At 37.9% G+C, this 288,358-nt stretch overlaps 4 protein-coding genes across 15 annotated transcripts in view; 2 read left to right on the top strand and 2 right to left on the bottom strand.

Moving 5' to 3' along the window:
- The window catches only part of LOC122234585 (phospholipid-transporting ATPase ABCA3-like), a 106,521-nt gene extending 5,068 nt beyond the window's left edge, over positions 1 to 101,453 (top strand). The window contains exons 2-6 of one of the 4 annotated variants that reach the window (XR_006212424.1): positions 86,235 to 86,422; positions 87,090 to 87,260; positions 87,628 to 87,818; positions 100,403 to 100,533; positions 100,707 to 101,453. Coding sequence is in view for 3 of the 4 variants with exons in the window: in XM_042971563.1 (XP_042827497.1) it covers positions 86,286 to 86,422; positions 87,090 to 87,260; positions 87,628 to 87,818; positions 99,933 to 100,033 (600 nt within the window). In the remaining variant the exon portion in view is untranslated. The other 3 variants (XM_042971565.1, XM_042971564.1, XM_042971563.1) reach the window with 3 other exon arrangements.
- On the bottom strand, positions 30,139 to 30,444 carry LOC102963198 (non-histone chromosomal protein HMG-14-like). Its single transcript, XM_042971566.1, has one exon. The coding sequence runs from the start codon at positions 30,442 to 30,444 to the stop codon at positions 30,139 to 30,141; it is 306 nt and encodes a 101-aa protein (XP_042827500.1).
- Positions 101,454 to 103,283: 1,830 nt separating the features above from the next.
- LOC102957398 (phospholipid-transporting ATPase ABCA3-like) lies at positions 103,284 to 285,495 on the top strand. Of its 9 annotated transcripts, XR_006212428.1 has the most exons (34): positions 103,284 to 103,452; positions 113,543 to 113,665; positions 114,401 to 114,469; positions 114,820 to 115,084; positions 119,927 to 120,054; positions 121,849 to 121,996; positions 127,779 to 128,038; positions 140,340 to 140,456; positions 141,037 to 141,154; positions 157,041 to 157,214; positions 157,908 to 158,086; positions 158,851 to 158,985; positions 179,079 to 179,208; positions 193,256 to 193,410; positions 193,883 to 194,038; positions 194,397 to 194,607; positions 212,194 to 212,344; positions 219,569 to 219,667; positions 220,168 to 220,336; positions 221,304 to 221,604; positions 228,377 to 228,626; positions 228,780 to 228,984; positions 236,484 to 236,700; positions 242,569 to 242,739; positions 250,030 to 250,208; positions 257,893 to 258,018; positions 258,249 to 258,443; positions 267,548 to 267,735; positions 268,398 to 268,568; positions 268,948 to 269,138; positions 275,126 to 275,199; positions 275,596 to 275,710; positions 276,600 to 276,798; positions 285,469 to 285,495. XR_006212428.1 is itself a non-coding variant. In XM_042971606.1 (33 exons), exons 3-33 carry the CDS (start codon positions 114,410 to 114,412, stop codon positions 276,622 to 276,624), a joined length of 5,055 nt encoding a protein of 1,684 aa, XP_042827540.1. In that variant the 5' UTR covers positions 103,284 to 103,452; positions 113,543 to 113,665; positions 114,401 to 114,409; the 3' UTR covers positions 276,625 to 276,865. The 9 variants fall into 9 exon arrangements, 8 of the variants coding, with proteins under 8 accessions (XP_042827540.1, XP_042827539.1, XP_042827538.1 ...); XM_042971606.1 differs by lacking the exon at positions 285,469 to 285,495 and having other exon boundaries at positions 276,608 to 276,865; XM_042971605.1 differs by lacking the exon at positions 285,469 to 285,495 and having other exon boundaries at positions 276,603 to 276,865.
- LOC102962933 (lysine-rich coiled-coil protein 1-like) lies at positions 260,064 to 260,972 on the bottom strand. The gene is given in 2 exon segments (XM_015538357.2): positions 260,064 to 260,211; positions 260,213 to 260,972. Coding segments are annotated over 2 exon segments (768 nt in total). The 5' UTR covers positions 260,833 to 260,972.
- Positions 285,496 to 288,358: the final 2,863 nt, after the last annotated feature.

Here is a 288,358-nt window from a genome sequence, read left to right as displayed (position 1 = left end):
TTTTTTATCCATTGTGATACCCTATGTCTTTTGGTTGGAGCATTTAGTCCATTTACATTCAGTGTTATTATTGAAAGATATGGGTTTAGAGTCATTGTGATGTCTGTAGGTTTCATGCTTGTAGTGAGGTCTCTGGTACTTTGTTGTCCTTGCAACATTTCACTCACAGAATCCCCCTTAGGATCTCTTGTAGGGCTGGTTTAGTGGTGATGAATTCCTTCAGTTTTTGTTTGTTTGGGAAGACCTTTATCTCTCCTTCTATTCTGAATGACAGACTTGCTGGATAAAGGATTCTCGGCTGCATATTTTTTCTGTTTATCACATTGAAGATTTCCTGTCATTCCTTTCTGGCCAGCCAAGTTTCAGTAGATAGGTCTGCCACTAGTCTTATGGGTCTCCGTTTGTAAGTTAGGGCCTGTTTATCCCTAGCTGCTTTCAGAATTTTCTCTTTATCCTTGTATTTTGCCAGTTTCACTATGATATGTCGTGCAGAAGATCGATTCAAGTTATGTCTGAACGGGGTTCTCTGTGCCTCTTGGATTTCAATGCCTTTTTCTTTCCCCAGATTAGGGAAGTTCTCAGCTATGATTTGTTCAAGTACACCTTCAGCCCCTTTCTCTAGCTCTTCCTCTTCTGGAATTCCTATTATACCGATATTGTAGCGTTTGATTGTATCACTTAGTTCTCTAATTCTCCCCTCATACTCCTGGAATTTTTTATCTCTTTTTCTCAGCTTCCTCTTTTTCCATAATTTTATCTTCTAATTCACCTATTCTCTCCTCTGCCTCTTCAATCCTAGCTGTGGTCACCTCCATTTTATTTCGCACTTCATTTATAGCATTGTTTAGCTCCTCCTGACTATTGCTTAGTTCCTTGATCTCTGTAGCAATAGATTCTCTGCTGTCCTCTATACTGTTTTCAAGCCCAGCGATTAATTTTATGACTATTATTCTAAATTCTTGTTCCATTATATTGCGTTAGCTGTCGCTACTTCCCTGAGTTTATTTTGAGGAGAGTTCTTCCATTTTGTCATTTTGGGTAGTCTCTGCAGTGGCTCCAAACTTCAGGGCACTTCCCCTGTGCTGTCTGGAGTAACTTGTGTTGGTGGGCGGGGCTGCAGCCAGACCCGATGTCTGTCCCCAGCCCACCGCTGGGCCATAGTCAGACTGGCATGTACCTTATCTTCCCCTCTCCCAGTGGCAGGACTCACTGTGGAGTGGTATGGCCCCTGTCTGGGCTACTTGCACACTGCCAGGCTCATCGTGCTACACTGATGGGATCTGGTGTGTTAGGGTGGATCCACAAGGTGCACAGGGGCGGGAGGTGCAGGCTGAGCTTGCTTTGCCATTGGTGGCCCCCTGTGGGAGGGGCCCTGCAGCACTGGGAGGGAGGCAGACCTGTCGGAGAGATGTATCCACAGAAGCACAGAATTTGTGCGGTGCAAGCAAGTTTGGTGACAGGAACAGGTTGTCTTTGGGATTTCAGCTGGGGGATGGGAAAGGGATCTGGCACTGGCCAGCGCCTTTGTTCCCTGCCAAGCTGAACTCTGCCTTCCAGGGCTCAGCAACTCTCCCTCCTGGTGCCCTCTCACCTTCCCCACTCTTTGAGAGCAGAGCTGTTGACTTTTAAAATTCCAGATGTTAAGTCCCGCTGGCTTTCAGAACTCACGGAGTCCAGCCCCTCTGCTTTTGCAAGCCAGACTTCAGGGGCTCTGCCTTACAGGGCGGGCTGCCCCTCCACCCCCCGGCTCCCTCCTGCCAGTCCGTGTAGGGCGCACCACCTCTCCGCCCTTCCTACCCTCTTCCGTGGGCCTCTCGCCTACACTTGGCTCTGGAGACTCTGTTCTGCCAGTCTTCCAGCGTTTTTCTGGGTTATTTAGGCAGATGTGGGTGGAATCTAAGCGATCAGCAGGACGAGGTGAGCCCAGCATCCTCCTACACTGCCATCTTCCGGTCAAAAAAAACCGTTTTCAAGGTTCTTGGGTGTTTATCAGTACCTCAGTCAGTTTTTGGATATACCACATTTTGTTTGTTCATTAGTTGATGAACTTTTGGGTTTCTACTTTTTGACTATTACCAATAATGCTACTATGAACATTAGTGTACATATTTTTGTATGGACATGTTTTGTAGTCTGTTGGGTATATACCTAGAAGTGGAATTGCAGGGTCATATGGTAATTACATGTTTAGCTTCAAAAAAAAAATTTTTTTTGGCGTATTTAATTAATCTCTACATCTAAGGTCGGGCTTGAATTCCTGACTCCCAAGATCAAGTCGTATCCTCCACCAATAGAGCCATCCAGGCACCCCTGTATGTTTAACTTTTTGAGGAACTGCCAGACTTTTTCACAGCAGCTGTACCATTTCACATGCCCACCAGCAGTGTGTGAGGGTTCCAGGTTTTCAAGTTCTTGCCAACACTTGTTTTTTTTTTTTTTCTGTTAAAAAGTGTGTGTGTGTGTGTGTGTGTGTGTGTGTGTGTGTGTGTGTTTTAAATAGCCATTCTAGTGGTATCTCATGATAATCCCGATTTGCATTTCCATAATGACTCGTGATGTTGAGCATCTTTTTATGCCCTCCTTGGCCATTTGTGTAATTTCTTTGGAGAAATGCCTATTTAGATCCTTTTGCTCATTATTTAATTGGTTTGTCATTTTGTTGTTGAGTTGTAAGAGTGCTTTATAAATATTCAGTATATGAAACCCTTATCAGATATATAATTTGAAAATATTTTCATTCCATTCATGAGTTGTCTTTTAGTACCCTTCAGTACTCAATAGTTTTATTCTGATGAAGCCAAATTTATCTGTACCTTTATCTGGTATCCTAAGATTGCATTGCTAAATCCAGATTGTGAAGATTTACTCCAATTTTTTTTTTTTTTGGAGTTTATTGTTTTAGCTCTTACATTTGGCTGTTTAATCCATTTGAATTAATGTTTATATGTGGTACAAGGTAAGAGTTGAACTTTATTGTTTTGTATGTTGGTTGCTTAAGCGCTGTATGTTCAAAAGATTGTTATTTCCTCTTGAATGAACGCGAGACCCTTGCTGCAAATCTGTTGAACATAGATGAATGGGTTTATTGCTAGACTTTCAACTCTGTTCCCTTGTTTTATATATCTGTGCTTATGCCAGTACCATACTATTTTGATTATTGTCACTTTGTAGAAAGTATTGAAATTAGTAAGTGTGAGCCCTCAAACTTTGTTCTCTTTCAAGATTGGCTATCCAGGGTTCCTTGCCCTTCCATATGAATTTTAGAATCCATGTATTCATTTCTACAAAAAGCAGTTGGGGATTGATTGATTCTGTAGTTCACTTTGGGGAGTACTGCCATCAATTTGGGGAGTACTTTGAGTCCATGAACATGGGATGTCTTTTCATTTATTTAGATGTTCTTTAATTTCTTCTTTTTCCCAGTTTTAAATTGTAAATCTGTAGAATTGTAGGGTTTTTTTTTTTCTTAAATATACTTCATGCCCATCATGGAGCCCAATGTGGGCCCTGAGATTAAGACCTGAGCTGAGATCAAGAGTAGGACACAACCAAATGAGCCACCCAGGCACCCCAAATTGTAGTGTATTTAAAGTGGACAACCTGATGATTTGGTATACGTATATGATGTGAAAGAATTCCCTCATTCAAGTTAATTAATACATCAGTCATCTGACCTAGTTGCCCTTTTGTGTTAAAAGAGAACGCTAAGAACACTCTCTTAGCAAACTTCAACGATACAATACAGTATTATCAACTATAGTCAGATTATACATTAGATCCTCAAAATTTGTTCATCTTATAACTGAAAGTTTGTACTATTTTACCAATCCCTCCCTACTTCTCCCCACCTCTCAGCCCTTGGCAACCTTGAGATTACATAGAATCTATAGATGGGCTTTAGGTAATATGGGCATATTAATAACACTTTCAATCCATGAATTCAGGAAGGCTTTCCATTTATTTGTGTATCAGTTTCTTTCATCAATGCCTTATAGTTTTCAGTGAATTTATCTTTTATTTCCTTATTTAAATTTATTTCCAGTGTTTTATTATTTTTGATACTATTGTGAGTGAGGTTGCTTTTTCTGATTTCATTAAATTGCTTATCTGTATTCTCTTGAAGTCTTTGAGCATCTTTAGAACATTTATTTTGAATTCTTTCTTGGGCAATTTAGTTCGGGGTCAGTTGCCAAACGTTTACTGTGTTCCTTTGGTGGTGTCATGTTACTCCTATTCTTTGTGATTCTAGTAGCCTTGCTTATGAGGCTGCACATTGGAAGAGACAGTCACCTTTTCCAGACTTTGTGGGCTGACTTTGATAATGAAAGACCTTCACTTGTTGCTGGGAGCATGCTGGAGTGTGTTGTGACAGTGGGTCTAGTGTTGCAGGGTGCCAGCTGCAGGGGCATATGCCTTCTCTGGCTCTGTGGGGACAGAATGTCTTTTTGGAGGTCCACAGCATTGGAGGTCAGCACTGCTGGAGTCCACAACATTGACAACTAGGTGGTCTTTGGTGAGCACCATGGGGGTTCACAATGGCTGCAAGTACTGCTGGGGTCCTCAGAGGCACTTCCAGGTCTGAGGCTATGGACAAGGGCAGGCAGCATTGATGAGTGGAGCCTGTGATGTGTACACCCTTGGCTTTGGGGGCCAGCTGCTGGTGCCCGTGTAGTGGCAGGGGATGGCTGCAGACACACACACACTTAGTGGTGGGGACCAGAACCAACTAAGAATGCAGTATCAGCTCCAGGTGCCCTGACTGTTGGCATGCCCTCTGTGGCTACGATCTCATGCCAAGGACTTACAACAGCAGAGGCTGGTGACAGGAGTCTGGTTGTGTTCAAGTGTACAGCTGGTGGGGCTAGCTTCAGGTAAGCCCAGTGGTGCAAGCCAGTGACAGGAGACAAGGTTGGAGCTGGGCCACAAGAAGCTCTGGGGGTCCTGGCTGTCGGTGTGCATTACTGTGGCTATAGTGTCTCCACAGGATAGGAATGTTCAGGTGCACAGCCTGGAGGGGCTAGCTGCAGGTGAACCCAGTGGTGCTGGCCAGTACCTGGAGATAGGGCCAAATCTGGGTCCACAAGCAACTGTAGGGGCCTTGGCTGTTGACATGGCACTTATGTGGCTATAGGCCACTTCAGCAGAGGCTGGTGATGGGAAGTGAGGCTAGTGGCAGGCAGGTGCACGGTTGGAAGGGCTAGCCTCAAGTGTACACATGGTGGTGAGGGTCAGTCATGGGAGGTCAGGTTGGCATCATGTACTTGAGCAGCTGCAGAAGCCTGGACTGGCTACTAGTGTGGATCCTGGGATCTGGTGGGGATAGGGAGCCTGAGAGGCATCTGGTGTCTACAATGCAAATACCTGTGGCATTAAAACTAGTGAAATCTGCAGGGCATCTGCAGTGGCCGTGCTGGCCAATGTTTTCTTCAATGGTGAAAGGTGCGGAGGTCCTTTGCAGAACAGGTCACTGAGAACCAGGGCTGCTCCTACTGTGTGGCTGATCCTGTAGTCCCTGCCCTTCTTCCTTGTTCCTAGCCATCTCTGTGTGTCAGCTTTGCTGGTCTCTGGATGGGGTGAAGCAGAATCAGGTCCTTTGTGTGATACACAAAAGACTGGGGGAACCTGTTGCTTAACTTGATCTCCCTTTCCATGCAGGAGGAACTCCTTCTAGATGGGGTGCTGCCTCTTGGTACTGAGCAGTGCCAATATGGGGAATTGGGATGATGAGACAAAAATGAAGCTGTTCTTCCTTTCCTTTTTCTGTAGTTATTCTCCAGTTTTTTGTTCCATTACACTCCTCAAGTTTCTTAAGTGGACTCCACTGCTCTCCCAGAGCTATTTTTATTCATGGATAGCTGTCTAATTATTGATGTCTGTGGGGGCATGGAGAGGCTGGGGTCTCCTACTTTGCTGTCTTGGTGATGTCATTTCCTTTTTTTTTTTCTCTCTTAATGTAGGCATTCAGTGCTATAAACTTCCCTATTAAAACTGCTTTTGTTGTATCCTATAAATTTTGATGTGTTGTGTTTCCATTTTCATTTGTTGCCAGATTGTTTTAAATTTCCCTTTTCATTTCTTCTTTGACCCATTGATACTTAAGGACCATTTTGTTTAGTTTTCACCTATTTAAAAATTTTCCACTGAATTTTCCTGTTTTCCTCCTGTTATGGCTTTCTAGTTTCATATCATTACAGTTGGAATAGATGATTGATATGATTTCATTATTCTTAAACTTGTTAAGATTTGTTGTGTGGCCTAACATAAATCTGTCCCTGAGAATGCTCTGAGAAGAATGTGTATTCTGCTGCTGTTGGGTGGAATATTCTGCATATGTCTGTTAGGTCCATCTGGTCTAATGTGCAGTTTAAGTCCTGTGTTTCCTTGTTGATTTTCTTTCTGGATGATGTGTCCATTGTTGGAAGTGGGGTATTGAAATCCCTTCTATTATTGTATTGCTGACTATTTCTTTTTTTCAGTTCTTCTGATTTTTGCTTTATACATTTAGGTGCTCTGATGTTTGTGCACAAATATTTACAATTGTTATATCTTCTTAATTGATCACTTTATCATTATACAATGCCCTTCTTTGCCTTTTGTTACAGTCTAACACATGAAGTCTAATTTGTGTGCTGTAAAGATAGCTACCTCTGCCCTCTTGTGGGTCCATTTGCATGGAATATGTTTTTCTATCCCCTCAGTTTGAGCCTATGTTTATTCTTAAGGCTGAAGTGAGTCTTTTTTTTTTTAATTTATTTAATGTTTATTTACTTTAAAGAGAGAGAGAGAGCACATGAGGGTGCTTGGTGGAGGGGAGGGGCAGAGAGAGGGAGATGAGGCTCTGAACCCTGCTAGCCCACAGTAGAGAACCCAATGCCAGGCTCGAACTCACAAACCATGAGACCATGACCTGAACCTAAGTTGAAGCCTTAACCAACTGAGCCACCCAGGCACCCTTAAAATAATTTAGAAGAATGGATTTACTCTTGTCATTTTATTTTATTTTTTTTCTCTTTTGTGGTTCCTTTGATCCTCTCTCCCTCTCTTGCTCTCTTCCTTTATGATTTGATAATTTTTTGTAGTGGTATGCTTTGATTCCTTCCTTTTTTCCCCCCAGATGTAGGCTCTTTTTTTAAAAAATAAATTTTCTTATGTTTATTTATTTTGGAGAGAGAGAGAGAGACCGAGTGTGAGAGGGGGAGGGGTAGAGAGAGAGGGAGACACAGAATCCAAAGCAGGCTCTAGGCTCTGAGCCGTCAGCACAGAGCCCGATGCGGGGCTTGAACTCTTGAACTGTGAAATCATGACTTGAGCTGAAGTCTGATGCTTAACTGACTGAGCCACCCAGGTGCCCCTGATTCCTTCCTTTTTACCTTTTATATATCTATTCTAGTTTTTTGTTTTATTGTTAACACGCGACTCACATAAAATGTCTTATGGCAGTATATTTTAAGCTGGCAACAACTGAATTTTGAATGCATACAAAACTGTACATTTTCATGCTATCCCCTCCACCTTTTGTGTTTTTGATGTCACAGTTTACATCTTTTTGTATTGTGCATCCAGTAACAAATTATTGTAGCTATAGTTATTTCTATTTTTTATTTTTTTAAGTTTATTTATTTTGAGGGAGAGAAACAGAGTGCATGAGTGGGGGAGGGGCAGAGAGAGAGGGAGAGAGAGAATCCCAAGCAGGTTCCCAAATCAGCCTAGAGCCCGATGTAGGGCTCAGACTCAGGAGCTGTGAGATCGTGACTTGAGCTGAAATCAAGAGTCAGATGCTTAACTGACTGAGCCACCCAGGTGTCCTGTAGCTATAGTTATTTTTAATACTTTTGTGTTTTAACCCTTATGCTAGAGTTATAAGTGATTTAGACATGACCATGGCAATATTAACAGTATTCAATAAATACTCTTTGTCTTGTTGAGGAAGTTCCTTTCTGTTCCTACTTTATTGGATATTTTTGTCATGAAAGGATGTTGGATTTTGTCATATGCTTTTTCTGTATCACTTGAGATCATGTGGGTTTTTTCCTTCATCCTTAGCCAATGGATGAGTAAGTTAATCAGCAGACATTGATTTAATCAATTTTTACTCAATGAGTCCTCAATAAAACTCTTAAACAGTGATATTTGGAGAACTTCTGACTTGGTGAAGTTCATCAATGTGCTGGCAGTGTGGCATGCTGGAGAGGTCATGTAAACACTGTGCCTCCAACCCCTTGCCCTATGTACCTCTTCATGTGGCTCTTCATTTGTAAGAAACTGTAATTTTAAGTATAGCCTATTCCTGCATTCCAGGAATCATTCTAGTAAATTAGTGAAGTTGAGGATTGGGGGAAACCCTGAATATGTAGTTAGCCTACATGATGAACCTATTTGATGCTAGCATCTAAAGTAGGGGCAGGTAGTCTTCTCAGACTGAGCCTTTAACCTGCAGGCTTTGTGCTAACTCAGGGTAATTAGTGTCAGAACTGAACTGAATTGTTGAACACCCATTTGGGGTATGAAAGAATTGGAGAATTGGTTGTTTGGAAAAGCAAACAGAAGGATTGATGTAAATCATTTTTTAGATGTTTGCTAGAATTCACCATTGAAGTCATTTGATCCTGGCCTTTTCTTTGCTAGCAGGGTTTTGATTACTGATTCAATGTTTTATTATAAGTCTGTTTATATTTTCTACTTGTTCTTGAGTTGGTTTGGTAGTTTGTGTGTTTCTAGGAATTTGTCATTTCCTCTAGGTTATCAAATTTGTTGCCTGTAATTGTTCATAGTATTTTTTTATAATCCTTTTTATTTCTATAATATTGGTTGTAGTTTTATTACTTTCTTTCCTTGTTTTAGTAATATGAGTCTTTTCTCTTATTTCTGGACAGTCAAGATGAAGATTTGTCACTTTGTTGTTGTTAAGCAAACAACGTTTGGTTTCCTTGATTTTATTGTTTTTATATTCTCTATTTGATTTATTTCCACTTTGATATTTATAATTTCCTACCTTCTATTATCTGTGGTTTTAGTTTTCTCCCTTTTCTAAGTTAGAAGGCTAGGTTATTGATTTAAAATCATCATTGATTTGAAATGTGTGAGTTTATAGTTAAACCGCTTTCACTGCATTGCATAAGTTTTATTATGTTTTATTTTTGATTTCACTCATCTCAAAGTATTTTCTAATTTTCCTTGTAATTTCTTCTTTGACCCGTTGGTTGTTTAAGGGTGTATTGTTTACTTTCCACATATTTGTGAATTTTCCAGGATTCCTTCTACTGATTTCTAATATTATTCCTTGTGTTCATGCAAGATACTTTGTATGATTTCAGTCTTTTACAATTTATTATTTTGTGTAATGGTCTGTTTTAGAGAATGTTCCTTGTGAACTTGAGAAAATATGTATTCTGTTATTGTTGGGTAGATTTTTCTATATATGCTAGTTTAAGGTGGTTGATAGTGTTGTTTATAGCTTCTGTTTCCTTACTGATCTTCTGCCTTTGTTGTTGTATTCACTAACTGAAAGTGGGGCATTGAAGTTTCCAACTATTCTTTTTGAGCTATTTCTCACTTAATTCAGTTTTTGCTTTACGTATTTTAGGGGCTCTGTTGTTAGGTTCTTATATGTTTGTAACTTTATATCTTCTTGATGAGTTGACCTTTTAATCTGTATATTATGTACTTCTTTGTCTCTTTTAACAATTTTTGTCTTAAAGTCTATTTTGTCTTTTATTAGTACAGTCATTCCTGCTCTTCTTTTGCTTACTGTTTACATGGAATATCTTTTCCTGTTCTTTAATTTTCAACTAATGTGCGTCTTTGGATCTAAAATGAGACTCTTGTTGAGAGCATTTAGTTGAATCAGGCTTTTATATCTATTCTACCAGTTTTAGCCTTTTAAATGGGGAGTTCAATCCATTTACATTCAGTGTAATTAATTATAAAGTAAGACTTCAGACATTTTTCTCTTTGTTTTCTTGATGTCTTATTTTTGTTATTCGTGACTCTATTACTGTCTTCTTTTTTCTAAGATACTCTCTAGTGTACCATTTTGATTCTTGTTTCTTCTACAATATATTTCTTACTAATTTTTCTAGTGGTTGCCCTCTGGATTATATTTAATATCTTAGTTTATAATAATCTAGCTGAATTAATACTTACTTAATTTTAGTAGTATACAAATACTTTGCTCCTATTTACCTCTGCTCCCTTTATTTTCTTATTATCACAGATTGCATCTTTATACTTTGTTTTCCAAATAAATATGAATTCATATATTTTTTAGGCAGTTGCTTTTAAGTCATATAGGGAAAAATGAGTTACAGACCATTAATACTGACTTTATATTTATATTTTAATCATTTAATTCACTGGTTTCTCCATGTGAATTTAATTTACTGTCTAATGTCTTTTCTATTTCATTTTGTCTATTACAATTTTGTGTAACTTTTTAGTTGTTGCACTATAGTTTGCAAAATGGTTTTAACTTGTAGTCTATTTAGAATCATTATTTTATCAATAAATTGAAATGTAGAAGTTTTATGACCATATCAGTCCTCTTACTTTTTCCCCTTTGTACTGTATTTGTCTCTTATGTCTTCATACTGTATTTATCTCATACATCTCCATTTATTGAAAACTTCTTCAACTCATGTTCTTTGTTTTCAACAATCAAGAACTATTCTAATGAACTCAGGAAGAGAAGAATACCTTGTTTTATGTGTCCAGATGTTTAACATGTATGTTCCTCTTTCTTTACTTCTTATGTTCCAAGTTTTCTTCTGTTCTCATTTCCCTTCTGTCTGAAAAGCTTACTTTAATAATTTTTATAGATCAGACTAGCTGTCAATGGAGCCACTTAGTTTTCCTTCACTTGTGAATGTCTTTATTTCAAACCTGCATTTCTGAAGAAATTCTTTGCTAAATATCCAATTATACGTTAATAGTTGTTTTCTTTCTGCATTTAAAAAATGTTGGTCACTTCCTTCTCACCTCTCTAATGTCAATCTGTGATTTTTCAACTCTTTGTCTCCTCATAAGTAATGTGTTGTTTTCCTCTGGCTTTTCTTCAGGAGTTTTTATTTGTTTTAAATTTTTGAGTTTGATTATGATGTGTCTACATACATTTCTTCAGTTTATCTCATTCGGGGTTTGCTCAACTTGTGATACCTGTACATTTGTGTCTTTTGCCACATTTGGAAGTTTACGACCTTTATTTCTTTAAATATTTTTTCAGCGTCACACTCTGTGTCCTGTCTTCTGAGACTCTGATGAATTGTATGTTAGACTTTATATTTGTTGTCCCACGTAATCTGGAGGCGGTGTTCATTTTTTAAAAATTTCCTCCTCCCCTGTTTTGTTCATATTGGATAATTTCTATTGATCTTTCTTCAAGTTTGCTGACTCTTTCCTCCATCATCTTCATTCTGCTCTTGAGTCTATCCAGTGAGTTTTATTTTGGTTACTTTCAATTCTAAAATTTCCCTTTGTTTTTTTCTCATATCTTCTATTTCTTTGCTCATACTTTCTTTTTTTAATTTATTTTTATTTTTTAAAGTTTATTTATCTTGACAGAGAGAGAGAGAGAGAGAGAGAGAGAGAGAGAGAAGGGAGGGGCAGAGAGGGAGGGAGTGAGAGAATCCCAAGCAGGCTCCCCACTGTCAGCACAGAGTCTGATGCAGGGCTCAAATTCATGAACGATGAGATAATGACATGAGCCAAAACCAAGAGTTGGATGCTCAACCAACTGAGCCACCCAGGAGCCCCTCATACTTGCTATATTTTAAATTTTGTTTCAAGATTGTGATTATTCTCTTGAATATATAATAGTAGCTGCTTTAAAGTTTTTTTGTTTTTTTCAGGTAATTCCAATATCTATCACCATTGGTATCTATTGATTGTCTCCTCCTGTGCAACCTGAGACTTGTGGTATCTTATATGCTGAGTAATTTTGGATTATATTCTGGACATTTGTGTATTGAACTCTGAGACTCTGGGTCCTGTTTTAAATCATGTGGGGAATATTGATATTTTTGTTTAGCTGGCAATTGGCCTGGTCATAGGGTTGCCAGATGTAGCAAATAAAATACAGAGTGTCCAGTTAAATTTGAATTTCAAATGAAGTATGGCTAATATTTTAGTATAAGTGTGATCCTCTTAAATATTTGTTACTTCTCTGAAATTCAGATTTAACTGAGCATCCTGTATTTTATCTGGCAACCCTACTTGCTTACGTTTAAGCCACAAGTTCCAACCTACCTCTGTGGGCTGTGGTTGCAATATCAGTTCAGTTTTTTTTTTTTATTTGTTATTATTTGAGAAATTGATAGTGGTTTCAGGCACAGGAACAATATAAGTACTGTTTTCTAGGAAATGCTAAACTGTACTGCAAGACATAGGGGTATTATGCAATTCTTATTTATTTATTTATTATCGAAGTATAATTAACACACAATGTTACATTAGTTTTCAGGTGTACAATACAGTGATTTGACAGCTCTATATATTATATTATGGTCACTATAAGCATAGCTATACCTGGCAGTGTACAACACTATTAGAGTACCATAGACCGTGTTCCCTGTGCTGTACCTTTACTTCCTGTGACTTATTCATTCCATAATTGGAAGCCAGTACCTCTCACTCCTCCTCACCCATTTTTGTCCATTTCCCCACCCATCTTCCTTCTGGCAACCACCAGTTTGTTCTCCATAGTTATGGGCCTGTTTTTGCTTTGTTTGTTTGGTTTTTTCAATTCTTCATACAAGTGAAATCATATGGTATTTGTGTTTCTCTGTCTGACATATTTCACTTAGCATAATACCCTCTGGGTCTATCCATGTTGTCACAGTCAGGTCAGTTTTTTAAAACTTTGCTGTTCTCTCTGAATCTTCCTGGATCTTAGACTTTTCAGCTTAGTAATCAAAGTGATTAGCATACTGGGAGCAGCTAAAATGGAGGAGAAGTAGGGGGACCCGAATTTCCCTCCTCCCTCAAACACACCTGTATTGAGTTCCAAACACTTGGAATACCCAGGAATACAGGCTGCAGAATGACAGAAAAATCTCCACAGGTAGAAAGAGACAGCTTGGCAGGACAGATGTGCGTGTTGGCGAATTGGGAGAGATAAAACAGGAAGCATATGCTCAGAAGAGAGGGGACCCCTTCTGGGGAGAAACTAGAGAGGCTGTGGAAGTGTGGTATTGTACTTGGACAAGAGAAAAACCTCTCCGGACCATGGACCTGGGAACGAAAAATACGGAGAGAGCCAGATTCTACTTTGTAAACAGCCTTAGGAGATAAAGATCAGAGTTTTCAGGGGTGTGCGACTTTCTCTGGACTGGAGCCTGCCATGTGTGCGTGCCTGGTGGGGAGGGGAGCCAGCACTCTGTGTGGTAGGGGCACTGGGAGAGAGCAGTCCCCTCCCTTGAGTACTGTGGGAAGAGGATTGATTGCCCTCCCAAGGATAAAAGACCCTGCAGGCGCCATCCAGAGGCCCTTTGTGGGCTGGGCGGAGTGGCATTACCCCAGAACCAGGTTTGTGCAGAGCAGGATCCTTTAAGACATTGGGTTTTGAATCGCAGCCGAGCACCTAGGAGGCACAGGAGACTGTGGAGCAGGACAAGCTGGCTGGCTTGCCCCCATGCTACTCTGTGAGGATGGCCTGAACGGCGTGGTTTGATGCACCCAGTCCAGAGAGGAGAGTTTGGGGTGTCGCCATTTTTCTCCCCATCACCAACACAATGGGGCTTCATGGAACAGAACAGCAGCCCCTAGTTGAGGTGGGACCAGCTTATACCAAACTCTGCCCCTCTGTGCCTGGTAACTGCTTATCAACTGGAGCGGGACTGGCACTGACTGAACCAGATGGCCTCTCCTCCAGACCAGCACAGCCACTGGTCCCAGGCACTAACAGAGAACTATTCTATGGTTTTGTGTGTTTAAATTATTATTATTATTATTATTATTATTATTATTATTTCACTTTTCCCTTCTTTTTTCCTTTTGCTGGCCTCTTTTTTTTTTTTTTTTTTTCCTTTCCTTTCCTTTGGAATCAGGCTTATAGTTTCTGTTTTGATTTTTGGTCAATTCCTGTTATCTATCTACATCTTTCTTTCTTTCTTTCTTCTTTCTTTCTTCCTTTCTTTCTTTCTTCTGATTGTTTAATCAGGCATTTTTACTCTATTCTTTTTACACCTTTTCTGTATCTCCTTTTTATTTATTTTCCTCTGTCTCTCTTAGGATTAAGCCTTGTAATTCCTTTGATTTTTTGCCTGGTCTTTTTTTTTTATCCCCTGCCCCTTTCATTTTTCTCTTTGTATGAGATAAGGCTTTCCCCCCACCTTCCCCCCTTTTTTTTCAGAGTTACTTCAGTGAACAAATCAAAGCACACCTGGTGGTTAAAGAATATCCTACTAAAGAATGAATGGGTCAACCAGAAAATTAACGAAGAAATTAAAAAAACATATGGAAGCAAATAAAAATGGAAACATGGCAGTCTAAACCCGTTGGGGTGCAGCAAAGGCAGTCCTAAGAGGATAATACATTGCAGTTCCGGCCTATCTCAAGAAGCAAGAAAGGTCCCAAATTTAGAACGTAACCTCATAGCTAAAGGAACTAGAGAGACAGCAGCAAATAAAACCCAAAGCCAGCAGAGGAAGAGAAATAATAAAGATTAGAGCATAAATAAACAATACAGAATCCAAAAAAAACAGTAGAACAGATCAATGAATCAAAGAATTGGTTTGTTGAAAGAATAAACAAAATGGATAACCTCCTAGCCAGACTTCTCAAAAAGGAGAGAGGACCCAAATAGAATCACGAATGAAAGAGGAGAGATCACAACCAACACCCACAGAAATGCAAACAATTATTAGAGAATACTATGAAAAATTATATACCAACAAACTGGAAATCTGGAAAACATGGACAAATTCCTAGACACTCACACACTACCAAAACTGAAACAGGAAGAAATAGAAAAGTTGAACAAACCCATAATCAGTGAAGAAATTGAATCAGTTATAACAAATCTCTCAACAAATAAAAGTCCTGGGCCAGATGGCTTCCTGGGGGAATTCTACCAGACACTTGAAGCAGAGTTAATACCTTGTCTTCTCAGACTGTTCAAAAAAAAAAAAAAAATAGAAAAAGAAGGAAAGCTGCCAGATGCAGACTATGAAGCCAGCATTACCTTGATTCTAAAACCAAAGACCTCCCTAAAGAGGAGAATTACAGGCCATTTTCCCTGATGTATTTGGATGAAAAATTCTCAACAAGATACTGGTTAATGGAATTCAACAGTACACTAAAATAATTACTCACCATGATCAAGTGGGATTCATTCCTGGGCTGCAAGCCTGGTTTAATATTCATGAATCAATCAACATGATACATCACATTAATAGAAGAGAGGATAAGAGCCATATAATCCTGTCAGTAGATGCAGTAAAAGCATTTGACAAAATACAGCATCCCCTCTTAATAAAAACCCTCAAGAAATTTGGGATAGAAGAAACATAACTTAACATCATAAAAGCCATACATGAAACGCCCACAACTAATATCATCCTCAATGGGGAAAAACTGAGAGCTTTCCGCCTGAGATTAGGAACACAACGGGGATGCCCATTCTCACCACTGTTGTTTAACATAGTGTTGGAAGTCCTAGCCTCACCAACCAGGCAACAAAAAGAAATAAAAAGTATCTAAATTGGCAAAGAAGAAGTCAAACTTTCACTTTTTGCAGATGACATGATGCTCTACCTGGAAAACCCAAAAGACTCAACCAAAAAACTGCTAGAACTGATCCATGAATTCACAAAACCACAGGATATAAAATCAATGTACAGAAATCAGTTGCATTTCTATGCACCAATAATGAAGCAACAGAAATATCAAGTTATCGATCCCATTTACAATTGCATCAAGAACTATAAAATACCTAGGAATAAATGTAATCAAAGAGGTAAAAGATCTGTACGCTGAAAACTATGGAAAGCTTATGAAAGAAATTGAAGGGGACACAAAGAAATGGAAAATCATTCTATGCTCATGGATTAGAAGAATAAATATCGTCAAAATGTCAATACTACCCAAAGCAATCTACACATTCAGTTCAAGCCCAATCAACATAGCACTAGTATTCTTCACAGAGTTAGAACAAACGATCCTAAAATTTGTATGGAAGCATAAAAGACCTCGAATAGCCAAAGTAATGTTGAAAAAGAAAACCAAAGCTGGAGGCATCAGAATCCCAGACTTTAGCCTGTATTACAAAGTTGGAATCATCAAGACAGTATAGCATGGCACAAAAATAGACACATAGACCAGTGGAACAGAATAGAGAACCCGGAAATAGACCCACAAATATATGGCCATCTAATCTGCAACAAAGCACAAAAGAGTATCCAATGGAAAAAAGACGGTCTTTTTAGCCAATGGTGCTGGGAGAACAGGATAGCAACATGCAGAAGAATGAGCCTGGACCACTTACTTACACCATACACAAAAATAAATTCAAAATGGATTAAAGACCTAAATGTGAGACAGGAAACCATCAAAATCCTCAAGGAGAAAACAGGCAACAACCTCTTTGATCCAGCTGCAGCAACTTCTTACTTGACATGTCTGAACTATTGGTCAAACTATTGGTCATGTCAACGAACTATTGGTACCTCATGAAAGTAAAAGGTTTCTGCACAGCAAAGGAAACAATCAACAAAACTAAAAGGCAACTGACAGAATGGGAGATGTTTGCAAGTGACATATTGGGTAAATGGATAAAAATCTATAAAGAACTTACTGAACTCAACACCTGAAAAATAACCCAGTGAAGAAATGGGCAGAAGACATGAATAGACACTTTTCCAAAGAAGACATCCGGATGGCAGACACATAAAAGATGTTCAGTATCACTCGTCATCAGGGAAATACAAATCAAACCACATTTAGATACCACCTCACACTGGTCAGAGTGGCTAAAATTAACAACTCAGGAAACAACAGATGTTGGTGAAGATGTGGAGAAAGGGGAACCGTCTTGCACTGTTGGTGGGAATGCAAACTGGTGCAGCCACTCTGAAAAATAGTATGGAGATTTGTCAAAAAATTAAAAATAGGACTACTCTACGACCCCACAATAGCACCACTAGGAATTTATCCTAAGAATATAAAACGCTGATTTGAAGGGGTATGTGCACCCCAATGTTTATAGCAGCTGTATCAACAATAGCTAAATTATGGAAAGAGCCCAAATGTCCATGAACTGATGAATGGATAAAGAAGATGTGGTGTGTGTGTTTGTGTGTGTGTGTGTGTGTGTGTGTGTGTGTGTATACACAGTGCAATACTACTTGGCAATGAAAAAGAATAAAATCTTGCCATTTGCAACAACATGGATGGAACTAGAGGGTATTATGCTAAGTAGAATAAGTTAGTCAAAGACAGATATCATATGTTTTTACTCACATGTGGAATTTGAAAAACTTAACAGAAGACCATAGGGGAAGGGAAGGAAAAATAAGTAACAGAGTGGGAAGCCAACCATAAGAGACTCTTAAATACAGAGAACAAACTGAGGGTTGGGGGGTGGGGAATATCAATGATGGGCATTGAGGAGGGCACTTGTTGGGATGAGCACTGGGTGTTGTATGCACCCTTCATTGTGGTCTCCTGGCCAGAAATCGTGTTACTATGAGTGCTTGCCACTGAAAGTTCAGAAGTACTTGTGATGCTCTTCCTTGCTGCATTCCCTGGTTACTCTTTCTGATTCACTCACTGAAAGGATGCGACACCTCGTAGTACTGATGCAATGGACGCCACATCCTTCTCTCCCCTTAGCATATCTCAAAGTCTACTTTGGATTCTGAAAGACCTATGAGGCCGTGAAATGCTTAAAAATGGTTAAAATGGCAAATTTTATGTTATGTGTATTTTATCACAATTTCTGAAAAGTACATAGCCTTTTAGCCACCCTCTCTATAGTAGCAGATCACCCCAGGGAACACCTTATAAGGTAAATATTGTGATTTTTCTGATTTTACAGATGATAAGCAGCGATAGACTAATTATTTTGCTGAAAATTATATAGCTTGTGAGAGAGTTAGGATTTGACTCAAGGTACCAGAAGGAAGATGGTGGCGTAGGAGGACGCTGGGCTCACTGCATCCTGCTGATCACTTAGCTACACCTACACCTGCCTAAATAACCCAGAAAACCACCAGAAGACTGGCAGAATGGACTCTCCAGAGCCAAGTGTAGATGAGAGGCCCACGAAGACGGTAGGAAGGGTGGAGAGGCGGTGCACGCTACACGGACTGGCGGGAGGGAGCCAGGGTGGAGGGGTGGCCCACCAGCAAAGCAGAGCCCCTGATTCTGGCTGGCAAAAGCGGAGGGGCCAGACGGAGTGTGTTCTGACAGCAAGCAGGACTTAACATCTGGAAGGTTATAAGCTAACAGCTCTGCTTGGAGAATGGGAGGACTGGAGGACAATGGGAAGGAGAGTTGTTGAGCCATGGATGACAGAGCGCAGATTGGCGGGGAACAAAGGCGCTCACCAGCGCCTTCTCCCTCGCCCATCCCCCAGCCAAAATCCCAAAGGGAACCAGTTCCTGCCAGGGAACTTGCTTGCACCATGCAAACACCCAATGCTGTGCTTCTGCGGATATATCCCTCCAGCGGGTCTGACTCCCTCCCGTGCTGCAGGGCCCCTCCGAAGGATAAGCGAGCTGAGCCTGCCCCTCCCGCCCCCATGCACCTTGCCGATCCACCGCAGCTAATATGCCAGATCCCCGGAACCACAAGCATGTCAGTGTGCAAGTAGCCCAGACAGGCCATGCCACCCCACAATGAATCCCACCCCTAGGAGAGGGAAAGACCAGGTACACACCAGTCTGACTGTGGCCCCGCCCACCAACTCCAGTTATTCAAGACAGCACAGGGAAGTGCCCTGCAGGGCTGCACTACTCCAGGGACTATCCAAAATGACGAAATGGAAGAATTCCCCTCAAAAAAATGTCCAGGAAATAACGACAGCTAACGAACTGTTCAAAAAGGATTTAAACAATATAACAGAAAGTGAATTTAGAGTAATAGTCATAAAATTAGTCGCTGGGCTTGAAAACAGTATAAAGGACAGCAGAGAATCTATTGCTACAGAGATCAAGGGATTAGGGAACAGCCGGGAGGAGCTAAAAAATGCTATTAATGTGCTGCAAAATAAAATGGAGACAACCACAGCTCGGATTGAAGAGGCAGAGGAGAGAATAGGTGAACTGGAAGATAAAATCATGGAAAAAGAGGAAGCTGAGAAAAAGAGAAAAAAAAATCCAGGAGTATGAGGGAAAATTAGAGAACTAAGTGATGCACTAAAGAGAAATAATCTACGCATAATTGGTATTCCAGAGGAGGAAGAGAGAGGGAAAGGTGATGAAGGTGTACTTGAAGAAATCATAGCTGAGAACTTCCCTGATCTGGGGAAGGAAAAAGGCATTGAAATCCAAGAGGCACAGAGAACTCCCTTCAGACGTAACTTGGATCAATCTTCTGCACTACATATCATAGTGAAACTGGCAAAATACAAGGATAAAGAGAACATTCTCAAAGCAGCTAGAGATAAACGTGCTCTAACATATAAAGGGAGACCTATAAGACTCTGACCGATCTCTCTACTGAAACGTGACAGGCCAGAAAGGAATGGCAGGAGATCTTCAATATGATGAACAGAAAAAAATATGCAGCCAAGAATCCTTTATCCAGCAAGTCTGTCATTTAGAATAGAAGGAGAGATAAAGGTCTTCTCAAACAAACAAAAACTGAAGGAATTCGTCACCACTAAACCAGTCCTACAAGAGATCCTAAGGGGGATCCTGTGAGACAAAGTACCAGAGACATCACTACAAGCATGAAACCTACAGACATCACAATGACGCTAAACCCATATCTTTCTTTAATAACACTGAACATAAATGGACTAAATGTGCCAACCAAAAGACATAGGGTATCAGAATGGATAAAAAAACAAGACCCATCTATTTGCTGTCTACAAGAGACTCATTTTAGACCTGAGGACACCTTCAGATTGAAAGTGAGGGGATGGAGAACTATCTATCATGCTACTGGAAGTCAAAAGAAAGCTGGAGTAGACATGTTTACACCAGACAAACTAGACTTTAAATTAAAGGCTGTAACAAGAGATGAAGAAGGGCATTATATAATAATTACAGAGTCTATCCATCAGGAAGAGCAAACAATTATAAATGTCTATGTGCCGAATACGGGAGCCCCCAAATATATAAAACAATTCATCACAAACACAAACAACATTATTGATAAAAATGTGGTAATTGCAGGGGACTTTAATATTCCACTTAGAGCAAGGGACAGATCATCTAGACACAGGATCAATAAAGAAACAAGGGCCCTGAATGATACATTGGATCAGACGGACTTGACACATATATTTAGAATGTGTTTAGAACTCTGCATCCCAAAGCAACAGGATATACTTTCTTCTCAAGTGCATATGGAACCTTCTCCAAGATAGATCACATACTGGGTCACAAAACAGCCCTTCATAAGTATAAAAGACTTGACATCATACTATGCACACTTTCAGACCACAATGCTATGAAACTTCAAGTCAACCACAGGAAAAAGTCTGGAAAACCTCCAAAAGCATGGAGGTTAAAGAACACCCTACTAAAGAATGAGTGGGTCAACCAGGCAATTAGAGAAGACATTTAAAAATATATGCAAACAAATGAAAATGAAAAATGACAGTAAGGGCCTTGAACTAACTAAAAATTCTGACAAGTTATCTTTAGGAAACTATTCAACAGCAGTCAAAAGTACATGGCTAAGAATATGTGTATGTATATGTATATAGTATATGGTATATAGTATATATACTATGGGCTGCAGGACTGGTTCAACATTTGCAAATCAATCAACGTGATGCATCACATTAATAAAAGAAAAGATAAGAACCATATGATCCTGCCAATCGATGCAGAAAAGGCATTTGACAAAATTTAGCAACCTTTCTTTTTTTTTTTTTTAAATGTTTTTTTAATGTTTATTTATTTTTGAGACAGGGAGAGATAGAGCATGAACGGGAGAGGGTCAGAGAGAGAGGGAGACACAGAATCTGAAACAGGCTCCAGGCTCTGAGCTGTCAGCCCAGAGCCCGACGCGGGGCTCGAACTCACAGACCGCGAGATCATGACCTGAGCCGAAGTCGGACGCTTAACCGACTGAGCCACCCAGACGCCCCTAGCAACCTTTCTTAATAAAAACCCTCGAGAAAGTCTGGATAGAAGGAACATACTTAAAGATCATAAAAACCATTTATGAAAAGCCTACAGCTAATATCATCCTCAATGGGGAAAAACTGAGAGCTTTTTCCCTGAGATCAGGAACACGACAGAGATGTCCACTCTCACCGCTGTTGTTTAACATAGTGTTGGACATGCTAGCATCAGCAATCAGACAACAAAAGGAAATCAAAGGCATCAAAATTGGCAAAGATGAAGTCAAGCTTTCACTTTTTGCAGGTAACACGATATTATACATGGAAAATCCGATAGATTCCACCAAAAGTCTGCTAGAACTGAGACATGAATTCAGCAAAGTTGCAGAATACAAAATCAATGTACAGAAATCAGTTGCATTCTTATACACTAATAATGAAGGAACAGAAAGAGAAATAAAGAAACTGATCCCATTCACAATTGCACCAAGCAGCATAAAATACCTAGGAATAAATCTAACCAAAGATGTAAAAGATCTGTATGCTGAAAACTATAGAAAGCTTATGAAGGAAATTGAAGAAGATATAAAGAAATGGAAAAACATTCCATGCTCATGGATTGGAAGAATAAATATTGTCAAAATGTCAATACTACCCAAAGCTATCTACACATTCAATGCAGTCCCAATCAAAATTGCACCAGCATTCTTCTCAAAACTAGAACAAGCAATCCTAAAATTCATATGGAACCACAAAAGGCCCCGAATAGCCAAAGTAATTTTGAAGAAGAAGACCAAAGCAGGAGGCATCACAATCCCAGACTTTAGCCTCTACTACAAAGCTGTAATCATCAAGACAGCATGGTATGGGCACAAAAACAGACACATAGACCAATGGAATAGAATAGAAACCCCAGAACTAGACCCACAAACGTATGGCCAACTCATCTTTGACAGAGCAGGAAAGAATATCCAATGGAAGAAAGACAGTCTCTTTAACAAATGGTGCTGGGAGAACTGGGAACTGGACAGCAACATGAAGAAGATTGAAACTAGACCACTTTCTCACATCATTCACAAAAATACACTCAAAATGGATAAAGGACCTGAATGCGAGACAGGAAACCATCAAAACCCTAGAGGAGAAAGCAGGAAAAGACCTCTCTGACCTCAGCCGTAGCAATTTATTACTTGACACATCCCCAAAGGCAAGGGAATTAAAAGCAAAAATGAACTACTGGGACCTTATGAAGATAAAAAGCTTCTGCATAGCAAAGGAAACAACCAACAAAACTAAAAGGCAACCAACGGAATGGGAAAAGATATTTGCAAATGACATATCAGACAAAGGGCTAGTATCCAAAATCTATAAAGAGCTCACCAAACTCCATACCCGAAAAACAAATAACCCAGTGAAGAAATGGGCAGAAAACATGAATAGACACTTCTCTAAAGAAGACATCCGGATGGCCAACAGGCACATGAAAAGATGCTCAACGTCGCTCCTTATCAGGGAAATACAAATCAAAACCACACTCAGATATCACCTCACGCCAGTCAGAGTGGCTAAAATGAACAAATCAGGAGACTATAGATGCTGGCGAGGATGTGGAGAAACGGGAACCCTCTTGCACTGTTGGTGGGAATGCAAACTGGTGCAGCCGCTCTGGAAAACAGTGTGGAGGTTCCTCAAAAAATTAAAAATAGACCTACCCTATGACCCAGCAGTAGCCCTGCTAGGAATTTACACAAGGGACACTGATGCATAGGGGCACTTGTACCCCAATGTTTATAGCAGCACTCTCAACAATAGCCAAATTATGGAAAGAGCCTAAATGTCCATCAACTGATGAATGGATAAAGAAATTGAAGTTTATATACACAATGGAGTACTACGTGGCAATGAGAAAGAATGAAATATGGCCCTTTGTAGCAACATGGATGGAACTGGAGGGTGTGATGCTAAGTGAAATAAGCCATACAGAGAAAGACAGATACCATATGGTTTCACTCTTACGTGGATCCTGAGAAAGTTAACAGAAACCCATGGGGGAGGGGAAGGAAGAAAAAAAAGGTTAGAGTGGGAGAGAGCCAAAGCATAAGAGATTCTTAAAAAGTGAGAACAAACTGAGGGTTGATGGGGGGTGGGAGGGAGGGGAGGGTGGGTGATGGGTATTGAGGAGGGCACCTTTTGGGATGAGCACTGGGTGTTGTATGGAAACCAATTTGACAATAAACTTCATATATTGAAAAAAAAAATGAAACCTGGGAGCCAAAAAAAAAAAAAAATTGATATAAGGGATACTCTTTCATTAGAGTGTGGTGACTGGGAGTTAGGTGACTTGGTGTTTTTTTTTCAGACTGTGTTAATCAGTAGCTTTATGATCCTAAATACTCAGGGTTTCTTCTTTGTCAAGTTTCTTCTTCTGAAAACGAATGTTTGGACTAGGTGACCTTTTAGGTCCCTTACACTAAGATTCTGTGATATTAATTATTAGGACTTTAGCCGATTAAATCAGCTGAGGATAGGTGGTCAGAATTAGTGAAATTAGATCAGAATTAGTTCAGTGAAATTTAAAAGTGATATTTTTTTTTTTTTAATTTTTTTTTTCAGCGTTTTTAATTTTATTTTTGGGACAGAGAGAGACAGAGCATGAACGGGGGAGGGGCAGAGAGAGAGGGAGACACAGAACCGGAAACAGGCTCCAGGCTCCGAGCCATCAGCCCAGAGCCTGACGCGGGGCTCGAACTCACGGACCGCGAGATCGTGACCTGGCTGAAGTCGGATGCTTAACCGACTGCGCCACCCAGGCGCCCCTAAAAGTGATATATTTTTAAAAAATATTTATTTTGAGAGAGAGAGAGCGAGATTGAGCATGGGGGAGGGGCAGAGAGAGAGGGAGAGAGAGAGTCTGAAGCAGGCTTCGCTCTGTCATTGCAGAGCCCAAACGCAGGGCTCAAACTCATGAACCAGGAAATGGCACCTGGGCTTCAGGAATCAGATGCTTAACCAACTGAGCCACCCAGGTGCTCTCACTTTCTTAACTTTTTAAGTACATAATACAACATTGTTTATTATAGGCACATTGTGCAACACATTTCTAAAACTTTTCATGTTGCAAACCTGAAATGCTACCCATTAAACAATTCCTAATTTTCCTCTCCTTCCATCCCTTGCAAACCAAGATTCTACTTTCTATTTCTTTGTATCTACATCAGATTCCTAATGTAAATGGAATCACGCATTAGTTGTCTTTTTGTGCCTAGTGTCATCAGGATGCCTCTATGTTGTAGCATATGACAGAATTGCTCTTTTTTAAAGGCTGAATAGTATACTACATTTTGTTTATCCATTCATTGGTGGAGGGTTTCTTTCACCTCTTGGCTATTATGAATAATGCTGCAGTAAACATGAGTATGTAAATGGTCTCTTTGAAATCTTTCAATTCTTTTGGATATATGCTAAGAAGTGGGATTGCTGGATCATATGATTGTTATTTTAGTATTTTGAGAAACCTCTGTACTGTGCACCATTTTATATCCCTACCAACAGTGCACAAGGATTCCACTTTCTTTACATCCTCACTAACACTTGTTCTTTTCTGGGTTTTTTTTTTTTTGGTAGTGGCCAACCTAACAGTTGTGCAGTGGTATCTCATTTTGCTTTGGATATGCGTTTCCCTGATGATTAGTGAAATTGAATGCTTTTTCTGGTGTGTTTTGACCATCTGTGTTTTCTTTGGAAAAATGTCTATTCAAGTCCTTTGCCCATTTTTTTAATAGGCTTATTTTTGTTGTTGAGTTAGAGAAGTTCTTTATATTTTCTGGATATTAACCCTTTATCAGTTATATGGTTTGTGAATATTTCCTCCCGTTCCATAGATTGCTTTTTCACTGTTGATTGTTTCCTTCACTGTGCACAAGCTTTTCAGTTTGAAGTCATCTCATTTGTCTGTCTTCTGCTTTTGTCACCTGTGCTTTTGGTATCATATCCAGTAAATCACTGTCAAATCTAATGTCACAACGATTTTGCCGTATGTTTTCTTCGAGTTTTATAGCTTCAGGTATTATGTTTAGGTCTTTAATCTATTTTGATTTAACTTTTGTATATAGTATAAGATAAGGATCCAGCCTCATTATTTTGCATGTGGATATCCAGTTTATCCAGCACCATTTGTTTTGAAGAGTGTGTCCTCTCTCCTAGTGCCCTTGTTGAAGGTCATTTGACCAGATATGTGAGAATTTTACTTTGGCCTGTCTGTTATGTTGGTCTCTATGTCTGTATTTTTTTTTTATGTTTATTTATTTATTTGAGGGGAAGAATCCAAAGCAGGATCTGCAATGACAGTGGCCGATACAGGGCTTGATCCCACAAACCTGAATCAAAAGCAAGAGTTGGATGCTTAACTGACTGAGCCACCAGGTGCCCCTCTATGGTGTCTTTATGCTGCTACTGTACCATACTATTTTGATTACTGTAACTTTGCAATATATTTTGAAACCAGGAATTGTGAGGCCTCCAGCTCACAAGAGCAAGTGTTCTCTTTGCTGAAGATCATTTAGACTATTTGAGGTTCTTTGCAATTTCATATGGATTTTAAGATCGTTTTTCTGTTTCTGCAAAAGATGCCACTGGGGTTTTTAAAAAAGTTTTATTTAAATTCCAGTTAGTTAACATACAGTATAATATTAGTTTTGGGTGTACAGTTTGGTGATTCAACACTTTTAAACACACCTAGTGCTCATCACAAGTGCACTGGGATTTTGATAGAGATTGCATTGAATCTGTAGGTCATTCTAGGTAGTATGGCTATTTTAACAACAGTAAGTTTTCCAACCCAGGAACAAGGAATGTCTTTACATTTACTTATGTCATCTTTAATTTCTTTCAGCATTGTTTTTTAGCTTTCAGTCTTTAAGTCTTTCACATCCTCAGTTAAGTTTATTCCTCTGTATTTTATTCTTTATGATGCCATTGTAAGTGGGATTGTATCACTTCTTGTTTTGAGCTTTTACTTCTATTTGCATGTCTGGGATATCTGGTATTGAATTATGTCTGGCATCAAATTCTCATTTATTTTGGCTGATAAAATCACATAAAGCAACTGTACCATTTTCATGCAGTATTTTAGTTTTGGGAAGATGGTGATACAATTCTATGTTATTTATTATCTGTTTGTGTCCCAAGTCGCTACAGGTTTTAGGAAGTTGTTTTGTTCTTTGAGTTAAAAGCTTTGGATTACCCAAATTGCCTTGTTTGTTTGCCTGGCTGTTTCTTGGTATGCTGAACTTGACCATCTTTGCTTTCTCATATAGGGTACATCATGGAAGGGTTCCTGGCTCTTCAGCATGCCCTGGATATTGCCATCATGATGTACCATAACAGCAGATCTGCATATGTTTTGTTCAATGATTTCCTCATTTTTGTTAAGAGGTTTCCATCCCCTGCTTATTTTTATGATAGTTTTTTGTGGTTTTTTATAACTGTCTTCCCTTTGATAATTTTACTTATATTTTCTCTAACTGAACTTACCCTCCTCTGGACCATTGTTATGGAAAAGGAAAACAGATTAAAGGTAATGTCACTTTCTTTGTAGCATTTTGGGCCTGTGGAATACATTTGTATTCTGTACATTTGACATATTGCAAAATGTGAATATTGCATATTCATGTATGAATGGTGAATAGATGTGAATATATTATATTGAATATATGATACATTCAATTATATACTGAATATATATTCAATGGTGAATAGTTACATTGTGATAGCAGTATACAAATATAGACTGGGTGGAGTATACACTATGTCATTTATCAATTTTCTGATGTTCTGCTTTTATCTAAATTCTTGATTTGGCCTGTAGCTTTATTGACTAAATGACTATTTGACAAGAATGTTATGGAAGGAGGTCATATATTAAATGTCCTGAGTCTTCTTTGGAGTAAAATGGGCAACAAGGAAATAATCATATGAGCTCTTGAATTAGACTAATTGAAGATGCACCTCAATTCCAAGATTTGAGATGCTTTTCAATATTAAGTCAAATTAAGACTATTGGTTAAGAACAGTGGCTCTAAAGTCAGAGAGAAAGCTCTTGATTCATCCATCTATCCACTGATTGGTTCACTTATTTATTAGTTACCTACACTTTATCAGGGAGTTTCATAAACCTTGGCTTTAAATCTTGACTCTGCCAAGTATTAATCCTGTGATCACAGCCTATTTCTTCAGACGTAAATTGAAGATAATACCAAATTTCTAGGCTATCAGGGAGATTAAATGACATGTTATTTTAAGAATTATCTATCTAGGTCTATCTCTGACCTGTAGGAAACACTCAACAAATGGCAGTTAAAAAGGGAGGATGGAATTCCTAAAGGTTTAGTTGAGGAAATACTAATAAACTGAGCTACTTTTCTAATATGATAAGTACCTAGGGGTGTGGGCAAAGTTGTTCTTAAAGTACTGAGGGTGTGATTCTTGGTCTGAGCAATGGAGGACAACTGGAGTTCACTGGGGAGACAGCATGGGAGGATTGGCTTTGAGACTATCTGTATCCTAACCATGTTCCTATCAGTGCATTGTCAGAAGAAGGACTCTGGAAAGGAATGTGGAGGACAGCTTAGATTAAGGGTTGGCAAGCATTTTGTGGAAAGCACAAAAATAGTGAATGTTTTAGGCTTGTGGGCCACATGTATCTCTGTCGCTTTCTTTCTTTCTTTCTTTCTTTCTTTCTTTCTTTCTTTCTTTCTTTCTTTCTTTCTACCACCTAGAAATGTAAAAGCCATTCTTAGCTCACAGGACATACAAAAGTAGTCTGTGGGCTGGATTTGGCCAATAGGCTATAGTTTGCTGACACAGTTTGACTGTGACATCAAGACTGAAGGTGTGGAACCAGTTGTGAGGTAATTGTAACAGACCAGGAGAAAAGCAAGGAGGGCCTGATTCAAAGTGGTTTAGTATAAAGGAACAGAGAAGGAAGAGTTTAATAAATATTTGGGTGGTAGAAATCAATGGAAATGGGATATGTACAAAACTAACTTCATATTCTGGAAGTTTGCACACTCTTCTTTAAACGACTTTCTTTCCCATGCATCAGGTTGTTCTTAAGGTATTTTGATGTTGCTACTTATCAAGTTGTATTGGGGTGAGGAAATATGATGTATTTCCTGAAGTGACAATGATGCATGGGTTTAATGAAGACAGAATGGTATAAAGAGAAACATCATTCTTTTAAGGGGCAAGGGATTGTCTCTCCTCCTGGGTTGTCTAGATATGCTAATGAAATTATCCTCCCCCAAATCACCCAGGCTTGAAACTTCAATCTTATCAGTATAGTACAGTATGTTTAGTATTAAGAATGTTGCCATTTCCTGCCTCTATAACTATTAGGTAAGTTTCTTAACTTCTCTGTGCCTTGCCTGTAAAATGGTGGTAAAAATATTCCTACCACATTGGGTTGTGGCAATGATTAAAGAGATACTGGTTGTTAGTGAGTAGGAAATATTATGTAGCTGTCCATATTAGTTATCTGTTTTCTAAATCCTGTTTCTTTCTCACCATGTGTAGAAATGTCATTTTCCAGTGCAAACTCTTAGTGATTTTTCACCATCCAGCTATTTCAGAAATCCTCTCATTGGTTTCCCTAATTACCGTTTCTCCTTAATCTTACTTCACATTAAACCCTTTTCCCTCCACCCCAAATGGTTCATTTTGTACCATTCTTCATTTTGGCTAGAGGGTTTGAAAGGGAACCCTTTTGGGTTCATAGGGTCATAGGGTCATAGGGTAGTTCATAGGGTAGGTCATAGGGTAGGTCATAGGGTAGTTCTATCTTGTGTATGTGTGCTTCAAGAAATTCTTTCATAATTGAGTTTTTATTGGTTGTTCTGAGGATCAATATAGACAAATTCAATTTGTATAGAACTCTTAATGTATTACTGAAAATCTAAAAAATCATGTAGTTGTGATTCTTTTCCTTTTTAAAAAAATTTTTTTGATGTTTGTTTATTTTCGAGAGAGAGAGAGAAAGAGACAGAGTGTGAGTGAGGGAGGGGCAGAGAAAGAGGGAGACACGGAATCTGAAGCAGACCCCAGGCTCTGAGCTATCAGTGCAGAGCCCAATGTGGGGCTTGAACCCACGAACCATGAAATCATGACCTGAGCTGAAGTTGGACACTTAACTGACTGAGCCACCCAGCCGCCCCAGTTGTGATTCTTTTCTAAAAGTTATTCCAGTGACCTTCCAGCTTAAAATTTGGAGGCAAATTTTCCTTAACAGTATATCAAGTATCAATATCTTCAAATGTTGATATGCCATTAGAGCGTTAAATCTCATTAATTCACAATTTAGTATCATATACACCACATACTCAAATTTTCAATCTTTTACAGCACGTTAACAAAGTTACTAGGAAACTGGACTACCATGACAAAGATGCTACAGAATGCATCAGATTCTGACGGGGAGAGCCAAGATCAAGGGGTGGTTTTCTTTAGGAAACAATTCTACCAAAAACAACATGGGAATAGAAGTAATTTAAAATGTTCAAGACATATTAAATACACGACTGACTTCAAATTGCCATTTAGTATGCTTGGTATTATAGGATGTAAAAACTACCCCATCTATGGAATGTTAAGCTGACACCCAAGACAGTCAAACCCTCTCATATTCAATATCCCACTATTTTCTGGTTGTACAAAAAAATAACTAGCAAATGATTTCACTTCTTTAAAAAAAGCATTTACATTTAAAAAATGAGGTGAGGTGGGGTTCCCTCCTTCTTAAAATGTTTCTAGAGCTACTAAAAACTTGCATTTACAAAATAGTTGATAGCAATATTCCTCTGGATTGTACAAGGAGGGAGACAGAGAACACTGATAAGACATGGGATATGATATTAATCAGATTTGGCTTCCTTCTCTCCTGCTTCATCAGAGGCTGGGCTCTCCTCATTTTTAGTTTCTCCATTTTCTGCAGGTAAGGCTTCTTTTGTCTCTTGGTTAGCCACTTCAGCCTGATTTCTCTTTGCTTTGCCTTCCCCCTTTGTTTGCACTTTCTTGTCTGAAGATTTATCCTTTCCTGTCGCCTTTTTGGATTTCATTTCCAATTTTGCAGGAGCAGATTTAGCTGACAACCTCACTGCCCTTCCATTGGGCTCCTTCTTCTCCACCCCCTTGGTGGAGCTGACCTTCCTTTTGGGCATCGTGGGGGTGGGGCGAGTGCATGCTGGGTGCCTGCAGGCTGCTGGACTCCGAGAGCCTTCCCGAAGTTGGGCTGCCTGTCCACATCTGCTCCTCCCACTGCCAGAGCTGCTGTGACGCACTGGGTAGTTCTATCTTTAACTTTCTGAGAAATGTCCACACTGTTTTGCAGTGTAGCTGTACCCGTCTGCATTCCTACCAACAGTGTAAGAGCATTCCCCTTTCTCCACATCCTGTCCAACATCTGTTGTTTCCTCTGTTGTTAATTTTAGCCATTCTGACAGGTGTGTGGTGGTATCTCATTGTAGTTTTGATTTGCATTTCTCTGATGTTGAGTGAGATTGAGCATTTTTTCATGTGTCTGTTAGCCATCTGGATGTCTTTGGAGAAGTGTCTCTTCATGTCTTCTGCCCATTTCTTAACTCAATTATTTTTTAGGTGTTGAGTTTGATAAGTTCATTATATATTTTGTATACTAACTCTTTATCTGATATATCATTTGCACATATCTTCTCCCGTTCCCTTGGTTGCCTTTTAGTTTTGCTGATTGTTTCCTTTGCTGTGCAGAAGCTTTTTGTCTTGATGAGCTCCCAATAGTTCATGTTTGCTTTTGTTTTTTTTTTTTTTGCCTCCAGTGACATGTCTAGTAAGAAGTTGGTGTAGCAGAGGTCAAAGAGGTTGCTGCCTATTTTCTCCTCTAGGATTTTGATGGTTTCCTGTCTGACATTTAGGTCTTTCACACATTTTGAATTTATTTTTGTGTGTGGTATAAGAAAGTGGTCCAGTTTCATTCTTCTGCATGTCTCCATCCAGATTTCCTAACACCATTTGTTGTTTTTTTTCCATTTTTCTTTCTTGCTTTGTTGAAGATGAGTTGACCATATAGTTGTGAGTTCTCTTCTGGATCCTCCATTCTGTCCTATTGATCTGTCTGTTTTTGTTCCAGTACCATACTGTCTTGATGATTACAGCTTTCTAACACAGCTTGAAGTCTAGTCCAGAATTGTGATGCCTCCAGCTTTGCTTTTCTTTTTCAACATCACTATAGCTATTTGGTGTCTTTTTTGGTTCCATACAAATTTTAGAATTGTTTGTTCCAGCTCTGTGAAAAATTTGATGTTATTTTGATAGGGATTGATTGAATGTGTGGATTCCTTTGGATAATACTGACATTTTAACAATATTTGCTCTCCCAATTCATGAGTATGGGATGTTTTTCCATTTCTTTTGTCTTCTTCAATTTCTTTCATAAGTGTGCTATAGTTTTCAGAGTATAGATCTTTTATCTTTTTGGCTAGGTATTCTATGTGGAAAACCCTAAAGACTCCACCAAAAAATTACTAGAACTGATACATGAATTCAGCAAAGTCTCAGGATGTAAAATCAATGTGCAGAAATCTGTTGATTTTTGTACAACAATAATAAAGCAGCAGAAAGAAAAATAAAAAAATTGATCCCATTTATAATTCCACCCAAAACCATAGAATACCTAGGAATAAATCTAACCAATGAGTTCAGTCTTTTAAAGTTTTGATGACACTAGCTTTGTGGGCTTGACTACAGTCAATTTTATTTTATTTTATTTTTTTAATGTTTTATTTTATTTTTGAGAGACAGAGAGAGACAGAGCATGAGTGGGGGAGGAGCAGAGAGAGAGGGAGACACAGAATCCAAAGCAGTCTCCAGGCTCTGAGTGTCAGCACAGAGCCTGATGTGGAGCTCGAACCTACAAGCCATGAGATCATGACCTGAGCTGAAGTTGGACACCCAACCAACTGAGCCACCCAGATGCCCAACTACGGTCAATTTTAACAAATGTTCTCCATTCACATTTGCACTGAAAAACAACGTGTACTGTGTGCTCAATGGGTGCAATTTTCTGGGCACGTTACAACAACTTTGTTAGTAATGTTGTTCATATCTTTTTTAAAAAGTTTATTATTATTATTCTTTTAAATAATCTCTACACCCATTGTGGGACTTGAACTCACAACTGGAGATCAAAAATCACATGCTGTAGTGACTGAGCCCATCAGGTGCTCTATGTTGTTCATATCTTTAACATGTGTTTTTATGTCATTTGTATCAGTTATGGAGGGAAGTGTGTTAAAAATCTCTGTCTATGATTATTGATTATTAGGTGGTCATTGTTGATGATCGATTGTTATTAGAGCATTTTTTAAAGTAATAGCTGCTTTAAAGTCTTTATTATTAGATAATTCTATTACCTATGTCATCTTGATTTGGCATCTGGGGATTTTCTTTTTTTCTTTTCTTTTCTTTTTTTTTTCGAGTTTACATTTTCCTAATCTTGGTTTACTGAGTAGTTTGGGGTTGTATCGTGAATATTTTGAATATTATGTTATGAATCCCTTTTTCCGTTGATAATTTGCCATTTTAGTATGTAGTCAATCTCTTTATATTTAGAATACACATTCCTACAAATGGCAAGACCTCATTGTTTATTATGGCTGAGTAATGCCACATCTTCCTTATCCATTCATCTATTGATAGACATGTGGGTTGCTAACATATTTTGGCTATTACAAGTAATACAAGTAATGCTTCAATAAACTTAGGAATGCATATATCTTTTCCAGTTAGTGTTTTCACTTTTGGGGGGTAAATATCCAGTAGTGGAATTACTAGATCATATCAGATGGTAATTCTGTTTTTATTTTTTTGAGGAAACTCCATACTGCTTTCCACAGTGGCTACACAAATTTGCATTCCCACCAACAGTGCAAGAGGGTTCCTTTTTCTTCACATCCTCACCAACTCTTATTATTTCTTATCTTTTTGGTTCTAGCCATTCTGACAGGTGTAAGGTTGATAATCTCATTGTGGTTTTTATTTGCATTTCTCTGATGATTAGTGATGTTGAACATATTTTCATGTGTGTGTTGACTATCTGTATGTCTTCTTTGGGAAAATGTCTATTTAGGGCCTTTATTTTTAAATTGGATTATTTTATTTTTTGGCTGTTGTTTAAATTCTTAATATATTTTGTGATATTAGCCCCTTATAAGATATATCATTTACAAATATCTTCTCCCATTCAGTAGGTTGTCTTAGTTTTTTATTTCCTTTGCTGTGTGGAAGCTTTTTTTTTTTTTTATGTAGTCCTAATAGTTTATTTTTCCTTTTGTTCTCTTGCCTCAGAAACATATCTAGAAAAATGTTGCTATGGCCCATGTCAAAGAGGTTACTGCCTGTGTTCTCTAGGGTGTTGATGGTTTCCTGTCTCACATTTAGGCCTTTGATTTATTTTGAATTTATTTTTGTGTTTGTTATAAGAAAGTTGTGCAGTTTCATTCTTTTACATGTTGCTGTCCAGTTTTCCCAACACCGTTTGTTGAAGAGACTTTTTTGCATATCCTTTCCTCCTTTGTAGAAGATTAATTGACCATATAGTTGGGGGTTCTTTTCTGGATTTTCCATTCTGTTCCATTGATGTAGGTGTTTGTTTTTGTGCCAAAACCATACCATTTTGATCACTAAGGCTTTGTAGTATAACTTGAAGTCTGGAGTTGTGATAACTCCAGTTTTTTTCTTTTACAAGATTACTTTGGCTTTTCGGTGTCTTTTGTGGTTCCATATAAATTCTAGGATTGTTTGTTCTAATTCTGTGAAAAATGCTGTTGGTATTTTGATAGAGATTGCATTAAATGTAGAGATTGCTTTGGTAGTATGGGTATTTTAACATTTGTTCTTCTAATTGGTGAACATCGAATATCTTTCCATTTGTGTCATGTTCAGTTTCTTTCATTGATATTTTATAGTTTTCAGAGTACAGGTCTGTTATTTCTTGAGTTAAGTTTATTCCCAGGTATTTTATTGTTTTTGGTGCAACTGCAAATGGGACTATTTTCTTAATTTCTTTTTCTGGTGCTTCATAATTAGTGTATAGAAATTTGACAAATTTCTGTATATTAATTTTGTATCATGTGACTTTACTATTCCTGTGTTTTTTAATTATTTCTTTTTTTTAAAAATTTTTAAATGTTTATTTTTGAAAGAGAGAGAGCATGCAGGGGACCCACAGAGAGAAAGGGAGACACAGAATCCAAAGCAGGCTCCAGACTCTGAGCTGTCAGCACAGAGCCCGATGTGGGGCTCGAACCCACAAACCTTGAGATCATGACCTGCGCTGAAGTTGGACGCTTAACCAACTGAGCCACCCAGGCATCCTGTTGATATAGTATTTTTTATCATTCACTTGAACTTACTGTGTTGTCTTATTGGCCATAAGTATTAGTTGTGTTGATTTCATGGTTGCTTTAGGGTTTATAGCATGCATGTTTGCCATTTTGTCATACATTTTACTTCTTTACAATTTATTGGTATTATTTTGCTTTTAAAAGTAAATTACAGTCCTTTTTTTAAATGTTTTTATTTATTTTTGAGAGATAGAGACAGAGCACGAGCTCAGAGGGACAGAGAGAGTGGGAGACACAGAATCTGAAGCAGGCTCCAGGCTCTGAGCTGTCAGGATGCTCAACTGACTGAGTCACCCATGTTCCCCAAAGTAAATTACATTTCTAAAGAGATTTAAATAATAAGAAAAAAAGTTTTATATTTTTCCAACGTACTTCTCACTTTTTGTTCTCTTTATTCCTTGTGTAGATACAGATCCAACTTACATCATTTTCCTTCTACCTGAATGTTTTTCTTTAACATTATTTGTAGTGCTGTTCTGTTGATTTTATTCTTTCAGCTTTTACATATTTGGCAAGGTCTTTATTTTGCTTTTCTTTTGAAAGGTATTTATGTTGTGTTGAATTTTTTTTAATGTTTACTTATCTTAGAGAAAATGAGAGAGAGAATGAGAATATGAGCATGAGCAGGGGAGGGTCAGAGGGAAAGGGAGGCACAGAATTCAAAGCAGGCTCCAGGGTCTGAGCTGTCAGCACAGAGCCTGATGTGGGACTCCAACTCACGAACTACGAGATCATGAGCTGAGCTGAAGTTAGATGCTTAACCAACTGAGCCACCCAGGTGCCCTAAGAATTCTAAAGTAAGAAGTTTTTCTTTTAACATTTAAATATCTGTTCCATTATTATGTGGCTTCCCATGTTTCTAGTTAGATGGGCTTTCCCCCACTCTGTACATAATGTGTCATTTTTGGAGGCTGGTTTAAAGATTTCCTGGTTTGAGCAATTTGACTCTGATATGCTTTGGTATAGTTTTCTTCATGTTTCTTGTGCTTGGATTTCATGGATCTTCTTGTATCTGTGGTTTTATGGTTGGTCAGAATTTTGAAAAAAATTTGGCCTTTATATTTTGACATGTCTCTTATGCCCTCTGTCTCCCTCCACTCTCTCAGGGACCTCCATTAGGCTACCTGAATTTGTCTTATTGATACTTTATTCATTTTTTTTCAGGCCTTTTGTGTTTTATTTTGGTCCATCTATAGTACTATGTCTTCAAGTTCATTAATATTTTCTGCAATATCTAATCTGATGTTAATCCAATCTAGTGTATTTTTTGTCTCAGATACTTTATATTTTCCATGTGTCTGCTGAACATGTACCATTTTCCTCTAGCTTACTGAGTAGATGGAATGCATTTATAATAAGCTTTAATGTCCTGTCCATTGGTTCTGTAATTACACATTTGTGTGTCAGTTTTGATGATTGACTTTTCTTCTCGCTATGAGTTATGTGTCTCCTTCTTTGCATACCTCATATATTATATATTTACTACTATGTAATAATATTACACACAACTTAGTAGCTTATAATACCACACATTTATTACACACAACTTAGTAGCTTATAATACCACACATTTATTAGTTCACACTTTCTGTGTGTTGGATTCAGGCATGGCTTAGCTGAGTTTTCTGCAAGGCTGCAATCATGATGTTATCCAGGGTTGTGGTCTCATCTGAGTCTCAAATAGGGGAAGAATGTCTTCTAAACTCTTGTAGTTTTTGGCATATTTCAGTTTGTTATGGTTGTTGAGCTGAGTAGTTTCTTTCTTTTTTTAATGTTTATTTATCTATTTTGAGAGAGTACACATGCACATGTGAGAGTGGGAGAGGGGCAGAGAGAGAGAGGGAGTGAGAGAATTCCAAGCAGGCTTCATGCCGTCAGCACAGAGCCAGATGTGGGGTTTGGTCTCACAAATCATGAGCTCATGACCTAAGCCAAAATCAAGAGTTGGATGCTCAACCAACTGAGCCACCCAGACGCCCCAATTTAGTTTCTTTCTCACTGTTGGTCAGAGGCTGCCCTCAGCCACTTGCCTTATGGAACTTCTAAAATGGCCTTACAACATCATCAAATTGAATAAGAGGAGAGAACCTCAGAGTGAGACCAATGCCATGATCAATGTAACATAATCACAGAAGTGACATTTCATCACCATCCCTACATTACTGGTTAAAATGAGTTACATGACCCAGCCACACTCAATGGGAAGGAACCACACAGGACTGTGAACACCAGAAGGCAGAGATGATAGGGATCACCTTAGAGACTGTCAATCACATCTAGTAATTTTTTATTGAATGCCAGGCATTGTGGATTTTAATTTGTTGGGTCTTGGGTATTTCTGTATTCCTGTATTCCTCAGTTTTATTTTGAAAACATGTCAGATAATCTGGAAACAGTATTATCCTTTGGGGTCTTGCTTTTTAATTTTTGTTAAGTGTGACCAGAGTGGCATTTATTCTAAGACAGTAGTTCTCAACTGGAGGCAGTTTTCCTCCTGTAGGATATTTGGTAATGTCCGGGGATAGTTATACACCTGGAAATAGTCATTGCTCCTGACACCTTGTAGGTAGTTTAGGGTCACTGTTAAATATCCTATAATGAATGAGATTTTTTTAAATTAGGGATTAAAAATGAATCCAAAATGTAAATAGTGCTGAAAGTGAGAAATCCTGTTATATATGAAGCACTTAGGATACTGCTTTGCATTGAGTATGTTCTCACTAGTGCTGAGGTTGGGAACCCAAGTCTAGGGCTAAATTTGGCCCCCTCTTAATACAAAATCCTTGTAAATATTCTACCTATGACCTATAATTATATGGTTTTCAATTACATAGTTTTAAACTCTGAATGGTGGGACAGGAACTATTCGTAGCCATCTGTGAGCTGTAGGTATTTGTCCTAATCCTTAAAAGTTGTTCTTTTCATGGCCTTGACCCCATTCTTCACACATATGTGCTGACAAGTACTAACCTGAAGACTCTGGGAGTACCTTTCAAAGATCCCTGGAGCACTCCCTCTATGATTATCTCTCTGCTTTTATTTAACACTGCAAACTCCAGCCACCTTGTCCTCCATGGATTCCCAGCTGTCTTCTGCTCTCAGGAACATTGCTGGGCTCTCACTCCAGTTAGCTAGGCAACTAATTAGCAACTTGCTAAGTGAGTGCTTGATCACAGGGCTCATCTTTTTTGTTTTCCTCTTCTCTTAGGGATTATTGGCCTTTATTTATTGCCTGGTCTCCCATGTCTTAAAAATCCATTTGTCACTGTGTTTCTTTCCTTTAAAAAATTTTATTTTTTAGTTGAGATATAATTGACATATAAAGCATATGTTTTAGGTTATATTATACATATATATACATATATATACATAATAATTTGATATACATATCTGTGTATTGCAAAATGATTGTAATAAGTTTAGTTAACATCCATCACTATACATAGTTAAAATTTGTGTATGTATGTGTGTAAGGAGAACTTTTAAGGTCTACTCTCTTAGCAGCTTTCAAATACACGTATTGTATTGTTAACTCTAATTATCATGATGTACATTATATCCCCAGGATTTATTTATCTTATAACTGGAAATGTTTACCTTTTGAGCACCTTCCCCTACCTCTGCCTGTAGTAACTGCCAATCTGTTTTGTGTATCTTTGAGTTGGGTTTTTATTGCTATTGTTTTTTTTAGATTTTGCATGTAAGTGATATCCTAAAGTGTCTGACTTATTTCTCTAAGTGGAGCATCCTCAAGGTCCATCCCTGTTGTTACAGATCACAAAATTTCTTTCCTTTTTATGGCTGAATAATATTCCATGTGTCTTTTTTCCATATATGTCTGTTTGACTTATTTCCCTGACTATAACCCTGAAGCCACATTTGTATTATTGCACATGGTAGGATTCCTTCTTTTTTATGGCTGAGTAATATTCATTGTACATATGTCTTTTTTTTTTTTTAAGTTGTTTCTAGTTAGAGAGTACATTTGGTCCCATTTGCCCCATCTCAGCCAGAAGGTGAAGCCTTCCATTTCTCTTAATTTTTGTTTTGTATTAGAAATTTTGCATGAAAGAACTATGGAGACCGTGCCCTCTTATTTAAGACAGAGTTACCTTGCATCTTGGCTGGGTTGCTGCCTTAGCTTCATTCATCACTCATTGAAGATATAGGCACAGAGTTCCATGTGGTTTTCTTTTAAAATATCAATGTCTATTACACAAATAATGCAGGTTAAAAAAAAAAAAAAAGACAAGGAAAACATGCCTGGGCCCCTGACCCAGAAATCTTTCAGGAAGTTAGTCTATGTTTGTCTTTTTCTTTATCTCTACAAGTGTTTGCATGTGGACATCACACATCTCTACATGCAAGTTTGGCCTCTTGGGAGTTTTAGTGTCCTTTGTAGGTTACTTAAGTTCATTGTAAACTTTCTCTTTGATTTTTCATTGAAATTTGCTTTAAAAGACTGAGTTTGTCACTGATCCTTAGTAAATCTGTTATTTCATGGTTTTGCAGTCTTTTTTTTTTTTTTTTTTTTTTTTTTTTTTTTTTTTTGTAGCCTTCATACCCAGCACAGAGCAGGACTGAACTCGCAATCCTGAGATCAAGACCTGAGCTAAGAAGAGTTGGACACTTAGCCGACTGAGCCACCCAAGTGCCCAGGTTCTGCAGACTTTAAATTAACACTTTATTTCCTTATTTGGTTCCTTTGCATAATAAAATGTACCTGAATCCATCTGTAAGGATATCGGAAGCAATCAAATAACCAGGTACCCTCACATTTATTTGTTTATTCAACACACAATTTTAAGCACTTCCTTTGTGCTAGACAGAGGACACTAAAGTCACAGAATTTAATATTGAAGTATAATAATTGAAATATAATACTTTAATAATAAAACATCTACTTTGAAAAGCTTCTGGAAACTAGCACCACTAATTTGACTTTTTTTATTATCCTTTTAAATTAAAATGATTTTGTAACTTTTTTTAAGTTTTTATTTTAAGTCTCGTTAGTTAACATACAGGGTAATATTAGTTTCAAATGTACAATATAGTAATCCAACACTTCTGTACACCACCCAGTGCTAATAATGGTAAGTGCACTCCTTAAGCCCCATCACTCACCCCTCTGAAATCATCATTTTGTTCTCTATAAAAGAGTCTGTTTCTTGATTTGTCTCTCTCTCTCTCATTTTTTTCCCATCGTTTATTTGTTTCGTTTCTTAAATTCCACATATGAGTGAAATCATATGGTATTTGTCTTTCTCTGACTTACTTCACTTAGCATTTTACTCTATAGCTCCATCTATATCATTCTTTTTTATGGCTGAGTACTGTTCCATTGTTTCCGTTGTATATATTTATACCACATCTTCTTTATCCATTCATTATCAGTCAGTGGACATTTGGGCTATTTCTATAATGTGGCTATTGTAGATAATACTGCCCTAAACATCAGGTGCATGTATCCCTTTGAATTAGTATTTTTGTATTCTTTGGGTAAATGCTGGATCATAGGGTAGTTAGTTCTATTTTTCACTTTTTGAGGAACCTCCATACTGTTTTCCACAGTGGCTGCACCAGTTTGCATTCTCACCAACAGTGCATGCGGGTTGTTTTTTATCCACATCCTTGCTAACACCTTTTGTTTCTTGTGTTTTTGATTTTGGCCATTCTGACATGTGTGAGGGGATACCTCACTGTAGTTTTGATTTGTGTTTCTCTGAGGATAAGTGATGATGAGCATCTTTTTGTGTGTCTGTTGGCCATCTGAATGTCTTCTTTGGAGAAATGTCTGTTCATGTCTTGTGCCCAGTTTTTAATTGGACTATTTGTTTTTTGGGTGTTGAATTTTACAGGTTCTTTATATATTTTGCATATATGATATAGTTCATAAATCTCACTATTAAAACTCTGTGAATTTGCCCATTATATTATTTGGATCTTAACATTTACAGATGAGGACTTTGAGGCACAGAGAGGTCAAGTTTTCTCAAGGTTATATTGCTGGTAGGTGGCAGAGTGAGGATCCAAACCCAGGGAGTCTTGTCTCCAATCCGTGCTTGTACCAGGGAAAAATGGCCTCCAGGGGCACCTGGGTGGCTCAGTGGGTTGAGTGCCCAACTTCGGCTCAGGTCATGATCTCACAGTTTGTGGGTTCAAGCCCCGCATCAGGCTCTGTGCTGACCTCTTGGAGCCTGGAGCCTGCTTTGGATTCTGTCTCCCTCTCTCTCTGTCCATCCCTGCTTGAGCTCCATCTTTCTCTCTCTATCTCTCTTGAAAATAAATATTTAAAAAAAAAAAAAAAAAGGCCTCCAAAACATGCCGAGGCAGCAGGATGGAGTTGGAAGAGCACAGAACAGGAAGGTCTTTCAGTGTAACTTTGTAGAAGCAACTCACCCTCTTTGAGTCTGACTTTGTGATCTGTAAAATTAGAGGGGTTTATGTAGATTAAGGATTGGCAAACTTTACCTGTAAGCAAAATCTGATAATATATATTTTAGGTTTTGTAGGCCGTATTACAACTATAACTCTGTTTGGGATGAAAGCAGCCACAGACCATATGAAACGAATGAGCATGGCTGTGTGCAATAAAGCTTTATTTATAAAAGTATGAGGTAGACTGGATTTGGCCCATGGGCTGTAGTTTGCCCCTCCCTGCTTTAATCTATAATTGAATTAAAGCTTATTTGCCTTCCTCTAATACTTCCTGGAAGTAGAACATAATAAAAAGAAAGGCGGTCTTATTTTTTGTGTTTTAAATTTTTAAGTGTTTGTTATGTTAGAACTGCATGTGGTAAGTTATTGGGGAAAAGATCTGGACTCAGAACTCCGAGTTGGAATCGCACTGCCAACTCATTAGGTGGATGATTTTGATCAGGTCACTTGACTATTCTGAGACTTGATTTCTCTGTAAAATAGAGATGTTAATACTTAACCCATGTAAGTTTTTGTGGGCATTAAGTCAGATAATATTTTTGAATGCATTTTGAAAACTATGAATTGTTTGTCATGACATTTGGTTTGTGTTAACTCTCCTACAGGAGTACCAGCTCATGATAGGGCTCAGTAGAAATATGCTCTGGGCTTCCTATTTTGTCTCATTCTTTTTGATATTTTTAATTATTGTCTGTTTCCTGTGAGTGATTTTATTTGTCCAGGCAAGTATCTATTTGAATGCAGCATGCTGCAGCTTAACTTTGAAAGGAATAAAATAGCTGTGGGTCCGGACTGAGTGGGATTTAGGTTGTAAATTTCAGTTTTTCATTGAGTCCCCTCGGAAATTCAGTTTATCAGCACACAAAACCACCTAGATGGGCACCTCTTCCACGACAAAGGAGTTATTTAATGAACTTCGTATCTCTCTGAACAGTGACCTGTTTCACTAGGGCTACTAAGTGTTAAGGGCTATTTTCTAACCCTTGTTTTTCTGCGACACCTCTTACGGCATGACTAAACTGGCTTCCTGGTTGTTTTGTTAGATTGTACCTGATGTAGTCCTTCAGTACGGTGACCCATCTCTTGTCTTCGTCTTTTTCCTGTGTTTTACTGTTACCTCGTTAGCCTTCGGCTTTCTGATTTCCACGTTCTTCGATAGAAGTGAGTCTAACACTCCTCCCATGAGATTCTCAGCGTTTCGGTTGACTCTAAAGAGGATTTCATTTGGAAGCTCCTTTTTTTTTAATGTTTATTCAATTTTGAAACACAGAGACAGAGCACAAGCAGGGGTGGGGTGGAGAGAGAGGGGGACACAGAATCTGAAGCAGGCTCCAGGTTCTGAGCTGTCAGCATAGAGCCCGACTTGGGGCTCGAACTCACAAACTGTGAGATCATGACCTGAGCCGAAGTTGGACGCTCAACTGACTGAGCCACCCAGGTGCCCCTGGGAGCTCCTTCTAAACATCAGTTGCCCCCTCATATCCAGTCTCTGCTTATTGCATTCTAATAAAAAGGACAGATATCATATGCATGTGAAATGATTTGAAAGGAAGAGCAAAGATCAGAGAAAATCAATACAGCATTAGGATGCCTGTAAAAAGAGGATAAAAACCAACATAGGATCTCATGTGACAAGAGTGTGTCAACTAAAATAGGGTCATGTGGAAATATTCATTCATTTACTCACCCACTTGTTGAAGTCTTTGGATCACTCATCACATGCCTGGAACCATGTTGAATTTGCAAAAAGCAGATGAGAAACAACTTCATGCCCTTTGTGTTCTAACATACGAGAGAGATGTGGGACCAAATAAATTCACACTAGCTTAAGTTAGGGAAGTCATACAATTACTTCTCCAGTGGCCATTTTCTGTTATTATTTATTAAAAAATAAGTATATTTTTCATACAACAAATATTCACCATTTTTTCACTTTTATATCCTTCATATCTGCTGATTAATTAGAGTATTACCTTCTCTCAGTCATTTACGGCACAAATTGCTTTATGGTAAAATTTACATTTCATAGGGATTTTTTATTGTTTTCAGCAATAACACTGCTACCAGTTAATTAGTTCTTACAAAGTAGAGAGTCATACCTATCGCCTACCCTATAGTAAAACCATGAGTGCAGAAAATCATTTTGTCAGAGTCAGCTGGAGGTGATACGCTGAAGAGCAGGGTAAAGTGCACAAATGCCAAGGAGGGACACTTGGCCAAAACAACTATGATACTGATAAAATGTTTTTTTAAAATGCCTTGTGTTTATAAATATTGCTGAGGTGGCACAAAGTCCAAAAATTAGGCGGGAGGTGATTGAAAGCCAAAGCTAGCTTTTGTGTTGGGATTTTCTGTCGAACACCAGAGATTTCAGTGTTCTCCTCCAACAGCAATTCGGGGAGCTAAGGTAAGTCTGGAGAACCTGTCAGAGGTGGACTATTTAAGAAGACACCTCAAATAAAGGTGAGACCTTAAAGAGCCACAGTTGCTGTGCGCGTGAATGAAAAACAAAGGTGCCACACAGAAGGAACAAGTTCTTGCTTTGCCTAAATTCACCAAGATATTAATCAGTTTGTTAGCTGTTGTTATTTCCTGGACGTTTTTCTGAGGGGAATTCTTCGTTTCGTCATTTTGTATAGTCCCTGGAGTGGTGCGGGACTGCGGGCACTTCCCCTGTGCTGTCTTGAATAACTTGCATTGGTGGGTGGGGCCGCAGTCAGACCTGATGTCTGCCCCCAACCCACCGCGGGGGCCACAGTCAGACTGGTGTGTGCCTTCTCTTCCCCTCTCCTAGGGGCGGGATTCACTGTGGGGTGGCGTGGCCGGTCTGGGCTACTTGCACACTGCCAGGCTTGTGGTGCTGGGGATCTGGCGTATTAGCTGGGGTGGGTAGGCAAGGTGCACAGGGGCGGGAGAGGTAGGCTCAGCTCGCTTTTCCTTCTGAGATCCACTTTGGGAGGGTCGCTGCGGCACCGGGAGGGAGTCAGACCCGCTGGAAGGATGGATCCGCAGAAGCACAGCGTTGGGTGTTTGCGCGGTGCAAGCAAGTTCCCTGGCAGGAACTGGTTCCCTTTGGGATTTTGGCTGGGGCATGGGCGAGGGAGATGGCGCTGGCGAGCGCCTTTGTTCCCCGCCAAGCTGAGCTCTGTCGTCAGGGGCTCAACAACTCTCCCTCCCGTTGTCCTCCAGCCCTCCCGTTCTCCGAGCAGAGCTGTTAAGTCCCGCTTGCTGTCACATGTTAAGTCCCGCTTGCTGTCAGAACACACTCCTTCCGGCCTCTTCACTTTTGCCAGCCAGACTTGGAGCCTCTGCTTGGCCCGTGGGCTGCCCCTCTGTCCTGGTCCCTCCCGCCAGTCCCTGTAGAGCGCACCGCCTCTCCGCCCTTCCTACCCTCTTCCGTTGGCCTCTCGTCTGCTCTTGGCTATGGAGAATCCATTCTGCTAGTCTTCTGGCAGTTTTCTGGGTTATTTAGGCAGGTGTAGGTGGAATCTGAGTGATCAGCAGGACGCGGTGAGCCCAGCGTCCTCCTACGCCGCCATCTTCCCAGGATCCCCCCTCACCAAGATATTAAGATTGTGGCTTATGTGAGAAGGACATCAGTGAATGTAACCATGATATAAAACCCCTGAAGATTGGTAAATTATGTAAAATTTTATATTTTGGAAGTTATAGAATGCTTTTTTTTTTTAGATTTTTTAATTTAATTTATTTTAATTTTTATTTTTTAATTTACATCCAAATTAGCATATAGTGCAACAATTATTTCAGGAGTAGATTCCTTGGTGCCCCTTACCCATTAGCCCATCCCCCCTCCCACAACCCCTCCCATAACCCTCAGTTTGTTCTCCATATTTATGAGTCTCTTCTGTTTTGTCCCCCTCCCTGTTTTTATATTATTTTATTTTTGTTTCCCTTCCCTTATATTCATCTGTTTTGTCTCTTAAAGTCGTCATATGAGTGAAGTCATATGATTTTTGTCTTTCTCTGACTGACTAATTTCACTTAGCATAATACCCTCCAGTTCCATCCACATAGTTGCAAATGGCAAGATTTTGTTCTTTTTGATTGCCGAGTAGTACTCCATTGTATATAGATATCACATCTTCTTTATCCATTCATCCATCGATGGACATTTGGGCTCTTTCCATACTTTGACTAGAATGTTTCTTTATCCCTCTAGCCATCTACCCCACATATCTGAAGTTTTTTGGTGGTTTGTTTTTTTGTGATTCCTGTTTTAGTTGCCTTTTTTGACTAAATGAAACTACACATATTGTGTAGGAAATGATGTATATATGAATTGGTATCATTCTATTATGTTTCCACAGATGGTTTTCCATATCTTTTTTTAAATTGTAAGTCCTTTAAGTTTTTTTCATGGCATGAAGTGGACAATAAATGCAAGAGTGTATATAAAGTGTACATAATAATAAAATGAACACCCAGTGCTCACCCAGAGACTGAAAACAGAAATTGCTAGTACCTAAGAAATACTTTAGGTACCCCTTTCTGATAATAACCACTATTCTGATTGACTTTTGTTTACAGCTTTTCCACTTAGTATCTATCACTGGCTAATGTATTGCTTAGTTTTCTTAGTGAAATTACACTGTGTGATTTTGATACAACATGGTGTTATGCTTTTAGCTTTATCTAGTTATTATTTTATTTTTACTGCTATACAGTGTTCTGTTGTGCAGTTATCAGTTTTAGACTTGGTAGGTATTTGGGTTGTTGCTAGTTATTGTTATGAATAATATTGATGTGAACATTCTTATATATGTCAGCTGGTAGAGATGTACAAGATTTTTTCTGGGGTGCATAAGTAGGAGTGGAATTGTTTTATTCGGGTGAACGTGATACCTTACTAGGTTATGTCAAACTGTTTCCAAAGTGGTGGAATTTCACATTCCTTCTAGCAGTCGGTAAGTATTCCTATTGTTTCAGGCTTTTAAAATTTGTATCGTATTTTGAGGTATGAAAGGTATCTCATAATACTTTTAATTTGTAATTTCCTGGTAATTATTGATTCTGATCAAATTTTTAGGTTAATATGAACCATGTGTGTTTTTTCTCTATAAAGTGTCCGTTTGTACCTTTTGACCACATCTTTTTTGACCATAGCTTTATAAAAGTATAATATACATACCATAAAACCCACCCACTAGTATATTTATCAAGTTATGCAACCATAACCAAATCTCAGTTTAGAAATTTTTCATCACTCCCAAAATTTCCTTTGAGCTAATTTTCACTCAATCCTCATTCTTACCTCTCTGGGACAAGGCAGTAACTTTTCTGCTTTCTTTCTACATAAATTTAGCTTATCTAGACATTTGGTGTAGATGGATAAAATATGTAGTCTTTTCTTCTTCTCAGATATGTAGTCTAGCTTCTTTTACTTAACATAGTGATTTTGAAATCCATTCATGTTCCAGCATGTACTAGTATTTCCTTTTTGTTAATTGCTGAATATTATTTCCTTATATGAATATGCATTTTATTTATTTATCCATCTAAGTGTTGATGGACATTTAAATTGTTCACAGGTTTTTTTGTTTTTTTTTTTTTAATCATTGTGAATAACGCTGCTATGGCTCTTTATACACAAGTCTTTGTGTGGATATATGTTTTCACTTCTCCTGGAAATGGAATTGTTGGATTGTGAGGTAAATTTATATTTAGCTTATATAAGAATTTCCCCCAATTTTTTCCAGTGTGGCTATATAATTTTATATTTAGCCCCACCAACAATGAATAAGGGTTCTTGTTTCACTACATTCCTGGCCTTTTTTTTCCTTTCCTTTAATTTAATTTTAATTTAATTAATTAAATTTAAAATTCCAGTACAGTTAACATACAGTGTTCTATTAGTTTCAGGTGTGCGATATAGTGATTCAGCATTTCCATATGGAAGGGCTTTAACGTGAATTAGGGTGGGTGGACACCATTCAGCCTATTCTAAAGTAATACTCTTAGAAAATTACTGGTATTCTTAGTAACTTCTAATTTAATGTAAAACATTGCATATAAAAATTATATAAATTATTTGAGTCTTTGCATGACTTTTTTTTCCGTGCACAGAGGATTTACTTTGAAATCTGTCAGTCATTTAGGTTCGGGGCTCTAGCACCCCTAGATTAGGTGTTAGATCATAATCCATTAAGGATTTGAGATGATTGAAAATGATCTGTTTCTGGTGCACCTATACTTTAGATGGAGGCTTTCAGGGCTCTAAGTAAAAGTTTGACGTATTAATGATGGCTTTTCTTTAGCATGTCTTAATTTCTGTAAGCCCTTGACACTGTCAAAAACTCAGCTCATTTTCTCAGACTCTAAGCCATAGTTCAGATTTTACAACTGCTTCAAGGTGAAAATTAGCAACAAATTCTAGACTTCTCTCTCTTGACTTCTCTTCTTACCTTGATTTTGGTCCTATAAATTGTCCTTGCCCGGTAGATTCTTAACATACTTAAAAAGTAATTCTTAATAAATATACTTATAAATAAACATATTTGTCTAGATTTGTCATTAAAAGAGTTGGTTCTGAAATAATGTAGTCCCCATGATACATAGCATCCTAATCCAAATGCTTCTCTATTACACTGACTTTCTTCCCTGTCTTTTGAACGAACTGCACTATAAAATATTCTAAATAAGTATTCAAAGTGTCATAAATACGACCGGAGGTATATCTAAAACCACTGTCAATGTTTTTAGTTTTCATCTATCAAAATTCCAAAATAAATGGAAACAGTGTAGGTGTATTCATATGATGTGATTAGTGGTAGTGTACATCTAGAGATTGTTAGGCTGAGTACTCATGAATAAAAATGAAAAAGTTTTTATAACCATAAGGGTAGGTCCTTTCTTAGATAAGTAAATACCCACAATCATAGCATAAGAAGGGAAAGTTTATTCCTCATATCATTCATTAATTCTTTCAAGCAAAACTATTTATTGAGCACCTGTTTGTGTTGAGCACTGTTCTGGACGCTGTGATACAGTGGTGACCAAAACAGTTTCCCTTCTTTTGTAGGGTTTCCATTTTAGAGCTTTTTTGTAATAAAATGAGGATATTTCTGTGTCAAGCTTTTGTGGTTTATTTGAGCTAACTCTATTTTCCTTCTTACTTTTTAGCTACCGTGGCTATTTCTATTGGAGGTTTCCTCTATTTTCTCACTTTCTTTCCATATATATTCGTGACTGCAATGTATCAACATTTGAGCCTCGCGGAGAAGCTGTCTTTCTGTCTCTTGTCAAATATTGCAGTAGCTTTGGGGATTGAATATATATGCAAAATGGAAATGAAACATGAGTCTTTCCTTTAGTAAAATTGACTTCGATGATTTGATTCCCAGGAAGAAAAACATGTGATCTGAGTTTGCCAATGGAATGGGTGGGACAGTGGGTGAGAGATTATTGTAGTGTTTCTTAAATATTTTTTCTGGATTGTAGTATTTTTTTATTATAAAAGTGGTATCTCTATCTATCCATCCATACACAAACACACACTGTACGTATACATATATGCATGCAGATATGTATGTACGTACGTACGTATGTATGTACGTATCTACATGTCTTTATATCTGTGCTCTCATATGGGGGGCAATTTTACCACCTAGAGGATATTGGCAATGTCTGGAGATATTTTTGGTTTTTGATTATCGTGTCTGATGGAGGACTGTGACTGATCCCTAGTGTGTAGCAGCCGGAGATGCTACCAAATACCCTACAAAGGACAAGACAGCCCCTGAAACAGAATTACCCAGGCTCAAATGTCAGTGGTGGCAAGATTAAAATACCCTGGTTAATATTCATATTTTAACATCTATGAGTTCATGCTGTTGCATCTAATACCTATCTAATATCAAGAGTTCTTCCTAGCTTTCCCCTGTTCTATATATTTACCTCCCTTTCCAACCATGGGAAATGTGCCCCCTCCCCCATCATTGTCAATATAATTACACATTTGTTCAGTTTTGCAATACTCAGAAAATAGTGACAGAATTTCTCATTCATACCACTGTAAACAAGAAACATATTAAGTGTGGTCATTGTAATTCTACATTTAGCCTGAGGCTTTGTAGTCAAAGTACTGTGTTAAAAAATTACTCGGGTTAGTATTTCATTTTACGTTCACTGTAGTTATTCTCTTGAAATGTAAGTAGGTACATTTGTTTTTGCTTATACCCCATTTTTCATCCCACCATCATTGTAAATTTAATATAAATTGCTCAGTATGTAAAACATTAACACAATTTTTAGAAAGTACAAACTATAGAAAAAGCATAGTTAGATAAGAATAGTTCCCTCCTGGGGTGCCTGGGTGGCTCAGTCGGTTAAGTGGCCAGCTCTGGCTCAGATCATGATCTTCCAGGTTGTGGGTTCAAGCCCCACATTGGGCTCTGGGCTGACGGCTTGGAGGCTGGAATATGCTTCAGTTTCTGTGTCTCCCTCTCTCTCTACCCCTTGCCTGTTTACATTCCATCTGTCTGTCTCTCTCTCTCTCAAAAATAAACATTAAAAAAAAAAAAAAAAAGAATGATTCCCTCCTCTTACCAGTCCATCTCACCCTGGTAGGTAGTATCTTAATTAATTCTGTTTTATCTTTTGTGTATTTTATTTTCTAAAAAATTAACAATTTTCTATACTATTTTCCTTAGTTTCTTATAAAAATGTTAGTGTACTGCACACTCCTTTACAATGTGCTTTTTCAGCTAACATATTTTAGAAATCATTCCCTGTGAGCTTACAGATACATCTTTATTAGTTTTTACAGATACCTTGTGTGGATATGGCAAAGTTTGTTCAACCTATCTTCCATCTATGAGCATTTAGGACCTTTACAGTATTTTTCAATCAAAGTAAAACTTAAATGAATTATATATATATGTATTTTTGTGTTATTGGATATGTAGCAGAAGGGTAAGTTATCAGAAGTGGGCCTGGAGTAGGGTTTTGACTACAAATTTAATTCTTCAATTGATGTGGAAATGTTCAGATTATCTATTTTCCTTGAGTAAGCTTTAGTACCTTGTGTCTTTTATAGAATTTGTCCATTATATGTAAGTGGTCAAAACTGTTGAGATAAAGTTATTCTTCATATTCCTTTATTATCTTTTATCTGGGCCCTTTAAAATATTAAATTTAATATTCTTACAGTAAGATTGCCCATCTGGGGGGAGTACACTTCTGTGTTTGAACACATGTATATATTAATTTAATCTCTACGGCAGCCAGGATGCAGAACCATTTCCTCATAACAAAAAAATTCTTTTGTGTTGCCCCTTCTCTTCACCCCCTATACCTAGCAATCAATGATCTGTTCATCTTGGTAGTTTTGCCTTTTCTGGAATCATGCAAATGGAATTGTATAGTTTTGACACTGGCTTTTTCCACTTAGCCTAAGGCATCTGTTTTTCATCCATGCTCTTCCTTGTATCAGTAGTTCACTTCTTTATGCTGTTGTCAACTGATTAGGGATTCCTAATTACATATGAAAAATCCTTCACCTTTGCTACATAACATATGTATGTTCTTTTTTTTTTTTTTAATAATTCATGTTTCTCTTCATTTGAAGTTGTATTTTCTCCTCCTTTTCTAAAAAAAAATATTCTGAGCTGAGATCAAGAGTTGGACACTTAACCAACTGAGCCACCCAGACGCCCCTAAAAAAACATATTCTCATCCTAGTGGGTATGAAGTGGCATGTTATTGTTGTTTTGGTTTTTAGTTCTCTAAGGACTAATGATATTAAGCATCTTTTCATGTGCTTCTTGGACATTTGTACAATGTCTTTGAAGAAATATCTATTCGAGTCCTTTGCCTATTTTTTTATTTTATTTTTTTTTTCAATATATGAAGTTTCTTGTCAAATTGGTTTCTATACAACACCCAGTGCTCATCCCAAAAGGTGCCCTCCTCAATATCCATCACCCACCCTCCCCTCCCTCCCACCCCCCCATCAACCCTCAGTTTGCTCTCAGTTTTCAAGAGTCTCTTATGCTTTGGCTCTCTCCCACTCTAACCTCCTTTTTTTTTTTCCCCTTCCCCTCCCCCATGAGTTTCTGTTAAGTTTCTCAGGATCCACATAAGAGTGAAAACGTATGGTATCTGTCTTTCTCTGTATGGCTTATTTCACTTAGCATCACACTCTCCAGTTCCATCCACGTTGCAACAAATGGCCAGATTTCATTCTTTCTCATTGCCACGTAGTACTCCATTGTGTATTTAAACCACAATTTCTTTATCCATTAATCAGTTGATGGACATTTAGGCTCTTGCCACAATTTGGCTATTGTTGAGAGTGCTGCTATAAACATTGGGGTACAAGTGCCCCTATGCATCAGTACTCCTGTATCCCTTGGGTCAATTCCTAGCACTGCTATTGCTGGGTCATAGGGTAGGTCTATTTTTAATTTTCTGAGGAACCCCCACACTGTTTTCCAGAGTGGCTGCACCAGTTTGCATTCCCACCAAGAGTGCAAGAGGGTTCCCGTTTCTCCACATCCTCTCCAGCATCCATAGTCTCCTGATTTGTTCAAAAAAAATTTTTAAGGAAACCGTTTCCTTATGATTTGCTTTAAGTTCTGATAGAAATGCTTAGAGCATTTCTAGCTGATAATTAAAGTAGCGTTACTAGCTAATAATTAAAACCAAGAAAAGCATATTCAAAATACTGATTTACTTTGGTAGCAAATGGTTATTATTTGAAGACTAATGAAGGTAGACATGACCCATTAAGATGAAGTGAGCTCTTTCAAATATTCAGTAATTTACACAATATATCTACATATTTACACATATATTTACATATATATTTTTTTTAAAGTGTTTATTTAGAGAGAGGGAGGGAGTACATGTGAGCAGGGGGAGGAGCAGAGAGAGAGGACGAAGAGAATCCCAAGCACTCCATGCTGTGAGTGCAGAGCCTGACACAGGGCTCGATCTCACAAAGTGTGAAATCCTGACCTGAGCCAAAAGCAAAAGTCAGACGCTTAACTGACTAAGCCACCCAGGCACCTCTAAAATATATTTTTTAAAGGGCTAAGCATCTCTAGCCACTTAAAGCAAGGCAATACCTAGTTTATGATGACTTAAAACAAATGTCCATAAGGAAAAAAAAAAAGCTTTATTTTAATATTATCAGAATTTACTGAATTTACTCTTAGCCGATAGTTCAGTAACATTTTCCTCTCAATACAGTATTCTTTCCTTATAAGGTAGTTCCTGGGAGCCAGACAGTTTAGGTACTGAGGGGGTTACATTAAGGAGTAACTGCTTGCACTTTAAATAGTAACTTTTTGCTTTCCACTCAGTGTGCTAGTAGTTGTGTCTTAAAAAAAAAAAAACAAAAACGAATTCTTAAAAAGGTACCATTTCTGTTCTCTTTATAATATGTAACCTTTGTAAGTGAATCGTGTGAAACTGTAAAATTAGCAAATGTCTTGAAATCTGTATATAAAACATTTATCCCCTCTAATTTCAAAACTCTTACATATTTGTGTAGCATTCAAACTTTAAAAAGTGGCTCCAGAGATAAAAGATAGTCTTGTACACAGGAAACTGCTCCTTTTAACTTTATACCCTCCTCACACCCTGATTTCATAACAGGTCATTTTAATTATCTTGGTCATGGACCTTTCCTTTTTTTTTTTTTTTTTAATTTTTTTTTTAACGTTTATTTATTATTGAGAGACAGAGCACGAGCAGAGGAGAGCAGAGAGAGAGGGAAACACAGAATCCGAAGCAGGCTCCAGGCTCCAAGCTGTCAGCAAAGAGCCCGACGCGGGGCTTGAACTCACAAATGGTGAGATCATGACCTGAGCTAAAGTCGGTCGCTTAACCGACTGAGCCACCCAGGTGACCTGGTCATGGACCTTTCCAAGAAGAGATTTTATATTTCACTTCCATAGCTTTTGGTTATCAGGAAACCCTGCTATCCTTTCTTGAAGGAGTTTGGTTCTGCTGATGTTGGTGTATCCCTTCTGCCACTGACAGTGTCTCTGGAGCAAGAATTGAAAGTTTCTTTTGTTTGGGCATACTTAATCCAAGTCGGATGAATATGGCGAATGCTTTCTTTTTTTGTTTTCTGACTCCCATGCCCAGACTTGGAGGTCTGTACAGGCTTTGTTTGGAAGTCTGCAGCTTGCCCTTCAGCTGGGCATTTCCCAGCACCATGACTGGAACTTTCCCCTGTTACTTCGTAGGCTGTAGCCAGCTGTGGCTTCCCAGGCTCTTCCTCTCCTGCCTTCCTCTCCATCGGTGTTCCTGCCACAACCTCCTCTGTAGCTCACCAAGGACTCTGGCATTTCTTTTCTTATTCTTTCTTAGAATTTCCATCTCTCCGCATAGGTTATCCATCTGCTCCTATGTGTGGTATGCCTCTTCCATTAAAGCACTTACAGTGTTAATCACAGTTTTTAAAAAATTCCTGGCCTGATAATCCCAACATCATTGTCAAATTGAAGTCTGATTCTACGCTTGGTCATTCTCTTCAAACTGTGTTCTTTGCCCTTCAGTATGCCTTGTAAGTTTTTGTTAAAAGGTGGATATGAGGTACTGGGTAAAAGGAACCGCAGTAAATAGGCCTTTCCTGATGTAGAGGTCAGGTGCATAGTTTTTCCCCTGCTTAGATGGGACAGGAAGGCTAGAGGGGCTAGAGTTAGGTATTTCCCTTCCCCTAGGCAAGTTAGGCTCTGATAAAATCGTTTCTCACGAAGGAAGGCCTGGTTAAGAACGGAATGCTGGGGGGTGGGGGGGGGGCGGTGTGGTGCCTGAGAGGCTCAGTCAGTTAGCCGAGACTCTTGGTCTTGGCTCAGGTCATGATCTTAGGGTTAGTGGGATCGAGTCCTGTGTTGGGCTCTGTGCTGTCAGAGCCTGCTTAGGATTCTCTCTCTCTGTGCCCCTCTCCCACTCATTCTCTCTCTCTCTCTCTCTCTCTCTCTCAAAATAAATAAACTTAAAAAAAAAAAAAGGAATGCTCAGGCACATTTCCAAATGGCTCCTTTTTTGCCTCTCCCTCTTAAAAGCACGAGGGGATTTTTTCTCTGATAATTAACTGTGAGGAACTGGCAGGCTCCTACAGATAAAACTCACAGTTGGGGAACCCTCCATGACTTGATCCCCTGGAGTTTTTAACTCTCAGCCTGGCCCACCCTGGGCCTCGGCAATTCATCAATCACTGTTCAGGTTTTCCTACCCCAGTTCTGGTTCCCTTGGACGTTTCTGCTCAGGGTTTCTGTTTCATTAAATTCTGTTATCTGCCTGTCTCTCCAGCTGTGGAGGCAGAGGTTTGCCCTGTGACCTCACGTGTCTGATGGATCTAAGAAGAATGGTTGATTTTTCAGTTCATCCTTTTACTTTTTGTTAGGATGGGGGTGATTCCTAAGCTCCTTACATGCCAGACCAGAAACTAGAAGCCAAACCTTATTTTCATGTTTATGAATGTATTTCCAAATTTGTATATCTGGTTGATTATTTCATTGGAGATTCACATGAAAGAGAATGGAGGAATAGGGCCACCATCCCAACCAGTAGGTCTGTTTATGGCTTTAAAGCTTATTTTATGGACTTTTTGTGATTGTTTATTTTTGTTTCAGTCACTAAGTCTTAGTTGAGTTTGGCTGTAGGAAGAGGCCCACTGTATCATTGCTTATTTCATTATCCTCTTGGACAGCCCGAAATTTTAAAGTATTGGGATATAGCAAATAGACAGTATCTGTCTCCAGAGAATACCAATGCATTTTTTTGTTTAATTATGAAGCAGCTGGATAACTTTGTTCTAGTCACAGCTGGGCACCTCAAGTAACTGTCTTCTGTTATGTTTCAGAGTTTGGTGTCAAGTGGGATAACTTCCTGTCCCCAGTGATGACTTTCTTTTTGCCCATATTATGGGAATGCTTTTATTTGATGCTCTCTTGTTTGGCTTATGGCCTGGTATATAGATTCTGTCTTTCCAGGGAATTATGGTGTGCCCAAGCCGTGGTATTTCTTTTTGCAAGTAAGTTCTAATGCTTCTTATGTTCATAGTTTGTCTTAAGTTCTTATGTACTTAGTTTGTCAAACAGTGAACATTATTACCTTGAACACCCTCCCTAAGGTGCTCCAGTCTTATGGTACTAATACAGTTTTTATCCTTTCTGAACTAAAGCCTTTACAAGTTAACTTTGTAACATGTATAATAGAATCAGATGGCTTTCTACAGAAAAAAAAAATCTCCGTCAATGAATATGTGGTGGGGTTCTTTTTTTTTTAATTTTTTTTAATGTTTATTTATTTTTGAGACAGAGAGAGACAGAGCATGAATGGGGGAGGGTCAGAGAGAGAGGGAGACACAGAATCTAAAACAGGCTCCAGGCTCTGAGCAGTCAGCACAGAGCCCGATGCGGGGCTCGAACTCACAGACCGCAAGATCGTGACTTGAGCCAAAGTCGGACGCTTAACCAACTGAGCCACCCAGGCGCCCCAATGTGGTGGGGTTCTTAGATTCTAGTGAAAGGGGGATGAATTATGTCCCATATTTGGTCTATCACCATCTGCTTTTTTCCACTGTTAGTCCAGATTACTCAGAATCAAAGCCATAGAAATGTGGGGAGAATCTGTATCTTAGCCTCTATTTTCAGTCCCCTTCTTTACCATTCTGTAATTCAAATCAAGTGGTTCCCAAACTCTTTAGTCTCAGAACTCCTTTAAACCCTTAAAAATTATTGAGCACCCCAAAGAGCCTTGGTTAATATGTTTTATCTATCAATATTAACCTTATTTGGAAATTAAAACTGAGAAATTGAAAAAATATTTATCAACTTATTTAAATATATCACTAGTAAACATGGTGAAGTCAACATTTTGGTGAAAAAATAACTATTTTCAAAATTTAAAAACATTAGTGAGAAGAGTGACCTGTTTTACATTTTTATTTAAAAAAATTTTTTTAATGTTTATTTATTTTTGAGAGAGGAAGGGGGGAAGGGCAGGGAGAGAGAGGGAGACACAGAATCCGAAGCAGGCTCCAGGCTCTGAGCTGTCAGCACAGAGCCTGATGTGGGGCTCAAACTCACAGACCACAAGATCATGACCTGAGCCAAGCTGAAGTTAGATGCTTAACCAACTAAGCCACCCAGGTGCCCCTACATTTTTTCATATATCTTTTATATTTGCTTAGTAGCAAATATAATTCTCATTGGAGAGTGTGTATCTGGCTCTGCATTTAATCTTTTGTATTAAGTTGTTTTGCTTAAGATATATGGAGAAAATATAGCCTCATGCAGATATCTAGTTGAAAAAGGAGTATTTTAGTAACCTGTTAAACAAATCTGGGTATTCTTCTTTGGTACTTCACCAAAACTCGACTAATAATTTTCTAGTGGTTAGTTGAAGTGTGGAATCTGAAAACACATTAATGAACATTTCTTATGTTTTATAATAATATTCATTGGTGTATCTTGCAATTTGAATAGATCTTTAACCATTCATAAATTTGTAACTCATATTTTGATTATTTGAAAAATATTGGTTCACTGATACATATCTTCCAAGGGGTGACATATTTCATCATACATTATCAAAGCGTCACATCTATTAATATCAATATGTCTACATAGTAGTTTTTAAGTATTGGAAATCTGTCACACAACAGTGGATATCAGTTTTTCACAATTCTAATTTTCACTTGAAAGTTCAGATTTTATCATCAGCAACAAATACTGTTAGCTCTTTTCCTTGAGATGATAACATCATTTCATATAACATCAAATGATAATTTTCTAGAAAATGTCTACTAGATATCCAAGTCTGAGCAACCGTAATTTTTATGTCTGTCATTCTTTCACATAAAAGGGGTATTTCTTGAAAAAAGTGACTAGTTCACAACTCAAACAATGACACAAGTAATTTTTCTCGGGCCTTCTATTATATTTTCATTCACTAAAGGATTGCTTTATGTATATTTCCCATTTCATCACACAGAATATTAAAAAATAGTATTCAAGGAATGAGACTTAATAAGTTAATTTTACTTTTTCATCAAAGACCTAATTAAGTGAGACAGATTTATTTATTAACTAACTAACTTACTTACTGTGTCTAGTGGTAAAGAAGATAGTGATTGCTTAGTACACTTCTATGCTACTAATTTGATTTGTGTTAAAGCACCATCCATTTTACCCAACATTGCTTTTACACCACCAATGAAAATATCAACACATTAAAAAGGCAAATAGTGTATTTTTTAAAGTATTTTTGTGAGAAAGAATTTTGAACTCACAGACTCATTGCAAGTGTGTTAAGAATCTCTAGGGATCTGTCTGATACCACATGGCCGAATAAAGAGATCTGACTTAGAGTGATAGGATGCTTTTGACTGAGCCATTTTAAAGTGCATTTTATTTTGTTTCTCTTCTTGAACAATGAGATTTTAAATAACATGTTTTGTGCTTATTGTGTAGAAATTCAAATTCTAGGCAGTTTGCTTCCAAATTTTGTTTCAATTTATCTGCTTCAGCCTATCTTGAAACCAAAGTGAAATGAGCCGAAGTGTTAATAGCATTTCATGTTTCATTGACATCATGATTATTATAGTTTTGGTCTTTTCTTAGAAATCCTACTGGTTTGGTAAAGCTTCAAGCATTATGAAGGAAGAAGATAGTCAAATTAGTGATGTAATTAGAAATGTTTATTTTGAAGATGACCCTGTTGGTTTAGTGCCTGGTATCAGTATCCAATATCTGTACAAGGTACTGTTTTATAGGTCTCTTTTGCCTGATGCAGCTGAAAGTTAATTTACAGTGCATAGTAAATATTTTCACTGGCCATGGCCCTACCCTCACCCCCTCCATAAGATGTTAATAAAAGTTGTATTCAGCATATTAATTATTTGACAAAATAAAAATGAAATACATGGAAATAAAATAAAAATCCATGTGTTTCTTTCTCTCCTTTCTTCAGAATAGAACCCAGGTTTGTATTATGATAATGGTGGGGTTTTTTTTACAGTACTTGCACTATACGCCTAGTAGGAACTGTGATGATTTGATGTGTACATATTAATTTATCTTTACAGTTGGGTTTTACTTGTTCTCCCAATTATTCATTAGACCATTTGGCTGAATTCTCCTTTGTCCAAACATTTGGTGAGGAGGTGTTCCTAGATATATCAGTTTTTTTGGACCAATTGCAGGCATGTATTATTTGAATAACTCATATGTCTCATATGTCTGCATTCTCTTGCCCCTGAAGGAGATAGTTCAGCTTAACCTGAACCTCTATTTTCACAACTTGTGGAAAGTTAAATTTCTCTTCACAATTTCTGCTAATTATTTACATGTGTTGGAAAGGGGGATTATTTATGCTCTTCTAGTTTTCTTTGCCTCCAGCATATTGCATTTTGATTCCTTTTTGATCACATCAATCCAGATGTAAAACTCTGCTTTTTCTCTGGTTTTCTTAGGAAATCCACTCACATCAACAATTTTGTGTGTGTTTTTAACCTTTAATATAGTCTGGAGCTTGATGGGGTTATATCGCAGAATGCTTGAGCTGTGACCATATCCCTGCCTTTATTCACTCATGTCTCTTTTAATCTATCTTGTTTTTGCTTTTTCTCTAAGATTGTCCTTGAGAGTTTTCTCTACTGTGTATTGTGGTTCACCTCTTCCCAGATCTTTCCCCTATACTTGCATATCCAGACTTATGAGTAGGGGGTATATCTCAATGGTAGAGCATTTGCAGACTCATGAGTGTTCAGCAGAGCCAAAGACCTTCCATAAGCCATTTATTTATTAATTCAAGTTCAAAACCTAGTTTCTTAGCATCTATCATGTTCTAGGAACTGATCGTATTGGGGTATAGTTGTGAACCAGGCAGAAAAATCTCTATTTTAAAGGAAATGTAAACAAATATTACTTAGGGGCACTTCTGCTTCCAAGTTGGATAGAGAAGGTCTTGGCATCTCAACACTCAAACTACAAAAGGTAGAAGATGCTGGATAAATTATACTTATCAGATAGCTGTAGAAGCAATGAGGACTAGGTTATTATTAGTTCTCAAGGATAAGCAACCCTTCTAAACAGAACTTAGAAATGCTTGCTATTTTCTTCCTTATAGCCATTTGCTGATTCTAACTATGGGCTGAGAATCAGGTCCCCATACAAAAACTCCACTGGAGGTAAGAGATAGGTAATCTTTTTGATGGTCCCATTTAGCTGGCATGACATTTTAGAAGATTGAGGGAGTCCAAACATATGGTCACCTTTACATATGGAACATTTGCTTATTTATAGAACTTCATGTGGGATTCTAGGCAACTAGATCAAGGATTCTAAAAGGCAGCATGAACACAGTGAACATGTGAATTTCAGAAAACAAAGTGACACTAGAGGAAGGGCCCACCTCCTACACATCTGCCATATTTGTAACAAGCAGGAGGATAAAGAGCTAAATGTAAAACAGAACATAATCTCCTTTAGTCTCTTTGGACTGAAAATATATAGACCTGGAACATGTTCCATCAGAAGCTTAAGAGGACCATGTCCAAAGAACAGGAATAATCTGGGATGGACCAAGTATTTCTAAATTTGCAACCTTTCCTTCACCCTGCTGAATCCCATATTAGGTGGAAGTGAAAACCACTTTTCTGTATCTGTTTAATCAAGGAAAGGGGTCACTCTTTAGTGGGAGATAGTTGGAGTCTCCATGGTTCTTTTATGCAAAATGCATGGTACAAATAAATAAATTACTAGGCATGTGAAGAGGCATAAAACAGTAACTGGTAACCAAGAGTAAGAATATATTATAGAAGCAGACACATAGATGATCTAGGTATTGGAGTTAGCAGAGAAAGATTTTAAAAGAACTATGATTACTTTATTAAAAATATAGACAAAAAGAAAAAAATATTGATAATGTCAGCAGAGAAATAGAATAACCAGTAAGGATATGAAGATTTGAAAAACGATTAACCAAAATGACCCAGTTGACACATTTCATTCAGTAAGTGTCAAAAATTATTCCCAAGTGCATGTGAAACATTTGAAAAAGAGATCAAATGCCAGCCATAATGCACATCTCAGCATAAATTGAAATCAGAGTATCGTTGTTGGCCAAAGTGGAAATTAACTAGGACAGAATAAGCAAAAAACAATTAGAAAATCCCCCAATGTTTGGTCAAAGAAGAAAGCAAAATAAAAATTAGAAAGTATTTTGAAGTGCATAATAGTGAAACATGGCACCTAAAAACTTACAAGTTTCAGCTCACACCATTTTAGATAAAGACGTGTATCTAAATGCATATAGTAGAAAATCATTAATCATTAAAGTTTCATTTCAATAAATAAAAAAAGAGCAAATCAAGTCCAAAGAAAGAAGGAAGACAATATAAAGAAAAAAAATAGGAATCAAAGAAATAGCAGATAGAAAATAGAGAAAAATCAAAAAGTTACAAGTTGGCTCTTGGAGAGATCAATAGAATGAATAAACCCTAAGAAAACCCATCAAGAAAAGGAGAAAACATTACACTTTTGACAAGTGCATAATGACATGTATTCACCATTACAGTATCATACAGTGTATAGTTTTACTGACTCCCAAATGCCTTGTACTTCACCAGTTGATTTCTCCCTCCTGCCTCAAACCCTGGCAACTGCTCATCTTTGTACTGTATGTATAATTTTACCTTTTTCAGAAGGTTATGTAATTGGAACCATACACATATATAGCCTTTTCAAAAAAGCTTCTTTTATTTTGCAGTATACACATAAGGTTCCCACGTGTCTTTTCATGGCCTGATAGCTCATTTGTTTTTGTCATTGATGGTGTGGATGTAACACACTTTGTTTATACATCCATTTTTTGAATGATTCCAGTTTTGGCAATTATGAACAAAGCTGCTGTAACATTTCCAGGAAGGTTGTGATAAATTGTCAAATCAATTGGGAAATACCTAGCAACACAATTATTGCGTTGTGTGGTAAGACTATGTTTAGCTTTCTAAGAAACTGCCAGATTCTCTTCCAAGAGGCTGCACCATTTTGCATTCTGACCAGCAACGAATAAGAGTTATATTGCTCTGCCTCCTCCTCCTCATTTGATGTTGACAGTTAAAAAAAATTGTAGTCATTGTAATAGGCTTCTGGTAATATCCCATTTTGTTTTAATTTTGCAATTTCTTTTTTTTTTTTAATTTTTTTTTATAACGTTTTTTATTTATTTTTGGGACAGAGAGAGACAGAGCATGAACGGGGGAGGGGCAGAGAGAGAGGGAGACACAGAATCGGAAACAGGCTCCAGGCTCCGAGCCATCAGCCCAGAGCCTGACGCGGGGCTCGAACTCACAGACCGCGAGATCGTGACCTGGCTGAAGTTGGACGCTTAACCGACTGCGCCACCCAGGCGTCCCTAATTTTGCAATTTCTTAATGACAATGTTGAGTATCTTTTCATATGCCTATTTGCTATCTGTCTGTGTTCTTTGGTAAGATATCTTTTCTGATCTTTTGCTTATTTTCAAATTGGGTTGTTGAGTTTATATATGTTTATATATTTTGGTTATAAGTTCTTTATCGACTGTGTGTTTTGGAATTATTTTCTCCCAGTCTGTGGCTTGTCTTTTCATTGTCTTAACATATTTTAATATTAACAAAGTCCAGTTTATCAATTTTTATTTGACGGATCTTGTTTTTGGTTTGTATCTAAAACTTACCACTAAACTCCAAAGACATCTAGATTTTCTCTTACGTTTTCTTCTAGGAATAGCTTTGTGGGCTTTACATTTAGGGCTGCAATTCATTTTGAATATGTGTGTTTTTGCTTGTGTGTGTGTGAAAGGTGTAACGTCTGTGTCCGGATTTTTTCTTTTGCGTGTGGATGTCCAGTTGCTCCAGCAACCATTTGTAAAAGGCTATTCTCCATTGAGTTGCCTTTCATACTTTGTCAACTATCACTCATCTATATTTGTCTGGGTCTATTTATAGACTCGGTATTCTGTTCCATTAATGTATATATTTATATTTTTGTAATATCACATTGTTCCAAATAAAAATTTTTTGAAACATTTATTTATTTTTGAGAGACAGAGAGAGACAGAGCATAAGAAGGGGAGGGTCAGAGAGAGAGGGAGACACAGAATCTGAAGCAGGCTCCAGGTTCCAGTCTGTCAGCACAGAGCCTGATGCAGGGCTCGAACCCAAAAACCATGATATCATGACCTGAGCCGAAGTTGGATGCTTAATTGACTGAGCCACCTAGGCACCCCTTCAATACTGTAGTTTTATACTAAGTCTTGAAATGTGAGCGTTAGTCCTCCAACTTTGCTGTTTTTCTTCAGTATCTTGTTGGCTATTCTGGGTCTTTTGTTTTTCCATATAAACTTTATTTTTTTCTGCAACTTTACTGAGGTATAGTTGACAATTTAAGATTACATATATTTAAGGAGTACAACTTGATTATGTGATTTATGTGTACATTCTGAATATTTCACTGTAATAGGTTATTTAACATATCCATAACCTCATAAATTTACCATTAACTTTTTTATTGTGGTGAGAACACTTAAGATCTACTCTTACCAAGTTTCAAGTATGCCATATTGTTAACTATAGTCATAATTGTTGTACATAAATTTAAAGAACTTATTCATCTTATATACCTAAAACTTTTTACCCCCTTGGCAAAGGTTTCCCAATTTCCTTCTCCCCCCCAACTCTAGCAACCGTCATTCTGTTTTCTGTTTCCGAAGGTTTGACTGTTTTAGATTCCACATATGAGTGAGATCACACATTATTTGTCTTTCTGCATCTGGCTTATTTCACTTATCATAATCTCCTCCAAGCTCATCCATGTGGTCACAAGTGGAAGGATTTACTTCTTTATCAAGGCTGAATAATATTCCATTGTATATGGACACCACATTTTCTTTATCCATTCATCTGTGGACCCTTAGGTCATTTCCATATTTTGGCTCTTTTGAATAATCCTGAAATAAACACAGGAATGCAAATATCTCATTGAGATCTGATTTCATTTCCTTTGGTTATAGATCCAGTGAGGTTGCTAAATCATAAGGCGGTTCTAGTATTAATTTTTGAACCTCCATACTATTTTCCATAAGGACTGTACATATTTACATTCTAGTCAGTGATGTATAAAGATTCCCTTTTTTTTCCACATCTTTGCCGACATGTATCTTTTATCTTTCTGATAATGGCTATTTTAATAGCTGTGAGGTTTTATGTCATTGTAGTTTTGATTTATATTTCTCTCATGATTAGTGAAATTTAGTGCCTTTTTTTTATACCTGCTGCTTATTTGTGTATCTTCTTTGGAAAAATGGGTTCAGTTCCTTTATCCATTAAAATTTTTTTTTAATGTTTATTTACTTTTGAGAGGGGGGGAGGTGCAGAGAGAGAGGGAGACACAGAATCCGAAGCCAGGTCTGGACTCTGAGCTGTCAGCACAGAGCCTGACATGGGACTCAAACTCATGGACTATGAGATCATGACCTGAATTGAAGTCGGACACTTAACTGACTGAGTCACCCCAGGTGGCCCTCCTTTACCCATTTTTAAATAAAAATTTATAATATTGAGTTCTATGAGTTTCTTACATATTTTGGAAATTAACCTTTTATCAAATAGGTAGTTTTCATATATATTCTCCCTTTCCATAGGTTGTCTTCTCACTTTATTGTTTCCTTTGCTGAGCAGAGGACTTTAAATTTTACACACTCTCATTTGCTTATTTTTGCTTTGTTCCTTGTGATTTTGGTGTTATATTTAAAAAAAAAATCATTGCATAGACCAATGTCAAGAAGGTTTTTCTCTGTGTTTTCTTCTAGGAGTATTTTTATTTCAGGTCTTACATTTAAGTTCTTAATCTGTTTTGAGTTTACTTTTGTATATAGTGTGAGATAAGGGTCCAATGTCATTTTTTGCATGTGAATATTCAATTATCAGTTTATTCAATACCATTTATTGAAGAGACAATCCTTCCCCCATTGTATATTCTTAGCATCTCTGTTAAAAATTAGTTGGCTATTATATACATGGGTTCATTTCTTGGCTCTCTATTCTGTACCATATTCTATTCTATGTATGTTTTTAGGCCAGTACCATATTGTTTTGATTACTATCTTTGTAATATAATTTGAAATTAGAAGTATTATGCCTTCAACTCTGTTATTTTTTCTCAAGTTTGCTTTGGCTCCTCAAGGTCTTTTGTAGATCCATATGAGTTTTAGAATTTTGTTTTCTATTTCTGTGAAAAATGCCATTGGAATTTTGATAGGGGTACATTGAATCTGTATATTGCTTTGGGTAGTATAAATATTTTTTTAAGGATAAAAAAAATTTTACATTTATTTATTTTTTATAGACACAGAGAAACAGAGCACAAGTGGGGGAGGGGCAGAGAGAGAAGGAGACACAGGATCCAAAGCAGGCTCCAGGCTCTGAGCTGTCAGCACAGAGCCCGATGCAGGGTCGAACTCACAAACTGTGAGATCATGACCTGAGCCGAAGTCTGACGCTTAACCAACTGAGTCACCGAGGCGCCCCCTTAAGGATTTTTTTTAAGTTTATTTATGTATTTTGAGAGAGATAGAGGCAGCACAAATAGGGGAGGGGCAAAGAGAGAGGGAGACAGAGAATCCCAAACAGACTCTGCACTGCCAGCACAGAGCCTAACATCGGGCTTGAACCCATGAAACCATGAGATCATGACCTGAATTTAAACCAAGAGTAGGATGCTTAACTGACTGAACCACCCAGATGCCCTGGGTAGTATAAATATTTAAAAATATTAATTCTTCCAATCCATGAACATGGATTATCTTCTCACTTATTTGTATCTTCTTCAATTTCTCTCATCACTTACAGTTTTCAGAGTTTAAGTCTTTCACATCCTTTGTTAACCTTATTCCGAAGTATTTTGTACTTACTGATGCCATCATAAGTGGGATTGTTTTCTTGCTTTTCTTTTCAGCCACATTGTTGTTGGTGTAAAGAAACAACTGATTTTTGTATGTTGATATTATATCCTACAACTCTACTGAATTTGTTTATTAGTTGTAACCAGGGTTTTATTTGTTTGCTTGCTGGAGTATAGGGTTTTTTAGGAGGATCATGTCATCTGTAAACAGATAATTTTACTTCTTCCTTTCCTGTTTGGATGCCTTTTACTTCTTTCTCTTGTCTGGTGGTGCTTGCCAGTACTTTCACTACCACATGAATAGAAGTGACTTTGCCTTGTACCAGATCTTTGAGGAAAAGCTCTTAGTTTCTGACTCTTGAGTATGGTGTTATCTGTGGTTTTCATAAATGGACTTTATTGTGTTGAGATTTCCTCTTACACATGTTTTATTAAAAGGTTTTTACCATAAATGGATGTTGAGCTTTGTTAAATGCTTTTTGCATCTAGTGAGATAATTATGTGCTTTTTATCTTTCATTCTGTTAATATAATGTATCATATTGATTGAGTTGCACATGTTGAACTGAACTTGTATCCACTTGATCATGGTATAAAATTCTACTTGGATAAATTCCACTCGGTCATGGTGTGAAATCTTTTTGATGTGTTGTTAAATTAGGTTTGCTAGTATATTACTAAGGATTTTTGTATTTATGTTCATCAGAGATATTGGCCTGTAGTTTTCTTTTTTGTGTGTGTTGTCTTTGGTTTTGGTATTAGAGTGATGCTAACCTCATGAAATGAATTTGGAAATATTCCTTCTACTTCAGTATTTTTGCAAGAGTTTTGGAAGGATTCATTTTAATTCTTTTTTGAATGTTTGGTAGAATTCACCTGTGAAGTCATCTAGCTCTGGGCTTTTCTTTCTTGGAAAGTTTTTGATTACTGTTTCAATATATTTATTTATTTGTTTATATTTTTCTATTTCTTGATTCAATCTCAGTAGGTTTTATGGTGCTAGAAATTTATCCATTTATCCAGTTTTTTGGGGGGATGTAATTATTCATAATAGCACATTATAATCTTTTAAAATTTCTATTGCATTGGTTGTAATGTTTACTTTTTCATTTCTGATTTTATTTGAGTCTTCTCTCTTTTTTTCTTTGTCTACCTGAGGAGTTATTGATTTTGTGTAAATGAGTTCTCAGTGTTGTTTTTTCTACTGGTTTTCTTTTTCTTTTCTTTTTTTTTTTTTAAACTTTTGTAGTGTTTATTTATTTCAGAGAGAGGGAGAGAGAGAGACAGAGGGTGAGCAGGGGAGGGGCAGAGAGAGAGGGAGACACAGAATCTGAAGCAGGTTCCAGGCTCTGAGCTGTCAGCACAGAGGCCAACATGGGACTGGAACTCACGAACTGTGAGATCATGACCTGAGCTGAAGTCAGATGCCTAACCGACTGAGCCACCCACTGGTTTTCTATTCTTTATTTGAGTTCTGCTCTGATCTTTATTATTTCCTTCCTTCTGCTAACTTTGTGCTGTTTCTTCTTTTTCTCATTTCTTGAGGTACACAGTTGTTTATTTGAGATCTTTCTTCTTTTTTTATATGCTTTGGTTGTTTATCTTTTGTGTGCCTATTACAAATTTTTTTTTGTTCTTACCATGAAGCTGCATTGAGCCTTATAATTATGACATCTATTTTAAGCTGGTAACATCTTCATCTCAATTACATCCAACAGTTCTACACTTTTACTCCCTCCTCATACTTTGTTATTAATGTCAGTGTGTACTTCTTTCTTTATTGTCTATCCACTAACAAACTTTGCAATTAGAGTTACTCTTAATATTTTTGTTTGTGTACTTTTATACTGTATTTAAAAGTGATTATGCACCACCATTACAGTATTATTATATTCTGTGTTTGTCTATATATTTACCTTTACCAGTGAGATTTATATTTTCTTATGCTTTTGTGTTGCTCTTTAACATCAGTTCATCTCAATGTGAAGAATTTCCTTTATCACCTCTTGCAAGGCAAGTCTACTGGTGATGAATTTGCTCCTGCTACTTTGTTTAACAGGGAAAATCTTTACCTCTCCTTTGTTTTTTTTTAAATTTTTTAAATTAACATTTATTTATTTTTTGAGAGTCAGAAAGAGACAGAGCACGAGCAGAGGAGGTGCAGAGAGAGGGAGACACAGAATTGGAAGCAGGCTCCAGGCTCTGAGCTGTCAGCACAGAGCCCGATGTGGGGCTCAAACCCATGAACCGTGAGATCATGACCCCAGCCGAAGTCAGTCGCCCAACTGACTGAGCCACCCAGGCGCCCCTCCTCTCCTTTATTTTTAAAACACGAGTTTTACTAGGTAGAGATTTTTTGGTTTGCAGGGTGTTTTTTTCCCTTGAGTACTTTGAATATATTTCCCTGCTGTCTTTCGGCCTGCAGGATTTCTGATAAGAAATCCACTGACAGTTTTATGGGGGTTCCCTTGTATATGATGAGTTAGTTTTCTTTTGGAGATTTGAAAATTCTCTGTTTGTCTTTGACTTGACTTTTGACAATGTAATTATAATGTGTCTTTATGTAGACGTCTTTGGTTCAACCTATTTGGGCATTTTTAAGCTTCATGAATCTGGATGTTCATTTCTATCCCCAGATCTGGAAATTTTTCAGCCACTATTTCTTCAAAGAAGCTTTCTGACCCTTTCTCTGTACCTTCTACTTCTCTGACTCTCTTAATGAATGTGTTGTTTCTTTTCATGGTGTCTTATCTGTCTTATAGTATTTCTTCATTATTTTTCATTCATTTTTTTCTTTTTGCTCATTTGACTGGATAATTTCAAATGACCTATATTGGAGTTCACTAAGCCTTTCTTCAGTTTGATTAAGTCTGCTGTTAAAGTTGTCTATTGATTTTTTTTTTTCAATTCAGTCACTGTATTCTTCAGCAGTAGGATTTTTGTTCATTTTTTCATGGCTTCTTTGTTCAACTTCTCATCTGTTTATGTATTGTTTTTGTTCATTTGTCTCTCTTGTTCTGTAGTTCACTGAGCTTCTTTCTTTAAGTATGATTATTTTGAATTTTTTGTCAGGCATTCATAATCTCTATTTCTTTAGGTTTCGTTACTAGAGCTTTATTAGTTTCATTTAGTAGTGTCATGCTTCCTTGAACCTTCATGATCCATGTAACTTTGCATTTGTGTCTGCACATTTAAGAAGTAGTTACCTCTTACATTCTTTATGGACTGCATTTGTCAAGAAAAGATATTTGCCAGTCAGCCTAGCCTGGAATTTGGGGTGGGCCTGCTTGTGGGGCCCATGGCCAAATGTGACCTACTGTTGGGGCCCATGGGGTGTACCATTGTATGAGAACTGCAGGGTCAGGCAGGGCCCATTGCTAGTACTCTGCAGTGTAGTGGAACTATAGTTTACCGGGGCTGGCTGGTGGGGCTTTTTGGTCATGGAGGCCTACCTGGCCTCTGCATTCCCATAAGATTGCTGGTGGGACTCTGTTGTTTTACAGGATTGGCTGGTGGGCCTCTATTTTCAGGAGGATCCACCAGTGGAGATTTTGTGGCCAGGCAGGGATGTCTGATGGGAATCACAGAGCTTCCACTGAGATCCACCACTACTGCCACCTGAGAGCTTTTACTCCTTCTCTTTGGTCCCAGCTCTTGCCTGGTGGTCTAGCTGCATTAGTTCCCCTGGCATTCCATGTGAGGTAAGACAGAAATTGGAAAGACAGAAATCTGGGAAGTTGGGTGTCTACCTCTTTTTCCCTTTATGCCACTGGAGAAATTAGGATGAAAGGATCCTTCTTTATGCTGTTCTGTGTTGGCTTGGAGTAGAGGCATTGTGGGCAGAGTGAGTGGGCAGTGTGTTTCTCTTTCTTTCAGTTTCTGTGCTCCACTGGGTGCTATTACCTTACCCCCAGACTCTAGAAATCTCACAGTGCCATTCTTGTTCATGGGTAGTTGCTAAATCTGTTTATGTGAGGGGATAGAGTTGAGGAACTTTTATTCTGTTATCTTGCTGACAACATTCTGATAATGCCTTTTTTTATCCCTGGTAATTTTCCTTGCTCTGAAGTCTGTTTTGTCTGAAATTAATATAGCTACTCCAGATTTTTTGTTATTAGTGCAGCATCATATATCTTTTTCCATCCCTTTACTTTAAATCTATCTGTATCTTTGTATTTTAAGTGGATTTGTTGTAGGCAATATATAGTTGCATCTTTTAAAACATCTACTTTGTTGGGGACACCTGGGTGCTCAGTTGGTTAAGTGCCCAACCTGGGCTCAGGTCATGATTTTGCTGTTCCTGACTTCGAGCCCCATGCCAGGCTCTGTGCTGACAGCTCAGAGCCTGGAGCCTGTTTCGGATTCTGTGTGTCCGTCTCTCTGCCCCTCCCTTGCTTGTGTTCTGTCTCTCTCTCAAAAATAAATAAACATTAAAAAAATTTTTAAGTATCTACTTTGTCAAGTCTCTTTTAATTGGTGCATTTAGTCCATTATCTGTAAAGCAATTATTAATATAATTCAATAAGAATCTACAGAATTATAACTGTTTTACATATGTTACATTTGTTCTTTGTTGCTTGTTTTATCCCCCCCCCCCTTTTCTGCCCATCTAAAGAATAGCCTAGTGTAATTTTATCCATATTCATCAATAGGTAATCACTGATTTTTCCCCACCTAATCACTGCTACTTTCAAAATCCCCACCTAATCACTGCTACTTTCAAAATCTTTTCATTTTTCAAGATTTTTGTTACCTGGTTTTCTGCAGTTTAAACATGGTATGTCTAGGTCTGGGTTCTGCTTAGTGTTCTGACATTAGTTCTGCTGACATTAGTTCTGACATTAGTTCTGCTTAGTGTTCTCTGAGTTACCTGTAGTTTGATGTAGTTTACCTGTAGATCTGTAGTTTGATGTTTACCATTAGTTTGGAAAATTCTCAGTCAGTATTACTTCAGATATTTCTTCTGCTCCTTTTCTTTTTCTTCTCCTTCTAGCATTCCATGTATGCTTGCTACACCTTGTGTGTTCTTCCTAGAGTTCTTGAATATTCTATTCTGGTTATTTCCATTCTCTTTTCTTTTTATTTCGGTTTAAGATGTTTCTATTAATGTATCTTCAAGCTTACTGATTCTTTCCTAAACCATGTCCAGTCCATTGGTGAGCTCATCAAAAATATTTTTCATTTGTCACGATATTTTTACTTTCTAATATTTCCTTTTGAGTCTTTGTTAGGGTGTCCATCACTCTGCTTACATTACACATTTGTTCTTCATATTGTCTGTTTGAGATCTTAGCATATTAAACATAGTTATTATTAATTTATGTAATTATAATTATTATTATTTTTATGTTTGTTTTTTAAGGAAAGAGAGAGACAGCATGAGTGGGGGAAGGCAGGGAGAGAGGGAGCACAGAATCCAAGCAGGCTCCAGGCTCTGAGCTGTCAGCACAGAGCCTGAAATAGGGCTTGAACTCACAAGCCATGAGATCAGGACCAGAGCCAAAGTCGGACGCTTAACCGACTGAGCTACCCAGGTGCTCCAAACAGTTATATTACCAGCCTGATAATTTCAAAATCTGTGCAATGTCTGTATCTATTCCTTTCAGTCCATTCAGACTGTGTTTTCCCTTGCCTTTAAATTTTTTACTAAAAGCCAGACATGGCGGATTGGTTAATATAACTGGTGTAATTATTCCTTAGTGTGAGGTTTCATTTTTGTCTGGCCAGGAATTAGACTGTGTTTACTCTTTAGTTTTGTAAGCATCAGAGGCTTTAGTTTCCTCTAGTGTCCTTGTTTTTTCTTGCCCCCTTTGTCTTTGGGTTTTCCTAAAGACTCCTTAAATAGTCTGAGTCTTGTGGTTCTTTCTGCTCTAGACCCATTATTATATATGAGCCCTACTATTGAGGTGGTGAGATGTACGGGGAGGAAAAGTGTTCTATAATCCTCTGACTAGGTGTCAGTATTTTAGTAGGCCTGTGCCCCTGGTCTCAGAGCTTCCGCAGAGTTCCCCAGTTCTCCTGCACCTCCTTATTTGAGACTGGAAGGTTATGAAGTTGGGTATTCCACTTTCTCATAAGTCTGCAAGGCTCTGATAAAGGAGCTTCCCTTGAGGATAGGCCATTGTTGCTAAGAACAGAACAGTTGGGCATATTGAAAAGTTGTTTATTTTGCCCCCATTTTCCCTTCTGGGAAACCTGAGGATGTTTTTCTCTAATCTGTACCATGAGAACATGGTGAGGCTGCTAGAAGGTAAACTCAAGAAAGTCTGCAGACCTCTTGAAACTTGTTCTCCAGGAGTTTTTAACTTTCGTGCTAGCCCACACTTAGCCACCAGGAATTTGTCCATCACTATGTCAGTGGTCTTACCAGTACTGGCTCCATTGGCTTCTGCTCCCAGTAAGCTGTGATTCCGTGTACTTTCTAGCATCCCAGTTTTTGAGGCGTTGGTTTGTTCTGTGACCTCAGCTCCACTGGATCTAAGAATTACTGCTGTTTCCTCAGCTTTTTTTTTTGTCATAGTGAGAATGAGACTTTTAATTTCCAAAATCTTTACCTGTTGAGGAGACTATTTTTATTAGTTCCTTGAGCATATTACATTTCAGATTGTAGCTTAAAAACGTTATGACTTCGAGGAACTTGACTTGACCATCTTATATTAAGTAGCACCATCTACCAATGCTTATTCCAATCGATAATCACTGACAAGTTTTTGCTTTTTGTGTGTTTCTCCTACTGGACTTTTTCTCTCATGAGAGCAGGAGCTGCATTGGTCTTGTTCATAAATGTATTCATAGTACTTTACACAATGTATGTTGCATAGTAGGCCATCAGTAAATATTTATTGAATAAATGGATTGGTTATCAGTGACTAGTGACTGATGAGTTTTAGTAGATAAGGCAGAGGGAAGTGTCTAAGGTAAGTCAGTCCCAGGTTTCTGTCTTTGTACATCTACATGGGTAATGGTGCAACTCACTCAGGTAAGGAATGTGGCACAAGGAGTACATTTTCAGAGGTGATAATGAGTAGTGTTGGGAGTGCCTCAAGGAAAACCTAGTATAATGGGTTTCCAGTATGAATTTCTGGAACTTAGGAGAAGACATTGACTGGAGCAGCCTCAAGACAGTAACTGGAATGAAGCAGGACTAGATGAGATGGTCCAGTAGGAGTTTTGTAGACCTATTTTCAAGGTCTCTGCATATATTGCCTTTAAAGATTGTTTCTTTTTCAGTTTTATCTCTTCTATGCTTTTTTTCCCCTCTTTTTCAGATTAATGATCTCTCATTTGTTCTTCTCTAGGTAATTGACAGATATGCCTGTTCTTTATAAGCAATAGTAATAGATACAAACTTTGTTGTGTTCTTTTCACAAGAATTCACAACGCACAACACTACCATTTTAGCAGTACAAAACTTATCCTTCAATGTATATGAAGGACAAATCACTGTTCTTCTAGGACATAATGGGGCAGGAAAGACTACCACCTTATCAGTTCTCACAAGTAAGTTTTCAGGGTCACCCTGATCACAGATACTGTGCATGAAGCTCTGAAGCTTCTGTTTCTGTGTACCCTCTTGACATTAACATCATTGTTATTTAAGTGATATACACAGTTGTTTATTAATTCATGCTCTTCCTAAAGTGTAAATCATTTATTATAAAGTTTAAAAATTAGTATTTGTTTCTGTATTTTAAGTGCATCACACTTCTTCATAGTACAATGTTCTCATTGGTCAATGCCAAGACCCTCTTTTTTTTTAATTTTTCAATGATTTTAAAGTTTATTTATTTTTGAGAAAAAGAGAGACAGAGTGTGAGTGGAGGAGGGGCAGAGAGAGAGGGAGACCCAAAATCCAAAGCAGGCTCCAGGCTCTTAGCTGTCAGCACAGGGCCCAACGCAGGGCTTGAACTCACGAACCATGAGATCATGACCTAACCCAAGGATGGATGCTTAACTGACTGAGCCACCCAGGTGCCCCAAGACTCTCTTCTTCTTCTTTTTTTAAATTTAATTTATTTTTTAAATTTACATCCAAGTTAGTTAGCATATAGTGCAACAGTGACTTCAGGAGTAGATTCCTTAATGCCCCTTACCTATTTAACACATCTCTCTTCTCATGACCCCTCCAGTAACCTCTGTTCTCCGTATTTAAGAATCTCTTATTTTTGTCCTCTGCCCTGCTTTTATATTATTTTTGCTTCCCTTCCATTCTGTTCATCTGTTTTGTGTCTTAAAGTCACATATGACTGAAGTCACATATTTGTCTTTCTCTAATTTTGCTTATTAGCATAATACCCTCTAGTTCCATCCACGTAGTTGCAGATGGCAAGATTTCATTCTTTTTGATTGCTGAGTAATACTCCATGGTATATATATACCACATCTTCTCTTTTTTATATACAATGACATTTTTATTTTTTTTCTTTTTCAAAATTTTTTAAAATATAATTTGTTGTCAAATTGGCTTCCATACAACACCCAGTGCTCATACCAACAAGTGCCCTTCTCAATGCCCACCACCCACTTTCCCCTCTCCCCCAACCCTCAGGTTGTTCTCTGTATTTAAGAGTCTCTTATGGTTTGCCTCCCTCCCTCTCTGTTTGTAACTTATTTTTTTCCTCCTTCCCCTCCCCCATTGTCTTCTGTTAAGTTTCTCAAGATCCACATATCCGTGAAAATATATGGTATCTGTCTTTCTCTGACTGACTTATTTCACTTAGCATAATACCCTCCAATTCCATCCACATTGCTACAAATGGACAGATTTCATTCTTTTTCATTGCCAAGTAGTATTCCATTGTATATATAAACCGCATCTTCTTTATCTGTTCGTCAGTTGATGGACATTTAGGCTCTTTCCATAATTTGGCTATTGTTGAGAGTGCTGCTATAAACATTGGGGTACATGCGCCTCTATGCATCAGCAGTCCTGTGTCCCTTGGGTAAATTCTTAGCAGTGCTATTGCTGGGTCATAGGATAGTTCTATTTTTAATTTTTTGAGGAACATGCACACTGTTTTCTAGAGCAGCTGCACCAATTTGTTTCCCACCAACAGTGCAAGATGGTTCCCATTTCTCCACATCCTCGCCAGCATCTCCTGATTTGTTCATTTTAGCCACTCTGACTGGCATGAGGTGGCATCTCAGTGTAGCTTTGATATGTATTTCCCTGATGATGAGTAACATTGAGCATTGTTTCATGTGTCTGTTGGCCATCTGGATGTCTTCTTTGGAAAAGTGTCTATTCATGTCTTCTGCCTCATTTCTTCACTGGATTTTTTTTTTCGGGTGTGGTGTTTGGTGAGCTCTTTATAGATTTTGGATACTAGCCCTTTATCCAATATGTCGTTTGTAAATGTCTTTTCCCATTCTGCCGGTTGCCCTTTAGTTTTGTTGATTGTTTCCTTTGCAGTGCAGAGGCTTTTAATCTTGATGAAGTTCCAATAGTTCATTTTTGCTCTTAATTCCCTTCTTTTGGAGATGTGTTGAGTAAGATATTGCTGCGACTGAGATCAGGGAGGTTGTTGCCTGCTTTCTCCTCTAGGGTTTTGATGGTTTCCTGTCTCACATTCAGATCCTTCATCCATTTTGAGTTTATTTTTGTGAATGGTGTAAGAAAGTGGTCTAGTTTCATTCTTCTGTATGTTGCTGTCCAGTTCTCCCAGCACCATTTGTTAAAGAGACTGTCTTTTTTCCACTGGATATTCTTTCCTGCTTTGTCAAAGATGAGTTGGCTATACTTTCATGGGTCCAATTCTGGAGTCTCTATTCTACTCCATTGGTCTATGTGTCTGTTTTTGTGACAATACCATACTGTCTTGATGATTGCAGCTTTGTAGTAAGGGCTAAAACTGGGACTGTGATGGTGATGCCTTCTGCTTTGGTTTTCTTCTTCAATATTACTTTGGCTATTCAGGGTCTTTTGTGGTTCCATACAAATTTTAGGATTGTTTGTTCTAGCTTTAAGAAGAATGCTGGTGCAATTTTGGTTAGGATTGCATTGAATGTGTACATTGCTTTGGGTACCACTGACATTTTTACAGTATTTATTCTTCCAATCCATGAGTATGGAATGTCTTTCCATTTCTTTGTGTCTTCTTCAATTTCCTTCATAAGCTTTCTATAGTTTTCAGCATACAGGTCTTTTACTGTTTGGTTAGGTTTATTCCTAGGTATTTTATGGTTCTTTGTGCATTTGTAAATGGGATCAGTTTCTTTATTTCTCTTTTTGTTGCTTCATTATTGGTGTATAAAAATGCAACCATTTTTGCATTCTGTGTACAAAATTCTGTACACTGATTTTGTACCCTGCGACTTTGCTGAATTCATGTATCAGTTCTAGTAGACTTTTGGTGGAGTCTGTTGGGTTTTCCATGTATAATATCATGTCATCTGCAAAAGTTTGAAAGTTTGACTTCATCTTGGCCAATTTTGATGCCTTTGATTTCCTTTTGTTACCTGATTGCTGATGCTAGGACTTCCAACACTATGTTAAGCAACAGTGGTGAGAGTGGACATCTCTATCGTGTTCCTGATCTCAGGGGGAAAGCTCTCAGTGTTTCCCTACTGAGGAAGATATTACTTGTGGGCTTTTCATAAATGGCTTTCATGATGTTTAACTATATTCCTTCTGTCCCGACTTTCTTGAGAGTTTTTTTTTTTTTTTAAGATTTACCTCCAAATTAGTTAGCATAGAGTGCAACAATGATTTCAGGAGTAGATTCCTTAATGCCCCTTACCCATTTAGCCCATCCCCCCTCCCACCACCCCTCTAGAAATCCTCAGGTTTTCTCCATATTTATAAGTCTCTTCTGTTTTGTACCCCTCCCTGTTTTTATATTATATTTGTTTCCCTTCCCTTATGTTCATCTCTTTTGTCTCTTAAAGTCCTCATATGAGTGAGGTGATATGATTTTTGTCTTTCTCTGACTAATTTCACTTAGCGTAATACCCTCCAGTTCCATCCATGTAGTTGCAAATGGCAAGATTTCATTCTTTTTGATTGCTGAGTAATACTCCACTGTATATATATACCACATCTTCTTTATCCATTCATCCATGGATGGACATTTGTGCTCTTTCCATACTTTGGCTATTGTTGATAGTGCTGCTATAAACATGGGGGTGCACGTGTCCCTTCGAAACAGCACACCTGTATCCCGTGGAGAAATGCCTAGTAGTGCAGTTGCTGGGTCGTAGGGTAGTTCTATTTCTAGTTTTTTTGAGGAACCTCCATACTGTTTTCCAGAGTGGCTCCACCAGCTTGCATTCCCATCTTGAGAGTTTTTTATTAAGAAAGGATGCTTTATTTTGTCAAATCCTTTTTCTGCATCTATTGGCAGGATCATATGGTTCTTATCCTTTCTTTTATTAATGTGATGTATCACACTGATTGATTTGCAAATATTGAACCAGCCTTGCAGCCCAGGAATGAATCCCACCTGATTATGATGAATAAATCTTTTTATAAGCTGTTGAATTTGATTTGCTAGTATCTTGTTGAGAATTTTTGCATCCATATTCGTCAGGGATATTGGCCCGGTGTTCTCTTTTTTTGTTTGGTCTCTGTCTGGTTTGGGAATCAAGGGAATGCTGGCTTCATAGAATGAGTCTGGAAGTTTGCCTTGCATTTCTATTTTTTGGAACAGCTTGAGAAGGATAGGTATTAACTCTGCTTTAAATGTCTGGTAGACTTCCCCAAATAGCCATCTGGTCCAGGACTCTGATTTGCTCAGAGATTTTTGATAAATGATTCAATTTCTTCACTACATTTAGGTCTATTCAAATTTTCTATTTCTTCCCTTTTGAGGTTTGGTAGTATGTGGGTGTTTAGGAATTTGTCCATTTCTTCCAGGTTTTCCAGTTTGTTGGAATATAATTTTTCATAGTATTCCCTCATAATTGTTTGTATTTCTGAAGGATTGGCTGTAATAAATCCAGTTTCATTCATGATTTTATCTATGTGGTCGTCTCTGTTTTCTTTTTGAGAAGTCTGGCTAGAGGTTTATCAATTTTGTTTATTTTTTCAAAAACCAACTCTTGGTTTCATTGATCTGCTGTACAGTTTTTTAGATTCTATATTGTCTATTTCTGCTCTGATCTTTATTATTTCTCTTCTGCTGGGTTTTGAGTTTCTTTTCTGTTCTTCTAGTTCCTTTAGGTATGCTCTTAGATTTTGTATTTGGGATTTTTCTTGTTTCTTGAGATAGGCCTGGATTGCAATGTATTTTCCTCTCAGGACTGCCTTCGCTGCATCCCAAAGCGTTTGGATTGTTGTATTTTCATTTTTGTTTGTTTCCATATATTTTTAAATTTCTTCTCTAATTGCCTGGTTGACCCATTTGTTTTTTAGTAGGATGTTCTTTACCCTCCATGCTTTTGGAGGTTTTCCAGACTTTTTCCTGTGGTTGATTTCAAGTTTCATAGCATTGTGATCTAAAAGTTTGCGTGGTATGATCTCAATTCTTTTATATTTACTGAGGGCTGTTTTGTGACCCAGTATGTGATCTATTTTGGAGAATGTTCCGTGTGCACTCGAGGAGAAAGTATATTCTGCTGCTTTTAGGATGTAGAGTTCAAAAGGTATCTTTCAAGTCCATCTGGTCCAGTGTATCATTCAGGGCCATTGTTTCTTTACTGATTTTCTGTGTAGATGATCCATCCACTGTTGTAAGTGGAGTATTAAAGTCCCCTAAAATGACTACATTCTTACTAATAAGGTTGCTTATGTTTGTGATTAATTGTTTTATATATTTGGGTGCTTCCAAATTCAGTGTATAGACATCCATTTCTCTTCCTGATAGATAGGCCCCATAATTATTATATAATGCCCTTCTTCATCTCTTGTTACAGCCTTTAATTTAAAGTCTAGTTTGTCTGATATAAGTATGGTTACTCCGGCTTTCTTTTGACTTCCAGTAGCATGATAGATAGTTCTCTATCCCCTCATTTTCAATCTGAAGGTGTCCTCAGACACCTTGTAGTGGATCTCTTGTAGACAACAAATAGATGGTTCTTGTTTTTTTTTATCCATTCTGATATCCTATGTCTTAAGGTTGGAGCATTTAGTCCATTTACATTCAGTGTTATTATTGAAATATATGGGTTTAGAGACATTATGATGTCTGTAGATTTCATGGTTGTAGTGATGCCTCTGGTACTCTGTGGTCCCTGCAACATTTCACTCACAGAATCCCCCTTGTAGGGCTGATTTAGTGGGGATGAATTCCTTCATTTTTTGTTTGTTGGGGAAAATTTTTATATCTCCTTCTATTCTGAATTACAGGCTTGCTGGATAAAGGATTCTTGGCTTCATATTTTTCCTATTCATCACATTGAAGATTTCCTGCCATTCCTTTCTGGGCTGCCAATTTTCAGTAGATAGGTCTGCTACTACCCTTATGTGTTTACCTTTGTATGTTAAGGCCCATTTATCCCTAGCTCCTTTCAGAATTCTCTCTTTGTCTTTGTATTTTGCCAGTTTCACTATGATATGTATGCAGATGAGTGATTCAAGTTACATATGAAGGAAGTTCTCTGTGCCTCTTGGATTTCAATGTCTGTTTCCTTCCCCATACTGGGGAAGTGTTCAGCTATGATTTTTTCAAGTACACCTGTTTTTTGTTTTATCTATTTGTCTGTCTGTTTGTTCTTCTCTTTTCTTTCTTTTCCTTTTTCTTTTTCTTTCTGCCTTCTCCTTTTCTTTTGGAATCAGGCTTATAGTTTCTGATTTGTTTTTGATTAATTTATTCCATATATATCTATATATATAGATATATATAGGTATATATATACATATAAATCTATACATATAATTTTTTCTGTTTTGTTTGTTTAATCAGGCATTTTTGCTCTATTCTTTTCATACGTTTTACCTATTTTCTTCTTTATTTTCCTTTCTTTCTCTCTAGATAAAGTCTTATAGTTCTTTTGGCTCTCTGCCTGTTCTTCTTTTCTCCCCTTTCATTTTTCCCTTTGTATGGGATCAGACTCCCCCTCCCTTTCCTTTTTCTTCCGGGGTTACTTCAACAAACAATTCAAAGCACCAGGGTTGAAGTCCCAACATTTCATCACTACAAGCAAGGAGGAGCCTTGCAGAGGACTGACCAATGCAGAGGAGCCAAAACACAATAACAGAGTGCACACAACACACTCCAAAAACTCTTTTCTGAAGTGCCAGGCCCTGAACAGCGTATGACCCCTTTTTAATATAGTAGTAGTTGCAAGTGAAGGAGACATAATGAGCTATTAAAACATGTAAAAGACAGAAACCTTGCCAAAATGATGAAATGGAAGAACTCTCTTCAAAAGAAAATTCAGGAAGAAATCACAGCCAGAGAAATTCTCAAAACAGATATAAACAATATATCTGAACAAGAATTTAGAATAACAGTCATAAGAAATAGCTGGGCTTGAGAAAAGCATAGAAGACAGCAGAGAATCTATTACTGCCAAGATTAAAAACCTAAGAAATAGTCACAATGAATTAAGAAATGCTATAAATGAGATGCAAACTAAACTAGATACAGTGACAGCAAGGTGGAAGAAGCAGAGAAAGAGTAGGTGAAATAGAAGATAAAATTATAGAAAATAATGATGAAGCTGAAAAAAAGGGGGGAAAGAAAATGGCTACATCATGAAGGGAGAATTAGAGAGCTAAGTGATTCCATAAAATGAAACAAAGTTCATATCATAGGAGTTCCGGAAAAAGAAGAGCGAGAGAAAGGGGCTATATTTGAACACATTATAGCTGAGAACTTCCCTATTATGCGAAAGGAAACAGGCATCCAAGTCCAAGAGCACAAAGAACTCCCTTCAAAATCAACAAAAACAGGTCAACACCATGACATATCATAGTGAAACTAGCAAAATACAAACAATAAGGAGAGAATTCTGAAAGCAGCTAGGGAAAAATGGTTCTTATCCTACAAGGGTAGGCACATGAGGGTAGTAGCAGACCTGTCGATTGAAACTTGGCAGGTGAGAAAGGAATGGCAGGAAATATTCAATGAGCTGAGTAGGAAAAATATGCATCCAAAAATCCTTTATCAAGCAAGGCTGTCATTCAGTATAGTAGGAGAGATGCAGAGTTTCCCAAACAAAAGCTAAAGCAGTTCATGATCACTAAACCAGCCCTGCAGGAGATTCTATGGGAGACACTGAGTGGAAAACAGCAAAGACTGCAAAGGACCTGAGACATCACCACAAACAACAAAACCTACAGATAACACAATGGCATTGAATCCATATCTTTCAGTAATCACTCTGAATGTAAGTGGACTAAATGCCCCCATCAAAAGACATAGGGTATCAGGGTGGATAAACACACACACACACACACACACACACACACACACACACACAAAAACCAAGATCCATCTCTATGCTGCCTACAAGAGATTCATTTTAGACCTGAGGACACCTATAGATGGAAAATGAGAGGATGGAGAAACATCTATCATGCTACTGGATGTCAGAAGGAAGCCGAAGTAGCCATACTTATATCAGACAAACTAGATTTTAAAACAAAGACTGTAACAAGAGATGAAGAAGGGCATTATATCACAATTAAAGGGGTCTGTCCACCAAGGAGAGCTAACAATTGTAAATGTTTATGCCCCCAGTGTGAAAGCACCCAAATATATAAATCAATTAATAATAAACATAACCAAAGTTATTGATAATAATAGCGTGATTGTAGGGGAATTTAATACTCCACTTACAACAATGGACAGATCATCTAAGCAGAAGATGAATGAGGAAACAACGACTCTGAATGATACATTGGAATAGATGGACTTAACTGATATATTCAGACCTTTTCATCCTAAAGCAGCAGAACACACATTCTTCTTGAGTGCACATGGAACATTCTCCAAAATGGATCACATAATGTGTCACAAAACAGCCTTCCACAAGTATAAAAAGACTGAGATCATACCATGCATATTTTCAGCTCACAACACTATGAAACTTAAAATCAATGACAAGAAAAAATTTGGAAAGCCCCCAACTACATGGAAGTTAAAGAACATCCTATTAAAGAATGAACAGGTTAACCAGGAAATTAAAGAAGAAATTTAAAAATATATGGAAGAAAATGAAAATGAAAACAAAATAGTCCAAATCCTTTGGGAAGCATCAAAGGCAGTCCTAAGAGGAAAATGCATTGCAATGCAGGCCTATATGAAGAAGCAAGAAATGTCCCAAGTAACCTTACAACTACAGGAATTAGAAAACCAGCAGCAAATAAAGCCCAAAGACAGCTAAAGAAGGGAAATAATAAAGATTAGAGCAGAAATAAATGATATAGAATCCAAAAAACAGAACAGATCAATGAAACTAAGAGTTGGTTTTTTGAAAAAAAAATAAACAAAATTGATAAACCTTTAGCCAGGCTTCTCAAAAAGAAGAGAGAGGACCCAAATATATAAAATCACAAATGAAAATGGATTTATTACAACCAATCCCTCAGAAATACAAGCAATTATCAGGGAATACTAGGAAAAATTATATGCCAACAAACTGGACAACCTGGGAGAAATGGACAAATTCCTAAACACCCACACACTACAAACCTCAAAAGGAAGAAACAGAAAATTTGAACAGACCCATAACTATGGGTGAAGAAATTGAATCTGTTATCAAAAATCTCTGAACAAATCAGAGTCCTGGACTAGATGGCTTCCCTGGAGAATTCTACCAGACATTTAAAGCAGAGTTAATACCTATCCTCCTCAAGCTATTCCAAAAAATAGAAATGGAAGGAAAACTTCTGGACTCATTCTATGAAACCAGCATTACTTTGATTCCCAAACCAGACAGAGACCAAACAAAAAAAGAGAACTGCAGGCCAATATCCCTGATGAACATGGATGCAAAAATTCTCAACAAGACACTAGCAAATCAAATTCAACAGCATATAAGAAGAATTATTCATCGTGATCAAGTGGGATTCATTCCTGGGCTGCTGGTTCAATATTTGCAAATCAATCAATGTGATACATCACATTAATAAAAGAAAGGATAAGAACCATATGACCCTGTTAATACAAACTCCTTCTTGTCTGACAGAGATTTAAAAAATTTTTTTTAATGTTTATTTATTTTTGACAGAGACAGAGACAGAATGCGAGTGGGTTAGGGGCAGAGAGAGAGGGAGACACAGAATCCGAAGCAGGCTCCAGGCTCCAAGCTGTCAGCACAGAGCCCGATGTGGGGCTCGAACTCACAGACTGTGAGATCATAACCTGAGCCGAAGTCAGATGCTCAACTGACTGAGCCACCCAGGCGCCCCATGGTCCTATTAATAGATACAGAAAAAGCATTTGACAAAATACAGCATTCTTTCTTAATAAAAACCCTCAAGAAATTTGTGATAGAAGGAACATAACATCATAAAAGCCATATATGAAATGCCCACAGCTAATATCATCCTCAATGGAGAAAAACTGAGAGCTTACCCCTGAGATCAGGAACATGACAGGGATATCCACTCTCACCACTGTTGTTTAACATGGTGTTGGAAGTCCTAGCCTCAGCAATCAGACAACAAAAAGAAAAGGCATACAAATTGGCAAAGAAGAAGTCAAACTTTCATTCTTCGCAGATGACATGATACTCTACATCAAAAACCTGAAAGACCAACAAAAACTACTAGAGCTGATACACAAATTCAGTAAAATCTTGGGATATAAAATCAATGTAGAGAAATCAGTTGCATTTCTATATCCCAATAATGAAGCAACAGAAAGAGATACCAGGGAATCAGTCCCATTTACAATTGAATCAAAAACCATAAAATACCTAGGAATAAGCCTAACCAAAGAGATAAAAGATATGTACACTGAAAACTATAGAAAGCATATGAAAGAAATTGAAGGAGACAAAAAGAAATGGTAAAAGATTACATGCTCATGGATTGGAAAAACAAATATTGTTAAAATGTCAATACTACCCAAAGGAATCTATACATTCAATGTAATCCCAATCAAAAGACCACCAGCATTCTTCACATAGCTAGAACAAACAATCCTAAAACTTGTATGGAACCACAAAGACTGTGAATATCCAAAGTAATGTTAAAAAAGAAAACCAAAGCTGGAGGTATCACAATCTTGGCCTCTACTACAAAGTTGCAATCATGAAGACATTATGGTATTGGGACAAAAACAGACACATAGACCAATGGAATAGAGAACTCAGAAATGGACCCACAAATATATGGCCAACTAATCTTGGACTAAGCAAGAGAAAGTATCCGATTGAAAAAAGACAGTCTCCTTAGCAAATGGTTCTGGAAGAACTTGACAGCAACATGCAGAAGAATGAAACTGGACCACTTTCTTACACTACATACAAAGATAAATTCAAAATGGATGAGAGACCTAAATGTGAGACAGGAAACCATCAAAATCCTACAGGAGAAAACAGGCAGTAACCTCTTTGACCTCGGCTGTAGCATCTTCTTACTTGACATGTCTCTGGAGGCAAGGGAAATAAGAGCAAAAATGAACTATTGGAATGTCATCAAGATGAAAATCTTCTCCACAGCAAAGGAAACAATCAATGAAACTAAAAGTCACCTGACAGAATGGGAGAAGATATTTACAAATGACATATCGGATAAAGGGTTAGTATCCAAAATCTATAATGAACTTATCAAACTCAACATCCGAAAAAAAAAAATCTAGTGAAGAAATGGGCAGAAGACATAAATAGACACTTCTCCAAAGAAGACATCCAGATGGCAAACAGACATATGAAAAGATGCTCAACATCACTCATTATCAGGGAAATACAAATCAAAACCACAAGGAGATACCACCCCAAACCAGTCAGAGAGGCTAAAATTAACAACTCAGGCAACAATACATGTTGGTGAGGACATGGAGGAAGGGGAACACTCTTGCACGGTCGGTGGAAATGCAAACTGGTTCAGCTACTCTGGAAGACAGTGTGGAGGTTCCTCAAAAAATTAAAAATAGAATTACCCTATGACCCCACAATTGCACTACTAGGAATTTATCCAAAGGATATATGAGTGCTTATTTGAAGGGCACGTGCACAATGTTTATAGCTGCACTATCAACAATAGCCAAATTATGGAAAGAGCCCAAATGTCCATCAACTAATGAATAGATTAAGAAGATGTGATTTATATGCACAATGGAATCCTACTCGGCAATGAAAAAGAATGAAATCTTGCTATTTGCCACTATGTGGATGGAACTAGAGGGTATTATGCTATGTGAATTAAGTCAGAGAAAGACAGATTTCACATGATTTCACTCATGCGGAATTTGAGAAACATAACAGATGATCATGGGGGAAGGGAAGGAAAAATAAGGTAAAAACAGAGAGGGAGACAAGCCATAAGAGACTCTTAAATAGAGAACAAACAGGGTTGTTGGGGTGGGGGAAATTGGTGATGGGCATTAAGGAGGGAACTTATTGGGATGAGCACTGGGTGTTATATGTTAAATGATGAATCACTGGGTTCTACTCCTGAAGCCACACCTACACTGTATGTTAACTAACAAGGAAGGGAGAGAGAGAGAGAGAGAGAGAGAGAGAGAGAGAGAGAGAGAAGTAAGAGAAGAAAGGAAGAAAGAAAGAAAGAAAGAAAGAAAGAAAGAAAGAAAGAAAGAAAGAAGAAAGTAAAAGAAAAGAAAAAAGGGAAAGAAGGAAGGGAGGGAGGCAGGGAGGAAGGAAAAGGAAGTCATTTTAAAGTCTTTGTGTAACAGATCTATCATCAGGTCTTACTCAGGGACAGTGTCTATTGATTTATTTTATTCCTTTGAATGGGCTCTACTTTCCGTTTTTTTTTGCATCTCTCTGATCAGAAGCAGAAATAAGCAGTCAGATTACAGGGTGCCCAATATTTGGAAGACAGGATCCCTTTTGCCCACCCTGCTCCACCTAGCTCTATGCAAGCTGCTCTAGAAACATGTCCTCAGATACTACCATAGTGCTGGGAATAGAGGATGGTAGGTGCTAGTGTGCTAAAAGCTAATTAAAACTAACTACAATTTATAGTCCATATCTGCCTCTGGAATTTCCAAGCTTGTAGTAGACTCCAGAGTTCCAAAATATTCTATTAGACAGCTTCTGCCTGTGTAATTGTTGTCTAGGTGGGGAGATAAATTGATGCTTCCTACTCTGCCATCTTCCCAGAATCCCCTGAATCTGTATTCTTTTTATATTGTTTTGAGTTAACTTCTTAATTGTTTAGTGGGCTTCTCAATGGATCACAGTATTTGTTGTTCAAAATAGTTTGCAAGATGTATTGGGTTCTCTAAAACACCTGAATTATGAGTGTAGGCTTAGAGATTTGTTTTAAAAATTGTAAAATAAACAAGTTTTTAAAATATTCATTATTTTTATTATTGGTTTTAACTTAGGTTTTAGTCAGCTATTTTGTCTGAATATTAGATAATTTTTATAATACATTATCTTTATCATCAATATATGACTGCAATAATAACTAGGATCCCAGTTCTACTCACCTACATCTTAAACGATGGTCATAATGTCATATTGTATATAATAGAGCTATGGAAGGCCCCAGTTACTGCACATCTATCTACTACCACTACCAAAAAGTAGGATGTCACTGAGCCGAACCTAGATGTTATTGTCCAAACCCCCTTCTTTGACAGTCTTTGCTTGATATCATAGCATCCCTTGAGACTAAACCAATGAAGACTTATTAGAGAAAATAAAGTCCCAAATTTCAAAAATATCCATCCAGTTATTAACACCGTACATCAAACTAGTGATTTAGATCTCTTTTACTTTTCAGGGTCATCAGATTTTCCTTTAGGTTTACAGTGAGTAAAGGTTGAGCCAATGGTAGGCTAACCACTTTCTAGCTCATTCAGCTTGTTCAGGTGAATATACTTATGTAAATCGGTACACTGCTATTTTGTAATTATTTTCCATGTATTTAACAGAGTAATTATGGCCCTTTATAGGGAAATAACATCATGACAGAAAAATCCATACTTTTGCACATTTGTAGATCCAGCACGTGACAATACCCTCTAGATGTAATGATTCCATAATTACTGGAGAAATTCTTTGGAAAAACTGTGGGTTCTAACCTTTTTAGACACATGGGCTGGAGAACTACAGGTCTTCTATATTATCTATATTTACCATATGCTCAATAAGATAGTTGAGTTGTGTTCATTGTTATTTCTTATTGCAGGTGAGGTAAAAAAATGGCTATTGACCACAGTTTGATGCCTTGCTGGATTACATGACTGGTCGGGAAATAATGGTCATGTATGCCATGTTGTGGGGGGTTCCTGAGAAGAAGATTAAACCATATGTGAATAAATCATTGCAATCACTGAATCTGGAACCCTATGCTGACAAGTTTATTTACACTTACAGGTGAGGTATTGTACTGGTGCTCTCATTGCAGCTAATATTGATGAGCCTCCTGTGTTTCTGCTCTTTGAAATGGGTGCCCACGGTTTAACCAGAGTTCCACTGACAAACAGAGGCAATGACTGTGAAGTGATCTAATGCCCTGGCAGTGTTTAGATGCCAGCAGTAAAGCAGACCTAGACAGTATCATATCTCCCCTTTGCAGAGATGAAACTAAAAATCCTGGTGCGATTAAAATTGTAGCCATTGAATTACAAAAGAGACCATTTTTCTACCTGTCTCTCCATATAGTTCTTTGTCTCTCAAATAAACACAGTGTAAGATTCTTTGCATTGGCCTGGCCACTATGTAGTTTATATATCTAGGAATCCCAATGAACCTCAAGAATAATAATACAAATTTCACTGATAATGTGGCTAAATTGATTTTGTAAACAAAAGTTACCCTTCTACATTTCAAATCATCTGGTTTTGGGTCTGGAGCCTTGGTTGAACCACATGTAATCAGCATTTTTAGTGTCTCTGCTTGTTCCCTGACTCAGCATTTTGGAAATAGGCAAATTATTTTCTGTAAATGTTGATATGTATTAAGTAGATGTTTTATGTATTAAGTTACTATAATGTATAGCCATCTCTGCTTCTGCTTTCTGTCTCCTTCCTTGACCATGAAGTGGAGGAAACAAACGTAGACTCACCACTGCCATTGCCCTAATCGGAAAGCCCTCGGCTATCTTCCTGGATGAGCCATCAACTAGCATGGACCCAGAGGCCTGGCATCTGCTTTGGAACACAGTGACAAAGACACGTGAAAGTGGCAAAGTCATCCTCATTACCTCTCACAGGTGTCGTTTTTCAGGAAGCTTGATTAAGGATTAGAAGTGTTTTCGTGGCTATGGGAGGGCATTATTTGGAGCTTGCAATATTGGACAGTGAACTTGCCTAAGCATGAGCTCCTCCTGAATCCTAGTGAGTGGAATGGCCAAGAATTCTCACTGAGAGGAGAAAGCAGAAAGTTTAGGATCTGTTCCATTTGAGAATTTAGTCCTCAACTACCTTGAACTTGAAAATATCTCCATTTCCCATGATATTAATGATGGGAAATGCACCTTCCAATTTTAGAGTCACAAAATACTGAAAATTTGAACTACAGGATGTTTTCTAATAGAGATCTTTACAGTCTTACATCATTCTGATGTCTTGTTTTGCTAGTATGGAGGAATGTGATGCCCTCTGTACCAGGCTGGTCATCATGGTGAAGGGAAAATTCATGTGCCTGGGCAGCCCTCAGCATCTCAAGAACAAGTTCAGCAGTATTTACATACTGAAGGCCAAGGTCAAGATTGATACAGATGAGAATAAATTAGAGAATTTTAAACAATATATTGCAGCATTTTTCCCAGGTAAATTAAGTTGGCTAGGCTAACTTTGTTAGACATGTGTTAAATCATATTAGTTGTTCTCACCATCCATATGGTGTGTGTCTCCAATAACTATTTCTTGTGAGTGATTGATATTTATTGATACTCCACATTGAGATCCTTTTGAATGTTTGTTCTTATAAAACTATTGTATCTGGTTGTGTTAAGAACTTTTCACACAAAAAAACACAGAAGTACAGTTGACCCTTGAACATCATGGGTTTGAATGGCATGGGTCAACTTATACATGGAATTTCTTTTCAGTAAGTACAGTATAGTACTATAAGTGTATTTTTTCTTGCTTATAGTTTTCTTAATAACATTTTCTTTTCTCTAGCTTACTTTATTGTAATAATACAACATATAATACATATAACATACAAAACATATGTTAATTTACTATGTTATCAGTAAGGGTTCTGGTCAACAGTAGGCTATTAGTGGAGGACCTGGGGAAGATGGCCACGTAGGAGGACTCTGGGCTCACTGAGTCCTGCTGATCGCTCAGATTCCACCTATACCTGCCTAAATAACCCAGAAAACTGCCAGAAGACTAGCAGAATGGACTCTCCGGAGCCAAGCACAGAAGAGAGGCCCTTGGAAGAGGGTAGGAAGGGCGGAGAAGCGGTGCACACTATACGGACTAGCAGGAGGGAGCCGGGGCAGAGGGGCAGCCCGCTGGCCAAGAGGAGCCCCCATTCTGGCTGGCAAAAGCGGAGGGGCCAGATGGAGTGTGTTCTGACAGCAAGCGGGACTTAACATCTGGAAGGTTAAAAGCTAACAGCTCTGCTCGGAGAACGGGAGGGCTGGAGGACAATGGGAGGGAGAGTTGCTGAGCCCCGGGACGACAGAGCTCAGTTTGGCGGGGAACAAAGGTGCTTGCCAGCGCCATCTCCCTCACCCATGCCCCAGCCAAAATCCCAAAGGGAACCAGTTCCTGCCAGGGAACTTGCTTGCACCATGCAAACGCCCAACGCTGTGCTTCTGCAGATCCACCCCTCCAGCAGCGGGTCTGACTCCCTCCCGCTGCCACAGGGCCCTTCCCAAAGCAGATCACAAAAGGAGAAGTGAGCTGAGCCTGCCCCTCCCGCCCCCATGCACCTTGCCTATCCACCTCAGCTAATACACCAGATCCCCAGCACCACAAGCCCGGCAGTGTGCAAGTAGCCCAGATGGGCCATGCCACCCCACAGTGAATCCCGCCCCTATGAGAGGGGAAGAGTAGGTACACACCAGTCTGACTGTGGCCCCAGCGGTGGGCTGGGGGCAGACATCAGGTCTGACTGTGGCCCCACCCACCAACTCCAGTTATTCAAGACAGCACAGGGGAAGTGCCCTGCAGGGCCGCACTACTCCAGGGACTATCCAAAATGATGAAACAGAAAATTCACCTCCAAAGAATCTCCAGGAAATAACAACAGCTAACGAACTGATCAAAAAGGATTTAAACAATATAACAGAAAGTGAATTTAGAATAATAGTAATGAAATTAATCGCTGGGCTTGAAAACAGTATAGAGGACAGAAGAGAATCTATTGCTACAGAGATCAAGGGACTAAGGAATAGTCAGGAGGAGCTAAATAATGCTATAAATGAGCTGCAAAATAAAATGGAGACAACCATGGCTTGGATTGAAGAGGCAGAGGAGAGAATAGGTGAACTACAAGATAAAATTATGGAAAAAGAAGAAGCTGAGAAAAAGAGAGATAAAAAAATCCAGGAGTATGAGGGGAAAGTTAGAGAACTAAGTGATGCACTAAAGAGAAATAATCTACGCATAATTGGTATTCCAGAGGAGGAAGAGAGAAGGAAAGGTGATGAAAGTGTACTTGAAGAAATCATAGCTGAGAACTTCCCCGATCTGGGGAAGGAAAAAGGCATTGAAATCCAAGAGGCACAGAGAACTCCCTTCAGACGTAACTTGAATTGATCTTCTGCACGACATATCATAGTGAAACTGGCAAAATACAAGGATCAAGAGAAAATTCTGAAAGCAGGGAGGGATAAACGTGCTCTAACATATAAAGGGAGACCTACAAGACTCATGACTGATCTCTCTTCTAAAAGTTGGCAGGCCAGAAAGGAATGGTAGGAGATCTTCAATGTGATGAACAGGAAAAAATATGCAGCCAAGAACCCTTTATCCAGCAAGTTTGTCATTTAGAATAGAAGGAGAGATAAAGGTCTTCCCAAACAAACAAAAACTGAAGGAATTCGTCACCACTAAACCAGACCTACAAGAGATCCTAAGGGGGATCCTGTGAGACAAAATACCAGAGACATCGCTACAAGCATAAAACATACGGACATCACAATGACTCTAAACCCATATCTTTCTATAATAACACTGAATGTAAATGGACTAACTGTGCCAACCAAAGACATAGGGTATCAGAATGGATAAAAAACAAGACCCATCTATTTGCTGTCTACAAGAGACTCATTTTAGACCTGAGGACACCTTCAGATTGAGAGCGAGGGGATGGAGAACTATTTATCATGCCACTGGAAGTCAGAATAAAGCTGGAGTAACCATACTTATCAGACAAACTAGACTTTAAATTAAAGGCTGTAACAAGAGATGAAGAAGGGCATTATATAATAATTACAGGGTCTATCCATCAGGAAGAGCTAACAATTATAAATGTCTATGCCCCGAATACGAAAGCCCCCAAATATATAAAACAATTACTCATAAACATAAGCAACCTTATGATAAGAATGTGGTAATTGCAGGGGACTTTAACACTCCACTTACAGAAATGGATAGATCATCTAGACACACGGTCAATAAAGAAACAAGGGCCCTGAATGATACATTGGATAAGATGGACTTGACAGATATATTTAGAACTCTGCATCCCAAAGCAACAGAATATACTTTCTTCTCGAGTGCACATGGAACATTCTGCAAGACAGATCACATACCAGGTCAAAAAACAGCCCTTCATAAGTATACAAGAATTGAAATCATACCATGCATACTTTCAGACCACAATGCTGTGAAGCTTGAAATCAACCACAGGAAAAAGTCTGGAAAACCACCAAAAGCATGGAGGTTAAAGAACACCCTACTAAAGAAATGAGTGGGTCAACCAGGCAATTAGAGAAGAAATTAAAAAATATATGGAAACAAACGAAAATGAAAATACAACAATCCAAATGCTTTGGGATGCAGCGAAGGCAGTCCTGAGAGGAAAATACATCGCAATCCAGGCCTATCTCAAGAAACAAGAAAAATCCCAAATACAAAATCTAACAGCACACCTAAAGGAAATAGAAGCAGAACAGCAAAGACAGCCTACACCCAGCAGAAGAAGAGAAATAATAAAGATCAGAGCAGAAATAAACAATATAGAATCTAAAAAAACTGTAGAGCAGATCAACGAAACCAAGAGTTGGTTTTTTGAAAAAATAAACAAAATTGATAAACCTCTAGCCAGGCTTCTCAAAAAGCAAAGGGAGATGACCCAAATAGATAAAATCAGGAATGAAAATGGAATTAGTACAACCAATCCCTCAGAGATACAAGCAATTATCAGGGAATACTAGGAAAAATTATATGCCAACAAATTGGACAACCTGGAAGAAATGGGCAAATTCCTAAACACCCACACACTTCCAAAACTCAATTAGGAGGAAATAGAAAGCTTGGACAGACCCATAACCAGCGAAGAAATTGAATCAGTTATAAAAAATCTCCCAACAAATGAGTCCAGGACCAGATGGCTTCCCAGGGGAGTTCTACCAGACGTTGAAAGCAGAGATAATACCTATCCTTCTCAACCTATTCCAAAAAAACAGAAAGGGAAGGAAAACTTCCAGACTCATTCTATGAAGCCAGTATTACTTTGATTCCTAAACCAGACAGAGACCCAGTAAAAAAAGAGTACTACAGGCCAAAATCCCTGATGAATATGGATGCAAAAATTCTCAATAAGATACTAGCAAATCGAATTCAACAGCATATAAAAAGAATTATTCACCACGATCAAATGGGATTCATTCCTGGGATGCAGGGCTGGTTCAGCATTCACAAATCAATCAACTTGATACATCACATTAATAAAAGAAAAGATGGGAACCATATGATCCTGTCAATCGATGCAGAAAAGGCATTTGACAAAATTCAGCATCCTTTCTTAATTAAAACCCTTCAGAAAGTCGGTATAGAAGGAACATACTTAAAGATCATAAAAGCAATTTATGAAAAGCCCACAGCTAACATCATCCTCAATGGGGAAAAACTGAGAGCTTTTTCCCTGAGATCAGGAACATTACAGGGATGTCCACTCTCACCGCTGTTGTTTAACATAGTGTTGGACGTGCTAGCATCAGCAATCAGACAACAAAAGGAAATCAAAGGCATCAAAATTAGCAAAGATGAAGTCAACCTTTCACTTTTTGCAGATGACATGATATTATACATGGAAAATCCGATAGACTCCACTGAAAGTCCGCTACAACTGATACATGAATTCAACAGAGTTGCAGGATACAAAATCAATGTACAGAAATCAGTCGCATTCTTATACACTAATAATGAAGCAACAGAAAGACAAATAAAGAAACTGATCCCATTCACAATTGCACCAAGAAGCATAAAATACCTAGGGATAAATCTAACCAAAGATGTAAAAGATCTGTATGCTGAAAACTATAGGAAGCTTATGAAGGAAATTGAAGAAGATATAAAGAAATGGAAAAACATTCCCTGCTCATGGATTGGAAGAATAAATATTGTCAAAATGTCAATACTACCCAAAGCTATCTACACATTCAGTGCAATCCCAATCAAAATTGCACCAGCATTCTTCTCAAAACTAGAACAAGCGATCCTAAAATTCATATGGAACCAAAAAAGGCCCCGAATAGCCAAAGTAATTTTGAAGAAGACCAAAGCAGGAGACATCACAGTCCCAGACTTTAGCCTCTACTACAAAGCTGTAATCATCAAGACAGCATGGTATTGGCACAAAAACAGACACATAGACCAATGGAATAGAATAGAGACTCCAGAATTGGACCCACGAAAGTATAGCCAACTCATCTTTGGCAAAGCAGGAAAGAATATCCAATGGAAAAAAGACAGTCTCTTTAACAAATGGTGCTGGGAGAACTGGAAAGCAACATGCAGAAGGTTGAAACTAGACCACTTTCTTACACCATTCACAAAAATAAACTCAAAATGGATAAAGGACCTGACTGTGAGACAGGAAACCATCAAAATCCTAGAGGAGAAAGCAGGAAACGACCTCTCTGACCTCAGTCGTAGCAATTTATTACTTGACACATCCCCAAAGGCAAGGGAATTAAAAGCAAAAATGAACCAATGGTACCTCATGAAGATAAAAAGCTTCTGCACAGCAAAGGAAACAATCAACAAAACTAAAAGGCAACCAATGGAATGGGAAAAGATATTTGCAAACGACATATCGGACAAAGGGCTAGTATCCAAAATCTATAAAGAGCTCACCAAACTCCACACCCAAAAAACAAATAACCCAGTGAAGAAATGGGCAGAAAACATGAGTAGACACTTCTCTAAAGAAGACATCTGGATGGCCAATAGGCACATGAAAAGATGCTCAACATCGCTCCTCATCAGGGAAATACAAATCAAAACCACACTCAGATATCACCTCATGCCAGTCAGAGTGACCAAAATGAACACATCAGGAGACTATAGATGCTGGCGAGGATGTGGAGAAACGGGAATCCTCTTGCACTGTTGGTGGGAATGCAAACTGGTGCAGCCACTCTGGAAAACAGTGTGGAGGTTCCTCAGAAAATTAAAAATAGACCTACCCTATGACCCAGCAGTAGCACTGCTAGGAATTTACCCAAGGGATACAGGAGTACTGATGCATAGGGGCACAATGTTTACAGCAGCACTCTCAACCATAGCCAAATTATGGAAAGAGCCTAAATGTCCATCAACTGATGAATGGATAAAGAAATTGTGGTTTATATACACAATGGAGTACTACGTGGCAATGAGAAAGATGAAATATGGCCCTTTGTAGCAACGTGGATGGAACTGGAGGGTGTGATGCTAAGTGAAATAAGCCATACAGAGAAAGACAGATACCATATGTTTTCACTCTTATGTGGATCCTGAGAAACTTAACAGAAACCCATCGGGGAGGGGAAGGGAAAAAAAGAGGTTAGAGTGGGAGAGAGCCAAAGCATAAGAGACTCTTAAAAACTGAGAACAATCTGAGGATTGATGGGGGGTGGGAGGGAGGGGAGGGTGGATGATGGGTATTGAGGAGGGCACCTTTTGGAATGAGCACTGGGTGTTGTATGGAAACCAATTTGACAATAAATTTCATATATTGGAAAAAAAACAGTAGGCTATTAGTAGTAAAATTTGGGGGGAGCTGAAAGTTATACACTAATCCTCACATTGTTCAAAGGTCAATAGTACTCACCAACCTTCTGTATATTAACTAGTAGGTCTGTTGTAGATTAGGCTGCCCATATGTTTATATATGTAAAGTCATATATTTTAGCATAATTCTCAATTATTTGCACATATAATCTAAGTCTGCTAGGGCTGCTATAATAAAATACCACACACTGTGTGACTTAAACTGCAGAAATTTATTTTTTCATAGTTCTCTGGCTAGAAGTCCAATATCAAGGTTTTAGCAAGTCTGGTTTCCTCTGAGGCCTCTTTCTTTGGCTGCTGATGGCTGCCTTCTTCCTTTGTCCTCATCCAGCCTTAGCTCTGTGTGCACCTTAGCTCTGGTGTCTCTTCCACTTCTAATAAGGACACTAGTTAAGAGTGGGTTGAGGCCCCATTCTTATAATCTCCATTAGTATTAATTACCTCCATAAAGGCCCTTTGTCCAAATACAATCACATTCGGGGTTAGGACTTCAGCATATGAATTTGGGAAGATACAGTTCAGTCTGTAAGATCTTTTAAGGTTTTTTCCTTGCACTAATAATGTAACTCTTTCTCTTTCTGTAAGAGCCAGGATATGGAATTGAGATTCAAATAAAAATCAGTAAGCTTTTCTCTCCTTTCAAGAGTAGCATGCTTCTACAAGCTAAATTCAATAAACATCTCTCTGACTATATGGTACAATACCAGAGAAAGCAACTATTTTTTTCTACCCTTTATTTCTCTTTCCTAAATATAAAGCATGGACCTAGCAAGACTTAATAATTCTGGTTTTTCACCTTAGTTTCCACCCTGCTATGCTGTACAAAATATCACAGAAGTTTCCACTGTGTGTCAGGCTGGGAAGTTAGAATGTTATCTTCTAAGCAATGGAAAATAGCATGATAGATTATGCAATAAGAATGAAGATCAGAAAATAGAAAGAAATGGATAGTAGATTACATCTTGGAAACATATATGTGGGAAATAGAATTACTTCAGTGGTGTTCATAGTCCATTAAAAAGTTGTTTTCACTTATGCATTCATTTGGTAAATATTTCTGAGTAGTACTTGTATCAGAGGTCTATTTGATGTGGTCCCTAAATCACCACAAAGAAAAGCTGCCACCAGAAAACCTTTCTGTGTGCTGTCCTAGAAACTTGCTCTACTTGAAGGAGGAACACTAAACACTGACACAAGACCTATCCCCAAGGATGTGGACACAAGAACTTTAATGGGAATATGGGTTTGAGGCACTTTCTTGTTTGAGGCACTTGTAAGGTGGTTGTTGCCCTGTTGTTCCTCGCATTATTTTGAACAAAAAGCTATTCAAATATGATATAATCCAAAAGAAACTGACATGGAACCCTTATACAAATATTGACTTTTAAAAAGATGGAATAAATATTACAAGCAAAGGCAGCTGGAATATCCACTTCTTTTTTTAAAAATTTTTAAACATTAATTCATTTTTGAGAGACAGAGACAGATTGTGAGTGGGGGAGGGGCAGAGAGAGAGGGAGACACAAGATCCAAAGCAGCCTCCAGGCTCTGAGCTGTCAGCACAGAGCCAAACTTGGGGATCGAACTCACAAACCATGAGATCATGACCTGAGCCAAAGTCAGACGCTCAACCAACTGAGCCACCAGGCACCACTGGAATATTCACGTCTATAATGGGCTTACCAGAGGAATGAGAAATATTTAGAGTAAATGGTTCCATGAAAGAAAATACTAAATCACATTAGGAAGGGCTAAGAAATTAGATGACTAGACAACAAAGAGATATGGAAAGACAACTGACAGCTTTTTTTTTAAGTAAACATTTCAGGGGTGCCTGAGTGCCTCAGTCGGTTAAGTGTCCAACTTCAGCTCAGGTCATGTTCTCATGGTTCACAGGTTCAAGCCCCACAACAGGCTCTGTGCTGACAGCTCAGAGCCTGGAGTCTGCTTCGGAGTCTGTGTCTCCCTCTCTGTCTGCCCTTCCCCTGCTCGTGCTCTCTCTCTCTCTCGAAAATAAATAAAACATTTTTAAAAAGTAAACATTTCAGAAATAATTAGGTATCAGGAACAAATAGTGTAGGAAGTTCAAGGGAAATGGGGATTGGAATGGAGAAAAAGAGGAAAACACCAAACAAAAATATAAACAAGCACTTGAGAGACATTCAGAAAGAAGGAAGGGAATGTTAATACAGTACAATCATAAAAGTAGTCCACGAAGAAAAAATGTCACAGAATAGAATAAATACTAAAAATTTTCAGGAAAATTTCCTAAACTAAAACACAACCTAATTGAAAAGGCAACGAGACACCCCCCAAAAAACTTACCTCAAATCATTAATGCCAATGAATTCTCACTTGGGTGCCACCTTACAAGGATCACTGAGGAATCTATGGGGCTTTTACCATTGTGGATCACATAGGAACAGAGAAGGTAGGTGGTGCTTAAAGCAAGCAGCATCCAGATCTTGGCAGACCACATTCCTACTTGTACTGGCATTGGAGCAGAGATTCCACTCTGTGGGTGTGCCTGTCTGCAGAGCTGAGCTGGTACTACGTCTGGCCTGGGAGCAGGAGCGTACTTCTGCCTGATTTGGGTCCCCAGCCAAAAAGCTGTGCCAGATATGTAGCCCATTCTACAGCTCTGCTAGCCAGAGAAGTAAATGCAAAGTCCTGACCAACTGCTAAGCATAGCCTCCAGTCTTGCCCAACTAGGAAGCCAGGAAGCCATGGAGCCTACCCTACAGCTATACTTTCATCGGTGCCTAATCAGAGATTCCAGCCAGTAGCTCTGCCCAGCTGCAGAGCTGAACCAGTGGCCCTATCTGACCAGTGAACTCAGTGGGCCGTCTGCCTTATTTGGATCCCAACAATGAAGCACAGCCAGTAGCTTACTAGATTATAAAGGCCAGCCTTCAGTCTTGCCCAACTTTGGGAAACAGTCATGCCCCTGCATAATTTTAGAGCACAGTCTAGGCCTTATCTGACTGTTAGGCCCTGCTTGTGGCTCCACCAGAACACAGAGATCAGATGGTAGCGTCAACCTGTTAGAGAGCACAGCCTGAGGCCTCCCCTAGACAAGAGCAATGGGGCTTAGTCCCTGGCCCTGAACAATTGTGGAGTCCAAACAGTGGCACCACCCTTCTAGGGGTACAGAACCCAGTTAATGGCACTGCTAGACCGTGGAGCACAGCCAGTAGTCCTGCCCAATCAGGGAGCCTACCCAGTAGCCCTGCTTGAACACAGAGCTCAATGGGCAGGCCAATCAACCAATGGAACACAGACAGCCACTGCCCTTCCCCTCACCTTAGAGCACAAGTGTTCGACCCAACCAAACCAAGACCCTGATAACAAGCACTCTCTGCCCTTGGAAGCTACCACGTAAAAACAGTCTAGTACCTTAAGTTGATGGATGAAGATCTGTCCCTGATAAAGTAAACCTGTAAAGTCTAGGAGACTATTCATTCAAATGTGCAGGTACAAACACAAGGACCACAGAGAATCAGGTAAACATGATGCCACCAAAAGAAACTAATAAATCTTCAACAATCGACCCTAAAGAGAGATCTGTGAAATATCTGACAAAGAATTTAGAATAATCCTTTTAAAGAGGCTTAGTGAACAACAAAAACACACAGAAAGACAGGTAAGCAAAATCAGTTGCATGAACAAAATGAAAAATACAGAAATTGACACCATCAAACAAATCCTAGAGCTGAAAAATACAATGACTGAACTGGAGAATTCAATAGAGAGCTTCAGCAACAGACTCAACCAAGCAGAAGAAACAATCAGTAAAATATGAGGTATGTCATTTGAAATTACCCAGTCAGAGATGCAAAAAAGAATGATAAAAAATGGGGGAAAAAAAGCCTACAGGACTTAGGGGACACTGTAACAGAAACAATTATAGGCATTATGGGAATTCCAGAAGAGAAGAGAACAAGAAATAGAAAGTCTATTTAAAAAAATAATGTCAGAAAACATTTCAAACTTGGGGAGGGATATTGATGTACATATTCCTGGGGCCCAAGGGACCCCAAATAGTTGAATTAGAAAAACGTTAACTGAGAAACACATTTTAATACATTTCTCAAATGTCAAAAACAAAAGATAATTTTGAAAACGCAAGAGAAAAGTGATTGTCATACAAGGGAAACCCCTATAAGATTCCTTAAAAGAAGCTTTGCAGACTAAGAGAAAGTGAGATTATATATTCAAAATATTGGGAAAAAAATATCTGTCAACCAAGAATAATACACCTGGCAGAGCTGTCCTCCAGAAAGGAAGGCCAGAAAAGATTTAAACTTTATTAAACTATCCAACCAAAAGAGATTGGCAGAATGGATAAAAAACATGGACCCATAATTTTTATACATTTGGAGTCCCAGATGGAGAACTCCCGGACTCTTTGGGCTCAGAGGAACTAATTTTTTCCTCTCCATTCCTTAAAACAAAATTTAAACCTACCTAAGGCCCCACACTGAACTCAGTTCAGTTTTAGTTGGATCCAGTCCAACCCTGGACCCAGTTTGGTTGAAGACAGAGAACTAATAATGTTTAAGTCAGACCTTGTTCAACTCCAGACTCAGTCTGGTAAAAGAAAAGGTCAAATGAAGTCGGAGAGCTCGTGACACAATACTGAGGAGCTCAGATATCCAATAGGAACATACACAGACTTTCAGGCACAGTGTGAAAGTAAATGAGTGCAAAGGGCTCATTGAGTACCTATGCCTGTTTGATCTTTGCTCCCAGGGCCACTGGGGGGCTCTTTTGGATCCAGTTCTATCACCAGAACTATTAAAAGATAAACTGGTGCATATTACAATTTTCAAGAGTTCATTAGAACATATATCAATTCTAATTGGGCAGCTCCAAACTAAAGGTCATGAGGAGGATTCCACAAACAGGAGCTAAGGGAGAGGTTTATACAGAAAAAAACCTGTGGATAATCAAGGAAATATTTGATTAAGCAGTTGCCTTATTTGAGAAAAACTAGCTGGTTATTTGTGGCTATCTTTTCTTGAGTTTCATTTTCTTAGATTTGAGTGCATTTACTCTGGCTTGGGTTTTGATTTACTTATGTAGCCTACCAAGGAATTAGACCCACCTCAGTCTCATGACTTCTTTAATTACTTTAACATATATTTTAAAAACAATTTTAACCCCGATGAATTTAATTAGTAATAGTTTGCAAATATGCAGTGCTAAGAATAAACACATCTATTTGTTCTTAATTTGAAATGGATGCCCCCTGACCTTCCCTCTCATTCCACCAGTGGGTTCTTATTCACCTGTAAAAGAAATAACACGTGGCCTGACTTTGGGGATTTATATGTGTGATTTCCTATTTCATGTGAGAATAGAAATCCTTGTCCTGCTGCACTCCCCAGCAAACATAGTGTACATGCATACATACTCATACAACCAGAATGAAAATCCTTTCAGTTCATATTCTCAAAACTTGGTTTGTAGTAACAAAAATTTCAGAAGGTTCAGGTTTTACATTGTACATATGAAGTAATAATTTTTTGGTGACTGAAGCCTGCTGAAATAATTAACCGTGTTACGTATACTAAAAGGTTGGCCTTTGGATTATGTCCCTCTTTTATTTGAGACCTCTATTGTGTATAATCAAGTTGGTGTAGCAATATTTTAGAACTTGAAAATTAAATCTGTAAGATTATTTATCTTTCTTTTCCTAGGTAGGGAATTAAAACACGAACATCAAGGGCTCCTTAACTACTACATTCCCAGCAAGAACAATGCCTGGGCAAAGGCGAATGTTGAAACCATGCTCTTCTAATATTACATGTTAAGAAAGTCCTAATGATGGGAAATATTTGGGACTCTCATGTGGAATGGGAGCCTGATATTATAGAATTAGCAGAGACCTTAGGTTGCTTTTCAGTGGTTCCTAGAGTTTAATTGCTTCAGATTTCTACCTTTAAATCCCATTTTTTGTCCCTCTCAAAAAAATGGGGACAGGGAACTGCTTCCTCACAGATTATCAATGATTTATTCTGTCACTTTCTCATCTCCCCTTTCTGTGCTTTTTGTCTTCCAACAATAACTTGGTAGGAGTTGGAAGAAATGATAGAGAGGCTCATCTGGGTTGGGCACTGGAGGGGATGGCTGCAATGTTAACTGTACTTTTTTGTTGTTGTTGATAAAGATGTTTGATGTTTTGGAGAAAGCTAACGTGAAATTCGATTTAGAAGACTACCCCATCACTCAGATAACGCTGGAACAAGTCTTCCTGACCTTTGCTAACTCAGCGAACATTGGAGTTGATTGAAAAAAAAGGTACAATGAGATTCACTTCTAACTAGTGACATTTACTATGTCTTCTGTAGTACTCTTTACTAAGCCTGGATACATAGAGGGGCATATCTGTATGTGTACATCTTAGTGTATATATATTTATGTAATAAAGATTCCCCCTAAGGAGACTATTTGTCACTCTTTTTTTTTTGTAGGTTTACATGGCCTATACAAATCTAAAGACATTTGGTAAAACTCCTGTTTTCTATGCTAGAAACATGAAGGAGCAGCATTTTTCAGGGTGAGAACAAGGACTTATTCCTGAGTATTTTGAATGTCTGAACAGAAACATCCAATAATGATAGAGCTGCCACATGGGACAACATGAAGAGCAAAAGCTTTATGTTTTACCAGCTGAGTTAAACATAAGAGGATCATAAAGCCTGGGTCAAAAAATCATCTTTCCCATAGATACACACACACACACACCAGTTTTATAACAAAAAGAGTAATTAAAATCAGTATCAAAGTTTATGGTGATAAGTTGGATTATTTTTCAAAATTCAAACCAAGATTCTACATTTGTCTACATTTGTAAGAGAATCTTTGCATCAAGAACATTTAGAGTCCAAGAAAGGAAGCAAAAACATTCTTTAAAAATAGTGTGTTTATTTTCCTACCCTTGCCCAACTCTCTGATTAAGAAGGAACAAAGGACAAATAAGGTGTAGAGGAAACAGAGTTCTGATTCTTGTTTGGGCACATGGCGTCCCCCTTAAACAGAGACAGAGGGAGAGAGGGAGAGAGAGAGAAAGCTAATCAGTTCTCTAGATTCTTGGGCAGATGAGCAGAAGGGAGGATGATTCTCCTGAAATTACAAGATGGAAAAAGTCACTGAAGCTGTTCTATTTTGGGGTTGTTTGGGGATAAAGGTTTTTATATCCTCATTTGGATACTGTGAGTAATAAAGTGATATCCAGAAACTATTCTGTTTTATTGTTTTTAGCTGTAAAATAACTTTCTGTGGTTTCCAACCAATACTACCCATAGATCTCTGACATGTGATTTCAGTTATTGCAAAAGTTGTTTCCCAGGCTGGCCATCTTTAAAAAGGGAGAGGAACCTCACTTGATTAAGCTCTTAGTTGCATCTCATCTCCCAGTAGTCTTTATTAATGATCCCTTTAAAAAATTCCTTTAGTCAGGTAGTCTTTTTCACTGACTCTGCCTATTTCTCAACCCACCTTTAATCTTCCAGCAATAAATAAACAAAAAATTGTGTCACTTCCTCTACTAAGCACTTTACATGTATTACATCATTTAATACTACTACAAAACTCTGCTGCTATTATCCTCATTGTACATGGAGCCTCAGAGGGGTTAAGGGATTTATCCAGGGTCACCCAGCAAGCAAGCAGGAACACCTGTCAGTGTCCCTATTAGGAGCCAGGAAACCACACAGCAATTTGAACAGGGAAAGTTAAAAGAATTAATAACTATAATAGGGCGATAGCTGTAAGGAGGTACAAAGAACTCTCAAGAATAGACTGTGGCTGAAGAAAATACCCAAATACCATGGAAGAGGACCCTTCCCCAAGGCTGAGATTCAGGTCTTGGAGAAAGTGCACTTGGGGCTTACTTGATGGTGAAGAAGTTGCTTGGCCCTAGGTCAAGGCTGTTCCACACCTGCTGAGCAAGCAGGAAACACCCCATAGTTACAGGCTGCCTAGGCTAGCCAGCAAGGAACTGTGGCTGGATCTAGCAAGCAGGAAACTCTTCTCTGTGGTTGTTGGCAGGCTGGTGCTAGGCAGGGGCACCTGCCGGAGTCACTGAGAATCCACGGTTAATGGGGGTTGGGGGAGGTACAGGGTGAATGCCCAGAAATGTCCTCCACACCTGCTGCTGGCAGCAAGGGGAGAGCAACAATCAAGAGAAAACACTGAACCTGGAGCAGCAGCCTTTGGTCCTGTAGCGTCCCGCCAGCACCCTCTCCTGACCAAGCTTAACCTGACAGTTCAAGAACCCAATTCCATTTGCTGCCTGGAGGCCAGAACCCGATCCCTGGCGGGGTAGGGAAGAGATTTGCCTCTGGCAGAATTCAGAACCTGCCTGGCAACGCTTAAGCTACACCGAAGGTGGGTATTGGGGTGGGGTCCGCCAAGAGAAGCGACCACTGACGAATCTGTGGAGCAGGAGAGAGGTCGGGACGTGGGGCCCCCTGAGTGGCTGGCGGGTCGGGGAAGCGCGTGGAGAGGACGCCGTGGGAGTCACAACGCGCAGAGCGCCCACGTGTCGAGGCGCAGGCGGCGCTCGCTGGGGAGCTGGACTCGAGGACCGCGCGCCTTACGCCAGAGTCGCCCCACGTCGGGGGCTGCGAGTGGCCCCCGCAGCAGGCTTGCGGGCCCCCGAGCGGGGGAACCTCTGCAAGTTCTCTGCTGCCGCCCACAGACCCTAGAGGGCGGCCACTGAATCTCTCCCAACTTCCTGCCACGAGCTACCGGCCCGCTGAGGTGACCATGACACTTGAGGGAGAGGGGAGCCCGCGAGAGCTGGAGGGTGGTGGGGTGGTCCAGCGGGGTCTAGAGGCAGAGAGCCTGGGGGCAAGCGCACGGGCCCCGAGGTAGGACCCTGAGGGTCTGGGGGCCTCGGGCAGTGCTGGGTGGGGCCCCACGCTCTAAGGGGTCCCGGGAGGAGGGTCCAGTGCGCGCAGGGGGCAGGGAGGCGCGTGCGGGCCAGGTGGCGAAGCGGGACGGCGCCGGGGCTGCAGGGAGGAGGGGGCAGGCTAGGGAGTGGGGGCGTGCGCGCATGCGCGAGGCAGGGTCCATGGCCGCTGACCTGGTCGCGGGGCCGGCAGGCAGCTGGGCGGTTGGCGGAGGCGTTGGGAGGAGGCGCCGCGCCCGGTGACCCGCGTCCCTCAGCGGCGGAGGCGCAGGTGTAGTAGTGGCGGTTTCGAGGCCCGAGCGGTGAGTGCGGGACCACCCCGCCCTGGTGGTGTCTTCTCCCCAGATTCCCCCGGGGAGGCGGAGGGTGGGCCTCCTGGACTTCCCCGGAGGCCCACCCCCTGGCCGCACTGTTGAGTGCAGAGCCGGAAAGTGCGAACCCCCCAACACCCCCAAAAGCCCCAATACACTGGAACCGTCCACAACCCTTTCTGCCCCCTCCAAAGCCCGTTGTATGTAACATATATAATATTCCCCGTACCTCGCTGTCTAATGTCGCTCGCCGCTCGGCGCCACACCCAGCGTTGACCCTCCATCCTGTAGTTTTGCGTGTCCCTCACTGGACCTCACTCCCTTCCTTTTCCTCTCCAAGTGCCCCTGCTCTGGGGAATGCATCCCGGACTTCCCAGGGAGGAGAAAGTGCCAAAACAAGCACATGAAGTAGGAGACACTTCTCTGGACCCCAAGACACACAGAGAAGCTAATGGGAACACATTAAACAAACAGAATTTTATTTTGGTTGCCTTCAGATTTGAAAGCCAGGGGTCTGGAGGCACTTGTTTTGGGTCTAGGGCTGGGTGTCCAGAATTGACTTGCTGTGTGACTGTCCCAGTCAGCTGGGGCTGCTGTAATGGAATACCTACCGTGGGCTGGGCCACCCAAATGTATTTCTCACAGTTCTGGAGGCTGGGAAGTCTCAGCTCAGAGCTCCGTGAGATTCAGTGTGTGGTGAGAGCCTGATTTCTGATGCATAGACAGGCATCTTGTCACTGTGTCCTTCACATGGTGGAAGAAGCAGGGGAGCTCTCTGGGGCCCTGTCTTATAATATGGGCACCAATCCCATTCATCGGGGCTCCATCCTCATGGCCTAATCACGTGCCCAATGTCCCTCATCCTGATACCATCACATCCGGGTTTGGATTTCCACATAAGAATCTGGGGAGGAGGGGAGGACCCAGACAGTCAGATTATAGCAATGACCCAAGGTAAACTTTGACTTCACAAGGCCTGGGTTTCCTTGTCTGAAAGAACCTGGATATTACGCGTACCCATCTCTCGGGGTGACTAGACTATTTCAACGGACAGAACACAGTAAGTGTTCAATAAATAGAGAGAAGGGGTATGGAAGTTAAGTGCTGCAGGAAGCTCACGTTGTCTTAGTTTTCTTCTGTCAAAGCAAAAATTGCACTGGACGAAGTAAAACAGGCAAGGAAGACTTTATGCAAGGCTACCGGAGCAGGGAAGAGAGGCCAGAACTCAGTCTGAGCTCAGCTCTGCTGAAACAAAGGGTGGGAAGGTGTTTGTGGACTGGGGTGAGACAGTGGGAAAGTTGGAAAAGTCGGAGGGAAGGTTGACCAGGAGAACACCTTGAGTAGCTTCCTGAGTTTGCCCATGTGGTTCTCTGATGAGGCCATCTGTGTCTGCTGATTGGTGCCTGTTGGAAGCTAGCTCCCCCCCTCGCACAGAGACTGGGAATAGGGGTGTTATCTTCCTTGAGGATTACGTGTCAAAGGATGACTCCCAGGTCCTTCAGAAAGGCAGTTTGGGGTTGTAAAACAGGAAAGAGGCTTGTAAAAAAGGGTTATCTGTATTTTAAACAGAAAAGGATGTATAATTACAAGTTTTCTAAAGCACATGTTCAAAGAAAAGGGTGGTTAGGACCTAGAGCCAGAAGAGCCTTTCTAAACGTTGGTCCAGCTCAGAGTAAACAGGCAGGCCATCTTGGTCACCTCATTGGATGCAAAGTAGGCAGAAGATTTAAAAGGAAGGAAACCTCTGGGTTTTTAATTAATTAACTACTTAGATCTTTTTTTTTTCTTTGGTAACCGGATATTTTTACCTCTTTTTCTTTTTTTTAATATGAAATTTATTGTCAAATTGGTTTCCATACAACACCCAGTGCTCATCCCAAAAGGTGCCCTCCTCAGTACCATCACCCACCACCCCCCCACCCCACATCAACCCTCAGTTTGTTCTCACTTTTTAAGAGTCTCTTATGCTTTGGCTCTCTCCCACTCTAACCTCTTTTTTTTCCTTCCCCTCCCCCATGGTCTTCTGTTCAGTTTCTCAGGATCCACATAAGAGTGAAAACATATGGTATCTGTCTTTCTCTGTATGGCTTATTTCACTTAGCATCACACTCTCCAGTTCCATCCACGTTGCTACAAAGGACCATATTTCGTTCTTTCTCATTGCCATGTAGTACTCCATTGTGTATATAAACCACAATTTCTTTATCCATTCATCAGTTGATGGACATTTAGGCTCTTTCCATAATTTGGCTATTGTTGAGAGTGCTGCTATAAACATTGGGGTACAAGTGCCCCTATGCATCAGTACTCCTGTATCCCTTGGGTAAATTCCTAGCGGTGCTACTGCTGGGTCATAGGGTAGGTCTATTTTTAATTTTCTGAGGAACCCCCACACTGTTTTCCAGAGTGGCGGCACCAGTTTGCATTCCCACCAAGAGTGCAAGAGGGTTCCCGTTTCTCCACATCCTCGCCAGCATCTATAATCTCCTGATTTGTTCATTTTGGCCACTCTGACTGGCGTGAGGTGATATCTGAGTGTGGTTTTGATTTGTATTTCCCTGATGAGGAGCGATGTTGAGCATCTTTTCATGTGCCTGTTGGCCATCCGGATGTCTTCTTTAGAGAAGTGTCTATTCATGTTTTCTGCCCATTTCTTCACTGGGTTATTTGTTTTTTGGGTGTGGAGTTTGGTGAGCTCTTTATAGATTTTGGATACTAGCCCTTTGTCCGATATGTCATTTGCAAATATCTTTTCCCATTCCGTTGGTGGCCTTTTAGTTTTGTTGGTTGTTTTCTTTGCTGTGCAGAAGCTTTTTATCTTCATGAGGTACCATTGGTTCAATTTTGCTTTTAATTCCCTTGCCTTTGGGGATGTGTCAAGTAATAAATTGCTACGGCTGAGGTCAGAGAGGTCTTTTCCTGCTTTCTCCTCTAGGGTTTTGATGGTTTCCTGTCTCACATCAGGTCCTTTATCTATTTTGAGTTTATTTTTGTGAATGGTGTGAGAAAGTGGTCTAGTTTCAACCTTCTGCATGTTGCTGTCCAGTTCTCCCAGCACCATTTGTTAAAGAGACTGTCTTTTTTCCATTGGATATTCTTTCCTGCTTTGTCAAAGATGAGTTGGCCATACGTTTGTGGGTCTAGTTCTGGGGTTTCTATTCTATTCCATTGGTCTATGTGTCTGTTTTTGTGCCAATACCATGCTGTCTTGATGATGACAGCTTTGTAGTAGAGGCTAAAGTCTGGGATTGTGATGCCTCCTGCTTTGGTCTTCTTCTTCAAAATTACTTTGGCTATTCGGGGCCTTTTGTGGTTCCATATGAATTTTAGGATGGCTTGTTCTAGTTTCGAGAAGAATGCTGGTGCAATTTTGATTGGGATTGCATTGAATGTGTAGATAGCTTTGGGTAGTATTGACATTTTGACAATATTTATTCTTCCAATTCATGAGCACGGAATGTTTTTCCATTTCTTTATATCTTCCTCAATTTCCTTCCTAAGCTTTCTATAGTTTTCAGCATACAGATTTTGTACATTTTGGTTAGATTTATCCCTAGGTATTTTATGCTTCTTGGTGCAATTGTGAATGGGATCAGTTTCTTTATTTGTCTTTCTGTTGCTTCATTATTAGTGTGTAAGAATGCAGCTGATTTCTGTATATTGATATTGTATCCTGCGACTTTGCTAAATTCATGTATCAGTTGTAGCGGACTTTTGGTGGAGTCTATCGGATTTTCCATGTGTAATATCATGTCATCTGGAAAAAGTGAAAGCTTGACTTCATCTTTGCCAATTTTGATGCCTTTGATTTCCTTTTGTTGTCTGATTGCTGATGCTAGCACGTCCAACACTATGTTAAACAACAGTGGTGAGAGTGGACATCCCTGTCGTGTTCCTGATCTCAGGGAAAAAGCTCTCAGTTTTTCCCCATTGAGGATGATATTAGCTGTAGGCTTTTCATAAATGGCTTTTATGATCTTTAAGTATGTTCCTTCTGTCCCAACTTTCTCGAGAATTTTTATTAAGAAAGGATGCTGAATTTTGTCAAATGCTTTTTCTGCATCGATTGACAGGATCATATGGTTCTTATCTTTTCTTTTATTAATGTGATGTATCACGCTGATTGATTTGTGAATGTTGAACCAGCCCTGCATCCCAGGGATGAATCACACTTGATCATGGTGAATAATTCTTTTTATAAGCTGTTGAATTCGATTTGCTAGTATCTTATTGAGAATTTTTGCATCCATATTCATCAGGGATATTGGCCTGTAGTTCTCTTTTTTTACTGGGTCTCTGTCTGGTTTAGGAATCAAAGTAATACTGGCTTCATAGAATGAGTCTGGAAGTTTTCCTTCCCTTTCTATTTCTTGGAACAGCTTGAGAAGGATAGGTATTATCTCTGCTTTCAACGTCTGGTAGAACTCTCCTGGGAAGCCATCTGGTCCTGGACTCTGATTTGTTGGGAGATTTTTTATAACCGATTCAATTTCTTCGCTGGTTATGGGTCTGTTCAAGCTTTCTATTTCCTCCTGATTGAGTTTTGGAAGTGTGTGGGTGTTTAGGAATTTGTCCATTTCTTCCAGGTTGTCCAATTTGTTGGCATATAATTATTCCTAGTATTTCCTGATAATTGCTTGTATCTCTGAGGGATTGGTTGTACTAATTCCATTTTCATTCCTGATTTTATCTATTTGGGTCATCTCCCTTTGCTTTTTGAGAAGCCTGGCTAGAGGTTTATCAATTTTGTTTATTTTTTCAAAAAACCAACTCTTGGTTTCGTTGATCTGCTCTACAGCTTTTTTAGATTCTACATTGTTTATTTCTGCTCTGATCTTTATTATTTCTCTTCTTCTGCTGGGTTTAGGCTGCCTTTGCTGTTCTGCTTCTATTTCCTTTAGGTGTGCTGTTAGATTTTGTATATGGGATTTTTCTTGTTTCTTGAGATAGGCCTGGATTGCAATGTACTTTCCTCTCAGGACTGCCTTTGCTGCATCCCAAAGCATTTGGATTGTTGTATTTTCATTTTCATTTGTTTCCATATATTTTTTAATTTCTTCTCTAATTGCCTGGTTGACCCACTCATTTCTTTAGTAGGGTGTTCTTTAACCTCCATGCTTTTGGAGGTTTTCCAGACTTTTTCCTGTGGTTGACTTCAAGTTTCACAGCATTGTAGTCCTAAAGTATGCGTGGTATGATCTCAATTCTTGTATACTTATGAAGGGCTGTTTTGTGACCCAGTATGTGATCTATCTTGGAGAATGTCCATGTACACTTGAGAAGAAAGTATATTCTGTTGCTTTGGGATGCAGACTTCTAAATATATCTGTCAAGTCCATCTGGTCCAATGTTTCATTCAGGGCCCTTGTTTCTTTATTGATCCTGTGACTAGATGATCTATCCATTGTTGTAAGTGAGGTATTAAATTCCCCACAATTACCACATTCTTATCAATAAGGTTGCTTGTGTTTGTGATTAATTGCTTTATGTATTTGGGGGCTCCCGTATTCGGCACATAAACATTTATAATTGTTAACTCTTCCTGATGGATAGACCCTGTAATTATTATATAATGCCCTTCTTCATCTCTTGTTACAGCCTTTAATTTAAAGTCAAGTTTGTCTGACATAAGTATGGCTACTCCAGCTTTCTTTTGACTTCCAGTAGCATGGTAAATAGTTCTCCATCCCCTCATTTTCAATCTGAAGGTGTCCTCGGGTCTAAAATGAGTCTTTTGTAGACAGCAAATAGATGGGTCTTGTTCTTTTATCCATTCTGATACCCCATGTCTTTTGGTTGGAGCATTTCGTCCATTTACATTCAGTGTTATTACTGAAAGATATGGGTTTAGAGTCATCGTGATATCTGTAGGTTTCATGCTTGTAGTGATGTCTCTGGTACCTTGTCTCACAGGATCCCCCTTAGGATCTCTTGTAGGACTGGTGTAGTGGTGATGAATTCCTTCAGTTTTTGTTTGTTTGGGAAGACCTTTATGTCTCCTTCTATTCTAAATGACAGATTTGCTGGATAGAGGATTTTTGGCTGCATATTTTTTTTTTCTGTTCATCACATTGAAGATTTCCTGCCATTCCTTTCTGGCCTGCCAAGTTTCAGTAGATAAATCTGTCAGTAGTCTTATTGGTCTCCCTTTATATGTTAGAGCATGTTTATCCCTAGCTGCTTTCAGAATGTTCTCTTTATCCTTGTATTTTGCCAGTTTCACTATGATATGTCACGAGGAAGATCAATTCAAGTTACGTCTGAAGGGAGTTCTCTGTGCCTCTTGGATTTCAATGCCTTTTTCCTTCCCCAGATCAGGGAAGTTCTCAGCTCTGATTTCTTCAAGTACACTTTCATCACCTTTCTCTCTCTCTTCCTCCCCTGGAGTCCCAATTATGCGTATGTTGTTGCATTTGATTGCATCACTTAGTTCTCTAATTCTCCCCTCCTACTCCTGGATTTTTTTATCTCTTTTTCTCAGCTTCCTCTTTTTCCATAATTTTATCTTCTAATTCACCTATTCTCTCCTCTGCCTCTTCAATCCGAGCTGTGGTCGACTCCATTTTATTTTGCAGCTTATTAATAGCATTTTTTAGCTCTCCTGACTGTTTCTTAGTCCCTTGGTCTCTGTAGTAATAGATTCTCTGGTGTCCTCTATACTTTTTTCAAGCCCAGCAATTAATTTTATGACTATTATTTTAAATTCATTTTCTCTAACATTGCTTCAGTCGTTTTTGGTCAGTTCGTTAGCTGTTACTACTTCCTGGAGTTTCTTTTGAGGAGAATTCTTCCATTTTGTCATTTTGGATAGTCCCTGGAGTGGCGTGGAACTGCAGGACTCTTCCTCTGTGCTGTCTGGAGTAACTTGCATTGGTGGGTGGGGCCGCAGTCAGACCTGATGTCTGCCCCCAGCCCACCGCTGGGGCCACAGTCAGACTGGTGTGTACCTTATCTTCCCCTCTCCCAGGGGCAGGACTCACTGTGGAGTGGTATGGCCCCTGTCTGGGCTACTTGCACACTGCGAGGCTTGTGGTGCTGCTTTGATGGGATCTGGCATATTAGCTGGGGTGGATCCTGAAGGTGCACAGGGGCGGGAGGAGCAGACTCAGTTCGCTTTGCCTTCTGTGGTCCGCTTCAGGATGGGCCCTGTGGCACCGAGAGGGAGGCGGCCCCGTCGGAGGGATGGATCCGCAGAAGCACAGCGTTGGTTGTTTGCTTGGTGCAAGCAAGTTCTTTGACGGGAACTAGTTCCCTTAGGGATTTTGGCTGGGGGGTGGCCGAGGGAGATGGCGCTGGTAAGAGCCTTTGCTCCCCGCCAAGCTGAGCTCTGTCCTCCGAGGCTCAACAACTTTCCCTCCCTTTGTCCTCTAGCCCTCCCGCTCTCGGAGCAGAGCTGTTGACTTATTCCAGATGTTAAGTTCCGCTGGCTGTCAGAACACACTCCGGCCCCTCTGCTTTTTCAAGCCAGACTGAGGGGCTCTGCCTTGCTGGGCGGGCTGCCCCTCCACCGCCCCAGCTCCCTCCCGCCAGTGCATGTAGCGCGCATCACCTCTCCGCCCTTCCTACCCTCTTTGGGCCTCTCGTCTACACTTGGCTCCAGAGAGTCCGTTCTGCCAGTCTTCTAGCAGTTTTCTGGGTTATTTAGGCAGATGTGGGTGGAATCTAAGTGGTCAGCAGGACGCGGTGAGTCCATCGTCCTCCTACCCTGCCATCTTCCTCCGGAAACCGTACCTCTTATTCATTAATTAGATCTTTATAGCAGCTTTATTCTTTTTAAAAAAATTATTTCAAGTTAGCATACAGTATACTATTGTTTTCAGGAGTAGGACCTAGTGATTTATCACTTACATATGATACCTACTGTTCGTCCGAGTGCCCTCCTTAATGCCCATTACCCATTTGGCCCATTGCCCCACCAACCTCCCATCTAGCAGCCCTAAGTTTGTCCTATTTAAGAGTCTTTTATGGTTTGCCTTCCTTTCTGCTTTTATTTTATTTTTCCTCCCCTTCCTGATGTTTACATGTTTTGTTTCTTAAATTCCACATATGAGTGATATCATATAATTTTTCTATCTCTGACTGACTTAATTTGCTTAGCAAAGTAGGTCCATCCACGTTGTTGAAAATGGCAAGATTTCATTCTTTTTAATTGCCAACTAATATTCATACTGTGTGTGTGTATACACATGCCACATTTTCTTTATCCATTCATCAGTTAATGGACATTTGGGCTCTTTCCATAATTTAGCTATTGTTGATAGCATTGCTATAAACATTGGGGTGCCTGTGCCCTTCAAATCAGAATTTTTGTATCTTTTGGTAAATACGTACTACTGCAATTGTTGGGTCATTGGGTAGTTCTTTTTTAATTTTTTGAGGAACCTCCATGCTGTTTTCCAGAGTGCTGCACAGTTTGCATTGCCACCAACAGTGTAAGAGGGTTCCCCTTTCTCCACATCCTGGCCAACATCTGTTGTTTTCCCAAGTTGTTAAATTTAGCCATTCTAACAAGTATAAGGTGGTATCTCATTTGTATTTCTCCAATGATGAGTGATGTTGAGCGTCTTTTCATGTGTCTGTTAGCCATCTGGATGTCTTTGGAAAAGTGTTTATTCATGCCTTCTGCCCATTTCTTCACTGAATTTTTTTTGTATGTTGAGTTTGATGTTTATAGATTTTTTTTTAATTTTTTTAATGTTTATTTTGGAGACAGAGAGACAGAGAATGAACAGGGGAGGGTCAGAGAGAGAGGGAGACACAGAATCCAAAGCAGGCTCCAGGCTCTGAGCTGTTAGCACAGAGCCCGACGCGGGGCTTGAACTCACAGACCGTGAGATCATGACCTGAGCCGAAGTCGGACGCTTAACCGACTGAGCCACCCAGGCACCCCTAGATTTTTGATATTTTATCCAATATATCTTCTTTTGCAAATATCTGCTCTTATTTTGAAGGTTGTCTTTTAGTTTCGTTGATTTTTTTCCTTCACTGTGCAGCTTTTTATCTTGATGAGGTCCCAACAGTTCAATTTTACTTTTATTTCCCTTGCCTCCAGAGACCTGTCAAGTAAGAAATTGCTGCGGCTGGTCAAAGAGGTTGCTGCTTCTTTTCTCTTATAGGATTTTGTTGGTTTCCTGTCTCACATTTAGGTCTTTCATCTATTTTGAATTTATTTTTGTGTATGGTGTAAGAAAGTGGTCCAGTTTCATTCTTCTGCATGTTGCTGTCTAGTTCTCTGGCACCATTTGCTAAAGAGACTGTCTTTTGTCCATCGGATGCTTTATCCTGCTTTGTCAAAGATTAGTTGGTCACACGTTTGTGGGCCCATTTCTGGGTTCTGTATTCTATTCCATTGGTCTATGTGTCTGTTTTTGTGCCAATACCATATTGCCTTGATGATTACAGCCTTGTAAACAGGCTAACATCCAGAATTATGATGCCTTCAGTTTTTTCAACATTACTTTGGCTATCCAGGGTCTTTTGTGGTTCCATACAAATTTTAGCATTGTTTGTTCTAGCTTAAATGTCTTTTTGAGTGTATTTCCCACTTTAAAAATTTGGGTTCTTATATTTTTATTATTGGCTTATAGCAATGCTTATATATGTCTTTTGTCAGATAAATTTTTTAGAAATATTTTCCCCTTTTATCGCTTTCTTTCCTATTTTCATGATGGTATTCTTTGAGGAGCAAAAATTTTAGATTTTGATGAAGATCTTTTTTATGGCTTGTAGTTTTTTTTCATTTACTTTAATAAATCTCTGTATCCACAAGGCCACAAAGATATTCTTCTATATGTTTTCTACTAGTTTTATAGGTTAGCTTTATGCTTAGGTCTAGGACCACTGCTTCCTCCATCCTTTGAGATCCTAATCTAATGCCCTTTTGTGGAATTTCTAAACCTTCTATGTTTTTTGCCTTGAAAATGGTAAGCATACTTATTTTAAATTTTGCTCCTGATAATTCCACCCCAGATGTCAGGAGTGCCAGATGTTATATTCAGAAAAATTGTTTGGAGAAATAGCTGAGTCTCCAGGATAATATTAGTTTTCTTCAGAGAGGATTTATTTTTTTTTTTTGTTCTAGGTACCACAGGCATTTGCAATGTAGGATACCTTCATCTGGTATCAAGGATTAAAATTATTTGAAATTGTGCAGTCCCTGCACAGACCCTGGCCAGTTTCTTTCACATTCATCCTTATTTATAAGGTGAGGTCCTAAAATAATGTCTCCCCTTCCTGGCCCTGAATTGTAGCTCTCTCTCTGGTAACTCCAAGAATTTAAGTCAAGTGTTCAAGATCACACAGATAGTGGTAGAGCTGAGAACCAACCTAGATAGTCTGATTTCAGATCCTGGGTTATTTATAACCTATTGATAAAATAACTAATAAAAACCTTTCTTATGTTTCCCATTATACACCTAAGTGACTTAATATGTCACGTAATAGATGTTCAGCAAATATTCATTAAATATAAAAATGAATCTTCTCCTATTAGCAATGTTGTTAATAGAAGTACTTTCAGTCTTGCTACTTGTTGAGTGGCATTTTGGGCTTATAGCTATGATGTGATTTTCACATACCATTTTGTCTTTTTGCTGATGGTGATTATTTATTTTCTCTTGTATTGTTTCTTAATAATAATTGGGAAAGGTACTGGTCAAATTTACCTGGAAGCTTGCATCAATAACATACTGATCTTTGTTTTGTGCTTGAAGTTTTATACATATTAGAAACCTGGTAGATACTGAGTAGGGATTTAGGGTTCTCTAATATTTCAAGTGCTTCTCTATATTTTCTCTATATTTTATATTTCTCTATATATCTCTAATATTTCAGCTTCTCTAATATTTCAAGTGCTTATTGTTTCTTATTGTCCTCCTTTGAGTTTGATTAAAACATTAAACAATTCAAATCTAAGTAAAAATCTTTACTCCCTCCTTAGAATTGAAGAATGGATTTCTCATGGGTTTACCAATTTATGGCTCTTCTGTGGAAGAATTTTATTTTAAAGGTAAGTTGAGCTATCTATAGGAGTTTTGCAACAGCTAAGAGACCACAGTGTGAAAATTCTTACAGCCTGATCACTACATTTCAATTTATACTGTTAAATTTTTCTCAGTCCTACAGCTGGGGGTATCTCTTCCAAATGTGAAGGGTCCTCACAGAGTGAAATAATAGCAGAATGACATGGAGAATAGAGAAAACAGATAGTCCAGGAAACTATTGCTACTATAGAGTTCTTCTTTGCCATCTATATATCTTCTTTTAAGAAGTGTCTTTTAATAAAAAAGAATTAGGCATTTGCAGAGGTAATGGACTTACAGGACAATTAACATAATCTTTTTTTTTTCCATCTCCTAGAGGCGGCGATTGGTGGCGTTATTTGTGGAATTCACCCTGACGTTACTATTTGCTGGTACGCTTCTGTTAACACGCAAGATTTTGACTATAAAGAAGTATGGGCCTTTCAATTATTCTCTTCAGCCTATTGATAAGTTACCTGCATTTCTTGGAATGCCCATGATTTTTCCTGGTCCATGGGAACTGGCTTTTGTGCCTTCCAAAAGTGTTGTGGTGAAGAGTATTGTTGACCACGTGAAGAGGGATTTACACTATAATTTCACAGGTTAGAAATTAAGGTTTTTTGAAAAAATGTATTATTAAACTGGGTTTCAGTAAAGACACATATGTAATCTTTTAGCCAGGCATTGTTCTCCCAGCTAAAACATTATAGGATATATCCTCATAACCAGAGAGTACCCTCCTAGATATAATATTACAGACTTTGTTAAACTTGAGAGTTAAATTCATAAAAAAATATTTTCTCCTAGAACCCAAAACATAGTAATATTTAAAAATTAGATGATCAATTTATATTATTTTGGATTATTATCCAACTCTTTGATACTAAGTCGTCCTGGTTTCTGGTTGTGCTTCTTAAACCTGGGTAAGTATAACCCTGGAGGTATATGATGTGCACCAAAGGTACACACAGGCACAGCATAAGCATGAGCCCTCATTCTGGATGTGTGCTCTGTGGTCAGTTATTTCAAACATTGTTCATATAAAAATGTGCAAGTCATATATAGATGCTTTAGAGAAGACTTAAACTACATAGAATTATCTTAAAAGCCCCACAGTAAGCTTATCCCGCCTTCTCAACTCAATTTCTCTCCTTTTCCCCCAGAAAGAAACACTGTCAAAAGTTTGGTGAGCATACCTCTAGTGCCCCTTCCTTTTACATACATACATTTATTCACTAGTATATTTTTTCAGCCTTTTTTTGACTCTCAAGGGATTTGAGGGAACTTGAGACCAGATGCCATCTCAAAACATATCTTATTTAAAACATCAGTGAAGCAGAAGAATGCAAAATCCCCAATAAGCTTTGAAGTATATAATACAAATATCCCAATAAACGTAGTCTCTTAGAAGCTACTTTGGGTTACCCAGAATATTGCCTGATTTCCATTCTGATTTCATCTTTGATGCATGGGATTCTTAGAAATGTATTACTTTACTTAAAAACATTTGGAATTTGTTGTTCTCTTTCTCGTTTTTTTTCCCATTTCTATTTTAATTTCCTTGAATCAGAATATATTTGATTTCAGTTCTTTGAAATTTTGAGAATTGTTTATGCCCACTTTATGGTGTATTTTGAAAAATGTACCATGTACATTTGTAAAGACCATGTGTTTTGTGGGTTTTGCTTGTAGTGTTTTATAAATGCTACCCAGGCGAAGTTGTCAAGTTAGTTAATCATAATGCTTTTCAAATATGTATTCTTACTGGTTTTTGTCTGCTTATTCTGTCAGTTATTGACAGAGGTATTACATTTCCAGCTAGGTGTTGTTAGTATGAAATAGGTGTTTTATATATAAATATATAGATATAAAACATCTACTTTAACATTATATACAATGTTCAAATTTCTTTATGCTTATATGTCTTGAAACTATTAGCTCATGTGATCTCTCTGTTGAATTGTTTCTAAAAATATTTCTCTGTTCTGGAATTTCTGCTTGTCCTGTTTTTAATAGATTTCAGGTAACCAGAGAAGTGTTCTCTCTTTTTTAACTATATTAGCCATAGTTACTTTTAAAGTCCTTAACTGGAAAATTGTGGTATCTAGATTACTTGTATATATTTATTTCTCTTTAAGTCATCGAGTTCTGTTTTATAGCATATTTTGTATATTTTTATAAAATGACAGGTGTTGTGGATAAACATCAGAGGCTCCTGAGGGTTAACTTTTCTTCTGGTTGGTTGTTAGAGTACTGACAGAGTGACTTGATTCCATCAAAGTCTGGTTTAAGGCTTCATAAGGGCGGCTCTGTTTCAGTTTTGTCTTTACTCTTGCAGCATACCCTGTGTTCTAGGGCATGGCTCTTCTAGGGTGTCAGCTGGAAGCCTGGAGTATTTATGAAGGCTCCTCGACCTTAGTGGGGCTTGAACGCTAATATTCTCTATTTCATCAGCACTGTGTACCTGATGAAATCCCTGCTCAGCATTTTAGCCTGCCACCTGCTGTTATCTCCTTGGTTTCAAAGAGTCTTAGCCTATACATTCTCAGTTCAGGAGTTGGCTGCTGACTTCAGAGGAATTTACAAGCTGATTTTCACTTCTATGCTCTTCTCCTCTCTTTGCAAGTTTACCTCTCAAGTTCCAGCCATTTTGGCAGCCTGAGCTCTCCTCTCTTTTCTTCAGCTCAGTAAGTCTACAATTTTCTGCCAATGCGTTCAGGTAAAGTACCAGGGTGAATATGGCACTCACCCTATGCATTTCCCTTTTCCAAGGTTTGTAAGTCCATAATTATTCATTGCAGCATTATTTACAATCAACCAAGGTATAGAAGCAACCATAGTGTCCATCAGCAGATCAGTGCATAAGGAAAACGTGATTATTCCATCACAAAAAAGAAGGAGATCCTGTCTTGTAACAATATGTATTATATTTGGAGAACATTATGCTAAGTGAAAAAAGCCAGACACAGAAAGACAAATACTTTATAATCTCACTTATATGTGTTATCTAAAAATACTGAGCTCACAGAAACAGAGAGTAGAGTCGTGGTTTCTGGAGTTGGGGGTGGGTGGGGAAAATGGGGAGATTTTGGTCAGGGTGTATGAACTTTCAGTTATAAAGATGAATAAGTCCTGGAAATCTAATGTACATGGTGACTATAGTCAATAACACTATATAGTGTATATAAAATTTATTCCGGAAGTAGATCTTGCAGTGTTCTTCTCATAAAAGAGGATGGTGACTACAAAAGGTGATAGATGAGTTAATTAACCTGATTTTGGTAATCAATTCACAGTCTATGCATATATTAAAACATAATGTTATACCTTAAAATCCCATTATACAACCTACATATATACAATTTTATTTTGTCAGTAACACCTAAATCACTCTGGGCAGAAAATTTTTAAAATAAAGTAAGTGGTAACTGTGTCGTGGTGGAGATATTAATTAGCTTGATTGTTACAGTCATTTCACAGTGTATACATATATCACATTATCATGTTTTACAGCTTAAATACACAACTTTTATGTGTCATGTACTTCAATAAAGCTGGGGAAAAAATAAAGCCACCCCAGATAATAAATGAAAATAAATAATAAATAAATTTCCCTCCAGTTCTATTTTTGAGAAATCCACACAAACACATGTTTTAGCCTCATTAAGCACTCATAAATCTCTCACTTTCAGCGCACATGGGTGGCTCAGTAAGTTAACTCCTGAGGCTCAGGTCTTGATCTTGGGGTTTGTGATTTCGAGCCCAGTGTGGGGCTCTGTGCTGACAGCTTGGAGCCTGCAGCCTGCTTTGGATTCTGTGTCTGCCTCTCTCTCTCTCCCTCCCCCGTTCTCTCTCTCTCTCTCTCTCTCTCTCTAAAAAATAAAATAAACATTTAAAAAAATCTCTCACTATCTCCCTTTATCTCTCTTAGTCTTTTCACATACCCCTGCTTGAGCAGGTAACACCTTCCTTGAAGCCCAGATAAATTAATGAAAACAGACTGACAAACTGGTGGATCCCTCCTCAGTCCCTTACCACCTTGGCCAGGCAGTTACAAAGAATTGTGGCTATTCCCACAACATTCCATGGTTAAGGCAGATGGAAGGTTCCCTGGGACGTAAAGAATGCACAGGTGAGATGATGACAGTGATTAAGTTCAGATGCAGAAGCAGAGGCTACATGCCCCAAGTGTACCTGACTACCTGTTTGTATGCACTTCACCTTGTTCACAGTGTACTTTCAGGATAATATTCTGAAATTTCCAGCTGTGTTCCTATGTTTTGTTTTGTTTTGTTTTGCTTTGTTTAATTTGGTGGACTTTGTTTTTCCAGCTTTGATCATTTAAACTCTCTGAGGATTTTGTTTTGTCCTGCTCCTGGTCACCTTGCATGGGTGCAAACCTGATTCTAGTCCCTGACATCCTGCTTCCAGCTTTGGAATTTATATTCCAGCTGTGCCCACCTTGAGAAAAGTATGCACACTTGGCATTTCCAAACTACCAAAAATAATGATTATCACACATAATCACCTCCAATATTAAAATTGTGAAGTTGTTTCATTCTTCAACTTCTAAGTAGTTTTTATTCAGATATTAGAGATTCTCATCGTACACGACTTTGAATAGATTTCATGGATCAATTTTGTTATTTCCTTCTAAAATGAAAATTTCAAAACACTTTGGAAGTATCCCTCTTCCTTGCTTTATTTCAGTATGTACTTATTATAATGATTCATTATACTTTATTTTTTTTAATTATACTTTAAACTTGTGGTCAAACTTTTAAAACTCCTAAAGATTTTCATGCACTCCTAATATCCATTAGTTTGTTGTGCCGATGTTTGAACACTGTTTTAAATTTACTTTAAAAATATATATATTTACTTATTTTTTTTCAACGTTTTTTTTTTTTATTTATTTTTTTTGGGACAGAGAGAGACAGAGCATGAACGGGGGAGGGTCAGAGAGAGAGGAGACACAGAATCGGAAACAGGCTCCAGGCTCCGAGCCATCAGCCCAGAGCCTGACGCGGGGCTCGAACTCACGGACCGCGAGATCGTGACCTGGCTGAAGTCGGACGCTTAACCGACTGCGCCACCCAGGCGCCCCTATATTTACTTATTTTTGAGAGACAGCACAAGTATGGGAGGGAGAGAGAAAGAGGGAGACACAGAACCTGAAGTAGGCCCCAGGCTCTGAGCTGTCAGCACAGAGCCCGATGCGGGGCTTGAACTCACAAACCATGAGATCATGACCTAAGCCGACGTTGGACTCTTAACCGACTGAGCCACCCAGGTACCCCTGAGCAACAGTGTTTTAAAATTTATATGTTGATAATCTTTCATCCGTGTAAAGCATTTTTCCATCTTATAGATAGAAAAGGCACTCAGATACATTTGCCTGTATGTGGGCAACTCACACACTAGATTTATTTTTCTTTCTACAGTTCAAGGCTTTTCTTCAGAACGAGATTTTGAAGAGTATGTTAAACAAGAGAATAACTCTAAAAAAGTGTTGGTTGCTATTATTTTTGACCATGAATTCCAAAATAGTGATGATCCCCTACCACTTAAGGTAAGACGGTTTTATGTAGAAACTTCATAAGTGTGCTTCCAGTTTCTGAGGTTTAATGAAGTAGAGGCATAATTATTTCATTTATTAAGTGGGGGGACTGCAACTTACCCAAGATCATACTGCTTGTACATAGTTGAGCAGGGATTTAAATCCAAATCTAACTAATTTCTGTGTATGTGCATTTATTTAGCCAGAGCTTTATGTTGGTGGGGAAAGAATTAAATTTACCATGTACTAGATTTTCTCCTTATAAATCAGAATCATAGGAGACATTGACCACCAAGGATATTACCTTTCCCACTGTATCTGATACAGCTCTTTCCCAGCTCTGTACATGATGGTGAAGTGAATGCAGATTTCCCAGCTCAAAAGACCTGAGGGGTTAAAAGCAGCTGCATCTTCACCAGCATGGAACACAGCATGAAAATGTCCCTCTTTCTCTTGTTTGACTCTCATAGTTTTTCACCAGAATCTAAATCTAGAAAACAGTGCCAAGGTTTAGCCAAGTGGAATCAGAATTAGGACATAGGCAGACTCTGAGGAAGGTTCTGATAACAACCTCCAAGAAGGAGAGACAAGGACTGTGCTTTGAACTTGGTGTCCTTGGTGTTGAAGGAAATAATCAAAATATAGTATAGATGTACGCATGGAGCTATAATTCTGCATTTAAGATAACTGCTGGTTCTCAATGGAAGGAAAAAGTAAGGAAAACCGCTGGGTTGTAAGTAGAGTTGGAGGTATGTTTTCATTCTTTTCCCTCACTCTTTCACTCCTTTCACGTATGTAAAATACCCTCAAGTTACTAATTTGGTATGAGCTGGTGCTGATGTAGGCTCATCAGTGTATATACAGACTGGTTAGAATGTTTTTGGTACAGTTTCAAACTTCACCTGTTTTTCCTTGGACAATCTCCCCACTGTCCCTGCCACTTGGCTCACTCTCTTACCTTTAACATTGCTACTGTGACTTGCTGTACAGTCTCTCCTAACCATACCTACCTCTGTCCTCCTCCATACTCCCATAAATGCTCCTTACATGTTACTATCATTGAATTTGCTGTAAAGTAAATATATATGTTGTCTCAACTAGAATTTGAGCTCCTTGAGGAATAGGTTCTATGTCTTAGTCCTTGAACGTGCAGTAAGTGTCTGAAGCTCTCGGCTTGACAACTGAGTATATTAATATTTACCTAGATTTATGACATCGGCCTGCTCCTCCTGATGTTACTGATTTCTCTGGTCTGACCCTTGACTCTAGGCAACTGCTGGACCATTTTCTGTCTCGTAAAGCTACTTAGACCCAGCATGCTCTACCTTGAGGTTTATTTAGTTCTCTAGAATTAGTATTACCTTTTCATTTAATAATGAAATTATGCAGTATTCCACATTTATATTTTATCACATTTCTCCTCTGTCCTCATGTGGGATTCTTTCTTATGTTACAATCACTTTTAGGGGAGGAAGGGATTTTCCTCTCAAAACACTTGGCTGATGTAATGGGAAGAGAAATTAGCAGCATCTTTTGGTGTGTTTCATTTCAGTATGCATGCCAGCTGTCTATTTTGGGAAAAAGACATTGGCACTGGTGTGCAAGTTGCCACCGTGTTTGTTTACCGCAAACCCACAATAGCCATATGACAAGTCTGCTCCACTGCCTAACGTTCGGAATCCACTTAGTGCTCAACAGTCTGCCTCAGAATCACACACATGCGATTTTTCTTTAACTTCCTTTTGTTTCTCATTCTTCCTTAATTATCTTTTGTTTACAGGTATCATTTCTTTTTGTTCGCTGTAGGTAAAATATTATCTGCGTTTTAGTAGTTTTCAGAGGAACAAGTATGTGAGTTTTGTCCGAACAGAAGGCTGGGAAACAGGTGTTCTCTTTCCAACTTTTCCTTCTTTGGGACCCAGAAGTGAACGTAGTTCCCATGGGGGGAGTCCTGGTAAGCAGATCTTTAATCATACTTATTTTTATATCCTAGTCATATAAGTCATATAAGTAAGGCTCTTAAGGCATCACATGTTTATACCTGTATTTCTTTAACCTTGTGATGAAAATTGTTAATTTTTAACTTACTGTGCTGGTGATTTCTTCTTTTTTTTTTAAATTTAAATTCAAATTAGTTAACATACAGTGTAGTCTTGGTTTCAGGAGTAGAATCTTGTGATTCCTCTCTTACATATGGCACCCAGTGGTCATTCCTAAAGGTGCCCTCCTTAATGCCCATCACCCATTTAACCCATCCCCCCATCTACTTCCCTCCAGCAACCCAGTTTGTTCTCTGCGTTTAAGAGTCTTTAATAGTTTGCCTCTCTCTCTGTTTTTATCTTTTTTCCCTTCCCTTCCCCCATGTTCATCTGTTGTGTTTCTTAAATTCTACTGGTGATTTCTTTATTTAAAATTTTCAGTGTCCAAAAACCTATATAAAACTTCTATATATTGGAACAATGTATTTTTATCTTTTCCTGGTCATTATATATCCTTATTTTTTCATGTAGGTTCACTTGTGAAATTTGGATTTTAATGACTTTAACATACATGTTCCTGGGTACTGACACGGTCTGATCCATTATAACTGTATGCTGCTCTGTTGGGTTGATAAACAGTTTCTAATATAGTTCTATTAATTTAAAATATATTATACAAACTACCATTAAAACATCTTTAAGTGGGGCTTTGTTTTTATTAACAATAATGCACATTTACCTTGAGGAAATTATCCCACAAGAAAAACAAGCTATAACCAATTCACCATAATTCATAAAAATTTGAAATAACCTGCATCTTAAATATGGTAAGTGAATAACAAAAGTATAAAATTTAATTTTACTGAACATTGTACAGTCATTTAAAATAGCCATCATTAAATCTTCTGAAAAAGCAGAGTTCAGAACTGTATTTTGAAATGATAACTGTGTAAACTGCATATTTATCAGCACAAAGCTGGGACAAATTTCCAAATATGAAAACTTTTACTCTGTTAGGTGGTAGGATTGTTTTGCATGTTATTATTTTCTTTATTTCTTTATTTTCTTTATTATTTTGTTATTATTTTCTTTAATAAATATTTTAAACTTTTTCCCATCATAAAATTTAACAAGCAATCTTATGTCTTTTCTACCATACATACTGCATGCATTATGAACTTCGCCTGGGGTATGATTTTATAAGGGTTAGTTGGATAATGCTAAGGGTTGCCAGGGGTATGTAAATGCACTGCAGAAGGGAGGCCACACAAGCTGATACAGCCCTTCTGGGGAGCGGTCTGGCCGTGGCAGCTGTATTAGCTCACTTAGGCTGCTGTAACAAAATACATACCACATATTGGGCAGCTTATAAACAACAGAAATTTCTTGCTCACAGTTCTGGAGGCTGTGAAGTTCAAGATGAAGGCTCCAGCATGGTCATGTTCTAGTGAGGGGCCCCCTTCCTAAGTTTCTCACTTGTGCTTTCTCACTATGTCCTCAGTTGGTGGAAAGGACTACGGAGATCTCTGGAGCCTCTTTTATAAGGCACTAATCCCACTTATGAGGGCTGCACTGTCATGATTAAAACACATCTCACAGATCCCACCTTCTAATACCATCACCCTTAGGGGTTAGGATTTCTACATATGGATTTGGGGAGACGTGAACATTCACACCATAGTAGTAGCCAAATTAATAATATGTTCCTGGGTAGAAACCCTAAGAAACTCTTTTTAATGATCCATAGAGAGTTCCTGGCACTGCTGGTTGTAGTGGCAAGGAATAGGAGGCAATCTGTAAGTTAAGTTGAGGCCCAGGTTCAGCCCAACTCAGCTGAACTCTTGGAATTTAAATGGTCAGCTCCTTCCTCTAGCTGTATGACAAAGGAAAGAGCTAGCATCTTTAAGAAAACAGAACAAATGATTATACACTTTAGTGTCCACTCTTCCTTTAATCACAATTTCTGGCATGAGATCCAAAATTATAGGACATGCAAAGAAGCAGGAAAATGTTACCTAAAATTAAAAGAAAAAAAGAGTCATTATAAATAAGTGAACTGAGAAGCTAGATATTGGAATTAGTAGCCAAAGAATTTAAAATAATTTTATGAGTACTTTGATGTCATGTTGGTAGCAAATATTCCCTGATACAATTTGATGAAGAGGCCACTTTCCCTCTGTGGTATCTTTCTCTGAAACTTTTAATTCTAGTCTATTAGTAAAAAAAAATCATGCAAACCCAAATTGTAGATAATTCTCCAAAATACATGCCCAGTATTCTTGAAAACTCTCAAGGTTTTAAAAAACAAGAAAGGATGATAAAGTTTCATAGATCAAAGGAGACTATGGAGACATGACACCTAAATACAATGTAGTATCTTGGATGGGGGTTCTGCAACAGAAAAAAAATGACATTGGTGAGAAACTGGTGAATCCAAAGTTTGTATAAATTAGAAATTGTATTGTGCCATTGTCAATTTCTTAGTTATGACAGATTTACCATGATAGTATAAGATAGGATATTTGGGAAGGTGGGTGCAGTGTGTAAGCAATATTTCTCAATCTTTTTTTCATCATTGCCCTTCTAGAGAATCATTTTGGATATTTTCTCCCTACGTGTTCTCATGAAATTTTAATACTACAGGTACACTACAGATCTGCTCTGTGTGCTGTGGTCTAATTGAAGTTGTATAACCCTCTGTTGAGAATGCATGGTATATGGGACTGTCTATATTATTTTTGCAACTTTTCTGTAAGACTACATTTTTTCCCAAAATATAGAGGTATATTTTAAAAACTCTCCAAATCAAAGTAGCAATACAAGTGAAGTTTCTGGCCGCCCCCCCCCGCCCCCCCCCCCCCCCAGGTGGCTCTGTTAAGCATCTAACTCTTGATTTTGGCTCAGGTCATGATCTCATGGTGGTGAGATCCATCCCTGCTTTGAGCCCCACTTTGGGCTCCACGCTGGGCATGGAGACTGCTTTGAAATTCTTTCTCTCTCCCTCTGCCCCTCCCCTGCTTGTGCACTCATGTGCATGCATGCTGTCTCTCCCTCTTTCTAAAACAAAACAAAACAAAAACAGTGAAGTTTCTGAATCTGATCAAGTACATGTGTAGAAATTTGTTATCTTCCTAGTGAAATATTGAACATTTCTCCCCTAGTAATCAGGAATAAAGTAAAGTTGTTTGCTCTCATCAGTTCTATTCAGCATATTACTGGATGTCCTAGCTTGTATTAGAAAAAGGAAATGAAATAAAAGGTATAGATTTTGGAAAGGAAAGAGTGAAATTACCTTTGTTTGAAGTTGACAGAATCACGTGTGCAGGAAATTCTGAAGAGATCCACAAAAAAGTATTACATACAATGTATTAATTTAGCAAATACCCAAGATAGAAAGCCAGTCTACAAAAATAAATTATAAATCTACACCAGAAATAAGAAAACATTTCTGAGAGATAATTTAAACACCTAAACAAATGATATCTAAATCTCATTGGTTGGATGACTCAAAATTGTTAGGATGTAGATTCTCCCTAAATTGATTTATGATAGCAATATAGTGACAGTCACAATCCCAGCAGTCTTTTTTGAAAAAATTGGCAAGCTATCCTAAAATTTATAAGGAAATGCAAAGGGTCTAGCTTATTAAAAAAAAATCTTGGAAAGGAATGCCAGTGTTAAAGAACATTTAAGACTTAGTACAAATGTACATAATTAAGACAAAACTGTATAGGTTTAAGGATGAAGAAATACACTAATAGAAAGAATGAGGTATCTGGAAATAGGCATTTGATTTTCCACAAAGATGCCAATATAATTCACTGGGGAAATGAAATCTTTTGAACAAATTGTGATGGAATAACATGGCATTTATATGGAAAGAATGAATCTTGATCACTAACTCATATCTACACAAAATTAGTTAATTAACGAGATAATCATAAACCTAAATGCAAAAGCTAAAATCATAAATCTTCCACAACAAAATTTATGAGAATATCTTCATGAATTTGGGGCTAGCAATGATTCATTAAGACAGAAAAAGTATTACCATAAAAGGGGAAAAAATGGATAAATTGACTTCATTAAAATTAAATACTTCTGCTTATGTGAAAGACACTATTAAAAATAGTAAGGCGGGGCACCTGGGTGGCTCAGTTGGTTGGGCGTCCGACTGCAGGTCAGGTCATGTTCTCACGGTTAGTGGTTCTAGCCCCGTGTGGGCCTCTGTGCTGACAGCTCAGAGCCTGCAGCCTGCTTCTGATTCTGTGTCTCCCTCTCTCTGGCCCTCCCCCACTCACACTCTGTCTCACTCTCTCTCTCAAAACTAAATAAACATTAGAAAAAAAATAGTAAGGCAAGGGGTGCCTGGGTGGCTCAATTGGTTAAGCGTCCAACTCTTCATTTTGGCTCAGGTCATGATCTCACAGTTGGTGAGTTCAGCCCCGCATTGGGCTCTGCACTCGCTGCACAGAGCCTGCTTCAGATTCTCTGTCTCCCCCTTTCTGCCCCTCCCCTGCTCGCTCTCTCTCTCTCAAAAAAAAAAAATGAACATTAAAAAAATATATAGTAAGGAAAGATCCAGAGGGGAGAAAATGTTACACATATTCACATTCAAAATCTATAAAGAATTTGTATAGATTAATAGAAAAATCAGTTTCAGATGTCACAGCATTGCCAAATTTTAATAAGTTTTTTAAGTGTTTGCTCATTTTCATACTAAAGTTATATGACGGCAAGAAGCTTTTGCATACTACCACAGATCTAAAGACCACACTGAGTATTACTGCCTTAGTGGATATCAGCTCACAGTATGAACTACACTTAATTTTTCAAATGTCAAGAGTACTGAATTAAAATCTATACCTATACAGTAATTCTCATTCAGTTGATTGAAATTTCAGAAAGCAGTTCTGTAATTTCATACAATATTTACTTTCTGGGAAGCTGGGAATTAGGATCCTTTTATTATTTTTTAATTTTTTTTTTTTGGAGAGAGTGTGTGTGAGCATATGAGTGAGCAAGCAGGGCAGAGGCAGAGAGAGATGGGGGGGGGAGAGAGAGAGAGAGAGAGAGAGAGAGAGAGAGAATCCAAGTAGGCTCTACACTGTCAGCGTCGAGCTCAACATGGGGCTTGAACCCACAAACGTGAGATCATGACCTGAGCCAAAATCAAGAGTTGAATGCTTAACCCATCGAACCGCCCAGGCACCTCAGGATCCTTTTAAAAAGAATCTTTAAAAAAACAAATGAATAAACAAAAAGCAAAATCAGACCTATAAACACAGAGAACAAACTGATGGTTGCCAGAGGAGGGAGGGATAGGAAAAATGGGTGAAGGGGAATGGGAGATACAGGCTTCCATTTAAGGAGTAAATAGGTCATGAGAATAAAGGCACAATATAAGGAGTATAGTGAATTGTAGTGTAATAGCATTTTATGGTGACAGATAGTATCTGCACTTGTAAGCATAGCATAACGTATAAACTTGTCAAATCACTATGTTGTAGACCTGAAACCAATGTAACATTGTGTGTCAACCATATTCGTATTTTTTAAATAATAAAAAGTATTTATTATCTGTTTGTGTGGGGAAACCATAATAGCTGCTCTGGGAAATTTAAGACTATAACAAGGGCCTCTTTACAATAATTAACTTTGTTGTTTGTCTTTGACATAGTTCAGTTACCTTTTTCTTTGTTCAGCTCAGCTGTTACTTGTTCTGTTGTACTTAGCAATCCTTGTTTTCTCACTTAGGGTACATCACTGAAGGGTTCCTGGCTATGCAGCATGCCGTGGATATTGCCATCATGAAATACTATAATCACAAGGCTACACAAAAGCTATTCCGAGAAGTCGCTGTATTTGTTCAGAGATTTCCATATCCAGCATATTCTCATGATTACTTCTATACCTTTTTTGGTATTTTCATCCCTTTAGTAATCTTATTTATCTTCTCTATGAATCATCTTACCCTCGTTCAGGCTATTGTGTGGGAAAAGGAAAACCGATTGAAGGTAACTTTCCTTTTCTTGTGGTAGATAGAATTTCTGTAGAAAAAGTTGGGTTTGTAGCATAAATTTTTGTGGAGGGTTGGATTATTTCTGACCACTCAGCACTGGTGGATGGTTATGTTTTGGTAGCAACCGAAAGTGAACACTTACTTCTCTTCGCAGTTTTCTAGAATTTTTTTTTATTGGAATTATTGGATTGGTCTTTAGTTTTAGTTCCAGAAGATAATTACAGATAGAATTTAAATGCCAAATGCTCTAAATCTCTCTGGAATAAGGTGAGTTACAAAGAAATAATCAACTGGGCTGTGGAATTGTCTTGATGAATTCGGATACAATTAAATGTCAAGATTCTGTGATTCTGTGATTAGTTTTTCCATTTTCTGATATCTGAATTTTTTTTTCTAAATGACCTCTCATAGTTCCCTTCAGAATTTCTGTTTCTTGGTCAGAGAGCATGTTGTGTTATGGCCACATGCTTTGCAGTTCAAACTCTAGTCATTTAGCCAATAATGTGTGTAATATATATAATGTAAATATATAAAATACATAATATAAAATAATTTTATACAATATATAAATGTATAATATAAATATAGAGGGTGAGATGACTTATATAACTTATATGTATATATACACACACACACACATGCATACACATATACATACACATATGATTGATTTATTGCCTAATTTGTTTCAGGAACTGATAAATCATAGATATAAATCCTATCTCTGTTGTTTATTAACTGTGACATGTCATATAACTTTTCTAGCCTTTTTTCTCAGATATAAATTGAGTAAAACTAATTTGCAGGACTGTCATGATATTCAACTAGATATTGTGTGAAAAATTATCACTATCTAGTCACCTGAACCCGCTGTTTTGAGGCATAAAGGAGGAAATGCATGTTGAGTGTTTGATAGATTGCCAGGCGCATAGTTGAATACTCAGTAGCTGTTAGATGTGACTGTTCACATCGGCCATCTCCATGTCACTTATCTCCTTGTGTAATCTTGAATCATATCATTTTCTCTCTTTCCTTTCTTAGTGGCCACAACACTTCATGTATCAGGCTCATGTTGTTTCTCCCCATCCAGCTCTTCTCACTCAGGGCTCTTGTCACACATCTCCTTATCCATCCATCAAACGAATGGCTTTTTTTGAAACTTCCTTTATGTTTATGTTTCCTCTGACTGTAATGCTTACCTCTTTCTTTTCTGGTTGGTGTACACACAGTTAACTTACTTGTCCCAAATGTTGTGCTGCTATCTCCTTGTTGATGGTCTCTTTTTAATTCTCAATTATAATTTAAAGTTTTTTCTTTGAGTCCCCAGAACATGGTACATAAATGTCAACATTGTGACTGATTTATATTTCATTTTTTAAAAATTTTCATTGAAGTATAACATACAAACAAAAAAATACACAAGTCCTAAGTGTATGTGTTTTAATCCCTTCAGGCTACTATAACAAAAATATCAAACAGTATACCTTATAAGCAATAGAAATTTACTTCTCTCATTTCCGGAGCCGGGAAAGTCCAAGATCAATGTGCCAGCAGATTCAGAATGTCTGATGAGAACCCACTCTGTGGTTCTGGTTCATAGATGGCACCTCATCACTGTCTCCTCCTGTGACAGAAGGAATGCAAGCTCTCCAGGGTCTGCTTTATAATGGCACTATTCTGATGCATGAGGGCTCATCCCTCATCACCTAATCATTTCTCAATGGCCCCACCTCAAAGTGCCCTTAGATGGGGCCTAGGTTTTGGTGTTTTTTTTTTTTTTTTAATACGAAATTTATTGTCAAACTGGTTTCTTTTTTTGTTTATTTTGGAAAAAAATTGGTAGGTGTGTTTATTTTTTTAATATGAAATTTATTGTCAAATTGGTTTCCATACAACACCCAGTGCTCATCCCAACAGGTGCCCTCCTCAATGCCCATCACCCACTTTCCCCTCCCTCCCACCCCCCATCAACCCTCAGTTTATTCTCAGTTTTTAAGAGTCTCTTATGGTTTGCCTCCTTCCCTCTCTCTAACTTTTTTTCCCCTTTCCCTTCTCCATGGTCCTCTGTTAAGTTTCTCAGGATCCACCTTAAAGTGAAAACATAAGGTATCTGTCTTTCTCTGTATGACTTATTTCACTTAGCGTAACACTCTCCAGTTCCATCCATGCTGCTACAAAAGGCCAGATTTCATTCTTTCTCACTGTCACGTATATTCCATTGTGTATATAAACCATAATTTCTTAATTCCATTTATCAGTTGATGGACATTTAGGCTCATTCCATAATTTGGCTATTTTTGAAAGTGCTGCTATAAACATTGGGGTACAAGTGCCCCTATGCATCAGCACTCCTATATCCCTTGGGTAAATTCCTAGGAGTGCTGTTGCTGGGTCATACGGTAGATCTATTTTTAATGTTTTGAGGAACCTTCACACTGTTTTCCAGAGTGGCTGCACTGGTTTGCATTCCCACCAACAGTGCAAGAGGGTTCCCGTTTCTCCACATCCTCGCCAGCATCTATAGTCTGATTTGTTCATTTTGGCCACTCTGACTGGCGTGAGGTGATACCTGAGTATGGTTTTGATTTGTATTTCCCTGATGAGGAGTGACATTGAACATCTTTTCATGTGCCTCTTGGCCATCTGGATGTCTTCTTTAGAGAAGTGTCTATTCATGTTGTCTGCCCATTTCTTCACTAGGTTATTTGTTTTTTGGGTGTGGAGTTTGGTGAGTTATTTATGGATTTTGGATACTAGCCCTTTGTCTGATATGTCGTTTGCAAATATCTTTTCCCATTCCATTGGTTGCCTTTTAGTTTTGTTGATTGTTTCCTTTGCAGTGCAGAAGCTTTTCATCTTCATGAGGTCCCAATCGTTCACTTTTGCTTTTAATTCCCTTGCCTTTGGAGACGTAGCATTTGACAAAATTCAGCATCCTTCCTTAATAAAAACCCTCGAGAAAGTCGGGATAGAAGGAACATACTTAAACATCATAAAAGCTATTTATGAAAAGCCCACAGCTAATAATCATCCTCAATGGAGAATAACTGAGAGCTTTCCCCCTGAGATCAGAAACATGACAGGGATGTCCACTCTTACCACGTTGTTTAACATAGTATTGGAAGTTCTAGCATCAGCAATCAGACAACAAAAGGAAATCAAGGCATCAAAATTGGCAAAGATGAAGTCAAGCTTTCACTTTTTCCAGGTGACATGATACTATACATGGAAAACCCAATAGACTCCACCGAAAGTCTACTAGAACTGATACATGAATTCAGCAAAGTTGCAAGGTACAAAATTAATGTACAGATATCAGTTGCATTCTTATACACTAATAATGAAGCAACAGAAAGACAAATAAAGAAACTGATCCCATTCACAATTGCACCAAGAAGCATAAAATACCTAGGAATAAACCTAACCAAAGATGTAAAAGATCTGTATGCTGAAAACTATAGAAAGTTTATGAAGGAAATTGAAGAAGATATAGAGAAATGGAAAAACATTCCATGCTCATGGATTGGAAAAATAAATACTGTGAAAATGTCAATGGTACCCAAAGAAATTAACACATTCAATGGAATCCCAATCAAAATTGTGCCAACATTCTTCTCGAAGCTATAACAAGCAATCGTAAAATTTGTATGGAACCACAAAAGGCCCCGAAGAGCCAAAGTAATTTTTTTTAATATACGAAATTTATTGTCAAATTGGTTTCCATGCCACACCCAGTGCTAATCCCAAAAGATACCCTCTTCAGTGCTCATCACCTACCCTTCCTTCCCTCCCACCCCCCCATCAACCCTCAGTTCTCACTTTTTAAGAGTCTCGTGCTTTGGCTCTCTCCCACTCTAACCTCTTTTTTTTTTTTCCTTCCCCTCCCCCATGGGTTTCTTTGAAGGTTCTCAGCATCCACATAAGAGTGAAAACATATGGTGTCTGTCTTTCTCTGTATGGCTTATTTCACTTAGCATCACACTCTCCAGTTCCATCCACGTTGCTACAAAGGGCCATATTTCATTCTTTCTCATTGCCACATAGTACTCCATTGTGTATATAAACCACAATTTCTTTATCCATTCATCAGTTGATGGACATTTAGGCTTTTTCCACAATTTGGCTATTGTTGAGAGTGCTGCTATAAACATTGGGGTACAAGTGCCCGTATGCACCAGTACTCCTGTATCCCTTGGGTAAATTCCTAGCAGTGCTACTGCTGGGTCATAGGATAGGTCTATTTTTAATTTTTTGAGGAACCTCACACTGTTTTCCAGAGTGGCGGCACCAATTTGCATTCCCACCAACAGTGCAAGAGGGTTCCCATTTCTCCACATCCTCTCCAGCATCTATAGTCTCCTGATTTGTTCATTTTGGCCACTCTGACTGGCGTGAGATGATACCTGAGTGTGGTTTTGATTTGTATTTCCCTGATGAGGAGCGACGTTGAGCATCTTTTCATGTGCCTGTTGGCCATCCGGATGTCTTCTTTAGAGAAGTGTCTATTCATGTTGTCTTCCCATTTCTTCACTGGATTATTTGTTTTTTGGGTGTGGAGTTTGGTGATTTCTTTATAGATGTTGGATACTAGCCCTTTGTCCGATATGTCATTTGCAAATATCTTTTCCCATTCCGTTGGTTGCCTTTTAGTTTTGTTGGTTGTTTCCTTTGCATTGCAGAAGGTTTTTATCTTCATGAGATCCCAGTAGTTCATTTTTGCTTTTAATTCCCTTGACTTTGGGGATGTGTCAAGTAAGAAATTGCTACGGCTGAGGTCAGAGAGGTCTTTTCCTGCTTTCTCCTCTAGGGTTTTGATGGTTTCCTGTCTCACAGTCAGGTCCTTTATCCATTTTGAGTTTATTTTTGTGAATGGTTTGAGAAAGTGGTCTAGTTTCAACCTTCTGCATGTTGCTGTCCAATTCTCCCAGCACCAATTGTTAAAGAGACTGTCTTTTTTCCACTGGATGTTCTTTCCTGCTTTGTCAAAGATGAGTTGGCCATACTTTTGTGGGTCTAGTTCTAGGGTTTCTATTCTATTCCATTGGTCTATGTGTCTGTTTTTATGCCAATACTATGCTGTCTTGATGATTACAGCTTTGTAGTAGAGGCTAAAGTCTGGGATTGTGATGTCTCCTGCTTTGGTCTTCTTCAAAATTACCTTGGCTATTCGGGGCCTTTTGTGTTTCCATATGAATTTTAGGATTGCTTGTTCTAGTTTCGAGAAGAATGCTGGTGCAATTTTGATTGGGATTGCATTGAATGTGTAGATTGCTTTGGGTAGTATTGACATTTTAACAATATTTATTCTTCCAACCCATGAGCAGGGAATGTTTTTCCATTTCTTTATATCTTCTTCAATTTTCTTCCCAAGCTTTCTATAGTTTTCAGCATACAGATCTTTTACATCTTTGGTTAGGTTTATCCCTAGGTATTTTATGCTTCTTGGTGCGATTGTGAATGGGATCAGTTTCTTTATTTGTCTTTCTGTTGCTTCATTGTTAGTGTATAAGGATGCAACTGACTTCTGTACATTGATTTTGTATCCTGCGACTTTGCTGAATTCATGTATCAGTTCTAGCAGACTTTTGGTGGAGTCTATCAGATTTTCCATGTATATTATCATGTCATTTGCAAAAAGTGAAAGCTTGACTTCATCTTTGCCAATTTTGATGCCTTTGATTTCCTTTTGTTGTCTGATTGCTGATGCTAGCACTTCCATCACTATGTACACAGCAGCGGTGAGAGTGGACATCCCTGTCGTGTTTCTGATCTCAGGAGGAAGCTCTCAGTGTTTCCCCATTGAGGATGATATTAGCTGTGGGCTTTTCATAATTGGCTTTCATGATGTTTCAGTATGTTCCTTCTATCCCGACTTTCTGAAGGGTTTTTATTAAGAAAGATGCTGAATTTTGTCAAATGCTTTTTCTGCATCGATTGACAGGATCATATGGTTCTTATCTTTTCTTTTATTAATGTGATATATCACATTGATTGATTTGCGAATGTTGAACCAGCCCTGCATCCCAGGAATGAATCCCACTTGATCATGGTGAATAATTCTTTTTATATGCTGTTGAATTCGATTTGCTGGTATCATATTGAGAATTTTTGCATCCATATTCATCAGGGATATTGGCCTGTAGTTCTCTTTTTTTAGTGGGTCTCTCTCTGGTTTAGGAATCAAAGTAATACTGGCTTCATAGAATGATTCTGGAAGTTTTCCTTCCCTTTCTGTTTTTTGGAATAGCTTGAGAAGGATAGGTATTATCTCTGCTTTCAACGTCTGGTAGAACTCCCCTGGGAAGCCATCTGTTCCTGGACTCTTATTTCTTGGGAGATTTTTGATAACTGATTCAATTTCTTCGCTGGATATGGGTCTGTTCAAGCTTTCTATTTCCTCCTGATTGAGTTTTGGAAGTGTGTGGGTGTTTAGGAATTTGTCCATTTCTTCCAGGTTGTCCAGTTTGTTGGCATATAATTTTTCCTAGTATTCCCTGATAATTGCTTGTATTTCTGAGGGATTGGTTGTACTAATTCCATTTTCATTCCTGATTTTATCTATTTGGGTCATCTCCCTTTTCTTTTTGACAAGCCTGGCTAGAGGTTTATCAATTTTGTTTATTTTTTCAAAAAACCAACTCTTGGTTTCATTGATCTGCTCTACAGTTTTTTAGATTCTATATTGTTTATTTCTGCTCTGATCTTTATTGTTTCTCTTCTTCTGCTGGGTGTAGGCTGTCTTTGCTGTTCTGCTTCTATTTCCTTTAGGTGTGCTGTTAGATTTTGTATTTGGGATTTTTCTTGTTTCTTGAGATAGGCCTGGATTGCAATGTATTTTCCTCTCAGGACTGCCTTCCCTGCATCCCAAAGCATTTGGATTGTTGTATTTTCATTTTCGTTTGTTTCCATATATTTTTTTAATTTCTTCTCTAATTGTCTGATTGGCCCATTGATTCTTTAGTAGGGTGTTCTTTAACCTCCATGCTTTTGGAGGTTTTCCAGACTTTTTCCTGTGGTTGATTTCAAGCTTCATTGCATTGTGGTCTGAAAGTATGCATGGTATGATCTCAATTCTTGTATACTTATGAAGGGCTGTTTTGTGACCCAGTATGTGATCTATCTTGGAGAAGGTTCTATGTGCACTCAATAAGAAAGCATATTCTGTTGCTTTGGGATGCAGAGTTCTAAATATATCTGTCAAGTCCATCTGATCCAATGTATCATTCAGGGCCCTTGTTTCTTTATTGACCGCATGTTTAAATAATCTACCCATTGTCGTCAGTGGGGTATTAAAGTCCCCTGCAATTACCACATTCTTGTCAATAACATTGCTTATGTTTGTGGTGAATTGTTTTATATATTTGGGGGCTCCCCTATTTGGAACATAGACATTTATAATTGTTAGTTCTTCTTTATGGATAGACCCTGTAATTATTGTATAATGCCCTTCTTCATCTCTTGTTACAGCCTTTAATTTAAAGTCTAGTTTGTCTGATATAAGTATGGCTACTCCAGCCTCTTTTGACTTCCAGTAGCATGATAAGTAGTTCTCCATCCCCTCACTTTCAATCTGAAAGTGTCCTCAGGACTAAAATGAGTCTCTTGTAGACAGCAAATAGATGGGTCTTGTTTTTTATCCATTCTGATACCCTATGTCTTTTGGTTGGAGCATTTAATCCATTTACATTCAGTGTTATTATAGAAAAATATGGGTTTAGCGTCATTGTGATGTCCGTAGGTTTCATGCTTGTAGCGATATTTCTGGTACCTTGTCTCACAGGATCCCCCTTAGGATCTCTTGTAGGGCTGGTTTAGTGGTGACAAATTCCTTCAGTGTTTGTTTGTTTGGGAAGACCTTTATCTCTCCTTCTATTCTAAATGATAGGCTTGCTGGATAGAGGATTCTTGGCTGCATATTTTTTTCTGTTCATCACATTGAAGATCTCCTGCCATTCCTTTCTGGCCTGCCAAGTTTCAGTAGAGAGATCGGTCACGAGTCTTATAGGTCTCCCTTTATATGTTAGAGCATGTTTTTCCCTTGCTGATTTCAGAATTTTCTCTTTATCCTTGTATTTTGCCAGTTTCACTATGATATGTCGTGCAGAAGATCGATGCAAATTATGTCTGAAGGGAGTTCTCTGTGCCTCTTGGATTTCATTGCCTTTTTCCTTCCCCAGATCAGGGAAGTTCTCAGCTCTGATTTCTTCAAGTACACCTTCATCACCTTTCCCTCTCTCTTCCTCCTCTGGAATACCAATTATGCATAGATTATTTCTCGTTAGTGCATCACTTAGTTCTCTAATTTTCCCCTCACACTCCTGGATTTTGTTATCTCTCTTTTTCTCAGCTTCTTCTTTTTCCATAATTTTATCCTCTAGTTCACCTATTCTCTCCTCTGCCTCTTCTATCCAAGCTGTGGTTGTCTCCATTTTATTTTGCAGCTCATTAATAGCATTTTTGAGTTCCTCCTGGCTGTTCCTTAGTCCCTTGATCTCTGTAGCAAGAGATTCTCTGCTGTCCTTTATACTGTTTTCAAGCCCAGCGATTTATTTTATGAATATTATTCTAAATTCACTTTCTGTTATATTGTTTATATCGTTTTTGATCAGTTCGTTAGCTGTCATTATTTCCTGAAGGTTTTTTTGAGGTGAATTCTTCCATTTCGTCATTTTGGATAGTCCCTGGAGTGGTGCGGAACTGCAGGGCACTTCCCTTGTGCTGTCTTGAATAACTGGCGTTGGTGGGCAGGGCCGCAGTCAGACCTGATGTCTGCCCCCAGCCCACCGCTGGGGCCACAGTCAGACTGGTGTGTACCTTCTCCTCCCCTCTCCTAGGGGCAGGATTCACTGTGGGGTGGTGTGGCCCGTCTGGGCTACTTGCACACTGCCAGGCTTGTGGTGCTAGGGATCTGGCGTAGTAGCTGGGGTGGATCAGCAAGGTGCACAGGGGCAGGAGGGGCAGGCTCAGCTTGCTTTGTCTTTGGAGATCTGCTTCAGGAGGAGCCCTGCAGCACCGGGAGGCACTAAGGCTCACCGGAGGGATGGATCCGCAGAAGGACAGCCTTGGGTTGGGTGTCTGCATGGTGCAAGCAAGTTTCGTGATGAGAACTGGTTACCTTTGTGATTTTGGCTGGGGGATGGGCGAGGGAGATGGCGCTGGCGAGCGCCTTTGTTCCCCGCCAAGCTGAGCTCTGTCATCTGGGGCTCAACAACTCTCCCTCCTGTTGTCTTCCAGCCCTCCTGCTCTACAAGCAGATCTGTTAACTTATAACCTTCCAGATGTCAAGTCCTGCTTGCTGTCTGAACACATTCTGTCCGGCCCCTCCACTTTTGCAAGCCAGACTCGGGGCCTCTGCTTGGCTGGTGGGCTGCCCCTCCGCCCCAGCTCCCTCCCACCAGTCCTTGTAGCGGGCACCGCCTCTCTGCCCTTCCTGCCCACTTCCGTGGGCCTCTCATCTACGCTTGGCTCTGGAGAATCCGTTCTGCTAGTCTTCTGGCGATTTTCTGGGTTATTTAGGTAGGTTTGGGTGGAATCTAAGTGATCCGCATGATGCGGTGAGCCCAGCGTCCTCCTACGCCACCATCTTCCCAGAAGCTGCCAAAGTAATTTTGAAGGAGAAGACCAAAGCAGGAGACATCACAATCCCAGACTTTAGCCTCTACTACAAAGCTGTAATCATCAAGACAGCATGGTATTGGCACAAAAACAGACACATAGACCAATGGAATAGAATAGAGACTCCAGAATTGGACCCACAAAAGTATAGCCAACTCATCTTTGACAAAGCAGGAATGAATATCCAGTGGAAAAAAGACAGTCTCTTTAACAAATGGTGCTGGGAGAACTGGACAGCAACATACAGAAGAATGAAACTAGACCACTTTCTTACACCATTCACAAAAATAAACTCAAAATGGATGAAGGACCTGAATGTGAGACAGGAAACCATTAACACCCTAGAGGAGAAATCAGGAAAAAACTTCTCTGACCTCAGTCGCAGCAATTTCTTACTTGACTTGTCTACAAAGGGACTAGGTTTTCAACTTAAGAATTTTGAGGAAACACTAATATTCAAACTATTGTAGTAGAATTGAATGGGTTATCATAAAGAAAGTATGCCCATATTATCATGATCCTGTAAGAAATAAAACACTGCCAACACTCTAGAAGTCTGATTGTGTTTTCCTCAAAACATTTTCCCTAAAGTATACAGTAACCTGATTTCTAATATCATGAGTTAGTTTTGTCTGTTTTGAACTTGATATAAATGGAGTCATGCACTATATTGTGTCTGTGTGATTCTTTACAGCTAAATATGTAGCTGTAGTTCATTCATATTCATTGAGTTATAGGAGTTTTAAGATTCCATAGTATGACTATCAAAACTTACCTATTTTCCTTCTGTGTTTGGAGTTTGGGTATCGTAAGTAATTCTACTATGAATATTTTATACATTTTTTGCTGAATGTTAGATTATGCATATTTAACTTTAGTAGATAATGCCAGTGCTGTCAGCACAGAGCTCCATGTGGAGCTTGATCTCACCAACCACGAGATCATGACCTGAGCCGATATCAAGAGTCAGGTGCTTAATGGACTGAGTCACCCAGGTGCCCAAATTTTATCTAATTTTCCAATTTTTTTCCAATTTTATGAGAGTGTTTTCGCTTCAAAAATGTAGAGATCTTTCACTTTTCATTGTTTTGATTGTAGAAGTCTTTTGCATCCTTGGTTAAGGTTCTTATGTGTTTTATTCTTTTTGATGCTATTGTAAATGGAATTGTTTTCCTAATTTCCATTTCAGATTGCTCATTGATAGTATATAGAAGTTCTACTGATTTTTGTGTGTTGACTTTGTATTCTCCTACTTTGATGAGTCATTTATTAATTATGACTTTTTTTTAATGTGTGGAATCTGTGGAGTTTACATGTAAGATCATCTCATCTGCAAACAGAGTACTCCTTCCTTTCCAATTTGGATGCCATATGATACACACACACACACATACATATATATGTATGTGTGTGTGTGTGTATATATATATATATATTTATATATTTATTTGCTCTGGTTAGAACTTCTCATACTGTGTTGAATAGGAGTGAAAGCTAGTATCATTAATTTTCTCTTGATCTTAGGTGAAAGAGTATGATATTAGCTGTTATTTTTTCTATATGGCCTTTGTTATGTTGAGGAAGTTCCCATCTATTTCTAGTTGAATATTTTATCAGTCTTGAATTTCTGCATCAACTGAAATGATCACGTGTTTTCTCTTAATGTGGTGTATTATATTGGTTGATTTTCTATGTTTAACTCTCCTTGCATTCCATGAATAAATCCTACTTGGTCATGGTGTATAATCCTTTCAACATGCTGCTAAATCTGGTTTGATACTATTTTGTTGAAAAATTTTGTGTCAATATTCACAAGGGATATTGGTCTGTAGTCTTTTTGTGTGTATCTATCTGACCCCTAGACTTATAAAATGAGTTTCCTCCTCTTCAAGTGTTTGGAAGAGTTTGAGAAGGATTATTGTTTATTCTTTTTGAAATATTTGTTAGAATTCACCCGCAAAGCCTTCTGCTCCAGGGATGTACTTTGTTGGAAGTTTTTAATTAATGATCTAATCTTATTCCCCATTATTGATCTGTTCAGATTTTCTCTTTCTTCATGATTCAGTTTTGGTAGATTGTGTGTTTTTAGGAACTTGTGCCTTTTATATAGGTTATCTAATTTTTTGGCATATAGTTGTTCATAGTATGCTTTAAGTGATTGTTTTTATTTCTGTAAAATCAGAAGTAATGTCCCCAGTTTCATTTGGATTTTAGTAATATGAGTCTTCTCTCATTTTCTGGCCAATTTGACCAAAAATTTGTCCATTTGCTTTTATCTTTTGTAATTGAATTAAAATATATTTACATTACATGTTTACATTTATAAAATATATTTATATTACATTGAATTAAAATATATTATGCCCTACTAGAAGAAGGTATAATAAAAGAAAGGGGATATTAATGTAAGTAGTTTATAGTTTTGTTAAGGGTGTTTCATGCCTGAACAATATCAGGTAAATTATTGATGAGGTCACCTATGGGCTTATAAGCATCACAGAGCTCCCACACACTAGGTGAGTAATTTTAGTCAAGTCATTGATCTCCTCTATAAATTGGGCATGATAATATTTCTTATTTAACCAATTTTGATTGTGGTGGAAATTTAGATAATATTTGTGAAAGCATTTTGTATATTATATTGTTTTACATGATGTTGATTTGTGTTAATTCTCCCACAGGAGTACCTGCTCATGATAGGACTCAGTAATTGGATGCTCTGGGCTGCCTATTTCTTCACATTCCTCTCTTTGTATTCAGTTATCATCCTTTTGATGTGCATTATTTTCTTTGCCAAGGCAAGTGTCTATTTCACTGTCCAGGCTATAGCTAAACTCTGAGAGTAAAAATGGATACATATGGTGTGGTCCTGTTGGATTCAGGAAGTGAACATGTGCCTATTGGTGACTCTGCTCTGGAAATTCAAGTGCTGCTTAGTCTCTCAGCAAACTAAACTTTTTTTTTTAAGATTTAAAAAACATGTTTATTATTTTTGAGAGAGAGACAGAGAGACAGTGCATGAGCAGGGGAGGGGCAGAGAGACAGGAAGACACAGAATCTGAAGCAGGCTTTAGGCTCTGTGCTGACAGCTCAGAGCCTGATACAAGGCTCGAACTCACAAGCCGTGAGACCATGACCTGAGCCAAAGTTGGGTGCTCAACTGACTGAGCCACCCAGGCGCCCCTCCAGCAAACTAAACTTTAAGTCTAAGTGTGTGGACCTTCTGTAGTTAATGAATTGTTTACTCATCTCCCTGAGGCTTGTCATTAGTTTCACTAGGACTTTTAAAATATTTAAAGATGTTTCATTTCTCTTCTATTGTTTTGCTGTGACACCATTTAGAGTATGACTCAACTGGTTTCCTGATTGTTTTGCTAGATAGAACCTGTGCCAGTTATCCAATACAGTGACCCATCTCTTGTCTTCGTCTTTTTGCTATGTTTTGCCATCGCCACAATGTTCTTCAGCTTTATGGTTAGCACATTCTTCAATAAAGGTAAGTCAAAAACTCCTGGGAAAAATTGTCAGTGACTCAGTGGGGATTATATTTGGAAGCTCCTGTGACTTTCATTTGCCATCTCATCTGCAGCCTCTGTTTACATTCTAGCTAAAAAGACAAGTATTATATGTACATGAAATGATTCCAAAAGAAATGAAAGGAGTAGTGAAAATATAGTATAGTATACCTGTGAAAAAGGGTAAGAACCAAAATAAGATAATATTTGAGGATTCTTTTTAACCTTTACCTGTGGCTTCACATGTGGTATCTGTTTAACCATCCAGCAAGAATGGTAATGATTGAGATGGCTTCTGTATATTCTACTAGAGGGAATAAAGTCTGTCAGTATGCGATGATGATCCTGGGGTATGTGAAGAGGAATAAAACAACAAAATTGCTTTCCTGAAATAAAGGGTCTGTGTACTTCATTAATAGATTTTTATTGTGTGTTTGATGTGAATTTGAAATATAGTGTCCCATAGAGCTGACATTGACCTTGGAGACATGCATATCATATGCACAAAAAAAGATTTGACAGGACATGCAGAGAGCAATGAAAATTAATGGATCATAGTATACACACGAAAAAAGAATTAAAATCCTCCAAATTCATATTAAGATTGAGATAAACCAAAGAATGCTTCCTGTAGAGATTAGTTTTTAAACACTTTTGAAAGACTAGAAGATTGGAATAGGAAGTCAAGTCAATGGATGCAAGCATCATTCATATCTTTGTGCTGGCACGGTATCTCATATACAAAGGCAAGTGATAATTGTTTCCTTCCTTTTTGAGGGCTCACATACCAATAGCAGTCATGACCAATAATTCTATTTCATTTTATTTTTATTTTTCTCAGTACATTATCATGAGTCTTGTTAGTTAATGGCTCCTCACAAGGCACATGATTGTATGTATGACCGTAAACAGCCAAAATTAAAAAACAAAACCAGCCAACCCGGAGGTAAAGAAAAGTGGTGTGTCAACATAAGGCACAATGTGATATACCAAAGAGAAAAAAGAGATAGTTAGAAAACAAATACTGTTGTTTTCTGTTTCTGGAATTATGGCAGACTAGATATTTAGAACGTTTTTGTACGTGTCTTTTGGTATATATGTATAAGACTTTCCCTGTGGTATATAGTTAGGAAAGGAATTGCTAGGTCATAGCAAGGTTTGTAAATGTCCAGCATGACTACCCATGTCCAACATTTCCAAAGTGGTTGTGTGCCTTTACAGCCCCACTAAAGGAAGATGAGAATTCCTATTGCTCATATCCTTGCCAGAATTTACTGTTCAAACTTTAATTTGTGCCACACTAGAGATATGAAATACTATCTCATGGCAGTTCAAACCTTCATTTTCCCACTTACTGATGAAGCTGAGTGTTATTAATATGAGTCATGTGTTTCCTTTTCTATAAAATCTGTTTGTGCATGCTTGTCTATTACGATTATTGATTTTCAGGAGTTATTTATATATTCCTACTACCGACCTTTTGTTAGTTGCAAATGTGTTGCAAAACTTGTCCCAGTTTGGAACTTTTAGCTTTTTGTTAATGTTATCTTTTAATAGCAATTTTAATGTAACCAATCGTTTCCTTTACCAATCTCATCCTTCATAATTTGTGATACTAAATATTTCAGTGAAAAAAAATTTTCTAAGGCACAGAGTTATCTTCCTGTGTTCTATATAGGAATTGATACTTTTGTGTGTGGTATGATGTGGTGAATTGATTTTTCCCTCAAGTGCATAAGCAGTTGTCTGGCAACATGTGATAAATAGTTCACCCTTTCCTCACTGCTCTGCAGTACCTATTCTGTTATATGTCAAGATCCCCCTCATGTGTGCATTTGTATGGAGGTGGTCCTTTCACTGATACGTTATGTTTGAAGCATATTCACAGCATTTTAGTCAATATGGCTTCATAATAAATCTTATCACCTGGTAGGGAAAGAGGTCCAGTCCATTCTTTTTCTTCAAGTATGTCTTTGACTATTCCTGGCCCTTTGCTACTCTGTATACGTCTTAGAATAAGTAGGTTATATTCCATAAAAAAATATTGTTTGCATTATCAATCAAAGTATATTAAATCTATAGGTCATTTTGGGGAGAATTAACATCTTTATAATTTTGAATCATCCTCTTCAAGAACATGACATATATTTCCTTTTGATTAGGTCTTTTAAAATTCTTTTTTCTAGCTTTATATTTTTGTTATAAAAATTTAATAACTGTCTTCCTGAGTGTTTTTATTCTTTATTATTAAAAATGAAATATTATCAAAGTTATATTTTCACCTGCTTGTGATAATATTTAAATGTTGCCTTTCCTTACAATTTATTAAACTCTCAAATTATTTCTAAGAACTGTACATTCCTTTGGATTTTCTATATGCACATTCCTATAACGTGAAAATAAGGTGGGTTTTTTTTCCCTCAGTCATTTTGTCTTATTTTCTTTCACCTCTTACTGCACAGGCTAGATCCTCTAATATATAATAAAAGGAATTAATGTAGATATCTTTGTCTTGTTCCTAAAATTAAATGGAAGTGGGGTTTTGTTGTTTGTTGTTTGTTTTATTTTAGAAAGAGCGTCCATGAATGGGGGAGAGTGACCAAGGGAGAGGGAGAGACAGAATTCCAGGCAGGGTCCATGCTCAGTGTGGAGCCTGCCATGGGGCTCAATTCCACAACCCTGGAATCATGACCTGAGCTGAAATATAGAGTCAGATGCTCAACCGACTGAGCAACCCAGGTGTCGCAAATGGAAATGTTTTTTATTAGTAGTAAATACATACAACATAAAAATTACCATTTTAGCTATATTAAATAAGTATACAGTGTGGTAGCATAAAGTATATTCCTAATATACCATCACTATTATTTAATTTCAAAACATTTTCATCACCTGAAATGGAAACCACATATCTGTTAAGCAGTACTCCCATCCCACCATCCCCTCAGCCCCTGGCAACCACTAATCTGCTTTCTGTTTTTATGGATTTGCCTATCTGGATATCTCATATAAATGTAATGATACAAATATGTGACATTTTGTGTCTGAATTTTTTTACTTAGCTTAATGTTTTCAAGATTCATCTCTTGTGTAGCATTTATCAGTACTTCACTCCTTGTTATGACTGAGTAATATTACATTGAATTGATGTACAACATATTGCTCATCTAGTCATCCACTCATGGGCATTTGGATTGATTCCTCCTTTGACTCTTGTGAGCCAAAGTGCTTCAATGAACATGTGGGTACAAATTATTGTTTGTGCATGTGCTTTCAATTATTTTGAATATAAACCTCAGAGTAGAATTGTTTGGTCATATGGTAATTTAATTCTCAACTTTTTTGAGGAACCATTAAACTGTTTTCCATAGTTGTTGCAACATTTTACATTTCTACCAAGAATAAAGGAAGGTAACAATTTCTCCACATCCTTGCCACTCCTTGATACATTCCATTTTTTATTATAACCATCCAAATGAGTGTAAAGTGATACCTCATTGTGATTTTGATTTTCACTTCCCTAAACGGTAATGGTGTTGGGCATCTTTTCATGTGCTTGCTAGTCATTTGTATATCTTCTTTGGAGGACTGTGTGTTCAAGTCCTTTGACTATCTTTTAATTGGATTGCTTGTATTTTGATTGGTGTGTTGTGAGAGTTCTCTATATATTCTGGATACTAAGCCCTTTCAGGTACATGATCCTCAAAATACCTTTTGACTCTCTTAATAATATCCTCTGGTGCACAGAAATTCTTAATTTTCATGAAATCCACTTTACCTATTTTTCTCTTGTGTGTGTCAAAGAACCCATTTGCTAAACCTAGGGTCATAAAGATTTACCTGTACATTTTCTTCTGAGAATTTCATAGTTTTAGCTGTTATATTAATGTCTCTTATCCACTTTTAGTGTTTATATATGGTATGAAATCCGGGTCGAAGTTCATACCTTTTGCATTTAGATTATCTGTTTGTCAAAGGACCATTTATTGAAGGGACTGTTCTTTCCCTTATTGATGCTCTTGTCACCATTGTCAAGAATCATGTGTATATATGACATATGACATAAGTCCTTTATTTCCATATTCTCAGATGTATTCCACTGGGTTTATATCTATCCTTAGATCAGTAACACACTTTTGAGATTACTATGGTTTTGTAGTAAGTGTTGAAAATGGGAAATGTGAGCCTTCAGTTTTGTTTTTGTTTTTGTTTTTGCCTGTTTAGGGTTCTGTGCAATTCAACATGAGTTTTAGGTTTGGCTTTTCTATTTCTGCAAAAAAAAAAGGCAAATGGGATTTTTTTAAAGGATCACAATGAATCTGTAAATCACTTTGGGGAGTATTTTTATCTTAACTATATTGCCTTGTAATTCATGAAGACATTTCTTTCCATGTATTTAGGTAGTCTTTAATTTCACTGAGGAATATTTTATTGTTTTCAGTGTACACTTCTGCAACCCCTTGGTTTAATTTATTCCTATTTTATTTTTCTCTGCTATTACAAATGGAATTCCTTTTTAATTTTATTTTCAGACTGTTCATTGATAGTGTCTAAAAATTCAGGTGAGGGGTGCCTGGGTGGCTTAGTCAGTTACACATCTGACTTTGGCTTAGGTTATGATCTCACTGCTCCTGAGTTTGAGACCTGTGTCGAGCTCTGTGCTGACAGCTCAGAGCCTGGAGCCTGCTTCAGATTCTGTCTCTCCCCTGCTTGCATTCTCTCTCTCTCTCTCTCTCTCTCTCTCTCTCTCAAATATAAGACATTAAAAAATTTTTTTAATTCAGCTGATTTTTGTGTATTGAACTTGTACCCTCCATTGTTACTGAATATGTTCATTAGTTTTAATAGATTTTTTTTTGTAGATTCTTTAGGGCTTTCTGCATATAAGATCATGTCATCTGCAAATAGAAAAAATAGAAATAAGCTTACTTCTTCCCCTCCAATTTGGATGTCTTTAATTTTTTTTCTTGCCTAATTGCTGTGGCTAGGACTTCTAGTGTTATGTGAATAGAAATGGTGAAAACACTCATATGTGGAATTTAAGAAACAAAACAGATGAACATATGGGAAGGCAGGGAGAGAATAAAGGGGAAAAAACCACAAGAGACTCTTAATGATAGAGAACAAACTGAAGGTTGATGGGAGGGATGTGGGTGGGCAATGGGCTAGATGGGTGATGGGTATTAAGGAGGGCACTTGTTCTGATGAGCACTGGGTGTTGTATGTAAGTGATGAATCACTAGATTCTACCCCTGAAACCAATATTACACTGTATCCTAGCTAATTAAAATTTAAATTGAAAAACAAAAACGAAAAAAGAAAGATACGGTGAAAACAGAAACTCTTACCTTCTTCCTAGTCTTGAGGGAAAAATTTCATTCTTAAACCATTAAGTGTGATCTTAGCTGTGGATTTTTCATAATCTCGTTTATCATGTTGAAGTTTCCTTCTTTTCCTAATTTTTGAGTTTTTTTTCATGAAATGATGTTGAGTTTTGTCAAACCTGTTATCTGCACAAATTAAGATGATTATATGGGTTTTTTCCTCCTTTCTATTAATGTAGTGTGTTTCCATAGACTGATTTTTCTCTGTTGAACTATCTTTGCATTCCTGGGACAAATCCTACTTAGTCATGGTGTAGAATCCTTTTAATTTGCTGCTGTACATTTAGCAAAGTACAACATCCATTCATAGTAAAAACCCTCAACGAAGTAGGTCTGGAGGGAACATACCTCGACATAATAGGCCTTAGATGAAAAACACACAACATCATACTCACTGGGGGGAAATTGAAAGCTTTCCCCTTTAAGATCAGGAAAAAGACAAGGATGTCCAATCTCTGCACTTATATTCAACATTGTACTGGAAGTCCTAGCCATAGTAATCAGACAATAAAAAGAAATAGAATGCAACTATATTGGTAATGAAGAAGGAAAACTTCCACTCTTTCCAGATGACATGGTACTATATTTGGAAAACCATAAGGACTCCACCAAACTACTATAACTGATAAATGAATTCAGTAAAGTCTCAGGATATAAAATCAATGTACAGAAATCTATTGCATTTATATACACTAATAATAAAGCAGCAGAAAGAGAAATTAAGAAAATAATCCCATTTGCAATTGCACCAAAAATAAAATACCTAGGAATGAACTTAACCACAGAGGTGAAGGACCTGTATCCTGAAAACTATAAAACATTGATGAAAAAAATTGAACATGATACAAAGAAATGGAAAAACATTCCATGTTCATGGATTGGAAGAACAAATATTGTTAAAATATTTATACTACCCAAAGCAATCTACAGATTTAATGCAATTCCAGTCAATATACCAACAGCATTTTTCACAGAACTAGAACAAACAATCCTAAAATTTGTATGGAAACATAACAGACTATGATTAGCCAAAGCAGTCTTGTAAAAGAAAAGCAAAACTGGAGGTATCACAGTTCCAGACTTGAAGTATATTACAAAACTGTAATAAAACAATATGGTACTAGCACAAAAATAGACACATAGATCCATAGAACAGAATAGAAAACTCAGAAATAAACCCACCATTATATGGTAAGTTAATATTTGACAAAGGAGGAAAGAATATCTGATGGGAAAAAGACAGTATCTTCCAACAAATGGTGCTGGGAAAACTGGACGGCTACATGCAAAAGAAACTGTACCACTTTCTTATACTACACAAAAATAAACTCAAAATGGATTAAATACCTAAATGTGAGACCTGGAACCATAAAAATCCTAGAGGAGTGCATGAGCAATAATTTCTTGGACATTGACCATAGCAACATTTTTCTAGATATGTCTGTTGAGGCAAGGGAAATAAAAGCAAAGATATTTAACTACTGGGACTACATCAAAATAAAAAGCTTCTGCACAGAAAAGGAAACAATCAACAGAACTAAAAGGCACCCCCCAGAATGGGAGAAGATATTTGCATATGACATATCTGTTAAAGGGTTAGTATCCCAAATATATAAAGAACTTATAAAACTCAACACCCCAAAAACTAATGATTCAATTAAAAATGGGCAGAAGACATGAATAGACATGTTTACAAAGAGGACATCCAGATGGCCAACAGACACATGAAAATATGGTCATCATCATTGATCATCAGGGAAATACAAATCAAAACTACAATGAGATGTCATACCTGTCAGAATGGCTAAAGTCAAAAACACAAAGAATAACAAGTGTTGATAAGGATGTGGAGAATCCTCATGTACTATTGGTAAGAATGAAAACTGGTGGAGTTACTGTGGGAAATGGTATGGAGGTTCCTCAAAAAATTAAAAATGGAACTACCATAAGATCCAGTAATTCCATTACTAAGTATTTACCCAAAAAATACAAAAACATGAATTCACGGGGACACATGCACCCCTGTGTTCATTGTAGCATTATTTACAATAGCTAAATTATGAAGTCAGCCCAAGTGTCCTTCAATAGATGAATGGATAAAGATGTGGCATATATATACAATGGAATATAATTTGGCCATGAAAAAGAATTTGGCCACTTGCAACAACATGGATGGAGCTAGAGAGTATTTTGCTAAGCAAAATAAGTCAGTCAGAGAAAGACAAATACCATATGATTTCACTCGTGTGGAATTTAGGAAATAAAACAAAGTACAAAAAACGAGGGAGGGGGGAAGGAAGAGAGAGAGAGAGAGAGAGAGAGAGAGAGAGAGAGAGAGAGAAAGAAACAAACAGACTCTTAACTATAGAGAACTAACTGATGGTCACCAGAGGGGAGGTGCACTGAGTAATGTATAAAATTGTTGAATCAATGCATTGTAAACCTGAAACTAATGTAACCCTGTCTGTTAACCATACTGGAATTAAAATATATACCTTAAGAAATGTTGCTGTATTCAGTTTACTAGATTTTGTTGATGACTTTTGCATCTGTTATTCACATTTTATTTTCTTGTGATGTCTCTCTCTGACTTTGTTACTGGGGTTATGCTTTCCTCACAGAGTGAGTTATGAAGCATTCCTTTCTCTATTTATTTTGGTAAGTTTGAGGGGGATTGGTGTTAATTATTCTCTAAGTTTTCATATAATTCACCAGTGAAGCCATTTGGTACTTTGTTTTTTCAATTGGAAAGTTTTTGATAGTAATTTAATATCTTTGCTTGTTATAGGTCTATTCAGATTTTCTATATCTTCTTGAGTCAGTATTGGCAGGATCTGCATTTCAAAGATTTTGCCCATTGCATCAAGGTTGTGTAGTTTGTTGCTATGCAGTTATTATTAATATTTCTTATTTGTATTACTTTCAAGTTGGTGTGAAAGTGCACATCTTTCTGATTTTAGTAATTCTCTTTTTTAGGAGGTATATGTAAAAGTTTATTAATTTTGTTGACCTTTTCAAAGAAAAAAACTTCTGTTTTTCTTAATTGGCTCATTGTTTTCCTATTCTCTATTTTATTTGTCTCTACTTTAATCATTACTATTTCCTTTTTTCTGCTAGCTTAGGTTTAGCTTGTTCTTCTTTCTCCTTTTCCTTAAGGTGGAAAGTTAGGTTATGCTTTGAGATATTTCTTCTTTTTTAATGTAGGTCTTTACAGCTATAAATTTTCCACAGCACTGCTTTCGTTGTATCTCCTATGTTTTGGTATGTTGTATTTTTGTTTCATTTGTCCTTAAATATTTTCTAATTTTCCTTGAATTTCTTCTTTGACACATTGGTTGTTTAAGAGATTTTTTTCTATAATTTTCACACATTTTTTGGTTTAATTTGTACACATTTGTAACTTTCCACCTGATTTCTTGCTTCATTCCATTGCAGTCCTAAAATATCGTTTGTGTGATTTAAACCTTTTTAAAAGATTTATTGAGACTTGTTTTGTGGTCTAACATATAGTCTTTCCTAGAGAATGTTCCATGTGCACTTAAGAATATATATTCTGGGGTGCTTGGGTGACTCAGCCTATTAAGCATCTGACTTGATTTTTGCTCAGGTCATGATCTCATGGTTCATGAGATCGAGCACCCTATGGGACTCTGCACTGACAGCATGGAGCCTGCTTGGGATTCTCTCTCTCTCTCTCTCTCTCTCTCTCTCTCTGCCCCTCCCCCACTCACACACTTGCTCTGTCTCAAAATAAATAAACATTCTTTAAAAATGAATAATATATATTCTGCTCTTTTTGGATGGAGTATTATGTATGTCTTTTAGGTAAAGTTAGTTTACTGTGTTGTTTAAGTCCTCTCTTGATCATCTGTCTAGTTGTTCTCTCCATCATTGAAAGCTGGGTATTGAAGTTGTTAAGTATTATTAGAGAGCTTTCTATTTCTCCCTTCAGTTGTCTTTTTTTGGTTCTTGGAATTCTCTTGTTAGATGAATATATGTTTTTAATTATTACATCTTTTTGATTGATTGACACTTCCATAAGTGTATGATATCCCTGATTGTGTCTTGTAACAATTTTTTACTTAAAGCCTATTTTATCCTATATTAGTTGAGTTACTCTAGCCCTCTTTTGGTTACTATTTACATGAAATATCTTATTCCATTCTTTCCCTTTAACAAAATTGTATCTTTGGATCTTAAAATTTTTTTTATGTTTTATTTATTTTTGAGAGAGAGAGAGAGACAGACAGAGACAGAGCATGACCCGAAAAGGGGCAGAGAGACAAGGAGACACAGAATCTGAAGCAGGCTCTAGGCTCTGAGCTGTCAGCACAGAGTCCAAGGTGGGGCTTGAACTCGGGAACTGTGAGATCATGACCTGAGCCGGAAGTCGGACACTTAACGACTGAGCCACCCAGGCACCCCTAGATCATTTTTAAAAAATCTCTTCTATTACCTTCACCTTTTAATTGGAGTTTAATCCATTTATATTGAAAATAATTACTGATAATGGAGGACTTATATCTTCCATTTTGGTATTTGTATTTTATATATCATACCTTTTTTGTTCCTTATATCCTCCATTTTGATTCCCTTATCATTTTTTTGTATGTATTTTCTAGTTATTTTCTTAAGGGATAATTTGGAGAGTACAATGAACACTTTAAACAACTTAATTATAATTAATACTAATTTAGCTTTAATAGTATTAAAAGCTCTGCTCCTGTCAGTCTTCATCTACCTTTTATGTTGGTATTTCCACAAACTGCGTCTTTATATTTATATACCTATTAACACATCTTTACAGTTATTTACATGAATTTATTTAAGTCATATAGGAAAAAAAAGAGGTGTTATAAATCAGAAAATACCATAATTCTGATTTTCATATTTATCGATGCAGTTACCTTCACTGGAGTTTTCTATTTCTTTATATGGCTTTGAGTGACTATCCAGTATCCTTTCATTCAGATTGTTCATCCTTGTATGGCACATGTACAAGCAACAAACTCCATCAATTTTTGTTGATTTGGAAATTTCTTTTTTTTTTTAATGTTTATTAATTTTTTTGAGAGACAGAGCATGAGTGGGGAGGAGCAGAGAGAGGGAGACACAGAAACCAAAGCAGGCTCCAGGGTATGAGCTATCAGCACGGAGCCTAATGCGGGGCTCAAACCCACAAACCATAAGATCATAACCTGAGCCTAAGACAGAAGCTTAACCGACTAGCCACTCAGGTGCCCTGATTTGGAAATTTCTTAATGTCTACTCCATTCTTGAATGATAGTTTTGGTGTGTGCAGAATTCTTGCTTAACAGTTTAGTTTATTTTTACTTTTAATGCTTTAAAAATGTCACTCTACCTCCTTCTGGCCTGCAGCTTTCTGGCAAATTGGTTTTTAATCTGGTACATTATGAAACAGTTCTCTCTTGCTGCTTTCAAAATTCTTTTTTTTTTTTTGTCTTTGACTTTCCTCATTTTTGTTTCAATGTGTCTTAGTGCTGATTCCTTTGATTTTATTCCACTTGGAGTTTGTGTAGCTTCTTGGATTTGTACATTTATGTCTTTCATCAAATTTGGGAATTTTTCAGCCATTATTCCTTCATATAATTTCTCTGACCCTTTCTCTCCCTCTTTAATTTCTATGACTCCACAATTATGCACTTACTGGTACCCTTCATGGTGTCCCACAGGTCTCTTAGGCTCAATTAATCTTTCCTTATTCTTTTTCTGCTCTTCAGATCTCATAATATCAGTTGTCTTATCTTCAGTTTGCTGATTTTTTTCTTCTGCCTACTCACATATACTGTTGAACCCCTCTAATCAAATTTTCATTTCAGTTTTCTGTTTAAGCCCCCAAATTTCTGTTTCATGTCTTTTTATAATTCAAATCTCTTTATTGATATTTTCTGGTTCATGAAATATGATTCTTGTTATTTCCTTTAGCTCTTTGTTAATAGTCTCCTTTAGATATCTGTGCATATTTAGAGCACTCTATTTAAAGTCTTTGATTAATAATGTAATGTGGTAATTCTAGAAATGTCTCCCCCAACTTCATGGTTTATTGTTGGTTGTGTGGATTGTAGTTATTAACTTAGTAAGTTTTCTAAACTATTTTTACAAAGACTGTATTATTTTGATGTGTAATCACTGAAGTCTGTGCTCTGTTGGTTTAGTAATCAGCCAGCGATTTGACAGATTTCCTTAACTAGAGCAAAAAAAAAAAAGTATACTCTCTGATTGGCTCTCTGTTGGGCACTCTTTCAATGTTTAGCATTAGTCTTCACTTCTCACTTTTACAGAGCCTAAAGGTCAGCTCAAGGTTAAAGAGTAGGGTCTTCTCAGGTCAGTTTTGAACATTGTCCAACCCTGAGCATGTGAGTGGCCTTCTAGATTCTACACTATATGTGGAAGTTTTTTAATGCCCTTATTCTTCCTTGTGTTTCTTCTTCACACCTTTTTTTCCCCAGGCTTTTTGTTGTGTCTGCTACTTTTCTCATTGTTATCCTTTGCAGCAGTCAACTGTGGGAAGTGTGTTTGCCTTTAAATGCTTTCAACAAACACTGATTGGGAGGCTGACGCTGCTCTGAGAAAGTTCAGAGGGGTGTGAAACAATGTGAAGTCCTTGAGCCACTTCCTCCGGAATCCCTCAAGGAGCCATCAGGCAGATCAGAAGAGTCAAGCACAGTTCTTTAAGAGTCAAGTCTGTATTGCACCCTCTGATAACAGCAAGCCATATCAGGAAGGTAGACACCATCCCCATGGTTGGCACTGAGCTGGGGAGTCAGTGATGGTAGGCAGTTAAGAAAAAAACACCATAATGTTGTTTTACTGAAAGTTGTCAGCTTTTTTTCTTTATTTAAGCATTTCCCTGGTGCTTATAAGTGTTAAAAATAACATTCCAGACCTCCAAAAAATCAGCTGATTCTGACAGCTTGAACCAATCAAGCTTATATTTGTCAGTTTACTCATTGTTTAGTAGAATACAGTTTTGGAGTTCTCTGCCTAAAAGAAACATTTTAACAGTTTACCATTTGATATGTGACATTGTGATTTATAATATATATATATATATATATATATATATATATATATATATATATATATATATTTGGTCTTGGTCCCCTTTTCTGGCACATAGATTTTAAAATCTTTGAAATTTTTGAAGTGTTGAGGACAGCAGAGATGTCTTTTGTTACGTATTGAGGTGGCTTTTGGAAAGCACCTAAGGATGGGGGATGGTTGCCGCAGGAGCCAACCATGTGATTAGAAGATTGCAACTCTCAGTCTCACTCCCTTGACCTCCAGCATCCAGGAGAAGGCCTGGAGGTTGAATCAGTCATCCATTGATAACTGATGATTTAATCAATTGTGCCTATTTAATGTATGAAGCCTCCATAAAAATCCAAAAGGATGGATCAGGATTGCTTCCAGTTTGGTGAACATCTGAATATTTGGGGAGAGTGGTGGAATGGGAGAGGACAAGGAAGCACCATGCCTTTGTGCTATACCTTATCTTATGCATCTTTCCATCTGGCAGTTCCTGTGTTGTATTGTTTTGAAATAAACTAATGGTCTGGTAAGATGTTTCTCTGAGTTGTGTGAGCTGCTCTAGCAGATTAATTGAGCCTAAGGAAGTGGTCCTTGGAGCCTCTGATCTATAATCAGTCAGCAGAAGCAAATGTAATAATCTGGGCTTGTGACTGGCATCTGAAGTCAGGGTAGGGGGAATGGCCCTGTAGGACTGAATCCTTAAACTATGGAATCTGATGCTGTCTTGGGATAAATAGTATCAAAATTGAGTGACACCCAGCTAATGTCTTGGAGACTTGCTTGGTGGTATGGGGAACCCCCCCCCCACACACACACACACACATCCACTTTAACATTGGGGTCCACAGCAAGTTTTTAGGGTATAAGGTGACTGGAAGCTTTTAAAGTATATAGATATATAATTATCAGGTTAAAAAGATTCTGTTCATTTACTGTTTAAGAATTTTATCTGAGCTAAGGATATTGAGTTTTATTTAACATTTTAATTTGCATTTATTTAGATGGTAAAAATATATTTCTTCTTAATGTGCATTATATAAGCTGATTTTTAAATGCTATACCAATCTCATATTCTTTTTTTTCAATATATGAAATTTATTGTCAAATTGGTTTCCATACAACACCCAGTGCTCATCCCAAAAGGTGCCCTCCTCAATACCCATACCAATCTCATATTCTTAGAATAAATTTGTCAAGATATGTTTTCCTTTGTATACAGGCTGGATTCATTTTGCTAATATTTAGTTTAAGATTTTTACCTATATGTTCAGTAGTGAAATTGCTCTATAATTTCCTTTTTTGTACTGCCTTTGTTTGATTTTGATATCAAGTTATGGTAGTTTTATAAAAGTACTTAGGAAGGATATCCTCTTTTTCTGTATTTCTATCTCTCTGGAAATTTCAGTGCAGTGTCCTAATCATTTCCTCTTTGAATATCTGCTAGAAGTTGCTGAAAAAGCACTGAGAAGGATTTTAATTATTGATTCAATTTCTTTAATGACTGTAGGACATTCAGGTTTTCTAGTTCTTTCAATTTTGGTAAGTTCTGTTTTCTTTAATTTATGCTTTTAGTTTTGAAATTTATTGGTGCAGTATCATTAATTTAATATGTGTTTCTTCTGTTTTTAATGTCTGTAAGTATCTGTCATGATATATCCTTTTTTACTCTTTGTACTGGTAATTTGTGCCTTCTGTCTTTTTTCTTGATCAGTTTCATAACAGGTTTGTTAGCATTATTAGTCTCTACAGAGATTCAGCTTTTGGCTTTGTTGGTTGTCTTACCTATAGTTTCGTTCTAATTTCTGCTTTTATCTTTACCCTTACGTTCCATAAACTTTGTGTTTATTGCCATTTTTTAAAGCTTTTGGTAGTGAATATTTGTCTTATTTCTTTCAATAAATGAATTTAAGGCTAGTCATTTCCCTCTTAGTACTGGTTTGCATGACACAAATTTTGATAAGTAAGCTTGTTTTGGTTGTTACTTTATTTTTTTAATATTTTTTTAGTGTTTATTTTTTTGAGAGAGAGAAAATGAGCAGGGGAGAGGCAGGGAGAGGGAGACACAGAATCCCAAGCAGGCTCCAGGCTCTGAGCTGTCACCACAGAGCCTGATATGGAACTTGAACTCACAAGATTATGACCTGAGCTGCAGTCGGAGGCTTAACCAACTGAGCCACCCAGGCACCCCTGAGCTATTACTTTAAAATGTTTTATAATTTTCCTTGTAATTTCCTTCTTTAATTGAGAATTATTCAAAGATGTGTGTCTTAATTTCTCAACATACTGGATTTTTTAGTCATCTTCTGGTTATTGATTCCCAATTTAATTTAAATCCTTTAAAATTTGTTAAGATTTATTTTATGACCTAGTTAATGTCTAGTTTTTTTTAATTAATATTCCAAGTCTGTTTGAAAAAATATATATGATCAGGTTGTTTGGGGTAGTTGACATGTATTTTCATTTAGGCCAAGTTTGTTAATCTGGAGAAAGATGGTTAACATTTCTACTATGGTTGTAAATTTGCATATTTATTCTAGAATCTGTTACTTTTTGCTGTATATACTTTGATTCTTTTTTATCAGGTGCATCTGATATATTGCCTTTATTATCCCTTATTTGTGCCCTCTCATTCTCTTTATAATTTTAATTTTAGAAAATAACAGACATGTACATAAGATGTACATGTACATAAGATGTACATGTACATAAGACATGTACATAAAGATGAGTACATAAAACATAATTGTTCTAGTTGCTGAATATGGTATGTGGAGTGAGGTAAAGAAGAAAAGCAAGAATCATTCCTAATAGTGGGATAATATGTTGTATTTCATAATATCCAATTTTTATTTAGATGCTAAATTTTGCTTCCCAATGACGTTAATTGGTTTCTTAACAGGGATTTTCTTTTTGGTGTTTTATCAGAGTCACATTTTTGGAACTCTTCGTATTCTAAACCATATCTGGCTTTTTAAGACCAACTTTGTATTTCTCTTTATTCAAGTATACTTCTTTTCCCCCAGTATTATGACATAGACTGAATCTCATAGAGTCTGGAAATAGAATCTAGATATTTTCTGATACCATAATAACAGTATTTACATTTATAATTTTTTTATGCTGAGTGATAATAAATATGTAAAATTTCTATTAAGAGCTATAATATTTATAGTTACTACATATAGAATGGCAAATTCCAGAAAAATAAGTTACTAAAATGTTTAATTTCAGACTTTTATTCATTCAAAAAATACTTTTGAGCACTTAGGAAGTGCCAAGTATTATATAATGTGCTGAGGAAGCAATGGTGAACAAAACAAATTTTTATTCTCAATGTGCTTATTTTATTACATACATCCTACAAAATATTTGTAGTTGAGGCTTTTGCATATTGCTTAAATTGACCTCATAATTTCCTTTTTATTTCCAGTACATTTTGCTGTTTCTGTTGGAGGTTTCATTTATCTCGTTACCTACTTTCCAGTTGTTACTGTCTCTATAAACTTTGCAGAAATGACATTCACCCAGAAGCTGGCTTCCTGTCTCAGCTCAAATATCGCAATGGGGCTGGGAACTAAATTCCTAGTCAAGGCAGAAATGGAGAGTGAGTATTTACCTTGTAAATTTGGCCATATTCTCATAAGATATTCACAGTTTTAAAGTTGATTAATATTGTTAAACTGTCCTTCAAAAAATGATATTACTTCATACCACCACCTGTAGCACATGAGTTCCTCCACATTCTCTGCATAAATTTATTCATTTACTCCATTTGGAGTTCCTCGCTGCTCTTTGATGCTAGGAGAGGAAGCAGCACAGGTCTGCTTTTAGCACCTTTCAGTCTTCCTTTTTTCATCAGTGCAATGTCTATGCAAAAATTCTTCTAGTCTTCTCTTCTGTAGATAGCATTTATTTCTGCTTTTCAATGATTATGTTTTCCAAAATTATATTTTTCAGTGAACATTTAGCATGAGGAGGGATTGAGAGAAAGGAGTCAGTGTCTTAACCCATAGGGGCTTCCTTATTTTTCTTAAAACTTATATTCCTGAGTTTTTAGTATATGTATTTTGTTTTGGTTTCACTCATAACTGATTGTTTCTGGCACATTAGAAAACATCTTAAATGATTACTTTCTCAAATGTCCTAAATTCTAGTGGTATTAGAAAGTAACTGACTATAGTAGGAATTTCTAGAAAATATTAACACCTTTTCTCTTCACTCTTTAATTGTGATGCAGATGGATAACTGTTTTAGTGTCGGTTGGCACCTAAATTAAATGTCAACTGTTGTCTCTTAGAAATTGGAATTAAATGGAGCAACATCTTCTCACCACCCAAAATGGAGAACTTTGGCTTTGCCCACATACTGGGAATGTTTTTATTTGATGCTTTCTTATATGGCCTTGTGGCCTGGTATATAGAAGCTGTCTTTCCAGGGGAGTATGGTGTGCCCAAGCCATGGAACTTTTTCTTGCTGGTGAGTTCTAATGCTTGTGTTACTGAGAAAGGCCACAGTCCTTATGAATATGTATTGTAATTTCTGTAAAAGCTACCATGAGTTAATTTTGCGCTGTCTATACTTGAACCAATAGATCAGGTGAAAGAATCATTCTACTTACTCCAGCCATTCACTGGCCTTTTCCTATTACACTTTAAAGCATCCAGTATATATAAATATAAATAATCTGTAGATCATGGCCTATTACCTCAAACTTTACAAACTCTGAGTAATCCATCACATTTACAGGCAAGTATTTCATAAAGGATTAAACTCAGGCATAAAGAAAGTAATATAGGATGGGTCTTTGGGTGGTAAAAAAAAAAAAAAAAAAAAAAAAAAAGAAGTTTAGTTAAGTCCCCCATCTGGGGACTGCTTTTTATCCTTGGTTAGCACAGATCTCTTGGAGTCAGAACTGTAGCATGATGGCTCATTCTTTTTCTTGATTCCTTTCCTTATCTGCTAAGAGAAGATATGACAAAAAATGATACAATCATTTTTGCCATGACCTCATTTTGGAGTAATTTTCTTTTGTCCCTCTTGGACACTTATAATTTTCATAGAGTAGTCTGCTTTTATGCCCAGGAATGCAAATTATAGCCAATTAGCTCCAAAATTTAATCACAAAAAAATTTCAGCAATCCATCTCAGTACAAAAGATAACAGGCTAGAGTATTTTATAATGAATCATTTTTCAATACCATTGCAGTAATGTCACATTCATTCCCCTCTTTTTTTTTTAGGACTCTTACTGGTTTGGGGAAGCACCTAAGGGAAAAAAGGAAAGAAGGCAATTTTATGAGACAAATGAAAGCAAGTATTTTGAAGCAGAACCTACTAATTTGGTGGCAGGTATCCAAATCAAACATTTGTGCAAGGTATTGTTTCAAATTTTTTCTTCTTGGTAGGACTGAAATTTAGTTTAGTGTTCACTGTAAATGATTATTACTAGAAATACAAGAAAAAGATCACATGCTAATAAAAGATCACAGCCATCCTTTTGATCTTTGAGAAAGATAAAAAAAATCATTTTTTTTCAGTATATAATAAAAAGTCAAATCTTTTTCTCCTTCCCCCAGAATAGAGTCAGGTTTTCTATAAGCTATATGGTATCTTCCACAAATTCTCTCATTTTAAAAAGTAGAGTCTATTGGAGATGAATGATTTGAGTGTGTAAACATTAATTTCTGTTCATAAATACTTTGCATTTATCTATTATGTAATCTTTCCCCTGTCAAGGAGTTCATCAAGGGAGGGCTTTTAATCTCTTAATTTATCTGCACCAACTGTAGGCATGTAGTATTCAGGTAACCTGTATTGGCTGTCATTCCGTTGCCTCTCAAAGGTCTATCTAAGCTTGGTTTGAACTCTTAACCCCACAGCCTATGGAAACCCAAAGCCCTCCATGCTAATTCAGCTAAATTTGGAGATGAGTATACTCTTGTCGTACCCTTTGCCTCCAGTATGCTATATGCTTTCTCTGTTTTGGTTACATCAACCCAAATGCAAAACTCACTCTTCTCCCTGGTTTTCTCAGGAAATGTAGTCACATCCAACATTTTTGTGGATATCAGTATAGATTAGGGCTGGAGGGTGTTGACCTAAGGAACACATGGTCTGTGACCATTTCCCCAGCTGTAGTTACCTTGGCCCCCCTTATTTCTCTCTTCATAATTTTCCTACCAGATTTTCCCTGAGAAGCCACTCTGATGTGACTCCTTCAGATTCTCATGAAAATGCCCAGAAGAACCAAGGTCCTTCTATGTATCACTCCATTCATTCATTCATTCATTCATTATTGACACTGGGGATATATGTGATGAAAAATCCAGATTAGACCCATGCTCTCAAGGAGCTTACATTCTAGTATGAATGAAAGTGGGTTGAGAAGTGAACAAACAGGGTAATTACAGCATACAGTCAATGCCATTGGGAAAACAAATAGGGTGATGATACAGTAATTAAAGAATAAGTGGGGGAGGAAAAACACTTTGGGTAAGTTATTCATTTGAACTCTCTGAAAACATGGCCACTGTGGATACTGGCCACCCTCTCCAACAATAACCTCACCTGAACAGAGTCACCTCACACAGAATCAAATGCATTTCCTTGAGGAGTTGGCCCAACTATTCTCTCTCCCAAACCTTCTTGTCTTCACTCAGATGTTGATCTCAGGAACACTCCTCCATGCTAATTTCCATCTTTTGTAAACTTCCTGGATACTAACTTCTGTCTTAGAGTGTACTTCCCAGGGAACTTAATTAGGGATAGTTGGTACCTGAGTGGACTGAGAAAGCAGATGATGAGATACAAGGTAGCAGTGCAGTGTCCATAGGTGTTGAACTGGGATGTATTCCAGGGAAAGAAACCCATTAGTTGGTGTCATGTATCAAGCATGTGAAAAATATGGGTGAAGTAATTATAGGTACCATGGGATGGGTGGCTGTTTTGGGGGGAACTGATAGACTGGAGACAGAAAATTAAAGGCTGTCTATGATTAACCATCGGAGGCTAACTGAAATCTAGTCAGCCTTCCAGGAAGCACATGAAGAGATTTTCATTTCCAGCACCCAAGAGCAGAAAAGCTGAGAACTAAGCCATAGACTTAATCATAAGAATAGCAAGCTTTAGAAAAAGTTAAAATTTTAATTTAGGAAAGTCTACTCTCCCAGGATTAAGGCATTGATTTGGAGAGAATGGACTAAGGAGACATAGGATAGGAAATCTAGGATGCAAAAATCTCAAGTCCCATTTTCTCCTGAACCCTTCGCCTGCAGAAATGGTTCACTCCTCCCTGTTCAAGGCTAGGATTTCTTTCTCTCTTTCTTGAAGATCCACCCCACAAGACAACTCCTTCTAGCCACTAGGAAAATAACATAGATTATATCACAAAAGGTAGTAGACAGCCTCAAAGATGATCCTCAATGACACACATCTCCTGATTTTCATGCCTTTGAATAGGCCTGACCTGTATGAGCAGTCAAGGACTGCAGAAGTGAAATGACTGCTTTCTAAGACTAAGTCATAAAATGCATTGAGGCTTCACTTTGGTCTCTTGGGTTGTTTACTCTGGCTAAGTCAACTGCCATGCTGTGAGTATACTCAGTCGCCTAAATGACTGAAAAGAGGCCCACATGGGATTAACTGAGTCCTTTCTCCAACAACCAGAACCAACTTGCCAGCCAGTTGAATGAGTCACTTTTAAAGTGGGTCTTCCACTCCCAGTGAGCCTTTCAGATGACTGTAGCTCTTGTCAACATTTTGAATGCAAAATCAAGACAAATCCTGAGCCAGAGGTCCCGAGTTTATGAGGCCAGAAACTGTGAGGAAAAATAAATATTGTTTTAAGTCACTAAGTTTGGGTAATTTATTACTGAGCAATAGATAAATAGATATTGGTACCTGAAAATGGGATGCTGCCATAACAAAAAACCAATAAATGTGGGAGTAGTTTTAGGATTGGGAAGTGAGGGGACACTGGAAGCCTAAAGGGCCTACAGTAGGCTGTTAGCAGAAACCTAGTGATCTTGGAGATGGTTGCCTTTGAAGGCCTAAAGGGAAGTGAAGAACTGTTAACTGAAAACTGGGAGGAAAGAAGTACTTGTTATTTAAGATACAAAGTCTGTCAACACCATCATTTAACAGTAATGTGGGAAACAGAAAATGTTACTAATGAGCTGGTTAAATGAAATATTTTCAGGTGAGTCGGTGAAGGAGCTGCCTGACTTCTTGTTGCCTTAAGTAAAATGTAGTGTATGTGAGAGGAGAGAGAGAAACAGAAGAAAGGATTATGAAACTTAAAGGAGACAGATAGTGGTTTAGAGAAATCCTAGCCTCTCCTGATGATGGATGATGTTGAAATTGAAGTGGCATCTAATCAAAGAGAAGATCCAGATCAGAAAACCATGGTCCGAAGTTGAACCCACAGTGTTGAATAAAGGAATTCCAGTTCAAGATGGTAACATAAGAAGACTCTAAACTCCGTCCTCCACAGAACACACCAATTATACCTATTAATAGAACAATTCTTCCTGAAGAAGTACTGAGGGCTGACTAAACAGCTACTAAACAGCTCCCAGCCTAAGGCAGGGAGAATGGCAAGAGAACAGCAAGAGAGACAGAGACATGGTAACAAAGGGAACCCCCTCCCACCTCTGTGAACAGCAGTGGGACGGGGTAGTTCTGAGAGACCAACAATAGATCCTTCTGTCCTTGGGCACAGGAAAACACACACACACACACACACACACACACACACACACACACACACACAGGGTTTAAAAGGGCAACTACCTATAAAAGAGGCAACACTAGAATTGTGCTAAGCAGTGGAGGAGCTACATCACATCAAGATCACATCGAGATGACCAACCCACTTGCCATGATATCCCGACTCTGCTCTGGTCCAGGCTTCCAAGGTGGGATGAGAACATAAACTCCTCAGTCCCTCTGATCAGGATCCTGAAACTCTCACACCAGCCCCAGTCACACTGGGCATAGGGGGAAAAAAAGCCTTGGTTTAAAAGGACTGAGGAACTCTGGGAACATTTTTACCCACCTCCACCTCCAGACCAGAGCAAGGTTTGGCTCATGTTGAGCTTGCAACCTGAGTGAGCCCAGGGTCCACAAGCCCATGCCAGCTGTTCTGTGGTGCTGAGGGACAGAAAACAAGCTGCAGTTTTGTGTTTTGTTGTTGTTAGTTTTTAATATTTTCATTCTATACTTATTAAAATTTGTCTTATTTTTTATTTTTTATCTTTTTTTCTTTCAAGTTTTTATTTAAATTCCAGCTCATTAACATACAGTGTAGTATTAGTTTCAGATATAGAATTAGTGATTAATCACTTATATACAACAGCCAGTGATTATCATAACAAATGCCCTCCTTAATGCCTATCACTGAATTAACCCATCATTCCCACCAACCTCCCCTCCAGGACCTTCAGTTTGTTCTCTATAGTTAAAACTCTGTTTCCTGGTTTGCCTCTTGTTTTTCTCACCCCTATGTTCACGTGTTTTGTTTCTTAATTTCCACATATGAGTGAAATCATATAGTATTTGTCTTTCTTTGACTTACTTCACTTAGCATAATACTCTCTAGCTCCATCCACTTCAATGCAAATGGCAAGATTTCATTCTTTTTGATGGCTGAGTAATATTCTATTGTGTGTGTGTGTGTGTGTGTATATATATATATATATACACACACACCACCTTTCTTTATACATTCATCAGTTGATGGACATTGGGCTCTTTCCATAATTTGGCTGTTGATAATGCTGCTATAAACATAGGGGTACATATATCCCTTCAAATGAGTATTTTTCTATCCTTTGGGTAAATACATAGTAGTGTAATTGCTGGCTCATAAGGTAGTTCTATTTTTAACTTTTTAAATACTGTTTTGCAGAATGGCTGCACCAGTTTGCATTTCTAACAGTGCATGAGGGTTCCTCTTTCTCTGCATCCTCTCCAACACCTGGTGTTTCATGTGTTGTTAGTTTTATCCAGTCTGGCTAGTGTGAGGTGATATCTCATTGTAGTTTTGATTTGCATTTCCCAATGATGAGTGATGTTCAGCATCTTTTCATGTGTCTGTTAGCTGCCTTGATGTCTTCTTTGGAAAAATGTCTATTCAAGTCTTCTTCTCATTTCTTACCTGAATTGTTTGTCTTTTGGGTGTTGAGTTTGTTAAGTTCTTTATGGATTTTAGATACTAACTATTTATCAAATATGTCATTTTCAAATATATTCTCTCATTCTGAAGGTTGCCTTTTAGTTTTGTTTATTGTTTCCTTCGCTGTGCAGAAGCTTTTTATCTTGATGAGGTCCCAATGAAAAGTTTATTTTTGCTTTGTTACCCTTACCTCATAAGACATATCAAGTAAGAAGTTGCTATGGCTGATGTCAAAGAGGTCGATGTCAAAGAGGTGTGTTCCCCTGAAGGACTTTTGTGGTTTTCTGTCTCACAGTTAGATATTTCATCCATTTTTTGTGTATGGTGTAAGAAGTCCAATGTTACCATGATTCCAAAACTGCACAAATATTCCACTGAAAAAGAGAACTATAGGCCAATATCCCTGATAGACATGGATGTAGAAATTCTCAATAAAATATTAGTAAATTGAATCCAACAGAACATTAAAAGAATCATTCATCACAATCAAGTGGGATTTATTCCTGGGTTGCAAAGGTGGTTCAATATTTGCAAATCAAGCAATGTGATATACCACATTAATAAAAGAATTGATAAGAACCATATGATCTTCTCAATAGATGAAGAAAAGAAGCTTTTGACAAAGTACAACATCCAATCATGATAAAGACCCTCAACAAAGGAGGGATAGAGGTAACATACCTCAATATAGTAAAGGCTATCTACAAAAAACCCACAGCTAAGGAATAAGACAGGTGTCCCCTCTCACCACTGTTATTTAACATAGAACTGGAAGTCCTTGCCTCAACAGACAACAAAAATAAAGGGCATCCAAATCAGCAAGGAAGAAGTCAAACTTCCATTATTCGCAGATGACATGATACCCTATATTGAAAACCCGAAAGATTCTACCAAAAAAATTGCTGGAACTGATACACAAAGTCATAGGATGATTCGATAAAGTCACATGATACAAAATCAACATACAGCAATCTGTTGCATTTCTATACACCAAATATGAAGCAGCAAAAATAGCAATCAAGGAATCTATTCCATTTATAATTGCACCAAAAACCATAAGATACCTAGGAATAAACCTAACCAAAGAGGTAAAAGATCTGTATTCTGAAAACTACAAAACACTAATGAAAGAAACTGAAGGGACACAAAGAAATGGAATAACATCCCATGCTCATGGATTGGTAGGACAAATTGTTAAAACATCTATACTACCCAAAGCAACACATTCAATACAATCCCTATCAAAATACCACTAGAATTTTTCACAGAGCTAGAAAAAATAATCCTAAAATTTGTTATTTTTTTGTTTCTTTTTTGTTCTCTTTTTTCTTCTTTATCTTTTATCTCTTTTCTTTTTAAAATTATTCAGTTTTTCTTTATTCTCTGTAAAAAGCCACAGTTCAAAATATAACTAGCATGTACAGCCACAGCTCCAGCCAACCATTAAAAGTCACCAAGCACACAGTCTATAGGGGGTCAGCATACACAAGACCACTCCTGTAACTTTAGGAGAAGTAGCCATTTCATCTAATCCATAGAAACAAACACAGAACGTCAAGCAAAATGGGAAGATAGAGGAATATCGTCCAAAGGAAAGAACAAGACAAAACCTCAGTAAAACAATGAAATGAAATAGAGATAAGCAATCTATGTGACAAAAAAATTTTAAGTAATTACCATAAAGATACTGACTGGACTGAAGATACCATTGGAAGAACTCAGACTCCCAATAAAGAGAAGAAAATATTAAAAATAACCAATCAAAGCTGAAGAATACAATAACTAAAATTTTAAAAAACACTAGAGGGAATCAACAGATTAGAGGATTCAGAAAAACATACTAGTAATCTGGAAGACAGAGTAATGGAAAGCACACAAGCTGAACAGAAAATAGTGTTTTAAAATAAGGATAGATTAAGAGATTTCCTGGGCAATATAAAGCAAACAAACATTTGTTGTAGACTATGAGTCTGGAGTTGTCTCTTGTCCAGCAAGAGAGCAGATGCAGAAATGAAAACAAGAGAGGCTAATGTCTGGGAGGAGACAAGAGCCCCAAACAGTGGTTTCATCTCTGTATTTATTGAGCCCACAAGATATTACCCACGTGGTAAACATGAAGAAAATAAGATCTTACACAGTTGAATGTGGAGAAAAGAATCAGACAGTAATCATTAAGTTGTGTAGGAAGCAAACGGTCTGGGCTGGGGGCAAGTGGAGTTTGTGATCAAAGTACAATAGTATATTGGCGTCAGATGGAAAGTAATTTCCTGCAGGTGATATAACAAGTTACTCGTGATCCCATTACAGTATCTCGCTAGCTATCCTCGGGCACTTTTGTCCTATGGTGGTGGCTTTCCACCCTAAGCTTTTTTCTAACCCATTTATGTAAGTAGAATCTATTTCCCCACAAACATTAGCATCCCAAAAACATTTTAGGGTCAAAGGAGAAGAAGAAGGAAGTGTAGAAAACTTATTTGAAGAAATAGTAACTGAAAACTTCCATAACCTAGGGAGGAAAATAGACATCCAAGTCCAAGAAGTACAGAGAGTCCCAAACAAGAGAACACAAGGAAGTCTACACCATGGAACATAATAATTAAAATTTCAAAGGTTAAAGATAGAGAATCCTAAAATCAGAAAAACAAACAAAAATTTACCTATAAGGGAAAACCCATAAGACTACTAGCTTATTTTTCAGCAGAAATCTTGTAAGCCAGAAGGCAATGGTATGATACATTGAAAGTGCCAAAAAGAAAGAAAACCTACAGCCAAGAATACTCTACCCAGCAAGATTACCATTCAGATTTGAAAGAGAGATAATAGAGTTTCTCAAACAAAAGATAAAGGAGTTAATCACCACTAAACTAACCTCACAAGAAATGTTAAAGGGACTTCTTTAAGTCCAAAAGTGGCCATAATTATGCATAATTATGCATATGAAAAATATGAATAAAAAGATGTAAAATAATATATACTTGAATGTGGATAAGAAACTAAAGACAGAAAAGAAGGAAAAAGAAAAAACAATTTTCTTTGTTTTTTTTAAATGTGTTTGAACTTAAATGACCATCAAATTAATATAAACTGGTATTATGATGTTATATATAAATCTCATGGTAACCACAAACCCAAAACCTGTGATAGATACACACAAAAATAGAGCCAAGCAAAACACTATAGATACACATTGACCAGAGAAAAAGCAAGAGAAGAAAGGAACAAAGCAAAACTAAAAATAAAAAATAGAAAACAAAATCTTAAATGGCAGTAGTTACATAACTATCAATAATTACTTTAAATGTAAATGGACTAAATGCTCATAATCCATGTCACTCAAAAGACACAGAGTATCAAAATGGGGGGAAAAACCCAAGACCCATCTATAATGCTTCCTACAAGAGACTCACATCAGATCTAAAAATGCGTACAGACTGAAAGTGAAAGGATGGAAAAACATTGACCATGCAAATGAATGTGAGAAATAAATCCAGGCTAGCAATACTATGTGTGACAAAATAGACTTTAAAACAAAAACTGTAACAAGACAGTACATAATGATAAAGGGATCGGTCAAAGGATCAGGATCAGTCAGAGGATATAATAGTTGTAAATATCTCTGAAAAAAAATAAAATACTGATGAAAGAAATTAAAGATAACACAAACAAATGGAAAGATATTCCATGCTCACGGGTTAGAAGAATTAATATTGTCAAAATGTCCACATTACCCAAAGCAATCTACAGGCTCAATGCAATCCCTGTCAAAATGCAAATAGCATTTTCACAAAACTATAACAAATAATACTGAAATTTGAATGGAATCATAAAAGCGCATGAATAATTTTTGGAAGATGGCGGCGTAGGAGGAGGCTGGGCTCACCTCGTCCTGCTGATCACTTGAATTCCACCCACACCTGCCTAAAAACCCAGAAAACCACCAGAAGACTAGCAGAAGGGACTCTCCAGAGCCAAGCATAGACAAGAGGCCAACAGAAGAGGGTAGGAAGGGCAGAGAGGCGGTGCATGCTACACAGACTGGCAGGAGGGAACCATGGCAGTGGAGGGGAAGCCCACCCAGCAAGGTGGAATCCCTGAGTCTGGCTTGCAAAAGCGGAGGGGCTGGACTGCATGAGTTCTGACAGCCAGCAGTACTTAACATCTGGAATGTTATAAGTCAACAGCTCTGCTCAGAGAGCAGGAGGACAAGAGGATACCAGGAGGGAGAGCTGCTGAGCCCCAGAAGACAAAGCTCAGCTCAGCGGGGAACAAAGGCCCTGGCCAGCACCATCTCCCTCTCCCATCTGCCAGCCGAAACCTCAAAGGGAACCTGTTCCCCTAACCTGCTTGCACCAGACAACACCCAACACTGTGCTTCTGTGGATCCATCCCTCCGACGGGTCAGCCTCCCTCCCAGTGCTGCAAGGCCCCTCCCACAGGGGACCACCAATGGCAAAGCGAGCTGAGCCTGCCCCTCCCACCCCTGTTCACCTTGCGGATCCACCCGGACAACACAACAGATCCCATCAAAGCAGCACCACAAGCCTGGCAGTGTGCAAGTAGCCCAGAGAGGAGCCACACCACTCCACAGTGAGTCCCGCCCCTCAGAGAGGGGAAGATAAGGTACACAGCAGTCTGACTCTGGCCTCAGTGGTGGGCTGGGGACAGACATCAGGTCTGACTGTAGACCCACCCACCAACACAAGTTACTCCAGACAGCACAGGGGAAGTGCCCTGCAGTTCTATGCCACCCCAGAGATTGTCCAAAATGATGAACGGAAGAACTCTCCTCAAAAGAAACTCCAGGAAGTAGCGACAGCTAAAGTACTGATCAAAAACATTTAAACAATATAACAGAAAGTGAATTTAGAATAATAGTCATAAAATTAATTGCTGGGCTTGAAAAAAGTATAGAGGACACCAGAGAATCTGTTGCTACAGGGATCAAGGAACTAAGAAATACTCGGGAGGAGCTAAAAAATGCTATAAATGAGCTGCAAAATAAAAATGGAGGCAACCACAGCTTGGACTGAAGAGGCAGAGGAAAGAATAGGTGAATTAAAAGATAAAATTATGGAACAAAGGAAGCTGAGAAAAAGATAAAAAAATCCAGGAGTGTGAGGGGAGAATTAGAGAACTAAGTGATGCAATCAAACAGAACAATATCTGTATCATAGGAATTCCAGAAGAAGAAGAGAGAAAGGGGCTGAAGGTGTACTTGAACAAATCATAGCTGAGAACTTCACTCATCTGGGAAAAGAAAAAGGAATTGAAATCCAAGAGGCACAGAGAACTTCTTTCAGACGTAACTTGAATCGATCTTCTGCATGACATATCATAGTGAAACTGGCAAAATACAAGGATAAAGAGAAAATTCTGAAAGCAGCTAGGGATAAACAGGCCCTAACATATAAAGGGAAACCTATAAGACTATTGACAGACCTATCTACTGAAACTTGGCAGGCCAGAAAGGAATGGCAGGAAATATTCAATGTGATCAATAGAAAAAAATATGCAGCCGAGAATACTTTACCCAGCAAGTCTGTCATTCAGAATAGAAGGAGACATAAAGGTCTTCCCAAACAAACAAAAACTGAAGGAATTCATCACCACTAAACCAGCCCTACAAGAGATCCTAAGGGGGATTTTGTTAGTGAAATGTTGCAAGGACCACAAAGTACCAGAGACCTCACTAAAAGCGTGAAACCTACAGACATCACAATGACTCTAAACCCATATCTTTCAGTAATAACACTGAATGTAAATGGACTAAATGCTCCAACCAAAAGACATAGGGTATCAGAATGGATAAAAAAAAAAAAACAAAAAAACAAGACCCATCTATTTGCTGTCTACAAGAGACTCATTTTAGACCTGAAGACACCTTCAGATTGAAAGTGAGGGGATGGAGAACTATCTATCATGCTATTGGAAGTCAAAAGAAAGCTGGAGTATCCATACTTATATCAGACAAACTAGACTTTACATTAAAGGCTGTAACAAGAGATGAAGAAGGGCATTATATAATAATTACAGAGTCTATCCATCAGGAAGAAATAACAATTATAAATGTCTATGCGCCGAATACGGGAGCCCCCAAATATATAAAACAATCACAACATAAGCAACCTTATTGATAAGAATGTGGTAATTGCAGGGGACTTTAATACTCCACTTACAACAAGGGATAGATCATCTAGACACAGGATCAATAAAGAAACAAGGGCCCTGAATGATACATTGGATCAAATGGACTTGACAGATATATTTAGAACACTGCATCCCAAAGCAACAGAATATACTTTCTTCTCAAGTGCACATGGAACCTTCGCCAGATCACATACTGGGTCACAAACCAGCCTTCATAAGTATAAAAGACTTGACATCATACCATGCACACTTTCAGACCACAATGCTATGAAACTTGAAGTCAACCACAGGAAAAAGTCTGGAAAACCTCCAAAAACATGGAGGTTAAAGAACACCCTACTAAAGAACCAATGGTCAACCAGGCAATTAGAGAAGACATTAAAAAAATATATGGAAACAAATGAAAATGAAAATACAACAATCCAAATGCTTTGGGATGCAGTGAAGGCAGTCCTGAGAGGAAAATACATTGCAATCCAGGCCTATCTCAAGAAACAAGAAAAATCCCAAATACAAAATCTAAAGCACACCTACAGGAAATAGAAGCAGAACAGCAGAGACACCCTGAACCCGAAGAAGAAGAGAAATAATAAAGATCAGAGCAGAAATAGACAATATAGAATCTAAAAAAACTGTGGAGCAGATCAATGGAACCAAGAGTTGGTTTTTTGAAAAAATAAACACAATTGATAAACCTCTAGCCAGGCTTCTCAAAAAGCAAAGGGAGATGACCCAAATGATAAAATCATGAATGAAAATGGAATTAGTACAACCAATCCCTCAGAAATACAAGCAATTATCAGGGAATACTATGAAAAATTATATGCCAACAAACTGTACAACCTGGAAGAAATGGACAAATTCCTAAGCACCCACACACTTCCAAAACTCAAACAGGAAGAAATAGAAAACTTGAACAGACCCATAACCAGCGAAGAAATTGAATCAGTTATCAAAAGTCTCCCAACAAATAAGAGTCCAGGACCAGATGGCTTCCCTGGGGAATTCCACCAGACATCTAAAGCAGAGATAATACCTATCCTTCTCAAGCTGTTCCAAGAAATAGAAAGGGAAGGAAAACTTCCAGACTCATTCTATGAAGCCAGTATTACTTTGATTCCTAAACCAGACAGAGACCCAGCAAAAAAAAAAAATAGAACTACAGGCCAATATCCCTGATGATTATGGATGCAAAAATTCTCAATAAGATACTAGCAAATTGAACTCAACAGCTTGTAAAAAGAATTATTCACCATGATCAAGTGGGATTCATTTCTAGGCTGAAGGCCTCATTCAACATTCACAAATCAATCAGTGTGATACATCACATCATAAAAGAAAAGAAAAGAACCATATGATCCTGTGAATCGATGCAGAAAAAGCATTTGACAACATTCAGCATTATTTCTTAATAAAACCCTCGAGAAAGTCGGGATAGAAGGAACATACTTAAACATCATAAAAGCCATTTATGAAAAGCCCACAGCTAATATCATCCTTAATGGGGAAACACTGAGAGCTTTCCCCCTGAGATCAGGAACACGATAAGGATGTCCACTCTCACCACTGTTGTTTGACATAGTGTTGGAATCAACAATCAGACAGCAAAATCAGACAACAATCAGCAATCGGACAACAAAAGGAAATCAAAGGCATCAAAATTGGCAAAGATGAAGTCAAGCTTTCACTTTTTGCAGATGACATGATATTGTACATGGAAAACCCGATAGACTCCGACAAAAGTCTACTAGAACTGATGCATGAATTCAGCAAAGTTGCAGGATACAAAATCAATGTACAGAAATCAGTTGCATTCTTATACACTAATAATGAAGCAACAGAAAGACAAATAAAGAAACTGATCCCACTCACAATTGCACCAAGAAGCATAAAATACCTAGGAATAAACCTAACCAAAGATGTAACAGATCTGTATGCTGAAAACTATAGAAAGCTTAGGAAGGAAATTGAAGAAGATATAAAGAAATGGAAAAACATTCCATGCTCATGGATTGGAAGAATAAATATTGTCAAAATGTCAATACTACCCAAAGCTATCTACACATTCAATGCAATCCCAATCAAAATTGCACCAGCATTCTTCTCGAAGCTAGAACAAGCAATCCTAAAATTTGTATGGAACCACAAAAGGCCCCGAATAGCCAAAGTAATTTTGAAGAAGAAGACCAAAGCAAGAGGCATCACAATCCCAGACTTTAGCCTCTACTACAAAGCTGTAATCATCAAGACAGCATGGTATTGGCACAAAAACAGACACATAGACCAATGGATTAGAATAGAGACTCCAGAATTGGAGCCATAAAAGTATGGCCAACTCATCTTTGACAAAGCAGGAAAGAATATCCAATGGAAAAAAGACAGTCTCTTTAACAAATGGTGCTGGGAGAACTGGACAGCAACATGCAGAAGAATGAAACTAGACCACTTTCTTACACCATTCACAAAAGTAAAGTCAAAATGGATGCAGGACCTGAATGTGAGACAGGAAACCATCAAAACCCTAGAGGAGGAAGCAGGGAAAAACCTCTCTCACCTCAGCCACAACAATTTTTTACTTGACACATCCCCAAAGGCAAGGGAATTAAAAGCAAAAATGAACTATTGGGACCTCATGAAGATAAAAAAACTTCTGCAATGCAAAGGAAACAACCAAAAAAACTAAAAGGCAACCAACAGAATGGGAAAAGATATTTGCAAATGACATATCCGACAAAGGGCTAGTATCCAAAATCTATAAAGAACTCACCAAACTCCACCCCCCAAAAACAAATAATCCAGTGAAGAAATGGGCAGAAAACATGAATAGACACTTCTCTAAAGAAGACCTCCAGATGGCGAACAGGCACATGAAAAGATGCTCAACGTCGCTCCTCATCAGGGAAATACAAATCAAAACCACACTCAGATACCACCTCACGCCAGTCAGAGTGGCCAAAATGAACAAATCAGGAGACTATAGATGCTGGCGAGGATGTGGAGAAACGGGAACCCTTTGCACTGTTGGTGGGAATGCAAACTGGTGCAGCCGCTCTGGAAAACAGTGTGGAGTTCCTCAAAAAATTAAAAATAGACCTACCCTATAACCCAGCAATAGCACTGCTAGGAATTTACCCAAGGGATACAGGAGTGCTGGTGCATAGGGGCACTTGTACCCCAATGTTTATAGCAGCACTTTCAACAATAGCCAAATTATGGAAAGAGCCTAAATGTCCATCAACTGATGAACGGATAAAGAAATTGTGGTTTATATACACAATGGACTAGTACGAGGCAATGAGAAAGAATGAAATCTGGCCTTTTATAGCAACGTGGGTGGAACTGGAGAGTGTTATGCTAAGTGAAATAAGTCATACAGAGAAAGACAGATACCATATGTTTTCATTCTTATGTGGATCCTGAGAAACTTAACAGAAGACCATGGGGGAGGGGAAGGAAAAAAAAAAGAAAGGTTAGAGAGGGATGGAGCCAAAACATAAGAGACTCTCAGAAACTGAGAACAATCTGAGAGTTTATGGGGGTGGGAGGGAAGGGGGTGGGTGATTGGTGTTGGGGAGGGCACCTGTTGGGATGAGCACTAGGTGTTATATGGAAACCAATTTGACAATAAATTTCATATTTTAAAAAAAAGAGCCTGAATAGCCAAAGCAATCCTAAGAAAGAACAAAGCTGGAGGTATCAAAATCCCAGATTTCAAGATATACTACAAAGCTGTAGTGATCAAAATAGTATGGTACTGGCACAAAAGTAGACACAAAGATCAATAGAACATAAAGATAGTGACTGTGCTGAAGACACAAGTGGAAGATATCAGACCTTCAATAAATGGAATAAAATGCTCCAAATGTGGCAGCACCCAAATATATAAATCAATCACAAACATAAACTTATTGATAGTAATACCATAATAGTAGTGGACTTCCACACCCCACTTACAGCAATGGACAGATCATCTAAACAGAAAATCAACAAGAAAACAATGGCTTTGAATGACACAATGCACCAGGTGGACTTAACAGATATATTCAGAACATTTCATGCTAAAGCAGCGGAATATACATTCTTCTCCAGTGCACATGAAACTTTCTCCAGAATAGATCACATACTGGGACACAAATCAGCCCTCAAGAACTACAAAAAGATCGAGATTATACCGTGCATATTTTCAGACCACAACTCGAAGAAAAAATTTGGAAAGATAACAAATACTTGGATACTAAAGAACGTCCTACTAAACAATGAATGGGCTACCCAAGAAGTTAATGAGGAAATTAAAAAGTACATGGAAGCCAATGAAAATGAAAGTACCACAGCCCAAAACCTCTGGGACTCAGCAAAGGTGGTTATAAGAGGGAAACATATAGCAATCCAGGCCTTCCTAAAGAAGGAAGAAAGTTCTCAGATACACAACCTAACCTTACACCTTAAAGAGATATAAAAAGAACAACAACTAAAACCCCAAACCAGCAGAAGACAAGAAAAAATAAAGATTAGAGGAAAAATCAATGCTATCAAAACCAAAAAAACAGTAGAACAGATCAATGAAACCAGAAGCTGGTTCTTTGAAAGAATTCACAAAATTGATAAACCACTAGCCAGTTTGATCAAAAGGAAAAAGTAAAGGACCCAAGTAACTAAAATCGACAATGAAAGAGGGGAGATCACAAGCAACACAGCAGAAATAAAAACAATAATAAGAGAATATTATGAGCAATTATATGCCAATAAAACGGGCAATCTGGAAAAAATGGACAAATTTTAGAAACATATACACTACCAAAACTGAAACAGGAAGAAATAGAAAATTTGTACAGACCCATAACCAGTTAGGAAATCGAATTAGTAATCAAAAATCTGCCAAAAAACAAGACTCCAGGGCCAGATGGCTTTCCAGGGGAATTCTACCAAACATTTAAGGAAGAGTTAACACCTATTCTCTTGAAGCTGTTCCAAAAAATAGAAATGGAAGGAAAACTCCCAAACTCTTTTTATGAAGCCAGCATTATTACCTTGATTCCAAAACCAGACAGAGACCCCCACTAAAAAGGAGAACTATAGATAATTTCCCTGATGAACATGAATGCAAAAATCCTCAACAAGATATTAGCCAACTGGATCCAACAATACATTAAAAAAATTGTTCACCACGACCAAGTGGGATTTATACCTGGGATGCAGGTCTGGTTCAATATCCACAAAACAATGTGATTCATCACATCAATAAAAGAAAGGACAAGAATCAAATGATCCTCTCAATAAATGCAGAGAAAGCATTTGACAAAATACAGCATCCTTTCTTGATAAAAACCCTCAAGAAAGTAGGGATAGAAGGAGCATACCTCGAGATCATAAAGGTCATATATGAAAGACCCAATGCTAATATCATCCTCATGGGGAAAAACTGAGGGCTTTCCACCTAAGATCAGGAACAAGACAGGGGTGTCTACTCTCGCCACTGTTATTCAACATAGTATTGGAAGTTTTAGGCTCTGCAATCAGACAACACAAAGAAATAAAAGGCATCCAAATCAGGCAGGGGAGGTCACACTTTCACTCTTCACAGATGACATGATACTCTATATGGAAAACCCAAAGGATTCCACCAAAAAACTGCTAGAACTGATCCATGAATTCAGCAAGGTTGCAGGATATAAAATCAATGCACAGAAATCAGTTGCATTCCTATACACCAATAATGAAGCAATGGAAGGAGAATTCAAGGAATCAATCCCATTTACAGTTGCACCAACCCATAAAATACCTAGGAATAAATCTAACTGAAGAAGTGAAAAATCTATACACTGAAAACTATAGAAAACTTATGAAAGAAATTGAAGAAGACACACACAAAAAGGAAAAATATTCCATGTTTCTGGATAGGAAGAACAAATATTGTTAAAATGTCAATACTACCCAAAGCGATCTACATATTCAATGCAATACCTATCAAAATAACACCAGCATTCTTCACAGAGGTAGAACACACAATCCTAAAATTTGTTTGGAACCACAAAAGACCCGAAATAGCCAAAGCAATCTTGAAAAAGAAAACCAAAGCAGAAGGCATCACAATTCCAGACTTCAAGCTGTTTTACAAAGCCAAAATCATCAAGACAGTATGGTACTGGCACAAAAACAGACACTCAGATCAATGGAACAGAATAGAGAACCCAGAAATGGACCCACAAACGTATGGTCAACTAATCTTTGATAAAGCAGGAAAGAATATCCAATGGAATAAAGACAGTCTCTTCAGCAAGTGGTGCTGGGAAAACTGGACAGCAGCATGCAGAAAAATGAACCTGGACCACTTTTTTACACCATACGCAAAAATAAAATGGATGAAAGACCTAAATGTAAGACAGGAAGCCATTAAAATCCTTGAGGAGAAAGCAGGAAAGAACCTCTTTGACCTTGGCTGCAGCAACTTCTTACTCAACGCGTCTCTGGAGGCAAGGGAAACTAAAGCAAAAATGAACTTATTGGGACCTCATCAAAATAAAAAGCTCCTGCACAGCGAAGGAAACAATCAGCAAAACTCAAAGGCAACCGACAGAATGGGAGAAGATATTTGCAAGTTACATATCAGATAAAGGGTTAGTATCCAAAATCTATAAAGAACTTATCAAACTCCACACCCAAAAAAACAAATAATCCAGTGACAAAATGGGCAAAAGACATGAATAGACATTTCTCCAAAGAAGACATCCAGATGGCCAACCGACACATGAAAAAATTCTCAACATCACTCATCATCAGGGAAATACAAGTCAAAACCACCATGAGATACTGCCTCACTCCTGTCAGAATGGCTAACATTAGCAACTCAGGCAACAACACGTGTTGGTGAGGATACGGAGAAAGAGGATCTCTTTTGCATTCCTAGTGGGAATGAAAACTTGTGTAGCCACTCTGGAAAACAGTATGGAGGTTCCTCAAAAAATTAAAAATAGAACTACCCTACGACCCAGCTATTGCACTCCTAGGTATTTATCCAAGGGATACAGGTATGCTGTTTCAAAGTGGCACATGCACCCCAGTGTTTATAGCAGTGCTATTGACAATAGCCAAAGTATGGAAAAAGTCCAAATGTCCATCAGTGGATGAATGGATAAAGAAGATATGGTATATGTATACAATGGAGTATTATTTGGCAATCAAAAAGAATGAAATCTTGCCGTTTGCAACTATGTGGATGGAACTGGAGGGTATTATGCTAAGTGAAATTAGTCAGAGAAAGACAAATATCATAAGACTTCACTCATATGAGGACTTTAAGATACAAAACAGACAAACATAAGGGAAGGGAAGCAAAGATAATATAAATACAGGGAGGGAGACAAAACATAATAGACTCTTAAATATGGAGAACAAACAGAGGATTACTGGAGGGGTTGTGGGATGGGGGGTGGGCTAAATGGGTAAGGGGCATTAAGGAATCTGTTCCTGAAATCATTGTTGCTTAATGGTTGCTTGTGAAATTGAAGGAAAAGGAGGACACTAATGTAGCTGTTGGTCTTGTGCCTTGAACAATGGGTGGTTGTTGGAGAAATTTATGGATATTGAAGACATTGAGGGAGAATTTGAGGTTGGCTTGGTTGAATTTTGAAAAAGATACAGGGGTGCCTGGGTGGCTCAGTCGGTTAGGTGTCCAACTTCGGCTCAGGTCATGATCTCGTGATTCATGGGTTCGATCCCCACGTCGGGCTCTGTGTGGACAGCTCAGAGCCGGAGCCTCCTTCAGATTCTGTGTCTCCCTCTCTCTGCTCCTCCCCCAGCTCATACTCTGTCTCTCTCTCAAAAATAAACATTAAAAAAATAAAAGAAAAAGATACAAAAATACAGATTTGAAGGGGTATATGCACCCTTGTGTTTATAGCAGCATTAACAGTAATAACCAAACTATGTAAAGAACCCAAATGTCCATCAACTGATGAATGGATAAAGAAGATGTGGTGTGTGTGTACACACACACACGAACACACATACGCTGGAATATTACTCGGCCATCAAAAAGAATTAAACCTTGACATTTCCAACATTGTGGGTGGAGCTAGAGTGTATTATGCTAAGAAAACTACGTCAGAGAAAGACAAAAAGCATATAATTTCACTCATGTGGAATCTAGGAAACAACAGATGAACATATGGCAAGGGGTAAAAAACGAGAGAGGGAAGCAAGCGATAAGAGACTCTTAAGGATAGAGAACAAACTGAGGGTTGATGGAGGGAGGTGAATGGGGGGTGGGCTAAATGGGTGATGGGTATTAAGGACGACACCTAGGAAAAAAACTTTTACTGCCATTTGGAATAAAAGAGAAATAGCCTTTTTTTGTTGTTGTTACGCAAGATGTTTTGCTTTATTCACCATCTGTTAGTTATATTGGAAGGAATAGATGTTTGAAGTCTGAATGAAATGGGCTTGAATCCCAACTTTTTAATTTAGATATTGTTTCTTCAAGTGTTTTTACTTTATTTTCATCAAAAATTGACCAGAATCCTTTTACTAGGTTCACAGTGCCTGTGTTTTCTCCAGACAAGCAGATGTTTGTATATCATCTCTCCTTGAGGGCGTCTATCTTTTCTTAAATTTAAGGCTGATTGGTTGCCTGGAAATATCACCCCTCTGATGAGTTCAAGAAAACTTAAGATTTTTTTAGATTATTTAGTTTCTTGTTTTCTAGAGTGAGAGTGATGCTCTTTCCATATCTTTGCATCTTAAGCAGAAGCACTGCTAACCTACACAAAAGAAGAAATTTGAGATGCCTATAAAATATCTATGTTTTAGATGTTTAATCCAGGTTTTCTGTTGGCAGTTCTCCAAACCAGGACAAATGCATGAACTGAAGAAGATTATGGCATTATCAGCTTTAAGATGTTAATTGAATCAAAGCATGAATGGATATTACTGAGGGATGTTTATATATTTACTGTGAAATTTTACAACTCGTGTTATGGCGTCAATTAATTTGTTCCAATCACAATTTCATCCTTCTTAAATTTTTATTTCTTTTTCCTCACGAGATTGATTATGTGGTATGGTTTCTTGTATAAATAGTTGATATGAGTGTTTGTTCTTTCAAAGTGATAGTGATAGATGAAGTCAATATTTGTGTATTTTCCCCAACAGGAATTCCAAGTGCAAAATACTACCAAAATAGCTGTAAAAGACTTGTCTTTGAATTTATATATGGGGCAGATTACTGTTCTTCTAGGACACAATGGAGCAGGAAAATCCACTATTCTGTCTATTCTCTCAGGTAGGTCTCTTCAGAGTGTCATAGACACTGTAGATCAAACTTACAAGACTTTTGTGTATCCTTTTGATGTTTACAATTTAGTCAGTTCAATGATACATAAAATTGTTCAGTAATTCACTTTCTTTTAAGTTGTAAATAATTCCATGTGAGAGATACCAGATATCAGGTTTTACAAATATTTTACAATGTAACCATTGTAACAAAAAATGTTCAAAGAACTAAAGGAAACCATGATTTAAGAAATAATGGAATGTAGGGGCACCTGGGTGGCTCAGTCAGTTGAGAGTCCAGCTTCGGCTCAGGTCATGATCTTGCGGTCTGTGAGTTCGAGCCCCACGTCGGGCTCTGTGCTGACAGCTCAGAGCCTGGAGCCTGATTTTGTGTCCCCCTCTCTTTCTGCCCCTCCCCCACTCATGCTTTGTCTCTCTCTGTCTCAGAAATAAACATTTAAAAAAATTTTAAAGAAATAATGGAATGTATGAAAACAAGATCAAATAGAAAATATCAGTAAAAAGGTAGAAATTATGAAAAGAAGAGCCAGTTGGGAATTCTGGAGTTGAAAAGTATAATAACCAAAGTGAAGAATTCATTAAAAGGGCTTAATAGTAGATTTAATCAATTGTCACAAGAGAGAACCAGTGAACTTGAAGAAAGATTGATGGAGATTATAAAATGTGAATAAAACAAAGCAAAAAGAATTGAGTAAAATTAACAGTTTCATAGGAAGTTTTGATATCTTTATCTTTTTTTTATTATGAAATTTGTTCTCAAATTGGTTTCCATACAACACCCAGTGCTCATCCCAAAAGGTGCCCTCCTCAATACCCATCACCCACTTTCCCCTCCCTCCCACCCACCATCAACCCTCAGTTTATTCTCAGTTTTTAGGAGTCTCTTATGGTTTGCCTCCCTCCCTCTCTAACTTTTTTTTTCTTCCCCTCCCCCATGGTCTTCTGTTAAGTTTCTCAGGATTCACATAAGAGTGAAAACATATGGTATCTGTGTTTTTCTATACGACTTATTTCACTTAGCATAACACTGTCCAGTTTCACCCACATTGCTACAAAAGGCCGTATTTCATTCTTTCTCATTGCCAAGTAGCATTCCATTGTATATATAAACCACAACCTCTCCATTCATCAGTTGGTGGACATTTAGGCTCTTTCCATAATTTGGATATTGTTGAAAGTGCTGCTATAAACATTGGGGTACAAGTGCCCCTATGCATCAGCACTCCTGTATCCCTTGGGTAAATTCCTAGCACTGCTATTGCTGGGTCATAGGGTAGATCTTTTTTTTTTTTTTTTTTTTTTTGAGGAACCTCCACACTGTTTTCCATAGTGGCTGTACCAGTTTGCATTCCCACCAACAGTGCAAGAGGGTTCCCATTTCTCCACATCCTCTCCAGCATCTATAGTCTCCTGATTTGTTCATTTTAGCCACTCTGACTGGCATGAAGTGGTATCTGAGTGTGGTTTTGGTTTGTATTTCCCTAATGAGGAGTGACATTGAACATCTTTTCATGTGTCTGCTGGCCATCTGGAGGTCTTCTTTAGAGAAGTGTCTATTCATGTTTTCTGCCCATTTCTTCACTGGATTATTTGTTTTTTGGGCGTGGAGTTTGGTGAGTTCTTTATAGATTTTGGATACTAGCCCTTTGTCCGATATGTCATTTGCAAATATCTTTTCCCATTCCGTTGGTTGCCTTTTAGTTTTGTTGGTTGTTTCCTTTGCATTGCAGAAGGTTTTATCCCAATGAGGTCCCAATAGTTCATTTTTGCTTTTAATTCCCTTGCCTTTGGGGAAGTGTCAAGTAAGAAATTGCTGCAGCTGAGGTCAGAGAGATTGTTTTCCGGCTTTCTCCTCTAGGGTTTTGATGCTTTCCTGTCTCACATTCAGGTCCTTCACCCATTTTGATTTTGTTTTTCTGAATGGTGTAAGAAAGTGGTCTAGTTTCATTCTTCTGCTTGTTGCTGTCCAGTTCTCCCAGCACCATTTGTTAAAGAGACTGTCTTTTTTCCATTGGATGTTCTTTCCTGCTTTGTCAAAGATGAGTTGGCCATACTTTTGTGGGTCCAATTCTGGAGTCTCTATTCTATTCCATTGGTCTATGTGTCTGTTTTTGTGCCAATACCATGCTGTCTTGACAAGCACTCCTACAATTTTTATGGAACCACAAAAGACCCTGAATAGCCAAAGTAATATTGAAGAATGCCAAAGCAGGAAGCATCACAATCCCAGACTTTAGCCTCTAGTACAAAGCTGTAAGAATCAAGTTGTGATATCTTTAAATGCACCAGAATACATGTAATAGAAAGTAGGAGAGGAGAAAGAGAACAAAGCTAAAAAGTAGTCTACAAAATAATGGACTAAACTTCCCAAATTTGCTGAAAACATTAATCTACACATCTCAGAATTTCCACAAACTTCAAACAGCATGAATGTGAAGAGATAATCACCCATAAATATTATACTAAAAATTATGAAAGAGAGTATCTTGAAAACAGCAAGCCAAAAGTTATTTGTCACATTAAGTGGTGCCCCAATAGGACTAGAAGCTGAGTTCTCATTACAAATAATGAAGACAGTCTCTTCAGCAAGTGGTGCGGGGAAAACTGGACACTGATATGCAGAAGAGTGAACCTGGACCACTTTCTTACACCAGACACAAAAATAAACTCAACATGCATGAAAGACCTAAATGTAAGACAGGAAGCCATCAAAATCTTCGAGGAGAAAGCAGGCAAAAACCTCTTTGATCTTGGCCACAGCAACTTCTTACTCAACACGTCTCTGGAGGCAAGGGAAACAAAAACAAAAATGAACTACTAGGACCTCATCAAAATGAAAAGCTTCTGCACGGCAAAGGAAACAATCAGCAAAACCAAAAGGCAACCGACAGAATGGGAGAAGATATTTGCAAACGATATATCAGATAAAGGGTTAGTATCCAAAATCTATAAAGAACTTATCAAACTCAATACGCAAAACACAAGTAATCCAGTGAAGAAATGGGCAAAAGACATGAATAGACACTTCTGCAAAGAAGACATCCAGATGGCCAACCGACACATGAAAAAATTCTCAACATCACTCATCATCAGGGAAATACAAATCAAAACCACCATGAGATACCACCTCACACCTGTTAGAATGGCTAACATTAGCAACCCAGGCAACAACAGAGGTTGGCGAGGATGCAGAGAAAGAGGATCTCTTTTGCATTGTTGGTGGGAATGCAAGCTGGAGCAGCTACTCTGGAAAACGGTATGGAGTTTCCTCAAAAAATTGAAAATAGAACTACCCTACAACCCAGCCATTTCACTACTAGGTGTTTATCCATGGGATACAGGTGTGCTGATGCATAAGGGCACATGTACCCCAATGTTTATAGCAGCACTATCAACAATAACCAAAGTATGGAAAGAGCCCAAATGTCCATTGGTGGATGAATGGATAAAGAAGATGTGGTATATATATACAATGGAGTATTGCTCAGCAATCAAAAAGAATGAAATCTTGCCATTTGCAACTACATGGATGGAACTGGACGGTATTATGCTAAGTGAAATTAGTCACAGAAACACAAATATCATATGATTTTACTCATATGAGGACTTTAAGAGACAAAACAGATGAACATAAGGGAAGGGAAAGAAAAATAATATAAAAACAGGGAGGGGGACAAACCATAAGAGACTCATAAATATGGAGAACAAACAGAGGGTTACTGGAGGGGATGTGGGAGGGGGGATGGGCTACATGGGTAAGGGGCATTAAGGAATCTACTCCTGAAATCATTGTTGCACTATACACTAACTAATTTGGATGTAAATTTTAAAAAATAAAAGACAAAAAAGAAAGAATTGATTCCAGGGGGCCTGGGTGACCCAGTTAAGTGTCTGACCCTTGATTTTGGCTCAGGTCATGATCTCATGTTTCATGGGTTCAAGATCCACCTTGGGTTCTGTGCTGGCAGAGCAGAGCCTGCTTGGGATTCTCTCTCTCCCTCTCTCTCTTTGCCCCTGCACTGCTCATGCTATGTCTGTCTCAAAATAAATAAATAAGCTATAAAAAATTTTAGAAACAGTGGAGGCCAGAAGGCAATGGATGATATGCAAAAAGTGCTAGAGAGAGACCGGCAGAAGATGGCAGCGTAGGAGGACACTGGGATCACCGCGCGTCCTGCTGATCACTTAGATTCCACCTACACCTGCCTAAATAACCCAGGAAACCACCAGAAGACTAGCAGAATGGAGTCTCCGGAGCCAAGCACAGAAGAGAGGCCCACAGAAGAGGGGCCCCTCCTGAAGTGGATCACCTAAGGAGAAGTGAGCTAAGCCTGCCCCTCCTGCCCCCGTGCACCTTGCCTACCCACCCCAGCTAATACACCAGATCCCCAGCACCACAAGCCTGGCAGTGTGCAAGTAGCCCAGATGGGCCACACCACCCCACAGTGAATCCCGCCCCTAGGAGAGGGGAAGAGAAGGCACACACCAGTCTGACTGTGGCCCCAGCAGTGGGCTGGGGCAGACATCAAGTCTGACTGTGGTCCCACCCACCAACTCCAGTTATACACCACAGCACAGGGGAAGTGCCCTGCAGGTCCTCACCACTCCAGGGACTATCCAAAATGACCAAACGGAAGAATTCACCTCAAAAGAATCTCCAGGAAATAACAACAGCTAATGAACTGATCAAAAAGGATTTAAATAATATAACAGAAAGTGAATTTAGAATAAAAGTCATAAAATTAATCGCTGGGCTTGAAAACAGTATAGAGGACAGCAGAGAATCTATTGCTACAGAGATCAAGGGACTAAGGAACAGTCAGGAGGAGCTGAAAAACGCTTTAAACAAGATGCAAAATAAAATGGAAACGACCACGGCTCGGATTGAAGAGGCAGGGGAGAGAATAGGTGAACTAGAAGATAAAATTGTGGAAAAAGAGGAAGCTGAGAAAAAGATAAAAAAATCCAGGAGTATGAGGGGAAAATTAGAGAACTAAGTGATACACTAAAAAGAAATAATATACGCATAATTGGTATCCCAGAGGAGGAAGAGAGAGGGAAAGGTGCTGAAGTTGTACTTGAAGAAATAATAGCTGACAACTTCCCTGAACTGGGGAAGGAAAAAGGCATTGAAATCCAAGAGGCACAGAGAACTCCCTTCAGACGTAACTTGAATCGATCTTCTGCACAACATATCATAGTGAAACTGGCAAAATAAAAGGATAAAGAGAAAATTCTGAAAGCAGCAAGGGATAAACGTGCCCTCACATATAAAGGGAGACCTATAAGACTCGTGACCGATCTCTCTTTTGAAACTTGGCAGGCCAGAAAGGATTGGCACAAGATCTTCAATGTGTTGAACAGGAAAAATTTGCAGCCGAGAATCCTTTATACAGCAAGTCTGTCATTTAGAATAGAAGAAGAGATAAAGGTCTTCCCAAACAAACAAAAACTGAAGGAATTTGTCACCACTAAACCAGCCCTACAAGAGATCCTAAGGGGGATCCTGTGAGACAAAGTACCAGAGACATCGCTACAAGCATAAAACATACAGACATCACAATGACTCTAAACCCGTCTCTTTCTATAATAACACTGAATGTAAATGGACGAAATGCGCCAACCAAAAGACATAGGGTATCAGAATGGATACAAAAACAAGACCCATCTATTTGCTTTCTGCAAGAGACTCATTTTAGACCTGAGGACACCTTTAGATTGAGAATGAGGGGATGGAGAACTATTAATCATGCTACTGGAAGCCAAAAGAAAGCTGGAGTATCCATACTTATATCAGACAAAGTAGACTTTAAATTACAGGCTGTAACAAGAGATGAAGAAGGGCATTGTATAATAATTGCAGGGTCTATCCATCAGGAAGAGCTAACAATTATAAATGTCTATGCACAAAATACGGGAGCCCCCAAATATATAAAACAATTACTCATAAACATAAGCAACCTTCTTGATAAGAATGTGGTAATTGCAGAGGACTTTCACACTCCACTTACAGAAATGGATAGATCATCTAGACACACAGTCAATAAAGAAACAAGGGCCCTGAATGATACATTGGATCAGATGGACCTGACACATATATTTAGAACTCTGCATCCCAAAGCAACAGAATATACTTTCTTCTCGAGTGCATATGGAACATTCTCCAAGATAGATCATATACTGGGTCACAAAACAGCCCTTCATAAGTATACAAGAATTGAAATTATACCATGCATACTTTCAGACCACAATGCTATGAAGCTTGAAATCAACCACAGGAAAAAGTCTGGAAAACCTCCAAAAGCATGGAGGTTAAAGAACACCCTACTAGAGAATGAGTGGGTCTACCAGGCAATTAGAGAAGAAATTAAAAAATATATGGAAACAAACGAAAATGAAAATACAACAATCCAAACGCTTTGGGATGCAGCGAAGGCAGTCCTGAGAGGAAAATACATTGCAATCCAGGCTTATCTCAAGAAACAAGAAAAATCCCAAATACAAAATCTAAAGCACACCTAAAGGAAATAGAAGCAGAACAGCAAAGGCAGCCTAAACCCAGCAGAAGAAGAGAAATAATAAAGATGAGAGCAGAAATAAACAATATAGAATTTAAAAAACTGTAGAGCAGATCAATGAAACCAAGACTTGGTTTTTTGAAAAAAATAAACAAAATTGACAAACCTCTAGCCAGGCTTCTCAAAAAGAAAAGGGAGATGACTCAAATAGATAAAATCATGAATGAAAATGGAATTATTACAACCAATCCCTCAGAAATACAAGCAATTATCAGGGAATACTGGGAAAAATTATATGCCAACAAATTGGACAACCTGGAAGAAATGGACAAATTCCTAAACACCCACATGCTTCCATAACTCAAGCAGGAGGAAATAGAAAGCTTGAACAGACCCATAACCAGCGAAGAAATTGAATCGGTTATAAAAAATCTCCCAACAAATCAGAGTCCAGGACCAGATGGCTTCGCAGGGGAGTTCTACCAGACGTTGAAAGTAGAGATAATACCTATCCTTCTCAAGCTGTTCCAAGAAATAGAAAGGGAAGGAAAACTTCCAGACTCATTCTATGAAGCCAGTATTACTTTGATTCCTAAACCAGACAGAGACCCAGTAAAAAAAGAGAACTACAGGCCAAAATCCCTGATGAATATGGATGCAAAAATTCTCAATAAGATACTAGCAAATCGAATTCAACAGCATATAAAAAGAAATATTCACCATGATCAAGTGGGATTCATTCCTGGGATGCAGGGCTGGTTCAACATTCGCAAATCAATCAACGTGATACATCACATTAATAAAAGAAAAGATAAGAACCATATGATCCTGTCAATCGATGCAGAAAGGCCTTTGACAAAATTCAGCACCCTTTCTTAATAAAAACCCTTGAGAAAGTCGGGATAGAAGGAACATACTTAAAGATCATAAAAGCCATTTATGAAAAGCCCACAGCTAACATCATCCTCAGTGGGGAAAAACTGAGAGCTTTTTCCCTGAGATCAGGAATACGACAGGGATGCCCACTCTCACCACTGTTGTTTAACATAGTGTTGGAAGTTCTAGCATCAGCAATCAGACAACAAAAGGAAATCAAAGCATCAAAATTGGCAAAGACGAAGTCAAGCTTTCACTTTTTGCAGATGACATGATACTATACATGGAAAACCCGATAGACTCCACCAAAACTCTGCTAGAACTGATACATGAATTCAGCAAAGTTGCAGGATACAAAATCAATGTACAGAAGTCAGTTGCATTCTTATACACTAACAATGAAGCAACAGAAAGACAAATAAAGAAACTGATCCCACTCACAATTGCACCAAGAAGTATAAAATACCTAGGAATAAATCTAACCAAAGATGTAAAAGATCTGTATGCTGAAAACTATGGAAAGCTTATGAAGATAATTGAAGAAGATATAAAGAAATGGAAAGACATTCCCTGCTCATGCATTGGAGGAATAAATATTGTCAAAATGTCAATACTACCCAAAGCTATCTACACATTCAATGCAATCCCAATCAAAATTGCACCAGCATTCTTCTCGAAACTAGAACAAGCAATCCTAAAATTCATATGGAACCACAAAAGGCTCCGAATAGCCAAAGTAATTTTGAAGAAGACGACCAAAGCAGGAAGCATCACAATCCCAGACTTTAGCCTCTACTACAAAGCTGTAATCATCAAGACAGCATGGTATTGGCACAAAAACAGACACATAGACCAATGGAATAGAATAGAAACCCCAGAACTAGACCCACAAACGTATGGCCAACTCATCTTTGACAAAGCAGGAAAGAACATCCAATGGAAAAAAGACAGTCTCTTTAACAAATGGTGCTGGGAGAACTGGACAGCAACATGCAGAAGGTTGAATCTAGACCACTTTCTCACACCATTCACAAAAATAAACTCAAAATGGATGAAGCTCCTGAATGTGAGACAGGAAACCATCAAAACCCTAGAGGAGAAAGCAGGAAAAGACCTCTCTGACCTCAGCCATAGCAACCTCTTACTCGACACATCCCCAAAGGCAAGGCAATTAAAAGCAAAAATGAATTACTGAGACCTTATGAAGATAAAAAGCTTCTGCACAGCAAAGGAAACAACCAACAAAACTAAAAGGCAACCAACGAAATGGGAAAAGATATTTGCAAATGACATATCGGACAAAGGGCTAGTATCCAAAATCTATAAAGAGCTCACCAAACTCCACACCCGAAAAACAAATAACCCAGTGAAGAAATGGGCAGAAAACATGAATAGACACTTCTCTAAAGACATCCGGCCAACAGGCACATGAAAAGATGCTCAACGTCGCTCCTCATCAGGGAAATACAAATCAAAACCACACTCAGATACCACCTCACGCCAGTCAGAGTGGCCAAAATGAACAAATCAGGAGACTATAGATGCTGGAGAGGATGTGGAGAAACGGGAACCCTCTTGTACTGTTGGTGGGAATGCAAACTGGTGCCGCCACTCTGGAAAACAGTGTGGAGGTTCCTCAGAAAATTAAAAATAGACCTACCCTATGACCCAGCAATAGTGCTACTAGGAATTTACCCAAGGGATACAGGAGTACTGGTGCATAGGGGCACTTGTACCCCAATGTTTATAGCAGCACTCTCAGCAATAGCCAAATTATGGAAAGAGCCTAAATGTCCATCAACTGATGAATGGATAAAGAAATTGTGGTTTATATACACAATGGAGTACTACATGGCAATGAGAAAGAACGAAATATGGCCCTTTGTAGCAACGTCGATGGAACTGGAGAGTGTGATGCTAAGTGAAATAAGCCATACAGAGAAAGACAGATATCATATGTTTTCACTCTTATGTGGATCCTGAGAAATTTAACAGAAACCCATGGGGGAGGGGAAGGAAAAAAAAAAAAAAGAGGTTAGAGTGGGAGAGAGCCAAAGCATAAGAGACTCTTAAAAAGTGAGAACAAACTGAGGGTTGATGGGGGGTGGGAGGGAGGGGAGGATGGGTGATGGGTATTGAGGAGGGCACCTTTTGGGATGAGCACTGGGTGTTGTATGGAAACCAATCTGACAATAAATTTCATATAATGGGAAAAAAATGCAACTGAATTCTGTACATTGATTTTGTATCCTGCGACTTTGCTGAATTCATGTATCAGTTCTAGTAGACTTTTGGTGGTCTATCAGGTTTTCCACATATAATATCATGTCATCTGCAAAAAGTGAAAGTTTTACATCACCTTTGCCAATTTTGATGCCTTTGATTTCCTTTTGTTGTCGGATTGCTGATGCTAGCACTTCCAATACTATGTCAAACAACAGCGGTAAGAGTGGACATCCCTGTTGTGTCCCTGATCTCAGGGGAAAAGCTCTCAGTTTTTCCCCACTGAGGATGATATTAGCTGCGGGCTTTTCATAAACGGCTTTTATGATCTTTAAGTATGTTCCTTCTATCCCGACTTTCTCGAGGGTTTTTATTAAGAAAGGATGCTGAATTTTGTCAAATGCTTTTTCTGCATCGATTGACAGGATCATATGGTTCTTTTCTTTTCTTTTATTGATGTGATGTATCACATTGAATGAGCCCTGCAGCCCAGGAATGAATCCCACTTGATCATGGTGAATAATTCTTTTTATATGCTGTTGAATTTGATTTGCTAGTGTCTTATTGAGAATTTTTGCATCCAGAATCATCAGGGATATTGGCCTGTAGTTCTCTTTTCTTGCTAGGTCTGTCTGGTTTAGGAATCAAAGTAATTCTGGCTTCATCGAATAAGTCTGGAAGTTTTCCTTCCCTTTCTATTTTTTGGAAAAACTTGAAAAGGATAGGTATTATCTCTGCTAGATGTCAGGTAGAATTCCCCTGGGAAGCCATCTTGTCCTGTACTCTTTTTTGTTGGGAGATTTTTGATGACTGATTCAATTTCTTCACTGGTTGTGGGTCTGTTCAAGTTTTCTATTTCTTCCTGTTTGAGTTTTGGAAGTGTGTGGGTGCTTAGGAATTTGTCCATTTCTTCCAGGTTGTCCAGTTTGTTGGCATATAATTTTTCCTAGTATTCCCTGATAATTGCTTGTATCTCTGAGGGATTGGTTGTACTAATTCCATTTTCACTCCTGATTTTATCTATTTGGGTCATCTCCCTTTGCTTTTTGAGAAGCCAGGCTAGAGGTTTATCAATTTTGTTTATTTTTTCAAAAAACCAACTCTTGGTTTCATTGATCTGCTCTACAGGTTTTTTTTAGATTCTATATTCTCTATTTCTGCTCTGATCTTTATTATTTCTCTTCTTCTGCTGGGTTTGGGGTATCTTTGCTGTTCTGCTTCTATTTCCTTTAGGTGTGCTTTAGATTTTGTATTTGGGATTTTTCTTGTTTCTTGAGATAGGCCTGGATTGCAATGTATTTTCCTCTCAGGACTGCCTTTGCAGCATCCCAAAGCGTTTGGATTGTTGTATTTTCATTTTCATTCGTTTCCATATATTTTTTAATTTCTTCTCTAATTGCCTGGTTGACCCACTCATTTCTTTAGTAGGGTGTTCTTTAACCTCCATGCTTTTGGAGGTTTTCCAGACTTTTTCCTGTGGTTGACTTGAAGTTTCATAGCATTGTGGTCTGAAAGTGTGCATAGTATGATGTCAAGTCTTTTATACTTATGAAGAACTGTTTTGTGACCCAGTATGTGATCTATCTTGGAGAAGGTTCCATGTGCATTTGAGAAGAAAGTATATTTTGTTGCTTTGGGATGCAGGGTTCTAAATATATGTGTCAAGTCCGTCTGATCCAATGTATCATTCAGGGCCCTTGTTTCTTTATTGATCCTGTGTCTAGATGATCTGTCCCTTGCTCTAAGTGGAATATTAAAGTCCCCTGCAATTACCACATTTTTATCAATAATGTTGTTTTTGTTTGTGATGAATTGTTTTATATATTTGGGGGCTCCCATATTTGGCGCATAGACATTTATAATTGCTAGCTCTTCCTGATGGATAGACTCTGTAATTATTATATAATGCCCTTCTTCATCTCTTGTTACAGCCTTTAATTTAAAGTCTAGTTTGTCTGGTGTAAGTATGTCTACTCCAGCTTTCTTTTGACTTCCAGTAGCATGATAGTTCTCCATCCCCTCACTTTCAATCTGAAGGTGTCCTCAGGTCTAAAATGAGTCTCTTGTAGACAGCAAATAGATGGGTGTTGTTTTTTTATCCATTCTGATACCCTATGTGTTTTGGTTGGCGCATTTAGTCCATTTATATTCAGTGTTATTACTGAAAGATATGGGTTTAGCGTCATTGTGATGTCTGTAGGTTTCATGCTTGTAGTGATGTCTCTGGTACTTTGTGGTCCTTGCAACATTTCACTCACAGAATCCCCCTTAGGATCTCTTGTAGGGCTGGTTTAGTGATGATGAGTTCCTTCAGTTTTTGTTTGTTTGGGAAGACCTTTATGTCTCCTTCTATTCTGAACGACAGACTTGCTGGGTTAAGGATTCTTGGCTGCATATTTTTTTTTCTGTTCATCACATTGAATATTTCCTGCCATTCCTTTCTGGCCTGCCACGTTTCAGTAGATAGGTCTGTCACTATTCTTATCGGTCTCCCTTTATATTTTAGGGCCTGTTTCTCCCTACCTGCTCTCAGAATTTTCTCTTTGTCCTTGTATTTTGCCAGTTTCACTATGATATGTCGTGCAGAAGTTTGATCCAAGTTAACGTCTGAAGGGAGTTCTCTGTGCCTCTTGGATTTCAATGCCTTTTTCTTTTCCCAGATGAGTGAAGTTCTCAGCTATGATTTCTTCAAGTACACCTTCATCACCTTTTCCTCTCTCTTCCTCCCCTGGAATCCCAATTATGCATATGCCATTGCATTTGATTGTATCACTTAATTCTCTAATTCTCCTCTCCTGCTCCTGGATTTTTTTTTTATCTCTCTTTTTCTCAGCTTCCTCTTTTTCCATAATTTTATCTTCTAATTCACCTATTCTCTCCTCTGCCTCTTCAATCTGAGCTGTGGTCGCCTCCATTTTATTTGGCACCTCATTTATAGCATTTTTTAGCTCCTCCTGAGTATTTCTTAGTTCCTTGATCCCTGTAGCAATAGATTCTCTGGTGTCCTCTATACTTTTTTCAAGCCCAGCAATTAATTTTATGACTATTATTCTAAATTCTTGTTCCGTTATATTGCTTAAATCGTTTTTTTTTATTTTTTTTAACGTTTATTTATTTTTGAGACAGAGAGAGACAGAGCATGAACAGGGGAGGGGCAGAGAGAGAGGGAGACACAGAATCTGAAACAGGCTCCAGGCTCTGAGCTGTCAGCACAGAGCCCGACACGGGGCTCGAACTCACGGACCACGAGATCGTGACCTGAGCTGAAGTCGGCCGCTTAACCAACTGAGCCACCCAGGCGCCCCTGCTTAAATCGTTTTTGATCAGTTCGTTAGCTGTCACTACTTCCTGGAGTTTCTTTTGAGGAAAGTTCTTCCGTTCATCATTTTGGATAGTCCCTGGGTGGCACGGAACTGCAGGGCACTTTCCCTGTGCTGTCTGGAGTAACTTGTGTTGGTGGACGGGGCCACAGTCAGACCCGATGTCTGTCCCCAGCCCACCACTGGGGCTACAGTCAGACTGGTGTGTACCTTATCTTCCCCTCTCTGAGGGGCGGGACTCACTGTGTAGTGGTGTGGCCCCTGTCTGGGCTACTTGCACACTGCGAGGCTTGTGGTGCTGCTTTGATGGGATCTGGTATATTAGCAGGGGTGGCCCGCAAGGTGCACGGGGGGTGGGAGGGGCAGGCTTAGCTTGCTTTGCCATCAGTGGTCTCCTGAGGGATGGGCCCTGCAGCACTGGAAGGGAGGCTGACCTGTTGGAGGGATGGAGCCACAGAAGCACAGCATTGGTTGTTTGCGCAATGCAAGCAAGTTCGGTGATGGGAACTGGTTCCCTTTGGGATTTTGGCTGGGGAATGGGAAAGGAATATGGCACTGGCCATCGCCTTTGTTCCCCACTGAGCTGAGCTTTTTCTTCTGGGGCTCAGCAACTCTCCCTCCCAGTGCCCTCTCGCCCTCCCCGCTCTCTGAGAGCAGAGCTGTTGACTTAGAATAGTCCAGATGTTAAGTCCCACTGGCTGTCAGAACTCACGCAGTCTGACCCTCCGCTTATGCAAGCCAGACTTCAGGGGCTCTGCCTTGCCAGGAGGGCTGCCCCTCCACTACCCCGGCTCCCTCCCGCCAGTCCATGTAGCACGCACTGCCTCTCCACCCTTCCTACCCTCTTCTGTGGACCTCTCTTATCTATGCTTGGCTCCAGAGAATCCATTATGCTAGTCTTCTGGTGGTTTTCTGGGTTATTTAGGCAGATATGGTCTAAGCAGTCTAAGTGATCAGCAGGACTCGGTGAGCCCAGTGTCCTCCTGTGCCATCATCTTCCAGTCTCCATATGTAGATTTCAAATTTAAGGTATTAAAGAACAGTTTGTTACGTCCCTCATGAAAGCTAAGGTTTTGTTATGTCTTCTACTTGATCCTAGGTCTCTATCCTGCTACCAGTGGAGAGGCCTATGTTAACGGATATGACACCTCAAAGCAGATGGTCCAGATCAGGAAAAGCTTGGGCTTGTGTCCCCAACAGAACTTGTTGTTTGATTACTTGACCGTCTCAGAACACCTTTATTTTTATTGTTTGGTAAGCCAAAAATATGTTCCTTTTTCCCATTCTATTGGTGTACTTCAGGCACATTACCAATTATCCATATCCTTATTCTTAGAAAGTTCAAAAACTTATTTTTGATGAATTCTCCTTTAAACTTTTTTTTTTAACGTTTATATATTTTTGAGACAGAGAGAGACAGAGCATGAATGGAGGAGGGTCAGAGAGAGAGGGAGACACAGAATCTGAAACAGGCTCCAGGCTCTGAGCTGTCAGCACAGAGCCTGACGCGGGGCTTGAACTCACGGACCGCGAGATCAGGACCTGAGCCGAAGTCGGACGCTTAACCGACTGAGCCACCCAGGTGCCCCCGATGAATTCTCCTTTAAACATAAAGTCAGACAAAGGGAAAAAGACACTATACAGATGATATAAGAGAACAGCTTGTGTAAGGTGTTTCTAAGGATAAAGTTGGAAGCACCATATAAAGTCTCGCTTCTCTTTCTAGGTAAAAGGAATACCTCGAAAGACACGTCTTGTGGAAATTGATCATATGTTGTCTACTTTTAACCTGCTAGATAAGCATAATGCATTTTCATTTTCACTGAGTGGAGGAATGAAGCGCAGACTCTCTGTGATCATAGCACTTATAGGGGGCTCCCAGGTAAAAACAACAACAACGACAAAAAACACATATAAACAAAAAATGGATCCACACTGAAGCTGGTCTAAAAAAATCAGCCAACAGAAACCTGAGAGCTGATACAGATCTAAGACTGTTAAAGGAACTTTACATATGAAATCCCATATGGAATTCATATTGTCAACCTTGTAACCAAACTGTGTCAGGTTTGGAATTATTCTAGCATTCGTAATTCAGTTTTAGTCTAAACTTGTTATCTTAGCTTAATTGGACAAGTGACTGAAAAAGCAACACCAGAATAAACCCCATAACTGGTAAGACCCTAGTGACACTAGTACATAATATTTAATGGTTATGGAATTCTTCTTCTGGTCTTTAGGTTGTGATACTTGATGAGCCAACATCTGGAATGGACCCAGTCTCAAGGAGGGCCACCTGGGATGTCCTTCAGCAGTATAAAGAGGATCATACCATCTTATTGACCACCCACTACATGGATGAAGCTGACATCTTGGGTGACCGCATAGCCATCATGGTCAAAGGATCCCTGCGGTGCTGTGGCTCTTCAGTTTTCCTGAAAAAAATATATGGTCTCTTTCCCTTTGATTATTCTTTGGATATTGATATGTTAATATTCTTCAAACATAATCTTCATGGATATTGATTTCTTTGTAATATTATACTATAATTTCCCTAGTTTTTTGTCTATCACCCCAAAACTTCTATTTCCTTTGTCCTTTTATTTGGAACTCTACAGTGAGCTCTTTGAAGTAATGGTCATAGTTTACATATTGTTAATATGGAAGTAGAGTTGACATACAGTGTCATATTATTTTCAGGTTTCACCATAGGGATTCAGTATTTTTATACATGACAAAATGATCCCCTTAAGTCTAGTTACCATCTGTAATCATACAAAGTTATTATAATATTATTGAATGTATTCTCTATGCGGTATATTATATCCTCATTACCTATTTATTTGGTAACCAGAAGTTTATTCCTCTTAATCCCCTTCACCTATTTGCTTGGCCTCCAACCCCTTCTACTTCTGGTAACTGACAGTTTCTTTTTTTTTTTTTTTTAATTTTTTTAAATATTTCTTTCTTTCTTTTTTTTTTCAATATATGAAATTTATTGTCAAATTGGTTTCCATACAACACCCAGTGCTCATGCCAAAAGGTGCCCTCCTCAATACCCATCACCCACCCTGCCCTCCCTCCCACCCCCCATCAACCCTCAGTTTGTTCCCAGTTTTTAAGAGTCTCTTATGCTTTGGCTCTCTCCCACTCTACCCTCTTTTTTTTTTCCTTCCCCTCCCCCATGGGTTTCTGTTACGTTTCTCATGATCCACATAAGAGTGAAAACATATGGTATCTGTCTTTCTCTGTATGGCTTATTTCACTTAGCATCACACTCTCCAGTTCCATCGACGTTGCTACAAAGGGCCATATTTCGTTCTTTCTCATTGCCACGTAGGACTCCATTGTGTATATAAACCACAATTTCTTTATCCGTTCATCAGTTGATGGACATTTAGGCTCTTTCCATAATTTGGCTATTGCTGGGAGTGCTGCTATAAACATTGGGGTACAAGTGCCCCTATGCACCAGTACTCCTGTATCCCTTGGGTAAATTCCTAGCAGTGCTATTGCTGGGTCATAGGGTAGGTCTATTTTTAATTTTCCGAGGAACCTCCACACTGGTTTCCTGAGTGGCGGCACCACTTTGCATTCCCACCAACAGTGCAAGAGGGTTCCCGTTTCTCCACATCCTCTCCAGCATCTATAGTCTCCTGATTTGTTCATTTTGGCCACTCTGACTGGCGTGAGGTGGTATCTGAGTGTGGTTTTGATTTGTATTTCCCTGATGAGGAGCGACGTTGAGCATCTTTTCATGTGCCTATTGGCCATCCGGATGTCTTCTTTAGAGAAGTGTCTATTCACATTTTCTGCCCATTTCTTCACTGGGTTATTTGTTTTTCGGGTGTGGAGTTTGGTGAGCTCTTTATAGATTTTGGATACTAGCCCTTTGTCCGATATGTCATTTGCAAATATCTTTTCCCATTTCGTTGGTTGCCTTTTAGTTTTGTTGGTTGTTTCCTTTGCTGTGCAGAAGCTTTTTATCTTCATAAGGTCCCAGTAATTCATTTTTGCTTTTAATTGCCTTGCCTTTGGGGATGTGTCGAGTAAGAGGTTGCTATGGCTGAGGTCAGAGAGGTCTTTTCCTGCTTTCTCCTCTAGGGTTTTGATGGTTTCCTGTCTCACATTCAGGAGCTTCATCCATTTTGAGTTTATTTTTGTGAATGGTGTGAGAAAGTGGTCTAGATTCAACCTTCTGCATGTTGCTATCCAGTTCTCCCAGCACCATTTGTTAAAGAGACTGTCTTTTTTCCATTGGATGTTCTTTCCTGCTTTGTCAAAGATGAGTTGGCCATACGTTTGTGGGTCTAGTTCTGGGGTTTCTATTCTATTCCATTGGTCTATGTGTCTGTTTTTGTGCCAATACCATGCTGTCTTGATGATTACAGCTTTGTAGTAGAGGCTAAAGTCTGGGATTGTGATGCTTCCTGCTTTGGTCGTCTTCTTCAAAATTACTTTGGCTATTCGGAGCCTTTTGTGGTTCCATATGAATTTTAGGATTGCTTGTTCTAGTTTCGAGAAGAATGCTGGTGCAATTTTGATTGGGATTGCATTGAATGTGTAGATAGCTTTGGGTAGTATTGACATTTTGACAATATTTATTCCTCCAATGCATGAGCAGGGAATGTCTTTCCATTTCTTTATATCTTCTTCAATTACCTTCATAAGCTTTCTATAGTTTTCAGCATACAGATCTTTTACATCTTTGGTTAGGTTTAATCCTAGGTATATTATGCTTCTTGGTGCAATTGTGAATGGGATCAGTTTCTTCATTTGTCTTTCTGTTGCTTCATTGTTAGTGTATAAGAATGCAACTGACTTCTGTACATTGATTTTGTATCCTGCAACTTTGCTGAATTCATGTATCCGTTCTAGCAGAGTTTTGGTGGAGTCTATCGGGTTTTCCATGTATAGTATCATGTCATCTGCAAAAAGTGAAAGCTTGACTTCTTTGCCAATTTTGATGCTTTGATTTCCTTTTGTTGTCTGATTGCTGATGCTAGAACTTCCAACACTATGTTAAACAACAGTGGTGAGAGTGGGCATCCCTGTCGTATTCTTGATCTCAGGGAAAAAGCTCTCAGTTTTTCCCCACTGAGGATGATGTTAGCTGTGGGCTTTTCATAAATGGCTTTTATGATCTTTAAGTATGTTCCTTCTATCCCGACTTTCTCAAGGTTTTTATTAAGAAAGGGTGCTGAATTTTGTCAAAGGCCTTTCTGCATCGATTGACAGGATCATATGGTTCTTAACTTTTCTTTTATTAATGTGATGTATCACGTTGATTGATTTGCGAATGTTGAACCAGCCCTGCATCCCAGGAATGAATCCCACTTGATCATGGTGAATATTTCTTTTTATATGCTGTTGAATTCGATTTGCTAGTATCTTATTGAGAATTTTTGCATCCATATTCATCAGGGATTTTGGCCTGTAGTTCTCTTTTTTTACTGGGTCTCTGTCTGGTTTAGGAATCAAAGTAATACTGGCTTCATAGAATGAGTCTGGAAGTTTTCCTTCCCTTTCTATTTCTTGGAGCAGCTTGAGAAGGATAGGTATTATCTCTACTTTCAACGTCTGGTAGAACTCCCCTGCGAAGCCATCTGGTCCTGGACTCTGATTTGTTGGGAGATTTTTTATAACCGATTCAATTTCTTCGCTGGTTATGGGTCTGTTCAAGCTTTCTATTTCCTCCTGATTGAGTTTTGGAAGCATGTGGGTGTTTAGGAATTTGTCCATTTCTTCCAGGTTGTCCAATTTGTTGGCATATAATTTTTCCCAGTATTCCCTGATAATTGCTTGTATTTCTGAGGGATTGGTTGTAATCATTCCATTTTCATTCATGATTTTATCTATTTGAGTCATCTCCCTTTTCTTTTTGAGAAGCCTGGCTAGAGGTTTGTCAATTTTGTTTATTTTTTTCAAAAAACCAAGTCTTGGTTTCATTGATCTGCTCTACAGTTTTTTAGATTCTATATTGTTTATTTCTGCTCTCATCTTTATTATTTCTCTTCTTCTGCTGGGTTTAGGCTGCCTTTGCTGCTCTGTTTCTATTTCCTTTAGGTGTGCTGTTAGATTTTGTATTTAGGATTTTTCTTGTTTCTTGAGATAGGCCTGGATTGCAATGTATTTTCCTCTCAGGACTGCCTTCGCTGCATCCCAAAGCGTTTGGATTGTTGTATTTTCATTTTCGTTTGTTTCCATATATTTTTTAATTTCTTCTCTAATTGCCTGGTTGACCCACTCATTCTTTAGTAGGGTGTTCTTTAACCTCCATGCTTTTGGAGGTTTTCCAGACTTTTTCCTGTGGTTGATTTCAAGCTTCATAGCATTGTGGTCTGAAAGTATGCATGGTATAATTTCAATTCTTGTATACTTATGAAGGGCTGTCTTGGAGAATGTTCCATGTGCACTCGAGAAGAAAGTATATTCTGTTGCTTTGGGATGCAGAGTTCTAAATATATGTGTCAGGTCCATCTGATCCAATGTATCATTCAGGGCCCTTGTTTCTTTATTGACCGTGTGTCTAGATGATCTATCCATTTCTGTAAGTGGAATGTTAAAGTCCCTTGCAGTTACCATATTCTTATCAGTAAGGTTGCTTATGTTTATGAGTAATTGTTTTATATATTTGGGGGCTCCCGTATTTTGTGCATAGACATTTATAATTGTTAGCTCTTCCTGATGGATAGACCCTGCAATTATTATACAATGCCCTTCTTCATCTCTTGTTACAGCCTGTAATTTAAAGTCTACTTTGTCTGATATAAGTATGGATACTCCAGCTTTCTTTTGGCTTCAAGTAGCATGATTAATAGTTCTCCATCCCCTCACTCTCAATCTGAAGGCATCAGGTCTAAAATGTCTCTTGTAGACAGCAAATAGATGGGTCTTGTTTTTTTATCCATTCTGATACCCTATGTCTTTTGGTTGGCGCATTTCGTCCATTTACATTCAGTGTTATTATAGAAATAGACAGGTTTAGAGGCGTTGTGATGTCTGTATGTTTTATGCTTGTAGCGATGTCTCTGGTATTTTGTCTCACAGGATCCCCCTTAGGATCTCTTGTAGGGCTGGTTTAGTGGTGACAAATTCCTTCAGTTTTTGTTTGTTTGGGAAGACCTTTATCTCTCCTTCTATTCTAAATGACAGACTTGCTGTATAAAGGATTCTCGGCTGCATATTTTTTCTGTTCATCACATTGAAGATCTGCCAATCCTTTCTGGCCTGCCAAGTTTCAGAAGAGAGATTGGTCACGAGTCTTATAGGTCTCCCTGTATATGTTAGGGCACGTTTATCCCTTGCTGCTTTCAGAATTTTCTCTTTATCCTTGTATTTTGCCAGTTTCACTATGATATGTCATGCAGAAGATCGATTCAAGTTACGTCTGAAGGGAGTTCTCTGTGCCTCTTGGATTTCAATGCCTTTTTCCTTCCCCAGTTCAGGGAAGTTGTCAGCTATTATTTCTTCACGTACAACTTCAGCACCTTTCCCTCTCTCTTCCTCCTCTGGGATACCAATTATGCGTATATTATTTCTTTTTAGTGCATCACTTAGTTCTCTACTTTTCCCCTCATACTCCTGGATTTTTTTAACTCTCTTTTTCTCAGCTTCCTCTTTTTCCATAATTTTTTCTTGTAGTTCACCTATTCTCTCCTCTGCCTCTTCAATCCGAGCCATGGTCGTTTCCATTTTATTTTGCATCTCGTTTATAGCATTTTTCATCTCCTCCTGACTATTCCTTAGTCCCTTGATCTTTGTAGCAATAGATTCTCTGCTGTCCTCTATACTATTTTCAAGCCCAGCGATTAATTTTATGACTTTTATTCTAAATTCACTTTTCTGTTATATTATTTAAATCCTTTTTGATCAGTTCATTAGCTGTTGTTATTTCCTGGAGATTCTTTTGAGGTGAATTCTTCCGTTTGGTCATTTTGGATAGTCCCTGGAGTGGTGCAGAACTGCAGGGCACTTCCCCTGTGCTGTGGTGTATAACTGGAGTTGGTGGGTGGGACCACAGTCAGACCTGATGTCTGCCCCAGCCCACTGCTGGGGCCACAGTCAGACTGGTGTGTGCCTTCTCTTCCCCTCTCCTAGGGGCAGGATTCACTGTGGGGTGGCATGGCCGTCTGGGCTACTTGCACACTGCCAGGCTTTTGGTGCTGGGAATCTGGCGTATTAGCTGGGGTGGGTAGGCAAGGTGCAGAGGGGCAGGAAGGGTAGGCTTAGCTCACTTCTCCTTCGGTGATCCGCTTCAGGAGGGCCCTGTGGCAGCGGGAGGGAGTCAGACCCGCTGCCAGAGGGATGGCTCTGCAGAAGCACAGCGCTGGGTGTTTGCATGGTGCAAGCAAGTTCTCTGGCAAGAACTGGTTCCCTTTGGGATTTTGGCTGGGGGATGGGCGAGGGAGATGGCGCTGGCGAGCGCCTTTGTTCCGCGCCAAACTGAGCTCTGTCATCCTGGGGCTCAGCAACTCTCCCTCCCGTTGTCCTCCATCCTTCCCGCTTTCCGAGCAGAGCTGTTAACTTATGACCTCCCAGATGGTAAGTCCCGCTTGCTGTCGGAACACACTCCATCTGGCCCCTCCGCTTTTGCAATCCAGACTCAGGGGCTCTGCTTGGCCGGTGGGCTGCCCCTCCGCCCGGCTCCCTCCCGCCAGTCCGTACAGCGTGCACTGCCTCTCTGCCCTTCCTACCCTCTTCTGCGGGCCTCTCGTCTGCACTTGGCTCCAGAGACTCCATTCTGCTAGTCTTCTGGTGGTTTTCTGGGTTATTTAGGCAGGTGTAGGTGGAATCCAAGTGATCAGCAGGACACGCGGTGAGCCCAGCATACTCCTACGCTGCTATCTTCCCTAGAATCCCCAAATATTTATTTATTTCTGAGACAGAGAGAGACAGAGCATGAGTGAAGGAGGGGCAGAGAGAGAGGGACACAGAATCCGAAGCAGGCTCCAGGCTCTGAGCTGTCAGCACAGAGCCTGACGTGGAGCTCGAACTCATCACGAGATCATTACCTGAGCCCAAGTCAGAAGCTCAACTGACTGAGCCACCCAGGCGCCCCCTGACAGTTTCTTTCTTATATTTATGAGTCTCTCCTGGTTTTGTTGTGTCTATTTGTTTTGTTTTGTAGATTTTAAATGCAAGGGAAATTATTTGTATTTTCTTTGATTTATTTCACTTAGCATGACACTCTCTAGGTCTATCCATGTTGTCAAAAATAGCAAGATTTCACTTTTTTAATGAGATTTATTGTCAAATTGGTTTCCATACAACACCCATTGCTCATCCCAACAGGTGCCCTCCTCAGTGTCCCTCACCCACTTTCCCCTTCCCCATCAACCCTCAGTTTGTTCTCAGTTTTTAAGAGTCTCTTCTGGTTTGGCTCCTTCCCTCTCTAGCTTTTTTTAGCCTTTTTTTATGGCTAAGTTATATTCCATTGTATATATTTACCACATCTTCTTGATCTGTTCATCAATGGATGGATACTTGGGTTGCTTCCATATCTTGGCTATGATAAATAATGCTGCAGGAAACATGGGGGTACATATATCTTTTTGAATTAGTGTTTTTGTGTTCTGTGGGTAAATAACCAGTAGTGGAATTACTGGATCATATAATAGTTCTATTTTTAATTTTTTGAGGAACCTCCATACTGTTTTCCACAGTGGCAGCACCAGTTTCCATTCCCACTAACACATTCTTTTTTTGCCACATCCTCACCGTCACCTGTTGTTTCTTGAGTTACTGATTTTAGCCAGTCTGACAGGCATGTGGTGATTCTCCTTGTGGTTTTGATTTACATTTCCCTGATGATAAGTGATGTTGAGCATCTTTTCATGTGTCCGTTGGCCATCTGTATGTCTTCTTTGGAGAAATGTCTGTTTTTTAATTGGATTATTTGTTTTTTAATTGGATTATTTGTTTTTTGGAGTTGAGTTGCATAATTTATATATATATAAACTATATATATACATATGTATATATACATATATATACGTACATATACATAGGTATATATCATGGATATTAACCCCTTATTGGTTATCATTTGCAAATAACTTCTCCCAATCAATGTGCTGTGTTTTTGTTTTGTTGATGGTTTCCTTCCCTGTGCAAAAGCTTGTTTGGGTGTAATCTCAATAATTTAATTTTGCTTTTGTTTTCCTTGTCAGAGACCTGTCTAGAAAAATGTTTCTACAGTCAATGTCAGATTACTGCCTGTATTTTCTTCTAGAAATTTTTGGTTTGCAAACATTTTCCTTTATTCTGTATGTAGCCTTTCCATTTTGTTGATTGTTTCCTTTGCTTCTCAGAATCTTTTTAGTTTGGTGTAGTCAAACTACTCTATCTTTTATTTTGTTTCCTGTGCTTTTGACTTCATATCCAAAAAAAATCATTGCCAAGACCTATGTCAAGAGGCTTTTAACTCAGTGTTCTCTTGTAGGAGTGGATCTTTTTTTTATGTATTCAGTTACTCTGTCTTTTGATTGGAGAGTTTAATCAGTTTTTATTTAACACAGATTTTAATAAGGAAGTACTATTGTTAATCTTGTCCCATTTGCCTTGAAGTTCTTATGTCCTTCTTTTCATCTCTTGCTGTCTTCATTTCCTTTTTACTAATTTTTGTATTGATATGTTTTGATTTCTTTCTTTTTCTTTTGTGTAATTTCTAGGCATATTTTCTTTGTGGTTATCATGGGACATACATAAAACATAACAGTATATTATAAGCTGATAACAACTTAACCTCCATTGCATATAAAAAACTGTTTTCTTTACTCCCCTCATAAAACTTTAGTTATTGATATCAGATTTATATCTATTTGTGTTGTGTATTGTGTATCTTATTATTTAGTTATACTTTTTAGTTATAGTGTTTAATGCTTTTATCTTTTAACTTTTATAGTAGAATTAAAAGTAATTTAGGGGTGCCTGGGTGGGTCAGTCAGTTAAGCATCCAACTTCGGCTCTGGTCATGATCTCACGATTCGTGAGTTTGAGCCCCACATTGGGCTCTGTGCTGATAGCTCAGTGCCTGGAGCCTGCTTCTGATTCTGTGTCTCCCTCCCCTCAGCTTCACCCCTGCTCACACTCTGTCTCTCTCTCAAAATAAAGAAAGATTAAAAACAAGTTTCTTTAAGTAATTTACCCACCACCATTACAATATAAATTATTCTGTATTTGTCTGTATATTTAACACTACCTGTGAGATTTATACTTTCATATGACTTTGTATTACTGTTTACCATCCTTTCTTTCCTTTTCTTTAAATCATCCTTTCTTTTCAATTTGAATAACTCCCTTTAGCTTTTCTTATAATGCAGATATAGTGGTAGTAAACTCTCTTAGCTTTTGTTTGTCTAGTAAAATCTTTCTCCTTCATTTTTGAAAGACACTTTGCCATGTATAGTATTCTTGGTAATTTTTTCTTTCAGTACTTTGAATATATCTCATCATTCCCTTCTAGCCATCTTTTCAGGTTTCTGCTGAAAAATCAGCTAATAGTCTTATGTGTGTTCCCTTGTATGTGACAACTTGCTTTTCAAAACCCTCTCTTTGTCTTTGACTTTTTACTATTGGATTATAATGTGTTTTATTGTAGATATCTTTGGATTCATCTAGTATAGATCTTTTGCATTTGTGACCCGGAATGTCCATTTCTTTTCCTTGGTTCAGAAGTTTTCGGCCATTATTTCTTTGAATAAACTTTCTAACTCGCCCCCACTTTCTCCCCATATGGGACTCTTATATTGCATTTATTGCTCTACTTAGTGATATTCCATAAGTCTCTTGGGCTTTATTTACTCTTTTTCATTCTTTTTTGTTTTCTTTTGTTCCTCTGAGTGAAATTATTCACTTGACTAATTAATTCACTTGACCAATTAATGACTTGACTTTGAGGTCACCCATCCTTTTGTCCACTTTATGTAGTCCACTTTTGAACCTGTCTAATGAATTTTTCAATTTAGTTACTGTATTCTTCAGCTCTGCAACTTCTTTTTGGTACTTCTTTTTTTTTTTAATTTACATCCAAATTAGTTAGCATATAGTGAAACAATGATTTCAGGAGTAGATTCCTTAATGCCCCTTACCCATTTAGCCCATCCCCCCCTCCCACAACCCCTCCAGTAGCCCTCTGTTTGTTCTTCATATTTAAAAGTCTCTTATGTTTTGTCCCCCTCCCTGTTTATATATTGTTTTTGCTTCCCTTCCCTTATGTTCATCTGTTCTTTGTCTTAAAGTCCTCATATGAGTGAAGCCATATGATATTTGTCTTTCTCTGACTAATTTTGCTTAGCATAATACCCTCTAGTTCCATCCACATAGTTGCAATTGGCAAGATTTCATTCTTTTTGATTGCCAAGTAATACTCCATTGTGTGTGTGTGTGTGTGTGTGTGTGTGTGTGTGTGTGTGTGTATGTGTATGCACACACCACATCTTCTTTATCCATTCATCCATGATGGACATTTGGGTTCTTTCCATACTTTGGCTATTGTTGATAGTGCTGCCATAAGCATGGGGGTGCATGTGTCCCTTCGACACAGCACACCTCTATCCCGTGGATAAATGCCTAGTAGTGTAATTGCTGGGTCGTAGGGTAGTTCTATTTTTAGTTTTTGAGGAACCTCCATACTGTTTTCCAGAGTGGCTGCACCAGCTTGCATTCCCACCAACAATGCAAAAGAGATCCTCTTTCTCTGCATCCTCACCAACATCTGTTGTTGCCTGAATTGTTAACGTTAACAATTCTAACAGGTCTGAGGTGGTATCTCATGGTGGTTTTGATTTATATTTCCCTGATGATGAGTGATGTTGAGCATTTTTTCATGTGTCGGTTGGCCATCTGGATGTCTTTTTGGAGAAGTGTCTATTCATGTCTTTTGCCCATTTTGTCACTGGATTATTTGTTTTTTGGGTGTTGAGTTTGATAAGTTCTTTGTAGATTTTGGATACTAACCCTTTATCTGATATGTCACTTGCAAATATCTTCTCCCATTCTGTCAGTTGCCTTTTAGTTTTGCTGATTGTTTCCTTCGCTGTGCAGAATATTTTATTTTGATGAGGTCCCAGTAGTTCATTTTTGCTTTTGTTTCCCTTGCCTCTGGAGACGTGTTGAGTAAGAAGTTGCTGTGGCCAAGATCAAAGAGGTTTTTGCCTGATTTTTCCTCAAGGATTTTGATGGCTTCCTGTCTTACATTTAGGTCTTTCATGCATGTTGAGTTTATTTTTGTGTCTGGTGTAAGAAAGTGGTCCAGGTTCATTCTTCTGCATGTCACTGTCCAGTTTTCCCAGCACCACTTGTTGAAGACACTGTCTTTATTCCATTGGATATTCTTTCCTGCTTCGTCAAAGATTAGTTAGCCATACATTTGTGGGTCCATTTCTGGGTTCTCTATTCTGTTCCATTTATCTGAGTGTCTATTTTGTGCCAGTACCTTACTGTCTTGATGATTACAGCTTTGTAGTATAGCTTGAAGTCTGGGATTGTGATGCCTCCTGCTTTGGTTTTCTTTTTCAAGATCACTTTGACTATTCAGGGTCTTTTCTGGTTCCAAATAAATTTTAGGATTATTTGTTCTAGCTCTGTGAAGAATGCTGGTGTTACTTTGATAGGGATTACATTGAATATGTAGATTGCTTTGGGTAGTATTGACATTTAGCAATATTTGTTCTTCCTATCCAGAAACATGGAATATTTTTCCATTTTTTTGTGTCTTCTTCAATTTCTTTCATAAGCTTTCTATAGTTTTCAGGGTATAGTTCTTTTCACCTCTTTGGTTAGATTTATTCCTAGGTATTTTATGGTTTTTTGTACAACTGTGAATGGGATCGATTCCTTGATATCTCTGTCGCTTCATTGTTGGTGTATAAGAATGCAATCAATTTCTGTGTGTTGATATCCTGCAACCTTGCTGAATTCATGGATCATTTCTAGCAGTTTTTTGGTGGAATCTTTTGGGTTTTCCATAGAGAGTATCATGTCATCTGTGAAGAGTGTAAGTTTGATCTCCTCCTGGCCAATTTGGATGCCTTTTATTTCTTTGTGTTGTCTGATTGCAGAGGCTAAGACTTCTGATACTATGTTGAATAACAGTGGTGAGAGTGGACATCCCTGTCTTGTTCCTGACCTTAGGGGGAAAGTTCTCAGTTTTTCCCCATTGAGGATGATATTAGCATTGGGTCATTCATATATAGCTTTTATGATCTCGAGGTATGCTCCTTTTATCCCTACTTTCTTGAGGGCTTTTATCAAGAAAGAATGCTGTATTTTGTCAAATGCTTTCTCTGCATCTATTGAGAGGATCATATGGTTCTTGTCCTTTCTTTTATTGATGTGATCAATCACGTTAATTGTTTTGTGGATATTGAACCAGCCCTACATCCCAGTTATAAATCCCACTTGGTCGTGGTGAATAATTTTTTTAATGTATTGTTGGATCTGGTTGGCTAATGTCTTGTTGAGGATTTTTGTGTCCATGTTCATCTGGGAAGCTGGTCTATAGTTCTCCTTTTTAGTGGGGGTCTCTGTCTGGTTTTGGAATCAGGGTAATGCTGCCTTCATAGAAAGAGTTTGGAAGTTTTCCTTCATTCTATTTTTTGGAACAGCTTCAAGAGAATAGGTGTTAACTCTTCCTTAAATGTTTGGTAGAATTCCCTTGGAAAGCCATCTGGCCCTGGACTCATTTTTTGGCAGATTTTTGATTACTAATTCGATTTCCTTACTGGTTATGGGCCTGTTCAAATTTTCTATTTCTTCATGTTTCACTTTGGGTAGTGTATATGTTTCTAGGAATTTGTCCGTTTCTTCCAGATTGCCCGTTTTGTTGGCATATGATTGCTCATAATATTATCTTATTATTGTTTTTATTTCCGTTGTGTTGGTTGTGATCTCTCCTCCTTCATTTTGATTTTATTTATTTGGAGCCTTTCCTTTTTCTTTTGATCAAACTGGCTACTGGTTTATCAATTTTGTTAATTCTTTCAAAGAACCAGGTTCTGGTTTCATTGATATGTTCTACTGTGTTTTTAGTTTTGATAGCATTAATTTCTGCTCTAATCTTTATTATTTCCTGTCTTCTGCTGGTTTGGGGTTTTACTTGCTGTTCTTTTTCCAGATCCTTAAGGTGTAAGGTTAGGTTGTGTATCTGAGATCCCCTTTCTTCTTTAGAAAGGCCTGGATTGCTATATACTTTCCTCTTATGACCACCTTTGCTGCGTCCCAGAGGTTTTGGGTTGTGGTGTTATCATTTTCATTGACTTCTATATACTTTTTAATTTGCTCTTTAACAGCTTGGTTAGCCCATTCATTCTTTAGTAGGTGTTCTTCAGTCTCCAAGTATTTGTTACCTTTCCAAACTTTTTCTTGTGGTTGATTTTGAGTTTCGTAGCGTTGTGGTCTGAAAATATGCACAGTATGATCTCGATCTTTTTGTACTTACTTAGGGCTGATTTTTGTCCCAGTATATGGTCTATTCTGGAGAACATTCCATGTGCACTGGAGAAGAATGTATATTCTGCTGCTTCAAGATGAAATGTTCTGAATATATCTGTTAAGTTCATCTGGTCCAGTGTTTCATTCAAAGCCATTGTTTCCTTGTTGATTTTTTTATTAGATGATCTGTCCAATGCTCAGAGTGGGGTGTTGAAGTCTCCTACTATTATGGTATTACTATTGATGAGTTTCTTTATGTTTGTGATTAATTGATTTATATATTTGGGTGCTGTCACATTTTGCGCATAAATGTTTGCAATTGTTAGGTCTTCTTGGTGGATAGACCCCATGATTATGATATAATGCCCTTCTGGTTGTCTTGATACAGTCTTTATTTTAAAGTCTAGATTGTTTGATACAAGTATGGCTACTCCGGCTTTCTTTTGTTGACCATTAGCATGATAGATGGTTCTCCATCCCTTATTTTCAATCTGAAGGTGTCTTTAGGTCTAAAGTGGGTCTCTTGTAAACAGCATATGGATGGATCTTGTTTTCTTATCCATTCTGTTATCCTGTGTCTTTTGATTGGAGCCTTGAGTCCACTGACATTTAGAGTGAGTAATGAAAGATATGAATTTATTGCCATTATGATGCTTATAGAGTTGGAGTTTCTGATGGTGTTTTCTGGTCCTTTCTAATCTTTGTTGCTTTTGGTATTTATTTATTTTTATATGTATATTTTCGTCTTTTCTCCCCTCAGAGAGTCCCCCTTAAAATTTCTTGCAGGGCTGGTTTAGTGGTCACAAACTCCTTTAATTTTTGTTTGTCTGAGAAACTTTTCCTCTCTCTCCTTCTATTTTGAATGACAGCCTTGTTGGATAAAGAATTCTTGGCTGCATATTTTTCTGTTTCAGCACATTGAATATATCCTGCCACTCCTTTCTGGCCTGCCAAGTTTCTGTGGATAGGTCTGCCGCAAACCTGATCTGTCTACCCTTGTTGGTTAGGGACTTTTTTTTCCCTTGCTGCTTTCATGATTCTCTCCTTGTCTGAGTATTTTGATAATTTGACTATGATATGCCTTGTTGATGGTTGATTTTTGTTGAATCTAATGGGGGTTCTCTGTGCTTCCTGGATTTTGATGTCTGTGTCTTTCCCCAGGTTAGGAAAGTTTTCTGCTATGATTTGCTCACATAACCCTTCTACCCCTATTTCTCTCTCCTCTTCTGGGACCCCTATGATTCTGATTTTGTTCCTTTTTAATGAGTCACTGATTTCTCTAATTCTTAAATCATGCTCTTTTGCCTTAATCTCCCTCTTTTTTTTTTTCTGTTTCATTATTCTCTATAAGTTTGTCCTCTATATCACTGATTCTCTGTTCTGCCTCATCCATCCTTGCCGCCGCTGCATCCATCCATGGTTGCCGCTCAGTTATAGCATTTTTAATTTCATTCTGGATATTTTTTACTTGTTTTATCTCTGCAGAAAGGGATTCTAATCTATTTTTGACTCCAGCTAGTATTCTTATTATCGTAATTCTAAATCCGGGTTCAAACATCTTGCTTGTGTCTGTGTTGGTTAAATCCCTGGCTGTCGTTTCTTCGTGCTCTTTCTTTTGGGGTGAATTCCTTTGTTTTGTCATTTTGAAGGGAGAAAAGGAATTAATGAAGTAGAAAAATTGAAAATAAAAAATTAAAATTAAAAAAATATTAAAATTAAAAATTAAAAACACACACACACAAAAATAAAATAGATGATGCTAGATCCTTGGTGTGTTTTGGTCTGGGTGTTGAAAGTGGTTTGACAGATTAGAGAAAAAAAGGTCGGAGCAGAAAAAAAAGGAAATCATTTGAGAATTTGAAAAAAATACACTGAAGTAGACTAAAATGAGATAATGGGGGTAAAATAGAATTTGAAAAAATTTACAGAAAAGTAAAAAATATAGTAATAAAAAAGAAAAGTATTTTTAATAAAAATTAAAAATAAAAATGAATTTTTTCTCTTTCTGTATTCAAGAAAAAGAAGTGCAAAAGAGAAAAAGAAAAAAAAGAAAGAAAGAAAATTGAATAGATGAACCTGCTAACAGATTGAAGTAGGGCTGAAATTACTTTGTTTTCCCCTAGAAATCAGTCTCTGTAGTGCTTTATAGTCCATAAACTAAGCTGGTGGATAGACTTGTGTTCTTGAAGAGCAAAGTTGGCCCGGGCTCAGTGTAACAGCTCCGCTCTCCACTAGAAGGCACTGCAAGCCTACTGGGGTGGATTGTTGCAGTGCTCATAGGTGCGTATGCACATGCCTGGGAGTGGTGAAAATGGCACCACCCAGCTACCCAGTCTGTTCTCCCAGATCAGCAATCATGCACCCGTCCTCTATCTTCAGCTTTCATCCACTCCCTGCTTTTTCACTCTCTGTGACCAGGCCCCAGGCAGTACCTCTCTCCTGAGTTTTGTCTCAGATGCAGCTGTTTTCCCTGGCCCCTTACTTCTGAAGGACTGTGGCTTTGACCTGTTCTGCCCCTCTGCAGGAGGGTCTCACCAAGCAGTGGCCGAATGAGCAATGGCCGAATGTTGGCTGCACCTAGAAACACTTGCTGGACCCTGCTGCTGTCGGTGTCCCGAGACTGCGGCCAGGTGCCAGCCCGCCCCAGAAAAAGTTTGCAAGATAGTGTAGCAGCAGCATTTCAGGGATTATGGAAAATCACAACACACATCTGGCACCAGGCTTCACACTTAACGACCTTGTTCCAGCACCAGTGAATGTGACTGTTTTATGGGATCTGCTGGGACCAGGTGGCTTCAACAGTCTCTACCAAATGTCCTTCCAGCAGTGGAACCACTTTTCCCTGTGTGGCTCGAGAACTTCCTGGACCCCACTCTGTTCCTGGGGATTCGCCCTTCCCACCAGAGCACCACCAGGTATCAAGCTGAGGAGTTGCAGCCTTTGCACTCCCTTTGTTTACAGTGCTAATGGAATTTAAACCTTCTCCTTTCTCCTTTTTAGTTTAGTCCCTGTGGCTGTTTCCAATTTTCCACTTTCTCTCCAGCTGCTTTTGGGGAGGGGTACTTTTCCCATATTCTGCCCCCCTCCCCAGTCTCTGTCCTCTCTCCGCCCACAAAAGCAGTTCCCTACCCTCAGCAGCTTCTTGCTCCCCAAATTCACCTCTCTGTGCCATGTACCTGATGAATTCTGTAGTGCAGGTTATGCAGACTGTTGTGCTAATCCTCCAATCAGTTTCCTAGGTGTGTAGGATGGTTTAGTATTGGTCTGGCTGTATTTCATGAATGTGAGACACACAAAAAACTTCCATGCTGTTTCGCCATCTTGGCTCCTCCTCGGAGCCTCTTTTCGGTACTTCTTAAGCTTTCTGTTTCTTTGTTGAAATTCTCACTTTGTTCATGCATTGGTATCCTGACCTTGGTGAGCATCTTTATTATGTTATTTTAAATTCTCTGTCAGGTAAGTTATATAGATCCCCATCTAATAGAGCCATATTCTGGATATATATGTTTTCTTATTGGAAAACATTTCTGTGTCTGCTTCTCTTGATTTTTTCCATCCCATTTAGTGTTATATTTTCTAGTTTCCTTGCATGGTTTTTTCATTTTTATAATTAAATTTGTGAATAAAATAATAGTGGAGACTAAAGTAATTGATAATTATCCTCAGTAAATGGTATACCCTGGTCTATTAGGCCACTGTTATGGAAGACTGAGTTAATATAACCTGTATTTGAGCGAATATTGGGATGTATTACACCTTTGTTTAGATTCTCTTTATCACTGTCTTCAAGTGTGTTAGTAATAGGATCAGGATTTTGCTCTTAGCAGAGGATGGCATCTGTATATGAATGAGATCATGGGGATCTCTTGAAGCTATAATTCAGTTCCCAGCTTTTAGATCTGACAAATGCTCTTTGCTTTCCATTTCTAAACTATTTTCTTTACCTCAAAGGTTTTCTCTCTGTGCTGCTGCCCTCTTCCTACCCTTTAAAGGCCTATTGTAATAAAGGACTGATGTACCTCAGAAGTATTTTTCTTAGCTTTTTTGTCCTGTCCTGAGCTATCAGAGTACCACTGCAATGTTTTCACAAAGTTCTGAAGAGCTCTGAAGGCATTTTTGTTCATTTGTTTGTTTGTTTGTTTGTTTGTTTGTTTGTTTTTACTGCCTTACCCTTCCCCCAACCCCCAGCCGCACCTTTGAGAGCTTAGGGCAATGCAGGTAGTGGAGGTGGAGACTACTTTGGAAAGGTTTCTCAGATCTCTGAAGGAAAGGACTTGTATCTGATTAATTTACTCCCTTACATATAATAGGCACCAAATGTATATCTGTTTAATGAATATTAACCTTGTTTTCTCAGATTTTAGTGTCCGTAGAACAAGAGACTATGTAACAGAGATTTTTCCCTATCTCTGTTCTCTCAGTCCCTAAGAAAATTAATGAAATTACAAAAGAAGTATTTACTAGATTTCTTAGACTTGTAATCATATGATTAGAATGCCTTATATTCTACCTCACCCAAACCATGGAAAGCCAAGTGTGGTCTCACAAGAATATTGGAAATACAAAATTGTTTTATTCATTCTTCTAAATGGATTTTCTCAGGTGTGGGATACCACATGGTCATGGTGAAGGAGACTCACTGCAATGTTGAAGAAATCTTAAAATTTATTCAGTATCATATACCAGAAGCCACTTTGGAGAAGAATGTTAATAATGAAATATCTTTTCTTCTACCCAAAGAGTATACACACAGGTATGAGTCCAAAGAATGTAAAATGATTGATGTTTAGATAACCGGATGTTATTATTGCTTTTTCTGGTTTCTTTGGGCATAGCAAATAGAGTTTATTTAACAAACCAAAACTCCAGTCATTGCTATCACTTGCACTGAAAGGAAGGATTCTGCTTTTGGCTATAGATTCCTGGTTTTAATTGGTTATAATGGATGGTATTGGTAGAGTAAAACTTGTCTGGTGAGTGAAGTGAATGGAAATATAAATATAATGAGATAAAATTTAGTGGTGGCTCTTGAAGTCAAGATGACAAGAACTTCGAGTAAATAGGCAGTTTGACTACACTAGCTAAGCAAGTTTTTCATCAAAGGGAATCACAAAGAATAATAACTGTACCTAAGACAACCATCCTAATAAAGGGAAATGGAAACTAAGCGTACTTATCAGAGACTTTCAGAGTATGATATTTTTATCTTCTTGTAATATACAAGTAAGTAGTTGATGTAGTATTTCCTAAAGTAAAGCCAGTTGTCATATTCAAGAAGAATATGAAGGACTTTAATGCCCTCTTTTCTAGTAAATCTGAAAGTTCTTGAGAATCAGCAGCATGGTATAGTGTGATCAGGCACCAGAATGGAACTAAAATTCTAGTCATATTCTGGAATAAGAGAATGAAATACCATGGAGAATTAGAAATAAAATTCTAGATATGTAACCTCAGAGATGCATGGTGGTTGACTCATTCAGTAAAGTTGGGAGCCAGATGAGTGCTTTGGCCCATTGTGACATTTGTGATCCATGTGAAATGCACAGTCTCTCTTGAAGGAGACATAAAGGTAAACCACTTCTTTAAACTTATCACACTATCTGCCTGTCTTTATTCATGTGGACACAAATGGCATTCTCAAAAAATGTCTAAAACTGGAAATGAAAATACTCTGAAGGAGATGGTATTTTCTGTGTATTTGTTTCATATTTATAAAATGTATTCTTATTTATTGTATCATATCTTCATATTCATATTGATAATATCTTCTCCATATTTTATCATACCTTCATATTTGGAAGCAAAGGATGTTTATCACATATTCTTACTAATCATTTGGGCTTCAAGAACAGAAAAAGAAAGAATATCCAGAAGGTGAACAACTAACTATAGATTGCTGGGCAATAAATTCAGATTTAGAATGATGGACTCACTACAGAATAAACTGAAAGCCATGAAATTAGGGAAGAATGTGTTTTTCTAACAGGGAGATGTTTTAGTATGAAATAGGAAAAACAATTTTAAGACAAAAATACCTATGGGTCTATTTTTTCAGAGTATAATATGAAAAAAAAAGAAATGATGGTTACAATTCTTAGTGATCTTTCATTCCAGCTAAGATTTTCATAGCTAATAATAATTGAGCACTAACTGTTTGCAAGATATTGTTCTAATACGGAATTATTCACAAATCTGAATAAACAATAAGGAAGAGAAAAAGAATGTTAACAGCATATACTTGTATTCTGATTCATTGAATGTATCTCGTAAGGAAAGTACTCTTGAAACTTTACAACAGTGTTGTAACTCGCTGTAAAACAGTGCTGAGACTTGTTGGAATGAAGCTTAAGTTCAGAATGTAGCAGTGGAGTGATATGCAGCCTTCCGAAGGCACAGAGACATAAGATGGGTCTCATAATAGTGCTACATATCAGGGAATATTTATAGGCTTAAAGTTCATGAGTTAGAGACTGTCCTGCTCTCACTCTTTTTTTCTGTCTCAAAAATAAATAAACATTTTTTTAAATTTTTTGAAGAGGCTATAAATATAAAGGGAAACCAGCAGGTGATAATAGGGAAAAAAAGAAACAAGTATAATTTTGTGAAACTCCTACAAGTTAAAAGGAGGAAGTGTGTTATTCCTGATATAAGGTTTAATTAAGCAGGACAACATAATAAAGAGAGTAATCAAGTATAGTCATGCAACAAATATTTCATTTACCTCAAAGCAGATTTCCTGATGGGTCTCTGAGGATTGTCGCCAACAAATATGTCTTAGAAAAGTGGAGGAAATAAAAAACAAACTAACTCTGTATTTCTAATTCTGATAATCAAGAAAATGTTGGTTGAAGGAAAAAAGAGTCAGATATTTTACAGAAAATGTACATCATGGTAAATTTCATGGTAGGAAAGAAGGAAGGATCTGGTATTTTTAGATACAGGCCAATATTGGAAGATACATAGAAAAGCAAGTTTCCATAACATAACCTCAAGATTGTTTGGAAGCTTCAAAAATGAAATTTTTACCACAGATCCCAAAGATAAAGAAAATAGACTGACAGCTAAAATTCAATAAACAAGAATGATAGAGTTGTTACAGAATATCATGAGGAATTTTATTACCCCAATCTGTTATTCAACGGTAATTTAAAAAGTAGTTCATTTCATGTTAATTTAGGGTGTCTTGAGCAAGTCTGGCTCCTAAGCAGAAAAGTTGGAAAGGTATATGAGGGTTACAAGAATCTATTTTGGTAGAGAAGAAGAAGAGCTAGTATTTGAGACAAGGTCCAGCAAGTTAACCAGGAAGAAATAGAAGGGAAATTAAATGTGCACATGAAAGCTCCAGATAATTGTTATGCTTCGGCAAGGCTTCTTTTGAAGTGTTCTGAAACCTTCCTCTAGTCTGGCTTCAACTTGTCTTAAAGGCATAAGATTTTGAGGTTAGGATATGGAAATGAGAAAAAGAAAAGTCTAAAATATCATCAAGAAGGAAAAGAAGCTTCAGTGCTGGGGTCAAGGAAAGAAAAAATTTTAACTCCTGTTTTGATTCAATCTTTTGATCAAAGTAAATGATCTTTCAACTTAAAACATAAGAACAAACAAAAAGGAGGGAGAAATTTTCATTGTGCTTCTCACAGCTGTAAGTAACTTCAAGTCTCCAAGCTAGGATAAAGTGCATATGAGGCACACCACTATGAAGTGACTTCAGAGGAATAAATGTTAGTTCAGATGGAATAACTTTGCAACAAATAAGGGAAGAAAATCAAATGTACTTAATTTTACCATTTTATAAGAGATATGATGTCTCACATTTAGAAAGATTATACCAAATAATAAGATTAAGTTAATAGTAAATCAAGAGAGATTAAATCAAAAAGAAATGGTGATACAATTGGATTCAAACACAAGGCCATTTATCTCCAAACTTTATGTTCTCCCATCGACACCCGTGGTGTTAGAAAACTGGAGATGTGCCAATCCAATTCTAATTTTAAACTTCAAAAATTGACATTGATGATCCCATGGTTGATTCACAAAGAAAACAATCAAACACAACAAAACATAGAATGAGAACTAAGAAATCACTAAATCATGCAAAAACTCATCTTAGTCTTGGACAGAATTCCCTCCACATGTTTCCTCCACATGATGGATAAACATCAATCTCTTTCATAAAGGTGAAACGGGAAAGAATGCCTGTAGAAAAGATACTGCATTTTGAAATAAAAGCACCAATCTAAGAAATAATAAGAAATGCCTACTTTGAAAATAATTTCCCAAAATGAAAAACTTTAGAAACTCTCTGCTTTATAGTCTCAATCAAATTAAAGAGAACACTTGAACAATTAAAGAGAACACTTGGAGGAGGGAAAATGGGATAAAATGATATGAAATTCTTGATTGACTAGTAAAAAACTGACCAAATAATTGTGGCAGAAAACAGAACTCCTGAAGGAGAACACTGTGTCAAGAATTCTTCCCAGAACTATGAAGAAAACTGCAAAAAATAGAGACCAACCAGTACATTACCACTACACACCCACAGGAATGGCTAAAACTAAAAAGACAGATTATAGCATATAAACATGGTAAATGGATCTCATTGCTGATAGAAGTATAAAATGGTAAAACTGCTTAATATGTAAACTTAGTAAACATTACTATGTTTACTAAGCTAAATATGTGCTTATCCTACGACTCAGCAATTATTCCTAATATATACCTAAAAAAACACTTGTCCCTGAGAAGAGACGTAGAAGAGTGTTTATATTTGTAGACACTATTCATAATAGCTCCAAAATGGCCGTCAGCAGGAAAATGGAAGAATATAGCAATAAAAAGAAAAAAACTATTAGTATATACAATATGAATGAATCTCGCAGACATGGAAACATTAGGAAAAAATATATAGGCTGTAGGATTCCATTTATATGAAGTTCAAGAAAAGAAAAAAATCTTTAGTTATGGAATTCTAGAATTAAAATCACCTCTATAAGAGGAGTGCCTGGCTGGCTCAGTCAGTGGACCATATGACTCTTGATCTTAGGGTTGTAAGTTTGAACCCTACATTGGGTGTAGAGATGACTTAAAAATAAAATCTTTTTTTAATATTTATTTAGAGAAGGAGAGAGAGAAAGCAGGCACAAGCCGGGTAGGAGCAGAGAGAGGGGAGGGAATCCCAAGCAGGCAAAGCCCAATACAGGGCTCAACCCCACAACCCTAGGATGATGACCTGAGCCACTATCAAGAATCAGGTGCTTAACCAATGGAGCCACTCAAGTGCCCCCAAAATAAGATCTTTTTTAAGAAAAAATAATAAAATTACCATAAAATGCCTAGGTGTGTGTGTGTGCGTGCGTGGGGGGGTGGGGGGGGGGTTGTGTGCATACATAGACACAGGGAAGGAAGTTATTGATTAAGAAAGGGCCTTGGGAAATCCCCCTGTGGGGTTCTGGAAATGTTCTCTATCTTATCTGGGTGGTTATCCAGGTATGTACATATGTGAAAATTAGTTCATAAGTAGTATACTTTGTTATACCTCAGTAAAAAAATATCTTTATTTAAAAACATATGTAATGAAAAAAACTTCGTAATGGGTAGAATACATCAAATGTCAACAGTAATATACTCTAGATGGTCACATTTTTTCTGTTTTTATATTTTTCTGTATCCTCCTCTTAAGTAGACTATATATTATCTTTATAATTTTATCTATATACTTATTAAATATATATTTATGTGTATTATAGATAACATGTATTATATATTGTATATAATAAATAACAAGACATATGAGAAAAACAGCTATACTCAAGATGGTCACTTTTGTTTCTTTTTTATATTTTGTGTATTCATCTCAAGTATAATATATAGAATGTATATAATTACATTTTTTAAATATATACTATTTTATATATTATACATAATAAAATTTATATAATGAGAAAAATATATGTTCTTCACATTATGATTGGCTCATACAATAATTTTTTTTACCTATTATCTTTTTTCTTTACTGATTATCACTAAGGAGCCTAAAGTTTGCTCAGCTACAGAATCAAAAAGCTTATTTAGTTCTGAACTGTATGAAATAGAAAGTGAATGTCTCCCATAATCACTGGGAAAATTTCTGTGTATATTTCTCAGGATCATTACATGCATATACTGACATGAATACATTATATTGTACATTGCATACATATACGGACATAGATACAATAATAATAATTAGTTTTACAGAAATGAAATCCTATCGTAATACTGTTCTGAATCTTGTTTTGTTTACCTGAATCTTTGGTCAGCTGTTTATGGTAGGACTTTTAGGATTTCCTATTTTTAAGATAACTGAGGAAAAATCTACATTTTACTTAGATGTTATTGTATCATATCATACCATAATTTATTCGTTAAACTGTTAATGGGTATTTGTCATCAGTTAGTCCTATATTTATGCATTTAAAGCATTATACAAGTTTAATTTTGTGATGTATTGTATAAAGTCAAAGCAAACAAAAACAAATAAATATGCCAAATTATAGTGTATTAACAGTCGGTGTCTTTGGGGCCTGGTATTGTGATGATGTTTATATTTTTATAATTCATCTCTAAATATTTTATGATGCATACATATTAATTTCTTAACTAAAATTAAAGAAAAAAAAGAAAATGTGTGAATCCTAGCTGAAAAGTCAAGCACTAGGAATGAAGAAGCACCCAGAAGAAATGGACTTAAAACATGTGAAGGCTGTCATATAGGTAGATTATACATGTTCTATATAACTAAGGGTGTAAGTTTAGAACCAATGTGCAAAACTAGATGTATTGAATGGAAAACAATTTAAGTTTAAATATGGAGGAAATTTTTATCTTCCAAAAGAGTGAATTTTGAGTTCCTCCAACACTGAGAGGGGCAAACACTTCACTTGCTCCTCATTGGGAATATATCCCATGGTTTTGAGACCTGGAGGGTTTTGGAAAAGATCATCTTTTAAACATGAAGTACTGTAAAATCTTCCCAGGAAAACTATTCTTTAAAACTCTTGATGTCTCTGGGGCACCTGGGTGGCTCAGTTGGTTAAGCTTCTGACTTTGGCCTAGGTTATGATCTTGAGGTTTGTGAGTTCGAGCCCCATGTTGGGCTCTGCGCTGACAGCTCAGAGCCTGGAGCCGGCTTCAGATTCTATGTCTCCCTCTCTCTCTGCCCCTGCCTTTCTCTCTCCCTCTCTCTCAAAAATAAAAATAAACATTTAAAAAAAATTTTTTAAACCCACTCTTGATGTCTCTACATTGCATCTGGCTCAATTTCCATGGCTTTTCTTAATTACTGAAACTGTATGTTCTTCTCTACATATAATTTTTACTATACCTACTCCATTTCCTATTTTTGAGTGACTTTTTCCCTGCTAATTGGAATATGTTTTTTTGTTGTTGTTTTTTTTAAGTTTATTTCCAGTGAGAGGGTGCATGAGTGAGGAAAGGGCAGAGAGAGAGGGAGAGGGAGAATCCCAAGCAGGCTCCGTGCTGTCAGTGTGGAGCCTGGTGCCAGGCTCAATCCCACAACCCTGGAATTATGACCTCAGCCAAAACCAAGAGTCAGACATCAACTGACTGAACTACCCAGGCGCCGCCCTTTTTTTAAACTTACTGAATAAGAACCATGGCCTGGATATGTGCGTGATAAATTAACTCATGTGCCCTAGAGTCATTAGCATATATAGTCTTTTTGTAGTTTTAGAAGACAAGAATTATGTGTTTTCAAGAATTAAGTAGAATGGGAAACAATTTGCTGCAGCAGTTTGTGGGTTCTATTATAAGTATTGAAGTGAAGAATGAGCTACATTTTCCCCACTGCTGGGGGGAAATCAGTTCAAAATAAAAATATATAAGTAGGAAAATCTTCTGATTTGGTGCTAACATTTACTCCTCCCCTTCCCCATTTCCCTTCCCTTTCTTACTTTTATTCTAATTCTTATTCTAGCTTTGAAGCTCTGTTTACTGATCTGGAAAAGAGACGGTATGAGTTAGGCATTGCTAGCTTTGGTGCCTCTGTTACTACCATGGAAGAAGTATTTTTTAGGTGAGCAAGGATACATAGGGAAAATAAAAACCGTGGCCAGGGGGTGGGGGGAGGACCACATCTTGGTCCCTTCTGTAAACTCACCAGGCTCAGAGTCACACATTAGAAATTTAAGAGGTGCGAGGAGGAGGGAACTGACATGGTTTTTTTCTACAGCAACACTGAAAAAATACTGCCATCATTTCAAAATAGGAGCAGATATTTTGATATACTCAAAATATGACTAAGATGTTAATCTTTAACTTGAATCAGTTCAACCTAATGAAGCATTCAATACCTTGCACTAGTTTTCCTAGATTTACTATGTCTCGCAGCAGTCCTGTGACTGGCGTTTGGGAACCACTACTCTACCAGAGTTACCCTGTTGCCTCCATATAATGCCCCCTGCCAAGTCAATAAGCAAACCAAGGAGGCTTCTGAGTTCAATGTTGTGACTCACATTCTTCAAATAAGACATGGGATAGAATTGAAATTAAATGCTGTGTTCTATTTTTATGCAGAGTCAATAATATGGAAGATTCACAAGTAGATATCCCAGCTACCCAAACTCCACCTCCCTCTGTGATGAGTGAAGTCTCAGTTAAGAACCAGAATAGGGATATGTCAAGCAATGAGAGAGCACAGTGTTCCACCATGAACGAAAGTCCTGCTATTATGTTTAATACTGGGGTAAGCACCTTTGCTAAGAAACCTTATGTATATTTATTTGATTGGCGCACAAGAGGTACATCTTCTTTTACTACTTGAACAAAGATGGTGTGGCATTCTTAGCCACTGCACCCCACCAGTTAGGGAGCAGTCTGTACCACAAACTAATTAATTTTCCAGTGCAGAAGTGATGAGGTCTAGATAAAGGTCACTCTCACCATTGCTATTCCTTAGTTCTTTTTTCTGTCTTAGAATTCTTTTCTTTTCTCTCAAATTACTAACCCAGAAATTTGGTAGTTCACTGAAGCTAAAGAGAACCGGAAAGAGCATGGTTTTTAGTAATCAAGCATGCCCAGTGTTTTAAGTTTTTGCTGTGGGTATTCATACTGCATAAGGGATCTTTCCTTAATCAGTGCGATCCTCAGCATGGGAAGTGAGTTGCCCACCATTTCTTTGCTTCTTCTTCTAATTATCTCTTCCTCCTATAAGGAACCTGTTTGTTTGTTTGTTTGTATTTTGACTGTCAGGAGTCTGGGGAAAATCATCCTGTTGAGATTTTAAGTGTGTTATATGAAAATCCAGACCTTAAACACCATATTTAATACCTTACAACAGTATTGCAGAAAGGGATAATAGATATTTGAGGCAAGTTGCCCACTTGGTCTCTCTTGCAATCACACCACTCTGTCTTTGTAGCAAAAAAGCAACAATAGACAATACAGAAATGATTGGGTATAGCTGTGTTCTAGGAAAATTTGGTTTACAAAAATAGGTCATAGTTTGTTGACCCCTGCCTTATAAAGAAAAGACTGATCAAACTCTCATGTAGTATCACACTATGCTTAGATTCTAAGTATTTATGTAGGTAAATTTTATGTGTCTTCTATAAAATTCCAGAGTGTTCATTCATCTTAATGAATGTCATCATGAATGATCTGTTTGGGTCCATGAATATTGTAACACGGTGTTTTTTTTCCTCCTTCTTTAGTATTCCCTCTACCACCAGCAGTTCTGTGCCATGTTCATAAAGAGGGTGCTGTTCAGTTGGAGGAATTGGAAATTGATTTTGCTACAGATGCTGGCACTTCTAGGTTCCTTTACTTTTCTCTCAAAGGCTGAAAATTTTTCACATAATAATGATGAAAAGGCCAGACAAATGGATTTGAATCAATATGGTCAAACAATAGTGCCTTTATCTATTTCTGGGAATTCTAATTTGACCCTGATTTTCCTAAAACATCTTAGGAGTATGCTAGAGTCTGACAAACACACACTTAAGGAAGTGCAAGGTAAGACTCTTTAAGTAAAAAAAGACTGCTCTTAGATGAAGATCTGGTTGTATGATTCGCAAAGAAGGTCTTAATGGTATATTTGGCTACAGTGTAACTAAAGACTTAATGGGCTAGTTCCTCTGAATACATTTGTTTTTAAGATACTAGCAATAATAGTTTACATTTACTGAGCCCTTGGTTTTGACAAGAACTCAGCTAAGCACTTTACCTGCATGTTATTTAATCTGAGCAATCACCCTGATTTATTTTTTTAATGTTTTTTTAAAGTTTACTTATTTTTGAAAGACAGACAAAGTGCGACTGTGGGAGAGCCAGAGAGGGAGGGAGACAATGAATCCAAAGCAGGCTCCAGGCTCTAGGCTCTGAGCTGTCATCACAGAGTCCAAAGCAGGACTCGAGCCCATGAACTGTGAGATCATGACCTGAGCTCAAGTCAGATGCTTAACCAGCTGAGACACCCAGGCACCCTATAGTAGATATTTTTATTCATAACATCAGTTAAATTAAGGGTACTGGCATTTAAGGAAGTCCAGTAATTTGCCCCATATCAGGCATGTAATAAATAGAGACTTTAATCTGTTCTGCTGACATCTGCAAACTTAACCACTCACTGCACTGCATTACCTCTCTGACCATAAAGTCTGTTTGTTCTCTTAAGTCATCATTTCCTCCCAGAGACTGCACTTTTTTTTTTTAACTGTGATCTGATGAACAGTGTTCTTGAGTTAGCAAATAGCCTGAAGTTTTGGCAAGCTTGTATGGTTCTTTTTTTTCTGTCATTGAGGTTCTGTTGTAAAACTGCATTTCAGAAATGTTAATTGTTCTTTATAAACATCATACTGATACTGATTCTACAACCTACAAGTAATAGGTTGGCTGACTACGAATAATCATCCCTATTCTTCCTCCACTACAAATAGTAGGTAAGCCTTTGTTAACCAAGGTCATACAATAAGGACAGAGGATAAAGAATAAAATCATTATTTTTAAAAAATTATGACATACTGCTTACATTAAAAAAGTAAAATGATTAAATATGCTTTATTATATTGATAATAAGACTGAAAAATACAATAGAATAATACAGTAGCCCCACTGATAAGCATTCTCAATTTAGTGTTATTATTTTAAAGTTCATTAGCTAGAAATTATCAAGTCATAGAGAGATAATGTTTAGGCTTAGCCAGTCCTACTTTGTTTTTTAAGAACCTTACATGTACTTTTCTATCTTGTACTCTCATTAGCTTAGACACAGAACCTTTTATAAGTGAACTCTACTAATTTTACATGGTTTCTCTCTATTCCAAACTGCATGCCTTTTTTAACTGAAAATTTTAGGGTAAAAATAGAGCGAGAACTTGCTCTCTCTTTTCCCCAAACTATAAGAAAATGTTTACTAACAAGGAAATTGTTTCTAGATAATTTCTCCTCTCTAACTTTCTATTCAAATAGTATACACATTAACACTGGGGAAATCACTGCTAACTTTTTAAGCAGAACCACAAAATAAGTGAGTATGTGCTTTAGAAAGGATATGAGCTTATAATAACTGAAAAATGCCATCTGCCCTCCCAAACAACAGTTTACATTTCCTCTTCTTCCACAATTTAGATGAATGCCTCTTTTATGGAATTTATCTCACTGAATTACAATAGCGCATTTTTCATGTGCCTCTGAAACTAATTGTGGAGAGGCCAGAACTTCTTTTATATCTCTAGAACCTAACCCAATTCCTGGCACATAATGAGCATATAATTAAATATAATCTTATCAAACTGAAATGTGAGGGAATGATTCGAAAAGGGAGGGATCCAATGTCAATGAAGTCAGCTAGGATATAATTGTGATAATCCAGGCAAGAGAGGTTAAGGCTGTGAAAGAAGGAAAGAAAGAAAGATAGGTTTGAAAGATCTCTGAAGAGGACTAAAGTAGATTTTGTTTTCCCTTTAGAAGTGGAGGAGAATAAGAACCATTAGCATTGAATTTGATACTTTAACTTTTTGTTTTGAGATAATTGTCATTTTAGTGTTGTGTAAAATAATACTGAGAGATTCTGTGTACCAAGGGTAACATCTTGCGAAACTATAATACAATATCCCCACCAGGATATTGACATTGATACAGAACATTCCATCACCACAAGGATCATTCCTGCTGCTCTCTTCATTCCCTATCTACCCTGGCAATCACTAATCTGTTCTCCACTTGTATAGCTTAATCATTTCAAGACATAAAAATGGAATCATATAATATGTAAACTTCTGGGATTGGCATTTCACTCAGCATAATTCTCTGGTGTGGTGTCTCTCCATAGTTCATTCCATCATATGCTATGAGCTGTTCCATCATGGGGATGTACCACAGTTTGTTTAACCGTTCACCCATTGAAGGACACCTCGTTCCCCGCCCCCCCCCCCCAGTTTTTGTCTTTTATGAATAAAGCTGTTATGAAACTTTGTGTACATATTTTTGTGTGAACCTACATCTTCAGTTCTATGGGATAAATGCCTAGGATTTTAATTTTAATTGTTGACACATGATGGTTGCATGTTTGTTTTTTGAAGAAACTACAAAACTGTTTTTCAGGATGGCTGTATCTTTTTACATTCCCACCAAAAATGAATGAGTGATCCAGTTCCTCTCATCTTCCCCAGCATTTGTGTTGTCACTATTTTTATGTTTATTTTAGCCATTCTGATAGATGTGTTGTGGTATTTCATTATGTTTTTTTATTTCAGGTTAGTTAGCATATAGTGTAGTATTGGTTTCAGGAGTAGAATTTAGTAATTCATCACTTACATACAATACCCTGTGCTCATCACAAGTGCCCTCCCTGATTCCCATCACCCATTTACCCCTTCCTCCACCCACCTCTCCTCCAGCAAGCCTCTATTTGTTCTCTGTATTTAAGACCATTTGAAACAACATGGATGGAACTAGAATGTATTATGCTAAGTGAAATACAAGTCGATCAGAGAAAGACAGATATCGTATTTCACTCATATGTGGAAATTAAGAAACAAAACAGATGAACATAGGGGAAGGGAAAGAAAAATGAGATAAAAACAGAGAGGGAGGCAAAACTTAAGATTCTCATTGTTGTTTTAATTTGCCTTTGACATCCTTTCTTATGCTTATTGACATCTGTGTATCATGTTCAGTGAAATGTGTGTTCAAGTGTTTTGCTCATTTTCTAAGTGGATAGTGTTTTGTTTTGTTTTTTACTGTTGTTTTGAGAGTTCGTTATATATTCTCTCTCATACTGTTTATTATCTTTTCATTATCTTAATGGGTTCTGCAGGATAAAAGTTTTTTATTTGGATGAAGTCCCACATATTCATTTTCTTATGGATTGTGTATTTGGTGTCAAGTCTAAAACTCATTGCCTATTGAGGAGGGCACTTGTTGGGATGAGTACTGGGTATTGTATGTAAGCGATGAACCACAGGAATCTACCCCAAAAACCAAGAGCACACTTTACACACTGTATGTTAGCCAATTTGGCCATAAATTATGTTTAAAAAATAATTTAAAAACTCATTGCCTAGCCCTAGATCCTGAAAATTTTATCTTAAATGTTTATAGTTTTCTGAAATTTTTAGTTTTACACTTTACATCTAAAGTCATGATTCGTTTGGCATTGACCTTAATACATGTGAGATGTGGGTCAAGGATAAATTTTGTACTTGTAGATGTCCAAGTGCTCCAATAACATTTGTTAAACTATGATATCCATTTAATTTTTCACACATTTATCAAAAATCATTTGGGTGCATGTGAGCCTATTTTGGGGCTCCCTTTTCTATTCCATTAACCTGTGTATTTCTTCCTTCATCACTATTATGTTTGATATGTGGTAGGCTGATTCCTCCCACTTTTTTCTCATTATCTAAAGTTTCTTAGTTCCTTTGTTTCCATTTAAATATTTTTAAAATTTTTTTAATGTTTGTTCATTTTGAGAGAGAGAGAAACAAAATGCAAGCAGGGGAGGGGCAGAGAGAGAGGAGGACACAGAATCTAAAGCAGGGTCCAGGCTCTGAGCTGTCAGCACAGAGCCCAATGCAGGGCTCAAACTCATGAACCATGAGATCATGACCTGAGCTGAAGACAGACACTTAGCTGACTTCAGAGCCACCTTGATGCCCCTCCATTTAAATGTTAGAATAAGCTTGTCTATAAATACAAAAATAAAATTTTGGAATTTTGACAAGATTTAATTAAATCTGTGTCTCAACTTGGGGAGAAGTGACATCTTTACTGTGTTGGATAGTCCATCCATGAACATAACTGATTTATTTAGAATTCCATGAAGAACTTTTTTCTTTCATCAGTGTTGCATACTTTTCATCATACATGTCCTGTATGTATTTTGTTGAATTTACACCTAAACATTTCATTTCTTTAACAAATATAAATGATATTGTATTTTTAATTTTGGTGTCTATATGTTTATTCTAGTGTATAGAAAACAATTGATTTTTGTATGTTATTTTGTATCTTGCAAACTTGATGAATTCATGCATTAGTTTCAAATTTTTGTGTGTGAATTCCTTTGGATTTTCTATATAGACAATCATGTCACCTGCAAATGAAAGCAGTTTTATTTCTTCTTTTATGATCTGCATATCTTTTATTCACTATTTATGCTTTACTGCCCTGGGTAGAACCTCTAGCACAGTGTTGGATCAGAGTGGTGAGAGTGGGCATTCTTTCCTTTGTTCCTGGTTTTAGGGGGATAGTAGGCAGTCTTTCATCAAAAGTATAATTTTAGCTATAGAGATTTTCTAGATGTTCTATATAAAAGTGACGAACTTCAGCTCTATAACTTTCTTTTTCAGAGTATTTTCATGACTGATTACTGAGTTTTGTCAGATGTTTTTTCTGCATAGATCAATATGATTATTAATGATTTTTCTTCAGCCTAAAATATGGTGGATAACACTGACTGAGTTTTAAATGTTGAACCAGCGTTGGATCCCTGGAATAGACCCTACGTGATCAGAGTTGCAGTTATTTTCATGCTAAATTTTATTGCTAATATTTTGTTAAGGGGTGTTTCATTACATTTGTGAAGAATATTTGTAATTTTCCTTTTTTTTTTTTAGTACTGTCTTTCTTCTATTAGAGCAATACTAACTTGATAAAAAGAATTCAAAAATACTCCCTTCTCCTATATTTTCTGAAAGACATTGTGTATAATTAGTGTTGATTCGTCCTTAAACATTTGGTAGAAATTTCCAGTGAAAACATCTAGGCCTAGAGATTTCTTTTGGGAGGAATTTTTAATTTATGAGTTAAATTTCCTTAATAATTACAATTATTCGAATGACCTGTATCACATTGGGAGAATTGTTGTAGTTTATCCATTTAGAGGAAGTATTCTGTTTCATCTAAATTGTCAAATTTTGTGTGTAAAGTTGTTCACAGTATTCCTTTATTACCCTTTTGACATCTGTAGGATCTGTATTGATTTCCCCTGTGTCATTTCTAATATTGGTAATTTATGTCTTGTCTTTTGTTTCCCATTCTCTTTCTCACTGTGCTTTTAGCTGGGTATTTTCTAATCAACCTGTCTTCCAGTTTCCTGTCAACTCTTTATTTGTATCCAACCTGCTATGAGTTATATGTTGAATTTTTTTTAACTTTTTAATGTTTATTTATTTTTGAGAGGGGGGGAAGGGGCAGATAGAGATGGAGACACAGAGTCTGAAGCAGACCCCAGGCTCTGGGCTGTTAGCACAGAGCTTGACGCAGGGCTCAAACTCAAACCACAAGATCAAGACCTGAGCCAAAGTTAGACACTTAACCAACTAAGCCACCCAGGTGCCCCTATATATGTTGAATTCTTAATTTTAATTGATGTGTTTTTTCAATTCTAACATCAATATTTGATTCTTTCTGTGGACTCCAGTTCTCTGATAAATTTTCTGTCTCTAATACTTAGTTTATATGTGGATCTAGTTCTATAATCTGTGCTTTTTCTTGGTTCTGTTTTTTTTATTATACTTAGTAATTTTTTAATTGAATGCCAAATATTGTACATGAAAATGATATGAATCTACTTGAGATTGTCTTCTCCAGAGGAGATTTACTTTAGCTTCTGAAAGATAGTGAGGTTAAGGGAAGCTCTAAATCTAATCAGTGATTTAAGTAATTTGAGACTGGGTGGAAATTTTTATAAGAACTGATCTAATGTTACTCACTCTTACTCTTATGGAATAGCCCTCAGGAGCTGCACTGAAAGCTTGAAGATTTACCAATGCATTCTGTCATTTATAAATCTAAAATGCCTTAAAGGAAAAAGGGGTATGGAATTTTTGGCTCGCTTCAATGCATTTATATTCCTTCTAGGGGCTTAGTCCCCAAATGTTGATTGTATTTTTAGATATCTACACCTTCAAACAGGTGACTTTTTATTTTTTTAATCCACACTTTTATTTTCACAGAGGAAGGGTTTTTTTGCCTTAAGCAATACAATCTATAAGTGGAAATACTTATGGATCTCTTTGAGATAGATAAGGAAGTCTATACCATGTGCCTGTGTTTTCTCAGTGAAGTAGGAATCTAGGTTATAGGCTATGAAGTGAGAGAGCTTGGAATTTAATGATGGAATAGAGTGCTTGAGGAGAATGGCAAATGTTTGAAATAATTATTATGAGAAAATTTAAAGGGATGAGAACCAAGTAAAATTATTTGTTCCTTTCCCCAACATATGTTGTAGATGACCTCTTTTGTGGATAAACTGATCAACTTCGTTTCCTCATCCTAGGTGACCTACTGAAATACTTAATGGAAAATGAAGATTGTATTCACTTATGCATTGTTGCATTTTCCATTGAGGTGAAGACAAATAAAATAATACTTACTGGTCTTTTCAACAATCAAGCATATCATTCACCATCTCTGACCCTGTCGATATTAGACAACATTCTTCTCATGACCATTGCTGGCTCTAATGCTTCTTTAATAGTCTCCAATAAGCCTCAGCCATACCTTAGGCATAAAAAACAAAGTGCAACGTATGTTATCCTTTTTATTAAAATTTTATATTTTAAATGCATCTCTCCTATGCTATATGATTACATTTAGATAATTAAAAATACCTATTGCTAGAAATTTGTTTCTGCTGTATTGATTTTCTGATATATCTACTTTTGTTCCTTATTCTGTAGATTGTCAAATGGACTCCACGTGGCCTTAAATATACATTTTGGCATGGCTCTTTCGATCAGTGGCTTTTGTCTCCTGACAGTGACCGAACAAATCACTAAGGCAAAGCACATCCAATTTTTGAGTGGGGTTTATGTCCCTGTGTACTGGCTTTCTGCTCTACTGTGGGATTTCATCATCTTCTTTATTACCTGCTGCTTACTACTAGTAAGTATTAGGTACAGTTTCTTGAGGGCTCATTTTCCTTCTGTACCCCATGGAAAATTCCTATTCTCTAATTATGTAACTTAACTGTATTTGTAGATAGGACCTTCAAAGAGGTGATTAAGTTAAAATGAAGCAGTTAGGGTAGGTCCTAATCCAATCTGACTAGTATCCTTCATAAGAAGAGGATATTTGAACATACAAAGAGATACAAGGAGTGTGCATGCACATAGTAAAGACCATTGAGGACACAGCCAATAAGTGGCCACTTGCAAGCCAAGGAGAAAAATCTTAGAAAAACCAACCCTAAGATGGCGGCAGAGTAGGATGATGCTAGGCTCATCTCCTTCCACGAACACAACTAGATAACTATCAAATCATTCTAAATACTCCAGAAGTCAACTTAAAGACTGACAAAGCTAACTCCACAACTAAAGGGAGAAAAGAAGCCACATCATAGAAGGTAGGAAGTGTGGAGATGGTTTAGGGGAGAAAAAGATAACAGGTGCTGTGGATGGGAGAGAGCCATGGTAATGGAGAAGGTGAGAGAGAGTAGAGCACACAGGGGAATGCACAGGAAATCATTTCCCCAAGGTCATTGGCTGGGAAAATGAGAGGGGATGATTTTTGTGAGTTCTTGCAACCACCAGGGCTTAAATCCTGGAGTTTTAAAGGTCAGGGGGCTTGGTTGGGCTAGATCCCTGAAGTCATTATCCTGCTTCTGGAGAGAAGGGCAGCAAACAACCTAGGGGCAGATGATGTGGAAAAAGCAATCTGAAGAATGCCTGGGGCACACAGGGGTGCGATTATTTGCTCTTCTTGGAGGGCATCCCTGAGAGGCAGCATTCATGGAGATGCCTCTCCAGGGACAAAGGAGGTGGCTGGCCCCATTTCCTTCCACTACCCCTTAGCTTAAATACAGAGCCACCTGGAAGAAGTGCAGTGCTGGCAAAGGCTGACTAACTTGCTGATACCAAACCCCACACCCCTGTGCTCTGGCAGGACTTCTCTTCTCAGTCAAGCTTGTGTCAGTACAGCATAGAGGTCCTTCCCCTTGAAGACAAGACAAGCCCCTGCCCACACCATGTCTCTAAAGCCTGGAATTTTAAAGGTCAGCAGGCTGGCTGGGATAGAGCTCAGAGGACACTGTGCTGCTCCCTGGAAAGAAGGCAGGAACAGTTCAGAGGCAGACAGCATGGAAATAGCGATCTGAAAAACACCTGGGACACACAGTGGGGAGCTTATTCGCTCTTCCAGTAGTGCTTTTTTGAGGGGCAACATTCACAGAAACCTGTCTCTGGGGACAAAGGAGCTGGCTGGTGCCATTTCATTCACCTGCTCCTCATCATAAACACACAGCCACCGGAGGGAAGCAGCACAGCACTGACACAGGATTCCTAACCTGCTTACAACAAGTCCCATGTCCCTGTGCTTTGGCGGGACGGCCCATCTCAGTCAAGCATGACTCAGTCCCAGTGCAGTGGTCCCCTTCCCCAGAAGACCAGCAGAAACCCCTCATCACACCATGTCTCCCAACCAGAGAGTTCTGCAGGTCTTCTAGAAGTAGTATGGTCTCATTTAATAAGCAGACTAGAACACACCTAGTTAAAACTCAACACATTCTGGCCAAGGACTAAACACTGCCCACTGAAGGCAAGGAGAGCCTCTGCAGACAACTGGTCTGAAGGATAGAGCAGCCAGAACACAATGCAGAGTGTATGCGACATGCACCAGAGACAGTAAGGCACCAGACTCTGGACACTATATGACCTCTCCTTCCTAGAGCCACTTACTCTCAGGAACAGAAAACATTACAGGCTTTTCTAACACAGAGAAGGCAGGGGAGACTTGGACAAAAATGCCAAGATGGAAGAATTCATCCCAAATGAAAGAACGAGATAAGGCCACAGCCAGAGATCTGAGTGAAACAGATACAAGTAACATGCCTGATGGAGAATTCAAAGCAACAATTATAAGGATACTTGGTGGGCTTGTGAAAATAATGGAAGACATCAGAGAGACCCTTACCACAGAGATAAAAAAGTTAAAAAAGAATATGTCAGAAATAAAGAATACAATAACTGAGATTGGAAACAAGCTTGATGCAGTGAACAGTGGAGTGGAAGAGGCAGAGGAATGAATAAGTGATATAGAAGACAAAATAATGGAAAATAATGAAACTGAACAAAAGAGAGAAGAATCATGGAACACAAGAATAGACTTAGGGAACTCAGTGACTCCATCAAACGTTATAACATTTGTATTGTAGGAGTCCCAGAAGAAGAAGAGAGAAAGGGGTACAGAAAATTTGGGGAAATAATAGCTAATAATTTCCCTAATCTGAGGAAAGAAACATCGAAATCCAGGAGGCACAGAGAATTCCCAACAAAAGCAGACCAACACCAAGATATATTATAATAAAATTTGCAAAATAAAGTGCTAAAGAAAAAATCTTAAATGCAGCAAGACAAAAGAAGTCCTTAACTTACAAGGGAAGACCCATAAGGCTAGCTGTAGATGTCTCAACAGAATCATGGCAAGACAGAAGGGAGTAGCATGATATATTCAACATGTTGAATAGGAAAAAGCTGCAGCCAAGGATACTTTATCCAGGAAGCCTATCATTCAGCATAGAAAGAGACATAGATTTTTCCAAACAAAAACTAAAGGAGTTTGTACCACTAAACCAGTCCTGCAAGAAATATTAAGAGGGAATCTTCAAGTGGAAAGGAGAGACCAAAGATGACAAAGGCAAGAAAGGACCAGACAAAATCTCCAGAAACAACAATAGAACAAATAATAAAATGGCATTAAATACATATCTATCAATAATTATTCTGAATGTAAATGGACTAAATGCTCCAATCAAAAGATACAGGATGTCATAATGGATTAAAAAAAAAAAAGACCCATCTATATGCTGTCTACAGAGACTATTTTATTTTATTTTATTTTATTTTATTTTATTTTACTTTATTTTATTTTATTTTGAGAGAGAGAGAGAGGGAATGAGTGATTGAGGGGCAGAGAGAGAGAAAGAATCCCAGGAGAGGTAGAGGAAGAGAGAGAAGGAGAGAGAGAGAGAGAAAGTGGGGCTCCCCTGAAGTGGGGCACATGTTTTTTGTGATTTTTTTATCCAAAGCAGGGCTTGAGCTCACTGGAATTGGGGCTCGTGCTCACCTGATGTAGGACTCAAATTCAAGAACCATGAGATCATGACCTGAGCCCAAGTCAGATGCTTAATGACTGAGCCACCCAGGTGCCCAAGAGACTCATTTTAGAGCTAAAGACACCAGCAAATTGAAAGTAAAGGGCTCAAGAAACACTTATTATGCAAATGCATCTTAAAAGAAACCTGGGGTAGCAATACTTATATCCAACAAACTAGACACTAAACCAAAGACTATAACAAGACATGAAGAAGGCCACTCTATCATAATAAAGGGGAAAATCCAAGAAGAAGATCTAACAATTGTAAATTGTCGACCTCAATAGGCCATGGGCTTGGGGTGGTGAAGGAAGTGAGAAAAAGAGACAACAGTAGAGCAAGGCACAGGGGACCCCAAGCCAACAGCCCGGGGTACCGAGGTTTATTGCACATCTTATATACGTTTTCAGGAAAAACAGATCAGCAATGATTAACAACAGAAGCTTAGCAAAGCATGTCAACAATGTACATCTGATTCAGCTATCATACTTATCTTGCATACAAGAGCAGTCTTGCAGATACATATGTTCTGATAAGAATCTTTAGGATAGAAGCGAAGACAAAGAAGGGAGTGAACGCACTGTGCTATATATACAGCTGGCTTCCTTTAAGCAAAACATCCCTATCTGTATACTAACAAACAGACCACATTTCCCAAGGGCAATTCACTCAAGTCCTTTTAGGTTATTTTTAACCTTACAATCTCAAGTTTTCTCAGAGATCTCGGAGCCTGAACAAATATGCACCTGTGGTCATTGTGGTGTTCTTGTTCCCACAGTAAATATTTATGCATCCAACATGGAAGCACCAAAATATATAAAACAATTAACAACAAGCATAAAGGAATTCATTGATAATAAGACAATAATAATAGGGGATATTAACACCCCACTGACATCAATGGACAGATGAACTAAACAGAAAATCAATAAGGAAACAATGGCCTTGAATAACACTGGACCAGATGGACTTAATAGATATAATCAGAATATTCTATCCTAAAACAGCAGAATACACATGCTTTTCTAGTGCACATGGAACATTCTCCAGAGTAGATCACATACTAGGACACAAGTCAGGCCTCAACAAATGTAAGAAGGTTGAGATCATACTGTATATATTTTCTAACTATAACTCTATGAAACTTGAAGTCAACCACAAGATAAAATTTGGAGAGACCACAAATACATGGAGGTTAAACAATATGCTACTGAACTATAAATGGGTAAATCAGGAAAATCAAAGAAAAAATTAAAAGAAATACATGGAAACAAATAAAAATGAAAACACAACAGTCCAAAACCTTTGGGGTACAACAAAAGCAGTCCTAAGAGGGAAGTATATAGCAATACAACAAAACTAAAAGGCAACCGATGGAATGGGAGAAGATATTTGCAAATGACATATCTTATAAAGGGTTAGTATCCAAAATCTATAAAAAACGTATTAAACTCAACACCCAAAAAACAAATAATCCAATTTAAAAATGGGCAGAAGACATGAATAGACATTATTTCCCAAGGAAAACATGCAGATGGCCAACAGATACAGGAAAAGTTATTTAATATCACTCAATATCAGGGAAACACAAATCAAAACTACAATGAAATATCACCTCACACCTGTCAGAATGGCTAAAATCAACATGAGAAACAACAGGTGTTGACAAAGATGTGTGGAAAGGGAAACCCTCCTTCACAGTTGGGGATGCAAACTGGTGCAGCCACTCTGGAAAACAGTATGGAGTTTCCTCAAAAAGTTAAAACTAGAACTACCCCACAATCCAGCAATTGCACTACTAGGTATTTACCCAAAGGATACAAAAATACTGATTCAAAGGGGTACATGCACCCCAGTGTTTATAGCAGCATTATCTACAATAGCCAAATAATGGAAACACCCCAAGTGTTTGGAATGTAATATTATGGAATATCATTCAGCCATCAAAAGAATGATATATTGCCATTTGCAAACACATGGATGGAGCTAGAGGGTATTATGCTAAGTGAAGTAAGTCAGAGAAAGACATGTGATACCACTCATATGATTTCACTCATATGTGGAATTTAAGAAACAAAACAAATGACCATGGGGGAAAAAAGAGAGAGAGAGGCAAACTAAGAAACAGACTCTTAACTATAGAGAACAAACCAATGATTACCAGAGGGGAAGGGGGTGGAGGGATGAGTGAAATCAGTGATGAAAGTTAAGGAGTGCACTTGTGATGAGCACCAGGTATTGTATGAAGTGTTGAATCACTAAATCATACACATGAAATATTACACTGTATGTTAACTGGAATTTAAAAAAAAACTTTTAAAAATTGCCTAAGTAAATTGTGATACATTTATATAAAGGAATGATATTGAACTACTAAGAAGCTACTAGAAAAGTATATTTTTCTCATGAAAAGCATTAAGTAATCAAAAATGTAGTCCATTATAAGAAAAAATATATAAGTGTATGCAGTTGAAATAGTCTGAAGTGATAGATGTTCACATTTTAATAGCGAAGTTCTTTGAGCTGTGAACTTTGAGTATTTTTGTATTTTCCTATGCATATGTGCGTTTTCTAGTTTTTCTACATTGAACATGTTCTATTTCTGTAATTAGAAAAACATGTTTGAATAAAATTTTTCAGAAATATTAAAAAAAGAGAAAATAAAATAAAAAACTAACCCTGCTGGCATTTTAATCTTGGACTTCCAGCCTCTAGAACTGTGAGAAAATGAATTTCTGTTGCTTAAGCCACCAGTCCACACTATCTGGTTATGGCAGCCCTAACAAAGCTACTACAGTGATGAAACTTTGGAAGCAACCCATTATCGATCAAAAGTAAAACTCAAAGGAATCTTCTATAGCAGTGATAAAGAGTGAACTAAGGTTGCATTCATCACATGAATGAATCACACAAACATAATTCTGAGTGTAAGAATCCAAATTCAAAAAATATATATTGTATAATTACAATCATAAAAATTTCAAAATACAGTTAATACATATTTTAGTATTTAGGAATGCATGCATATCATACTATTAAGAAATATAAGGAAGTATTGATAAATTTCAGAATAGTGGTTACTTTTACAGGAGTTGAAGGAGTTCATGATTGATTTCTTTGGGTACTGGCATGGTGGTGGTTGCCCGCGATGTTTTGTGATAATAAAATATGATAATTCATTTATGTTTTATGCATTATTCTGGGCATGTGTTACATTTCATAATAAAGAGGTTGAAATATTTACTTAAAAACCTTGTGTGCATGTTTATTTATAGATCAATTTGGGTAGAATCTACATATTCACAGTATGCAGTCTTCTTGTCGAAGAACAGAATATATTACTTATCCAAGTAGGAATTTAACTTTTCCTTGAGATAGCTTATGATTTGTGACTTTCAAGGATTTTAAGCCTTCAAACACAGAGATTTCTAGATCACCCCAACTTTTATTTGACTACCTCATTGTATTTATTCTGTTTAAGTTTACAGAATGCTCATTCAGAAACAAACCAACCATAGCTACAGATACTGGATTTAAATAAATAACCTTTCTATTGCTACTGCTACCACCACCAAGAGTATCAGTAATCAATTGCATAACTATTCTTAGCTTAAGTGTATTATTTTCTCCTTGGTTGTCCTGCTATGTAATTGTGTAGCTGCCAAAAGAGACAATGCTGACATTTGTGGAGAAACTGCATTTACTAACTAATGAGATACAGATTTCTAGAAATCTTTTTGCTTTAACAACTACAGGTTTCTCTCCACCACCATCTTCCATTCAGTTTAGGTACCTCTAATTTTGTGCTTCGGTATCTGTTTTTAAATTTCAGTTAGAAAAATGGAAGAAAGAGGCCCCAGAGTTGCTTGGGTGGACGTGATAGGAGTGGGAGAATAGAACAGAATCAGGAGACCTGGTTTAAAGGTATGATAGATAATATATATAACCAGAGATAAAAAAATCTTTAGAGAAATAGGCTTTCTGGAGAAATAATCTACTTTTGGGGGAAAGTATACTGACTTTGTTTGTTAATTAAAAAATTATTCCAAGTAGAAGAAAATAAAGGGAATTATACTGGTTCTGCTCATTGAGCTGTCCTCTGCTGAAGCAGACGTAGAAGTATCTTACTTCATGCTCCTAGGCTAATGACCTTTTTAGAGGTTGATTTAATTAATGAATACTTCCATGCTAAATAGTGATGGGATTTGCTATCTCCTTCTCTAAACATTCTGGCTTGCATTATTTTTGCAGTTGCCCTTCACTTTGCCTTATTTCTGTGTCTTCTGTGTTTCAGGGAGCATTCAAATTCTGCCAATTGGATATTTACATCACAGACTACCATTTTCTGGACACAATGCTGATCTTCATGCTATATGGCTGGTCTGTCATTCCCCTCATGTACCTGCTGAGCTTTCTGTTTACTAAAAGTACTTCTGCCTACATCAAACTTGTCCTATTCAACTACCTTTCAGGCATTTTCAGTGTCCTCATAGATGCCACTCTTCAGTTCGGTAAGGGTAAGGGGCTTCACAAAATATCTCTTTCCCCAGAAGGCAGTAAATAAATAAATAAATAAATAAATAAATAAATAAATAAATAGGAATGGACTAAAGACATTAGTAGACAATTAAGTTCACAGTTTGGGGAAAATCCTGTACTTTATATAAGTCCATAAAATTATTTTTGAGTGCCTCTGATATTCTGGGCACTGTGTTAGAGCTGGGATCCTCATGCTGAAGTGATAGGACTGATCCTGACCTACAGGTCTTTGACAGGGTTCCTTCTCTCTATCCCCACCTCCAGTAACTCCATCACATGACCTAAAAAGTCCCTTTCGCAACAGATATGGTAAATTTTAGGAGCATTTGTCCTGAGACTCATTTGTCAGAGAGAGAGAGAGAGAGAAAACACAAAAAAGCAGCTTTCTTCTTTGAAGGGGAGGCCTCAGAAAGTTGGAATAAATTCTGTATCAACTATAGGAGGCCATTATTATCTTTAAAAAGATGAGCACTAGGTGTTGTATGGAAACCAATTTGACAATAAATTTCATATATTAAAAAAATAAAATAATAAAAATGTTCTTCCTTTTTTTAATTTTATTTTTTCAATTTGCATCCAAATTATTTATCATATAGTGCAACAATGATTTCAGGAGTAGATTCCTTAATGCCCCTTACCCATTTAGCCCATCCCTCCTCCCACAACCCCTCCAGTAGCCCTCTGTTTGTTCTGCATATTTGAGTCTCTTCTGTTTTGTCCCCCTCCCTGTTTTTATATTGTTTTTGCTTCCCTTCCCTTATGTTCATCTGTTCTGTGTCTTAAGGTCCTCATATGAGTGAAGCCATATGATATTTGTCTTTCTCTGACTGACTAACTTTGCTTAGTATAATACCCTCTAGTTCCATCCATGTAGTTGCAAATGCCAAGATTTCATTCTTTTTGATTGCCGAATAATACTCCATTGTATATATATACCACATTTTCTTTATCCATTCATCCATCGATGGACATTTGGGCTCTTTCCATACTTTGGCTATTGTCGATAGTGCTGCTATAAACATTGGGGTGCATGTGCCCCTTTGAAACAGCACACCTGTATCCCTTGGATAAATACCTAGTAGTGCAATTGCTGAGTCATAGGGTAGTTCTATTTTTAATTTTTTGAGGAACCTCCATACTGTTTTCCAGAGTGGCTGCACCAGCTTGCATTCCCACTAACAATGCAAAATCATGTTTCTCCGCATCCTCGCCAACATCTGTTGTTGCCTGAGTTGTTAATGTTACCCATTCTGATAGGTGTGAAGTGCTATCTCATTGTGGGTTTGATTTGTATTTCCCTGATGATGAGTGATGTTGAGAATTTTTTCATGTGTCGGTTGGCCATCTGGATGTCTTCTTTGGAGAAGTGTCTATTCATGTCTTTTGCCCATTTCCTCACTGGATTATTTGTTTTTTGGGTGTTGAGTTTGATAAGTTCTTTATAGATTTTGGATACTAACCCTTTATCTGATAGGTCGTTTGCAAATATCTTCTCCCATTCTGTTGGTTGCCTTTGAGTTTTGCTGATTGTTTCCTTCGCTGTGCAGAATATTTTATTTTGATGAGGCCCCAGTAGTTCATTTTTGCTTTTGTTTCCCTTGCCTCAGAGACGTGTTGAGTAAGAAGTTGCTGCAGCCAAGGTCAAAGAGGTTTTTGCCTGATTTCTCCTCAAGGATTTTGATGGCTTCCTGTCTTACATTTAGGTCTTTCATCCATGTTGAGTTTATTTTTGTGTCTGGTGTAAGAAAGTGGTCCAGGTTCATTCTTCTGCATGTCGCTGTCCAGTTTTCCCAGCACCACTTGCTGAAGAGACTGTCTTTATTCCATTGGATATTCTTTCCTGCTTTGTCAAAGATTAGTTGCCCATACATTTGTGGGCCCATTTCTGGGTTCTCTATTCTGTTCCATTGATTTGAGTGTCTGTTTTTGTGCCAAAAAATGTTCTTCCTTGATGTTAGGGCAGTTCGTAGTGAAGTGAAGAGAGGGAAGAGTGTAGAGGAATCTTGAATTCTTGGGAGAAGCTGACAGTTTTGTTGAAGGAGGTTTTATCGTATGGCTGTCCTTCCCTAATTCAATGAAAAGGTACAAGCTTGTGAGCACCCTAACAAGGTTTTCCAAAGAAAATCTCTATATGCCTCTGACACACATACAATTACCTAAGCCAGTTTTTCTTCCTCCCAGGCCTGCTTTTTATAGTATTCTCGAATTTGTATCTCATTTTCCTTCTCTGATTTTGAGATTCAGGGAGATATTCACTAAAATGGTTATTGTTAAAAATGAAGTTGTTGATTCACCCTCTAATGTACATTTCAACTGACCTCAGCACTTCCCCCACATCCTCCCTCTCTGCTGTTGCTCCACAGACACTGGTCTTGTTCCCTTAGTCCTTCACTGGTCACAAAATAATTGCCTGTAACTTCCTTTGAGAATGAATAGTTCACATGTGTAAGACTTAAGCTTCTGCATAGCAGATGAAAAAAAAAAAAAAAACGAACGTGTTACTAGATATACCTTAGCACTCATTCTCACAAAGGAATACCCAAATTATGGAAAGCAAATGTCTGTATATTTTTGCACACTTGTCCAAAGACAGGTGTTTGGACACATGTTTTGTGATGTGAGGAAGACTCACCTGAAATCATTTGAGTTTGTGAGACCTAAAATGAAATGATCATTTAAGGAACTAAAGAGAAATAGTTGTTACAGGGTAATAATAGGAGTAAATTACTACTTTAGAAAAGTTTTGGAAGGCTTTTTTTAGGAAGAATACGTTGCAAAGAGTAATGCAGAGTAAAATGGGATTAAAAACAGAAGCCAGTAGATTTGGCAATTAGAAAGTCACAGGAGATTTCCACTTTTGAGCAGCAGAGCAAACACTGAAGGATACTGTACCAAAAATAATGAACTGAAAAGTAAGTATGGAATTGGCAGAGGCCAACAATAACAAAGCAATAATTGAAGGTAGCTTTGACTAGAGGTTATTGACAGCATCTGGTGACATTTATTTTCCATTGTATAAATAGGATCAGAGAAGTCAGAATAAAAAGCATAGAGGTACAACAAGGTTTAATATCTTCCTATTTAAAATTGGAAGTTCAAAGGGCTACTCACTTCAAGGGTAAACAAGGGGCACCTGAATGTTTCAGTCCATTAAACATCAGACTCCTGATCTTGGCTCTGTCATGATCTCATAGTTCCTAAGATTGAGCCCTGAATCATGCTCTGCACTGACAGTTCAGAGTCTGCTTTGGATTATCTCTCTCTCTGTCCCTCCTCTGCTCTCTCTCTCTCTCCCTCTCAAAATAAATAAATAAACTTTTAAAAAGAGTGAACAAAACTAAAGCCACAGTAAGACACATAAAGGAAATTTGTAAGGGTTGAATTTGGCACTGGAATGAGGAATAACAATTTCCCTTTGGAATTTGTAAACACATGCAAATGTTCATATTGGTTTATATCCTGAAGTCATAGAACCTATGTAAGCTAAAAAACATAACTTGATAATTTATTTTAAATCTCAGTTGGTTGTGTGTGCCCTAGGTGAGTGGCGAAGGTATACACAATTCCCAGACTTCAAAGTATTCCCATAGTTAAATTTTCTAGAGAACTTGAGATCAAATTAAAAGCACAAAGAGAAGAAAGAGAAAAAAATACAAGCTCTTAAGAGCAAGTGCTAGCAGAAATCACAAATTGTAGAATCACAATCAGACCTGCAAAATTAAGATTTGGGGACTTTTGAATGATATAAAATATGTATGTTTACAGGGTGCCTGGGTGGCTCAGTCGGTTGAGCGTCCAACTTCAGCTCAGGTCGTGATCTCACAGTTCATGGGTTTCGGCCCCACGTTGGGTTCTGTGCTGCCAGCTTGCAGCCTGGAGCCTACTTCGGATTCTGTGTCTCCCTATCTGTCTGCTCCTACCCTACTCACACTCTGTCTATCTCTCAAAAATAAATAAAGATTAAAATATGTATTTTTAAAATATTTAAATTTTAAGAGTCTCAGTAATATGAGCAAATAATAGAACATGTAATAAATAATAGGACATGTATGCATGTGTGTTATATATAGGTATACAATATAAATATATGTGTTTAAACGATTAATATGTATAATGTGCATTTAACATGCATAAATATGTATGTTTAATATATTTAAATTGTAATAGAGAGTCTCAGGTATAAAAGCAAATACTGGAATATATATAATAGAATATGTAATAAATAAAATAACATATGCATATACTATTTATGTACATGTATGTTATACATGCATATAATAGAGAGAAAGAGAGAGAACAAGTAGACTTGAAAAAGATCCAAATAGAATCCTGAAAAGTGAAATTTAATAATAATTTAAATTAAGAACTCAACAGATAGAAGTATCAGCATATAGATGGGTATTGTTTTTTTTATCCATTCTGTCACCCAGTGTCTTGGTTTTTAAGTCTAAGGTAGTAAGTATTGCTACTCTGGCTTTCTTTTGACATCCATTTGCATGATAAATGTTTCTCCATCCCTTCTTATTTTAATTTACAGATGTAAATTAAATTTAGGTGTAAAATGGGTCTCCTGTAGGACCCATATAGATGGGTCTTGTTTTTTCGTATCCATTCTTTCACCCTATGTCTTTTGATGAGAATGTTTAGTCCATTTACATTCAAAGTAATTATTGAAAGATATGTATTTATTGCCATCTTATTACTTGCTCTATGGTTGTTTCTCAAGTTTTTCTCTGATCTCTTCTTGCCTTTCTCTCATGTTTTGCTGATTTTCTTTAGTGATATATTTGGAGTTCTTTCTCTTTATTCTTTGCATATTTATTAGTGGTTTTTGATATATGGTTACCATTAGGTTTTTATATAAACTCTTCTGCATATAGCAGTCTATATTTAAGTGATGGCTATTTAGTTTGAACCCATTCCTTTCTCCTCTTCTCCACACGTTTTTAGGGATATAGTATAATATTTTATATCCTTTATTTGTGAAATTAAGTACAATTTAAAATTAATTCCATAGCCACACTATCCACATTTCAAGTGCTCAGTAGCCACATGTGTATATTGGTGCAGCTATAGAGCTCTTCCATATTCATAAAAAGACAGTGTGGTGTATATAATTAATGCCATTTTTGGCATCTGCTCAATTAGCCAATATCCTGAATCAATTATTTGTCTCTATCAACTCAAAATCTACACTGGACAGAATCACTATGGGTTGGGCACTTGAAGATTTGCTTCTTGGCCATCTCTCTTTACCCAAAATGTCTTATATGAAGTTTCTGTTTAGACTGGCCTTTTATCTTCTTTCTAAAAAACTGAATTCATTATCAAAATTTCATATTGTCACTTCATAAATTAAGCATGTTCATATCTCCAGGAACTTAGTCCCTAATAATTGTTCAAATCAAATGCATTCTTTAGAGAGACAGAAGTCTGGTTCCCTTGAAGATTTTTCTACTCTCAAACATGTCTTAATTTCCCCATCTGTTCCCCACTGTTGAATTGTAGGCTATATCTCTGACCCCTACTTTATTCCCTTAATTGATAAATTAGGATTAGAAATGTAAAAAATAGTAGTGGTTTCCTGTCCATATCAGGTGCCATAAGTCTTATCACATAGACACCCACTTCACCAAAGAGACTTTTCAGAACTCTGCAATTATCAACACAAACTGTCACTGGATATTGACTGGAAGAAACTTATTGGCTAGTAATTAGTATTCTTCAAATGTAATATCTTTTTTTAATTCCCAAAGTTTATTTTGGTCATCCTTGGGAGATTTGTTGTCCTAGGGATAGTTCATTTCCTATAATGAAATCTAATTTTATCATCTTTTTAGAAGTTCAACATAAGATGTCAAAAGCCACCAGAGCCTTCATACTTAATTCATTACTGTTCTTTCCTAATTACAACCTTGCGAAGTGTATCGATGACTATTTTACTTTCTACCAGATAAAGAAATGGTGCTCTGGAAACAAACCTCCTGTCTACATAAATTGTAGTAAAGAAAGTAAGTATCATTAATCTTAAACATAAGACTGCCAGTAATTTTTCCAGCAAAAAATGGGTTTATTGGGGAATGGGAGAGAATTGCAATACAGGACAAGGAAGTTACAGCAAATCATAGACAAGTCTCACAAACATTATTATTTTAGAGAGGAACATTATTTAGGAGGAGGGGAGAAATTGGGAGGAATTGTTTGAACAAAAGTCCATTGGAGAGAAGCAAGTGTTCAGGGTGATGACAGTTTCTTCTTGACTGAGCTGCAGGGGGTAGTCAATTTCTTATAGGAGATACAGTGTGCTTTTTTGTTGTTGTTGGGGCCTGTAATCCATGATTCTTTCTTTTTGAGGATTCTTCTGTTGGGTGTACAACTGACAATTCTTGTAATTGACAAATGGCATGGTATGAGAGTTCTGCTTATTGGCCTTCTGACTCCATCTTAGTGAAGCTTACCTTTAATTTTCACAGTATCCTTGGAGTCCCTAAGCCTAAAAAATTGGTCTCAGTCTTAGCCTATGAGACATGTGGGGAATCAGCCCTTATTTCAAAGGAGAGAGTCAGGACACATATTCAGTACATAAGTCATTTTATCAGAGTGGGAGAAAGCCTTTGTAATAATAAAACCTCAAAAACAAAGCCAAGTTAAGTCTCAAGTAGTCATCGGATATAAAAATAAGAGCTACTAGTAATCAACCACATAGTAACTATGTTATGTTAAATCTTCACAACCTCAAGTTATCAGTTTTTATACCCATTTTGAGGAAACTGTGCCCTAGGCCACATAGCTTTTGTGGTCCAGAACTGAGATTCACAGCTTATGTTCCCTCATTGCATAATGCATTTCATCTTTAGTAAAAAACCTCCATAGGAAGAATTTGTGTGATATTTACTTGTGTTACCTCTCAGCACTTTCATCACTCATAAGCACCCACACTCACTTGGCCACAACTTACTTGAAGGAATAGATAAAACCCATTCTCCAGTGTCTAATATAGTATCTGCACGTAGAGGAACTCAACTTTTTTAAATAAATAAGTAAAGGTCAGGATGTGGTGATTTGAGTAATAAAGAGCAGTACAATAGAGAAAAGAGCCAGAAAAAGAGAGTAAGAGAAAGGAGAACAATACTGCAGATTTGTCAGAAAGCATAACCATTTAGAAATCCTCATGGTGGTGGTGCCTGGGTGGCTCAGTTTGTTAAGCATCCAGCTCCTCATATTAGCTCAGGTCTTGATCTCAGGGTCATGAGTCCAAGCCCTCCCTGCACTGGGTGCCATGCTGGGCATGGAGCTTACTGAAAAGGACAGAAAGAAAGAAAGGAAGGAAGGAAGGGAGGGAGGAAGGAAGGAAGGAAGGAAGGAAGGAAGGAAGGAAGGAATCCCCACAGTGGCACTGTATCATTTATTAGGTAATTTTGGAAGTATCTTATTTTTGTGAGAGTGGGCAGAATGAGAAAGGTGGGAATATTTAGTAGCAAACCAGATCCTACCTAGAATAGCAGTTGATGACCTCAAAGGGAAAATCAGTAAACTGTAACTGTATGACAATAAACTTTAGCAGATGGGGTGAGGTGGGGAAAAAAATGGAAAAGAAATATTTCATGCAAAATCTAGTGACATGGAAAGTCAGGTATTACTGAGTCTCCATAGAAGCATGGAGTATTTTGTACAGCAATATAGAAAGGTTCCAGTTTCTCCATATCCTCTCCAACAATTGTTATTTTCCATTTTTTTTATTATAGTCTTTCTAGTAGGTATGAAGTTGTATCACACTGTTGTATCAATTTGCATTTCTCTAATGACCAGTGATGTTGAGCATCTTTTAATGTGCCTGTTGTCCATTTGTGTATCTTTTTCATAAAAGTGTCTATTCAAGTTCTCGGCCCATTTGAAATTGGGTAATTGGCCTTTATATATTCTGTAAAGTAGACCCTTCTTTGATATGTGGGTTGTAAATATTTTCTCCCATTCTGAGGGCTATCTTTTCACTTTCCTGCTAGTGTCTTTTGATACACAGCAGTGTTTCATCTTGATGAAGTCTAGTTTATTCACTGTTTTTTTGTTTTTTGTATACTTTAGGTGTCAATTGCTTAATCAGAGGCCACAGAGATTTATTCAATGTTTTTTCCTAAGAGGTTTATAGTTTTAGCTGTTACATTCAGGTTGTTGATCCTTTTTTAGTTGATTTCTGTATATAGTGTGAGACAGTATTCCAACTTGATTCTTGTACATATGGATATCTAGTTCTTTCAGCACCATTTGTTAAAAAGACTATTCATTTCCCCATTTAATTAACTTGGCACTCTTGTTGAAACCAGTTGACCTCAGAAGCATGGGTTTATTTCTAAACTCTCAATTGTATTTCATTGATCGGTATGTCTGTCCTTGTTTCAGTATCACCCCCATCTTGATTACTTTAGCTTTGTAGTAAGTTTTTGAAACTGGAACTTGGCTATGTCTTGATATTTGTTTTGCAATTCCTTATACATTTAAGAATTACCTTTTTTGAGGGTGGGGAGGCACCTGGGTGGCTCAGTCAGTTAAGTGTCCAACTCTTGATTTTGGTTCAGGTCATGATCTCATGATCATTGACAGTGCAGAGACTGCTTGGGATTCTCTCCCCCTCTCTCTGGTCCTCCCCTGCTTGTTCTCTCTCTCTCTCTCTCTCTCTCTCTCTCTCTCTCTCTCTCTATTTGAAAATAAATAAATAAAGTTTTAAAAAAAGAATTACTTTTTTTTAAGACCCAAAAAACAAATCTAGTAGGATTTAAACAAATTTTATTTATTTATTTATTTATTTATTTATTTATTTATTTATTTATTGTGAGAGAGAGAGAGAGAGAGAGAGAGTACTCAAGATACATGCACGAGCAGAAGAACAACAGAGGGAGAGGGAGAGAGGGAATCTTAAGCAGGCTCCACACCCAGTGTGGAGCCCATCATGGGGCTTGATCTCATGACACTGGAATCATGACCTGAGCTGAAATCAAGAGTCAGACACTTAACTAACTGAGCCATGCAGGCACCCCAGAATCTGTAGGACTTTTATTGACATTGCCTTAATTCTATAGAACAATTTTGAAAGATTTAATACCTTTACAATTTTGATTTTACAGTCTATGAACTTGGTACATTCCTTTGCTTATTTAGTTTTAGCCATCCATCTATTTACTTATGTCTTCTGCATTTTTATTTAACACTGTTTATTTGTTATTGGTTTAGAGGTATTATAGATATGTTGTTAGCTTTATTCCTACATGTCTTTTGATGATGTTATAAATGGTATCACTTTTGAAGAGTCATTTTTCATTGTTTTTTGCTGATATAGAGAAATAAAATTAAAGAGCTCATTTTTTGTATATTGAACTCCCTAAATTATTTTATTAACTTTAATAATTTATGAGTAGATTATTTTTCATTTTCAATGGGTACACTCAAAGCAGCTGCTAATAAGGACACTACTTTTACTGCTTTGTTAAGGACAATTTAAATATAATCAAAGTGGTGATAGCCGACATCCAGTTTCACTCCAATTTCAGAGAGAACATCTTCACTGATACTGACTATATGCTCTATTTCACACAGCTTTGATGAATCAGAACTGAGATTCAAAGGGATCCTAGTTTTTGGATTAAAAACGTTTTGTTTTGTTTTTTTTTCTATCCTGTGTTTAGCAAACCTTTTTTTTTTAAATCACAAAAAACTGTTCAGTTTTTCTTAAGCTTCTGTTGAGATGGGCAAATGATTTTTCTCTTTGTTTTACTGAATTACATATTCTGTTGAATTACATAAACAGATTTTCTAATGTTAAATAATAAAAAAATTAAATAGACTGAATAATTACACATGGAGATTATTGATCATGTTTCCTTAATAAAGATAGAATTATTTGGGTGTCCTATTAATAATTTAGGGAGAGGAATTAATAGAGTTTTTGTAGAATCCTTTCATTTATCTAAATTTTCAAAATCATTGGAGTAAATTTGTTTATAATATCTTCTGGGTTTTTTTTTAATGTTTATTCATTTTTGAGAGACAGAACATGAGCAGGGGAGGGGCAGAGAGAGACACAGAATCTGAAGCAGGCTCTAGGTTCTGAGCTGTCAGCACAGAGGCCAACGTGGGGGGTTGAACTCATGAACCACGAGATCATGACCTGAGCTCAACCAACTGAGCCACCCAGGCGCCCCATATCTTCCAGTATTTTTAACACCTGTGAATTGTATAGAACTTATCATTTTCACTTATGACATTCTGAATTTTTTCCACCCACATTGTTTCTTGATAAATCTTACCAAAGTTTTATCAATTATTTTAGTCTTTTCAAAAAACATGTTTCAGGGGCACTGGGGTAGCTCAGTTAAGTGTCTGACTTTTGATTTCGGCTCAGGTCATGATGTCACAGCCATGAGATCAAGTCCCACACCTGACTTTGTGCTGAGTGTAAAGCCTGCTTAAGATTCTCTCTCTTCCTCTCTATCCCTCTCCTGCTCGCTCTCTTGCTCTCTCTCTCTCAAAACAAGAAATAAAAAACAAATTTTCACTTTTGTTGATTCTTCCTATTGCATGTTTATTTCCTAAATTATCAATTTAAGCTCTTTATTATTTTCCACATTTTCCATTTTGGGGGATTAATTTTCGAACATCATAAGATGGGTTCTTAAATCATTTATTGTCAGCCTATCTCCTTTTCATGATAAGGATGGATCGCAGTGGGGTTTGGGAAGTTGGTATTTTCCTTGCTTGTATTTTCTGAACTTCCTGTATTTGTGAGTTGATCTCTCATTACTTTTATAAAATTCTCATCTTGGGAAGATATCACTTTTGAGAAGAACAACCTAGAAGACAGAATTATCCCTTAGAAGCTTGATGATGTGCAAAAAGAAGGAAAATATAGCAATAATGGATAGTACTGCAGAAATGGAAGATTATCAGGAAATCAGAAAACTGTATCCACATTACCACCACACTACCACTACCACCAGCAGAAGGACATTTATTAAAGAAATTACATTTCACTCTGCCAACAAAAATCCTTTCATAAACTAAGCAACCAAGGAATCAGCCCAAACTTATCATCACTACTCCATAAAATTATTGTTTTGATGGTTCATGAAAATTCCCAATTCACAACAGAGATAACCAACATTCATAAAAAGCTAGTATGGCTAGAAGACAAAAATAAAAATAACACATACTAGAAAATAAAATTTAAAAAGCCACAGAGTTAACTTAGTTAGAAATATACATATAGTGGGGTGATATGTAGGAAGCAAATATGGCTAAACATCAACATAGTTGATACTAGGTGGAGGGAATGGTCTTTATTTTATTATTTCAATTTTACTTTATGTTTGAAAAAATTTTTCAATGATAACACGGAGGGAAAAGACACTCCCGTAGAATACATAGAGCATGATACTATTTCTATAAAGTTCAAATTCAAGAATTAAACAAAATTTTATTTACTTACATATATAGCTTTATATATTTACATATTTCATATATATTTAATGGTCTACTTGTATTTAAATAAAATAGGAATGCAGAATACAATTCATCATAGTGGTTACCTGTGGAAGATGGAAATATATGAAGGAGTATCTAAGTATTTTAAAATTGTTTATAAATTCTTAATTTGGAGACTGGGTTCATAGATTCCATTATGATATGCTTTAAATCTGTACATATATAGCATATAATATGCATGAATCAAGTGTTTTTTATTTAGAATTCTAAAGTATGAGGAATAGAAAAGGTAAAATAATACTAGATTTGATGGTCTAAGCAGGAATCTCAAAGGATCCCCTGACAAATTATTAGGCTTTATAAGCCTAATATTGTGGTTGATTAATGCAAAATAAATACAAATAAAACATTCAATTGCATTTCTATACATCAACCGTAAACACTTAGAAAAGTGTTCAAAGGCAAAGCTGGAACAATTTCAACAACAAAATAAGGTAGTATTGGATTTGTAACTGAAAGTATAAATTGATAATATGAATCTGTTTTGATATAAATAAATGACTAAATAAATAATGATGGATAGAAGAAAAATTCTCCATAGAGTTTCAATCAATTTATGTAGATGTTCCAACCTCTAGGAGGTAGAGGATAACTTCCCACTCCATATTTGTGGGATGTACATTTTGACTTCCCTCCAGAGAATAGAGAGCACAGACAAGGGAGGAGAGGGAGTAACTTTACAGCAGAGAAAGCTGACAAACACAATCTCAACCACGTGATCAAGGTCAACATTAACAGTGACAAGTCACACTGGTAGTGTGTACATTTTATTGTTGTTGCAATAAAAATATCCCTTTACTTCTGTGAGTTTCCTCCCCCAAATCCATAATCCCAGTCTAATAATGAAGAAGAAAAAAAGAAACCATTAGACAGGTCCCAAATGAGGGATGTCCTACAAAATTCCTCACCAGTACTCCTCAAAACTGTCAATATCATGAAAAAAAAAATAAAGAAAATCTGAGAAAATGTCACAGCTAAGAGGAACCAAAGGAAACATGACAACTAAATATAATACAGAATTCTGGACTGGTTCACAGAAGAAAAAAGAATAACACTACATTAGAAAAAAAAGGAATCCTGAAAATGTCAGAGGCTTTAGTTAATGGTAATATTTGGTACTTATTAATGATAATATTTATTCGTTATTGTAACATACCATACTAATGTATGTTGCTAATAATTAGGGAAAGCACATGCAGAGTATGTGGAATTCTCTATATTGTCTTTACAATTTTTCTGTAAATCCAAAACCATTCCAAAAGATTGACTTTTTAAAGGAGGGAGAGGATATAATTTTCTTATAACAAATTCTGGACTTTTTACTCAACTTCTCAAGACAGTTCAAGAAGTATCACTAATGGTCATTTTTACCTTTTAAACGCAAAATGTTACCTTTTGCAAGAGTACTTGCACTTTAATACTGGCTTCTAATTATTGGTTTAAGATTTCACACTTTTGAAAGGACTTGGAGCATTTTTTCATGGCATGTAATAATAAGCATATAATAAATAGATTAATATTCATCTGCTTAGCTTACTTGATTACCATACATTATATTCATGAAATTGGCCTTCAGAATTCATTGTTGAATATTAGTGTAGCAGGATAATCACTTCTCACACTCCAAATAGTTTACTTAGTGTACCTAATATTTCATTCCACCCTATATTTCTTATTTATTGTTTTCTCAGGCCTTGTTCATAGTGTCAATGTTCTGTACTAATCTCTCTCTCCACCCCCCCCACCCCCCCCACCCCCGCCATCCTCAGATACTGCGAAGAATGTTTATTCTTTGGAAGAGAAAATGATTGGAAAGTACATGATTGTAATGAGTATCACAGGCTTTATTTGCCTTCTCTTGCTTTTCTTTTTGGACACTACTTTGTGGAAGCTAAGAACGTTTCTCAGTCAATATGTTTACTTTGGTATCTATAAGACATTCAGGAAGGTAAGTAATTAAGCATGATCCTTAAGAATAACTCCAAGAAAAGGGAACATTAAGCCTGAAAATCATGTATCTATATATGACTATCTCAGGGTAAAAGAAAATCTGTGTTCACAGAAATATGTTTTCTTAAATAAAACTCATTGAGGTTTAATTTACCTACAATAAACTGTATTTGTTTTTATTGTTTCAAAGCACCAAATTTTGTGTTTACTAATTTTCTTTATTGTTGACTATTTTCTCTTTCATTGATATTTTTGGTCTTCATTTAAAAATTTTTCTTCCTGCTGCTTGCTTTTGGCTTACTTCTCTCCTTCTAGCTCCTTTATGGAAAGACTGAAACTACAGGTTTTAGGTCTCTCTTCTTTAATAACACAAACATTTAAAGCAAAACATTTCCCTGCAAACACTCCTTTAGATGTACTCTGAAAAAATTTGATTTTGTACATTTTTGTTATCATTCAAATGTTTTAAGTATTTTTTAAATTTCCTATACGATTTCTTTTTTGATGCATGGATTACTTTAAAAGTCTGTAAATAAATGTAAAAATATTTGGAAAGTTTCTAGCTATATTGTTATTGATCCCTAGTTTAATTCCTTTGTAGTTAAAAAACATACTCTGTAGTGAATTTTTTAAAAAACCATTGATAATTGCTGTATATGGCTCAGCAGGTGACCAATATCCGTATTGTGCCATGTACATGTGAAATAAATGTGTACTTTACATTTGTTAGTTGTAATGTTCTATAAATATCAGTTAGGTTATGATGGTTGATAGGATTGCTGTACACCTAGTCTCTAGCTGATATATTTTTGTCAGATTTATTTTTCACTTGCTAAGAAGACTGTAAAATCTCCAATCCCAGTTGTAGGCTTATTTCTCCCCTTTAATTCAGTCATTTTAAAAAGTATACTTTGAATCTCTATCATTAAGCCAATAGACACTTATTATGTCTTTCTGATTAATTAAATTCTAGAATACCTGGTAATGACATATATCTCTGGTACTATTTTTTTAAGCCTATTTTTTTTTTGTCTTAAAGTCTATTTCCTATGACATTAATATGGCACCTTCAGTCTTGTACTTACTTTCTCATGGTATGCCATTTTACACACACTTATTTTCACTGTATTTATTCTGACTGTAAACAGTATATAGTTACATCCTAATTTTTTATCCATTCTGATAATCTCTGCCTTTTCAATATGAGCATTTAGCCCTTCATTGATAAGTTTGTATTTCCACCTACCACATACATATATTATTTGTTTTCTGTTTGTCCCTTCAGATTTTTGTTTCACTGCTTTCCCATTTCTGCTTTTCCTTGGATTCTTTGAACATAGTTAGAATTCCACTTTAATTTTTCAATTCACTCTTTAGCTATACTTCCATACTTATGTTTAATAATTGGTACAGGGTTTACAAAATAATACATAGTTCTTTTTTCAATATGAGCATTTAGCCCTTCATTGATAAGTTTGTATTTCTATCTACCACATACATATATTATTTGTTTTCTGTTTGTCCCTTCAGATTTTTGTTTCACTGCTTTCCCATTTCTGCTTTTCCTTGGATTATTTGAATATAGTTAGAATTCCACTTTAATTTTTCAATTCACTCTTTAGCTATACTTCCATACTTATGTTTAATGATTGGTGCGGGGTTTACAAAATAATATATAGTTCTTCTTTCGTAGTCTGTTTAGAGTTAATATTGTAAAATGTAGAAAATGTGAAACCATAACTTCTGTCTCTATCCCTCACTGTTTTTAATGCTATAGTTGGTGTATGTCTTACATCTATATATGTCATTATATAATTAACCATGAAAAATAATACTATATTTTGCCTTAAAACAGCATGTATTTCAAAGTAAGTAATAGAAAAAAATGATTTTATATTCACCTAGATATTTAGCATCTCTGGTGCTGTTCATTCTTTCCTGAATATATGAGTTTCCCTCTGCTATGGTTTTCCTTTAGACCAAAAACTTACTTAAGCATTTATTTTAGTTAAGAACTAGAGAAGAGCTATGTCTTCTTTTATCTGAAAATATCTTTATTTGTGGAGTATATTTTTGCTTTCATTAGAAGTCTGGGTTGATAATTTTTTTTTTCTGGGCACTCTATATGTAATATCATTTAACTGTCTTCTGGTTTCTTTTATTTCAAATACGAAGAGGTAGTCATTCAAACTGCTTTCTCTTTTATGTAATGCACTGTTTTTCTTTGGCTGTTTTATTTACAAGTTTCTCATTATTTTTGGTTTCCACCAATTTGACTATTATGTACTAAGGCATAAAGCCAACTTAGCTAAGCCAGAACTTTATTTTCCAGAATCCCCTTCCCTGTATTATCCCAATTTAGAGTTGTTACGGAAGGAGATTCACATGAGATTTTGAAGGCAGAATTGAAGCAGACTTAGACAGTCTTACAGCAGCATCTCTCTCTTCTTAACTTGTCCACTCCAACCTATACTAGCAGCTGTGCATAATGCCACTAAAAAGAGTATCATCTAACATAACTCTAGTCACAATTATTTACTTAGGATAAGTCAGGGAATGACAATGTCATTTCCCATGATTAGATACTTTTTTTTCCAAATACTTGTTTGTTGTATTGCCGTCTTTAAAAAACAAAGTAACGAATATCAAGCAATTCATTTTACTGCATTTTGCCTGTACATGTTTATATTTTATTTATTTTTATTAAGTTTTAAATTTTTAATGTTTATTTATTTTTGAGAGAGAGACAGAGCATGAGTGGGGGAGGAGCAGACAGAGAGGGAGACACAGAATCCAAAGCAGGCTCCAGACTCTGACCTGTCAGCACAGAGCCCGACGAGTGGCTGGAACTCACAGACCACGAGATCATGACGTGAGCCGAAGTCATACGCTCAACCGACTGAGCCACCCAGGCGCCCCATATTTTTACTAAGTTTTAAATTTTAACTCCAGTATAGTTAACATAAAATGTTATATTAGTTTCAGGTGCACAATAGTGTGATTCAAAAAATTCTATGCATTACTCAGTGCTTATCATAAGTGTACATTTTTTTAAATGTTTGTTTGTTTGTTTGTTTGTTTGTTTGTTTATAGAAAGATTGTGCAGGTGGGGAGGGGCAGAGAGATACCAAGAAGTCCCCACGCTTTGAGTGCAGAGCCCAACCCTACAAACTGTGAGATCATGACCTGAGCTGAAATCAAGAGTTGGACACTTAACTGACTGAGCCACCCAGGCCCCCCTACCTTGAAGCATTTTAGGGGCGCCTGGGTGGCTCAGTCGGTTGAGCCTCTGACTTCGTCTCAGGTCATGATCTCGCAGTCCGTGAGTTCGAGCCCTGCGTCAGGCTCTGTGCTGACAGCTCAGAGCCTGGAGCCTGTTTCGGATTCTGTGTCTCCCTCTCTCTCTGACCCTCCCCCATTCATGCTGTCTCTCCCTGTCTCAAAAATAAATAAACGTTAAAAAAATAAAATTAAAAAAAAAAGAAGCATCTTTAGCAGGATAAGTGTACTCTTAATCCCCTTCACCTGTTTCACTCATACCCTCCACCAATCTCCCCTCTGACAACCACCAGTTTGTTCTCTATAGTTAAGAGTTTCTTGGTCAGCTTCTTCGTTTCTCTCTCTCTTTCTTTATTTTGTTTCTTAAATTCCACATATCAGTGAAATCATATGGTATTTGTCTTTTTCTGTCTGAGTTATTACAATTAGCATTATACTCTCTAGCTTCATCCATATTTTTACAAATGGCAAGATTCATTTCTTTTTTATAGCTGAGTAATATATATATATATATATATATATATATATATATATATAAACTTCTTTATCCATTTATCCATATAGATGTACATATATAAAAGTTATATGTATATACACATGTATAAATATTATATATGTGTGTTCATACATATATAAAAGCTTTATATATAAATATATACGTTTTATATAAACATATATAAAACTTCTTTATCCATTCCTCAGTTCATCTCTCCATATTTTGGCTATTGTAAATAATGCTACAATAAATGTAGCTGTGTATGTATCCCTTTGAATCAGTGTTTTTGTATTCTTTGGGCAAATACTCAGTAGTGCAATTGTTGGATCATAGGGTAGTTCTATTGGTAACATTTTCAGGAACCGCCATACTGCTTTCCACAATGGCTGCACCACTGTGCATTCCAACCAAGAGTACACAAGAGTTTCTTTTTATCCACATGCTTGCCAACAGCTGTTGTTTCTTGTGCTGTTGATTTTAGTCAGGTGTTACTCTTGTTGGGAATCTCTTATAAGTGACAAATGTTTTTCTCCTGGTGATTTCAAGATTGTCTCCTTGCCTTTGGCATTCAGCAATTTTTCTGTGTACAGATATATTTGTATTTATTGTAGTTGGTATTCACTAAGCGGTGGATGTGTATAATGTTTTCCATGAAATTTGGGGAGTTTCAGCCATTTATTTAAATATTTTTCTGCTTCCTTCTCTCTTTTCCATTTGACATTCCCATTATGCATATATTGATGCACTAAATTGTATCCCACATTTCTCTGAGGCTTTGTTCATTTTTCTTGATTGGTTTTTTCTCCATCTTCAGGTACCTCTTTGTATCTATCTACAAGTTTTCTAATTCATTTTTCTACCAGTTCAAATTTGCTATTGAGCCCTTCTAGTGAGTTTTTCATTTTAGTTATTATAATTTTCAACTCCAGAACTTCCACTTGATTCTTTTTTTTTTAATTTCTATCTTGTTATCATTAATCTTGATTTGAAAAAAACATTGTCATAATACTTCCCTTTACTTCTTCAAGCATGGTTTCCTTTCCTTTGAAAATATTTATAATGGCTACTTTGAAAGTCTTTAAAAGTCTTTGTCTGTTAAATCTTGCATCTGGTCATTTTCATTTTCATATGCAGTTCCTATTGCTTGCTCTTTTTCCTGTGTATGGAACACAGTTTCCTGTTTCTTTTATCTCATAATTTTTGCTGAACTCTGGATATTTTATTTATTTGTTTGTTTACTTATTTATTTTAGAAAGAGGTCTTTTTTATTTTAGATAGAGAGAGTGGGGAGAATGAAGAGGGAGAGAGAGAGAGAGAGAGAGAGAGAGAGAGAGAGAGAGAGAGAGAGAGAATCTTAAGCAGGCTCCACACTCAGCATGCAGCCTGATGTGGGACTCAATCCCACAACCCTGGGATCATGACGTGAGCTGAAATTAAGAGTTAGACCCTCAACCAACTCAGCCACCCAGGCACCCCTGAATATTTTAAATGTGTATTGGTTCTCTAGGTATTGTTCTTTCCTAGGGAACTTTTGTCATTTGCTAGTTTGTTTAAGTGACTGGCTGGGATGTTTTTGTGAAGTCTATTTTCCTTGTAGTGTGAAGCATCTGATATTATTCCTCAGAGGATGCAGACCTGGGCATGGGGGCAGTAACCCTGGAATGACTGTAGTTTTAAGGTCTCTCTTTGTCTCTTTCCATATCCACACCCAACTGTTAAGCTCCACTAATTGCTGGCTGATTTTTTATTTCAACAATGTGTTCTGCTAACACATAAATTGCTCTATTGATAGATCCATTAAATTTGAGCTTCTTTGCAGAAATAGCTTGAGGTCAGTATTCAAGATTTGTTTCACCCAGGAGGGCTTTTCATGGCTGTCTCTTTCGCTGTTTCTTTCTAGTAGAGTAGCTAGCCTATGGTTAATTTATATATCTAATGAAGCTACCAGTCATTTCTTAATTGCTTTACACAAAACCACTATTGTTTTGAGAGTATCTTTAGGCTTGAACTTCTCTATCCTGTTTCGAATGAAGGCAGTTCTATGGGGGAGAATATATGAGCTCTCTGTTATACAACCTAACTCTATCCCTGGGTAAAATTTCTGAGCCATGGCTCCAAAGTTGAGGACAGAGACAGTGGTATGCTTCTTTCTTGAGTGATATCACTGTTTCAGGAGCTGGGTACTCAGTAGGGAACAGTGGTCTCTGGTCTTGTTGGCTTACTTCTCCCAGCATGAAGCCTCTGCCCTAAGAATGAACTAGAGTCCACATTACACCCAACGTAGAGGATCCTCCACTCCCTGTGTGGAGAATAGGTGGAAGAAGGGAACCCCAAATTCCCATTTACACTCACCCAGAACATAGCCTCTGCAAAATGAGAAATGCTGATATCCTGTGTCTCCCAGAATTTACTTGGCCTTCAATTGTAAAGGTGAGGGAAGGGGAAGCTTTGTTTTCATAGCTGCACCTGCCTGAAGTGAAGTTCTTTTCTGAGCAATAGGAAGGGAGGGAGAGAGTGGGTTATGATCCAATGCCACAGGATTTCCCCGTTCTTACCAAGTTTAGTAGATTTATTGAATAAATTTTTCTTAATTTGCTATATGCCCTTAGGATCATTTCCAGAACCTTTAAATGACTATTATTTGGATAATTTTCACCAGTTTCACTAGGGCACATGTCCACATATCTCCTCAAATTGACATTCTGTTAGTTGTAAAATATTTCAGGGTGAATTCCTACTGATTTTTTCCTTTCCCTCATAGAGAAAGAGTTATTCTTCTTTAGGCTTTCACTGTTGAACATGCTGTACTTGTAACAAATCACACTTGATTGATCTCAGTTGTGGCTGCAGTTTTTCCTGAGGTGTCCAGTTCTGGAAAAAACAATATGCTATGTAATCCTAATTTTTTTAAATTTGTGTAAATAAAAATGAATATGTTCTGAATTGATTGGACAAAACAGTCTGTAAAATTATGCCAAATTTCTGTTCTATCATCTTGATATCAGTTTCCTAAAGCTACTTGGTCTAGTCAAGAATAATAAAGAGCAATATTATCTTGTAATATTTATCCTGCAAATATACGCCATAGGGTCCAGGCATTTCTTAGGAAAAGTCTAGTTAAGCCTTGTTGATTTTCTTGCTTCTATTCCTGATTAATTTTGGGAAAAGTTATTCATTATTTAGAATTCATGGCTGTTTTTTAGAATGTCCATCCCTCTTGGGATGATTTCCTTCTTAAAGATCCAAGTTATAAAAATTACTTCTCTGAATGCTTAAAAGAAATTCTGTCTTTTAAAAAAATAGCATATGATTTAATTGGCATGTAGAATTAAGAAACAAAACAAGTGAACATAGTGGGGTCGGGGGGAGAGAAAGAGGCAAACCAAGAAACAAACTCTTAACTATAGAGAACAAACCGATGGTTACCAGATGGGTGGGGAGTGTGGAGATGGGTTAAAAAGGTGATGGGGATTTAGGTGTGCACTTGTTGTGATGAGCACCAGCTGCTGTATGGAAGTATTGAATCACGATATTGTGTCCCTGAAACTAATATTACATTGTATGTTAACTAACTGGAATTTAAGTAAAAATTTAAAAAAATAAATTATGTCTTTTAAAGATTTAAAGTACATATTGTAGCATGTTAATTCACAATATTTCTACTATGTGGATGACTTTTCCTTCTCTAATCTCTGCCATCATTCTCCCGACAAACTATTTATTATTCAAAACTCAGTCAAGTTGTACACGATGCTGAGGTGATATTCAAAGACTTCATGGAATTACTAAAATAAATCTTTGTTAACATCTTTGATATTATCCCCAGTTTAGCTTTCATGAAACCACCCACTCTAGACCAGACACCTAAATAGAATTTACTTTTATGATTCTTGTTTTGAAAATATAGGAAAAAGTGTCCAAGGAACTATCTGGAGAATCCGATGATGAAGATGTACAAAATGAAAGACAGAGAATCCTGGGGCAGCCTAGGGAGTTGCTGAATTCTGCAGTACTTATTAAGGAACTCACAAAGGTAACATCATCCACTGGCCAATATATACTGGCTTCATTTATCCCTAAGAACATGTCATTGGTGTCTGGGACACACTGTGGTTTGTCAGAATCTATGAGTATTTTTCCCAGTGTAATAGAAAAGTTCTTGTAAAACTGTCTGAAGTAGTGGTCCATAGAGATCTGAGAAATTTATTATATTTGATTTTCAAATATTCTTTACTATATTGTGTTTTCTGGCTTTTTTTTAAGATATATTTTAAGTATCCAGTCATTCTGGCTGTGAAAAATATCTCTGTTACAATCCAAAAGGGAGAGTGCTTTGGATTGCTTGGATTCAATGGAGCTGGAAAAACTACTACCTTCAAAATTTTGACTGGAGAGGAGACTGTTACCTCTGGGGATGTGTTCCTTGAGCAATTTAGCATCACTAAAAGGCTCCAAAAAGTAAGACATTATTACAGTCTAAGATATAAGAAGTTTGATGACTTGAGGTACAGGTAATGGACAGATGCTGAAGATAATAGATGGCCATCATGAGAGACATTGATATTGATACTGTTGGCTCAGTAAATTCTGGAGAGAGAAATAAATTTTTGAGGATAGGCAACGAGAGCAGAATCTAAGACATGAGTTTCTTTTGTGTTCTTTGAAAATGTTAGATTAAAAGGCAAGTTCTATCAATAGTACGTCTAATATATGCCAGACAAGGTACTGTAAGGAAGGAAAGACTGGGCAGAAGATGCAGTTCACATATAAATGCAGTTCACTTATAATTGAGGTCTTCATGCACATTAGAGTTCTGGAACAGGATGGCCTTTCCAAGTGGTCCCAAATCAAAGCAAGATAGCTGTCTTTTGTATCTCTGAATCAGCCAGTCATTGGTTTACATGCCACCTGGGAAAGAGTGAATAAACTTGGGGAAAAGCTAAGTGGGGGGGAAATTCAAGAAGAAAATGGTCAAAGGTTTCAAACTTCAGAAAGTCTCAGGCAACGTAAAGCCTGAATAGTGCATATTGGATTTTTTTAAGTTTACTTATTTTGAGAGAGAGAAAGAGAGAGAGAGAGACAGAGAGACAGAGAGAGGAGATAGAAAATCCTAAGCAGGCTCCATGGTGTCAGCACAGAGCCTGATGCGGGGCTCAAACTCACAAACCGTGAGCTGAAATCAAGAGGCAGACACTTAACTGACTGAGCCACCCAGACACCTGTATATTGGATTTAGCAACTAGAACTTCACTGATGCAGTTAGCAAGAACTATTGTACTATGGTCAGTTGGGTGGTAGTAATGGGAGCCTGAATGGTGCATTTCTTTCCTCTTTAGTTCACAGGACATTGTCATTATGACATCAGGAAGATGGGGTTGTGGGAGTCTGCATGCTCTAGGATGAATAGTATTCTAGTAACAGAGGTGAAGCTAAGAATTTGGATTATACTTTGAAGAAAGTTAGTTTTGTTTTTTTTTCAGAAATTAGAACACTTTATTATAAATATTTCCAGAATATAAACTGATTTTATATCAAGACTCTTTGAAACTCTTAAAACTATATGTAACCTTAGCTTATTATTATTATAATGTATTTCATTTTCCACTTTGCAATCTAGAAAATACACTGCAAGTTAGGTCTAACAAAGGAAAAAAAATCAGTCTAAATTGTGTCAAAGAGAAAACTAATGAATATAAAAATATCCCACCCAAAACTAAAACAAACCTAATCAAGAAATAGATTCTGCAAAGCCCGTTAATACTTCAATTTAAAATAAGTGACCTCCCAAGGGAAAAATACTTCTACTATCATAGCAATTTGATGAGTAAAAGCAGTGCCACTCTCATTAAGGAAAATTACATTATATAGAAGAAAAATGTAGGGATGTTTTCAGGAAATGAGGAAAAGTAACTTCCGTGCTGGAGAGTAACCACATTAAATACTTCCAGTTCACTTGGCCTGTTGTTAGAAATTAAAGTACCTGTTCACATGAAAAAATCGATATGAACATGGACATCATAAAACCAAGCTCCTCAACTATTTTTTCAATTTAACCTCAGGAGAACCAACTCAGGATCTTCAAAATCTAAGGATAGACTGGTCCCAAAGCATTTCTTCCTCTGTCCTCTCTTTACCTTGTTCCTTTTTCTCTTTTCTACGCTTAAATTCCTCTTTCTTAGAGGCCACATCTCGGCCTTTTTTCTCCTTTCGATTCTTAAGCTTTTCTAACCCTGACTGTTTCCATTTGTGTTTCATTTCTTTGGAAGTTCTTGTGTTTGTCTAAATCTAATTCCTCACAACCTTTTTTCCTCCTATACTTGGGCCGCTCCTCCTCTGCTTTTTCTCTGGCTTCCTCTGGGTGCCTTTTCCCCTGCTGATGTATCTGTTTATGACTGGCTTGATGGGCGCTGGCACTGTTTTCTGAGGAGAGACGCTTGTAAACTCCAGATTCCACACTGTATGGGCGACAGTTATACCCTTGCTGACTAAGGTTCAGGGGTCCTGGTTTTTCTGAGAAACAGTCCCTGGTGAACTGGCAGTAGTTCAGAGAGTCTAGTCTTAGCCTGCTGTCATGAGCTGGTAGCCACTGAGGTAACCGGTTTTCCACCTTTGGTGAAATAGAGCATGATCTCTGGTAGGTCTGGACAGTCTCAGATGAGAGTCTGTGATCAAACATTCTATGCCTCGGTCTGTAATCAACCTCTTCTTTGTACCCACAAGTTTCCAAACAGTCCTCTCTCATCTTTCTGAAACAAGTCTTTGGCTCTACGCCTCTGGCTTTCTGCACTTTGATATAATCTTCAAGTTCATCTTGAAAAGAGTCATATGTCTTCTTTGAATGCTTCATTAGGTTGAAAACAAGGGGTTCTCTTTATCAGGCTGGGAACTTGGTGACGAAATCTGATCATATTCCCCCATTAATTGCTTCAGTTTTCTAGCATGGACTTTCCCCAAATGGTGAGACTGTGCAACAACCAGGAAGCTTCTCTGAGGCAAGGGCGGGCGTCTACAACTACTGTCCCCCTCCCCACCAACGCCGCTGGCCAGCCGGGGGATAGGCCGGGGTGGAGGTGGCGGAGAGGCAGGGACAGGTGCTGAGAAAGTCAGTTTTGAAGCAAAGAAAGTTCACTTGTGAGAAGTTTGAGAAACATTCACTCAAAGTTGTGGGAATGAGATAGGAGATATTTTATACATTAAATAACTTGACCACATTTACACTTGAAGGGAAGAAATTGAAATAGAGAAAGAAGTGATACATGATAAAAGGAAGTGAGTGGGTTCTTCCAGGTGGTCCTTGGGGTCAGAGATTTCAAAATTCCCAGCAGGCAGTGATGAGGTTCTTAAAAAAATAGAAATGGAAATGTCATATGATCTGGAAATTTCACTACTGAGTATTTACCCAAAGAAAACAAAAACACTAATTCAAAAAGATATATGCATGCACCCCTATGTTTATTGCAGAACTATTTACAGTAGTCAAGATACAGAAGTAACCTAAGTGTCCATTGATAGATGAAGGGATAAAGAAGATGTATATACAATGGAATATCACTTAGCCATAAAAAATGTTATCTTGCCATTTGCAACAACATGGATGGATGTAGATGGTATTATTCTAAGTGAAATAAGTTATACAGAGAGAGAAAAATACCATGTGATTTTACTTATACATGGAATCTAAAAAAACAAATGAACAAACAGAAACAGAAACAGACTCTAGATACAGAGAACAAACTGGGGGTTTTCAAGAGGGAAACAGGTGGAAGGATGGACAAAATAAATGAAAGGGATTAAGAGGTACAAACTTCCAGTTATAAAATAAATAAGTCATGAGGATGATAAACATAGCATAGGGGATATAGTCAATAATATTATAATAATATTGTCTAGTGACAGATGGTAACTATACATGTGGTGAGCCCTGCATAATGTATAGAACTTAATCACTATGTTGTACACCTAAAACTAATATAATATTGTATGTCAAACATACTTCAATAATAAGATTTAAAGAAAATAAGTAAAAGTGGGGTGCTGAAGTCTCCAACTCATATTTTTCAGTTGTTTATTTCTCCCTTCAAATCTATCATTGTTATCTTCATATACTTTAGAGCTCTGATGTTTGGTGCATATATGTGTATAATTGCTATACTTTCATGGTAAATTGATCCTTTTATCAATATATAATACTGTATTTGTTCTTGTAGCAGTTATTGACTTTGTCTATTTTCGACTTTGTCTATTTTCTCTAATAATAGTATAGCCATTCAGCTCTTTTGGGCACTATTTTCATGAATTTTTTTTCCTATCCTTTTACTGTCAACCTATTTGTGTCCTTAAACCTAAGTGAGTCTGACTAGATAACATATATTTGGATCATGTTTGTTTTTTTAAATTCATTTTGCCAATCTATGCCTTTTGATTGGGGAATTACATTTAGAGAAATTACTGATAGAGAAAGACTTACTTTTTCCATTTGTTGTTTACCATATCTCTTATCGATGTTTTTTTTGCCCCTGATTTCCTCCATTAATGCTTTACATTGTGTTTAGTTGATTTTTTTGTAGTTACACGTTTTGATACACTTATTTACTTTTGTGTATATTGTACAGATATTTTCTTTGTGGTTACCATTGGGGTTTCATCTAATATCGTAAAGTTGTAACAATCTATTTTGAATTGATACCAACTGAATTTCAATCACACACAGAACTCTATTTCTGTACACCACTGTTCCCATGTCCACACCTTGTCATTGTTGTCAAAAATTACATCTTTATACTTTGTATACCATTAAAAATTATTTTATGCATTTGCCTTTTGAATATTGTATAAAATAAATAGTTGAGTCATAAATAAAAAGTATAATAATTCTGGTTTTTATATGTGTCAGAGTACTTTGCTTTACCAGAGATCTTTATCTCTTCATATGGCTTTAATTTACTGTCTAGTGTCCTTTAATGTCCATGTAAAGGATTGTTTTTAGCATTTATTGTAGGGCAGATCTGTTGGTAATGAACCCCCTTATCTTTTATTTATCAGGGAATTTCTTATTTTCTATTTTTGAAGGACACAATTCTTGCTATAGAATTCTTGGTTGATGTTTTTTCTTACTTTAAATATATCATCCCACTACTTTCTAGTCTCGGAAGTTTCTGCTGAGAAGTCTACTGATGTTCATATTGAGAATCCTTTATATATGATAAATTGCTCTTGCTTGCTGCTTTCAAGATTACATCTTTGTTTTAGTCTTTTGACAGTTTGATTAAAATGTGTCTTATTGTAGGTATCTTAGGGTTTTCCTACTTGAAGTCTGTAAGTGTCTTGAATTTGTAAATCCATATATTTTGTTAAACTTCAGAAGTTTTTTCTAATAACCTTTCCTCCCATTTCTGTCTCTCTTCTCCTGGGAATCCCATGTGTATATGCTGCTGTGTTTGATGATGTAGAATAAGCCCCTTCTTTTTTCTTTCTGCTACCCATACTTAATAATTTCAAGTCTCCTATATTCAAGTTCACTGATTCTTTCTTCTTCCTGATCAAACTCCTCTTGAACACTTGTAGTGAATTTTTAAATTCATTCATTATATTTTTCAGGTCCAGAATTTCTCTTTTTTTTAAATTATTTCTTCCCCTTTGTTGATATTCTCCTTTTGTTCATTTATCATTTTCATAATTTTCTTTAGTTTCCTTTAGTTCTTTCAGCATATTGAAGACAATTATTTTAAAGTCTTTATCAAGTAAGTCATAGCTGTGCTACTTCTGGAGCAGTTTCTGCCAATTTATTTTATTCTATTCTTTGGGCCTTATATTCATGTTCATTTGTATGTCTTTTTGAAAATTGGGCTGTTGACAAAGCAGCCACCTCTCCTAGTCTTTGCAGACTGGCTCTGTGCTGAGGCAGTCCTTCACTATTTAGCTGACTGTGTTCTGAACTTGGATATCAGCTTTAGGTGAAGGCTTATGATAGATATTCTATGTCTTTTCTGTGCGTGCATCTTGTCTGCTTGTTCATGTGGCTTTTTGTATTCTTCCAGGAGTCTGCAGGTCTATAGTCCTCCTGCAGCTTTTATGAACAGTACCCTCCAGTTTTTTGCCCAAGCAAAACAAACACCAATCTTCAGGCAGTCCCCAGCCAGGTTAGATTTACTCAACTCCCTCTCATTTGGGAGAAGTAATAGGGAACTGGGCTGCTACCTCCTCCGACCAAGACTGTTCTGCAACAGGGAGGGTTTGGGCAAGGATGAGTAAAAATGCCACCAAATATCTTACTATTTTGAAGACGGCTTTTTCTTAATTAAATATTCACTTGGTTGCTGTAGGCTTCAACGGTTTTTCAGAGCTCCTATAAGGATATTTTAGTCCCTTTCTGATTGTTTTTTGAGGTTTCCATGGAAAACAAGGGCTTAGAGCTTCCCAGGTGGACATTTTTCTGATTTACTCTTTTTAGCATTGTTTTGTAATTCTACCCCTAAACTCCTTTAAAGTTTTATGTATTTCCTTATAACAACTCCTCCTACTCCTCCCCTTCCCCTCCTCCTCCTTTCTCCTCTTTCTCCTCCTCCTCCTCCTCCTCCTCCTCCTCCTCCTCCTCCTCCTCCTCCTTTGTCACGTTATTATTATTTGTACATTGTGGGTTTTATTTATACTGTTCATGGGATCTTTTTTTTTTTTCTGACATAAGTTGCTAGTATTCAGGAATGCTATTGAATTTTTATATGCTGATATTATTATCCAGAAATCTATATGAACTAATTCTCTAATTAGTTTTCAGTTTATCTACAGATTAGCTTGGCTTTTCTATGTAGGTAGGTTTATCATCTAAAAATAATGAGAGTTTTTCTTCCTTTCCCATTGTCATTCTTCATTTATTGTGCTATTGCATAAAGTGGGACCACCAGTAAAATGTTGAATACTGGCAATGATGATAAATATCTTTTTTTGCCCCTGCCTTTGCATGGAATACTTCTAAATTTCTACTACTATATATTATATTTGGCTACCCTTTGTCAGTTTAAGAAAATTCATTTCTATGTCTAGTTTGCTACAAGCTTTTAGCATTTTTTCTTTTTTTTTATTTAAATCCAAGTTAATTAACACATAGTGTAATAACGATTTCAAGAATAGAATTTAGTTATTCATCACTTATATATAATGCCCAGTGCCCATTCCCACAAGTGCCCCCCCTACTGCCCATTGTCCATTTGGCCTATTTCCCCACCCAACACTACACCAGCAACCCTCAGTTCTCTGTATTTAAGTGTCTTACAGCTTGTCTCCCTCTCTGTTTTTATCTTATTTTTGCTTCCCTTCCCCTATGTTCATCTGTTTTGTATCTTAAATTCCACATATGAGTGAAATCGTACGACATTTGTCTTTCCCTGACTGACTTATTTCGCTTAGCATAATACACTCTAGTTCCATCCACATTGCTACAAATGGCAAGATTTCATTCTTTTTGATTGCCAAGTAATATTCCATTGTATATATACATACCACATCTTCTTTATCCATTCATCAGTCGAGGGGCTCTTTCCATACTTTGCATTTCCACAAACAGTGCAAGAGGGTTTCCCTTCCTCCACACCCTCACCATCACCTGTTGTTTCTTGGGTTGTTGGTTTTAGCCATTCTGATAGGTGTGAGGTGATATTGCATTGTAGTTTTGATTTGCATTTCCTTGATGATAAGTGATATTGAGCATCTTTTCATGTGGCTGTTGGAAAGCTGAATGTCTTCTTTGGAGAAATGTCTGTTCATGTCTTATTCCCACTTTTTAATTGGATTATTTCATTTTGGGGGGTTGAGTTGTATACATTCTTTATATATTTTGGATACTAACCCTTTATTGAGTATGTCATTTGAAAATATATTCTCCCATTCAGTAGGTTGTCTTTCAGTTTTGCTGATTGTTTACTTCACTATGCAGAAGCTTCCTATTTTGATGTGGCCCCAATAGTCTATTTTTGCTGTTATTTCCCTTGACTTGGGAGACATGTCTAGAAAAATGCTTCAGTGGTGAATATCAGAGAAATTACTGCCTATATTCTCTTCTAGGACTTTTATGGTTTCATGTCTCACATTTTGGTCTTTAATCCATTTTGAGTTTTTTTGTGTGTATATGGTGAAAGAAAGTAGTTCAGTTTCATTATTTTTCATGTAGCTGTCCAGTTTTCCCATCATCAATTGTTGAAGAGACAAGACTGTTTTTATTCCATTACATATTCTTGCCTCTTTTGTTGAAGATTAATTGGCCATATAATCATGGGTTTGTTTCTCGACTTTCTTTCCTGTTCCATTGATCATGTGTCTATTGTTGTGTCAGTACCATACTGTTTTGATTTGTATAGCTTTGTAGTATAATTTGGTATCTTGAATTGTAATATCTCCAGCTTCACTTTTTTCATTAATATATTCTTAATTTTTTTAAATATATTTAAACATAATAAGCACAATCATTTTCTCAACTGATCTGATAATACCAATATTTGAAGTCATTAAAAATATGTTGCTGGTAAGTATTATTTCTACTGATGGCATTCATGGTATCTTTTTCTTTGTTCACTGGGTTATGTTGTATGCAGTTCATTTACTTTCAAAAATAATATGGGACAATAATTTTATACCTAGAATAGAAGAAAGGGTTTGTTTTGATTTCTGCAAAGAGACTAGGGCTGCAAATAGTCTGGGATTACTGTAAATTAATTAATAAAATCTCAGAGGAAAAGGGATGAATTTTAATTATTTAGAAATACTGTTTTAAATATTAATTAATTTTTAATTAATTTTAATAAAATAATGTTACATGTGGATCTTGAGAAACTTAACAGAAGACCATGGTGGGGGGGAGAAGGTATAAACAGAGAGGGAGGGAGGCAAACCATAAGAGACTCTTAAATACAGAGAACTGAGGGTTGATGGGGGTGGGGGAGAGGGGAAAGTGGGTTATGGGCATTGAGGAGGGCACTTGTTGGGATGAGCACTGGGTGTTGTATGGAAAACAATTTGACAATAAATTATATTTTTAAAAAACAATTATAAAAATAAATAAAATAAAATTTTATTATCTTTTCCTCTGAATACCTATTTGCATCTGAATGCAAATCCATAAAAGGATTGGTTAATTGGCAAAGCAACATTCATTGCATTCTGTTTGTGAGAGTGGGATAAGGCTTTGCTTCTGGTTCAGTCTTACTGTGAAACAAGATCTAGACACGACTGTGCAGGTTGTGCAATGCAAAAACTTCCATGGTGGCCATGCCCATTAGAGTTTCTTATTAATGAGGGGAGTATTTCATACTCTAACATTCCAAATTCACTGGGCTCTGGGACTTTATTTCTAACTTTTTCATTGCTAATATCATTAAAACTGAACTAAGGAATCTTTTATTCCAACTTATTACAACAGATCCAGTGGCCATCATTGTGTAGCATTTAGAAAAGAAAAATTCTTGGTAGGACTCTTAGAGACATGCCTGGAGGACTGTAGTCTTCTGTCTCATCCAGGGACACTCAGTGGGATAGATGACTTGGGTCCTTATTAAGGCAATTCTCTTAATCAGGTGAAATCGAGAGTTGGCTATTGTCCTCAGTCTGAAGCATTGCTGGAATACATGACTGGTCGGGAAATAATGATCATGTATGCCAGGTTATGGGGAATCTCTGAGCCCCAGATTCAGCTGTATGTGAATAGATGGTTGAGTTCAATGCAACTGGAACTCCATGCTGACAAGCTTATCATAACCTACAGGTGAGTTATTTCATTATTAGGATCTTTTTGTTGCAGCTGTTATAATGTTGAGATGCCTCCCTATGTCTCTGATGTTTGAAATAAATGTGCACAGCTCTATCCAAGTCCCTCTGTAACAGTATTATCTAATTGTGAAACTATCTCATGAGTTGCTAATATCAGATAATAGCAATTAAGATAGATCAGTGTAGTTCCATGTCTTTCTTTTGCAGAGATGAAACTAAAATCCTGGTTATATTTGAACTATAGCCTCTAAATCTCAAGAGAGATGTTTCCTCAATATATTATCTATAATCACAAAGGTATACTATTCGTCCTAGTGTCCAAATAGTTCTTTGTCTCTCAAGAAAGAAGAAATCTAGGCCCTTTGAATTATGGGAGATTCATATACTTGGGAAATCATGGTACCCTAAGCACAAGTAAATAAATGTCACCGATAATGTGGCTAAAATCAGTTACATAGAAGTCACTCATCTACATTTCAAATGAAAATTATTTGATATACACACCTGTACTGGACCTAACTTATTGAAGTAAAACTAATCAACATTGTGGAATTTCATGTTAAATGTTTGTTGATATGTTTGTGCTCTTTCCTATAAATAACTAATTTGTATAACCTCCCTTTCTTCTAAATTTTCTTTCCTTCTATGACCATAAAGTGGAGGAACCAAACGTAGGCTGAGTACTGCTATTGCCCTAATGGGAAATACCTCAGTCATTTTGCTAGATGAGCCATCAACTGGCATGGACCCTGGAGCCCGACACCTGCTCTGGGATGCTGTGACATGGACACGTGAAAGTGGCAAAGCCATCATTATAACTTCCCATAGGTGTGGCTCATTTGGAGGCTTGAACGAGGGTTGGCAAGTACTATACTGACTATAAGCAAGAATTATTTGGGGCTAGGAATATTGACAATAAATTTTAGTGTATGTGAGTTCCTCCTTAATCCTAATGAATAGAGTGGCCAAAAATACTCACTGAGTTAAATAATTAAGAGTGGGGAAAGAGTAGGAAGTTTAAGAGATGCTGTGTTTGAGGATTTGTACTCTACTACTAATTGTTTGAAAATTTTTCACTTCCCAACTATAATCTTTATGATTACCAAATTCCATTTCACATTGAAAACAGAGTCACAAATCCTGGCTCTGTTTGAACTACAGAATGTCCTCCAAAACCAGAACTTTTTATGGTATCATGTTTTGCTAGAATGGAGGAATGTGACGCCTTCTGTACCAGGCTGGCCATCATGGTGGAGGGAAAGTTCATGTGCCTGGGTAGCCCTCAGCACCTCAAAAGCAAGTTTGGCAACATTTACGTCCTGAAGATCAAGGTCAAGATTGATGCACAGGAGGATAAACTGAATGATTTAAAATTTTTCATCACAATGACATTCCCAGGTAAACTAGGTTAGGCTAACTTTTATAAAGATGTGTTAAATCATGGTTTTATTGTTTCATCATCCATATGTTTTATGTCTTCAGTAAGTGTTTCCTGTGGGATATTGATATTTATTGACCTTCCATACTGAATTCCTTTTGGGATCCTTCTTTCTATAATTTTAGCATTACGATACATATTTTTTCACACACATATAAAAAGGTTCTCACTAATCTCTTGTATCATTGTAATAAGGCAGTTTTGGATTTGTGCTATCAATATAAATTATACCACTAAAGTCATATTTTCAAGTACAATGCTCATTTTCACATATTACTTTTGCAAAGTCTTAAGGCTTTTTATTCTAACTAAGCATGTATCCCAATCTTTTGATATCTCAGCCAGGATGTGATATAGAAATGCAAACAAGAACCACTAAGTTTTTCTCTTCTCTCAAGATTAATTCTGCTTCTGCTGCTAAATGCAACAAGCATCTCTCTGCCTATATGGTACAATACCAGAGACAGCAACTATTTCCTTCTGTCCTTTACCTCTCTTTCTTTTTTTTATTAATGTTTATTTATTTTTTGAAAGAGAAAGACAGAGCATGAATGAGGGAGGGGCAGAGAGAGAGAGGGAGACCACAGAATCTGAAGCAGGCTCCAGGCTCTGAGCTGTCAGCCCAGAACCCGATGCGGGCTCGAACTCATGAATGGTGAGATCATGACCTGAGCTGAAGCTGGACACTTAACTGACTGAGCCATCCAGGTGCCCCTTTACCTCTCTTTCTTAAACATAAAGCAGAGGCATGGAAAAGATTTTAATAATTCTGGTTTTTCATCTTACTCCACTTTGTGAGGGTGAGTAAAATATCAGAGAAGTTCCCACTGTGTGTCAGGCTGAGGAGTTATAAGTTTATCTTTCAGGCAATGGAAAAGAGTATGATTGATTACACAGTAGGAATAAATATCAGAAAATAGATAAGAAAGGTGCCTCAGTCGGTTAAGCATCTGACCCTTGATTTCAGCTCAGGTCATGATCTCACAGTTCCTGGATTCAAAGCCTGTGTCAGGCTCCGTGCTGACAGTGTGGAGCCTGCTTAGGATTCTCTCTCTCTCTCTCTCTCTCTCTCTCTCTCTCTCTCTCTCTCTCTCTTTGTCTCTCTGTCTGTCTCTCTCTCTCTTTCTGTCTCTCTCTCTCCTCCTCTCTCTGCCCCTCCCCCCCCAAATAAATAAGTAAACTTAAAAAAAAGAAAATAGATAAGAAATGAATGGAAGTGGAGATGTGGAGAATAGATGTATGGGAAAGTAATTACCTCAGTGTTGGCCATAGTGATTATGATGTGCATAGGACACATGCAGATGGATGCGTCCATTAGGAAAGAAGTTTAATACTCACTTAATGCATTCATTCACATATTTTTGAGTACTATTCTATCAAACTTCTATTTCATGTGATAAACTACCATGAGAGAAGCTGTGACCAGAAAACCTCACCACTGTGTGCTGTCCTAGCTCTTCTTGAAGGAAGGACACTAAACACTGACCCAAGACCTATTTTCAAGGATGTGGACACAAGAGCTTTAATGGAAATGTGGGTTTGAGGCATTTTCTCAACTGTAAGGTGGTTGTTGCCCTGTTCTTTCTTACATTATGCTAGAGCAAATACCTATTCAAATATGACAGAATCAAAAAGGAATTGACATGGCATCTATACCTAAATTTTGATTTTTAAAAAGAATAAATAAATATTGCAAGCAAAAGTCATCTAGAATGTATACTCTAAAGAGGATTTGCCACAATAATCAGATATCTAGGGTAAATGATTCTGCCTAATCCTGAGTAAATGTAAATGACCATGTGGTTTTTTTTAAAGACAAAGATGATTTCTACAGTATGTTAGCTTGTATATTCTGAAAAGTGCTCCTGGTAAAATAACCTAGAAAGTGGTAAAAATTTAAACAAATACATCTTAAATACAATAATTGTCTTACAAACAAAATTGGGGAAAAAATTTTAACAACCAGAAAATAAGAAAAAAGGACAAAACAAATAAAAGAAACAGTGAGCAGTTAGAAAATGCGAATTGTGGAAGCAAGTGCCATCTTGGCACTGGGATCATTGATGAAGCTCTGGACCCTTGTCAGGGTTGGGAAGCTCATCCAGAGACAGCCACAAGTGGGTTGGTCAGTTATGATGAAGTTTTGGTTCATGGGGTCTGGATCCAATGGCCAAGAAAAACTTCTTGAAGACATCTTTGGTGCAAAAAGGTGATTTCATTAAAGCATGGGGACAGAACCCATGGGCAGAAAGAGCTGCACTGGAGTCCTGATGGGTAACTCATTATACACCCTCAGGCTGAGAGGGGGTCAGGGATAGAGTAAGTCTCTGAAAGAATTTTGGAAGCAAGGTTTCCAGGACCTTGAGGGGCTAGCTGTTGCTAGGGAAACATCATTTATTACCATTTAACAAAACCTCAGTTTTGAGACCCTTCAGAAGTATATCGGGGGCCGTAAGCTTGGAGTATGATTGTCAGCATATATCTTGGGGCAGTTGAGATAAAGGAAGTAGACTTTCAGGATCCTTAAGGTTGGGATAATGTTAAGCTAATGTTCTCTTTTGCCCCAGCAAACTGTCATCATCGAGGCACCTAAGCTCCTAGAAGGAGGTCACTCTGTTTCAAGGACTTGTCAATGGGCTACAAGCAGTAAAGGAACTTAATTTTTCATTTGCCTTAGTTTCCCATATTACTGTGGCAAGCACTTAAACCCCTTTCCTTTGTTTTTGGGTAACCAGGAGTGTCCAAGGAATATCACACATATTCCACTTGTTGGGGGGGGGGGCAGGGCATGCCAGCCTGCATTTTGCCCTCAGCTTGCCCCAAGCTCCCTCATCAAAGTAGCATCCTCTGATTCCAAGTAGAAGCAAGCAGATATCCTTTCTGGAGGAAAGGATCTCAAATTTAAGCTTGGAGTGGAGAGACCCACAGGAGGCAGATATCAGAGAGTACCAGAGGAAGGTCTACTTGATAAATCCCAGAAGACTCTTGGAAGGAACCCTTCAAAAGAGGACTCTAAAGCTAAGAAAATATTCTGTCATACCCTACCTTCTACATAGGAAACACCTACTAAAGCTATAAGAAAATTAACCTCATTTAAATATAAATGATTGAAAAGATTCAAATTGAATCCCACAGAAAAATATCATAAAAGAGGATAAAAGAAAATAACCTACAGAGATTGAAAGAACCGCAGAGCTGTAAGGCTTCAAAGTAGATGAAACTAGTATCTAATATTTCAATATGAGCTTACAGAATTAAGAAGGGAATAGATGGTATGTAAGAAAATCCTAAATTAGAATTGAAAGGGCAAGAAGATTAGATGGCTAGACAACAAGGGGATATATAAAGACAGCTGACCTCACTGGAGAGAATACTTTAAGTAAATATTTCAGAAATACTTAACTATCAAGAGCAAATAAACCACACAGAAAGCACAAGGGAACGGTATTGGAAAGGAGAAAAACAGAAAACCATCAAACAGAAACATAGTTAAGCATGTGAAAGTAAGAGAGAGGCAAGGCAAGGACCATCCAACACAATATGAAATTAGTCCACAAAGAAGAAAAGGAAAGCCATAAAATGGAATAAATACTAAAAACTATCATTCAAGAAAATTTCCTAAGATGAGACAAACCTGCTTACTAAAAGGACAACCTGAAAAATTGACTCAATATCATCAACACCAAGGAGTATTCCAATGTAACTATTGTATTTTAATAATAAAGGTGGTTGACCTTTGGATTCCAGGTAAAAAGATAAGGGAAAGAAGGAAAGTTTATAAGGGAAAGAAAATTAGATTGATCTCAGGCTTTGTGATAAAACATTTTATGCTAAGAAATATACAACCTGTAGTTTTCACATGCAGCCAAAATGATCTTCAAGAATAAATTTCAAAAAGAGTCATAAACAAATAGGTATTCAGGAGATATTGTCCCCAGTGGTTCTCCCTGAAGACTATACAAACAAAAATTTTGTATCGACTAAGGAATGATTGGAGAAGTTTCTGCATAGGAACTACTGGTGAGCACAGAATGTTTATACCACTGTCTTGAAAAGAAGGGACTATTTATGGGTATTAGGAAAAGACATTAGTATGAAGTTAACCATAAGGACAAAATATATCACCCATATAACAGTAAGAATAAAAAGAACCAACCACAAGGTGAAGTACATACACACATGTATTTTGTATATTTACATTTGTATTTATAGTTATGCATTTATCTGTATATATGTATATATAATTTTAAAAATTATATAGGAGGACCACAATTAAACATACTGTTGCTTTCAGCATATATAAATAGACTTAACTCCTGCATGAAATGAAAAAAAAATTCAGCTTGGCTCATAAGCAAAATCCAGTTCTCTAATGTGTGTAAGAAGCACTACTAAAAAAAAACTAAATCAGAGAAGTTAAAAATAAAAGAGTGTGCTTCTTAATTCTCTTGCTATCCCACACTTATCTTTAGCTACTTATTACATTCTTTAAATTCAGCTTCTATCATCTGGCAGTGTCTGCCTTGCACAAACAAATGCTCTGGCCCTAATTCTCTCTGTAGATGCCTGTCTCTCCCCAGACACAGGTTGCTCTGAGTTTGCCCTATCAAAAAACTGATCTGAAAAAACATTATTTGCAATTTTTCCAGCTTTCTTGTAGGAAGAGTGCGAGTGACACTCTTTCCAGTTTTTAAAAAAGCTATGGCCCAACAATTCTACCTACATCTACACTTTAGATACTTGCATCCACCTGTAACAAGGAGATAAGTAAAATAATACTTAAGTCGGCAATATTCACAATAGTCAGACAACCTGTATGTCTATCGGTAGCCTAATGGAAAACAAACTGTGGAATATTCATATACCGGATTACTATTTACAGAGGAAAATGAATTATAGCTATATGCAACCACATGAATGAATCTCACAACATTTAGTGAAAGAAGCAGAAAGAAAAAATATATATCAGATGATTCCATTCACATAAGCTTCAAAGGTAGGAAAATTCTACCTCAATTTTTAGAGGTGTATGCACAGGTAAAAACACTTAGGAAAGGAAATATCCACAATAACAATGAAGGTATTGGTGACTTTTTATGGGGGATAGAGGCTGAGAAGTGGCACATGGGAGTTTCTGTGTTACTATTACTTGACCTAAATGAGATGATTTCACCAGTGTTTGCTTTGAGTAATTCATTAAACTCCATGTTTCAAATATTTCACACACAAAAAAGAGCTGTACATGACCATGGAGACAATACATGCATTAAAATTCGCATTAAAAAATCTCACCATTATGAACACGTATTTTTTACTTTAAAACATTTTGAACCCAGTTAATCCAATTTTCATCAACCTGCATATGTGCACTGATGAGCGTAAATATGTTTGTTCCCATTAGAAATGGATACCACCCTTTTCCCTGTCATTCCACCAGTGGGTAAGAACACACAGAACATACAGGCTGACTTTGGTAATCTATAGGTATGATTTTGTCTTTCATGGGGCATGTGATCATGCGAATAGTGAGGAGGCATTGTCCTCCTCTCCTCCCCACCAAGCACACTGTACATGCATACATATCCACACAACCAGAGTGAAAATCCAGCCAGCTCATCATATTCTCAGCACTATGTTCAGGAATAAAGTCTTGTTGTAACATTAGAATTTGAGGAGGCTCAGGTTTTGAACATGGGGCATGTGAGCTGACAACTTTACTGTACCTGAAAGCATACCTTTAGTAATTGCTATGAACTCCACACAATAAGGCTATTCATCAGGAATAAATCTGAAAGGAATTAACCATGTCATGTGTACCAAAGAGAGTGGGTTATTTGACCATGTCATTTTTTTGTATTAACAATTGTGTATAATGAAGTTGATATAGCAATATTTTGGAAATTAAAAATGGTATGTTAAGATTATCTATCTTGCTTTCATTTCTTAGGTAGTGTATTAAAGCATGAGAATCAAGGGATCCTAAACTACTACATTCCCAGCAAGGACAACAGCTGGGGAAAGGTGAATGTAGAAACCATGCTCTTCTAACATTACATGTTAAGAAAGCGTTCCTGATGGGGGAAGTATCTGATATCCAAGCATACGTAATGGGAGGCTGACATTGTATGAGGAGCAGAAAAATTCCCTAAAGTATGTTATTTTTCAAAGGCCCCTAGAGTTTAATTGATTTTTCTTTCTTAAATCCCATTATTTGTCAGTCTAACAAGATAATAGGGACAGAGAAGTGCTTCCTTGCAGGTTCTCAATTATCTGTTCATTTTCTCATCTTCCCCTTTTGTCCTCCAACATGAACTTGGCAGGAGTTGGAGGACGGGCAGGAGATGCTCAGCTGGGTTGGAGGCTGGAGGGGGGGCCTGCAATGGTAATTGCACTTTTTTACTGCTGTTGTTGCTAAAGGTGTTTGGTATTTTGGAGGAAGCTAAAGAGAAATTCAATTTAGAAGACTACTCCATCAGTCAGATAACACTGGAACAAGTCTTCCTGATCTTTGCTAACCCAGAGAACACAGAAGGTGATTATCAAGAAAAGGTACCATGAGATTTACTCCCAAACAGTGACACTTATGTCTTCCTTAGACTACTATGTCTATAACTGGACACATAGAGGGGCATTACTATGGGTGTGTATATCTTGGCATAAATGTATTTACATAATAAAGAGTCCTCCAAAGAATAACATACATATGTCACTCTTCTGTAAATTTACATGGGTGGCTTGTGTATCCAGCATGTGCAAATCTAAAGACATTTGGTGAAATGTTTGTTTTCCTAGAAATACAAAAGAGCAGCATTAATCAGGGTAGGAAAAGGACATATTCTTGAGCATCCTGAATGTTTAAACAGAAACATCCAAAAATAATGGTGCTGTCAAATGGGACAGCTTGAAAAGCAAAAGGATTGTTTCAGTACTTGAGTTGTGGTTAAGAGGAACATTAAGCATGTATCAAACCATTTTTCCCATGGATACACACACACAAAGACACACACACACACACACACACACACACACACACACACACACACACTTTTTTTTGAGGGCAAAGGGAGAGGGAGAGGGAATCTTAAGCAGTCTCCATGCCCAGTGCGGAGTCAGATGTGGGGCTCAGTCTCATGACCATGAAATCATGACCCGAGCCACAATCAAGAGTCAGAGACTTAACTCACTGAGCCACCTAGGCACCCCTCACCCACACACAATTTTATACCAAAAAGGATCTAATTAAAATCAGTATCAAACTTTAAGGGGTAGGGGTGTGTTGGGTTATTTCCAAAACTCAAACCAAGATCCTTCATTTGCAAGAGAATCTTTGTACCATAACATTTAGAGTCCAAGAACAGAAAGCAAAACCATTATTTAAAAATACTATTTTCTTTTCTATTCTTGTCCCACCTCTGATTAAGAAGAAAAGAAGAAGAAATGAAGTAAAGAATGATATACAGAGCTCTTCCTCAGATTCTTGTTTGGCCACATGGAGTCCCCCATAAGCCATGTGAGAAATCTAGTAACTCTCAAGATTCATGGGCAGATGAGCAGACAAGAGATGATTGTTGTCCAGTTGCAAGATAGAAAGAATCCATGAAGCTGCTCTACTTTAGGATGGTTTGTTCAAGGTTTATATATTCTTAGTTGGATAGTTGTGAGTAATAAAATTATACCCAAAAGCTAATTGTTTTTAGGTATAACTTTCTGTGGGTTCCACTCCCATACGTGCCATACATCACCAGTGATTTCAGTAATTGCAAAATTTGCAGGCTGGCAAACTTTAAAAGAGGAGAGGGAACTCATTTTATTAAGGTCTTACTTGCATCTAGTCTCACAGTTGGCATCATTAATGACTCTTTTTAAAATCCCTTGAGTGTGGTGGTCTCTTCACTGTCCCTATGATCCAATTCACCTCTTATCTTCCAGCAAGAAACGAACAAATTATGTCAGTTCCTCTACTAAGCACTTTACAGGCATTGCATTATTTAATCCCACTACAAAACTCTGGGCTAGGTATTGCAGCTATTATTATCCTCACTGTACATGGGAGACGCAGAGGGGTTAAGGGATTTACCCAGGGTCACCAAGCAAGTAAGCAGGAGCATTCGTCAGTATCCCCACTTGGAGTCAGGAAACCACACAGCAATTTGAACAGGGAAAGTTAAAAGAATAATTATAGCAGGGGGTTAGCTATAGGAGGTACAGGGAACTCTAAAGGATACACTATGGATGAGGGAAAATATCCAAGGAAGAAACAAACTTGGAAGAGGACCCTTCCCCAAGGCTGGGATTCAGATATTCTTGGAGAAGGTGAACTTGGGGCTCACTTGATGGTGGAGAAGTTTCTTGGCCCTGGGTCAAGGCTGTTCCACACCTGCTGAGCAAGCAGGAAACACCCCATAGTTACAGGCTGCCTAGGCTAGCCAGCAAGGAACTGTGGCTGGATCTAGCAAGCAGGAAACTCTTCTCTGTGGTTGTTGGCAGGCTGGTGCTAGGCAGGGGCACCTGCCGGAGTCACTGAGACTCCACGGTTAATGGGGGTTGGGGGAGGTACAGGGTGAATGCCCAGAAATGTCCTCCACACCTGCTGCTGGCAGCAAGGGGAGAGCAACAATCAAGAGAAAACACCTGAACCTGGAGCAGCAGCCTTTGGTCCTGTAGCGTCCCGCCAGCACCCTCTCCTGACCAAGCTTAACCTGACAGTTCAAGAACCCAATTCCATTTGCTGCCTGGAGGCCAGAACCCGATCCCTGGCGGGGTAGGGAAGAGATTTGCCTCTGGCAGAATTCAGAACCTGCCTGGCAACGCTTAAGCTACACCGAAGGTGGGTATTGGGGTGGGGTCCGCCAAGAGAAGCGACCACTGACGAATCTGTGGAGCAGGAGAGAGGTCGGGACGTGGGGCCCCCTGAGTGGCTGGCGGGTCGGGGAAGCGCGTGGAGAGGACGCCGTGGGAGTCACAACGCGCAGAGCGCCCACGGGTCGAGGCGCAGGCGGCGCTCGCTGGGGAGCTGGACTCGAGGACCGCGCGCCTTACGCCAGAGTCGCCCCACGTCGGGGGCTGCGAGTGGCCCCCGCAGCAGGCTTGCGGGCCCCGAGCGGGGGAACCTCTGCAAGTTCTCTGCTGCCGCCCACAGACCCTAGAGGGCGGCCACTGAATCTCTCCCAACTTCCTGCCACGAGCTACCGGCCCGCTGAGGTGACCATGACACTTGAGGGAGAGGGGAGCCCGCGAGAGTTGGAGGGTGGTGGGGTGGTCCAGCGGGGTCTAGAGGCAGAGAGCCTGGGGGCAAGCGCACGGGCCCCGAGGTAGGGCCCTGAGGGTCTGGGGGCCTCGGGCAGTGCTGGGTGGGGCCCCACGCTCTAAGGGGTCCCGGGAGGAGGGTCCAGTGCGCGCAGGGGGCAGGGAGGCGCGTGCGGGCCAGGTGGCGAAGCGGGACGGCGCCGGGGCTGCAGGGAGGAGGGGGCAGGCTAGGGAGTGGGGGCGTGCGCGCATGCGCGAGGCAGGGTCCATGGCCGCTGACCTGGTCGCGGGGCCGGCAGGCAGCTGGGCGGTTGGCGGAGGCGTTGGGAGGAGGCGCCGCGCCCGGTGACCCGCGTCCCTCAGCGGCGGAGGCGCAGGTGTAGTAGTGGCGGTTTCGAGGCCCGAGCGGTGAGTGCGGGACCACCCCGCCCTGGTGGTGTCTTCTCCCCAGATTCCCCCGGGGAGGCGGAGGGTGGGCCTCCTGGACTTCCCCGGAGGCCCACCCCCTGGCCGCACTGTTGAGTGCAGAGCCGGAAAGTGCGAACCCCCCAACACCCCCAAAAGCCCCAATACACTGGAACCGTCCACAACCCTTTCTGCCCCCTCCAAAGCCCGTTGTATGTAACATATATAATATTCCCCGTACCTCGCTGTCTAATGTCGCTCGCCGCTCGGCGCCACACCCAGCGTTGACCCTCCATCCTGTAGTTTTGCGTGTCCCTCACTGGACCTCACTCCCTTCCTTTTCCTCTCCAAGTGCCCCTGCTCTGGGGAATGCATCCCGGACTTCCCAGGGAGGAGAAAGTGCCAAAACAAGCACATGAAGTAGGAGACACTTCTCTGGACCCCAAGACACACAGAGAAGCTAATGGGAACACATTAAACAAACAGAATTTTATTTTGGTTGCCTTCAGATTTGAAAGCCAGGGGTCTGGAGGCACTTGTTTTGGGTCTAGGGCTGGGTGTCCAGAATTGACTTGCTGTGTGACTGTCCCAGTCAGCTGGGGCTGCTGTAATGGAATACCTACCGTGGGCTGGGCCACCCAAATGTATTTCTCACAGTTCTGGAGGCTGGGAAGTCTCAGCTCAGAGCTCCGTGAGATTCAGTGTGTGGTGAGAGCCTGATTTCTGATGCATAGACAGGCATCTTGTCACTGTGTCCTTCACATGGTGGAAGAAGCAGGGGAGCTCTCTGGGGCCCTGTCTTATAATATGGGCACCAATCCCATTCATCGGGGCTCCATCCTCATGGCCTAATCACGTGCCCAATGTCCCTCATCCTGATACCATCACATCCGGGTTTGGATTTCCACATAAGAATCTGGGGAGGAGGGGAGGACCCAGACAGTCAGATTATAGCAATGACCCAAGGTAAACTTTGACTTCACAAGGCCTGGGTTTCCTTGTCTGAAAGAACCTGGATATTACGCGTACCCATCTCTCGGGGTGACTAGACTATTTCAACGGACAGAACACAGTAAGTGTTCAATAAATAGAGAGAAGGGGTATGGAAGTTAAGTGCTGCAGGAAGCTCACGTTGTCTTAGTTTTCTTCTGTCAAAGCAAAAATTGCACTGGACGAAGTAAAACAGGCAAGGAAGACTTTATGCAAGGCTACCGGAGCAGGGAAGAGAGGCCAGAACTCAGTCTGAGCTCAGCTCTGCTGAAACAAAGGGTGGGAAGGTGTTTGTGGACTGGGGTGAGACAGTGGGAAAGTTGGAAAAGTCGGAGGGAAGGTTGACCAGGAGAACACCTTGAGTAGCTTCCTGAGTTTGCCCATGTGGTTCTCTGATGAGGCCATCTGTGTCTGCTGATTGGTGCCTGTTGGAAGCTAGCTCCCCCCCTCGCACAGAGACTGGGAATAGGGGTGTTATCTTCCTTGAGGATTACGTGTCAAAGGATGACTCCCAGGTCCTTCAGAAAGGCAGTTTGGGGTTGTAAAACAGGAAAGAGGCTTGTAAAAAAGGGTTATCTGTATTTTAAACAGAGAAAGGATGTATAATTACAAGTTTTCTAAAGCACGTGTTCAAAGAAAAGGGTGGTTAGGACCTAGAGCCAGAAGAGCCCTTCTAAACGTTGGTCCAGCTCAGAGTAACAGGCAGGCCATCTTGGTCACCTCATTGGATGCAAAGTAGGCAGAAGATTTAAAAGGAAAGATGCCTCTGTATTAGCAGAGTTAAGAAAGCTGCTATATTTCACTCAGAACAGTTCATGGGGCACCTGGGTGGCTCACTCGGTTGAGTGTCCGACTTCGGCTCAGTTCATGATCTCGCCATCTGTGAGTTCAAGCCCCACGTTGGGCTCTGTGCTGACAGCTCAGAGTCTGGAGCCTGCTTCGGATTCTGTGTCTCCCTCTCTCTTGCCCCTGCCCTGCTCATGCTCTGTCTCTCTCTGTCTCAAAAATAAATTAAAAACATTATATATTAAAAAAAAAGAACAGCTAAGTACTTGTAAGAAAAGTAAATGAAGTAAGTATAGTGACTAAAAATCTCATTTTAAGAAATCAGCACTGTAAGCAATGTAATAGCTTAATTTTCAGTAACTCCATTTAATTGTGTTTTTGGAACCCACACATCAATAGACTGCCCTAAAACTTTTCAGACATACTAGGTTTGTGCCTCTTCTACGTCCTCTTCTTTTCCCTCCCACCCCAGTGTTACATCCAGCTTTGGGGAGGACAAGAGTGGTAGTGAAATTAGTATTTAGGGCCAGGATATTGTGGGTGAACTGATTGCTGGCCAGGCTCTTTTAGACTCTTCTTCCTGAAGGTTCTCCCAAATCTGTCTTGGAGGTAGTGAAGGAGGTGGAATGACAGGTTTTTAAGAAGCTTTGTACTCCCTCTTTGTGTATAATTCCAAATCACATGAGTTACCCTAGAAAGGATAAATGGTAAAAATTAGACTTTGTCCTTTTATTTTTTTTTTTAATTTTTTTTTTCAACGTTTTTTTATTTTTGGGACAGAGAGAGACAGAGCATGAACGGGGGAGGGGCAGAGAGAGAGGGAGACACAGAATCGGAAACAGGCTCCAGGCTCCGAGCCATCAGCCCAGAGCCTGACGCGGGGCTCGAACTCACGGACCGTGAGATCGTGACCTGGCTGAAGTCGGACGCTTAACCGACTGCGCCACCCAGGCGCCCCTAGACTTTGTCCTTTTAGGCTTAGATGTTCCTCACTCTTCTTTGAGACAAAAAAAAAAAAAAAAAATTGGGAATGTAGTACTTCAATACTAAGATTGTACTGAAGTGCAAACTTATGGTTAATATATCAAAATATTATTCACTATAAGAGCAAGAGAAAAAAGTTCTTGGGTCAGCTAGTACATCAGGTAGTTCTTTCTTCACAGATTTTTACCCCCAACATCTGAAGAAGCAATTAGAACAATAGTACAGGTGAATTGTGTAGAATTCAAATCTTAAAGGCATAACAAATTATAGAATGTGTAAATCTCCTATATTCCACCGCCTGAGAGACAAGTACTGTCAACGCATTTGTTTATTCTGTCATTTTTCTTCTTTATACATAAACTAACATATATTTTTTTTTAAAAAGTATTTATATCACATAGAATGTTTTTCATCTTTCCCCCTTTCACGATATATTATCCTCTCATGAAATGTATCCTCTTTAAAACAGATGAAATAAAATTTCACTGAAAGGATTGCCATTATTTATGCAGTCATTCTGTTTTCATTTTATCTTACTATTTCCAGTATTCTGGTGAATGATCTTTTTTTTTTTTTTTTTGGTATGAATCTTTGTTTTGCTATGGTTTTGCTTTAGGAACTTTTTTTCTGTAGTTTTTTTTTTCTCTTTAAGACTTTGATTGGCATAAACTCCTTTATTATTAATGTAGCAGACATATATTGAGTGTCTTTTATCAATCAGTGAGGAGTAATATTTACCCTGAGGTGAAGCCCTCCCTCCTAATGAAAAATTGCAGAGTTAGAAGGTTGTATGAATTATAAGTTGATGTTATGCCATTGCCATATAGACAGAACACCTGCCATGCCATTTTGAGTGAGGTTAGTCTTATATTGAGAATTGCAATCTTTATATAAATAATGCGCAGTGCACCAGGCTTCATGTTGTTTGAGACCCAAAAGAAAATTACACTATCCCTACTATAGGGCTGTCGAAGGTGTCTTGTCACATTCTTAAAGCTGAAGATTAGTTTTTTGTTTTTTGGTTTTTTACTCTTTGTGTTCAATGAATAGGAGCTACAATGATCTTTAAAATGTGTTTCGCTTGAAGTATAATTTACATAAGACGGAATGCCCAGATTTTGAGTGACAATTTGATCGGTTTGAAAAATGCATACCTCTGTGAAGACACAGACTATTTGTATCACAACAGAGAATATCCTCCTGCCCCTTTGTTTTCAACCACCACTCACCCTGCTCACCCCAACCCTTGATAGGATTTTGCCTATTCTGGGTACCATCTTAATGGAATCATGTGGGCTGTACATTTGTGTCTGGCTCTTTTCCCCAGTACCCCTTTGTCACATCCTCCCAAAACTAGAGTACTGATCTGTTTTCTGTTCCTAAAATTTTATATGAATTTTTTATGTATTCTAGATAGAAGATCTTTATCAGATACATGTATTATGAATATTTCCTTTTTCTGGCTGGCTTTTTGGTTTTTTCCAGCAATGTCTTTTGAAGAGTAAAAGTTTTTTATATTGCTTGCATCCAGTTACAGTTTCTTTTGTGCCTCATACTTTGGGTGTCCTAAGTAAGAAATCTTCATATACCAGGTTATGAGGATTTTCTTCTGTTTCCTTTGAAAGTTTTATATTTTTAGACTTTTAATTTAGATCTGTCATATATTTGGGGTTCATTTTTGAGGTAAGGTCAGTGCTCATTTTTTTTTCCCATTCACATATTCAGTTGTCCCAGCACCATTGTTTGAAGTCTTTTCTTTACCCATTGAATTCCTTTGGTAATTTGTGGGAAATAATTGACCATATTTATGTGAATCTATTTCTGGATCCTATTCTGTGTCGTTGATCATAGTTTTTATCTCTTCACCAATACCACACAGGGTTGTTTCTTTCCCCCCCCCCCATTTTTGTGGTGCTTATTTCCCCCCTTCCATTTGAAGAACTCTATATTTTAGAGAGATGAGCCCTTTGCCTGTCATATGCATTGCTAGTTTCCTCAGTTTGTCATTTGTCTTGTAACTTGGCTCACGTTACTATTTACTGCACAACACTTATGTTTTTTTATATATATATATTACAATATGAAACTTGTATTGCTAGTGGATTTTGATTTCATGGAGACTTTTCCCATTTCCACATTTTACCTTTTCCAAATGAGTTCTAGCAACATTTATTAAAAATACATCTTTTGCCCAGTGAATTCATTGTCACTTACAGCATATCCTGAATTTCTGTATGTGTTTTGGTTTATTTCTTGACTTTCTATTCTGTTCCATTTTTCTGACTTTCAATTATTTTACAAGTACCACCCATTTTTAAGTAGACTTTATAGAATGTTTTAACATCTGGTAGAGCTAAACTTCACCTCATTAATCTTATTTTTCAGTGTTTTCCTAGCTGTTTTTTCTTACCTTTCCACATAAACTTTAGAATGAAAAAGAAACTTGCTGGTTATTATTTTCAGTGAGACAACATTAAATACATACTGACTTGGGAGAAGAATGATATATTTATTTTATATCATCCTATTTAAGAACAAGGAATATTTTTCCAACCGTTCAAATCAATTTCTGAGTTTTACAAGAGGGCTTTAAAGTTTTCCTCATTTAAAATCGCACATTTGTTGTTATATTTGTTTCTAAGTATTTTGTCTTTTTGTTACCATTATAAACTGGAATATTCTCTTCTTTTATGCCTTGTGATAAGTTTTCTGTTTATAAGAACTGTGTATGTGAAAGTTACTGGTTTTTACATTAATTTTATATATTACTACAAATTAAGTAAAATTTTATATACTATTAAAATTTAAGAAGATTTAATTTTTTGCTTTTCACTCTGATTCTTTTAGGTCAAGCAATTATATCTGCTTGATAGTTTTACTCTTGTTTTCTCTTGTCTGATTTCATTGTCTAATATCCTTAATACATTGTGAAACCGTAGTGAGTACACTGGCCATCATTCTTTGTGTATACATTTTACTGTGTTAGAACATATTCATGAATTCCTATTCGTGTTTAGTGGTTTTAATCAGGAACAGAAGTTAAATTTTGTCAGAGGCCTTTTCAAGGAGGTGATTGTAAGATTTTTCCCCCCGAGATATATTAATATGGTGAATTACATGATAGATTTTCTAATATTGAACCACCCTTCCGTTCCTGGAATAAATGCCACCTGCTTAGAGTGTTAATTTTTTTAATGTAATTATGCTTGGTAGTATTCTATTCAGAATTTTTGCATTGATATGTGAGTGGAATTAGTGGGGTTTTTTGGGAGGTAGTCTTTGTTAGATAGGTTTGCTTTCTAAAAATAATTTGGTCATTTACTTTATATGCTCTTGAAATTTTAAGTAGTATTGGAATTGTCTGATATTTGAAGGTTTGACAGAATTTCCCTATGCTATGATGGAGCATTTCTTTGATACTATTTGTGTTTCTTTGATGAAAATTGGACTGTTTTATATCTCCAAAAGGATAAATTTTGGTATATTGTATTCTTCTAGGAAATTTTCCATTCAAATAGATTTTAAAATGTATTTGCATAAAGTTATACATGTAATCTCTTATGATTTAAAAAAAATCATCTGTTTAAATGTGTTTTCCTCCTTGTCTTTTTATAGTATTTTTTTCTCCTTTTCTTGAACAGGTTAGCTAGTTGTTTTTCCTTTCCTTTTCCCCATAGAACCAATTTTGATTTTTTTTTAATTCTGAAGTTCTTCAGTTTTTTAACCCCATAATTTTCCTAATTTTTGTTATTGTCTTTAGCCTACTATTTTCCATTTTAATATTGTAGTTTTTTTTCAATTTACCTATTTTTTTATTAACATGAGTATTTATGTTGTCTTTAAAAAAATTTTTTTTTTATATCTATTTTTGAGACACAGAGAGACAGAGCATCAGTGGAGGAGGGCCAGAGAGAGGGAGACAAAGAATCTGAAGCAGGCTCCAGGCTCTGAGCTGTCAGCACAGAGCCCAATGCAGGACTCAGACTCACCAACGGCAAGATGGTGACCTGAGCAGAAGTTGGAAGCTCAACCCACTGAGCCACCCAGGTGCCCCTGTTATCTTTATTTCCTTCAATCACTGTTTAAATAGTTTCTGATTTATTTACTAAGGCTTATATACCCTCACTTATTTTTTGTCTACTTGCCTTTCCTTGGACTGTTTTATTAAGTTATCCTGTCATTAGTGTGCCTGTGTTTATTTCTTGGCATTTCTTGTAGTTGGGTTTTATGTATTACTGAGAGCAGAGATAAAATTTTTGTTTCTTTCTCATAAATTGTAGACTTCAGCAATATAAATTTTTCTTTGCCTTTTGGCCTGATTTCTACTGTGCCTGCTCCTTGCTTGTAATACTTGCCTGTTGTAACTTGGCATTTATAAATTTTTTAGCCTTCTTAATCATTTTCATTTTATTGAACTATAATTTACATATGGTGAAATGCTCAGATATTAAGTGTACTATCCAGTCTGCCTTGACAAATACATATCAAAACATGGTACACTGCCATCACCCCATAGAGTTCTCTTGTGCCTGAGTTTGAGGTCCCCAAGACTACCTCTATATTTAAAGACTTGCTAGAAGTACTCACCGGACTAATCATATAGTCATATTCATGGCTAAGATTTATTGCAGTGATGTAGGAAGGATATACAGCTGGGTCATAATGAAAAAGACACAGGTGGAGTCTAGAGGAATGTGCAGTTTTCTTTATGCTCACTCTCCCCCCTGAGGGGACACATGTAGCTCACTCTTCCCTTAGCAGCAAGAATGACGTGACACATGTGATGTTTCTGCCCATATAAGCCCATCAGAGACTTAGCCCCCAAGTTTTTGATTGTACAGCAATCATATAGGTACCCTTGGCCTTGCATGTACCAAAATTCCAGGCTCCCAGAAGGAAAGCAGGTATTCAGCATGTCGGAGAGAAAAGACTTCCTTCTGCAGTTAGAGTCCTTGGCTAGGCCTGAGAATTAAACTGATGTAAGACAGACTAACAGAAGAAAAGCATGCAAATTTTATTTAACATTTTTACATGCATATGGGGGTCTTCATAAGGAAAATGAAGACCTAAAGCATCAGTTTGGACTCAGAGGTTATATACTTTTTTAACAAAGAAATGATAAATATGTGGAAATGTGATAAGACAAAGGGATTTGGGCTAGAGATAGTCAATTGTGGGAAAGTGACTAAGAAATATATAGGGGGAAGTAATGGAAGATAAAGGTTATTTTAGTAGGGTTTTTTGTACAGGTCCTTTTCAGAGTGAACTTCAGTGTTCTGGTCATGCAAATGTTCTTTTTTTTCTGGTACAGAGAGGGTGCTTTCTTCATGTGAAATTGGTTTTTTGTTCTGTTCTGTTTTGTTTTTTTCCAATTTCTCAGATTTTTTCCCCAAATTTTTATTTAAATTTTAGTTAACATATATAATGTAGTATTGGTCTCAGGAGTAGAATTTAGTAATTCATCATTTAAGTATAACACCCAGTGCTCAAAACAAGTGCCCTCCTAATGCCCATCACCCATTTAACCTTTTCCTCACCCACCTCCCCTTCATCAACCCTCAGTTTGTCCTCTGTAGTTAAGAGTCTCTCTTTTGGTTTGTTTCCCATTTTTCTCCCTTCCCCTATGTGTATTTGTTTTACTTCTTAAATTCCACATATGAGTGAAATCATACAGTATTTGTCTTTCTCTGACTGACGTATTTCACTGAGTATAATACACTCTAACTCCATCCACATTGTTGCAGATGGCAAGATTTCATTCTTTTGATGGCTGAGTAATATTCCATTGTATGTTTATACCATATCTTCTTAATCTACTCATCAGACTTTCATATAAAGTTTTATGACTGTTTTTAGATATAAAGAGAGGAGGTCAGAAAGCCCTTCTTGCATCTGTTGTTACTCAAATTCCCTCATTCAAAATAATAAATATACCAAAGCAGAATATTTTGGAGAGAACCCCTCTCCAAAAGGGGAATATTTTGGAGAGAACCCCCAGAGAATATTTTGTTCTGAACCCCTTCAAACATAAACCATGTTGTCTGGGCAGAAACGATTTAGGTGCAGTGAGTGCCACCTATCAGTTGGAGAAGGGTAGGAATCTCCTGAGATCCAAGTTTTCATATGCTAGCCAGGGTCCATTCTTGCAAGAAGGCCTTGGTAGGGATCTCAGTTTCATGACTTTGTTAACTTTCCTGTACAGTGTCCCTTCTCAGTCATTCTAGTGTATGTATTGAGGTATCTTATTTTTGTTTAATGTTGTGTTTCACTGATACTCATACTACTACTCATCAGATCATTACAACTGATCAACCTCCATTAACACATCAAAATGTCCAAATCCGTAGTTTACATATTTTACAAGTTCATTCTTGGTATGTTACTTTACAGAAGATACTTGCAAATGACATCATACCCAATAAAGAGCTAGCATACAAAATATATAAAGAACTTACAAAACTCAACAACCAAACAACAAATAACCCAAGTAAACAATGTGCAGAATACATGAACAGACATTTCTCCAAAGAAGACATCCAGTTGGCCTTTGGAGTCAGATCCAAAAAAAAAATATTGGTAGGACCATTGTGAAGGAGCCTTATTGCCTGTTTTCTCCTAGGAGTTTTATGGTTTCAGGCAGGTCTTACATTCAAATCTTTTATCCATTTTGAGTTTGTTTTGCATATGGGGTAAGATAGTGATCCAATTGCATTTTTTTTGCGTGTAGCTATTCAGTTTTCTCAACATCATTTGCTGAAGAGACTGTCCT

Source organism: Panthera tigris, chromosome E3 (genome assembly GCF_018350195.1).
Source record: "Panthera tigris isolate Pti1 chromosome E3, P.tigris_Pti1_mat1.1, whole genome shotgun sequence".
NCBI classification, from domain to species: Eukaryota; Metazoa; Chordata; class Mammalia; order Carnivora; family Felidae; genus Panthera; species Panthera tigris.
Note: the sequence above shows the minus strand (reverse complement) of the source record. Positions and strands in the feature narration are given on the sequence as shown.

Coding starts and splice junctions, on each gene's coding strand:
- LOC102963198 (XM_042971566.1), bottom strand. CDS start 30,444: ATGCCCAAAAGGAAGGTCAGCTCCACCAAGGGGGTGGAGAAGAAGGAG.
- LOC102957398 (XM_042971603.1), top strand. CDS start 114,410: ATGGATTTCTCATGGGTTTACCAATTTATGGCTCTTCTGTGGAAGAAT. Junction 179,209..193,255: donor TATTCTGTCTATTCTCTCAG/GTAGGTCTCTTC, acceptor ACTTGATCCTAG/GTCTCTATCCTGCTACCAGT. Junction 258,444..267,547: donor TCACTAAAAGGCTCCAAAAA/GTAAGACATTAT, acceptor TCTCTTAATCAG/GTGAAATCGAGAGTTGGCTA.